This window comes from Haliotis rubra, unplaced genomic scaffold (assembly GCF_003918875.1).
Source record: "Haliotis rubra isolate DU_JTF1 unplaced genomic scaffold, ASM391887v1 Scf399, whole genome shotgun sequence".
In the NCBI taxonomy this organism is placed as follows: Eukaryota; Metazoa; Mollusca; class Gastropoda; order Lepetellida; family Haliotidae; genus Haliotis; species Haliotis rubra.
Window position 1 is genome coordinate 167,333 of NW_025767078.1, and position 243,793 is coordinate 411,125.

At 42.1% G+C, this 243,793-nt stretch overlaps 2 protein-coding genes across 2 annotated transcripts; one reads left to right on the forward strand and one right to left on the reverse strand.

The window, feature by feature from the left end:
* Window positions 1–38,274: 38,274 nt before the first annotated feature.
* LOC124287016 (nucleolar protein dao-5-like) lies at window positions 38,275–62,662 on the reverse strand. The gene is made up of 15 exons (XM_046723472.1): window positions 62,415–62,662; window positions 60,213–60,362; window positions 59,791–59,890; window positions 50,783–50,910; window positions 48,920–50,218; window positions 48,319–48,861; window positions 47,705–47,792; window positions 46,872–46,939; window positions 46,043–46,158; window positions 44,737–44,859; window positions 43,732–44,082; window positions 42,886–43,104; window positions 41,974–42,202; window positions 40,782–40,882; window positions 38,275–40,347 (listed from the first exon to the last, which is right to left on the reverse strand). The coding sequence occupies exons 1-15, from the start codon at window positions 62,491–62,493 to the stop codon at window positions 40,231–40,233; spliced, it is 3,711 nt and encodes a 1,236-aa protein (XP_046579428.1). The 5' UTR covers window positions 62,494–62,662; the 3' UTR covers window positions 38,275–40,230.
* Window positions 62,663–62,689: 27 nt separating this feature from the next.
* On the forward strand, window positions 62,690–239,968 carry LOC124287017 (E3 ubiquitin-protein ligase HERC2-like). The gene is given in 88 exon segments (XM_046723473.1): window positions 62,690–62,759; window positions 65,106–65,217; window positions 97,246–97,363; window positions 133,848–134,048; window positions 134,427–134,646; window positions 137,812–138,075; window positions 138,665–138,950; window positions 139,354–139,515; window positions 140,231–140,434; window positions 141,457–141,608; window positions 142,551–142,810; window positions 143,586–143,757; window positions 144,398–144,671; window positions 145,192–145,392; window positions 146,830–147,058; window positions 147,691–147,830; window positions 148,312–148,487; window positions 150,980–151,203; window positions 151,416–151,571; window positions 152,132–152,317; window positions 153,043–153,225; window positions 153,905–153,996; window positions 162,902–163,166; window positions 163,705–163,945; window positions 165,285–165,444; window positions 166,008–166,203; window positions 167,211–167,491; window positions 168,417–168,593; window positions 175,457–175,783; window positions 176,471–176,618; window positions 177,335–177,510; window positions 178,208–178,397; window positions 178,797–178,976; window positions 179,504–179,694; window positions 180,240–180,390; window positions 181,516–181,718; window positions 182,537–182,764; window positions 183,308–183,491; window positions 186,085–186,356; window positions 186,643–186,879; window positions 186,881–186,926; window positions 187,204–187,373; window positions 187,805–187,987; window positions 188,412–188,544; window positions 190,103–190,213; window positions 190,565–190,673; window positions 191,010–191,146; window positions 192,874–193,064; window positions 193,619–193,816; window positions 194,532–194,813; window positions 195,493–195,574; window positions 196,184–196,327; window positions 196,555–196,645; window positions 197,632–197,809; window positions 204,722–204,975; window positions 205,579–205,723; window positions 206,262–206,487; window positions 207,295–207,466; window positions 208,580–208,760; window positions 209,309–209,609; window positions 212,661–212,692; window positions 212,694–212,734; window positions 212,736–212,812; window positions 213,227–213,265; window positions 213,268–213,285; window positions 214,402–214,453; window positions 214,878–214,926; window positions 214,928–215,168; window positions 217,821–217,963; window positions 218,373–218,408; window positions 218,410–218,499; window positions 219,131–219,402; window positions 219,910–220,108; window positions 221,866–222,080; window positions 222,371–222,548; window positions 223,479–223,602; window positions 223,807–223,936; window positions 224,237–224,376; window positions 225,043–225,138; window positions 225,762–226,054; window positions 227,666–227,749; window positions 228,181–228,322; window positions 228,903–229,097; window positions 230,269–230,403; window positions 231,055–231,217; window positions 231,990–232,095; window positions 234,915–235,127; window positions 235,304–239,968. Coding segments are annotated over 87 exon segments (14,901 nt in total). The 5' UTR covers window positions 62,690–62,759; window positions 65,106–65,136; the 3' UTR covers window positions 235,580–239,968.
* Window positions 239,969–243,793: the final 3,825 nt, after the last annotated feature.

The window sequence follows — 243,793 nt, forward strand, 5'->3', positions numbered from 1 at the left end:
TTTTTTATTTGTTTTGTGTGTGTGTGTGTGTGTGTGTGTGTGTGTGTGTGTGTGTGTGTGTGTGTGTGTGTGTGTGTGTGTGTGTGTGTGTGTGTGTGTGTGTGTGTATTTTGTGATGGTGGAGCTGGGAAATGAGGTATTAGGGTGAATAGGTTCAATTGACTTTTCTTTTCACTATCGTAGTCAAACACTATGCAGTTTTATATGGAATCCTAGAAGGGACATTGTCGCCCTCTACAAAACAGGCAAAAAGTGGAAAAAAAAGATCAAAGCGCGACAACGCGACAATGTCCCTTCTAGGAATCCATAGTTTTGTGTATATTGAATGTGTAATGTTCTCTGGACGTTAATTCACAGCAACAAAGATTTTCCATTTGTCCTGGTGGCTCGGACTGGTAGCTTCACACCTGGCACACCCTATAACAGCACATCGTCCTCCATGATCCTTTATACAAGTGGCAATTAACTACTTGGCCACTAATAGATTAAAGTACCTCTTGACAGGTCACGTGGCCCACGACCAATCACATTCTCCGCTTCAAGACTCGATTGTTCTCATTCGGAAATTAAGATATCCTAAAATCTATATCCTTTGCCGCTGTTCAGGTATCATTTTAACCCCGAGAACACAATCTCGTTGATTTGGTTAACACTCTAATCAATCAGGTAGGTCATTGTCAGGTGAACGGAGCACGGGGGGCACGTGCTGACAATGCAGCACGTGGGCTACTGATGGTACTTTTGATAAGTCGTCCTATTTGGAGATACCGTTAGCCAAACCATTAACGACCCGAGAGGCACTGGTTAATGACAGACAGGGTTGATGTGCACGTGGGACTTTGGACCGCACGCGGCTTATGGTCGGTCATGGCTTGGCTGAATGGTTTGGTTTTAAAGGACGGGTGTTTGATGACGGCCATTTTTCGTCCACTACATTTATTCGGAATATTTAACTTCGGTAGGTCTCTGTCACTTAAGCCATATTTTTTTTGCTAGCTAAAAGACACAGAATTAGGACAGAAAATTAATTAGAAAGCCCGATATTTGAAAGTTCTCGGGAAAACTTATTATGATCAAACGGACAAAACTACTGCTCAAAACAACCCAGAGCTGATTGAGGAAACTAACATGTTAGACAAACATCTATTCTCTGAAATACACTTATGTTACGGAAAAAAACGATTCCTAAATTATTTTCATAAACTATAATTAAAAGGAGCCCAAAGACGTTCTCCGTTTTCAGCCTGAAATTGTGGTAATCTGGGCTTGCATGTCCAGTGAGCAACTAGTCAGATGGATAATGGGCGCTATATAATTGAATTATTATCATTATTATGTTATTGTTTATCACCTAAACGAATAATATTCTTAAGTAGTGATTATCATGGTCTTCCCAACTTCCCAGCATCAACGTTTGTTTACAACCAGTCACACATAGATAGTATGTCTCCTGAATGAGTGAGTGAGTTTAGTTTTACGTCGCTTTTTGGAATATTTCAGCAATATCACAGCGGGGAACGTCAGAAATGGGCTTCACAGACTGAGGAATCGAACCGGGTCTTCGGCATGACGAGCGATAGCCTTAACCACTTGGCTACCCCATCGCCCCTTGTGTCACCTGAACAAAGAGAGAAGATGCATAATTATTATTATTATAGGATATTTATATAGCGCACATATCCACGCACTAGTGCATGCTCAAGGCGCTGATAAATCACTTTAAAATGTATGTCCATGATAATTATGTCCATAGTTTATTCACACCTTTCTTTCTGGTGTCATTGGCTCAAAATAATGTCTTTCTGACAGTAATATATACTCATGCCAATAATGGTTGTCACCCCCTGCCCACCCCACCCCCACACACCTCACACCCCACCCCTCTCCAATTAAAAAAATTGAAGGGGGTGACAACCATTATTGGCATGAGCATATATGTATATGTATAAAATGAGTTTATGGGATGACGGTAAAATACATGACAAAGAACATTAAGCACGTTTGAGACGTGTCATTTAGTGCTTAAATGGTGCTCTTTGGTACCAAAGGGCTATCCCATTATTTCGGTAAATATAGGCCAACGGCCTATAATGTTACATTTGATTATATGTCATGCATCTACACACAGCTTATTTATAGGAGTTACCAAGTTAGAGTTCAAGAGTTAAATTAGAGTTAACAATACAGAGGATATATGAGTTATTATGTATACATGCATTATATAGTGAGATCTTATCCTGCCTTTTGTTTTTGTTTTTAAGAGCATCTGCGACAACCAAAATAAACCCAATTTTTCAATACATAATCTTTGTTATGCTTATGGATTCAGCGATATGAACATATATTAATGTCTAAAATACAAATAGCCTTCGCTGTTTAACCTGTATTTGGTAATTCGTTCAGATATAACCGGCAATCTGTAAATATTCAGACCACACAATCCAGTGATTGTCATCGTGAACTTTGATCGCAATCGGAATACGGCAGCATGCATCCACACGAATTGTGATCTAAAGTTTCGAAATAATTGAAGTGAGAAACCGAAAAACAAAACAGGAAGCCCCCAAACAACTGATTTGTCACATGACGAGATTAATAGGTAAATCCTATAACAAGACCGTTCCCACATTAATCCCACAGACCTGAACTCCACACGACTCGTGCCACTCACAAACATAAACATTGCACATCAATCTCAAGGTAAGAGGAATCAGAAACTCCACACCTCATTCTCTAAAGTCTAAAGTAACACATCTACAAGAATATATTTGTTATGACAGCCCATCCATCACCATCTCCACACCACCCACCCACCTTCGCCCCCTACCCCTACCCCCACCCCTTCGCCCCTACCCCCCACCCCAGCCAGTCACCTGTCATACGACACCCCACATAGGTTATTCGCTCCCCTATTCAAGTGGTCGCGGATTTTACCCAAAATGCCACAAATTCCGATGTAATTGTGTATATATTTTGCAATTAGTAAACCTGGTGTGCCGCCTTTAAGTGCAATGTACGCGGGCCGCCCCTGATTATGATGGAGTTATTTTGACAAAGGTTAACGGCGGTGCGAATGTATAAATGTTTATATATTTGTAACCTTTTTTGGATGGGTTTGAAAGTTTCTTACTAAATGTCAGCCCAACCGTGACATTTGCAAATGCGTGTTAATGTCATAATTGTCAGAAAGTAGGTTATGTTTGTATACCCTCGCACCCACGTGATCTTTGTGTATATGTATTAGATCCTGAGAGGTTTGAATTCAAATGATATACACATGGCGTCAGTGAATGTATAGTTAATATAGGCCTTTGTACGCATACCTCTTGCTGTAATGACATCACGAGAAGATACGTTACATGGCGCTGCTAAAACGATGTAATCCAAAATTTGAAAAAACAAAATAAATAGCTGTGATATCAAACATGAAACATACAACTTTTTGGATGACAACTTCTTATTTATTGCATCAATAAAGTTGTATATTTCATTTTTGAGTCACCAACTTCTTGAATGCCAAACCCGTGAAGGTCCGGGTTAGAATATTGACCGCTACACCGCGGACGCGGTCATTTAAGTTACAAACATGAGTACATTTCGCCTTTCGTATTTATGCTCAAAACTGAAGAGTGACAGCAGAAAAGAACATCTGTGTACCGATGTGGGAATCGAACCCTATGACGATCCCTTTAAATTATAGCGCGTGAGTGAGTTCAGTTTTACGCCGCTTTTGGCAATATTCCAGCAATATCACGGCGGGGGACACCAGAAATGGGCTTCACACATTGTGCCCATGTTGGGAATCGAACCCGGATCTTCAGCGTGGCGAGAGAAAGCTTTAACCACTAGGCTTCCCCACTGTCCCTTTGTGCTGGAGAGCGTCACGGGGAAGTGGTGTCAACGTGTCGGCGCGCGTTCGATTCTGACTCAGAAGTAGATTGTAAGTTTTTATTTAACATTCTTTAAACTGCAGTCATGCAAACAACGTGCGTTTATCTTCGGTTTATAAGCGTGCGGTATTCGTGCACGGAGCGCTTCATTGTTCAATTACAAAAAGCTTTTCTGTTTAGTTCAACGTAATTACGAGAAATGCATTTGTAACCATCGAGCGTGTCTCGTGGAAAAAAATACGACTACACGGCTTCAGATATTCCCAACAATTACAAATTCCACTTGAAGTTTGAACAAAGGTTTCTACAGGGGTGTAGTCGACGCGAAGAGACATGCGTGTGCGCATGACTTGTGATACACGTCATGCGCGTGTTACGTGCCACGTGGTATGGATACGGTCTTGTGCCAACAACAATGTGCACCTATCCGAGATCAGGTGATGATATACCTGTAATAAGCCTGTGCCTTTTGTAGGATGAGATTTATGGGAATCTTGTGATTGCAATATCTGATGTGTTTGGGCTTATATTTCGAAATATTTATGCTAATTTGACTGGAGTGTGGTGAAAGTCCGAGGTCAGAAACGATGCTACGATTACTCTTATCTTCCACTCAAACTGACCTTGTATTGTTGGGATTTTGCAAGAAACAGAGGAAAATACCAATTCACTAATAAATGAGTTTCTCTTTGTCAGAGCCACATTATAAGTTGTTCACTGGTCACGAGGGGGGCATGGGTTGATGTACCCTCAATGTTTGTTTATGTTCCCCTCGCCCATGGGCCCCGAGGGACCAGTGAACAACGTGTTTATCTTACCGAACACTTTAATGTTAATTTTGAATTGTTTGAAGCACGGGTACAAATCTTTTTGTAACCATCGCTAGATTTTGCTGACAAGAAAAACAGATTTAGAGTTACATGTATCTCTCTTCCATCAATTTGCATTCGCAAATCATCGGTAATTTCCGTACATCATACGTGATTCATTGTTATTCGAGATAAACAATTACTACCACGAAGTACCAAATGAGTTGCCACTGACAGCGGGGTACATTGAAATGTTATTCGCTTGTAATCAGGGTACATTGAAAATAATAAAAGAGCGCTCAGCCAATCAGAAAGCGACATTTATGTGCGAGGTAAGATAAATATTTATAACAACCTTTGTCTGAATGAACATTTAATTACAAAGACTGATTACCATGTTGTGCCTGTTCTTTAACCCCTCACTGTGCCATGACATGGCATGACTGTATGACGGCGGTTTGTCAATAATCGCTAGTGCACCAAACAAACAGTGACTGACATCAAGATTTGTTTGTTTGTTTGCATGTTTGTTTGTTTGGTGTTTAATGCCACATTCAGCAATATTCCAGCTACATGACACCGGTCTGTAAATAATCGGGTCTTGACCAGACAATCCAGTGATTGTCATCAGGAGCATCCACTCATTTAATATACGATGACATGTGTCAACCAGGTCAGCGAGCCTGACCACCCGATCCCGTCAGTCGCCTCTTACGACAAGCATGGGTTACTGCAAAACAATTATAGCCTGGATCTTCACGGGTTTGACATCATGAACACCGACCCAAGCAACTAGGGTACGATGACGCATTCAACCCAGTGGCCGGACCTGACAACCGGTTCCATCAATTCATCTTTTAGAAGAGGCGTGATTACCAAGTTTGTATAACTGAACTGACATCGACTGAAAGATTCTTATCCTTTTTGGTAATCGCCATTGTACACTTACCGTCGGGCATCCGGAATACAAAAGAGCAACTTCATTACTAAATATGTGCGACTTAAGCCGTGTCAGGTTACCATGGTTACATGAGCCTTGGGCGGTCTTTGAGTGTCTTTTTAGAAGCTGGGACGTACAATACTGAACAGACTTTATGGATAACATCAGGCCTTGAGCCTTCTTGTGGTACAGAGATACATATATAGACCCGCGAAGGTCCGGGTTAGAATTGGTCTTCAGCAACCCATGATTGTCGTAAGAGGCGACTAACATGATCGGGTGGTCAAGCTCGCCGACTTAGTTGATACATGTCATCGTATCTCAGTTGCGTAGATCGATACTCATGCTTTTGATCATTGGATTGTCTGGTCCAAGCTCGATTATTTACAGACCGCCGCTAAATAGCTGCGGCGTTAAACAACAAGCAAACGAAACCTTAATTAAACTCGGTGTTTAGAGGTACCAACATTTCTCCCTACACACCCCATGCCAACTCCCTGCACACCCCATGCCAACTCCCTACACACCCCATGCCAACTCCCTACGCTCCCCATGCCAACTCCCTGCACACCCCATGCCAACTCCCCGCACACCCTATGTCAACACCCTGCACCACCCATGCCAACTCCCTACACACCCCATGCCAGCTCCCTACACACCCCATCCCAACTCCTACACCCCATGCCAACTCCTACACACCCCATGCCAACTCCCTGCACCACCCATGCCAACTCCCTACGCTCCCCATGCCAACTCCCTACACACCCCATGCCAACTCCCTGCACCACCCATGCCAACTCCCTACACACCCCATCCCAACTCCCTACACACCCCGTGTAAACTTCCTACACACCCCATGCCAACACCCTGCACACCCCATGTCAACTCCCTACACACCCCATGTCAACTCCCTACACACCCCATGCCAACTCCCTACACACCCCATGCCAACTCCCTACACACCCCATGCCAACACCCTACACACCTAGACCGCCTCCGTGGTGTAGTGGTTAGAGCGTCCGCCCGGAGAGCGGAAGGTCGCTGGTTCGATCCCCGACCGCGTCATACCAAAATACGTTACAATACGTTACAATATGTTACTTGTTGGTTCCTGCCTGGCGCTCGGCATTAATGGGTACAACAAGGACTGGTTGGCTCAGAGTCAGTATAATGTGTCTCAGAGGGGTGTTCATGCTTCACTGCGGCATGGTATCTCAGTGGGCTAGCACTATAAAACCAGCTTCAGTCTGGGCTAGTACAAGCAGCCGCACATACACATACACACACATGCACGTCGTCATTTTAGTGAAATATTCTCAAGCACGACGTTAAACCCAATTTCACCTCACCTCACCTCACCTCACCCTACACACCCCATACCAACCTCCCACCTCCCCACAACCAATGTCACAAAGATAACCGTAAACGCTTTAACTCCCTAACCCCTCACCCAGCCCGATCTCCAGCCACCCCACTGCGAACCACGGCGATCACGTCTTCAACTGCATGAGTGCTTCCAGACAAGCAACGACTTCTTGAACGGACGCCTACCATCTGTCGCCAACCGCCACCCGAAATGCTCATTCACCAACGGGTAGTGGCGTACATAATTACACTCCCTTCATGAATAGACTCTGAAGTCCGTTCATTCGTATGCAGTCAATAAAACTATTCCCCATTCAGCAAAGTCTTTATCATATAAAACCAGCTAATCCTATTCATAAAGTCCCATATTGGCTGGCTGCAGAGCTCTCTCAAAAAAACGTCTTTGCCATTTTTCGCTACAATAAAACGTTTACATTTGTCATATCTTTAAAAAGCCATCTTCAATTATTTAATCTTCAGTTTGAAAGCGACGAATGGTTCACCAGTCAGGTCAGACTTCGTCAACGGTCTTTATGGAAGGAAACCGGATGTTGCCTTTTTTCTGTCATCCAGGACGTGTCCTACAGAGTCATCCTAAAGGATTTAAATTTTGCTTCTAGAAACGGAATGTGTTTGCAAAAGAATGTGTTGCAAAAAAACATGTTTTTAGCGGTTAAATGCTTCCTGTATTTATTGGTTCCCCTTCACACACATGCAGGGCGACAGTCTCTCTCTGTGGATCGTCCTCACCTTAATCACTCTCATTGAATGGACGTATAAAACACCGGACAATGGAGGCATGGCCTCTGAAACAGAAACATCCGAAAATTCCGCAAAACTGAAGACGTTATAAAAACGGAAGTTTCCATAACGTATGAAAATACAATTGAAGAGAAAAGTTTTAACTATAATCTTATACATAAACTAACCTTAAGGGTTTTGGTTTAAACATATTTATTCAAGAGAACGGATTGGGGACATTTCAACTTAGTGAATCCCTCTCTTATCTACAGTGCTTACATGCAAAAGTGAAACACACTATATGTACAGGGATAGAAAGATACATGTATATACAAAAGGAGAATAAGACATTTAAAATAAAGTAATACAATGAATACATGATATTTAGATCATAAACATTATATTCAATTACTGAACCTATTGGAGTTTGATACATATTTTTGAACGTCCTTAAAAATCTGAATATTGTCACTGTAGGGAAGATCTGCACTGCCATTTAATGGTACGTCTAGGTTTGTTGGTGCTCTAATGCTACAGGTCGGTGGGGTAGTCTAGTTGTTAAAGCGTTGGCTCGTCACGCCGAAGACCCGGGTTCGAAGCCGCACATGGGTACAATGAGTGAAGCCCATTTCTGGTGTCCCCCGCCGTGATATTGCTGGAATATTGCTAAAAGCGGCGTAAAACCAAACTCAGTCAGTCAGTCTACTGCTACAAATTCTGCTAGTATTTTGAAACATTTCCTATCTGATATTAGAATACAAAGAACATTTTATAAAATAATGATAAGAATTTTCACAGGTAAATTTACAATTACATTCAGGGTTCTCTTTTAGACCAATCCTATATAGATCATCATTTAATCTACTATTTGAATATCTTAGCAGGGTATTGGGGACAAGGAAGTAGCATGATGGAGGAGGACGGGGGGTTGCCGGGGTGGGTGGTGGTGGGGAGGGGTTATTTTATATAATTCAATGGGGATATGACTCGCTAGGTAACCGAGGGTTGATTTTCCTTAGCGCCTATGGAATGTCTTCTCGCCGTTTCCCTTTAAAAACCACAGAGAATCACATACAACCTTCCTTCCATATTTACTTCCTTGGTATGGAATCCGAGAAGGGACATTGTTACGTTGTCGCATTGTCGCGTTGTCGCCCTCTCAAAAACAAGCAAAATGAGGCAAAATTAACCAAAGCGTGACAATGCAACAACGCGACATTTCGGCCATTTGTCGCATTGTCGCGATGTCGCATGTCGCGTTTTGAATAATATTTTTCTATTCCTCCAAAGGGCGACATAGCGACAATTTTCAAGGTCAAAATATGTCGCGTTGTCGCATTGTCGCCCCATCTAAGGTGCGTAAAAAAAAGCCTAAAAATGCGCGACAACGCAATAATGCGACAACGCGACAATGTCCCTTCCAGCATTCCATACCTTGGGGAGTCAGGAACACGTCACGACTACAATACCCAATGGTTTTCCTTGGATCCAAAGTATCTAATTAGATCTTACTGAAAAAAGGGGAAAAAGTTGGGGATCCTGGGTATTTTTGGGACTATTTTCATGAAGTTGTTTGCTTTGTCGTCACAAACAAACCAAATATCATTAAATTATTCACGATCGTCTTTGGGTTCAGAGTTTTAGATGGGAATTGCAGTAGCGGAGCGTATCTTTCAAGGTTGAGCTTTGCTCATGTTATCATCCACTCGTTTTGTGCGTCTGGCTTGGTTTTGTAGATACCGCGGTGAATGCAATAATACTTCTGATCGTAACGGGGCTGTGGGGTAGCCTAGTGGTTAAAGCGTTCGCTCGTCACGCCGAGGACACGGTTCGAATCCCCATATGGTTACAATGCGTGAGACCCATTTCTGGTGTCCCCCGCCGCCACTCTCTCACTTCTGATCGTAGGGCAAAAACAGCATTCACTCACCCATTGTCACTCACTCTGAACTTAATAGTCCGTCTCACAGTCCCTGAACCATATTATTTTTCCTTCCACCCAGCCCTCCCTGCAATACTAAAGCCATAAATGAAGCAAGTCTAGATTTCCCCATGAATCTCCCAAATCACTGGGGCTCCTTTTCAATTTAAATGGGTTAATTTGTTTCTCTCAAAATTATATATATTCAGGGACTAAGCGTTATTCTATGAACTTAACTGCGTTCCATATACCGAATGCACATATAAGCTGTATGTATAATGTCCTGTTTACGTTTTTTTCTAATATTTAACAAGGACCTTATTAGAATATCATGGAAATTTATGTTAACTTTAAACCAGTTACAAAAGACCCAAGTCCAACGTCTCGACCAAATCTGATACGCTTGTGCCTCTGTTTATTTGAGATGACGTCATCGCTGGCTAATTCTTTGTTATGAACGGCATGCAGAATGTAAATACATTATCTGAAATGGTCACCATCTGAGTGGAAAACATCGGAGACCAGCATCACTCCGGCTTCTTATCCACTTCAAGCTGACACGTCGTTATATAACTGTAGTACTGTTGAACGTGGCATCAAGAAACCAAAACATGGCAGCAAGTCTCACTCATACCCCCGACCGGGACTTCAGCTGAACAACACTTAATTATTATTCTTGACAAAAACAAATTGTGTCAAACTTTGCAGTGCACCTTACCCAAATCTGGAAAGAACATCCGTTACATGATTGTAACGTTATTGGTTGAACACTTTGTGATAAATGAAAAAATATCAAAAACAAAAAATAAAAGAGGGTGATCCAAAAGATCCATTCAAATGTGTTCAAGTTTTTGATCGAACATAAATTCGGTTGGTTTTGTCAACGTTCAAAACACGTAAATCGGAGCAAATGTTTTAGAAAATTAGAAAATCAGAACGAGGCTTTGCACTGTACCTCTCCTTTAGACTAAGAAGGTGGTCCCCAAATTTGAAAACAATCCAAACAATAACTTTCAAATTATTGTTCGAACAAACAGATCTTTGGACGAACGGAGGGACTGACGGAATTCCTTGGTATGCCTCAAAAGGTCTGAGGTATAAAAAGAAACTCACTAATTGAGTTTGGAACACATGTTATTATTCGGAGTTTTTATCAACGTTTGGCAAACCGAATAAACAATGATGTTATGTTTCGAGAAACGTGACCAGTCGCTCTCCACAATCAGGGGTGACAGGCACAGGTCCTCGTGTCTTTGCGAGGATTGAAGATTTTTAAAAAAAAGATATAAAAATTTGAGATGACCCCCGACTTGAAATGCTTCACAGTACAATACATAATGACCTTGTCATGCTGTATATGTACTGTGAAGCTTTTTGAGTCGGGGTCATCTCAAAAACAATATTTTTTCATCTTTAATCCTCGCAAAGACACGAGGGCCTGGGGTGATAGGTGGCCATCTAATCGAAGGCGCCGTAATTCGCTGTGCAGAGTAACTTCCCTTTGGCACAACAGAAACATATGATAGTACGTTCGAATCCCGGTCCGCTCCGATTACGTATCTTGGTTTGTCTGTGACACTAAAGTTTTATACGTTGAAGACCTGCGTAACATAGGTTTACAATCATCACACATTCCATAGAGCGAAACCAGTGTAGTTAGAATTGGTCTTCAGTAACCCATGCTTGTTGCAAACGGCGACTAACGGATCGAGTGGTGAGGCTCGCTGACTTGGTTGACACACGTCATCGTATTCCAATTGCGTACATCGATGCACATCACGTCAATCGCTGGATTGTCTGGTCCACACTCGATTATTTACAGAGCGCCGTCATATAGCTGGAAAATTGCTGAACCTCAGCGATACGATGTCGCTTGTTAAAGTATGTAAGTTACGATCACCTTCGACTTAAGGGGAATTCTTGGAGCAGAGTTCGAGCTGTTGACGTGTGTACACGATCACGGTTAGTGCTGTTGGCAAGATATATCTACCGTCCACTGATATAAATCACCACGATCTGCGAACTCGAGGAGCTCCGTTCCAGCGAGGACATGAATGAATTGCATTGTCGCCACGCCTTCGCTCGTAATGACAGCGAGCAATGTTTGTGGTTTATGATAAAAGCGTGCCGCACCAGAAACGAAACCAGCTGTAGAAAAAAATTATGTGAAATGATTGTCGACAGAGCCGGTTTGTATAACATCGCGGTACACGTGTCCCAAGTGTCATGTTCTGTAGACAACGGGAGCCAGTAATTATGACTATCCTCGACAATCTTCAAGAGCATAGAGTGCAGTTTCTCCCATTTCTCGTATTTTTTTTAATTCATGCGCTTGAAATCGTTCTCTCTTTGTGGCTATTTTGACAGATTCTTATATTCAGTTTACATCTCGTTTCGTTTTTGTACCAGCCGAGTCCAACATGTATACGCACTAACCGCCTAAACCCCCGACTTCCTATTTTGTTCACTCGCAAATTTCCCCACTCGGAATTTAATGCTGCTGCTATTGTTGTTGTAGTAGTAGTAGTAGTAATAGTAGTAGTGGTGGTAGTAGTAGTAGTGGTGGGGGTGGTAGTAGTAGTAGTAGTTATAGTAGTAGTAGTGGTGGTAGTAGTAGTAGTGGTGGTGGTAGTAGTAGTAGTAGTAATGGTGGTGTTAGTAGTGGTAGTAGTAGTAGTAGTGGTGGTGGCAGTAGTAGTAGTAGTAGTAGTGGTAGTAGAAGTAATAGTAGTAGTAGTTGTAGTGGGAGTTGTAGTAGTAGTGGGGGCGGTGGGGTAGCCTAGTGGTTAAAGCGTTGGCTCGTCACGCCGAAGACCCGGGTTCGAATCCCCACATGGGCACAATGTGTGAAGCCCATTTCTGGTGTCCCCCGCCGTGATGTTGCTGGAATATTGCTAAAAGCGGCGTAAAACCAAACTCAGTCAGTCAGTCAGTAGTAGTGGTGGTGGTAGTAGTAGTAATAGTAGTAGTAGTGGTAGTGGTGGTGGTAGTAGTAGTAATAGTAGTAGTAGTGGTGGTGGTAGTGGTGGTGGTAGTATCAGTGGTAGTAGTAGGAGTGGTAGTGGTGGTGGTAGTAGTAGTGGTGGTGGTAGTAGTAGTGGTAGTGGTAGTAGTAGTAGAAGTAGTGGTGGTAGTAGTAGAAGTAGTGGTTAGTAGTAGTAGTGGTGGTAGTAGTAGTAGTAGTAGCAGTAGTAGTGGTAGTAGGAGTAGTAGTGGTAGTAGTAGTGGTAGTGGTAGCAGTAGTAGTAGTAGTAGAAATAGTGGTGGTAGTAGTAGTGGTGGTGGTAGTAGTAGTGGTAGTAGTAGTAGAAGTAGTGGTGGTAGTAGTAGTAGTAGTGGTGGTAGTAGTAGTAGTGGTGGTGGTGGTGGTGGTGGTGGTAGTAGTAGTAGTAGTAGTAGCAGTAGTAGTGGAAGTAGTAGTAATAGCGGTGGTAGTAGTAGTAGTAGTAGTAGTGGTGGTGATAGTAGTAGTAGCAGTAGTAGTAGTAGTGGTGTTGGTAGTAGTAGTGGTAGTAGTAGTAGTAGAAATAGTGGTGGTAGTAGTAGTAGTAGTGGTAGTAGTAATGGTGGTGGTGTTAGTAGTAGTAGTAGTTGCAGTAGTAGTGGTAGTAGTAGTGGTAGTAGTAGTAGTAGTAGAAATAGTGGTGGTAGTAGTAGTAGTAGTGGTGGTGGTAGTAGTAGTAATAGTAGTAGTAGTAGTGGTGGTGGTAGTAGTAGTAGTAGTAGCAGTAGTAGTGGTGGTAGTAGTGGTAGTAGTAATAGTGTTGGTGGGGTGGTAGTAGTAGTAATAGTAGTAGTAGTGGTAGTAGTAGTGGTGGTGGTAGTAGTAGTAATAGTAGTGGTAGTGGTTGTAGTAGTGGTAGTAGTAGTAGTGGTAGTAGTAGTAATAGTAGTGGTGGTGGCATTGGTAGTAGGCCTAATGGTAGTGGTAGTAGTAGTGGTGGTAGTAGTAATGGGTGGTGGTTGTAGTAGTAGTAGTGGTAGTAGTGGTAGTAGTAGTGGTAGTAGTAGTAGTGGTAGTAGTAGTAATAGTAGTGGTGGTGGCATTGGTAGTAGGCCTAATGGTAGTGGTAGTAGTAGTGGTGGTAGTAGTAATGGGTGGTGGTTGTAGTAGTAGTGGTGGTGAGGTGAGGTGAGGTGAAATTGGGTTTAACGTCGTACTTGAGAATATTTCGCTCATGTGACGACGTGGATGTGTGTATGTGTATGTGCGGCTGCTTGTACTAGCCCAGACTTAAGCTGGTTTTATAGTGCTAGCCCACTGAGATACCATGCCCCAGTGAAGCATGAATACCCCACTCAGACACATTATACTGACTCCGAGCCGACCAGTCCTTGTTGTACCCATTAATGCCGAGCGCCAGGCAGGGACCAACAAGTACCATATTTTAATGTCTTTTGGTATGACGCAGTCGGGGATCGAACCCGAGTAGTGGTGGTGGTGGTAGTAGTATTCCAGTATTTTGATATTCCAGTCATACGGCAGCTTTCTGTAAATAATCGAGTCTGCAAGTGACAATCCAGTGATCAACAGCATGAGTACCAATTTAATACTCCTGCTTTCGTAGTAGTAGTAGTAGTAGTAGTAGTAGTAGTAGTAGTAGTAGTAGCAGTAGTAGTAGTAGAAGTAGAAAAAGAAGTAGGAGAAGAAGCAGAAGTTCTGGTAGTCTCAAAATTGAATCAGAAAAGGTCGTAGAAGTTGTGGCTGCAGCAGTAGTAGTAGTCGTGTTTTGTGATAGGTGCAGTGCCATCATCATCGATATACTCCAAGCACTTAGTGATTGCATTTAAAAAGGATAGTTATAGCGATGATTGTGATGATGGCGGTGGCCAACTTCAACAAGACTGTGTGCAAATGTTGTTTAACGCCATAGACAACCGGTCAAATCCATAGCCAAGAACAGTCAAACCAATCACTGAACAATGAACTCCGACTAACTCAATCGGGAAGCCGCGACAGTAAAGTAGGGCTGCGCAATATAACCGGTTTACCGGTATTTACCGCTTCAGACATGAAAACGATACGTATTGCGATACGCTGATCGAAAACCGGTATTTTGACATGCATTCGGAAAACTTCGTAACACTGGAAATATTCGGATATTTCCTTGTTTCATTTGTGCCAAATATTATTCACATTTTTATTTTATCATGATAAAAAGTTGTTATTAAAGCTTAATCAAGCATAGTGATTTTGCTGTGTTTTGCTCTATAAATCAAGCATTAACTCGATTATAAGTAGTTTTTTGTTTAAAAATACTTCATGCAATATATTGCAATACATATCGCAATACATGCTTTCGCATAGCAATATATCGCAATATGAAAATTCTCTGCAATACCCACCCCTACAGTAAAGTAACAGTCCTTGACCAACCAATCCACATTTCCTTCTTCGACAACTGCATTACGGCACTGGGGTTATTCGGTCCAATAAACCTCACAAGGAGGTGGTGGTGGTCCAATGCTACGCTATCATTACTCGAGGCATATCCACGCCATATTGTGTGTTGCTTTATACAGCAGTCCCGTTGAGTAAACAAATGCCGGAATCTTCTCACGGGAAACTGCACACATATTCTGAACGTTGCGGTGAAATTGTGAAAATAAAAATGTATCTTTATAAACTAATTCCAAGAGGAGATTGTGTCTACAAATAGGATCCAATTTTATACAGGAACAACATACGTATAGCCAAACATCGGGCATGGTTGAATTCCGCTTTGGCCAGCAAATGAAAGAAAATGGCATCAACACAAGCATTGCGAAAATGATTACACGCTTATACAATATGGAGGCTTCCGAAAATGAACGTATATCAGAAGCACCCGTTCCCCTACACCTCCTATGGCTTTTGTTTTCAATACGAGACGAGGTAGAAATGAATGTTAAATCATCGTCGATTATATCCAGTTCTGGGACAGATAAACATCCTACTTCTAATCACAGTTCCGTTTGCATCATACTCATCTTCATTCCAAACCCGCCCTGTCAGAACTTATCTCATCCACCAGCATCCGAAACCTGGAGTCGTAAGTTTAATTCCTTTCCTTGTAAGATAGTTTGTAAGATGCGCCATATGATTGTTCACTAAATTCCAGTTTATATCATACATTGGAAACCGCGCTATAGCGAGATCCATATTTTATTAGATCTATATTGTTTTCTATATATACCATTCATAAATAGTTAAGAATCCACAACCCCTTGTATTCCTGCAAATATATACTACTCAGGAACTTCATTGATTACCAGATTCTTTTGTATATTGTTATACGTGTATTCAATCTGTCTTAAGACATGCCTAAAGAGTCTTTAATAGTAGTTCCTAATTGCGTAGATCGATGTTCATGTTGTTGATCACTGGAGTGTCTGGTCCAGATTCGATTATATACAGACCGTTGCTATATAGCTGGAATATTGCTGAGTGCAGCGTAAAACTAAGCTCATTCACTAACTCACTTTTGAGTAGTATAGATCTGAAAGTATAGCTGGTGGTTGTTAATCGAGGCCCGTGTGCACAAAGTGATCTTAGCGCAAGACCATCATGATTAATCCAGGATAACAGGGTTTTAGTTTAGTGGCAGCACTGGTGTCACTTTGTGAAACTGTCCCCGTTATAGGACTGTTCGCCTCTTGTGATTATATCATGGGATGCCGCTGCCTGTCATATTTCACACACTGACGCCGATAAAAATGTCAAACACACACACGGCAAAATAAAATGTTCCATATTTTTATATTTACTGCATGTTTCCGATGTTACTGACCAGAAGAGCGAGACTACATGTAGTTGCATCGTTGTCCGGCTTAACATCAAGGTACAATCGGGGTACCCTGACACCCTCTCACTCGAGTAGTCATCCCTCCAAGCCCTGGGTACAATTTTTTTTGTAGTCGATGTTAACCCCTTAAGTTGTAACAACGGAACCGCCTCCGTGGTGTAGTGGTTAGAGCGTGCGCCCGGAGAGCGGAAGGTCGCAGGGTTCGATCCCCGACCGTGTCATACCAAAAGACGTTAAAATATGGTACTTGTTGGTCCCTGCCTGGCGCTCAGCATTAATGGGTACAACAAGGACTGGTCGGCTCGGAGTCAGTATAATGTGTCTGAGTGGGGTATTCATGCTTCACTGCGGCATGGTATCTCAGTGGGCTAGCACTATAAAACCAGCTTAAGTCTGGGCTAGTAGTACAAGTAGCCGCACATACATATACACACGCATGCACGTCGTCATATGAGCGAAATATTCTCAAGCATGACGTTAAACCCAATTTCACCTCACCTCACCTCACCTGTAACAAAGGGGCCGCACACAACTAACGGTGTAACGATTGAAACACTGAGCGAAGTATGCTGGGATCGCTATGTGGAAGACATCTTAGGGCTCAGAGCGTAAAAGGACAAGACGCCGAAATGCCGTAAATTAAACAGTAGTGTAATAGTATTCCGTAGCAGAAGTAGCAGTAGCAGAAGACTGACTGGCTGACTGAGTTTGGTTTTTACGCCGCTTTTTGCAATATTCCAGCAACATCACGTCGGGGAACACCAGAAATGGGCTTCACACATTGTACCCTTGTGGGGATTCGAACCCCGATCTTCGGCGTGATGAGCCAACGCTTAAACCACTAGGCTACCTCGCCGCCCCCAGTAGAAGAAGAAGCAATAGAAGAAGAAAGAAGAAGAAATATACATTGTGATAAAAATTAAAAAGAAGAAGTTTTGGTCTCATGGTCTCAAAATAGAAGTTGTAGGTGCAGCAGCAGTAGTAGTAGTAATAGTAGTAGTAGTTGTTGTTGAAATAATAGTAGTAGTAGTAGTAACAGTAGTAGTAGTAGATTGTTTATTTTTTTGTTTAACGTCGCACTCAGCAATATTCCAGGTATATGTCAGTAGATAAACGAGCCTGGACCAAATAATCCAGTGATCGACAGCATCAGCATCGATCTACACAACTGGAATACGATGACATGCTTCAACCAAGCCAGCGAGTCTGACCACCCGATCCCGTTAGTCGCCTCACGGTTTTCTGGAGCCCAATCTAACCCGGATCTTCACGGGTAAGTAGTACCGGTGGTGAGTGAGTGAGTTTAGTTTTACGCCGCACCCAGCAATATTCCAGCTCTATGGCAAATAAAAAAAACGTATACGTTCAGTTGTTTTATTGGAGACTCGAATCTTCGTTTTGACGAGCGAACTGTTGCACCGCTGGACCCCACGTATAGACTTACGACTGTACTCATTGTCCGGGTAAGCACACAGCCAGAGGGCAGCATGCTATTGAATCTCAGAAGGTGACGTCATGGTGCATTAAGCACCACGGTACGTATCGATCAACCAATTCATGATCACCAGGTATGCGGTGAATGTAAGCATTGTAAGCTCCCCTCAGTCAACTGAAGCGTGAGCTCCGACCCGGTATTCCGTAAAACATCTTTCACCACAAAACGACCCAAAGTTTGTTTATATCAGTTTAGGACCTCACATGTTCTCCTAATCCGGATTTGTCACCCCCTTGTAACGCCCAAACAACAACAGTGAATTATACAAGACAGTCCACTCGTACACACGCACAGGTGCGCTTCATTCAGGTATGTGAGGGTGAGGTTCAAAGTTCACTGGGTACAGTGGGATTCTCGGTAGAAAGGTGAATAGAAAAATCTGGCGTCAGGCACATAACATTAACTGGATCTGACTGTGTGTTCGAATCGCTTCTTCTTCTCTGTCCCTTCCAACCTCTACATATATACATAATACACGCGCGCGCAGAATCACATACATACATACGTGTGTGCGTGCGTGCGAGCGAGCGCGTGTCTGTGTGCCCATACTAGTCTCTCGTACAGACCCTGAAGCAAATATATCCAAGAAAGTCTAGAAAATGTGGCAAGTCTAGATTTCCTCAGCTTCTGAAAATGAAGAAAGTCTCAGGGCTCCTTTTAATTATATATATTTTGTTTTACTATGAACTTTTTTCAGTAAAATATGTTCATTTCAGAGACTAGTTGTTAGTCTATGTCCATACCTACGTTCACACGTACGCACCTTTCCCTCTTGTTCCACAATCACCACTCACGTATGTTCATTTTCATCTATTTTCGTCAACTGTCGTCTTGAAGTAAAAGCATGCTCTTAATCGAACACTGCAAGACTGCACTTTTTTTTGTGGTTTGTGTCGGTTTCTTGCATGGAAGGCCTTCTGTTGAAGACAGTTCGTGCTGAAGAACCCCTACAAAGCTAGTAAAAGCGGCGTCCAACCAAACTCACCAAGTGCCTCACGGTACTGACAATAATATGGGGAAATATTTTGAAACTGTCAAATATTTAATCTTACGTTCTATTTTCTGTTCATTAAACACAAAAAAGATAGTCAAAACATTTCGACACAAAAACAACAATTGCTTTGGTCATAGCACCAACATGTTTCATATCACCATTTCAGACTGTTTTTCTTCACAATGACGGAGCTGACTTCTTGAGAATAAAATGTCAAAGCATAGGATTGCCAAGCCTAACATCCAAGCTACATTATATGTGACCAGTCCCAAGTTGAAGGTTATAGGTTTGCACTGAACACTGCATACTCCTTCCCTTTGGCTCACCTCAGCAGGAATGTGAAGCATTCTCCTCGCAATGAACTTGAAAGGAAGAAACGGAAAACGAGAAAACGTGAAAATGGTCTTTGTAATTGGTTAAAGTTGTACTCAGAAACGAAAAAACAATACCCTTGCATTAGTGTAATGCATTGTCTAATTATCGAAGTCCTACCCAACACAAGAATGTCACTATATGTAATTCACGGAACAGTGGAAGTGGAGATGCTCTGACTTGTTAAGGTAGAATGATTAGGCGGATAACGTCTATAAATACTATGTGAAAGGTGGCATGCTGAATAAGCGAGATAGTTCTATAGACATTCTATAGACAGTTTCTATATAACAGATTACTATATGAGATAGGGAGTGGATAGATAGTGGCCTAGTGGTTAAAGCGTCCGCCCGTCACGTTGAAGAGCCGGGTTCGATTCCCTAAATGATTGTTTAAAGAACGCCGCCATATAGCTGGAATATTGCTAAAAGCGTCGTAAAACCATACTCACTCACTCACTCACTATAATGAGTGAGTGAGTTTAGTTTTACACCGCACTCAGCAATATTCCAGCTATATGACGGCGGTTTGTAAATAATCGAGTCTGGACCAGACAATCCAGTGATCAACAGCATGAGCATCGATCTGCGCAATTGGGAACCGATGACATGTGTCAACCAAGCCAGCGAATCTGACCACCCGATCCCGTTAGTCGCCTCTTACGACAAGCATGGATTACTGAAGATCAATTCTAACCCGGGATCTTCACGGGTCCACTCACTATAACATATTAGTGGGTAATAGTTATTATTTACATCAAAACGTCTCATTCATTGCAGTAAGAAGTTTAGTCTGTCTCACCGTCCCTGCAGTGCATTCTGTTTCTTTCCGCCCAGCCCTTCTGCAATGCTAAAGCTCTAAATGAAGCAAGTCTAGATTTCCTCAGGATATTGTCTGAATCTCCCATCCCATTGGGGCTTCTTTTCAATTTAAAACGATTTTTGTTTTGGGTCAAAATGTATACATGTATATTCAGATGCTAGTCTGGACCAGACAATCCAGTGATAAACAGCATCAGCATCGATCTACACAACTGGGAACCAAGACAGCGAGCCGGACCACACGACCCCCTTAGTCGCCTCTTACGACAAGCATGGGTTGCTGAAGACCAATTCTATAACCCGGATCTTTACGGGTTCTAGATATAGAAGTTTGACTTTGCTATGTTGCTAAATGTACTACCCAACATGCCCAAATGTTAAACGATTGCTCGTTCCTCTGTGTGCGTATGTATGTGCGTGCGTGATTTTGATTGTGACCAAAAGACATTCTTGTTTCATAGGCTACAAAGCCAGATTCTGCATAATTATACTAATGTTTTAAAAAGGAATTTAAAGAAATTCGTCATCTTTTGACATAATACGCACTCGCGAACTACTTAAAACTAAAGACAATACAATAATTAATTATTGCACGATTAACACGCGTTTATGTTTCTTTTCGAAGAATCTCCGACAAGCTATTGTCATACCCAAGATAACATTGGACTTACATAAATCGTAAATCCATCACCAAATGATAAAATCCGTGTTCCAAAACAATAAAATAACGGGTTCGTGTATTCACCTGAACAGGTATAGACCACAGCTGAAACCTACAACAGGAGGCTGTCAAACCGCTGCGGACCGTGAACGTTAAGAGCGCGTTAAAGCGGTGATTACTGAGTGTGTTTATACTTTATCTACAGATAAGTAAACACCTACATACCTCCAGACGCTTGTTTATTCTCCGACCTAATTGCACAAGAGATCATTCCGAATGACCTTGCTCTTGACCTTCCAAGGTACTTAAAATTCCCGTGATCATTTGATATGGTAAGTGCGTGCCCCGATTTAATGTCCTGGCTGAAAGAGCCTTATGTAACTTTATCGTTGTAGGTAAGTTTGGACAAGCGTTGTCTAGATCGGATCTAAGTGTCTGTCGTGTGTTGTAAATTTATAATGGAAAGAGATGTATTTAATGTTCACCATTGTACTTAGAGCGTTTACCTAGCGCTGCACGGTCCACATAACAGAAATCAGCACCACAATGGGATAGGCTATAGGCTATAGGCATTTCATTATTTTAACGTGTGGACGTGTGGATTTTAACGTATACCCCAACGTAAACATTTTATAGTTTACACTGTAAAGATTCTAACGTCCATCCCAATGTAAAGATTTTAATGTTACCGCTATATAAAGGAGCATCCCAAACAACGCTCATGGCTGAAACACGCTCAGTGCCACAATGCTCTATTGTACTATTTTATACGCAGTGTTATGACAGTCGTGCGTTTATAGGTATGGTGGTGAATATATTAGCGTATAAAGTGACAGTTATGTGAAATGTCGGAGGGAAGGGGGATTTCTTGCAGCTTTTTTACGCTGAATCGTCAAATGTCCACTAATTTTCAAGAAAGTTCAATGAAGATAAAACTCAGTTACGTTATCATACAGAGGTTGAATACTACCGAACATGCATCCAGCCGTCCTTCCCCAAGTTCAGAATCTCCCCTGCACCACGTGGCCTAGGCAGGTTGTCTAGGCAATACAATGGCCAGATTATGTCACCCTATGGTAAGCCAGGGTGTAGTGGTATGACACACTACTGAGGAAAAGGCTGTGACTGGCTGCGTATGGGGTGGTTGAACGTATAATGGGTTTCCAGGTTTTTTTTACTTCGTGTCGTGGCAACCCGACGACGTTGGAACAGTGGTTACAATATCCATCACTGGCTTGTCTGATTGCCTTCATAGCTTGGTAATCATCTGACAGTATCCTTCCGCATCCCCCATTTCCTCTATACCCTCTTCCTCACCACTCCTTAATTGTCTAGTCGCAAAGCACACAAACACACGCACGCTGATTTAACTCTTTCTCCCTCTCTCACACACACACGACACACATGAACATGCACTAGCACCTTTCGCCTGATTTAACTTATCTCACACAGACACGACACACATGAACATGCAGTAGCACCTTTCGCCTGATTTAGCTTATCTCACTCACACACTCACATACGACACACATGAACAGGAACTAGCACCTTTCGTCTGATATAACTTATCTCACTCACTCACTCACACACACACGACACACATGAACATGCATTAGCACCTTCCTCCTGATTTAACTTATCTCACTCACACACACGACACACATGAACAGGCACTGGCACCTTTCGCCTGATTTAACTTATCTCACTCACACACACACACACGACACACATGGAAAGGCACTAGCACCTTTCGCCTGATTTAACTTATCACACACACACGACACACATGAACATGCACTAGCACCTTTCGCCTGATTTAACTTATCTCACTCTCACACACACACACACACACACACACACACACACACACACACACACACGACACACACATGAACATGCAGTAGCACCTTTCGCCTGATTTAACTTTCTCACACACACACACACACACACGACACACATACACGACACACATGAGCAGGCACTAGCACCTTTCGCCTCATTTAACACACACTCTCTCTCACACACACGCACGCACACACACACACACACTCCCTCTCTCTCTCTCTCTCTCACACACACACACACACATTCTGATGTGGTTCTTTTCATATGCATCAGTCAAATCAGCACCCCACCCCGTTTCCACAAAGGGGTAAAGGTGATGAAGAGTAGGTCATACTGATGTCCATTGTCACCCGGCATCCCGCGAGTCACACGGCCCCAACACCATGTTCTGTACGTTTGACGCAGACCGACGAAGACAGCTGACACATATTTCAGGGTCACATTCGCTGTCATTCAAGCCGGTCACCTGGAACAACGTCGTATGAAATCCTTTCAATTTATTAATATTCATGATTCATGCCCTTTGATGCAAAAGAAACCATAACCTCTTTATGTAGAACATCATTTCGTTGGAAACCGTTTGAATTCATATTGAACATGGCAATATTAGTGAAATAATAGCCCCAAGGTCAGCACCCGGCCAAACTGTTGCCATTTCTCCTGAAGTCAGCTTTGTATGTGGTAGACATTGACTATGTGACTGAATGGATTAACGGATTTGGGGACGGTATCGCCCTGCACAATGGGCCGGAAATGGGATAAATATGTGTAACTATATATTCATATCCTAGTCATGATTAATAATCCCCAGCCATTCAGACACGCTGTACATCGCACTGTCACTGTGATTATATATACTCACTGATGTATAATGTTACACGGGTGCTGACGGAGTAGTCTATACCATTGTCCGATCCTTGATATCCATTGTATGGTGTTAAATACCCTTGGCCACAATCTCCGCTGGGGCTTTGTTCCGGAGGTGACGTCATCGTCACCGTATATCCGCACAAAATTTCTTTCGCTCAAGTGAGTAATTATATTGGACGGTTACTTATAGCACCGTTATATTCGAATCGGCTAAAACACAGCGGCATTGTCGATTTGTTCACGTGCATTTATTGTAACCGAAACGCAGATATGATAGCGTAAGGACTAGAATGGTTTTTTTAGTCCCGTCATAATTCGGACTGAACTCAGATTTACAGCCTAACAAGGGAGTGATGAAACCACTGGTCCACCCTCGTTTTGAATAGAGCCTGTTGTTATTTGGCATTAACCCTTTCTATGTGGGCTGTTTTGCGTGAAAGAGGTCCTGAAGTGATGTATGTCCTTTCTGTGTGATATTAACGCTGTGGTCGAATGGTCAGTTGTGTCTAGCTAGCCAGATTATGTTGATCAGTGGGTGATCGTTCCACTGAACTCGAAATAGTGGATCGAAACTCAGTGTTTGAGGCTCGATAACAGAAGAGTGAGTTGGTGAGTATGGTTTTACACCGCTTTAGTACTGTTCCAGCAATATCTGGCGGGGGACACCAGAAATGGGCTTCACACATTGTACCCATGTGGGGAATAGAACGATAACAGAAGAATATACCGACTTGAAATGGTAACAACCATATCGGGACGTTTGTGATTCAGTCGCCTCGGGCGTCATAATTCGCCAAGCAGAGTTCTGTATCTTAGGCACACCAGAAACCTATAATCGTGTGTTCGAATCCAAATCCACACGATACCCGTAGGTTTCATCAAAGTGGTTAAACCTCTGAGACCTGCATTGGTTCGGGGTTTTCTCCCAGATAAAGCTGCCAGGCTGTGATATAACTCGAGTAGTCAACTCACTTACCAAAAATCCAACTCCGAGGCGGTGGGGCAGCCTGGTGGTTAAAGCGTTCGCTCGTCACGCCGAAGACCCGGGTTCGACTCCCCACATGGGTACAATGTGTGAAGCCCATTTCTGGTGTCCCCCGCAGTGATATTGCTGGAATATTGCTAAAAGCGGCGTAAAACTAAACACACTCACTCACTCTATACAGACTCCACAAGTCTGGTAGGGATTTGGCGGCCTTCAGTGGTAATCCAGGCATAACGTGAACCATCCCATAGAATGGATTGCACGCCCTACCGGAAGCATTATATTTTCCTATTGGCCAAGGCCATTCTGTAAAGCAAAACCCAAGGGGCAATGGAGTCAAATAGAATCTGATTTTCTTCATGAATCTCCAACCTCACTGGGCTCCTTGTCAATATGAAAGAAGCGATTTGTTTTCATCAACATTACATGTTTTCAAAGTCTAACCCTTTGTCTATCCCTGTCGTGCATGCATGCAACCGTTTGTCTGATTGCTGTTTTACGCCGCAATACCCCAACTAACAGTGAACAATGTTCCAACTTCTAGTATATGACAGCGATATGTCAATCATCACGACTGGCCCAAGTGGTATATATCGTGAGCACCGATATTTGTTTGAACATGTTTTGTTCAGTATTGAAAGAGATTGGCACAAGTTATTCAACTTATTAAAACCCGCTCCCTAAATTACATGGCAAAAATGTAATGGCGATGAACAGGGGCAAGACATATTACACATTAATTGAAACGCTTACTACGTACAATGAATTTATGACTATTAATAAAACCATATGTACAAACCATAACAATCAGTAATAAAAAATAGTTAAAAAATGCATATGCCACTTCCGTGAATGTATGAGACCATAAAAGTAATAATTGATAATTAAAAAACACAAATAATGGTTCAGAACAAATCTTTGTCACTCTTTCAAAACCTATTAATTATGTCTGTGTTGTTATAGAAATGATCTGGGGCAACCTGGGGTAAACTTCTGGAACAATGTATGGCAATGTTCTTAAACAAATATTCTTATTCAATTCGATATGAATCAGTTAACATGAGTATCTAAAGGAAATAATTCACAATATAACAAAACATTCTAGTTCTTGGTTATTGTTAATTCAGTGCAGTTTTCTATTAATATATGTTTAACACAAAGGATGGTGCAGATGATATTTCAACATCGTTCCACAAGCATACGGAGTGGTTAAGATCAGCTGAAGCGGGGCACTGATTTCTTTGTTCGACTAATATGTTGCGACTCTCGTCTGTATAATTATCCCCATAACTGACGATGCTATTGCTCATTTCGATGGCCCCCTAATGAGATAACATACAGATGAAAGAGACCGACACGAGCACCTGCGGCTGCGCGTCGCTGTTAAGCCACGCCCCCTTCGCGTTCCGACATGGGGCGCGTTCCTTGTTACAGAATAGACATGTATTAATGGTGTCACTTCAAGGGGTCTTGTTATAAGCGGCCTTTGAGGTTAATAATCATATGCCTGGCTTTGTTTGCAAGTAATTTAGTTGTAGCATCTGTCTCGTGTGTGCTGAAACGTGAAAAGAATGACTTTTCAAGTCGACAATTTGACATACACTGTTTAACTTCAATGAGGTTTGATCAATGTATTTTCTGGTGTTTTGACATGAAAATATTAATATCTTCATTGTGGCATGTTTGAGAATGTGTCCTTTTTGTGACATAAACATGAACTCAGTTGATTTGCTTCGTGCATATGTTGACTAAAATATGAATGCATCGTGAGTCTGTGGTACCTCGTTGAAGCAAACTGTAGATTATAAACATAATCTTTGCGAATATGCCACCATTGTAGAACAAAGGAGACAAAGAATATATCCACAAATTATAGAGTAGAAACACTACACAGTCGAGCACCGTTCTGTCGAACTCTGATGGTTATCTCGAAGAAAATGTTTGATCCTCATTTCTTATTTAGTTAGGATAATTCGACGCATTTGCCAAGATCCCTTCAATATCGACACAGCAGTGTTTGTAGGTTTTTGTCTCCACATGTGTAACTGGTAGTTCACTTGAGTTAAACAATGTCGGAACATGCATGTTATCTCACAGCCACACTCGAATATCAACTTTGTCAGGTCAACCAACGAAATTGACATATTATTTGTTTAGACAAGACGCATGTCCTATACATGTAAGCCTTGAAAGCCCATGTTGGAGATTGTCAATAGACTATATATGTTTGAAAATAACTCAAAAACCCGTGTTAAAGTGTGAGATTACCACGAGACTATGTTGGAGTTTGAGATTATAACGAGACTGTGTTGGAGTTTGATATTATCACGAGCCAACGTTGGAGTTTCAAGAGATATTTTCTATGTTCTACCCGTGATGCTAATTACACAGAAATTGTCTCCGTTCTACACATGACGCTAATTACACGGAGATACTGCCTGTGTTCTACACATGACGCTAATTACACGGAGATACTGCCTGTGTTCTACACATGACGCTAATTACACGGAGATACTGCCTGTGTCCTACACATGACGCTAATTACACGGAGATACTGCCTGTGTTCCACACATGACGCTAATTACACAGAGATACTGCCTGTGTCCTACACATGACGCTAATTACACGAAGATACTGCCTGTGTTCTACACATGACGCTAATTACACGAAGATACTGCCTGTGTTCTACACATGACGCTAATTACACGGAGATACTGCCTGTGTACTACACATGACGCTAATTACACAGAGATACTGCCTGTGTCCTACACATGACGCTAATTACACGAAGATACTGCCTGTGTTCTACACATGACGCTAATTACACGGAGATACTGCCTGTGTTCTACACATGACGCTAATTACACGGAGATACTGCCTGTGTTCTACACATGACGCTAATTACACGGAGATACTGCCTGTGTCCTACACATGACGCTAATTACACGGAGATACTGCCTGTGTTCTACACATGACGCTAATTACACAGAGATACTGCCTGTGTCCTACACATGACGCTAATTACACGGAGATACTGCCTGTGTACTACACATGACGCTAATTACACAGAGATACTGCCTGTGTCCTACACATGACGCTAATTACACGAAGATACTGCCTGTGTCCTACACATGACGCTAATTACACGAAGATACTGCCTGTGTTCTACACATGACGCTAATTACACGGAGATACTGCCTGTGTTCTACACATGACGCTAATTACACAGAGATACTGCCTGTGTTCTACACATGACGCTAATTACACGAAGATACTGCCTGTGTTCTACACATGACGCTCATTACACGGACTGTCTCTGATCAAAACGTCAGGTAAATATAATGCTTCCATGCTACACATGACGCTAGAGATTGTCTCCGTTCTACACATGACGCTAATTACACGGAGATACTGCCTGCGTTCTACACATGACGCTAATTACACGGAGATACTGTCTGTGTTCTACACATGACGCTAATTACACGGAGATACTGCCTGTGTTCTACACATGACGCTAATTACACGGAGATACTGCCTCTGATCAAAACGTCAGGTAAATTTAATGCTTCCATGCTACACATGACGCTAGAGATTGTCTCCGTTCTACACATGACGCTAATTACACGGAGATACTGCCTGTGTTCTACACATGACGCTAATTACACGGAGATACTGCCTGTGTTCTACACATGACGCTAATTACACGGAGATACTGCCTGTGTTCTACACATGACGCTAATTACACGGAGATACTGCCTGTGTTCTACACATGACGCTAATTACACGGAGATACTGCCTGTGTCCTACACATGACGCTAATTACACGGAGATACTGCCTGTGTTCTACACATGACGCTAATTACACGGAGATACTGCCTGTGTCCTACACATGACGCTAATTACACTGGGATAATTTTTGTGTTCTACACATGACGCTAATTACACGGAGATACTGCCTGTGTTCTACACATGACGCTAATTACACAGAGATAATGCCTCTGATCATAACGTCAGGTAAATATAATGCTTCCATGCTACACATGACGCTAATCACACAGAGATAACGCCTCCTATATATTGTCTTAATTGGTCACATTGGATGCAACATAGGCGTGAATATTTGGAACATCTTTCGTCTGTTGCTGCAGATCATAACAGTATAGTCGGAGACAGTTTATTCTGACTGTGAATTAGCTTCATTTAATTCGATCAAATCAATTCTAGGTTATAAGACAGGCAAGTGTAGATAGTTGCACTTCACCACAACATTCATCCGCAAGTTCAAAAGTGGATAATAATCTCTAGTGAGTGAGTGAATGGGTGAGGTTTTACGTCTCTTTTAGCAATATTCCAGCACTATCGACACGGGACACCAGAAATGGTCATCACACATTGTGCCCATATTGGAATTATAACCCGGGTCTTCGGCGTGACGAACGAACGCTTTAACCAGTATTCTACCCCACCGCCCGAATAAAGATCTTCAGCGTGCACAGGAACAACCGCTAAGGTGCCTTACATTTAGTAGATCTCTATGTAACCAAATATGAAGAAAGTATTCATTGAAGGTGGCTAAAAATGAATGTATACTCAATTGGGATATATTAGATACGGAGGTCATAGAACTCTGCTGTAGTTCCGTGGCTGTTTTCAGCGTAGTAAGGTTTTGATAACCTTTGTGATATTTTTGGCCAGTGAAAATATAGCACCTCTACTGCAGTGTATTTTATTTTTCGTGTAGCGCTATGAGCAGACACCAAGTGCCTGGAGTTTTGGCGCATAACAAATCGACAGTATTATTATTATTATAGATCAAATTTTCAAACTGTATATATTACTTTGCGATCCCGTTTAGACTCCGTGATACTGAGAGTGAATAAGTGGGTTTGGTTTTACGCCGCCTTAAGCAATGTTCAAGCAATATCACGGCCGGGGACACCAGAAATGGGCTTAACGTATTGCACCCATCTGAGGATGAGGAATCGAACCCGGATCCTCGGCGTGACGAGCGAAAGCTTTAACCCCTAGGCTACGACCCGTGAATATCCAGGTTAGAATTGGTCTTCAGTAACCCATGCTTTTCGTAAGAGGCAACTAACGGGATCAGGTTGTCAGGCTTGCTGACTTGGTTGACACATGTCTCCGTATCCCAGTTGCGTAGATCGATGCTCGTGCTGTTGATCACTGGTATCTCTGGTCCAGACTCGATTATTTACAGACCGCCTCCATATAGCTGGGATATTGCTGAGTGCGGCGTAAAACTAAACTAAACTAAACTCACTCATTCACTCCTCCCGCGATACTGGGAACTATATTTACAAAACACAGCAGAAGGCCAAACAAGCGAGTTAACGCCCGTCTCTGTTCCAGCACGACCTTGAAACAAGGCACATTAGCTTAATATTGTAAGATTTATTTGTTGTACAAATATTACAGCCACACGATATCAAATCAATATGAAATTATATATACAGCTGACATCAATATTTATTATATATATATATATATATATATGCGCATCGAGAAATATCGAATATTCGACAAGTCATTGTTTTCATTATACTATAACTATTATTTTCATGATCACGTAGGTTTTCTGTCAACCCAATCGTTTTGCTTTTCGATAGTTTTTGTTTCAGATTGTGTCCAGGTGATCTCTTGACATGGTGATAATGTTGAACGATTCGACAAGGCCACGCGAGTTGTCTGCCCTTGGTAGACAGTAAATCGTTAGCATAGCAATCCTGATGTATATCCGTTTTGTCGTATATCTGTGTCTGTATCTTCTCATGAGCATTAAGGTGTCATTGTGTAGATATTTGAGAAATAATCCGAAAAGTAAATAGAATACGCCCACAAACGGTCAACTGTTTGCAGTGTTTAAAGGTTGCAAGACAATGGGCGGGGTTTCTCTGCACGATATCACCAATTTTGTATTGTTTTCGAAAGCTGTCGTTTTGATTATATTAATTATTTAATAACATTCTCTAAAGTTATATTGTTGAATATTTTGGAGTGTATGTAGATATAGATGAAAAAGCTGATTTGTTTTAAAGTAAATCCCTGTGTGGACATTTTAACCCAGTGAAGAGAGTTCTTGACTGGGTAAAATGATAAAAAGATCCACCCGCTCACCAATCAAAGGACCTGCCAAGAAAGACTCAACTATTTGTACAGAATATAGTTTATTTTGGAAAAGCACATAGACAATGACCATGATAAATAACACCCAAACATGATAATAACACAGAATCAGATTATTTGGCTGACACTAAAATGATCTTCAGAAATCAAATCGATTAAACTGAAAGTTTGAATTTTTTTAACTCACTGTGATGAATAAAACATACCAGACACAGAGAGACACGGGAGATGTATATGCATGGCTAAATGATGATCAACAGTGAGTGAACAATGTTATGGATAGTCTCTAGGGTGCATCATACCGTATTCAACATAATAAGAGCCCCAGTTGAAAGTCAATAGCAATACAGTTAGGGCTGTGCAATATAGCCGGTTTATTGGTATTTACCGGTTCAGACATGAAAACGATACGTATTGCGATACGCTGATCGAAAACCGGTATTTTGACATGCATTCGGAAAACTTCGTAACACTCGGATATTTCCGTTTTTTGAATTTTTGTTTCCCTGTTTCATTAGTGCCAAACATTACTTACATTTTTATTTTGTCATGATTAAAAGTTTTTTGTTAAAGGTAATCAATCATAGTGATTTTGTTGTGTTTTTGCTTTATAATCAAGCATTAACTCGATTATAAATAGTTTTTGTTAAAAAAATAATTCTTGCAATATATTGCAATATATATCGCAATATATGCTTCCGCATCGCAATAATTGCAATATGAAAATTCCCTGCAATACTCACCCCTAAATACAGTACATGACAAGTTGAAGAAGGTGACTGTCAATAACATAACAAAGTACCCATATCAAATTTGGTTGGTTGCAGAAGTGACCCAGTGGTTTCAATTTGTAGTTCAGTTGCCTCCCCTAGCTGCATCAGGATCTGCTGATCATATTCTGAAATTCTAGATTTTCTCTGATTATGACCTTTTATGGGAAGACTAATGATCAAATTCAAATTTTCAATCAGCAGATTATTGCTCAGTGAATGAAGCCTCCTATACCACTAGCTCATTCTGAGAAGTGGGGCATTTATTATGTCAAATACAGTATCTGAATTTAATGTTGTATTTCTATTAAGTGAATATACATTTATATGTCATGTGTACATCTTACAAAAAATTCAACCCAAGGAAAGAATATGACTTAATATGCCAATATCAATAATTTGAAATAATTTCCAAATCTTATGGCATAATAGCTACAATTTTTTCATGTGAAATCACCTGAAGGCAAAGAAAGACAATGGACTTTACACAAAAGGTGTGCTGCGACCATATCAAGCCCAGCAGTAGTGTTCAGTACAATCATATTGCATAGGAAATGTATCATGAAGATTTTAATATATTAGGCACGTTTAAATTTCACAACAATTATAATTTTAGTTAAAGTCAGATCATGTGTGGGTAAAGCAGCCTATATCGTTATATCATATAATCATACAATATGGCCATTTGTACCCAGTCTTGTAAGAATATACCAACTTTTTATATTCAGCTATAATAAAAATACACATATAAAATATATGTTGTACTTCAGAACTGTCCCATCAGTTAGTTTTTCCTATTTTCACTGATTAAAATCACACTGTGTTTTATGTAAAGAAACTTTAATTTCCACACTTTCTACTTATTCATATCTATCACACTTAGATAACAGGGAAATTAAAAACAATGTCATGATATTCAGGGATTCAACATGTATTGTCACAAATTCAATTATTTAAACAGAAGAAACACATTCTTTTATAGAAATAAACTTGCTATTTCACTCTTCACATTTTCAATCACAACATAAATGCTTCATCAAATAATGTATTGTTAAAGTTTACTTCATTTAAGTACAATATTTGGAAAGAGAATTGTAATCAGTGTTTGTTTAGAAAACATAACAAAGTTTATCAACAGTTTTCTGGAAAGACTGACAAGAATGGGCAACAACATATGAGTATGGACCAGCCACCTCTAAATATTTACGAAGGCTTGGTGCTTGTGTACAGATGTGATAGAATACGGCAGACATGATAACCTTTACATGATAACCTTTCCATGATAACCTTTCCATGATAATCTTTACATGATAACCTTTACATGATAACAAAAGCTTTCTTGATCCTTTAAAAATAGAGTGAGTGACTTTAGTTTTATGCAATATTCAAGCAATATCACAGTGGGGAACACCAGAATTGGGCTTCACACATTGTACCCTTGTAGGGAATCGAACCTGGGTATTTGGCATGATAAGCAAACACATTAACCATTAGACTACCACATCCCATCTTTTAAAAATAGAGCCACAAGGGTCTGTAGTTAATATATGTAAAAAGATAATGGCAGGCAGTTTCAGAGATGTCAAAAAAACAGTAACACTAGAAAGGTGATGGTGAAAGGAAAAACCCCAGAATATGATATTCTGCATATCAAATATTATAATGAAACATGCAGAAATAATCAAATTTGATAATTCAATATGGAATTCTGTGAGCACATTTTACGGACATCGTTACTCATTCCTTCATGTTTCATACAGTACTATTATTCTTTCATTGGAGATGAGACCCGTGAAGATCCGGGTTAGAATTGGTCTTCAGTAACCCATGCTTGTCATAAGAGGCGACTAATGGGATCGGGTAGTCAGGCTCGCTGACTTGGTTGACACATGTCATCGTATCCCAGTTGCATAGATTGATGCTCATGCTGTTTATCACTGGATTGTCTGGTCCAGACTTAATCATTTACATACCGTTGCCACATAGCCAGAATATTGCTGAGAGTTGCGTTAAACAACATACCAACCAACCAATCATAGGAGATGGTGAAAACAAAAGTTCAAGACAACTGAACAATGGACAACGGGCCACAATATGACTTCAGTTGACTTTTGTCCAGCTGACCTAAAATCCAGAAACTGTCAAAATTACTGGTCAAAATAATTTCTGATATCGTGACCTCTATAAAAAAAGAAGATTCCATGTAAGGATTTCAGTGTCTATGCTACATGTTCGACTTTTTAAGGTTGAACCTGAGAACAAATAATACTAGAGCTGTATTTGAGTATTGACCATTATATCACAGATAGAAATATGCTGATAAAAAATTATTAATACCAGTTGATCCAATCACCTGTACCCACCTAGGATAAGTGAAAAGTGAGTTCCTTGGACATATATGCTATTCAAAAGAGTCTTGGCATGTGGGGAATAGAACCTTTAAGGTTAAGAACACCTTAACCGCCCAGCCACCCAACAGTTTGTATCCTGAGAATCCTGATCACGTTAATAACAAAACTAAAGTATCAACAATGCTTAAGTTAACCAAACTTTTATCATAGTGCTTAGCGAAAATGAAACTTTACAGCTTTTCAAAAAATATAAAAAATATGTAAAAAAACTACAACCAAAGTAGGCTTTTTGTCTTTTGTATTTCAAGAATAACTTTGTAACAATGGTGGTATCAACCTGTTGAACAAATTCTCTTTCATGAACAAAACCAGCCCATTTAGTGAGTGAGTGAATATGATTTTACGCCACTTTTACCAATATTCCAGCAACATCACGGAGGTGGAAACCAGAAATATTCCTCACACCCATCTCTTTCAGGACACTCAGTTTAACTCTGGTATTTGAGCATGCTGGGTTTAACTCTGCTTGCAAGCTGACACACTTTAAAAGAGTTTATTTATCCAGAAAACCCCTTTAAAAGGTTTCTGTCCACTATGACACCTACAGTGGGTGTGTAAGCAAAGTGCTGTTATATAATCCAATGTAGAGCATCCACTGGTCAAAATACCTACAATGCTCTTAAAATCCATTTGTAATTTCATCTGTGCTCTCTTGTAGTGAGTGAGTGAGAGAGTGTTACGCCGCTCTTAGCAATATTCTAACAATATCACGGCAGGGAACACCAGAAATGGGCTGCACACATTGGACCCATGTGGGGATTCGAACCCAGGTCTTCGGCATGCCACGAGAACGTTTTACCCACTAGAGTACCCCACCACCCCTACTCTGTTATAACACACTGGCCAATATCAGTATTGATTCCATATCATGGTTCTCCGTCACACATCAGTAATACCTCTTTATGTTTTAAAACAGTAAGACTACAGTGGAAGCTGTCAAAACCGGCAGTTGACCAATTCAATCTTATCTGGCATAAAATCTCAGTCCCGCCCGTGGCTAGTGCAATTATCATCATTTAAAAGCTCTGCAATCCGGCAGCTGTCAATTCCGGATCTCGGCATGAAATGAGCCACCTGAATATGGGGTTTATACTGTAACCAGCGCGCTGTCTAATCCATCGTGTGGCGTGGATTCGGCTGAATGTGTCTTGCGTTGAAACTACATGGTTGCCGACAAAGACATTTTAATCCTAGTTCAGTGTGGGTATACTTGTACATGTAACTGGTGTGTTGACATGTTCTATTGTGATAGAACAATGTATATGAGAGTGACAAAACTTGTTCACTTCTTAAAATTTAGTCGGAGGTAACCGTGTAATCTGTACAATCCGGCACGCTGTCTAAACCGGATTATTTCTTTAGTCCCGACGAGTGCCAGTTTAAACAGCTTCCACTGTATATTCAGAAACAACAGAACAGAACAGAACACTACTATATCTCTGATACAACCAGTATGTCACCAAAATCGTTGCCATAGTAACCATAAAGTGCAACATCAGCTGGAAAAAAATTTCATATGGCCTTTCTCATCATATTGCATAAGATCAATATTTGTATTGATTTGTTGTCCATGAAGACAGTATTGACATTAACACTACTTGTCATATGATAGGAAAAAGTTGCTTTGATGATGACAATGTGATAACAAAATATAAACTGAATGGAATAATTTTACTCAAGGCATACATGTGTTATAAAGTTGATGAGTTGAAAATAGGAATCAAAACATATATGACTACAGTGATGTAAGTATTGTATCCTGATACAAGGCCTAGTTTACAATACAATGTGTCATGTGTTGGTGGTGAAAAACATGAATAATAGCACATGTAACCAGTGTGAGAAATAGTTTCCAAATTTTGCTAGCTATGCCTGAAAGCCCACAAAATAATTCACTAGTCCGAAATTTGAATGTAGACACAGGTTTCATCATTAAGCTGCTAATATGATGAACATTTTTATCAGGACATAATCTTGCATGATTTAAATGTGTTATAACTTAACAAGTCGGAGAGGGTGATATATTTGCAAAATAGTGACTGTGGAGATTTACTGGCCCAACTGGACTTTTACTAGCCACAGGCTATCAGGCAAGTGGCTATTTCGCATACTGCATATAAATGATCAACAAGCTTATGCAGTTTCTTTAGCATTTTCCAGCTAGCAATATATAGCATGACATTCACAGTGCCCTCCAGTCTATATTTTCCCCCTACAATGTCTCATCTTTGAACTCTGAAACAGAAAAATAAATAGTGTTGGTGTAAGAACTGTATCACAAGGATAGTATCATGATACGTCTCGTATCTCATCCCCACTGTACAACTCTACACTACACCTTAATTACACTACCTCAATTATGCATATGAAAACTAATTTCCTTCCACTAAAACTAACTAATAGTATAAACTATTTGCCCACATATTCTACAACTAATTCAAACCCTCTACAAATCACAATAGCTCCCTCTCAGACAAAATTATTAAGGAACATTTCAATACATCTGTATTTCATAGGTCATGAGGCCTTTCATATGAGCTTCAACTTCTCCAGATTTGAATTGTTGCTACAAATGAAAATTTAAAAAATCTTCCATCTCACACCTTCATAGAAATACAATAGCAGTCTGAATAAAGTCAGAACAAAAATCATGTTAATATAAAATTCACCTGATATAACAAAGAGTTGTCAACAATTCTTTTTTGGCAAAAATCTTCTAATTTTAGTTTCCTTTTTCATCATATGATAGTGTAAACCAACTTGAACATTTATAAGGCTAAATCACAATTTTATAGTACAACAGATAATTGTTTAAAAAAATATGTACATAAAAAATTTTATAGAAAAGGTGTGAAAGGCACCTGCAGTTAAATACATGTTATTAACCATATATCTCATGTACAACAATCACAATCAGAGAAAACTTCTCCGAAAATATTCTGTGACAAGCACTAAAATATCTCCAAGTAAATATTTCAATCTACAAAGAATTAAACTTTGTTCAGTTGAAAATGCATAACTTAGTGAAGATATACATTTGTGTTCCACAAAGAAAGGACAAGAAGAAATGTAGAAGCGTGACTTATAGACCATGCAATGAAGTGATAAACAAACACTGGTGGAAGGGAAATAACTCTTGATAGCACCATCTTAACAATTGAAAAACAAAACTCAGTTGGCATCTTGGGGCAACTTTACTGCTGCTGTTTGATCAAGAAAGTATTTCCAACATGTACAAAACCTGGGCTTGAATTTAAAAAGGTTTCTTAAAATTGAAATATTTTCCTTTAAGTTCAAATCAATCTACCTTTCACCAGAGACCATATAATAAATCAAAATAAAATATTATTATACGGATTCTGCTTTCACATTGCATGTATGACTGAAGCAATTTACTTGTGAACGATTCATCATTCAGATGGAACATTACTGATGAACAGATAACATTCACCAATTATTTTCAGAAATGTGAACAGTCACGAAAGATTATTCCATCCATTCATTCTCTGGCCCACAAAAGAAAAACGATTCTCATCTTTGTATGTATCATTTTACACCAGGCAGATCAACATTTCTTATTCCCAGTTCTGAATTTAGCCATTCCTACTTTTCTGCAATTTTTAGACTTCAGTTAGAGTTACCTTTCCTTTAAAATGTCACCTCCATGTTAATTACATTTATATTTGCCCATGTATTGTGCACATTTATTTAAAGCCCAAGCTTGGATGTCGTCTACATCTGCAGTTTGGAAACAAAACCATGGACACCAAAAAATAGTAAAGATAGAAGATAAAAGCCTGGTGACCTTGCCATTTTGAAATATTGAATTGATGAGAAACATTTTTTTTTTGTGGCCATACATTCAGTATCCTTCAGACATTGACAAGAGTCACATATTATATATTAACGTAAATGTCAAAGTTAATCTAAACTATATCACTTCACACACAGAAAATTCCAAATTGAACAATTTAACATGCATAATACATTTTTCATTGTTTGATCAAGGTCTCATTGACTAGACAGTACACTGGCACCTCGTCTTTAATAACATGAATTCTTTATGATGTAGTAGATTAAAATGCGTCTTTCACAACTTGGGTCTTGCAATTCTACAGTCCTTTATATTCACAAATATGAATATAGTTTATGCTCTCAAATAACAACCTTTCTTTTTACCTGCTAAGGGACCGTTCACAATTTATGGCTTTTTATTTTATTTTTGTTATTTATTTATATTTTGTTTGGGGGGGAGAGGGAGAGAGAGAGAGAGAAAGGAGAAGGGGTGATGTTAAGGGGTCTGGCGGGCTAGTCGGCCATCAATTTTGTACACACACCTACTGGGGGGTCATCAATTTTGTACATTAAATTATGCTTAGAAATTATGGGTAGGGGAGGGGGGGTAATTGATTTTGTACATGACATGCAGGGGGGTCACTTATTCTGTACATAAATTTTAGGGGGGCATTCACATTGTACAAGATTCTACATAAAAATCATCATCGACCCCACCCCTCCCCTAGCCATAAAGTATGAACGGTCCCAACACAGTAATACATGTCTGAAAAAACAAATTTCAGGCTAACTATTTTTGGGGTATGGTAAGGAGGTAAGTCTTTGTCATGGCAAAAGCCCCTTGAATTGGCAAGACTTTTGTTAACGTTTTTCATGTAACCCCACAAACCATATTTTACAGAAATATGACCATGCCAAAATATAAATGATTACCATCTAAAACTGAACCTATGTTATGTTTTTGAAAATTTCATGAAACCAAGTATGACAGGAGGCAGATCCAAGTAGGAGCACGGCCACGATAATCCAAGGTGCTGTACATTAGGTTGAATAAATAATGATAAGTATCACAATTCAAATGTGGTTCAGGCATGCATGTTATCTGACGTAATAAGGTACTGATAACCTCACATGTCATCATAATTATATAATCTGCACTTCAGTTTCAAACACCATATTTAACAAGAAATAACCCAAAAGTCCACACCAATTAAAATAACATGCAAAATAACTGAATACCTGGTATAAGTATCAGGTGGCATTGATATAAAAGTCATATATTAAATGTCCAGAATCATAAATTAAAAATATGATGATAAAATATCAGAAAATTATAGTTTGAATCAATGCCCAACTAGGTGAGTGATGTTGTACTCAAGATGGCGACTGACATCTTGACCTTGAACTACTATCTCATGACCAAGCACACTAAAAAGACATTATATCTGAGAATAAATGTCTTAATTTTACAAAGTACATCACTGCACAGAGTTGCATCCCTTTGCAGTCCCAGGATCCTCTTTGGTCAAATTCAAGATTCAAGACTTACACATTACAATTGTGTGATTGAGTTGGGTTTTCCGCTGCTTTTAGCAATTCTCCAGCAATATCATGGCATGGGACACCAGAAGTGGGCTTCACACATTGTACCCATGTGGGACTCAAACCCAGGTCTTCAGCATGATGAGTGAACGCCTTAACCACTGGGCTACTCCATCGCCCCACATTACAATTGAACTCGCATTTAATATTACCTGAACGGAAGGCAAATAATTTTCTTTTGACACAAAACATTATATTCCAGAACATCCAGTTTGTCCAGTAGATACTTGTTTTCTGAAACGTTAGGATATTTTCAGGAACAAGAACAAAAAGGTTCTTTAAATTCTAGGGCCAAAGGATTGATTAACGGAAATATTGTTGATGTGCTAAATTATCAACGATTATTGATATGAAAATTGCATCATTGATATCAAACATTAACTATTGAGGTGAAATAAAGTTTTACATACACAATACACAAAACTATGTCTATATCAACTTAGTGTGATAAAAAGGCTGTCCAATTTTGTGCCACAGACCAATTTGGTGAAATAAAACAGCCAAGGTATAATTCTGTCAAACAAAAGATTATACCTGGGGAGATCTGAGATTTGACCTTGTGATCACAGGATCCTGGCATGCATAAGGGACACAACTCTTCATAGCAAACACCTAGCTTTAAACCCTGGTCCATCTGTGCTTCCTTGAAGTGAGATATCCGTAATTCAACCACATCAACAAGCTGGACTAGACACTAGAAACAATTCCCTGTGATTATACCATTAAAACTTGGTCTTCGGTCTCAGACTCAATGGTCAAAAGAAGAATATGCATGGAAGAATCATATTTCTCACTGACTACAAAAACTAAAAACGGTCAAGGACAGCATATTTTGTTACAATGCACAAAGGAAAATGTCAACCACAAATTTTTTTAAATTACTAAAAACTGCAGTTGAACTGGCTGCACTCAGCATCAAAACAAAGAAATGAAAATAGAAAGATATAAAGTGGCCTCTGAGACATACGTTGAGAATGTGTGCAGGTGATACGGAGCGCTGAGTGAAGCCTAACATCAGCTGATGACCTCCACAAATGCTGCTGGAAACATCCCTGACCTCCCATCGAGGTCACCATACCGCCAGTCTGGCGACCCTGCCACATCCTCACCAAGGACAATCACGTCACCTATCTAGAAACAGGAAAATCGGTGTGATTTCTATGATTACATTCCAAAGAATTACTACTGGTACCATGTTTCTTTATGAATTCTTATCATTAGTATTAAACTAAATATTATTATTATTATTATCATTATCATCTTATCATTAGTCAGTAGTCTTGCATAGTATCAAATGGTGGTATTAAAAATTGTAATATAAGGAGAGAGTGACAAGTATGGGCACGTCACATGGTACGTTTGCGCGTGAAAAGGCAAGGGAGGTAACTCGTGGGTGAGTATTTATACGTCCGCTTCGGGAACTTCAAGGGATTCAAGTGTTCCACTACCATTCGAAAGGGAAAGGGAGATAAGCAAAAGATCATGAGTCAGGATAAGGAAAAATTTGAAGTTTCAAAATATCTTCTGCTAAAACTACTAAGGTCTGACTTCACCTTGGGACCTACCTTGAAGGAGAGTTCCTGATCTGATTCTCCCTGGAAGTCATATAAAGCTCTGGCCTGGATCTGAGGCTTTGCTTCATCTGGTATATGACTGGCTGGCTCAACTGTGAACATACAAACATCATACAAACAACATACATCTATTCGGGTGAAACAATTATTACATGATGATATTATATAGCGCACATATCCATGTGACTTGTACATGCTCAAGGCGCTGGTATTTCCCTCGATCACTGGATGTCAATCTCAACAGCACATTGTATTATCAATCTCAACTCCCCAGGGAGCATACAACTCTTGCAGCCACTAGACGCACTGAGTTTCATGGCTTTCTCACCCTTACGAGGGACCCATTCACAGCTAGGTGGACTGGGACACATAGTCACAGTACTTTGTCCAAGTTCACTGCACGTTGCTGTACCCGCAACTAGGTGTTTGCATGTATTCATGTGGCCACCATCTGGTCATATACCAACGGATTTGTGGGTTCTTGTAAGTGCACAGGGTTGTGTACCGTACACTAGGGGTTGTGACAAAAATACCCCAGTGCAGTTTTTCATGCAAAGATAACATACATGTATGTGCTTTTCTGTATCAATACAAGATGAAGTACTTCCTACTCATTCAGTGATACACTCAAACCCCTGTGTATTTTTCTCTCAAATATTGCAAAATGAATTGTAATTAGCGTACAAGTTTATTAGTTAAAAGAACTGGCCTGAACATGCATTCCTTTGCAACCCGCTCTGAAATATCTACAGTCAAGAGGTTTGTATGCGATTTGGCATAAATATACATATCGTGTAATGTATTACATCCTGACCTATGTATCATCATCATCATCATCATCATCATCATCATCATCATCATCACTGTGATCATCATCATCATCATCATCACTGCCATCATCATCATCATCATCATCATCATCACTGATCATCACCATCATCATCATCATCATCATCACTGATCATCATCATCATCGTCATCATCATCATCATCATCATCAAAGGCATACAATTTGACTGATGTAATTAGGACTTATGTGAAGATCATTTTATAATACAAGAGAACTACAGCGTTAGGCTGGTTACAGACAGATATGGTTGTGCATCAAGTCTGTGAAAAACTATAGGGGTAAAATGCTGTAACAGAACAGAGATATACAACACTGTATAATCAAGGAGGATACCTTCAGCCTCAGGTAGATCCTTCTCTATGGTGACAAAGGCTGCTGGGAACATGCCCTCCCTGCCATGACATCGCCCCCTCAACCAGTCACCTCCGATCTTCTCCAGCAGCTGAATTGTCTCCCCTGTCTTGAAACTCAGGTCGCCATCTTGTTCTCCTCCATAATCAAAGCTTGCCTTGCAGTAGGGATGTGATTGGTCAGTAACCGTTGAACTTGGGTCTGCCATTGGCTGAATTAAAAGGAGTAACATTTCTGTATCACACAGTATACCACCTGGATGTGTTGTGTCTATTGTTTCAGCTGGTTGTGATTCTGTGATTCAAATTCTTCATGATGTCCTCTACATGTGCAACATGCCAATGCTGGACAGTTCGATTCATACAAGATGAGAGCAAGCCTTGATTCACAGTTTTGCAGTTTCATATTAAGTGCATTGTGCTCATGCCCCATGTGGTAAAAGTTGGCTTGCATCCCCCTTGTGTGGGTGACAAACACACCTTGAACCATGAAAGTTGAACCTTGGGGAAGGAGCTAACCTATATGTCTAATATAGAGTGAAACCTTGTTATTCCACACCCTTTTCAACAAGAAACCCTCCTGGAACCTTCAACTACTGGAAATGGTTACATGGATCGAAACTATTTACATTGTCCATAGAATAAGTTGAAAGGGGTTTGACTGCATGGGTTATTTGTGATCCGAATATTTTGTCTTTGTAGCAACTGAATTTGATCAAATATTCACATATATGCAAACAAATGTCTGTCAAACTTAACTCAAAACCTGCTAATTGCATATAAAGTTTAACAGTATAGATAAAAACTCCATAGTGCCATTCTTGGACTGTGCGTCACGACTATTGAAGTTCCATTTTGAAGAATGCTTGGTCATGTGTCGACATTCTATACCAACCTGGTTATAATCATCTACATCATGTGTAATATCCATCATTTGACTGGCTGACCAAGGATCATGTGACTGTGCTCCAATCTGATTGGCTGGTTGATACGGGGGAAGGTCAGATGGTATATAGTCTATGAAGGCCGAGGGGAACGTCCCTGACTGTCCATCCATCTGTCCGTACAGCCACTCTGTGTTGACTTGGCTGATTACCTGGATCTTCTGTCCAGCCTTCATAAACAAGGGTGAGTGAGTGAGTGAGTGAGTGAGTGAAGGAGGGAGTGAGTGAGTGAGTGAAGGAGGGAGTAAGTGAAGGGGGAGTGAGGGAGTGAAGCAGGGAAGAAGATAGGAATGGATTAACACTCAAGCAAACCGGGACACAAGCACAGACCTTCAGTGAGGCAAGCAAACAATGTGGCTATCCCTTGCCTAAAGTCCACAGAATTATTTTGAATGCAAACCTTTGTGCCCTTGTGGACAAACCAGATTGGTAAGTCCAAACATGGTGCATGTGCATTATGTAATACTTTCCCAAAAGATAACAGAAAATGAGATGTGCGAGTGAGTGTTTCACCATAGCCATCAATCTAGGTTTCCAGGGAAGTGAGTAAACATGACAAACACTGCCACTTTGCCCTGTATCCAAAACAGATTTATTACATCGCCTTCACAAGCAGATTAGGAAGGAAAATGTTTCTTATTCTTAGATCAGCCGTAATATAGGTACAATTTCAGTCCTTTGTTCACCATTAAGACTTATATCGACTAGACATGGTACAAAAAAAGACTGAAAGAATGTTACGTTTAACTTCAAAACAATCAATCACTCAGTGACCCAGATCAATGTATATTGATTACCTGGAAGCTCAGTTCATCGCCTTGTCCATCGAAGTCAAACATCGCGGTCGCGTGACCATCCTGTGACTTGCTGTCTGTATCATCCAGTGGAAGGTCCTCAACAATCTCCACGAAGGAAATGGGGAATATTCCGACTCGGTCCCCGAGTTCCCCTCGTAGCCACTCACTTCCAACCCTTCCCACCAGGCGGATGACGTCATCCTCCTCAAACACCAGGTCATCCTTCCCTTCGCCGTCAAAGTCAAACCGTGCTACACAACGAGGGCCTGATGTCACACTTGGCGTTGTCTTCTTCACGGGCACCGGACTGTCCCATGAGGGCAAGTCCGGTTTGATAGCAAAGTCAGATAGCTGGAATAATCAGGATACCAATAACAGCATATGTTACATTTTATCATAAAAAATGGCCTCCACAGGCAATATCACTAGGCTATAAGGAATATCCAAATCAAGGGAGATAATGTCACAATGAAATTGCAACACAGTGTGATGCCATTGTGATGTCACTCTTTCCCATTCACGACTTTAAAGTAGGATCTACAAATAAATATGTACGTCCAAGCACATCCAAAGCTCATTCACAGACATACATCACCAACAGCAATGCCACTCCCCAAAGCCTAAGTAAGACTCTTACTTAACTGTTTCCTTTGGAAACATCTACCTTTCATAAAAGGGAGATAATGTCAATAACAGCCATACCATTGTTTTATGTTTCCCAAAGGCTAAGTACCACCCTTACTTTACATATTCCATGTTCCATTTGGAAACATCTACATCTATCGTACATTGAGTCATACTGATCTCACTGCATGTTTCAGGGATGGGTTACTGACTGATTAAATATAAATCTATTTTTAGCTGATAGCCATGTTGGGATTTCCCTGCTATTTGGAAGACATGGCAATAAGTATAATAAACACATGGATTTCTGATCTTGAATCCTGATCTTTCCTGTCACAACTCCACACAGCTGTAGCCCACATCTGTATAGCAGAACCTCACCTCGTCATGTAGGGGATGGACAATGTCCACAAAACCTGCGGGGAACATCCCTTCCTTGGCCCCGACTCTCCCCACCAGCCAGTCAGCATCAACACGCCGCACCAACATCACCACCTCCTCAGCCTGCAACACCAGCCTACACTGTAGGTTCCGTATTCACCTTGTGTAGTGTATGTAGCACAGCAATATTTAATCTAAATAACAGTTGCCTGTAAATAATCAAGTCTGGACCAGACAATCCAGTGTTAGATGAACAATGCTAAATGCAATATAAAGACACAACATCAGCCAAGTCACATCAGCTATTGTATGTCCTCACTCCAAAGATTCAGGGTCTCACATTTTATCATCAACACAGATTCCTGAGCTCGCATTAATTTCCTGACACATTTTAGACTAAACCCTCGCACTCACATTAATTTCATGATTTACAGTAAGAGGAACACAATGTTTTGGAGTTAATTTACATTTTGATGACATCCATTAATCCCTACCAATCCCCTACCCCCCAACCCCCTTTATATGTTCGATTTTTTTAGCTCAAAATAGCGGCAGATATATACATGCTGCATTGGAAAACATATCAGCAGAGCAATTTGCACCAAGTGACTGTACTTTCTAGTGACTGATGCCTTGATTTCAATCTTAGTTTCAGAGAATAAATACACATATCATAAATGCCCTGAAAAGTCAGGTAATAAGTACTATTTTCTGTTGAGAGTAAGTCGATATCAACAGGTTCCCTGTTTTAAAAGGCTCAGCTCATCTCAAGACTTGATCACACTCACTGACATTAACAGATTAAAGTGAGCGTCAACTACCAGCGTATCATTTGTCATACAAATTAATGTTGTTCTGCCTTTGAACAATATAAGTTAATCAGCATAGGTGAAAAGTGGTTAAGATGATTTGCTTTAAAACAACAAAACTGCTGTCATACATGTTTGATGCATAATTTCTATGGACTGACTGAGTTTGGTTTTACGCAGCTTTTAGCAATATTCCATCAACATCACGGCTGGGGACACCAGAAATGGGCATCACACATTGTGCCCATGTGGGGATTCGAACCCGGGTCTTCGGCGTGAAGAGCCAACACTTCAACCATTAGGCTACCCCACCGACCCTAATTTGTATGGAGCATGTCTTACGTCAAGGACAGTGGATTACATTGTTTGTTGTGAGCCTTGTTGTAAACAAGTATGTCATCATTTATGCCCATGCAATGAACAGGATGTAACAACACACTCCAACATGTCCAGATAAAATTGAGAACAAATGTAACTCCATGATTTCCTGTACTTACCTTAAATGAAATTTCGTCAGCATGTGACGCTTCATAATCAAAATTGGCGATGGCGTGCGGAACCGACAGAGTGTAGTGATACAAGATGTGGTCAGGTCCAGGACGAGAAGGGAGGTCTGATGAACAGAATACACATCAAACATTGTGAAATTGTTTCTGTTGTGATGTATGTATCATGTATAAACATGTACATATTAGGGGTGGGTATTGCAGAGAATTTTCAAATTGCAATATATTGCAATGCGAAAGCATATATTGCGATATGTTTTGCAATATATTGCAAGAAGTATTTTTAAACAAAAAACTACTATAATCGAGTTAATGCTTGGTTTTTAAAGCATGAACACAACAAAATCACTATGCTTGATTAAGCTTTAATAAAAACTTTTAAACATGATAAAATAAAAATGTGAATAATATTTGGCACAAATGAAACAAGGAAATATCCGAAGACTTCCGAGTGTTACAAAGTTTTCCGAATGCAAGTCAAAATACCGGTTTTCGATCAGCGTATTGCAATACATATCGTTTTCATGTCTGAACCGGTAAATACTGGTAAACCGGTTATATTGTAGAGCCCTAGTACATATCGTGTATTCATCATGCAAATTCCCGTATATATATACTTATCAGACTTTGTTGTTAATCATTAGAGAACTGCAGTGGTTAGAGACAATGTGCATTTGATAAGATCATATGAAATATTTCCATAAGTTTTAAAGAGTTATATCTTTATCTTTATAATTCATCAAAGCAGGGTCCCTAAATTGAAAATAGGAAAAACCTCCAGAATGTGTTGCAATGGATACGTATCTCAGGAAGCACCCACCTGGTGTCCGAGCTCCAGCCTTGGGGGGTGAGGGCTTAGCTGGCAGCTTCTTTTTTTGTGGTGATCCACTATAAAAATAAAACATTCAACTCTCTTGTTACAAGATACATGCAGCAGTGTCAACAAAAACATTTCCTGGTTTAATAATTTTCCCCTTTCTGAATACTGAAAGGTCAATATCTTCACATTCCATCACTTGGCTGACTGACTGAGTTTGCTTTTACGCCGCTTTTAGCAATATTCCAGCAACATCACGGCCGGGGACACCAGAAATGGGCTTCACACATTGTACCCATGTGGGGATTTGAACCCGGGTCTTCGGTGTGACGAGCCAACACATTAACCACTAGGCTACCCCACCGCCCTTCCATCACTTGGAGTTGCCTCTCCAAGATGACTAAATACAACTAATTGTTCATTCACACTTGGCTAGTATTCCCTTGCAAATTCCTCTCTCAAATTATAAGGTAAAGGTACAGTCACCACAAGAGCTCCTACAGCATTAATCTGTCTGGGCCCCGTTCCTCAAAGCGATCGTAGTGCTACGACAGTCGTAAGCCTATGTTAAAGTATGGGAGTTACAATCACCTTAGCGCTACGATTGCTTTGAGGAACGGGGCCCTGAAGTCATTCCAGGTAAAAGTTACAGGTACACATCCAACCCTGTTGGAGTGAGTGAATGAGTTTAGTTTTACACCTCTTTTAGCAATATTCAAGCAATATCATGGTGGGAACACCTGAAATGGGCTTCACACATTGTACCCATGTGGGGAATCGAACCTGGGTCTTTGGCGAATGCCTTATCCACTAGGCTACCCCGCCACCCTACCTACCCTGTTGGAGGTGGTGGTTTGGCTGGCATGGACATCGGTCGAGGTGGACCACCCTGGGGACGTGATGGCCTCATCTCCACCTTTCCATCTGAAGTAACAAGTTAGCTACATACCAAATAAACAATATAATGATGACGATTTTTAAGGTGTGTTTGTGTGTTTGTGTTGGGGTGGGTTGGTATGTGTGTATGGGCGTGTCACCAAATCAGTGATGCTGCTGGGGGGGAGGGGTGTTACCCATTTTGTTCTGGAGGTAGGGGTGTCGTCAATTTTGCACACATGAACTAGGGAGGTGGTCTATGATTTTGTACATAACATGCATGGGAGGTGGGGGTCATTTACTTTGTAAATAGATCTTAGGGGGGTATTCACATTGTACATGCTTCTCCATAAAAATCATCATCGTGCCCCCAGCCATAAATGAATTTTGTGAAATCACTGTAATAATTTAAATGTTTATTACTAATGATACTAAACATTGAACAGAGCTATTTCCTCTTTCCTTAAATAAGTGAACACAATTATTAAGTCTAAAGGAACAAAATGAAAACAGTTCATGAGAATCAAAACACATATCCATTCTTCAGTAAGTTTAACCAAAGTGTATGCTTTACCCTTTTCCTCAGCTGGTTGTCTCCTTTGAGGAGGTCCTGAAGGTCGGAGGGGTTTGGCCTTGGGTGAGTCCTCTTCCTCTTCTTGAGATGCCTCGTCTGATGTGCTCTTCTTCCCCATTGAAGGCATTGGTCTACCAGAAGGTCGAGGTGGTGGTTTGCCCTTAGGTGACTCCTCCTCAACATTGGCAGAAACTTCTTCAGTCTTCTTTGGTGTTATCATTGACATTGGTCTACCTGATGGTCTTGGGGGGCGCATCTTGGAAGATTCATCTTCATCTTGTGCTGTTTCTGGCTTTGATGTCATCATGGAGATGGGTCTGCCTGATGGACGAGGTGGGGGAGGTCGGGATACACCTTCATTGGAATTATCAGAGGTTCTTCTGGGAGGAGGAGGTCTTGAAACAGCAGGTGTGTCTTCAGGAGTAGCTGCAGCTCTAACCGAAGGAGCATCTCTGGGAGACTTATCATCTGGAGAGGAACTATCACTTGGTACAGATCTTGGCTTGGCTCTCGGCTTCAGAGGAACATGTTTGGAGATGTTTCCTCTTCAGTGCCACTTCTACCAGACTCTGAATCTTCCCTTGGAGAACCAGATGAAGACTTTCGAAGTGGTTTTTTTTTACAGGAACAGGTTGTTTTTCATTATCTACCTGCTGTTCAAATCTTGCAGCAATGGACACAGGCCGCTTCGCAGGAACTGGCCTTGGTGAAGTGGATCCATCCTGTTCCTTGTGAACAATATCACTAGACAACCCTTCAACAGAGCTTGGCCTTTTGGCTGGAACAGGGGGCATGTTTCTCATCGTCACATCAGCATCTTTATCTTTGCTGTCCTCATCTGCAATCTCCTCTGTTTCATGCAAACGTTTGGGTTTTGGAGGTGGTCGGATTATTGTGGGTCTCTTAGTAGTTGGTTTTGGTGGAGGTGCCCGTGCCATATCATCTCTATGATCATCACTTACTATCTTCTTTTCCTCGACGTCAGGTGAAGGTTTAGGTCTCGGCAGGACTGTTGGTCTGGGTTTCGTTGGAGATGGTGGACGACCTTCCACATACAGCTTCGGTGGGACAGGTGGACTTGTCTCATCATGTTCATAGGCTGAAGATTCCTTTGGAGTTTCAACAGTTGATCTTAATTTAACTTTAAATGGTAACCCTTGACCTGTATCACTTTCATTTAAATTAGGATCCCGTTGAGGTCGTCCAATAATATTTGGTCTTGGTTTAGGTTTTTCAATTTTTGCATATTGAGGCTCTGGTTCATTTGTTAAGCTACTGTCTGTTTGTATCACAGATTGTTCAACTTTATCACTCTCTTCAGCAGCATGTTTATTCGGTAAAACTGGCTTCGACGAAATGCTTCTATTTTCTTCTCGAGGACTAGGAAGTGGTTTTGATGGTCTAATAATGGTTGGTTTAGCTGGCTTGGGAGGAAGGGATCTTCCCTCCTCACTACCATCAGACTGACTGAATATTGGTCTGGAAGCAAGGACAACAGGAACTCCTCGAGGAACAACTTCAGGCGGAGACAGATCAGCAGAGGCACCTCGGGCTTGTATGATGGGTTTGTCATCGTGTCTGACAGAACCAGGCCTCATGGGCGGAGGAGGCTTGGAAGAAGGCACTGGGTGAGATGAGGACAGAGATGTGTCTCCCAGGAGATCAGTCCTGGGTGGAGGTGGAGGTGGATGCTCTGACTCCTGTTTCAGAGGACCAGATGATGGGTTGAATAACGGCATCGGAGGAGGCAGGCCACACTGGTCACTATCATCATCTAGCAGATTTGGGTAGATAGAGGGCACACTGGACTTGCTCGGAGGTGGTGGTCGAATCTGATTGGGAGGAGGTCGTGGTCTCATTGGAGCATTGCTTCCTTCCTCAGCTGTGGCAGATGAAGTAACTGAAAAAACAGTAATGCACAATTCATCGGCATTACCAGAACAAGGAGATAATACAGGGTGTCTCATTCAACTTGAAATATTGTTTCAGATGATGTAACCGTATGGTCACTACAGGATGCTAGGTGTACTTTAGACTAACATCAGCAACCCATGCTTGTCGTAAGGGGCTACTAATTTGATCTGGTTTTGCATTGTATTTTTTAATTCATATTGAAAACAGGCACTGTCTAATATCTAGTCTAAAATTATTGAAAACTCAATATATTTTTTAGGAACTGATGAAAGGGTGATAACTCTTAAACTGGACCATTCACAAAGTGACGGCAACCAGAATTACATGTGTCTGGAATGACTTGCATATGTTAATTATATGTTGGAGTACAAGCGATAAACTACACCCAACCTTCTTGTCAATATGTTGGACGGTTGTTTGTTTCAAAATGTCTTAACTATTTTCCCAAAGCATTTGAACAAACGAAAAAGAAATGCTTTATTTCTCCATGTGCATTACTCTGAATCATATTAGATCAAAGAGATGGATACACATTGCTCAGGCTACTCACCAGGTCGAGGAGGGGGTCTGGAGACAGAACTGTCCACAGGTTTCTCTTCTGGCTTTTGATTTTGCTTTTCATCACGGAATCCAACTTGGCTCATTGGCTTTGCACTTACAATGGTTATCTCTGGCCGTCTTGAAACAAACAAACAAAAATATTATAATTTCAACTATTAACTATTGATTTATTTCTGTAAAAGTAAACATGAAGATGGTGAGATTAAAGGAGGTTTGTACATCTTGTTCAAAATTATAGTACATATATGGCGATGTATAACTATACGTGCGTGCGTGCGTGCGTTCGTGTGTGGGGTTGCCTTGGATCAAAGTGCAGAATAGGTTGGTGGTATCATATGCTGGGACCAGGTCAAAAGGTACGCATGACAAAAGGGACGCAAAACAGAAAAGTCAAAAGGGCCGTAAGAAAGTCAAAAGGGCCGCAAACCCCTAGTCAAAAGGGCCGCATCAAAAAGTCAAAAGGGCCGCATCAAAAATTCAAAAGGGCCTCAGACTCCAAGTCAAAGGGGCCCCATATAACATATTTTTAAAGTATTACAATAAAAGGTTAAACATCTATACAATGTATATTTTATGCATACTAGTCCTGTTTATAATAGATATGTTTTTCAATATTAGGCCAGACCAATTTTATTTCTTTTTTTTATGGATTTTTGTCCTCAGAAAACCTAAAGGCAGGAAGGAAAAAAATAAAAAATAAAAATCACTAGTCAAAATAATTTTCCTTTTAAATACTAAAATTATTTTATTTTTGGCCATTTATTCATGAAGTTTTATGTGGGGGAAATTGAAAATTTTAACTATAAATTGTATATTTATATACTTATGCTATCTCACGACTTGCACCTCTCTCTCTTCATTCGACCATGAGTGGAAACGAATTAAAACTTTGCTCCAAGGCCTACCTTGCCCCTCCCGTGCTGTGCGTGCCTTCTGTGTCAGTCGTGCTCACTAGTCCATGACAGCACGAGGCATGCGCAGTCCTCACCCACTTGATCACCTCACATACTCATTCTCGATCTTGGAGCCATAAAAGGACAAAACCGAAACGTTGGTAATCTATGTAGTGGGGAGGTAGGGAGATAGGATAAGTATATAAATATACAATTTATAGTTAAAATTTTCAAATTTTTAAACTTATCCTATCTCACGACTTGCACTTATCCCACGGTAGGAAGGTGGGTCATAGATTACCCGAAATTCAAGCGATAACAGCTAAGTGTTATGCCCAAACAACCGTAGGAAGCAACTACAAGGTAGGCCAATAACTACCAAGTTACTACGTGCCAGGGTTAGTTCGAACCCATTGACTTACTAAGCACAATTGCTCCCAGGGACCGGGATTCCCGAGCAATGTGGTGTTCAGTCACTACCTTCACAAAGTGAAAGGACGTAGCTTAACGAGTGTAATCAGTCGCATCGCCACGATTTCCAAGGTACCCCCGTAATAAAAGTCTAACGACTAGTATCGGGCCACCCCCTGCTTCGAAACAACCCCCACAGACACCGTCCCGAGGAGGGTGAAAGAGAAATTGAATCGGTAAAACTCACAATTTTAACGTTCAGTACCACAACATCATCTTATGACTTCCACTACTTACCACAGTAAGATCACATAGATGTGTATAGGCACTTAGGAGCATGAACGCTACAAAGTTTAACACTTCAGGAAAGGAATCACTTCACTGACTTAATTACTCCGTGGAGCAGAGGACAGGAAGTGAGGTGGCGACTCTCTGTAGTCTCAAACAAATGAGAGGAGAAATCTAAATCCCGGAAGACGTAAATCAGAAAAAGGTTTTCAGATTTATTCAGATTGTACACAAGCAGAAACGATCGCGACTTGGGATCAACTGCACAGTGGGATCCATATAGCATCGGAGCACAAGGAAGTTCATTATCTGCGATGTTGTGCCGCTGATAACTGCTGGGCAAGGACGAAAGTGGTCCAAACTGATGAAGGCCTTGAATATCCGGCCACCGACACATCTCTGAGGTAATGAGACGAAAATACTGTGTCAGATCGCCAAAAACAACCCTCCATTATGGCAGTTAACTAGCAGTTGCTATGCAACGCCATAGTAGAAGCCAATGTCCTGGTTTCATGAGGGTTGATTGTGCGAGGTGGTGGCGAACCGCAAAAGTGTAGGCTCGTGAGTATTGTAGCTCATAGCCAATATGAGAGTGTTGAGTGAGAGACTTCCGCCTTGGAAGCAGTAGACAAGGGTATAAACAGTCTCTTTACATGACGGCGGCGCTCTTGGCGATGCTTTTAAAGTTGTAACGCTTCTGAAGTGTAACACTTCGGGGAATGACTCACTTCACTGACGTAATTAATCCGTGGAGCAGAGGACAGTAAGTGAGGTGGCGACCCTCCAGCGCCTTCCCTCAAAAAGCGAGACCCGCGATGGTCAGTTCGAACCCATTGACTTACTAAACACAAGTGCTCCGGGACCGGGATTCGCGAGCAATGTGGTGTTCAGTCACTACCTTCATGAAAGTGAAAGGACGCAGCTTAGCGGTGTAAACAGTCGTGATTACCACGATTTGCAAGGTCTGACGACCAGTATCGGGCCAGCCCCCTGCTTCGAATAATAACCCCACAGACACCGCCCCTTGAGAGTGAAGGGGTAATTGAATCGAAACTCACAAGTCCAAGAAGAATCGAAGACACAAATCAGAAATAAAATTCAGAATTTTATTCAGATTGTACACAAAGCAGAAACGATCGCAACTGGTGATCTGCGCTGAAGCTGATGGTTGTCCCGAGTGCTGAACAGGCGATAATGACAATGCTGAATTCCAATTCGTTGTGCCGAAGGGCCCTTTCTCCTGATGACCACTGCTAGGCCACTTGATGGAGAAAGTGAGCGCCCAAGCTTGCAAGATGTGCCAACAAATAGGTGTTGAGTCGGTATGAAGGGCACCCTAGAGACTCCAACACAAACATTCCACTTGTTGAGCCACCAACGAAAGACTGAATGTAGTTGTGCGGGAAGACGAATCAACTCCCTGGGGTTGTCCCCGATGTATGGGCACAGAACCATCTGAAGAGGGCAAGCTGCAGCTGGCCCCTGTCAGTCAGCACTTGTGCCGACGCCAACCACCCTAGTAACTTCTGCCACTGGCGAAAAGGTGTGGGTTGGACCAACACTAGTGGTGCGTTGCACTGAATCTTGTCCCACCTCTCCTAGGGCACAAACATCATGACCTGGCGTGTTGAAGATTGTCCCAATAAGAAGAAACAGCGGGTCGTAAGCGGGTCGGTGTTACCCCTAATTGCTCCGAATTTAGCAGCCATCCTAATTGCGTGAGCAACTTGATGGTGAACTGTCTGTGGAAAGGAAGGACGACTGGATCCTGCTGGGCTTGAACACAGTCGTCGATATTGTTGTCAATTGTCACGCTTCGACAATGCAGGTAGCTAGTTATCAGAATGGGTATCTGAGTAAAAACCCACGGGGCTGCGCATATGCCCATACAGCAGGATCCTCCATTGGTATCAATGGACGCCCCATATAAAGTAAATCGAAGATACTTCCAATAGTCTGGATGTATCGGATGTGAAGGTAGCGTCTCACAGGTCGAGGGACTGACTGACTGACTGAGTTTAGTTTTACACCGCCTTTAGCAATAATCCAGCAAAATCACGGCGGGGGGCACCAGAAATGGGCTTAACACATTGTGCCCATGTGGGGATCGAACCGGGTCTTGGGCATGACGAGTCAACGCTTTAACCACTAGGCTACCCCACGGCCATCGCAGGTCGAGGGAAATGAGAGGTCTAACCACTCTTGCCTCTGACAAAAAGATATCTCCTGATATAAGAACGTTCAATAAGTCAGTTCTGACGGAGTGCTCAATGTAGTATGTTCGGCGCATGGAGATTGTCAGTCAATCTACAGGAACGTTCACATTATAAACAAATTGTAGAAATTCGTAGGATCGGTGACCTCAGGAACGTTACTTTTGGCCGAACAAAATAATGGTGCGCCAGGTGGAGTGATATAGGTAGTAGATCGCTGCCTGGTGACAGTCCTTGCATAATGCAGTGACCTCTGAACTCAGTGCTTGACTAGGCAAACCGTTCACAGGTGTTTCTGTCCGTCACCCTCAATAAGCAGTCTCTCTCGACTGGCTGTCAAAATCCCGACACAGTCACTCTTATCGGGAATGGCAGCGTTCTTTGTTACTTGCATTTATAGGCTGGACTTGGTATCCGATTCGTGGGACCAAGAGAATTCTGCAAGGGCACTTCATAGTCACTCTAATCATCAAAATTCCGGTAAACAAACAGTAGTCCGCCATTTGCAAACGTTACACACGAAAGTGACAAAAATACGGACAACATGGTCTTTGGTTAACCGGGCGAGTCGCAACCCATAAATTCCGGGCTGAGCTATGCTGGCTATTTGACAAAACATTGCCAGTACCATGCGCAAGAACTTCATCCATTTGTTATCTGTCCAGGAACTTGCTTATCATGTAAAACAAAGTGAGCTGAAGATGATTTGCCGCCGTCTGCAACAATTGCACCAAGGGATACACAAACACGCTGTTACGAAAGTAGTCTGTAGTAACAAGACTTATCGGAGCCGTCGAGAGTAATTATTCTTGGCTCGCAAGCGTATCTAGTTATGCCATATCGGTGGTTGCAGAACTGATATCTACACCTAAGGGTAGAATCGTTGAACCGAATCATTCATCAAAAGTGAAGAACGGATGGTAGATTAAATCTGAATGAGATGAGCTCCGGTCACGGAGGACTCTTGAGAACTGGGATCGCCAGGCCGTCAAGTGCGGCGTGATATCTCTAGATGACTGCGCTACTAACAACACATGTAAATCAAATCGGCAAGGTGAAGCACACAGCTACTACCTCTGTATATTGATCTTGAACGGCCAGGTGAACTGGTTCGACGATAGGGAGCTTTCGACCTGGTGAAACGATACGAGCCAGCTGGTAAATCAGTTCAGGGTGGTGAGCCGGAAAGTTGACGTGATCTGAATCAGTCCGATTTGATCTGCATCGTGACTGATCTGGATCGGTTCGGTAATCCGAAACGGTTAAATGATCTCAGCTGATGGAGAAGTCTAGAACACTCAGATGAACCAGTGAGGCGAGGTGAAATGTTCCGGCCGAGGTGAATCGTTTCTGTGCTGTGAATTGAATCGATGATGTGAACTGTTTCGGCGATAAGAAACAGTCCTAATATTATGGCAAACTGAGTCAATGTTGTATTCACATACGGTGTGGCGAATGGGTTCGGCGATTTGACGAAGTAGATCGGATGTGTGAGTCAACTGGTAACACAGAGCGTTTTGATGAGGCGGAACCACGAGAAGACATCTAATGATGCGTCCATAAAATTATCACCGTCCGACATGGGAAACTGCGGACGACGAGCAGTTAATACCGGTCGTTAAAAACGGGGGTTTGTCGGGTGATCAACTGTTGAAGTGTAACAAGCTCTGACTGCCAGCCATCGGGAGCAAGTATGTCTACATGCTCTAAAAATGTCCTTAATAAGGGAGCACATTCCCGACGTTTGCTCCAGGAACATGACGATTGGGGATCCGAGGAAGTAAATATTGTTACAGTGTGCGCAAAATTACGCTACTGAGTCTAGACTGACAAGACGATGTATCTTGATTCACCTAAAGTGAATGAGACCGACTTCGAGAATCACTCTGACGAAAACACACCGTACGGCTAGGTGAACCGGATCGAAATGGCCAACCACCTCGACCAGGCGAGACTGAACGACTACGGGAATCAAAATGCTGATGGTGTGTCGAACTGAAACCTATGTTGAGGTGAACTGAGTCGGGAATGTGAACCCGTTCGTCCTGGTGAACCCCATCGCGTACGTGAATCAGTTCGGTCAGGTGAACCCATTTGATTACGTGAATCAGTTCGGTCAGGTGAACCCATTCGAAGATGTACTGGTGAGCAGGCTCGGCCGTGTGAGCCGGTTCGGCCGTGTGAGCCGGTTCGGCATGGTGAGCCGGCTCGGCCATGTGAGCCGGTTCGGCCGTGTGAGCCGGTTCGGCATGGTGAGCCGGCTCGGCCATGTGAGCCGGCTCGGGAAAGTGAACGAGACCTAGAACGACTCCTCCCAGCCGTGGAAATAGGAGAGCAGGTACGTTCCAACCGCGCCGATCCCCGCTTCAACGATGAATGCTTAGAAGTTCTCGAAGTTTGTGATTGTTCCGAAGAAGCAGACCTAGGAGATAATGTAGATCGCAGGTCTGGCGTAGAAGAAAATTAATATCGGTCATTACCACCCTGGTACGCTCATGAGAACTTAAACTGGGTGAGGGAAGCTCCCCTAAAAGCCTTCTAACGTTCTCAGATAAATAGGAATCCGGCGAAGGCGTCCATAAAATCTTCCGTCAGAGAGACGGGCAATTGAGAACGGTGAGCAGTGAGGGTGGGGCGATCTAAGCATTGTTTCTTAGCGGGAGATGGACCAGACCCCGCAGAATTAGTCCTAGCCCTATCTGCCAAACGTCTGGCACAAGCACGTTTGTAAAATTTAAACGCCTCATTAGACAGACCTGAACACTTCGGACAGCGTGTGTCCCAGTCACAAACACCCACATAATCAACACACGATGTGTGTGGGTCCCATGCTGAAATTACTTTATTACAACGGGTGCAAAACTTCGGCTTACTGGCCTGAAATCTTAGCAAATCTTAGACGAAAAAATTTTCACGTCCACTCAGTGGAGCGACAAGAAAGAGAATGAGTATGTGAGGTGATCACGTGGGTGAGGACTGCGCATGCCTCGTGCTGTCATGGACTAGTGAGCACGACTGACACAGAAGGCACGCACAGCATGGGAGGGGCAAGGTAGGCCTTGGAGCAAAGTTTTAATTCGTTTCCACTCATGGTCGAATGAAGAGAGAGAGGTGCAAGTCTTGAGATAAGATAAGTTTAAAAATATACAATTTTAAAAAATTGGGGGTGGGGGGGAATTTACAATTTTGGCCAATAAAAACATGAGGATTTTATTTTTTGAGGAGGGAAAATTATATTGTTTTTTCTTTCTTATTCTTGAAAAAATAGGACCGGCGGACCCGATGAAAATAATGACAAACAATAGATGTATGTAATGGTTATTTATTTCATTTCAGTATAAAAACACTTATCATTTATGATTATGACAAATACTTTGGCAGAGAAATACATTTAACAAAAGTACCACAACACACCAGTAAGAAACTAAAAAATGACACAAAAACACATATACGCAATATATCCCTTTTATGCCATATTTGTGTTTTGACAATCATGTAAGTTGTCACTAATCCCTAAGATGTCTTGTTTTCTCTGCTCTTCAGTGAATACTGTCAGAATATTTTAGAGTATTGTTTTCTTTGTTATTAAACCTTACATTTGACACTGTGCCGACTCTGTGTCAATATGTGACTATAAAATCATGGACAGACTTGTTTTTAATATCACTTCCGTCTACTATGGCAGTAAAGTGTGTGAAGTGTTTGAAAACCAGGAAGAACCATCATGCCATCAAGTGTGATTGTTGCACAAGATGGACCCACAGGACATGTGACACAGGAGTGGCAAGAGACCAGTATTTACAGTTTGTAGGGATCATTTTCCTTTCAACTGTCACATTATAAACAGGACTAGTATGCATAAAATATACATTGTATTGATGTATAACCTTTCACTATAATTCTTTAAAAACAGATGTTATTATTTTTTTATATGGGGCCCTTTTGACTAGGGGTCTGAGGCCTATTTGACTTTTTGATGCGGCCCTTTTGACTAGGGTTTGCGGCCCTTTTGACTGTCTTTTGGCCCTTTTGACTTTTCCGTTTTGCGGCCCTTTTATCATGCGACCCTTTTGATTAGGACCCTCATATGCTTGTCTCCCTTTGTGTGACCAGAACAGATAAGTTCACTTGTGTCTTAAAGTTGTTTCCTATTGAGATCCAAGGCAGAACCGGTCACTGGCGTCCCCCTTCATGACCAGGATAGAATGGGTGAATTTAGAGTCCCACACTTGTTTCCCCTTCACATTTCAGGGCAGCACAGATTGCTGGTTTAACATGCTTGCCTATCCTTGGATGGCCAGGACAGAATACATGGTTGGTTGGTTGGTTTTATAGTTTTAGGGTGACGTGGGTCAATAAGAAGCCTCAGAATACATGGCTAATATCACATAGTTGTCTCCCCTTGGATCACCAGGATGGAACAGATGGAGAATGTCCCACAGTTGTCTCCCCTTTAGATCCCAGAGGCAGATTAGGTTTCTGGTATCCCATGTTTGTCTCCCATTTCATTTTCACTTCTGCCAGAAATACTTTGCTCTCTTTATTGGAATAAAATGTTAATCTGTTTTTGTTTATTTCTGGTTGAGCACTTCTAGCTTTATCTAACATTTGACAATGGATGTGTTGCTATATATTATTTCAGTAGTTTAAGATGCAAGCCTGAAGCAGATAACCCAGAGGCTGATTATGTAAACACAGATCAATGGCATTCACTGCCTGTGGGACAACAACTGAGTGACTGGTTGAGTGAGTGAGTTTGGTTTTTACGCCGCTTTTAGAAATATTCCAACAATATCACGACGGGAGACACCAGAAATGGGCTTTACACATTATACCCGTGTGGGGAATCAAACCCGGGTCTTTGGCATGACGAGTGAACGCTTTAACCACTGGGCTACCCCACCGCCCCGTGACTGCCTGAAGTGAGTGACTGAATGGACTGCGTGAGTGAGTAACTGCCAGGCCAGAGTGAGTGAGTGAACACCTGGAGTCAGTGACTTGCTAGCGAGTTAAAAAATAGATTCATAACCATGTGGCCCCTCAGGTAACTGGATCACTTGTCCCCATGGCAACAAGACAGAATCACCTAACCAGGAATATATCTGATTGGGACAGATTACTTTAAGTACAATTCTTTCAATACAAATAAAACAGCAGTGTGTTGAGGAAAGATTTCAAGTTATTCTACCTACTTTTTAACTGATGCTTTTGAGTTAGTGGGCTTCTCTGCTGATGGCCGTGGAGGGATTTTGGAGGCACTTGGTGGAGGCACAGCTGGTCTTCGGGATTCACCTTGACAAGGAAGACAATGGTAACTTATAAAAACTCAACTTTTAAAACTATCAAGCCAACACATCAAGGACAGATGAATTCATTTGGTTTAGGCTTACTTTTATGACACAGCACAAAACAGTTTGAATTTGGAAACACTTTATTATGAAACTGTTGAGTGAGTGAGTGTGGTTTTATGCCGCTTTTAGCAATATTCCAGCACTGGGCTTCACACATTGTACCCATGTGGGGAATTGAACACCAGGTCTTCAGTGTGACGAGCGAATGCTTTAACAACTAGTCTACCCCACTGCCCAATAAAACTGTTGAGAAATGAACTTACCACTTCCATCATTGGGTTTGGGAGCAGGTCTACTAGGTACTGGCGGCACTGGTCTCGCCGCCCCATCCCCTTCCCCTTTAGGGGAGGGTGGAGGCCTGGCAGGAGCAGGGCGAGATGGGACTGGTCTTTTGGGCTCCTTTCCATTTGAACCTGCATGTGTAAGATTTCAGTATTCATTATGTCTACTTTAGGTAAAGAATTCTTTTCATAATAAAATCATCAAACTAAGATGTGTTAAATAAAGATATCAGCAGATAAGCAAGACATATACTTTAATTATATAGTCAAAATGGTCAGTTATACAATGAAACTAGCACAGAAAGTTAATGTTTATTACCCAATCTTTGAGGAGTTAGAAAACAAAAAGATACAACTAGAAAATGATTAAAATTACTTGTAACAATTAATGTTTTGTGTGATAATTGATTAAATACATAACATGGGTCTTATAACATGTATGAAGAGAACTTAACTTTAACAGGAGTAAATAGACATACAGTGAAACCTGTCTAAACCAGCACCCCACGGGACCGAAATATAATGCCGGTTTAGACAGTGTGCCAGATTAGATAGTGATCATCATCTTCCAACATGGCTGCCATTTACACTCATGAGTCTCAGGCTGTATTGGATAAAGGGACCCTGATTGGACTTCTCATACCCATGCCGGCTTAGAGAGTTTCATTCACTGCGCAACCTCTACTTCCTGATTATCTAGCATGCCAAGATTACTTAGTGTATTGGATTATGGGTCCTTGATTGGACCGCTCATACCCACGACTATTTACAGGTGCCAGATTAGACAATGTTTAAATGATCATAATATCGTTGTAAAATGGCGGGACCAAAATTTTATGCCGGTTTGGACAATGTGCCGGATCAGACAGGTGCCGGTGTTGGCAGGTTTTACTGTATATACATTAATGTAATTTCATCGCCGCGCAATCACTACTTCCCAATTATCTAGCGTGCCAAGAGGATTAATTAGTGTATAGGATTATGGGTCCTTGATTGGACTGCTCATACCCACGCCAGATTAAACAGTGTTAATTACAGTTAAAATTGCTTATTGGGACAGGAAAGTCTTGCCGGAAAACGAAAAAGACAGGTGCCAGATTAGACAATGTTTTAATGATCATAATATCGTTGTAAAGTGGCGGGACCAAAATTTTATGCCAATTTGGACAGGATCAGACAGGTGCCTGTGTTGGCAGGTTTCACTGTATATACATTACTGGAATTTTACTTAACATCTGGCACTTTAAATAGCATTCACTAGCATTAGTATTTCTCCGGCTTGAATGAAACAACTTCAGGCCAAATATATCACAAAATATGGAGAAATAAAAATGTATTGATATTTCTATTACTGATCAAAATTGACAGGCTAGCTAAAATTTGTAAAAACACAATCAGTTAAAATTATAACAAATGTGGTTTAAGAGCTTGTTAGAACTATGCAAATATTCCAGAATTGTTAATTTACATGTCTAAATATGAGGTAAGTCTCTTAATAAAATTTTATCTAACTTCTTTATCATTGTCAAAATGTCAACATGCAGCATATGTATCAATATCGTAAATCAACTGAAGTGAGCCTAAAGTCTGCAGCTGCACAATTCCTTATAATTGCCTATTTATCATCTCTTGACCAAAGAAAACAATTCAAGCATGTGTATTTACCTGGTTATTCAGACAATATCATTAATTACCTAGGCTTTTTAAGGGGAATTTGGTCTTCACAACATAGATATTGCTAAACACTATAAATAGCACAGATGATGAAGCCCCAGGGGTCACCATGGCTACATGTCTGCTGACCATAACGTTTGATGATAAGCATTAAGTCAGCGATAGCTGTGATGCCCTGCAGTGTTTATATCCATACACATAATCACTATGATCATTGCTTACAATGAATCTACATTAGATTATGAACAAAGTAAGTGCTAGTTGCAAGTTCATTAGAATGCAGAAATATATGTGAATTGTTTGGGCAGAGGGTTGTAATAGAAACGTTTCCTTGAATTAGGGCAATGTTATTGTTAAATCACTGCATAAACATAAAAACAACAACAAAGGCACAGTCACAATAAATAAAAGATAAAGATGAATAGAGTTTGTCGGATACAGGAAGAAGCGTTTTGGATGTTTGTTATTTCTATGATATGAAACTTCCGTATAAAAGGGGAACAAGCTTACATGCATTTGTTGATGGCCTGATGATCGTTGGTCTCTTTGGAGGAAGTGGAGCCCCTCCTCCTGCCACGGTTTCTGTCATGGTAAGAGTAAAATTTACAAATGCTGAAAATATTGTCCCTGTTGATTCCTAACGTATAATGGTGTTTTGCGGATGCATTGACGTCGACATCTTAATGAACGTTGATCATCTCTTCATCCAGCTATTGAACATGTAAAGCAACAGTTAGCTTCCTACTTCGCAAGCACTTGTCAAAGTTTGCATTTAGAGTGGCCTCCCTTGGCGGAAGTACCGGAAGTAGCACTAAGCGATATTCCAATCAACAAAAATATGACAAGTATCGAAAGGTTAGCACTTTATTTAGATAGTTTTATCTCACACTTTTGCAGTTCCTGTGAGATACGCATGGTCACTTTTTGCAGGATGCAGTGTTTTGTCTCTCTGTTCCAAAAATGTGTAGGAAATATGGGCCGACGTGTATAATTTATTATGTTAATCTTTTTATTAAATCGTGAAAACAGCACGCTCCACAAACGGATAGATTCTCAAAGTGATATAGTCATAATATAGCAAAGTTTATGACTCTGATGCTTATAACTTCTTTGACGTCTTGATATGGAACCAGTTCCATGATTACCAGGACTGACACAAACACACCACTCGCTGTCTTTGGAAGTTCGTGCCAAGCCGGTCTTTGTCAGGTCCTGTTTCTGTCACAAAAAAAAACAACATCGTTATTTTTTGGCACTTTTTAATTGTACTTGGGAACTGTAGGAGATCTTTTGAAATGTGTATAGAATGTAAATATGCGTCCGAATATTGTACTTGTTGTTGAATCTGCCGTCTTTACTAGATGCACTGTTCTGCAATTCAGTCAACTCAGCTGACAAACGACCCCAAATTGAGATCTTATGGTTATCTACCACCTTTACACATGGGAACCCTCTTTCATTGTATTTGTTAGAAATGTTCTATCTCAGGATAGAAACACTTTCACACTATCAATCACTGTACATGCTGTATTGTCTGGTTCAGACTCTAGTATTTACACACCACTGTGAACACCCCAAATACTAACTTCAAGGGTCCTCTCAGGAAATTTTAAGGTCTTGTAAAGTAATGAAATAGTGTAGCATACTGCACTTTAAGTAGAAAGAAATATGTTTATGACAGGAATATTTATCATCTCAGAATTTGGCACAGTGAATATAATTGTGCATGTCTTAGGACGAAATATATATTTTGCCTTCCTCCGCACTGGACACACATCATTGTGTTCTGCAACAGACAAACAACAAACTGTGCTAGATTGAGTATTCATATGCATGACTGTCTGACCATGGACAACAGAATTCTGCTTGACAACGACATTAGAACCTATGTCAAAACGTCACCTCCACAGAATAAAAGAAGTTGTATATCCATAATAATTGTCATTATTCTTTATACAAATGTTATTTAAGTTCATAATGAAACAAAATTGAGTACAGTCATTGATAGTTGTACATGTCATTGAAAGATATGAATGAAATAAATACAGGTATCCAAGTTGTAAAAGAAACATTGAGCCATTACAGAGAGTGTTGTTATCAATGGTTATACTGTTTTATTATAAAAAGTTTCACATCTGTTAGTAGGCAATTAGGTACAAATTTGCTGGGTACTTGTGAATTATTTTGTGTGTTTCCCCGGAGAGTGAGAGAGAAAGTCAGGGTTTGATCCACGGGACACATTACATCAAAAGACGTTAAAAGATGGTACTTTTTGTTACCCTGCCTGGTGCTTAGGATCAGCTTAAGGGGGCATACAACAATGGCTTTTCAGCTTGAACTTAGTACATTGGGTAGCATGGTATCTTAGCAATGGTTAGTGGCCAAGTACTTCAAACCAGCATTCGTCTAGAACAGTACAAAGCAGATGCAGCCATACATATGCATGCTCATCACAAAATAAGTGCAATAATCTGGAACGTGATGTCCCATATACATTTGTGCTGATATGATAGCATGTTATTTTGGCTTTTATTTATTTTTAATGCTTACATGTTGGAATTCATGCTTGTCAGAAGAGGTGATTTGAAGGTTAAACATGTTAATGGAGGCTGGCCTGATGAACTGGGTGATGCTTGTCATAGTATTCAAACTGCATAGAGCATTGCTGATAATGTCAATCACTAGATCATCTCTCTGTGGCTTGATTATTTACCATGTTTACAGACCGCCATCATACATGTGAAGATCTCTTAGAATTTTGATATTCAGCAACCCGTACATACATCCTTGTCAAAAGATACAACTTTCAGCATAGGGTGGACTGGCCTTACAACTTGGTTGATTCTTGTCAAAGTATTCCAACTTCATAGATCATTGCTCATGATGTCAATCACTGGATTGTTTCTCAGAATTTGGACATTCGGGTAGCCATAGTGGTACATCCTTGTCAAAAGATGCAACTTTCAGTTAGAATCCCCACATGGGTACACTTGGTGAAGCTTGTTTCTGGTGTATTCGTGATGTTGCATGGAATATTGCTAAAATGATGTCAATCACTGGATTGTTTCTCAGTGGCTTGATTAATTACAGACCGCTATCATATATCTAGAATATTGGTGAGTTTTAGATAAACAAAATGTTGTTAATAAAATAGAAATATACCAGGAATTTCCTGACCTGATGTTTGTTTGTTTGTTGCAGTGGGGGAAAGTTCCTATGACTAACATGCGAAATGAGTGGTAGTTGGATAGCAGAGGCAAGGCTCTGGCCACAGGTGCTGCTTGATGCCAAGTGGATTAAAACAGACATACAGGTAGGCTGGTAGTTTTAGTCCTCATGTTAAATTGTACAATGTCTCAAGCTCCCTGTTGATATGATTGGCAATGTATGACTAAAGCATCTGGAAGGATTTTGAAGTTGAAAGGACATGAATACATTGCACTATTTTATGTCATGGCATTTCAGAGCTACTTCTGGCTCCTTCTTCAGGTGAATGCTTTGTGACATTGGTTTTGTTATCCATGGAAGTGGCATGTATTAACATGATTAATGTAAGACTAACATAGCAACCTGTGAAGATTTAGGGAAAGAACTGATCTCAAGTGACCTTTCTTGCACTCCTTTGGGCAAGAAGGATGACTTGTATGAAATGTGAGGTCAATTTACAGGTCAGTAATTGTCAACTGATTATGATGACCTACTTTCCTCATTATTATTTATTGATATGGTTCCCAGTGCCTCTGTAGAAATTAGAATTCATCTATATCTGTGTGAAAATGTTTGCTTTAAATGTGTAATAAATATATGTTCTTTGATCTAAATAGTCTTATTTAGTTTACATTATCATTGCCTTGACAATGCTGAGATTTGTTTGAAACTTTTGTCAAGAGTCATCAGAGTTCGAAATGATCGAACTATTATTTTCTAAAATGTTGCAGATTTTGGGTGTGTAAAAACAGATTACTGCCCTTGTCACACACCATGTATCTTCAAACTTGAAATAAATGGTACCTGAGACCAGACCAATTTTATTTATTGTTTTACGGATCTGCCAGTTGTATTTTTTCAAGAATAAGAAAGAAAAAAATTAATTAATTTCCCCAACTCAAGAAAATAAATTCTATAGGTTGTATTGACCAAAAATGTAAACTTACACGAAAAAATGTTTTAGTTTTTTTTTTGGCCCCATACTCTTCATAAATTGCCAAAAGTAAAATAATTTTAGTATTTGACTGGTGATATTATTTCTTTAGGTTTCTGGTGATAGGCGGTGGGGTAGCCTTTTTTTTCCCTCCTGCCTTTAGGTTTTCTAAGGACAAAAATCTGTAAAACAAGAAATAAAATTGGTCATGCCTGATTGACATTTGTATAGTAATCTACCTTTGAAAGAATGGACTAATATCAGATGGACTGGCTCAGTAACATGGATAATTGCATGTCACCATACCTGATAATATGTTGCTCGTTCTATCAACCACTAGTTTGTCTCACATACTTAATTGATTAGAGACTTCTATGATAACAAACAGATGGAATACTGCTTACTACAAAAGCACTTACCCGCATTCACTCACTCACATTAACCACCATATACAGTGTTTCCGCTGACTTAATTATTTATAGGACACAAAAGCACTTACCCGCATTCACTCACTCACATTAACCACCATATACAGTGTTTCCGCTAACTTCATTGTTTATAGGACACTGTCTGGTGACCTAAAATTTTACCGGTCATGAATGAAATTTGCCGGTCATATCCTATTACCATACTTTAGACTTTAAGTACTTACTTTAAAGTTATTTTTAGCCTGGGTATTTCCAAAGCATAACAGTTTTTGTGACCATGAAAGCACAGCCAAGACTGTAATTTCGCTTACCCATGATGTTTTTATTTTAATACATGATCATTTACCGGACACGGTGTCCTGCTGGCTTTCAATTTACCGGTCCCTAACAAATTTTACCAGCGATTTTCAGGTATATACCGGAGAACGGAAACACTGATATAGCTAGAGTATTGCTGAGTGTGGGGTTAAACAACAAACATTCACATATTAGTAGGAGTTATATGTGTGTTTGAATGCAGCTATGTTTTGCTAGGGGTCAGTTATCTGGTCAATATGAACCAGCTTGCTGTTCTGGTTGCTGATGCTCAGGTGATTTTTAATGGTGAAAATAATAATTAGCCATTTAGATGTTGACAAAATAATAGCAGAAATGATAAACTGCATGCTAGAAACTGTTGCTAATGACATCATCATCAGTCTTATAAGGTGTTCTTTCTTGTAGGAAATTGGTTGTTTTTCTAGATATGAATAGATGAAATGTTGCTGTTGCAGCTCACAGCAACATTTACTCACTCAGGGATTTACCTGGAGTCCTGTATTTGAAGGTCCCTGGGACTCATACTCTTAACTTTCATGGGTCCTGGACAACAAAATGGGGGTCCCAGACACTTAAATATTATTATTAATACTTTTATTGTATTGTGTATCATGATCATCACATTGTTACGGTAATTAAATTGCAAATAATACCATAACCCAGCTAGTAGCAAACTCAGTGATAACTTATTGTTACTTGATTGGAATTTTTACAAAAATATTTGGACTTTTTCTGCGACCCTGTGGATGCGCTAATAAATTTTATTGCATCCATTGTCAATTTTTATGCAGATAGGATGTAAGAATTTGCGTCCTGTAAATTTCCTGCTCACTTGTTCAGGAGATTGTATTTCACTATTCATTGTAGCCTCCATTTTATTGTTCCTATCCTTATGTCACGTATGTATTAACATGTTCACTGTATGTTCTCATGATCAACATAATTTCCCTGTAAACATGACACTCATGAAGATCTGTGTTAGAACTGGTCAGCAGCAAGAGGTGTAAGAGGTGACTAATGGGATTGGATGGTCAGGCTTGCTGACTTGGTTGACCCATGTCGTATCCCAATTACCTAGATCAGTGCTCATGATGTCGGTCACTACATTATCTGGTCCAGACTCATATTACAGACCAGTGCCACATAGTTGTAATATTCGTCTTTGAGACATTAAACAACAATCAAAACCCATTAAACATGGCAAGCAGTTACTGAAATGATGAAATGGCCCACATAGCCAGAATGTCATATGTGGCTGAAAGGCAGAAACTTGTGTGAGCAGTGGTGAGAAGAAAATTTGCCTCACTCTCAAGTTACATCTTCACCTGGTGAAATTGCTTGAGAATTGCTCAATGCAGTGTGAATTATTAATATCTCAAGTGTGAAACAAAAGCAGCAGGAATAATCTGTGGTTAACATGGTTAAGGGGAGAGAACTGTGTCAAACATATCTTTCAGTGCTGTCTATTTATCAAGCATGTTTAAAAAAATGTAATGTCTCCTAGAGCTTGTAGAGAACACCATGTCAAATAGAATGATAAATGTACACTGCCATCTGTGGAATCCTATTATTGGGATAATTTCCCAAGTCATAGTGGTTGATATAAGATACACGAGGCATTTCACATGCTCTGGGCCATCAGTGATTTGAAAGGGCTGTACTTGTACATGCTTTCTGACCCTGGGTCTATGGAGAGATTCTGTTCTGTATAAGTTCCAAAGATGTGTGCAGTTGCTATTCTCAGCTCCAAGCTATCTCATTCAAAAACAAGACATCTGTTCATCTAAATTGGGACAGTGACTTGGTTGACACATGTCGTCAGTTCTCAGTTGCATAGATTGATGCTTATGCTGTCGATCACTGGATTATTTACAGACCACCACCATATAGCTGGAATATTGCTGAGTGTGGCGTAAAACTAAATTTACTCACTGACTAACATAAGATTAATCTCAATACCTCAGAGACTTCATGCATTTGATTACCTGTTCATTTGTAATGTATATGTCATGGGTTTCCTTCAGGCCTCTCAGTAATATACTGCATGTGCGAGCGTATGTACGTGCGTGTGTGTGTGTGTGTGTCTGTGTGTGCATGTGTTTGTACATGTAAGTTTGCCTGTATGAACAATATCCTATTGTTATTTTTATTAACTGTGCAGAATTGTGTCCCATAGCTGTACACAGGACAATAGTTTAGTTTCATGGTTCATATCACACTGTGATAGGAAAAGATATGATGGGGCCATTAAAATGAATATGAATGTTATAGGAAAATGACTGGTCGTAGCATCATAGTTCATTCCGTTTGTGGAAACAACCAGTCAACAACTGGTGGTCTTTTTTGAGGAATGCAGATTAAAACTTTTATTGTTAAAGTCGTGAATGTTTGTCATTTCTGTGGATCACTGTGGTGATGCAGGATTTAATCTGCCAGTCCTTAAAGGCGACCAAATATGTCAGTAGTTAGGTTCTGTGATTTAGTTGAAGGAGCTTGATGGGCAAGCTGTCTAAGCCACCAGGCTAGTGATCCAGCGAGGTTGAGGTGCCGGAATCGAGCCCATTTGTGAGCCCACTAGTGACTGGGTGTAAAAGTCTTGGACTCAACTTTGTGTGCAGACTCTTTCAGTGTTGTCACAACCCCTAGTGTACAGTACACAACCCTGTGCACTTAAAAGAACCCACAAATCCGTTGGTATATGACCAGATGGTGGCCACATGAATACGTGCAAACACCTAGTTGCGGGTACAGCAACGTGCAGTAAACTTGGACAATGTACTGTGACTATGTGTCCCAGTCCACCCAGCTGCGAATGGGTACCTCGTAAGGATGGGAAAGTCACATTAACTTCGCCTCATGGTTGCACTAGTTGTATGATCCCCAGGGAGTAAAGATTGAAAAAATATGATGCGCTGTTCAGATTGACATCCAATGAATGAGGGAAAAACAAAGCACTTTGAGCATGCATGTAGATAGGATGGACTATAGCTCTATACAAATACCCAAATATAATATGTCTACATGCCCACTTGATTATCTGGTCAAAAATTGTATCATATACCGACCACCTTCTTTCAGTCAGGATATTGGTGTGTACTGTAAACAGCACTGAGACTTGCATAAGATCCGTGACACCAAACTTTAGGCCAATTACCAACTATTTTGAACAATGTACGTGAGAGACACCGACAACATATGACTGGTCACCACCACTGTACATCTCTGTTACCTGGCAATTGCTGTAGGGTTTGTTTAGGAGGCTTTACCGTGGTAAAATCTGATGAACAATTATGATTATATTGTTTCCAAATACCCACAGATGCTGAAAACGGCCATGTGTGTTCCTTCTGTTTTCTTTGTTTGATAAAATACAGACACATCACACATGCCTACAAAACATGAAGCTCCATGTGAATCCCAGCTGTCAACAGTTTGTAATGTTTGTGTACACAGATGCCTCAAACAGTTACGGAGAATAAACTACAGCGAAATTAATTATCTAGGCTCCAAACAAAGTGCCCCTCTTAATGCAAATTGGAAAATATTATTGATATTTTGCTCAAAATTGGGATTTATGTTTCAAAGCTTTTATTTTCTGAAGTGCATCATATTAACACTGTAATTCCTGTCATTCATTATCTTCATGTCAATGATCATGTTTTTGAAATACAAGTCATGTTTTCAAAGCGTTGGTATTAGTTATATATATGATAACATGAATTGACATTTTTTTCCCAGTTTTGGGGTAGCCTTGTCGTTAAACTTAAAGCGTTTGTTCATCACGCTGAAGACCCGGGTTCGATTCTTCACATGGGTACAATGTGTGAAGACCATTTCTGGTATCCCCCACCGTGATATTGCTGCAATGTTGCTAAAAGCGGCGTTAAATCATACTCACTCACTCAATTCCAGTTGGAGAATATTCATTGTCATATGATGCAGATTACAGACTGTAGGTCGGCCTCTTAGGATGACTAATAAATCCCTGAGACAATAACATATAATTTATCTGCAGAATATCCAAGTTCACATATTTTTCTTAATTTAGTCAAAAACTAATACCATACATGACTGTAGATAAGCCAGATTTTGAGGTCCAGAAAAAGCATTATGTAGAAAGGGGTCAGCATATCTAAAAATTTTGCTTTTTTGATCAATCTATTTAGTTAGTTAGGATGTGCCTAAGTTTGTGTATTAAGGTACCATTTTGAATCTGTGACAATTATATCTTCCAATTTTTGATAAAACGAAGCCAGGACATTTAAGTTATGATAATCAACACAAGTAACATTTCATGAGCGTCAAGCATCACATTTGACACCTTTAGCAAATAGACAAATTGCAAGGACAGCACTATAAGACAGTTAACCATTAGTTACAACATAAAAGACCCCATGATCAGATAAAGAGGTCAACTTTTGCTACATAATATGTGCTGTCGGGGTACAGCGGTGCCTGCAGCAGACCTGTAGACTGGAATTGTTCAAGGCACAGCCAATATATGTTATCTTGGCGTTACCCCTAAAGATAACAAGACAACAGCCTTTTCTTATTTCAGAAGCAAAAATAGAATGCATGTTGCAGATGTTTTGAAGAGTAAAATATAGCTAGGCCTGAATTCTTCGTCAGTGACTCATTTGAGGGTTTGAAAACCAGGCATCTTCGTCATGTGCATTTTGCGGCTTCGTGAAAACTTGATCCTTACTTTGCACTCCTGATATTCTGATGACTGTTTCCTGCGTATCATGTGTAAGGGTTTAAATACTTTCTGAAATTGATACATGCTTGATTTAACTGGTTTTTGGCAGTTGCATCTGTAAAACAATTTAAAGTGAGCTATGATTTGATGGTAGACATGGTAGAATTCTGGATATAGACAAACATATTTAATCTTTAAAGTTTTGATTCAAGTTAGGCAGTTAGTTATGGCCATTTTACGTCAGTCTTAAATGATAAAAAAATTATTCCTACATTAATACAGCAGATATTAATAGTTTGCTATACAGTATGTTCCATCCGGGTGTACAAGTATGGGCTTGTAGACTCATAATGTTTTAGCACAGGTTGATTGTGAACCATGTGGACAGATGACAGTGTAATATGTGTTAGGTTTCACTTTTTTAGTTTCTATACTTCAAACAAGTTTGTCATAACAAAACATGCATAGCTTAGTCACCTTCCTCTACTCAGTGTTTACTTATTAATCATTTGGCATAAGTTTGTTGGGGTCGATTGGTTTAAGTGCAGTTTCTGTTTAAAAGATGTGCAGGATGTTTGTGTAAAATGTATTTGCTTCTGTCAGACTATCAATCCCTCTATCAACCTGTCCATCAACCTTTTAAATCAACCTACCAGTCAACCCACCTATCAGCATGGCCATCAACCAACATGTCAACCACTCCATCAAACCATCAACCACATACCCCATCAGAACTCCCTTGTAATTGTTACCTATTCAAAAATATTTCTTATGTAAAGTTTATATGATTTGCCTTGTTTGTCATGACAAATTCAAAAAGGCTGTTTGATTAACATAGGAATACAAGTATCTTATCGGCGAAAGATACGAGAAGCACCCATAAAATGTTGGAGAGTTTCTGATAACTCCATATTCAACAGTCCAGGTTCAGATGAGTGTAAAACTGAGGCTGGTATCATCATGATTATTATCACATTTTCAAACATGAGAATGTAGTTACATCACTTTGCTGCTGTTGGTATTTCTCCGTCATTTTACAGACACCCCATGATGGTGTTAAATACAGTCAGAGTACCTTGAAACTTCATACTTCAAATAGTTAATTCTGATTCATCGGTTCGGTCTCAAATAACATTTGGGAGAAATGAGGCTGAATTTCTAACATAAGAGACCAATTCCTGTTCATATATAAGTTTAATTCCATGGTTTTACCTCGACTCACAAAAATGGGGTCCTGGGGACCTCTAATTATTAATATTAAAGGTCCTAGCAGGCAATATGAGGCCCTGTGAAGTTACGGTGTAGAGAACTGTATGTTTCGAGAATTTTTATAAAGCCTGGAATGAATCATTGATCATATGGACTGGTGGATGAAATAATGCTAGTAACTGCTCTAAAAGAAACAGCCAAACACTTAGCACAGTCATGTGTTGTCGGTACAATGAATAATATTGTGCATCCTTCAGGACACAGTGAATCTATTTTCTGCATCCATTCTCTACATTTGTCCATACTGTCGCGTAAAACCCTGAAATTCACTTTATTATTTTGAAATACGAATAAAATGAACCTGCTTTCAAACAGATATAATAAAATAAACTTCAGTTATTATTTTCAATATTTTAAAAATAAATATTGCTTCTCAGGGCCCCAGAATTCCCAGCTTGTCTTAGCACTAGTGGAACCCCATGTTCCCTACAAGTGAGTGGATGATGTACCTATGTGAGGTCTTGGTATTAACATCATGGTTCCTATCGTACTCTGGAACCTGCAGCTTAAGGTTGCTGGAGACGTCAGTCAGTGTACGAGGAGAGACCAGGTTTCAAAAGCGACCTGCTTCACGCAAGGGTCTTGAACTGTTCCAGCCTTGTCTATCCGTTGAGTATAGTCAGGGAAACACAAAAAATCAGACAGTTACCCAATCCCCTTGACCTTTATGTAGTCTTGGACAAGATAACATGGGAATAGTATAGCATACCATTTTCTGGCTTGGTATTCTGGTCATATCTCAGTGTATCTATGATACAGAATTGCTACATGACTGGTTTTATCTCACTGCATTCTCGCAGTTATAGCTATTGGTGGAAACCTAGTCTGTCTCACAGTCCCTGAACCATATTATTTTCCCTACTGCCTAGCCCTCCCTGCAATGCTAAAGCTCTAAATGAAGCAAGTCTAGATTTCCTCAGATTCAGGCAGTCTCTGGTCTCCTGGGGCTCCTTTTCAATTTAAATAGGTTTATTTGTTACAGTCAAAACAATATATATTCAGAGACTAAGCATTAGTCTAGTGGAAACCCAGTAAGCCTAATGTGATTACACAGGGTAATGCTGGCACATAGTGTTTGATATGTGGCGATTGTTTACCTACACATGCCCTTGTGGTAGATGGCAGAGAGGAGGTTTTACTCTCGATGTTGCTACACACAATATCGGGTTAGACTCTACCAATTATGAGATGTGTTTGGCTATGTGAGTGAAAACATCTCCTGCTTCTCCTAAAATAACCTACAGCATCTCCAGCAAGGCTGATCGACTTGTGTGGAAGCTGCTGCTGCTGTAGTACCACTACAGGGTTTATGGGGATGCTGTAAGTTTGTGAGAGCAGTCTGCGAGTCGTTGAGAGGAGTGGTTGAGATGAGGAAGTAGACAGCACGGCCTGCTGGGTAACATCGCCGTGGTTACGGAAGTGGGAGAGGGCTTGTAAGTTGACGGGAGGAGAACCAGGTAAGTCACATGTCTGCTCTGCACAATCAATTCAGATTTCAGCTATGTCATGTGCATCATTTAAATTGATCCATTTATCTATTTGGATGTACAGTCTGGATGGTATTGTCGGTGGATTTGTTTGGTGATTCTGAGGAATAGGATTCATAATTAGTGTCATGGCTGCAGGGTTTGAAGATGTTTCCATGATTTGGGGTAAGATTTCTATTTATAAATATACCAAAGGTGTTATTTCCTAATGCTTGTTATGAGCCTTCATTCATTCAACGATCATGCAGCAGCTTCTTGTCATGTGATTGCCACTTTCGGTCAAAACAATTGCTGTCATGATTGAGCATGACAAAAAATAAATGATCTCTTCATAATTTGAGAAAGTATTCATATTAGATGAGTTTTACGGATAGCGTATGGTGAAGCATTTATGACTTTTCAAAAAAAGTGTTTTCTTTTTTCTAACAAGCATCATGATCATGATAATAACATGATGTAATATGATTATTTTTTAGCAAATTAATTCATACCAGGGTTTAAGAATGGTTTGTTTACTAGGACAAAGGTTAATTTTCATTCAAAAAGTCATAAAGATCTGTTTCAATTTTGGCAATTATAAGAAATAATGTTACAAAAAAATGCTAAAATCACAAAAATATTCAGTCAAATATTAGTCTCTTGCAAAATCACGTGATACTTAAATTATTTGCAACTGGCAACGTGTATGAAGTGTATGGGCATATGTTTTGGGTTCAGAGCCATGCCATTACGTACATGACACAAGTTAACAGAAGTAGCTATAGAAACTATGTATGTACAATAGCAATCCCACTTTGTCTTTAGGATTTACTCACTGTCCAAAAGGCATCACTTACTCCTCACAAATCAGATTTCCTTCTCTTTAATGCCTGAGTCTGCAATAAACATTGAACAAATGGCCATTGGTGCCATGTCATGCATGGAGACATCAGTAAACAGGGTTGTAGCTCGGAGATCGTCCCCTTCAGATAACATGGCTGCTGACTTGTGCATCAGTGGATGTAAGCAGACGACGCAGGGCTAAATTTGCAAACATCCAAAACTGCATTTGTTTCGATACACGTAATAAATAAGTGAAAAATGTAGAAATGAATAATGTTTTAAATTTAAATAAAACGATGTGAACCTTTTCTGTTTTATTGGTTTACATATTCAGCCTGATCGCGTTATGTAAGCACTTATATTATAATCAGTTGTAAACATTGTAAATGTGATTGTTTACCTTCTCACAAATAATACCCAAGGAAGTTGAGGATTGGCTAAACAGACTAAACACGCTAAAGAGGTTACGTGGCATCTTCCTCCTTCCTGATGAGGAAGGAGTTGTACAAACATCGTGCTGAGCTGGTACTGAAGCTGATACTGTTGAAGCTATACAGGTGCTATATTAACCTCAGCTACGATTTCAAAACATTTTGGTCAGTGTCAGTTTGACAGTATTTCATCTGACTAACTAGCAGAAGAAAGTAATTAGATTACTGAAACTGCTTCCGTGAATTTCTACAGGTCTTATTCGCGATAGTACTAGTAGCATGATTAGTGATATGGTATGTTTGGGTGGGTGAGAAAGCCTAATGGTTAAAGCATCCGCTTGTCACATTGAAGACCCGGGTTCAATTTCCAACATGGGTACAAAGTGTGAAGCCCTTATCTGGTGTCCTCTGCCATGATATTGCTGGAAATTTGCAAAAAAGCAGTGTAAAACCATACTCACTCACTCACTTTCATTTATTTCTTACCCAGGGAGTGAAATCATTTTTAAAGAGTGGGATGATGTTAGTTCTTAAATCATTCTTAAAATGTTATATGTTTTTGGTAACATGTTTGGAAGCAGAGGTAAATGAAAACAGAAAATACTGACAAACTGTTGAGGGTGGAATAGCCATGATAACAGCATTGTAAACTTTATTCAAAGCTCTTTCTACAGTGTCTGTGGGACAGTGGCGTAGCCTGGTAGTAAAGCGTTGCTCATCACGCCGAAGTCCCAGGTTCAATTCCCTACATGGGTGCAATGTGTGAAACCCATTTCTCATGTCCCCCTCTTGATATTGCTGGAATATAAAAGCAGCGTAAAACCATACTCACTCACTTACTCACCAGTTTCTTGGTGTAGGCAGTCTGTCTCCCACTTTGGCCCAGGTGGACTGTAATGCTGTTGCTGTAGATGAAGCAAGTCTAGATTTTCTACAGGTGGACTGGGGCTCTTTTTCACTTTTCATGCTGTTTATTGTTTCTATCAAAATATTATGGGTTTTTTCAGAGGCTAAGACAGTTAGTCTAGTCTAGTCAGCATGTTGGTATGTGGCGTTGTGTATTTTTGCAGTAAAGACTTCATATCAAATTATTGCTTTGTCTTTGATGAAGACAATATTGTGTTTAGGTGTAAAGCCTGCAGCTTTCTATCAGACAGATATATCTGGAGCTGTGGGAGGGAACTGAGAACAAAGCCTGATTAAAATAGATGCACAGACCTAGGGGGAATACAGTGATGCTAGATGCTGGGTCTGTCTCATGACATTCAGTGCTAAACCATGTTTAGGGATGACACTGATCAGTAGGAGGCAGTGAAATGTTACAATGACCACTGAAGTGAATGAGTGAGTGAGTTAAGTTTTACACCGCACTCAGCATTATTCCAGCTATATGGCGGCGGTCTGTAAATAATCGAGTCTGGACCAGACAATCCAGTGATCAACAGCATGAGCATCGACCAGTAACTACTGAAGCTTGGATTGTTCATTGTCATTGAAAACTATGTTGTTTGTTGTGGGTATAGTTTAGTTAATATAAATGTTGAGCATCAATAAGGTTGATGTTGATGATAGTGATGATGATGTGATAGTTGTGTGAAGATGGTGGTGATAAGTTACATGGTGAAGGTTGCAGATGTTGCGATGATGGCGGTGATGATGATGATGATGATAATGATAATGATGATGTCATAACCGTGATTGTGATGATGGTGATGGCAACTGCAGTGATGTTATGGTGATGGCAACTGCAGTGGTGATGATGATGATGATGATGATGATGATGATGATGGTGAAGATAGTGATGTAATTATGGTGATGGCAACTGCAGTGATGTTATGGTGATGGCAACTGCAGTGATGATGATGATGATGATAGTGATGTAATTATGGTGATGGCAACTGCAGTGATGTTATGGTGATGGCAACTTTGGTGATGGCAACTGCAGTGATGTTATGGTGATGGCAACTGTGGTGATGCCAACTGCAGTGATGTTATGGTGATGGCAACTGCAGTGATGATGATGATGGTGATGATAGTGATGATGGTGGTGATGATGGTGGTGATGACGACGACATATACATGTACCATAGTCAGTATTTCCTACCGGTACATGTTCTTGTATCCAGTAGGGAAGAGTTGACCCAGTACATGTACATCTGAAGATCACCATCAGTTATGCAGACAATGCCTACATTGGTCTGTACTATCACTGCAGGAGACAGAAGGAATCCCTCTCATTGAGAGATGGCCAGTAGACATGGCAGTGAGATGCTGCTAAATCATGCCTGGCTTATCCAGGTGGTACGCTGATGCTGCTACAGTTGGGGGATGATTAAACAAAGGAGATACTATGAGCACCGAAGACGATACTATGTAGATTAGATACATCTGACTAACCATCAGAATGCAGGATTGAAAAATTTCATGTTAGAATATTGATCAAGATGTATATACGAAAATAGGTCCTCTTTTATGTCTAACTTTTCAATGTTTACTGTTATTGACAGTGTTGAAGTTTGAAATTGAGCCATTCCTGGTAACCACAGTCATGTTTGGTTACGATTGTTTTCTTCATATTCTATCAAATTTGAGCAATCTTGGATTTAGTAATGAGAAAGTAGTAAAAGACGACTGTGTTGTGGAGGGGCTGGTTTACACTAGTCTCTGTATACAGAATCTGAAGATGTACATCTGGCAGATCATAGAATAGCTGGTGCCTACCATCACTGACCATGCTGACCGAGGAACGGCCAGTCTGAATGCCAACATATGTCCGTGAAGGGAAGACGTGGTCACTTGTTGTATACTCCTGTCTTCTTGTCCAGTTACAAGATGGTCAGTGGTTACTGCAGTACTGGATGAGGAAATACCTGTGTTGGTACTGCTGATACAAGGACAGTGATGGAGGCTGCTGCTGCTGCTGCTACTACTACTACTACCACTACCACTACCACTCCCACTCCCACTACCACTACCACTACTACTACCACTACTACTACTACTACTACTACTACTACAACCACTACCACCACTATTACTACTAGTAGTACTATCATTACTACTACTTCTACTACTTTTGATTCCCCACATGGGTTCAATGTGTGAAGCCCATTTCTGGTGTCCACTGCTGTGATATTGCTGGAATATTGCTAAAAGCAACATAAAACTAAACTCACTCACGCACGCACGCACGCACTGACGCACTCACTCACTCACTCACTCACTCACTACTTCACACATGTCATCGTATCCCAATTGAGTAGATCGATACTTATGCTGTTCATCAATGGATTGTGCGATGTACCGGTAAACTTGATTATTTACAAATTGTTGCTATTAGTGTTGGGAATTGGTTGAAATCTCACAATTGATGATTGATTCAATTAGTTAGCATCATTTTTCAGATTTTTCTAATCAGGGGCCCGTTCCTGAAAGCGATCATAGCACTAAGGTGATCGTAACTCCCATACTTTAACATAGACTTACGACAGTCGTAGCGCTACGATCGCTTTGAGGAACGGGGCCCAGGTTGTTATTGCAGATATGTATAACATGATGCAACTTGCTACTTTAAAGTGATGACCAATATATCATGAACATAAACTTCACGGAGTCTTCAAGAAATATTCAGTCATGGCTTTTCAGTTAGTGAAGTGAGTTTTCTAAGAATTAAACACGTTTTCAGGCCCTGACACTTCAACGATATGTTCCATCGTCAAGTATTTCAAACACTAAAACAGTAGTTCCAAAATTGATTATGTTCGATTATGAGAAAACATGATCGATTGCTTGGTCGTTTAGTCACTGCGACCAATCTTCGTTTATTTCAATTAATCGGAACACCACTAGTCGCTGTATAGCTGGAATATTGCTGAGTGTGGCATCAATCAACAAATAAAACAAACCACTACTGGTACCATCACCACCACCACCACTACAACCACCACTACCACCACCACCGGGCGCTCGGCATTAATGGGTACAACAAGGACTGGGCGGCTCGGGAGTCAGTATAATGTGTCTGAGTGGGGTATTCATGCTTCACTGTGGCATGTTATCTGAGTGGGCTAGCACTATAAAACCAGCTTAAGTCTGGGCTAGTACAAGCAGCCGCACTCATACACATACACACACATGCACATCGTCATATGAACGAAATATTCTCAAGCACGACTCAGCGCATGCGCCAGTTATAGGTTGTGCGTTGACAGAGCTCTGGCAAAAATGTAAATATCTGATGAAATGCTGTACTTATGCTGACAAACTTGGTATGTACTGAGAGCTAGAGACTTTCTGCATAAGGTGATTCGATCAAAATTCTTACAAGCTTTGGCATATGTGTGGAAATGGAAGATTTCTATGTTGAATGTGCGAAGTGAGAGGACGCTGGACCGATGACCACTCAACACCCAAGCTGAGCTGTGAATACAAACAAACCTCCTATACAATGGCGACAAGTGACAGCGAGAGTGACGAAATCTACCCCACTCAAAAGGTAGTAAATATTGACAATGCTATATTCAATATGATTCACGAAAAATTTGGACAACTGGATAAGGAGTCATTTGAAAATGGTCTTTTGAATATATATGACAAGGAAGAGGAGAACTTAAATGACGTCCGTTACAGTATGTATGATGTTGCTAAGGAAAGGTGTAAAGACTTCCCACAAGGGAGTCTCTTGAAAAGAGTGCAGAGAATAGGATCGAGGAAGACGATGATGGAGAAGTATGCATCTGATGTGTACTATCTTTACCAATTCCTAACCGGGGGTATCTCAGCGAGTGCATTACAGAAAGAGGTACTAACAAAGGTTAAGACAAAGCACTCTACTACTGACAACATCTATCAAGAAATGATGAACGCAAAGGATAAAGATTCATTGTCTCTCATTTGTGCAAAAATGATAGAACTGCAGGATAGCATGCGCGAGCTTCGAATGCTACTGATAAGAAGATAGATGAACTGCATGACAAATTCAACTCGGATATGTTGAAAATGATTCGTGTACTGGAGGAGAAGAATGAAGCATTGGCTACAGCATCACGTGACCTTGAAAGGATGCGTAGCATTGAAGCTAAACTCAGATGTGATATGCAGATTCTCGTTTTCTCAACTGAGAGAGAGAGGCTCAAACACGCCATCTCAGGGATGATGTCTTAACGAACTTAGACTCTATCCAACGAAGAACAACTGGCATTGAGAGAATGATGACCTGTGGTAACAGACATAAGTTGGAGCCGCAGGCATTAGAGACTCTGTCATTGGAGTCTAAACAGGATGCTCAAGAAAAAGTAGAAACACAGATAAAAAGTATGGATGCTGATACAAACGGGGATGAAGTCATCATCACACACTGTGATACCAGTCTATCAGGAGAGCGACAGATATCACTAGAAAAACAGCACCATTCTGGACGTGCCGCGACAGAGAGCATTGAATCACCAGATGTTACATCATGCAATCAGCCTGACCTCACTCAACCCAAGCCACCTGACAATGAAGACAAATGCGGCGAGCACAAGAGTGAAGAAGCAAATGACTGTGACAAGAGGTCAGTTACATTTAACAATGAATGGTCGAGGGCTTTTCAAGGTGTTACACCCAGGTTTAAAACGAAGAGACTTGTCTTATCATTCGATGCGTGCTGACTGTGAACCAGTTAATGTGATCCAAGACGCAAATCTGCGAATTCACGCTTAAGAAACGTGGAGTGCATGTGACCAGTGTGAGACTACTGAAACTCTGGGAGGGTCCGACTCCAACTTACACTTTAAGAGTGAACGAGACAGCAGGAATGCCAAACTGATAACAGAAAATGAAAACTTCTGGCCAAAATATGTTAAATGTAGAGAATGGATACCCTACTCCAAAGTCAGGACAAAGCAGAACATACTAGATATTCACCATGGCTGCACGCCTCATATACTACATCATCATGCTTTGCATTTCCACATGGAATATAATGGTGCAATGTATAACAGTAATTACCTTGAAAACATTGCTGATACTTGTGACATTCTGGCTATAACAGAACATTGGTTAACGGATAACACTAAGTGTTACTTGAACAAATGAAAGGCGATTACGATTAGCGGCTGTAACCATTAAGTCCTCACAAAATAGCACGAGAGGTGAAGGCGGTGTGGCAATACTTGTGAAGAAAACATTAAGTCACAACTTTTATGTACATGAGACTGTGTTTACAGTCTGTGTGCTGCAACAATACAACGTGAACATTGTGTTGATTTGTCTATTGTTTGTGCACATCTACCCTCTTCTAACCAGAGTTATGAAACGAGGAAGATAGTGTAAAATGCATGTTCGGACACTGTGGATGAGCTCTCTTACACTGGTGTAACGCTATTGTGTGGAGATGTGAATACGGACATTTTCAACAAACCGAATTCAACGACGCTCAGTGCTATTGAAAAGGTATCTATCAGATCGGAATATGATTCCAACATACCAGGATATGAACAATATACCATCAACATGGCTTAAACAAATCTAACACACAGAGTTCAACTGTAGACTACATCTTCATTCCAGAATCGATACAGTCATCACTGCTAGAGACCGTCACCAATGACACTATTCCATATGATGTATCCGATCATGTGCCAGTGATGGTCACATTTATGAATGATTCATTTCTCACTGGAACACAATCATGGAAATGTAGTTCTCTCAAATGGAGTAAGGCCAACACGACAGATGTAAAGATGTACGAGTCTAAAGTGGCTATAGAGTTGGGTAGGATACTCCCCAGCGACCTTTGTGACAGAGGATGTTATTGACAACTATCTGGATACCATCACAACATGTCTACACTCAGCAGCAGCTGCCTATATACCACGGTGTGTACAGACCATACCTTAAACCCTACTGGAAAGGATCAAACCTGGACTATTACCACTTCCAGATGAGACAAGCAAAGCCACTGGGTATCCAAGGGGAAACCAAGACAAGAATACAACCAATCTTACATAGGCTATAAAGACTCAAAGAGAGAGTTCAGACAACAGATGAGAAAAGCGGAACGAAAATGGAAAAGAGAGAAATATGTTGAAATTAACACAGCTAGTGAAGTTGATATTGCCGAAGTTTTACAGAACTGTTAAGAAACAGAGAAGGAAAGCTGCATCAAATGTACAGAGCAGCATTAAGTATAAAGATAAATGTGCCTCTACTCCCATTGAAGTATGTGACCTGTGGTCGGAGTATTACTGTGACCTACTTTTCGCATACCGAAAAGCAACAACTTCGATGCTGACCATTTTGAATCTATAAACAATGCGGTCGAAGAGATAGAACGCTCTGATGTCCCATCGTGATGACCCAATATTGGAAAATGGTGTCTCTGTATCTGACATTCAAACTGTAGTGAAATCACTAAAGTTGAAGAAAGCGCCAGGACCAGACCTTATTACTAATGAACATATCCGATTTGCAGGTCCATGTCTGTAATGCGATCATCTGGCTCGCCTGTTTAACCTCATAATTGAGATGTGTTACATACCCAAGTCAATGCGGATAGGAACTATTCTCCCATTATATAAAGGTAACAACAGGGACAAGGCTGACCCAGCAAGTTATAGGGGATCAACGTTAACCTCAGCCTTCAGTAAACTGTTTGAAAAGATATTGTTAGGCAAAGTTGAAAATCATGTACAAGTAACTAATCCTGAATTTCCAAACAAACTTCAGTGTGGATTTAGAAAGAACACGGGCAACCATAGCTGTTCACATACTGAAAGAGACAATAGCGTATTACATGGAGAGAGAATCAAATATTTATGTTGGATTCTTGGACAATGAAAAGGCATTCGACAGGATTTGGCATAATGGACTTCTATTCAAATTGTTTGATATAGGTATTAACGGACGAGCGTGGCACTTGATTAGACACTTTCGATAAAGAAGCGCCTGCATGTGTTCAGTACAACGGCATCACGAAGTCAGTACTTTCCCAATCAGACAAGGAGTGGGGCAAGGAAGAGTGTTGTCTGCATGGATGTTCCTCCTTTACATCAATGATCTGATCACAGAACTCGACAATCTTAAACGGGAGCGTTGATTGGACAACATCATATACCCTCAGTGGTGCTAGCAGACGACACGACCCTGATCAGTACAACTAATCATGGTCTGCAGGCTTCACTCAACATTGTACATGATTACTCGTGCCTGTGGAGGTTGTGCTACAATCCAGCCAAGAGTTGCGTTCTTGTGTTCAAGGGAGGAGAGAAGGATATCAAGGAACCTTACTTTAAACTGAATAACATTCACGCGTGCCTGTAAAAAAATAGTACAATATACGCAGGATCTCTAGTTCATACCAAAACCAAAGTGAGAGAACGAGTCGAGCTTGTTCTTCTGCTAGACGGATAATAGCATCTCTCAAAGACGTTGGTCTTAGAGCAGGAGGCTTGAACCCAGTAATCTGTGCTAAGATCTGGCAGCGTATTATCTTGGCAAGTGCCCTGTATTCATGTGAACTGTGGGCTAACATCACAAGACCAGAAATAGAAGAATTAGAGAGGTTGCAGAGATACTTTGCACTAATCATTCAAAGGATTCCATGTGCGGTCTCCAACTGCTGCTACCACACAGACTCTCGGACTCTGCAGTATGGAGGCCACGATTGACAAAAGAAATTGAGCTACCTCGGCAGAATATGTCGTACGAGCTCAACCCAAATGATCAAGCTACTGTTTTATTTCAGATGTGGACAGTTCTTAAGTGGTAACTTCAACAAAAACTCTGTTATTCATGACTTGATTACTATATGTGCCAAGTATGAACTGTATCAATATCTGCTTCATTACATAGATAAGGGATTCTTTCCATCAAAATATGAGTGGAAAACTATATGTAGTAAAGCAGTGTTTACCAGAGAGAAGTCAGTATGGAGAAAGCAGTTATCCATGCGGCCCGACTTACAACGGTTTACTGCTATACACACGGGCCTCTCGTCCCATAGACTGTGGAACATGTGCCTACTGTTTGACCTGTACAGCAGGCCTGTGTACGCCCTGGTAAAGCTTGGGATACTACCGGTCAGTGCTGGACTCTGTCTTATATGTCGTGAGGAGACAGATGATATCGTGCAGCACCAGTTGTTGTGCTGCAGTGAACTGTTTAGCCAAAGAAATAACATGTATGAACGTTTGTTCGATATCTTGCCTCTAGAAACATATATCAATCTGGAGAGTAGCTCTGATAACACGAGAGTTATCACTCTACTTGGCGGAATCACACCTATCGTGGATAACATGGACATCCACATGTGGGCCCAGTTCATCGACATTGTAGCTAGGAACATTAGTTCCTGGAACCTACAGAGCAGGATCTACCTATGATTTGTAATCCATTCAGTGACGTCCCAGTGTATTATATATACGTATTATATATACATATGCTTAACTTTCTTTCACATTTTAAAATGATTTGTACATAATCATGTATTTTGTATTCATGTCATAATTCATTGTACTCTCCGACATTATTGGAGGAAATAAAGACAATTCATTCATTCATTCATTCATTCATTCATTCATTCATTCATTCATTCATTCATTCATTCATTCATTCACAAGGTTAGCCATTACACCTAGCTCAGTGAATGGTTCCTGCAGCTACATCAACTACTACAACAACCACATGGTTGCTGTTCCTATACGTAGTACACCAGCAGCAGGTACTTCAGTTGCCTCCATTATGTACACCACTACAGAGACATGCAGTTATCAAGTCAGGACTTGCTGATAAACACTTTGAAATAACAAACCTCCAGCCCAGTGTTTATCTGTGTATTCTACTACTGTTGCTGTCAGATCCAGCAATTCTGAAGAATTTGGTACATTAACAGGGCAATAACTCCGTTCTCAAACTGATATAGATGCCAGGGACTGGTTTATATATTTACCGTTTCCTTTTGAAAATCTTGATGTTAGTACAGAAGTATTTATAAGGATATGTGTGTTCACAGTTTTTTTAAATCATGCTGATCCTAGGGTCCGTGAGGTTTGCGGATCTAGCATTTGAATGTAAGGGCCTTTAAATCTTTTACTTTTAACATCCACTAGGGCTGTGACACTTGACTCTCAAGTTTAGATTTGAAAATGGTAAAACTGGTTTTCGTTGGATGGCACTCATGGCTGTGTTTGTAACTAGTCTGAAAAATCTTTGCAGTTGTAACACCCATGAAGATCTGGGTTAGAATTGATCTTCAGTAACCCATGCTTATCGTAAGAGGTGACTAACGGGATCAGGTGGTCAGGGTTGCTGACATGGTTAACATGCCATCGTATCTCAATTGCATTGATCAATGCTCAAGATGTTGGTCACTGGATTGTTTGGTCAAGACTTGATTATTTACAGACCAATGGAAGTGCAACAGTAAACAACAAACAAACAAACAGACAAACAAATTGCAGTTGTAGACTGCTTCCATGACACCTACAGCCTGTAGTTTCACCGACCGTAGTCTCACCGCCCAGCGTGTGAAGGTGAGTGTGTTGATACCTAGACATGGATGATATGAGGAGTCGGCACCCTGTGTTCATATGGAGGAGCGGCAAGTGTTTATTTGGGCTAGCTACAAGCATAGGTCATTATATACATGCCCTCATACCAGGAGCGTGGCAGGCTGTGGCTAGCATAACACACATAGACATCCAGTTGTTAGGAAAAGAGTGTCGAGGAAGAACTGATGCCTTAAATCCCTGGTAAAGGACTTGCTACAGTCACAGTTAGGAGAGTCAAAGACTCAAGCCAGATTCCTGCTTAGAGTGGGAGAAGCTGAAGAGCAGCTTGTGTGAAGATGTAATTAGTGTGGTTTATGTTCTATGATGAAATGGGATATCTTGTGTACAAACTGCAAATACCAAATGGTGTGTATCCATAAATCGTGTTCCTGTGCATTGTTGTGACTTGTGACATGGTCCTCTTTGACATCGTTGGGATGCCAGTCTTGACGTCATTGGTGATATTCACATGTTCTTTCCAGACACAGGGTCTTGTTTATTTGAAAGCGATTGGGATAATAGGTAGTTTGGGTGTAAATAGAACATCATACTTGTTCACATGTCACTAAGGGCTGTTTGTAATACAGGGCTCCCACAGGTCAGGGAAAAGTCAGGGAAATTTGGCCTGCCATGCCTGTGGGAACCCTGGTAATACCAAATGTGCTAAATTCTGGTATTTCTCTTTAATTCCTTTGGAAAAATCCTACAAGGGTCATAACACTACAATATGGACACTTTTGATATGCCTGTTTGACTCCTAAAAATGCCACATTAGTATATATAGTTTTCTGGTCAGGTAAATCGTGTTAAAGAGTGCTTCCCATGCAGTCTCACATTAACTGTGGCTGGAATCTTTGCTAAAAGCAACACTCTTTAGATTCAACCAGTATTAAACGTTGCTAAATGCTTTACTTCCTCATGAAGCTCCTAAGCCATATATGATCTGAAAAGTATCCATGGTATTGAACTTACAATGCACACAGGTTTCTTAACACAACCATTTTATATAATGATCTGTGATATCACTGAAATATTGATGAAAACATTCTAAAATCATTAAACGATCATATATTCAAATTGCTATTATTGATTTGTATTACAAGGTAAGAATTACTTGAATCCTCATAAAGTTTAAATCAGTAGTTGGAACAGTGAAACAAAAGCACATGCAGACGTGGTGAGCGTTAATTTAGTCCAGCTCTACTTATTTTCGGTGTTTCATTTAATGTGCATACCCCTTGTAATACAAACCAATAATAGCGATTTGAAACTATGATCGTTTGTTAAACAACTTTTATCCTTAGTTAAATAAAATTCTGTGCTTTAAATGTTCAATTGGCAAGGTAAAATTATGAGGATTCGCAATCTTAATTTCACTTTATATAATTTACTCTTTAGTTTAAAGTGAAATTCATCGGTACATTTTCACTGCAAACAGATTATGTAGTGTACTAAAACAGGGGCTTTATTCCATCAATATCAATAGTCTGACAAGCTGTTCATGAATAGTAAATAGTATTAAAATCAACTCTACCACCAATTTGACATGCTGTTCTTGACTGAATGGTAAACAGTGTTAAACCGAACTCTACCATTGATCTGACAAGCCATTGTATGACTTGATAGTAAACAGTGTTAAAGTCAACCCACACTAAGTCTAAGTGTGGAGAGTGGCATTTAGTGGACTGTCTGCTGGAGGAGAGGGAGGGGGGTACGTCTTGGGGGTATTGACAGATATGCCATTCATGTGCGACCTTGGTGTACAGGGATGCAGGGGGAACATTAGTGGGGCCAAAACCAGGCTTGACGCATGTCTAGTTCGTAGGGGTACCTTTCACACAGAGGAGAGGTCCTTCCCTAAATGTTAGACAGTGTGAAGTGTACTGTTGGCAAATAGCAAGGTTGTTTCTTCTCCTGATGCTTGTGTTGGATATTCGTTTTGATTCAGCTAAAGCAGAATCGAAGATGTCTCGTAAGCATTAGTTTGATGGAGTGAGTGAGTGAGCTTAGTTTTACGCCACACTCAGCAATATTCCAGCAATATGGCATCAGTCTGTAAATAATCGAGTCTGGACCAGACAATCCAGTGATCAAAAGCATGAGCATTGATCTATGATGACGTGTCAACCAAGACAGCGAGCCTGACCACCCGATCCCATCGCCTTATGCGTCAAGCATGGATTGCTGAAGATCTGCAATTCTAACCCGGACCTTCACAGGTACATTAGTTTGATGGCAATGATATAACAGTGTACTGGATAATGCTTTAAAATTTTGATCCTAGTTTCAAATTCCAGATATATGCTGATGATTACTGGCTATCTGACCTTGTGTTTTTGACATAAAATGTACATGTCTACAGCCTGTGTGACTTTTTAACTGTTCCCCCATAGACTTAAGTGGAATGTATCTGAAATACTGTCCAAAGGGACGTTAAACCAGACTCTTACACATACAGCACTCATGTATAATGTCATATCTACCACAGTTGATACTGTGAACTATAGTATAGACGTCTATATGAAGGTAATGCTGCCCTAACACCAACCTAGAGTAGATTATGTGACCATTTCTGGTCCTCAGACTCACATCTGACATATCCATAGCTTTAGAGGAACTAGGGTCTGTTGTCTGATGTTTCATGTATTGTTGCCAGAATGATATTTACCGAAGTTAAAAACCTTAGTTGGTGTCCCATCACAGCACCATCAGTTTCCATGGCAACATTTTTCTTACCAAAGACAGAGATTTTTTCTGTTGTTGTGAAACCAGAGTTTTTAGGTCAGGTTTGCAGGAAGTAATCAACAGTTGATAAGACTTTCAGAAAAATGTTATTGTGTGATTTAGGCTGAAGGAAACAGGAAGGCAAAATGACTATTCAAGATACATTTTCCATTTGAGTTCAGGGATTGTTCAACGTTATACAAAATTGTTACCAGGCTCTTTCATCATCATCGTCGTCGTCATCATCATCATCATCATCATCATCATCATCATCATCATCATCATCATCATCATCATCATAATCATCATCAGTTATTAAGCACAATATGCATGCTTCAAAGATAAATACTGTTAAAGTTTGTAAATCCGGATGGTACCATCGTTAGTACAAATTTGAAGATTTGCAAACCAGATTAATCTAATTCAGTCCCTTGTATTTAGACGTTCTTATTCATCCTGTATTACAGGGTGTCGTAGTATTCTAAGTCTAGTAGGTATGGTGTCTGCCTGAAGAGTGGAATGTCAGATGTTTGAACCCTGGCCTCATTGTACCAAAAGACATCGACGGATGGTACTTGTCATCCTGCATGGCATTAAGGGGTTGAAACCATGACTGGTCGGCTTGGGATTGTTACACTGTGTCTGAAAGGGGTATCAATATTGCACTGTGTCTGAAAGGGGTATCCATGTTACACTGTGTCTGAAAGGGGTATCCATATTACACTGTGTCTGAAAGGGGTGTGCATGTTACACTGTGTCTGAAAGATGTATCCATGGTACACTGTATCTGAAAGGGGTATCCATGTTACACTGTGTCTGAAAGGGATATCCAGTTACACTGTGTCTGAAAGGGGTATCCATGTTACACTGTGTCTGAAAGGGGTGTGCATGTTACACTGTTTGAAATGGGTGTGCATGTTACACAGTGATGGAAAGGGGTATCCATGTTACACTGTGTCTGAAAGGGGTATCCATGTTACACTGTGTCTGAAAGGGATATCCATGTTACACTGTGTCTGAAAGGGGTGTGCATGTTACACTGTCTGAAAGGGATGTGCATGTTACACAGTGTTTGAAAGGGGTATCCATGTTACACTGTCTGAAAGGGTGTGAATGTTACCTTGTGTCTGAAAGGGGTGTGCATGGTACCTTGTGTCTGAAAGGGGTGTGCATGTTACACTGTGTCTGAAAGGGGTATCCATGTTACACAGTGTTTGAAAGGGGTATCCATGTTACACAGTGTTTGAAAGGGCTATCCATGTTACACAGTGTTTGAAAGGGGTATCCATGTTACACAGTGTTTGAAAGGGGAATCCATGTTACAGTTTGAAAGGGGTATCCATGTTACACAGTGTTTGAAAGGGATATCCATGTTACACTGTTTGAAAGGGGTATCCATGTTACACAGTGTTTGAAAGGGATACCCATGTTACACTGTCTAAAAGGGTGTGCATGTTACACTGTCTGAAAGGGGTATCCATGTTGCACAGTGTTTGAAAGGGGTATCCATGTTACACAATGTTTGAAAGGGGTATCCATGTTACACTGTGTCTAAAAGGGATGTGCATGTTACACTGTTTGAAAGGGGTATCCATGTTACACAGTGTTTGAAAGGGATATCCATGTTACACTGTTTGAAAGGGGTATCCATGTTACACAGTGTTTGAAAGGGATATCCATGTTACACTGTCTAAAAGGGTGGGCATGTTACACTGTCTGAAAGGGGTATCCATGTTACACAGTGTTTGAAAGGGGTATCCATGTTACACAGTGTTTGAAAGGGATATCCATGTTACACTGTCTAAAAGGGATGTGCATGTTACACTGTCTGAAAGGGGTATCCATATTACACAGTGTTTGAAAGGGGTATCCATGTTACACAGTGTTTGAAAGGGGTATCCATGTTACACAGTGTTTGAAAGGGGTATCCATGTTACACAGTGTTTGAAAGGGGTATCCATGTTACACTCTGTCTGAAAGGGGTGTGCATGTTACACCTTGACATGGCATCCCATTTAGCTAGTGCTGTAAAACTGGCATAATGTTACAAGCAGACACACACACTAGCATGTCCATCACCATTAAAGTACAATAATCTGAACATGACATTAAATCCAAGAGGAGAGATATTCATATATATGTTTAGGTTGTAATGAGGATGTCATTTGTAAGGTGTCAAAGGATGTCCAAAACGTCCATGCTGCCTTGATGTACAGTTACGTCCCTTGCCTGCCATGACCTTCTTGGCTAATATCCCAGAATATGCTTAGCATTGATTCTATTCCAAATCTTCATATTTAATCCCACCATATAGCTGGAATATAGCTGTAATAATGTTGAGTGTGGAGTAAAACTAAGCTCATAATTAATCAGCTCTCTATGATGCAGTGCTTGTCGGTTTTCACCAAAATGGTAGATATCTGTGATATCAAGGATCTGACTCTCTTGCATTGAACTGACATGAATTAAAACTTAAAATTTGTACAACCCAACTATCTCACTTCAGTAATCTCCCAGAGAAAACTCATATAAAATACATACACAAAAAAAAATTATGTCACATATTAGTTTGTGTGTGCAGCGTTGTGGGTGCCTGTGTGTCCCATGCTAGAATTACAGTCTTGCTGGAATATTACAGTTTTCAGCTTAAAAACAGAAGAACTGATATTGGTTTCAACATGAGCTACTGCTGCATATGAACTTTCAGGTTCTTGAATCTTATCAGATAAACCTAATGTATTACGGCTTTAAATGGAAAGTAATTATGTGGGAGTATATTGGGCTGGTTCCCCTACCGAGTCTTGTCTTCTGTAGTCAGGCAGCTACTAATGTGAATGGCATCTGTCGACATGTGTTTGGGTGACTTTTGGCCTCTGGTTAAATCCATCCAATATTCTCCAGCTGTTATAGGCAGGGGAGAGTTACCCTGTCCTATTCCTCTCACATCTGTAGCGAGTGAAGGCTGAGCTTCTGCCGACTTTCATGTGAAGGATGTGCCTGGAAATTGCTGTGTAGAAACAGCAGTGGATGATGCAAGTGTTTTGACAGGATTTCATAAAGTGATTCTTCTGGAGATTTTATCAGTGCAGGTGGCATTGTTTGACATAGCTTCTGTGGTGTAACAGAGCCTTGGTGAGCATTGTACAACTCTTGTAGACAAGCCGTCACTGTGGTCAAGTGGGTAGAGTGTTTACCAGAGGAGCAGGTCAGGAGTTTGATCCCTGGCTCCATCAAGATGGCATCTTTTGTTAAACTGGCACTTGTGGCATTAAGGGATTAATTCAAGACCTGGTTGGATCAGAGCCTGTGTACTGTGTTGCATGGGGTATCCATTTTAAACTGTGAGTGTGACATTCAGTGGCTTGCAGTAGAAAAACAGATTAGGAGTAGTACAAGAAGGCACACATGCATGCATGCACATGCTCGTATGCATGTACGCATGCATGCATGCACACACATACACACTAACCTGGGTCTCGATCCACAAAACATTTGTAGTGTTATGGGCTATCATAACGAAATAGTTAAACATAGGCTACAAACAATATAGTGCTATTAGTGCTTTGTGTATTGGGACCCTGGATTGAGGTCGCTCTGGAAGTGCAATAATCTTGAAGGTGACGTTAAACCACTTTTCACCTCACTTTGCTTCCCTCTTCTCATTGGTTGTTCTTGTAAATAATGGGGCAGTGGGGTAGCCTAGTGGTTAAAGTGTTCGCTCATCATGCCGAAGATCTGGGTTCGATTCCCCACATGGGCACAATGTGTGAAGCCCATTTCTTGTGTCCCCCGCCATGATATTGCTGGAATATTGCTAAAAGCGGCATAAAACTTAACTCACTCACTTGTAAATAACATGAAGACTGTGACATGAAAGGATTTGTGATGCTCATGATGTCAGTCACTGGATCATCTGATCCAGATTCCATCCTTTACGACCACTTCATACAGATGGAATATTGCTGAGTATGCATTAAACAATCAACAAATGACACTACAGAAAATAGTTGCACTGTGAATGTAATGATCATAACTATATGTACATTTCCCCCTTCGACTTAAATCACATTCAGTCTACAGGTTAGAGAGCTAGCTTTAAAATGTCAATATGTTAGGAATAACACAGTAGTATGGGGTAACAGTCTGAAGCATTTTGGCACAGATAGCAGATGGAATATATAGTGACGGATTAACTGACACAGCAGATGAGATATAACCACTGACATGACGTTAATGTCTGCCAGCGCTGTGATGTCTGCAGATGCCTTGCAGAGTCTGGAAAACACTGTGTCTGTAACATGATGCCAAAAAATGGCTCGTTGTTGACAGAATCTCCAGTCACTGACGACAAGGGACTAGGATGAAGTGTTGCATGGCAATATTTGGCTTTCAGGCTTCAGCAGCAGTAGGGATCGGGGACATCCGCCAAGCAGGGGTAGACAGGCATGCAAGCATCCTGAATTGACAACACATGTCTTGTAGATTGTTGGTGCTGCTATGTTAATTGATTCGTTAGTTAATAATAGGTTCCCTTGTTCCTGTTGTTGAGAATGGTTGTTAATCAGTCTGTAAGCAATGAGACATCAGGGAACAAGGCGTGCTGCAGGTTGCTGTGCAGAGTGATGTACCTTTCTGGTTCCAGGATCTCTTGATGGAATAGAATTACAGATTAATATGATTATGATCATTTCTCTGACTGGACTACCTAGTAAATGTCCGTGATCTGTCACCTGTGTCACTTTGGGCTTCCAGTCTGATAACTGAAATAGCTGTCATTGATTACACAATGCCATTTGGAAAGTGGTCATATGCAACATATATTTGGGATTACACTTTCTTAGTAAAGTACAAATCCGTGATTCAAACCCTCACCCTCAGAGTCAGGCACCAAATCACCTATACACAAAGTCAGCTGTCTAACCCTTGTGGAAGTCGGATTAGGCGGCTGACTTTGTGTGCTGGCGATTTAGTGTTTTGGTGCCTGACTCTGAGGGTGTGGGTTTGAATCCTGGATGGGAGTCAACCAAACAAAAGTACTAGAATTTGTACTTTACTAAGAAAGTGTAATCCCAAATATAACATATGTTGAAATAGCTGTCAGCATGTTCGAAATTAGCTGAAATCGGAGTTGCCAATGATCAGTTGTAGTGATTGATTGATTGCCTCTGTGCATTGTAGGTATTGATTTATCACCTATCCATGCTATTTTGATGATGAGAAAAATGTTTTTTGTTCAAGTTTACACATACATTCATCATCAATATGGAAAACATAACCATCAATATGAATCCGCTACAGTTTTCCTATCTAACATCTTCATGGAATAAAATTTATAAATATGAATTCATTGTAAAACAGGTTCTTTGGCATTGAATACTAATCAATGATTGGTCGCCATAATCAGGGATAAAAATGCAACTTTTTCAAAGGGTGCCATTAGGCACTAGACAGATAATTTAAGTGTGCCAATACCTTTGGATGATCCAATTCAACTTAAAACATCACAACAATTATATCATTTCAGTTTATTGTTTAATAAACCAAGAAATATCAGGGCGTTCAGAAAATATTTAATTGTGCCATTTCAATATTTATTGTACAGTGGCATGCAAACTAAGCACTATTTTAATCTCTGATTGTTGATGATGTTGATTGGTGTTAAGAAATTATGCCCATCATTTGATAAAAACAGATCGTGAAGATCCAGATAAGAATTGATCTTCAGTAACCCATGCTTGTCATAAGAGGCGACTAATGGGATCAGGTGGTCAGACTTGCTGACTTGGAAGACACATGCCATCGTATCCCAAGTGCGTGGATCGATGCTTATGCTGTTGATCACTGGATTGTCTGGTCCAGACTCGATTATTTACAGACCACCACCATGTAGCTGGAATATTGCTGAGTGCAGCTTTAAACAACCAATCAACCAAATGATAAAATGATTGACTTGATATTTACCTGTGACGTTGGTTTATACAGCATTCCACTATCTGCAGGTGAGCTACAGAACATTCAGACTCCACTTCTTCCCATGTTTCCCTGGAGAAAAGAGCTCACTTCACAAAAACATGCAGTGTGCAGATAGTGTACAGAGACTTCACGTCATCAACGCTTAATGACTTGATGTTTTTACGTATCTCCATCATCAATGCCATAGATAGAAAATAAAACCAATTTCAACACAACATTCATCGTCCCTGTAGAGACTCCCGCTAATTTCCAACATGCCGACCATTCTGGTCTCTCCACAACCCATTCTCTGCTAATTGCTGGATATAAACAAATGGAAGGGAATTTTGAAACGCCTGCTGTATATTTAGACTGTTAAATGCATACAAGATACAGCGGGGATTGTTGTGTGCGTTCATGAGAAAGGCGGCACTTGTTTGAGTAAATGAAAGCTCACTATATTCCTGCGGTGTTACAATTACATAAACACTGCAGGGAAGACTTGAAGTCAGACCGATAGCCGGGACATTAAACTGACTGTTCTTCTCAACTTTATCTTGATACATAATAAATGGAGGAAATCAAAGTTATTTTTGTGTGAAGGTATATTTTCTGATTCACTGATAATGTTATGAAGAGCTTCATGAAATGTGTATCTATCCGCTGGGCTTAATGCTTTGAGGTAAAATTAGCACTGCCATTCATTGCTCCAGTTTTTAGTTTCTTCTCGCTTTGAGTTGGCATCATTTTAAGCAGAATTTGTTGTCGACATATGGGGATTCCAGATTAAAATAGACCCACCAGAACCTTATGGTTGTCAGATCCAACTAACATAGGACTAGGGTAGCCCAAAACATAAAGGCTTTTGTCTCTGGGGGTAGAGTTAAAAATGATGCAATGTTTTCGAGCGGAAAGGCTAATTTGTATGATTCACCTCCAGCCACCTGTACTGTACAATCTTTGTGTTGTGGAAAAATTGTGTCCCCTCTGGTATACAAATATTTTCAAAGGTAATCAATAAAGTTGCTAAGGTCTTATAATCAACCATGCCCTTTCTATCACAGAGGCGTAGACCCCTCTAACACAGAAATCACAGAATCCACATAAACACGTCTATTTTTGCCGTGGTAATCTGTGAAGCAGGCAGTGGTAATCCCTATGTATTACCGGGGAATAGCAGTGATATTACCCTGATTGCCACAATTATGTACAGTACATGCTGTGTGGGGAATCACTCACGTTATTGCCTGCCTTCCTTCTGTCTGTCAGAGACAGTTGTTTCCACATGTGTCCCTGAGTGACTGCTGCTTGTGCTGGCAGCAGTATTTTTAGCAAAAATTCTTTTATTTGTTCCATTGTTTTAGTTTCTAACCTAACCAACAAAAACTATTAGAACTTAAAGAATGATTAAATCACCCCGAAAGGAGAGAAAATAACATTAGCTATTATGAAGAAATAAAACAGTAAACATCATGAAGTCTTCCAAAATACAGTCTGGTTCCTGGGTATTGATGGGCAGGTGGTGCCACAATTTACTGTGAAGAGTTGCCTCCCTTGACCACATCAGTATCCTATGATTGAGGGTTTGTATCCTGCTTCACCTGGATTATGTTCTAGGTTTTCACCACCTTACACCTGAAACACACTTCGTACCTTCCTGTTCAATGCGTCACTTCCTATTTCAATTCACGCAATCCATTCCTTCAGTTTCTGACCTAACATTAGTTATTGCCTGCCTTCCGTCTGTCAGTCAGAGACAGTTGTTCCCCATGTCTCCCTGAGTGACTGCTGCTGTGGTGGCAGCAGTATTACAGCCTCACATAAACTCAGGAATGTGTGGTTTATTTCTGTGAGAAGGATGAAGAACACAAAAGATGCAGTTTAGGAAACATCTGTTGCAGATATGATAAAGATTAGATAAGATACCGTCAACTGTTCAATCGCTAGGAAAGTCATGCAATGTCAGATTTTCATCAGCGAAATACAAAATAGAAAGATGAAAATACAATGCATAATAAATTATCATGAACATGATGTATATTGAGTTTAAGTAGTTTATGACATTTTATACAATAATTGATTGGCATTGAATTACATTGTTAGATGGTTCATGTAATGTTGATTGAGTGATTTAACAGAAATCTGTGTGAAAGAATTGTGGAAGCTTTGAGTTGGTATTTAAGATTGAACCTGTTTGAATATGTTTGAGTTTGAACCAGTTTGTGTATGTTTGAGTTTGAAAGTATTGATCCTTGACGGTCCAGCGGCCTAGGGTACAGCTGTGTGGAGTTGCTGATCATCCCCCAATTCAGCCCGATCATGAATACATGCCAGTGTTCATAGCTTTCACAAGTTGATCATTGGTTTGTGTGGTCCAGACCCAAACTCACCTGCAGAACTGCTGCAATATAGCTGTAATATTGCTCACCTATAAAACCCTGACAGAACATTCTCTCAACTTTATAGCAATCTTTATTTTGAAGTCATGCGACATGATTCTTGCCATGCTGTCATTTATGGTTCCTGTTTGTCTTCTAGAGTGCCTTCAGTCGTGAAGGTCTGAGTCGCTTGTGGAACGAGCTGGTCAAAGATGGAGAAGTGGCTGTGCGCGGCAGCGACAGCCTCTACAACAGTGCAGGCGCCCTAGCCAAGAAAGGTAGGACAGTATGCTAACTCTTCTGAGACCCATGGACATTTAGCCAACCCGCACCCAAACGTAAGACTGGTTGGTCCCTTTGACTTTGGTATTCTTTCACATGATGTGAAGTTTTCAGCCGTATTCATTGGCCAAGAAGAGGTCATGTGTCATTTGACAGAAACACACTCATCTGTCTCTCTCTCTCTCCCTCTCTCACACATGCACACACACTCACTCACTCACTCACACTCACTCATTCTGCTGAAAGTGATGCTAGCAGCTGCAGTTAACATTTAGAACACTGTGCTATTCTTTCCATTTATTTAATTTCTTACCGAAACGATTTGAATAGCAACTCTAATCTTGCAGCTTCTTCACAAAACTCTGTAGAGGATTTTTATAAACACAAATGGGCGGTGGGGAGGCGTAGTGGTTAAAGCGTTTGCTTTGTCACGCAGAAGATCCGTGTTTGATTCCCCACTTGGGTACAATGTGTGAAGCCCATTTTTGGTGTCCCCGCTGCAATATTGCAGGAATTTTGCTAAAAGTGGCATAAAACCAAACTCACTCACTATAAACACAAAACTTTCCCTCAAACTTGCATCAGTACTTGCATTTTTTGACTGGAAGGAAGTGAAGAGATTGTATTTGTGGAAGTCATTGGAAGTTTACACATGGTGGAGGTTTCTCAACAGCCTGGATAACCTTTGTTTGTCCGCTATAAAAAGTTCAGATGTCACTGTTTATTTTCATGGGTAAGACATTAGCTATTGAGAGTGTTGCAGCTGCTGGGGATGGGAGGATGTTCTTGTGTTGGAAGCTGGAACAACTAGGACCTCATAGGTTAGGCTTTGACTCATCACGGAAGGTCTTGTCTTTGGCAGGAAAGGAGCCGATGTAATGTATTTTAGTAATTTCTTTGAACACATTGGCCGACATCAGAATATTCAATCACGTTGTGTGATTTGTTGTTGTTTAATGCAGCACCCAGCAACATTCCAGCAATCTGGCGATATGTTGTTTGAGTTTGTTGCTATGTATCAAATGGTGTCGAATATTTTGTGCATATTATGTGATTGTTTGATTGGCATTCTAGAAGTTAGTGATTATCTATCTGAGCATACGACTTTATGGTTCACAACTTCTTGTTTATTGCATGGAGCAATGTTTCAATGTAGATTCATACCCTATTATAAAGCTAAAACTAATTTGAATGATTAGCTTTTAGAAAAAGGGGGAAAAAGGGATATTATAAGGATATTAAGCAGTAAACATCATGAAGTATTCCATTGTAATGCATTCTGGTTTCTGAGGGGCATTGATGGGCAGATGGCTTAGGTGCCGCAATGTACAGTACAGAGTTGCCTCCCTTGACCACATCAGTATCCTATGATTATGGGTTGCATCCTGCTTCACCAGGATTATGTAGTTCTAGGTTTGTCACCACCATACCTTCCTGTTCAAAGATGCTTCACTCATTCAATCCTTCTTTCTGAACGTCGCATGATGTTTTAAAATAATTTGAACAAATGTGTTCCTTATAATAAAAACAAGTTTTATGGATAACAGCTTCTTTATTTCGTGAGTGCGACGTTTCGATACAGATTCTTGTACCGTTGTCAAGCATGTTGCTTGACAACGGTACAAGAATCTGTATCGAAACGTCGCACTCACGAAATAAAGAAGTTGTTATCCATAAAACTTATTCTATATTGTACGTCTCAACTTCTAAAATGCCACTCAAACAAATGTGTTCCTTTATTTGCAATGAGAAATAGCAGAAAAAACATACAGAATACTGAGGTTGAATCCTGTTGTGTGCTGTTTTGATCGTCACATACAGATTACCGAGGTTGGGTCTTGTTCCGTGTTACTTTGATCATCACGTACAGATTACCGAGGTTGAGTCTTGTTCCGTGTTACTTTGATCATCACAAACAGATTACCGAGGTTGAGTCTTGTTCCAGATGTTACTTTGATCATCGCATTACAGATTACCGAGGTTGAGTCTTGTTCCGTGTTACTTTGATCATCACAAACAGATTACCGAGGTTGAGTCTTGTTCCGTGTTACTTTGATCATCACAAACAGATTACCGAGGTTGAGTCTTGTTCCGTGCTACTTTGATCATCACAAACAGATTACTGAGGTTGAGTCTTGTTCCGTGTTACTTTGATCATCACAAACAGATTACCGAGGTTGAGTCTTGTTCCGTGTTACTTTGATCATCACAAACAGATTACCGAGGTTGAGTCTTGTTCCGTGTTACTTTGATCATCACAAACAGATTACCGAGGTTCAGTCTTGTTCCGTGTTACTTTGATCATCACAAACAGATTACCGAGGTTGAGTCTTGTTCCGTGTTACTTTGATCATCAAAAACAGATTACCGAGGTTCAGTCTTGTTCCGTGTTACTTTGATCATCACAAACAGATTACCGAGGTTCAGTCTTGTTCCATGTTACTTTGATCACCACGTACAGATTACTGAAGTCAAGTCATGTCCTCTGTATCTTTAACAATGTGTTTTCTGTGATGGTTTAAGCTAAGTGCCGAAGTTGAAGGGACCCTGAAATTATTTCAAGTTATCCAAGAAATATGATGACTAAACAAGGCATACTGAGGGCTTCTTGACAACAAGACAATCGACATATCAAAGTTCAGCACAGCGGTGTTAGTATGTTACTGCCATTGTGGACCGCCTCCGTGGTGTAGTGGTTAGAGCGTCTGCCCGGAGAGCGGAAGGTCGCAGGTTCGATCCCCAACCGCGTCTAACCAACAGACGTTAAAATATGGTACTTGTTGGTCCCTGCCTGGCGCTCAGCATTAATGGGTACAACAAGGACTGGTTGGCTCGGAGTCAGTATAATGTGTGTGAGTGGGGTATTCATGCTTCACTGCGGCATGGTATCTCATTGGACTAGCACTATAAAACCAGCTTTAGTTTGGGCTAGTACAAGCAGCCGCACATGCACATACACACGCATGCACGTCGTCATAGGAGCGAAATATTCTCAAGCACGATGTTTAACGCAATTTCACCTCACCTCACCTTACTGCCATTGTGTTTTGTTCCCTGATGGTTTAGCTGTCGGAATACAACTTAATAAGGGTAACTACCTCAGACTGTAAAGATGGATGCCAAGTAACTTTAGATAGCGAGATAGTACTGTTAGAAACAACAGGTAGTGTTGCTATGGAAGTTTTCCAGTGCAGTGCCATTGGCTGTTCATGATCTTCAAGTATGTCTTTGGAGAATGGCAGTCACTGACTGTGAAATTGATGGTACTTGTGACTTGTTGTTTCTGTAGTATCTCGTCATGGTTTTCACGTCCCATATCCCTCTGGTTGATGAGTTCCAGGTTTCAGGATCTGGAAACCTTGCTGTATTCTAGACTTGATATAGTTCATGGTACTCTTCATGGTACTGGTACTGTCATGGTAAGTGTTAGAGAAAAATTACTGTTTTATGGGCTCAAAATGATATACGTGTTCAAAAATGTTTCTTAATATTTCAATTTTCCTGAAGTATTCTTATGCCTGCATTATTTATATTTATTTTTGAGGAGAAGGCCAAACAGCCACCATCGTGACAAACACTGTTCCTTGGTTGACTGTCACTTCTGATTATTGTTTCAGAAATATGCAAAAGTATGGACATAATCGAATCAGGATTGTGTTTGGTGCCAATTTATACAAGTAGTCTCCTATAAATGTCTGAATTTATCCAGTCTGACCTGATTCCATCAATTTAAAAAAAAAAAAATCACATTTTTTTTAATTCACTTCACTTGGATACACTTTGTATGAAACATTCTGTGGACATAGTTTTGTAATGAAATAATATAATGGGTGACATGTCACTCTGTTTGAAGTTCCACTGGGGGGAAAAGAGCATGTAAAACTGGAGCAATGGCAGATACACTTGGGTATAAGCTATTTCCATCAATTAATGGTACAGTTATCTGCAAGTCTGTGTTGGGTTGTCAATATAACTGTGCAGATGGACAGTAAGGAAACCAAAATTGTGTCTGCAGGAACGGTTTCAACTCTTGGTTTGTAAATATTTTTGTGCTCGTTTTTGACACCTAAAAACTTCCAAATTCTGCAGATTACACAACTACGCACACACCCAATTAAGCATATACAGACAATGTTTTTGGCCCTACCTCAAATGCAAAAAAAATCAGTGATCCATGTTTGCAGCCTAATGGATGTAATATGGCAGAAGAACATCACGATATTATCTACATACAAATGTAGGAAGGTCTATTTCAGTCAAGGATATGTTTCTCTGATAACACTGAAGCACCTTTGGCAACGAAGTCCTCCATACATGTTGAACACATTACAAGATGTGCCTGTCCCTCCCCTTGTCAATTCAGTAGGCTCTTCTGCTCCAGAGATTTTGTTTATGTGTACTGACGGTTCATTACCATGTTATACAGCCACAGTGACTGAAACGATTCCTATCATGTGTTCGATGTGTTTATCTTCTGCAGGACCGCCTCCGTGGTGTAGTGGTTAGAGCGTCCGCCCAGAGAGCGGAAGGTTGCGGGTTCGATCCCCGACCGCGTCATACCAAAAGACGTTAAAATATGGTACTTGTTGGTCACTGCCTGGCGTTCGGCATTAATGGGTACAACAAGGACTGGTCAGCTCGGAGTCAGTATAATGTGTCTGAGTGGGGTATTCATGATTCACTGTGGCATGTTATCTCAGCGGGCTAGAACTATGAAACCAGCTTAAAGGTCACATGCAACCAAAAAATCAAACATAATTAAAACACAATTATCACTTCTTCATGACATATAATATGCATAGCTGATTATGAAAAAACAAATAAACAAAATTATAAGCGTATAATCGCAAATCAAAAGTGCAATATTTTGTACTTGGGTTTACCTCCCTCGAAACGAAGCAGCCGGGATACCGAACCCAGTCAGAGCGGATGGGTGTGCACTCAAGTGTAACGGCTGGTTCATTAGCAGATGCCGACCGCATGCACGGCGCATTGTGTGTGTATATATAGAGATGTTGGGTTTTGTAAATACATGCTCATTTTTTGTGTATAACATTTTGCAATCAACAGACATCATAACATGTCATGTGTTCAAGTATCACACCTGCCTGTCTGTGTAATTACATAATGTGACAGAGACCTAACTCGGGCCATAAATCAATGCGCTTTTGTTTATGGTGTATAGCCTGATTGGTGTTAAGTTCGAATTGCATGTGGTCAGTGATCGCGAGTTGTGTATTGAATATTTTCATTAGCAGACAGGCAGGCAGACACATAGGTGTCAATAAAACAAGACATTGAGTTTTGTCTGTGACAACGACATATCTATATCACAGTAAGAAACTGAGTCAACGCTAAATAATGACATTGCTTTTAAGCATCGAACTGAGAAAGCGTCTCGGTAAGAAGAACGTGTGGTGAAATAGACAAATGAAATTATATAAACAGTTAATTTACTGTCATAACATATAAAAAGTTCGCCTGTGAGATATCAACAAAACATTAGAAAAAATAGCTCACACCAAGGCCTTCACCGGTATTCACCCGACAACCCGGGCCTAAGCTTGAACCTATTTACTTGGCAAGCGTGCTATGGGCTTAGCCCAGCTGTTGAAACCCGCTTCCCCAGAAATCTCTGGGGAAAATTAGATGAAACGCTTGAACTCTGATTTCGTAGCGGTTTTTCATCGCGTTATTTTTCAACTTTATAAGTTGAATTTGCATTTTTGACTTTTTGTTTCGGTATGTCCATACCGAAAGGTATCAGAATCTGCAAAGTTGTGTTTTACGTTGCATGTGACCTTTAAGTCTGGGCTAGTACAAGCAGCTGCACATACACATACACACGCATGTACGTCGTCATATGAGCGAAATATTCTCAAGTACGACGTAAAACCTAATTTCACCTCATCTCACCTATCTTCTGCAGATTGAAATGTACATGGGGATTTTGTTTGACTTGCAACAAGATGTTTCTCTGATTAACTGGGAAATGACTGAAAGGTGTAGGGAATACATTTCTTAATCATGGTCATTGCTTATAATTATTTCTAGGTTGTCAATGGCAGATCACATAGTGGAACAAACTTGTTTTAGGCTCTAGATCTTTGGAAATAGTTCAAGTACCAATACATTTTGTAATAGTTACTACTTGTTGTAGTCTTGGATACCATATTGCCAAATTTGGTTGGGATTCTAGATCTAGTTGTAACACTGGCATCATGAATGAAATGGTAATATAGTGTTCTAAATGTGTCATGTACATAAACGAAATTGAATCTTGTGCCATTGGTGTTTTGGAAATTAATCTTTCAGGTGCTGTTGGAAAACCACAACTTACTAGTGGCGGTCCGATTAATTGAAATAATCAAAGATTGGTCGCAATGATTAAACGACCAAGCAATCGATCATGTTTTCTCATAATCGAACACAAACAATTATGGAACACTTGTTTGCATTAATAATATTTTCACAAGGCTGGTTTTGTCTGTGCCATTAATTTTACATTTCATACTACAAGTTCGTCGTTCCACGTCATGACTGAATTTATCTTAAAGACTTCAAGAAATATACGTTCCTAACATACTAGTCATCCTTTAAAGATGTGAAATTTTCAAATGCATTTTGTGCAATTTGTTAAAAAAAACCCAAAGAACTACATGTTTTTTTCTGTATTTTTTGTGCATTAACAAAATTAACCAGGAAAATTTCATAAATGACGCTAACCAATTATTTACGATGATTGATCGGAGGTAATGAACCAATCATCAATTATGAGATTTTTATCAATTCCCAACACTACAACTTACAAGCACTGGTGATCTAGTAATGTAATCTTTTAGGTGTCATTGATGTTCTTGAAATAAAATCTTTCAGGCACCATTGGTTTTCTTTAATAGAATTTTTCAGGTGCCATTTGTGTCATGAAAGAGTATTTATCAGGTGGCATTGACTTCATAACATTGAAAAAGTCCACTCTAAGTTTTGCAAATTTGTCCTAGGAGTTGGTTATGGCTCTTCTAATAAAGCTGTTTTAGCGGAATGTGGAAGATATCCACTCCAAGTCAATTATAAAACAAGAGTTATATCATACTGGTTACGACTGCTTAGCCAGCCAGCCACAAGACATTCTAAACGTTGCTATAATATGATGAAACATCTAGATGATAATGGAGATACTAACTGGACCTCTTCAGTTAGAACATTGTTATTTCAATACGGTTATGCACATGTATGGATCCACCAAACAGTTGGAGATCCTAGTATGTTCCTAAAGCTATTCAAACATCGCTGTAGAGATATATATTACCAAGAATGGTCATCCGATATTGCAAGCTCCAAATATTTTTATGCATATTCACTATTTAAAAATGACATTGTCCATGAAACATATTTAGAAGTATTATCCTCTATGCAACTCTGCAGATCTCTTACAAAATTTAGATGTGGCATCAGTAAGCTGAATGTACAAACCTATAGAAGATCCAAAGATGATGATATCAGTTCTGCCATGTGCCCTCATTGCGTCAATATTGTCCAGGACGAGTTCAATGTTCTATTACAATGTCCTGTTTTTTCTGATTTACGCATCAGGTATATACCACAATATTATTGTGTAAATCCCAACATACAGAAGTTTGTAAATTTACTTAACACCCAAAATGCAAATGTTATTTTATGCCTAGCCATATTTGTAAACAAAATCCATAACGTTTTATGATACTTATAAATGCCTGTGTACTTCTCATGCCAGCACTCCAAAGAACATGATGTCAAAATGTCACTGTACTATTGGCCTCATGGCCACTCTACGAAATAAATCTGTCTGTCTGTCTGTCTGCATTGACTTCTCAAAATGAAATTTTGCACAAATCATTTTTAATCATTGGTATTCATGAAATTGGATCTTTTAGATTTCATCATGATCATAAAATATAATCTTGCAGAAAATGCTCTTGGCATTTTTTTAAACAGAATCACCTTCTGGTGTAGCCAAGATCTATACATTGTCTCGTGTAACCTAGTTCTGTATGTTATGAGGCCAGTTTAGCCTAGTTCTGTGTTTTATGTTGTGGCTTTCTCCATTATATAAGTTACTGTTATCTCTTTGTCTGACATTTCCTCTTTTTAGACTTTCAAAACAAGCAGGGTTTGACAGGTAACAGTTCAGTCCTTCATTAGAGCGTGAGCCAAGTTATACATAGCTTCTAACCATGGCAGCAACTATCAAAGACCGATTATGAAGGCCTGAGTGGAGGAGTTGTGGCTATCTCTCCAGCACAGTGCAGGCTGCAGCGGTGGGTCAACACATACTGGCCCTGATAACCCACTTGAACTTGAGGAGCTGTTGTGTCAATGAAGATTGGGTTGACTTAAAGATTGTTGACTTTCAGTTTCTTTATCCTGGCAGTGCCATGTTTTGGTAGAGATGCTCAGTGTCTCTTTTACTCATTCTCCTGGAGTGAGTGAGTGAGTGAGTGAGTTAAACAGTATTTCAGCCATATCGTGACTAAAACAAATTCTAGATTCAGAGTTAAAATTTAAAGTCTTGTCAGCAATATTTCAACCATACCGTGACTAAAACAAGTTCTACATTCAGAAACTACATTCAACTTATAAAAACCTTGTCACAAAGGACAGTAAAAACTATTAGAATATCACAGAAACCGAATTTAAAACTAGTATCTAACTCTAAATGGAACAATACAATATAAAAACGGGCTGTAGATCATCAGCAACTGAAGGTAGATCACCATACTAGGGACCATGGGGACTGACAGTACATTTCTACCTGCATGGCCCAAGCTGGATTTGTCTCATCCCTTTGGCTGTAGTCAAACCTGGCCATCACATAAAATCACATATATACTACTTTTTAAAAAAACTGGTAAGCTTACAATACTGTGAAAGTATTGGGACTTGTGTCATTCTCATGGACACTTTGCAGAAAATATTTTGCAATTATATGCATCCAGTAAACCAGTAACTTACAGTATATGTGATCTTTGAAAATCGACTTCAACAATTTTTTGTCTTGATGGAAGTGTTCAATTACTAAAAACCTCAACAATAATATAACAAATATAATCACTCAACTTCACAGCTAATTTGATCTATTTTATCTCCTGTTTTACTGCAGTCATTATTGATGACATTGTTTAGTGTCACAGTGCAACCCCTTTTATCCCCAATCATTCCATTAGGAACCAATCAGTAGACAGTTATGTCTGCACATGGGTGGGGCCTTTTTAAGGTTTTCAGATGCTAAACACACAAAAAATTGCCTGCCAAGCCAATCAGATGCCATGGAATCACTTGTAATTTATTTTGATGAAACTTGTTAAAAATTGTGAAATTTTCTTTTTAGTGATGCAATGATTGTCTTTGATAGAAATCACTTGCTGACACTCCAAGAGTTGAAGATTGTATTTGGTTTCATGTATGATGTATAGAAGAAAGCCTCTTCTATGTACTGGAAGGTAAACTAGTCAAAGGAGGTGTTATTTAGTTTATCTCCTCCCTGATACCACATACACACCTCCCCCCAGTCACAGAGAAGAGAGGGCTCTGTGAGGGATGACTAGCAGTATCTGCCGCCACGTGTATTTGGGGATACAGGTGTGATAACTCCTGACACTAGTGCCAAGTAATACTTTGATTACACACTCTTGAATCACAAGTGTATAGGCCTGGTGAAGTGGAGGAGGTAGCAGACAGGTGCTTGGACTGATGGAACATGCTGTTGTCTGATAACCTGGTTCTTTGGTCTGACTCCATTGTCTATTCTCATCTCCTGGCTGCCTGATCTGCTCTGTGACCTGGCTGCGATTTCTCGAAACAAACTGAGTTTGACAATTTGAAACAGCTGAATATTTAACTCAACTGCATTTTTAAAATACAAAAGCCCCAAAAACCTAAGTAATCTATCCACCAAACAAAAATTGTCTACTAAGTTTGAGTTTGATATTGATTTCAGTTCCTTCTGGGAAATGCATTTTGATGTGTTTTCTCAAATTTGAGTAAAAACTCTATCTTAAGTCAAAACTCAAACTTATGTTTATTTTGAGAAATCGGGGCCTGGTCTCATAACATGGATTAGTGGCCTGGATTATTATGTTACCCCCTTTGACCTAGGCTTGTAACATGGCTTTTTGACCTGGTTTCATAAGATTTCTCCATGATCTGCTGTTTGACCTGGTTTCATAACAAGGCTCCAAGGCCTGGCATTGTGACCTGATTTCATAACATGGTTCCATGGCCTGGCTGTTTGACCTATTTTCATAACATGGTTCCATGGCCTGGCTGTTTGACTTTGTTTCATGACATGACTCTGTTTGACACATGGCTTCCTGGCCTTTCATGGCCTACTGTTTGACCGAAAGTGACTTCATTGCTCCATTGCCTAGTTGACCATGGGCTCCATTGGCACCATTGCCTGGTTTCATAACATGGTTCCATGATCTAGTCTTATCACATTGTAAAGTATTAATCACCCAGCTTTCACAATCTAAATATTACCATTAACAATAAATATGAAGTATAGTGTCACAAAGATGACCTGCACCAGGTTATCGTATGTATATAGCAAGAGGTAATCTAGAACCATTTTTGTACGATGAAATTAAGACAGAAGAGTCTAAAGACATAACATGAGATTGTTATTTTGGGGGCAGGGGGGTAGCAGGTACCGCCACCTCAAAGTTCAATTCAATTCCCCTCAGTACATGGGTACAATGTGTGAAACGCATTCTTGCAGTTCCCTGCCATGATATTGGAGGATTATTGCCAAAAGTGGAGTAAAACCTATATCACTCATTGTTATTTTGGAAGTTGTATGATCAGCCAGATGTTATGTAATAATGGCTAATACTGGCTCTACACGTTATTAGTTGTTCAGCCCCCTTTGTATATAGAACATGTACATTTGCATTTTGGGGATGAAAAGGTATCGTAGTTTTGTTCTGAATGCTGATGCTAAGGTGATAAGCATAACTGCTTCCAAAACACTGCTCGCCTGCTGATTACTGAATCCAGCAGACGCCATCTTGCAGCCATTGAGCATCTGTGACTTCACTGGGAGCACTAATTTCCATTCCTTGATAGCAGTATTTGCATCTCTGATGTTTTCAGACGGCAGACGTCTGGTGAGAATTCTTTACACATACGTCAACCGTGAAGATGATTTGGGGAAAAATCCTCGGCGGGGATTCTTGGTTAGACACAGTCTGAGGTCCCCTACAGCCGATTTTGCTTGTAATACGCTAGCAGATCGATCAAGTGGTCACGTCAAATTTTCATACATTTCAGTGTCGTCATATATTTTAAATTTGTTTTTATTAGTTCAGGTTATGACTCACAATATGCAGATCGATAACCAGAGCTGAGTAATTGATCAAACAATTGATTATAATTGTAAAGCCCACCACAAAGCACATAACATTGTGGAAAGGAAACAGGCACTGATTAATAATAGCATCAAGACAATCGAGGGTACTGTTGAGACATTCGTATGTTGTTTACATTTCAGTTTTATGAGTCAGGAAACTGCAATAGTTGTTTATGGCTTGATTCAACAAACAACAAAAAGAAGCATACTTCCATAAAGTTTAATTTGATGTTTCATTTTATATTAATATTGATTTGTCTCCCAAGCCCATCGATAATTGCTGATGCAGGAGAGATTGATGGATTGACCGATTATTCAATCAATCACTCCAGCACTAGTTATTATTAGCAGAGTTTAGTTACACCACGTTCACTCGAGACATGCACTGTAGCTGTTCACATCAATGAATAGAACAAATATTGCAGGCCTTTGGCATCATGTCATCTTGTCATGTTTACAGATGGGAGACTTTGTCATCAGGTACTTTACTTCACAACTGTAGCGTGGTTAGTTCACTCTGTGCCTCCTGAGTTGGCTTCAGTTATCTACCTGTATATCGATCAGTTTCTGAAAGGGATAATTGCTTGTGTCCAATATATTTAAATATACACTTGAACCTGTTTTGTTTATCACAGAAAGGAAAAATATATCCCTTTCAAGGGAGAAGAGGTTGGATTCTGGTTGGAACTGGTCTCCAGCAGCCAATGCTGGTTATGAGAGGTAATTTTGTGGATTGGATGGTCAGGCTCAGTGACTGGGTTGATTCGATGTCATCATGATGTATAAGAGGCAACTCTGTGGATTGGATGGTCAGGCTCGGTGGTTCCATGTTGATGGTTGGTTCCATGTTGTCATGACGATATTATCATCATGACGTATTATCACGATACAAGGCAACTCTGTGGACTGGATGGTCAGGCCTCAGTGACGTTGGTTGGTTCCATGTTGTCATGACATATAATTGCAGGCAACTCTGTGGATTCGCTGGTCGAGCCTCGGTGACTTAGTTGGTTCCATGTTCATGCGGTGGCGTGGTTGGTTCCATGTTGTCATGACGGTATTATCACGTATACAAGGCAACTCTGATGGACTGGATGGTCTGGACTGGATGGTCAGGCTCAGTGACTTGGTTGGTTCCATGTTGTCATGACGTATTATCCGCTTACGCGAAGGCAACTCTGTGGACTGGATGGTCAGGAGCTCGGTGACTTGGTTGGTTCCATGTTGTCATGACGATATCACGATACTGAGGCAACTCTGTGGACTGGATGGTCAGGCTCGGTGACTTGGTTGGTTCCATGTTGTCATGACGTATTATCACATTATCTGAGCAGGCAACTCTGTGGATGGATGGTCGATTATCATGTTGTCATGCGGTATATCAAGGCAACTCTGTGGACTGGATGGTCAGGCTCGGTGACTTGGTTGGTTCCATGTTGTCATTGTCAGGCAACTCTGTGGACTGGATGGTCACGGTGACTTGGTTGGTTCCATGTTGTCATGGCGGCAGGCAACTCTGTGGACTGGATGGTCAGGCTCGGTGACTTGGTTGGTTCCATGTTGTCATGACGTATTATCACGCGATACAAGGCAACTCTGTGGACTGGATGGTCAGGCTCGGTGACTTGGTTGGTTCCATGTTGTCATGACGATATTATCACAAAATACAAGGCAACTCTGTGGACTGGATGGTCAGGCTCCGGTGACTTGGTTGGTTCCATGTGGTTCCATGTTGTCATGACGATTATCACGCATAATGCAAGGCAACTCTGTGGACTGGATGGTCAGGCTCGGGTGACTTGGTTGGTTCCATGTTGTCATGACGATTATCACGATACAAGGCAACTCTGTGGACTGGATGGTCAGGCTCGGTGACTTGGTTGGTTCCATGTTGTCATGACGTATTATCAGCGATTATACAAGGCAACTCTGTGGACTGGATGGTCAGGCTCGGTGACTTGGTTGGTTCCATGTTGTCATGGCGGTATTATCATGCCGCGATTATGCAAGGCAACTCTGTGGACTGGATGGTCAGGCTCGGTGACTTGGTTGGTTCCATGTTGTCATGGCGTATTATCAACGTGATACATGGAGGCAACTCTGTGGACTGGATGGTCAGGCTCGGTGACTTGGTTGGTTCCATGTTGTCATGACGTATTATCATGTATACAAGGCAACTCTGTTAGGCGTTGTCGGTGACTTGGTTGGTTCTGCATGTTGTCATTGTCACGCGATTATCACGCATATGAGGCAACTCTGTGGACTGGATGGTCAGGCTCGGTGACTTGGTTGGTTCCATGTTGTCATGGACGTATTATCAACATTATACAAGGCAACTCTGTGGACTGGATGGTCAGGCTCGGTGACTTGGTTGGTTCCATGTTGTCATGACGTATTATCACATATACAAGGCAACTCTGTGGACTGGATGGTGGCTCGGTGACTTGGTTGGTTCCATGTTGTCATCGGCAACTCTGTGGACTGGATGGTCAGGCTCCGGTGGTTGGTTCCATGTTGTCATGGCGGTATTATCATTATACGAGGCAACTCTGTGGACTGGATGGTCAGGCAAACTCTGTGACTTGGTTGGTTCCATGTTGTCATGGCGTATTATCGCGTATTATACGATAAAAGGCAACTCTGTGGACTGGATGGTCAGGCTCGGTGACTTGGTTGGTTCCATGTTGTCATGGCGGTATTATCATGCATTATACAGAGGCAACTCTGTGGACTGGATGGTCAGGCTCGGTGACTTGGTTGGTTCCATGTTGTCATGGCGGTATTATCACATATCGACTGGAGGCAACTCTGTGGACTGGATGGTCAGGCTCGGTGACTTGGTTGGTTCCATGTTGTCATGGCGGTATTATCAATTATCTGTGGACTGGAGGCAACTCTGTGGACTGGATGTATTTCAGGCTCTCTGTGGTGACAGGCCGTCGCCAGGTGACTCGGTTGGTTCCATGTTGTCACGATATATTATCAATTATCTGTGTTCCAGACTGGATGGCAACTCTGTGGACTGGATGGTCAGGCTCGGTGACTTGGTTGGTTCCATGTTGTCATGGCGTTATTATCACGTATACAAGGCAACTCTGTGGACTGGATGGTCAGGCTCGGTGACTTGGTTGGTTCCATGTTGTCATGACGGTATTATCAATCATTATACAAGGCAACTCTGTGGACTGGATGGTCAGGCTCGGTGACTTGGTTGGTTCCATGTTGTCATGGCGTATTATCATTATCTGAGGCAACTCTGTGGACTGGATGGTCAGGCTCGGTGACTTGGTTGGTTCCATGTTGTCATGGCGTATTATCATCGATTATACAAGGCAACTCTGTGGACTGGATGGTCAGGCTCGGTGACTTGGTTGGTTCCATGTTGTCATGGACGTATTATCAAATTATACAAGGCAACTCTGTGGACTGGATGGTCAGGCTCGGTGACTTGGTTGGTTCCATGTTGTCATGACGATTATCACGCATTATCACGAGGCAACTCTGTGGACTGGATGGTCAGGCTCGGTGACTTGGTTGGTTCCATGTTGTCATGGCGGTATTATCAAGTATACTGAGGCAACTCTGTGGACTGGATGGTCAGGCTCGGTGACTTGGTTGGTTCCATGTTGTCATGGCGTATTATCATGTTGTCATATGATAATACAAAGGCAACTCTGTGGACTGGATGGTCAGGCTCGGTGACTTGGTTGGTTCCATGTTGTCATGACGGTATTATCAACGTATACAAGGCAACTCTGTGGACTGGATGGTCAGGCTCGGTGACTTGGTTGGTTCCATGTTGTCATGCTGATTATCATATCTGAGGCAACTCTGTGGACTGGATGGTCAGGCTCGGTGACTTGGTTGGTTCCATGTTGTCATGAGGCAACTCGACTATCGGTGACTTGGTTGGTTCCATGTTGTCATGGCGGATATTATCATTATACAAGGCAACTCTGTGGACTGGATGGTCAGGCTCGGTGACTTGGTTGGTTCCATGTTGTCATGGCGACGGATTATCACATGATATACAAGGCAACTCTGTGGACTGGATGGTCAGGCTCGGTGACTTGGTTGGTTCCATGTTGTCATGGCGATATTATCGCATTATACAAGGCAACTCTGTGGACTGGATGGTCAGGCTCGGTGACTTGGTTGGTTCCATGTTGTCATGACGTATTATCGCATTATACAAGGCAACTCTGTGGACTGGATGGTCAGGCTCGGTGACTTGGTTGGTTCCATGTTGTCATGGCGTATTATCAATTATCAATATACTGGAAGGCAACTCTGTGGACTGGATGGTCATCAAAGGCAACTCTGTCTGGATGGTGACTTGGTTGGTTCCATGTTGTCATGGCGGTATTATCGCATTATACAAGGCAACTCTGTGGACTGGATGGTCAGGCTCAGTGACGTGGTTGGTTCCATGTTGTCATGGCGGTATTATCACGTATAATGAGGCAACTCTGTGGACTGGATGGTCAGGCTCGGTGACTTGGTTGGTTCCATGTTGTCATGGCGTATTATCACGTATACAAGGCAACTCTGTGGACTGGATGGTCAGGCTCGGTGACTTGGTTGGTTCCATGTTGTCATGGCGTTATCATGAATTATCTGAGGCAACTCTGTGGACTGGATGGTCAGGCTCGGTGACTTGGTTGGTTCCATGTTGTCATGGCGTATTATCGCATAAGAGGCAACTCTGTGGACTGGATGGTCAGGCTCGGTGACTTGGTTGGTTCCATGTTGTCATGACGTATATCACGATTATACAAGGCAACTCTGTGGACTGGATGGTCAGGCTCGGTGACTTGGTTGGTTCCATGTTGTCATGACGTGATTATCGCATATCTGAGGCAACTCTGTGGACTGGATGGTCAGGCTCGGTGACTTGGTTGGTTCCATGTTGTCATAATGTATAAGAGGCAACCCTGTTGATTGATTTAGTCTCCTGTAGTGCCTGGCCGGGGAAGTAGGTGGCAGTGAGAAGGTTCAGCGTCATCATGATTGGGTGGATTGTTGCTCAGAACAGCCATCACTGAATTATTTGTACCAGACTTAAGTACAATTACCAGCTGCCATGGTCTTGGCTTTTAACAACAAACAAAGCAAGCAGTTGTTTGAGAACTGTGAATGGGGGATACAAATATCATCTAAGAACCGCAGTGCTAAGATTGGTTTGTGAAGCTGCGTCCGATCTGGTTGATGATCATACCAGAACCTGCTGTTAGATAACCTGTTGTGGCAGTTCTGTGAAGAGGTGCTGTTGCAGGTGCTTGCTCACAGCAGGATCAGCCCAAACAACAACCTCATCACAATGCAGACCGATCAGCTTTCCATGTCCACATTACAAATGTTTTGGCAACAGAGGAGGAATCATTATGCTCCTTGCAGATATAGTCGGTGTATGATTCCTGAATGTGGACCAGATTACACACAAATGCGGGTTAACCTGACATGGATATTGGAATAGTGTCATTTTGTCGTGGTTGTCAAGGCACTGACAGGGAACCTGACAGCATGCAGGAATGGAAATTAACCAAGAACATCTACCAGCGCCAATTGTGATTGCATACAGAAATACCCCACAAGATGTTTGAAATTCTAAGCACTGAAGATGGCTCCTTTGACATTAACAAAACCAGGAAAGTAAGCTGGTGGGAATCATGGTCATCACTCACACCTGGGCATGTTTCCTATATGTTTCCTTGGGACATTATGTGGTGTCTACCATTGTGGGCCATCACGCCGAAGACCCGGGTTCGAATCCCCACATGGGTACAAGCCCAATGTGTGAAGCCCATTTCTGGTGTCCCCTGCCGTGATGTTGCTGGAATATTGCTAAAAGCGGCGTAAAACCAAACTCAGTCAGTCAGTCCATTGTGGGCCTATGTGACTAAAGTACGGTACTCACACAGTCTGTGACTGCTGTTCACACACAATCTATGAGAGCTGTTCACACACAATCTGTGACTGACTGCCTCCGTGGTGTAGTGGTTAGAGTGCCCCTCTGAAGAGTGGAAGCTCTCGGGTTCGATCCCTGTTGGAGTCATACCAAAACCTTTAAAATATGGTACTTGTTGTTCCCTGCCTGGTGCTGGGCATTAATGGGAACAAAAAGGACTGGTCGGCTCGGAGTCAGTATAATGTGTCTGAGTGGGGTTTGCATGCTTAACTGTGGCACGATATCTCAATGAGCTAGCACTATAAAACCAGCTGAACTCTGGGCTAGTACAAGCAGCCACACATACACACGCATGCACGTCGTCATATGAGCGAAATATTCTAAAGTACAAAGTTAAACCCCATTTTACCTCACCTCAATCTGTGACTGCTGCTCACACAATCTGACACTTTGGGCCAGAGGTCTGTTATAGGGACTAATTCAGGAAAGCCATCGTCCAAATATTTAAAAAGTCCAAAACTATGTTCTCAGCTCATGTGAGACTTTAATTGTAATATATATATGACGCTAAGCTGTATTTTTAATCACTACTGTACATCCATATCACTACCGCATTGTAAATTGACTTGTCAGCCCATTAATTATTGTATAAGACATCTAGACAGTGAAGGAGTACGAGTTCGGTATTTGGACTGTCTGTTGGGACGACCACGAGCAGGATAATGCTGCTCGTAGGAAACGCCCTGGGGTTGAGCAGGTACTCCGCTCACCTCGCTCATGTCTTGTGTATTTGTTTGTCATGTACTAAAGACGTTTGAACTCAACTATGCCTTCGTATTCATCAACGCACACTTCATCTTAATTATGAGCTAATTCCCCAATCGACATGTATACCACGCATTGACAGGTCCTTCACATATTGGTTTTAGTAATGTGACTGTTGCAAGTCTATGTTAAGATATGGGAATCGCTTTCATCTTAGCACTTATATCACTTTTTGTAAAACATTCCCTAGACCCTGTTCAACTAGACAGTCAGCTATGATGCAGCTTTTGCTCATGATGGCATTTCATAAGACTCTATATTCAGTGTATTCAGTTCCTGATATTCCCCGAATACCTGGCCAGCATCTAATGAGTGATGAAAAGATTGCACCCATGTCTGACACCATCAACATTGATGCTTACTTTACATGCAGCCACATTGTGTAAAAAAACAATTTATATTACATGAGGGAATTAGAGATGATAGTTACCAAGCTACAGTCATGGATAACGGATCACAGATGGAAATAGTGACTGAAATTATCCAAAGTGACTCAGTAAAAGATATGCTTGGCATCATATCCTGTAGTCTGGCCATTAAGGAGCAGAAAATAGATTGAAAAGATGGTGTACATGGGGAGTGTAATGGATTGTGGGAAAAACTTAATTGATGTGTATATTATAGATGTGCATTTGGAGCCTGACAGAGTCACCTGCTGATTTCGTAACACAGCTGTGAAATAAAAGAAATGGGGTTATTTATTATCTGCGGAATGAAAACATCCTTCAGTCAGTCTGTGTCACAATATGTCACTTTGAGAGTTCAAAGTATCTTCATCAATTCTGAGTGTTAACATTAAGTTCATGATGTGAGAAGATGTGTTTTTCCCTCCATGGGATAGACTCTTCGGATCATTGGTTGGACTTCTTCCAATATTGGTTGGACTCCTCCATTAATAGTTGGACTCCTCCAATCGTAGGTTGGACTCCTCCCATCGTAGGTTGGACTCATTCCATCGTAGGGTGGACCCCTCCCATCGTAGGTTGGACTCATTCCCTTATAGGTTGGACTCTTCCCATTTGTAAGTTGGACTTCTCCCATCATAGGTTGGACTCTTTCCCTTATAGGTTGGACTCTTCCCATTTGTAAGTTGGACTTCTCCCATCGTAGGTTGGACTCATTCCCTTATAGGTTGGACTCTTCCCATTTGTAAGTTGGACTTCTCCCATCGTAGGTTGGACTCATTTCCCTTATAGGTTGGACTCTTCCCATTTGTAAGTTGGACTTCTCCCATCGTAGGTTGGACTCTGGACTTCCCTTCTTATAGGTTGGACTCTTCCCATTTGTAAGTTGGACTTCTCCCATCGTAGGTTGGACTCATTCCCTTATAGGTTGGACTCTTCCAATTTGTGCATTGGACTTCTCCCATCGTAGGTTGGACTCTTTCCCTTATAGGTTGGACTCTTCCAATTTGTACGTTGGACTTCTCCCATCGTAGGTTGGACTCATTCCATTATTGGTTGGACTTCTCCCTTCATATGTTTGATTCTTTCCATTAAGGGTTGGACTCCTCCCATCGTAGACTGGACTTTCCGTTATTGGTTGGACTCCTCCCATTGTAGGTTGGACACCTTCCATTATTGGTTGCAGTGCTTTCATTGTTGGTTGGGCTCCTCCCATCATAGGTTGCACTTCTTCCATCATTGGTTGCACACCTCCCGTCAGTGTAGTCCTTTATGTTACCAGGTGGGGTCAGTCTTACCATTCATCACTCAGGTAAACAGCACTGTCCAGCCTGTCGTGATATATTATTAATCCACTGTATAATCATTTCACCACCAGGTGGAGGCTCTTGTCAAGAGAGACAAGAAATATACAACTTGTATACACAAGACACCATGCTATAAACAGTTGTATACCATATGTAAACAGTGTACAGTGTTTGGTTTGGTTGGGAATTAGATCCTGTGAGTGAGACTTTGGAATGTAGTTTGACAGTAATTACTAATTCATTTAAGGCTGGTAGACATGTTTAGTAAATTAGGTTTTTCCTCCCTTTTCACCAAAGTGGTAAATGTTTGAGACCTGTTCCACTGAGCTTTTCTCCCACATTAAGCTGAAACTCTGTAACATAACTGGAGTACTGTCACGAATGGCTGTAAGCCCAACTTACTCTCTCTTTCAGAAATACATGGCTTGGTTTTTCTTAACTAATTAAAAAAGTAGATAACTTATTCTGATGGTGTTCTACTAAAATTGGACTGTAATCTTTTGGGTTTACTCACCCAAGATATTTTTTTAAATATTTTTACCATCAACCATTGCAAACCCGTGAAGGTCCGGGTTAGAATTGATCTTCAGTAACCCATGCTTGTTGTAAGAGGCGACTAACGGGATCGGGTGGTCAGGCTCGCTGACTTGGTTGACACATGTCATCGGTTCCTAATTGCGCAGTTTGATGCTCATGCTGTTGATCACTGGATTGTCTGGTCCAGACTCAATTATTTACAGACCGCCGCCATATAGCTGGAATATTGCTGAGTATGGCGTAAAACTAAACCCACTCACTCAACCATTACCACGGATTCTCATAAGCTAACCATATTAAATTTGCAGAAATATTGGTAGGCAGCAGCTTTGAACTACAGTAAACTCTTTGTAATGGACATGATTATAGCGAACTGAAGGATATAACAAACTGTTCGTTTTTGTGTCGGCCGATTGCTGCTTGTTTTAGTCTTAATGCACATGATGGAGCACATTTACAACAAACTAAACTTTGTAGTCTCTTTGAGTTCTTTATAACCATAGTTTACTGGAGTGTTTTGAAGTGGTAGACGCCTTCCTTCGTAATTTATAGTTAGTGTGGCACTTTATTAGGTTTCTTGATATCAGGCGCGTGCACATGTAACTGTTTTAAACAGCGGTACATGTATTTAGGAGCTCACATATAGTTTGGAGCTCACCATCATTGTCATTAATGCTGCTTGTAGCAATCATGAAAGTTTCTCTGATATTTTAAAAGCAGGCAGAGGATGGTATACTGCTTCATCTGTACCCCTGTACAGAGAGGAAGGAGGACAGTGTGTCATCTCTTCCTTATTGTGTTTATTTCCATGTTGTTAGACAGATGTAGGATTGTCTCCCTTGTTAGACTTTTACCAGGTACGCTTTGGAGGTGAAATGGGGTTTACGTCATTGAGTATTATCATTGAAACTTAAGCTGGTTTTATGTGTAGTGCTATCTCTCTGAGATACCATGCAGCAGTTAAGCATTAATACCCCACTCAAGACACATTATACTGATGCCAAGCCGACCAGTCCTTGTTTTGCAGCAAAAACAGGGAAAAACACATTACTATTTGGTATGGCGTCTCCAGGGATCGAATCTGTGACCTTCCGTTCTCCAGGTGGACACTCTAACCACTACACCACGGAGCGGTATATTCTTTGAATTGTGGATGCAAAATTTTTAGGAAACTGTGGCCATATTACCATGCGACACTTACACCTAATACTTACACCTGGAACAACAAGTGTTATTGATCATGGATATTTTTAGGATAAATTTACATGTAAAAATTTCATTGTTGTTGTTGTTGTATGACTTGTGACTATGTCAATAATGGGATTAGAAAGCTGATCGTGATAAGGTAATGTTTGACTCAATTCTTAACAGAGCAGTTTCAATATTTCCAGCTTTATTTAAACACAGTGGTTCAGGTTAGGTACCCAACGACCAATGTTTATCAGTAGCTACGAGGATGTGTGGTGAGGCTTAGGTTTATTTACAAACAAATAAATGTATGATAAAGTTATTAGGCATGGTGAGCTAATAGGTCTAGGTATGAAACAATCTTTGATGTAGCTCTGTCATTAATGAAGTAATCAGTCTTAGACCAGATAGATTAATTCACTTATATGAAAACTTTGATTCATAGCAACATATTCACTTAATTCTCAAACAACTGATAAACCTGTTCACCCAACTGAGATCTATGTTACGTCATTAATATGCTGTTAGGAAGATAGTCTCATGTGTTAGCCAAGAATCTGTGGCCTCAGTGCTACTTGGCACGAGACTACTCATCATGTGATAACACAGATAATGCTTGACAAGATTACCACTTCAGGTACAACTAGTAATTAAGTAATATATGTTTACAAGTGAGTTGTTGTTGGGGCTTTAGAGATAATTGGGCTTGGCAGACATGTTATCTGGTTGAAGGGATTGCATGCTTGTAGATAATGGCTGCTGGCACAATGTGAAAATAATCTGTATGAACCTGAATATGATTTGATAGTTTATTATGTCAGGAGATATGATAAGAGATGTTACCCAGTACATCAAACAGGGTTCAATGAATTCTGTGTTGGTTTCATTCTGAATGAACTGGGGCAGTGGGGTAGCCAAGTGGTTAAAGCGTTCACTCATCATACCGAAGACCTGGGTTTGATTCCCCACATGGTCACAATGTATGAAGCCCATTTCTGGTGTAGCCCGCTGTGATGTTGGCGGAATATTGTTAAAAAGCGGTGTAAAACTAAACTCACTCACTCTCACTCACTCATTCACTCAGGCAACAAAACTGTTTGGTCAGACTTGATGAATTTGTTGATTGTCATAGTATCCACGTTTAAGTAGATCAGTGCTCATGATGTCAATCACTGGATTGTCTGGTCTGACTTGATTACTTATGAGCTGCTGTCAGATGGATGGGATATTGATGAGTGTGGCATTAACAAACAAACCATTATGCCAAAATTATTGCAAGTTAATTTATTGATTATTAATGATTGAGATAAAGACTTGGATACCAACAGAGAGAAAGGTCATCCTCTGTAAGGCAAGGGGCACCTGAATCATTGCTATTGTGTGCTGACATGGCACAAGACTCTTCTTGTTACCACTTAATGAAGTAACAGAACCCTTGGTTGTATCGTAAGACTACAGTTGATGCCATGAGAGACCTTTGATCTGTGAAAAACTTGTGTGTTCTTTAACTTGTTGTCATTAGTATAATTGCTCATCTTCAGGAATCTTAACCAGTGAATGTTATAATTGTGTTCAGCCAATCATGGAATCATTTCTACAGTGTATATAACTACAGTAAACTTTGATTATCTCAAACTCAAAGGGATCGGTAATTTTATTTGTTCTCACTGTAGTTCGTTAAAAGCTTTTTAACTAAAATAAATCAAGATACAAATCCGGTTTTTGTATCTATCAGTTCAATAAAATTGTATTTGCTATAACGATAGTAGACTGTACTTGTATATGTTAACAGTACCGGCCACAGAACTGATGTTTCCCACCCCCTCCCAACCAAGTACTAGAGTTGGGAATTGGTTTATTTCGGATAATTGATGATTGGTTCATTACAACCGATCAATCATTGAAAATAATTGGTTAGCGTCATTTATCAAATTTTCCTGGTTATGTTTGTTAATGCACAAAAAATAAAGAAAAAACATTTAGTTCTCTCGGGTTTTTTTTTCGCAAATTGCACAAAATGCATTTGCAAATTTCACATCTTTAAAGGATGACTAGTGTGTTAGGAACATACATTTCCTGGAGTTGTTAAGATAAATTTAATCATGACTTGGAACGAGCTTGTAGTGCTTATGCAATGTAGAGACAAAATCAACCTTTTGAAAAATATTGTTATTGCAAACAAGTGTTCCAAAATGTGTTCGATTATGAGAAAACATGATCAATTGCTTGGTTGTTTTGTCATTGCGACCAATCTTCGATTATTTCAATTAATCGGACCACCACTATCAAGTACCATCACTTGGATCCCCTGTGTTGTACAACTATACATAATCTTACAAAAACCACAAGCACGTGTAACACTCACACCACACACATTGTACTGGGAGGGAGTGAACCTTGTGTTCAGCATCACATGCAAGCTCAGCATCAGTAAGGCTACAGCACTGTCTGTGATGGGTAGTGAAGGATTCAGTTGTGACAAAGAAATCCCTCCTTGACAGGTTTGTGTTCAAGTAACTTCAACATTCAGGAGGTGTTATGTAATAATTTACCCTCAGGCCATTCTTGAAGTGTTTCTTTTAATAAGCTGCTACATTTATAGTTGTGGTGCTACTCATGTCTAAAGACCATATCGCTCACTTCAGCTGGAAAGGAGTTCAGAATGTTGGCAAGTGTTCATATTTCCATAGCAAATAACTATTCATAGTATGTTGGGGTTGTGAGCACTGCTCTCAAGGCAGGTAGTACTCCTGCACCACCTGTGAATGAAAGTATCTCGGTCTGGCAGCGGCAACGTTTTGATACATGGCACCGACCTCCCTGCGTCATTCCTGTCGTAAACAACATGTACTGCAACAGTTTAGGACCAAATGCAGAGACATGGGGGTGGTAAACATAGTTGGGTAATTTGAGACTCTATGTATTACGTTTGTAAGATGATCCTCCACGTCTGTTTGTGGATCACACATGATTAGTCCTCAGCTGCAAGTGTTACACTCTTGTGGCTCAACAATGACAACATTGTCAGACCTGCCTAGAACATGCCGAGTTTGCTGATCGTGGTTTGACATATCGCCAAGTCGGAGCCATCCAGTTGTAGGGTTGGTATTCTCACCAGCTGACAACATGAGACACGTCTCATGTCCGCTCAAGTAGCTGCAACTTATCTGAATTTGTCTGGGATTTTGTTTTAATGATTTTATCCATCATTGAAGTTTGTTTGCTTTATGTATCATTTGACTTGCTTTGAATACTTCACTGTTTAAGCAACAAGGATGCTGTTTGCTAGCAGTAGATGCTGATAGTGAAGCTGTATTTACTGTCTATATGTGTTCAACAGCCATGGATATTATGGGTGGTCCGCTGGGTGCTGCAGCCACTGTGTTGATGGTGATGGGTGGTCCACTGGGTGCTGCAGCCACTGTGTTCAGTTCTGATGGGTGGTCTGCTGGGTGCTGCAGCCACTGTGTTGATGGTGATGGGTGGTCCACTGGGTGCTGCAGCCACTGTGCTGATGTCCACTGGGTGCTGCAGCCACTGTGTTGATGGTGATGGGTGGTCCACTGTGCTGCAGCCACTGTGTTGATGGTGATGGGTGGTCCACTGGGTGCTGCAGCCACTGTGCTCAGATTCTGATGGGTGGTCCACTGGGTGCTGCAGCCACTGTGTTGATGGTGATGGGTGGTCCACTGGGTGCTGCAGCCACTGTGTTGATGGTGATGGGTGGTCCACTGGGTGCTGCAGCCACTGTGTTGATGGTGATGGGTGGTCCACTGGGTGCTGCAGCCACTGTGTTGATGGTGATGGGTGGTCCACTGGGTGCTGCAGCCACTGTGTTGATGGTGATGGGTGGTCCACTGGGTGCTGCAGCCACTGTGTTGATGGTGATGGGTGGTCCACTGGGTGCTGCAGCCACTGTGTTGATGGTGATGGGTGGTCCACTGGGTGCTGCAGCCACTGTGTTGATGGTGATGGGTGGTCCACTGGTGCTGCAGCCACTGCTGTTTGATGGTGATGCTGGTGGTCCATGGGTGGTCCACTGGGTGCTGCAGCCACTGTGTTGATGGTGATGGGTGGTCCACTGGGTGCTGCAGCCACTGTGTTGATGGTGATAGGTGGTCCACTGGGTGCTGCAGCCACTGTGTTGATGGTGATGGGTGGTCCACGAAGGGTGGTCCACTGGGTGCTGCAGCCACTGTGTTGATGGTGATGGGTGGTCCACTGGGTGCTGCAGCCACTGTGTTGATGGTGATGGGTGGTCCACTGGGTGCTGCAGCCACTGTGTTGATGGTGATGGGTGGTCCACTGGGCTGCAGCCACTGTGTTGATGGTGATGGGTGGTCCACTGGGTGCTGCAGCCACTGTGTTGATGGTGATGGGTGGTCCACTGGGTGCTGCAGCCACTGTGTTGATGGTGATGGGTGGTCCACTGGGTGCTGCAGCCATTGTGTTGATGGGTGGGTGGTCCACTGGGTGCTGCAGCCACTGTGTTGATGGTGATGGGTGGTCCACTGGGTGCTGCAGCCACTGTGTTGATGGTGATGGGTGGTCCACTGGGTGCTGCAGCCACTGTGTTGATGGTGATGGGTGGTCCACTGGGTGCTGCAGCCACTGTGTTGATGGTGATGAGTGGTCCACTGGGTGCTGCAGCCACTTTGTTGATGGTGATGGGTGGTCCACTGGGTGCTGCAGCCACTGTGCTGAAAGGTGATGGGTTGTCCACTATGTGAGCGTGACTTCTGTTACGAGTTTGAATCCAAGATTCACTCAATCACAATACCTCTGTGAGAATAACTGAAGAGGTATATACATTTACTTGAATTGTTGAAAATTTGTTCAAAGTGTTCAAACAAAAAATCACAAAAGAAAATTCCAATGAATGAAACGACAAATAAATGTATCAACTACTTTCTCCCAATGGAACTCAAGATGTTGGTTAAGCAATATCACCTACACCTTGCTTATCAGCTGTGATAAGTGTAGAAGTTTTGGCATCACATCATACCGTAACCTGTTGTACGTAGTGTTAAACAAGACTCATAAAGTAAACCAAGCACTACAACTATAGTAAGCCTATGTTAAAGTATTGGAGCAGTGATCACTGCTATGTTGAACAGGCTTGTAGAAGTGCCCAATGGCTAGGCTAGGTAGTGTCTTCAACATTTTTAAGAAGCATCTTCCCAAGAGAGATTCATCGCTTGCCTGGGTTTCATTAACATCTCAGCTGCCTACTTCACGATTGGCTGTAAGGTATTCGCTGATAAGACATTAATCAAAAGCAGATGCAGTCATTTTGTACTATAAGCAGTGTTTAATTCTGAAGATTCATGTTGCAACTTTAGTGAGGTGGGAATTAATAAATAAAAGACAGGTTCTGGGCTGTCGGTACCTGTAAGACTTGTTATCTAAAAAGCTATTCAAATATTAATTTGTGGTGGGCTCTGAGGTAATGAATATTAACTTGATTGTAGGTAGTGTTTTTGGTTTAGTGTTGGAGATGCATCGCAATATATATCATAATATGAAAATCATCTGCAATACCCACCCCTAGTCAAGTATGAGGGTTCTGAGCCTCCAAGCAGGAATGGTGTAATATTGAAATCTTTGTTGTAATCATTATGTCAGGGCATGCCTTGAGCTTACTGCCATAATTGTTTTATTGTGACGTGTAAGTATAATATGCTGGGCTTGTGAACTTTGGAAAGTGGACAAACTTGAGGAAGGTGCACTGATCAAGTACTTATAGAAAAGGGTGTATACAGGACACATCATATCTGCCACCTTGTAAATAGTTTGACTTTGAAGTATTGTTGGTATGGTATGTTCTTGCTTGTGATTGGATGATGTTGAAAGTCAAGGTCACAACGTGAGAATTACGTGTCCCACATTCAAGCTTGTGACCTAACATGGTACAAACCTTACATGGTTGTACCATGTACCCTGTTGCGCAATCATATGACTTTGTATGATGTACCTCATACAATGGCGTACCATGTACTACGTACTGTGCATCCTGTCCCTTGATGTACCATGTTTGTACCCTGTACGATGGTGTATTGTGTTCTAAATACTTTGTACCCTGTCCCATACTGTACCTTGAGCCATGTACTTTACACCTCTATAACAGCGTACCATGTACCCATGTACGATGGTGTACTGTACTTTGTACCCTATCCCACCCTGTACGATGGTGTACTGTACTTTGTACCCTATCCCATACTGCACCTTGAGCCATGTACTTTACACCCCATCGTACAGCGTACCATGTTGTACCCTGTACGATGGTGTACTGTACTTTGTACCCTATCTCATACTGCACCTTGAGCCATGTACTTAACACCCTCTATTACAGCGTACCATGTTGTATCCTGTAACGATGGTGTACTGTACTTTGTACCCTATCCCATACTGCACCTTGAGCCATGAACTTTACACCCTCTATTACAGCTGCATCATGTTGTACCCTGTAATGATGGTTGTACCCTATATACTGCACCTTGAGCCATGTACTTTACATACTGCACCTTGAGCCATGTGCACCTTTACACTTTGTACCCTATCCCATACTGCACCTTTGAGCCTCTATTACAGCGCACTCATGTTGTACCTGTATTTTTGTACCCTATCCTATACTGCACCGATGGCGTACCAGTGTTGTACCCTGTACTGTACTTTGTACCCTATCCCATACTGCACCTTGAGCCATGTACTTTACACCCTCTATTACAGCGTACCATGTTGTACCCTGTACTGTACGATGGTGTACTGTACTTTGTACCCTATCCCATACTGCACCTTGAGCCATGTACTTTACACCCTCTATTACAGCGTACCATGTTGTACCCTGTAACGATGGTGTACTGTACTTTGTACCCTATCCCATACTGCACCTTGAGCCATGTACTTTACACCCTCTATTACAGACAGCGTGTACCATGTTGTACCCAATACTGCGAAAGGATGGTGTACTGTACTTTGTACCCTATCCTATACTGCACCTTGAGCCATGAACTTTACACCCTCTATTACAGCTGCATTCATGTTGTACCCTGTACGATGGTGTATGCCTGTACTTTGTACCCTATCCTATACTGCACCTTGAGCCATGTACTTTACACCCTCTATTACAGCTGCACCATGTTGTACCCATGTTAATGCGATGGTGTACATGTACTGTTTGTACCCTATCCCATACTGCACCTTGAGCCATGTACTTTACACCCTCTATTACAGCGCTGTATTGTACCCATGTGTACTGTACTTTGTACCCTACTATACTGCACCTTGAGCCATGTAATTTTACATCCCTCTATTACATACTCATGTTGTACCTGTAATGATGGTGTACTGTACTTTTACCCTATCCTATACTGCACCTTGAGCCATGTACTTTACACCCTCTATTACAGCAGTACCATGTTGTACCCTGTAACGATGGTGTACTGTACTTTGTACCCTATCCCATACTGCACCTTGAGCCATGTAACTTTACACCTCTATTACAGCGTGCACCCCATGTTGTACCCTGTATGATATGTACTGTACTTTGTACCCTATCCTATCCTGCACCTTGAGCCATGTACTTTACACCCTCTATTACAGCCGCACCATGTTGTACCCCTGTAACGATGGTGTACTGTACTTTGTACCCTATCCCATACTGCACCTTGAGCCATGTACTTAACAACACCCTCTATTACAGCAACGAGCACCATGTTATACAAGGTTACTGTACGATGCAATTATGGTGTACTGTACTTTGTACCCTATCCTATACTGCACCTTGAGCCATGTACTTTACACCCTCTATTACAGTGTACCATGTTGTACCCTGTAACGATGGTGTACTGTACTTTGTACCCTATCCTATACTGCACCTTGAGCCATGCTTACCATGTTGACCTCTTACGATGGTGTACTGTAATCCTATATGTCAGCTAAGGCAGTTTTGTGGAAGAGACATTCGAACTCCGACCCGGCGTCCTACCAAAGGCGTTAAAATATGGCACTTGTTGGTCCCTGCCTGGCGCTTGGCATTAATGGGTACAACAAGGACTGGTCGGCTCGGAGTCAGTATAATGTTTCTGAGTGGGGTATTCATGCTTCACTGCGGCATGGTATCTCATTGGGCTAGCACTATAAAACCAGCTTCAGTCTGGGCTAGTACAAGCAGCCGCACATACACATACACACGCATGCATGTCGTCATATGAGCGAAATATTCTCAAGCACGACATTAAACCCAATTCAACCACCACCACCACTGCACCTTGAGTCATTATGTACTTACTACTCGGTACCATACTGTACCTATTGCCTCAACAACTCTAAATCTTCCACATTGGGACCTAGAGTTATCTTTCCTTGATACCGGCTCCCTATTCAGCTGCTGCCTCTGCAGTGACAGGTGTCTATCCATCTTCACTACACAAGGCTGAGCTGGGAAGATGGCGATACCATCACAACCAGCTTCTCCATCCCACGCAAGGGTTGCGCTGACAACGGGATAATCCATTACCCGACATATTCTATTTCAAACATTGTCAAACATGTTGCTTTACTTAGACAACGAGCATATCATTAGCTCTGATGAGGTCAAGGTTACTCCCTACGAGAGCACAATTATGTTTCTATTTGCCAAATTCATGAACATGCAAATACAGTGTCTGTAGTATTCATGCCATCGGTGCACAGGAACGTCTGGCTGGTGCTTCAGATTAAAGGAAATATTTAGAATTGTAGGGGTATATTTGTCTTGGCAGTGTTATGGTTACTCTCTTTGTTTACAAGTTGGCTTGGAGAGAAAAGAAGGGTTTAACCATGTTTTGTTAAAAAGTATCTCCCAGGTACTTCTTGGTTTGTTTTTGTCTTGCTGAGGCTCAGCCAGAACTGTGGTATGTTGCAGCCATTTCTCAATGTGACAAGCTGGAACTGACTGCCAGTGTTCGTACAACTTACAACCTTTTTTTTTGTTTTGGTTTTTGCAGATGATCCAGTCTTGAATCTTTCAAAATTTAAAAAACACATTAGCGATATACTTTGTGCAGTTTGTTCACATTTTTGTCATTATTCATTTTTCAAGCTTTCATTCAATGAAATCATCATAAATTGACACAAATGCATGGCAACTTTTAAAAAATCTTTTTTTGTCCTTCTTTGAAAACAAAGCTGACCTGTTTTAGGCAGCAATCTATTGCTAGAATGCTGACTTCAGACAACTTTCTCTTGCTGAGTCATATAAATAACATTATATCCCTTCCAAGTGGATAGTGGTGATTAACTCTCTGCCTGTTGGTCTGTGTCGTTACAGATGACCTGATTGTAGAACCACATCTATTAAATACAACACCCATCGTCTATAGTTCAGCATCGTAATTATTGGACATAATCCAAGTTATATTAATAGAAATCTTGATGGTTATTGACCGTTGTGGTTGAAGTAAATACTTGGCATATTTCCGGCATCTACATACTGTAGACTGTACAACACTCCATTGAAACAGGTACACAGGTAGGAATGGCTTGTTAGATGGCATCTCAGTTTAAACTGTCAGGGGAGGTAACTCAGAGACATGCCAGATGGCATGAGGCTAATAAAATGTGTGCAGAATTTGAATTATGGTTTACTGTAAATAATGATTAAAGTATACAGTTCAACCAAGCTTTCTGTGCTTGTTGAGTTGTGTTATAACTGAGTAACAGTCTTTTGATTGAATTGTGGAGTCTGTATTCACAAACTAGAATGAAAAAAGATAAGGCAGTTTGTGAACATTTCATGGTCCTCCAAGATCAAGGATCAACACCGCCTCCGTGGTGTAGTGGTAAGAGCGTCCGCCCGGAGAGCGGAAGGTCGCAGGTTCGATCCCCGACCGCGTCATACCAAAAGACGTTAAAATATGGTACTTGTTGGTCCCTGCCTGGCGCTCGGCATTAATGGGTACAACAAGGACTGGTCGGCTCGGAGTTTGTATAATGTGTCTGAGTGGGGTATTCATGCTTCACTGCGGCATGGTATCTCAGTGGGCTAGCACTATAAAACCAGCTTCAGTCTGGGCTAGTACAAGCAGCCGCACATACACACGCATGCACGTCGTCATATGAGCGAAATATTCTCAAGCACGACGTTAAACCCAATCTCACCTCACCTCAAGGATCAAACTCCTTGCAGATCTGGTTTTCAAATGCACTAACAATGGATATTGGCACATGCAACTCTGTCCGTCAGACCATGGGGTAACAAATTCTATAAAATACAGGGAGAGAAATATGTTCTTAGATCCCAATTCACAGTCCATTTGATATCATAAGTCTGTTACCTGCTTCAACATGACAGTTTGTATGTCTTTTCAATTTTCTGAACTTAAGGACTTTTCAAATGGACATTATTTACCAGCAGCCTTCCTTGTATTGGAATCTGATCACAGGATGCTGCTTTAAAAACAAGCAATTTATATGCAATCAGTGCAGCATATCTTGCTGCATGCAAGGGGCATAACTCCAGAGAAAGCAGGTGATATGTCACCTGGGTTGAGTTGTATGTTTATCATTGTAACCAGAAGCAGGTGTGGGCAACCAGAGGTAATGGGGCAGACAAGAGGGTAAAAACATGCAGGTGGAATACATTACCTTAATGAGGTAGTGGTCGGAAGATGCATTTACTTACACTGCTATTGCTATCAGTGTGATGATGCCTCCTTTAATCAGAGTACACACACAACTGAACAAACACGATGGGTAGTTCTCATTCCTTATAATGGTGAAATATTTGCATAATATTTTCATATTATTTTATTAAATACAGTTGTTTTTTTTGGTAGATATAATTTGAAAGATTTATGTGGTCAAGGTGAATTGTTATTGTTGTTTGGGTCAAATGGTGATTCCGGGTTAGAGTAGGTCTCTAGCAACTTACTCTAAGACACCCAGTACGTATTCTAGGTTAAAATAGTTCCTTAACAACCTTTCCTGGTCTACCAATAAGCTTCAAGTGGTGATCCAGGTTAGAACCGGTTTCCGGCAAGCTATGCTGGTCATAAGATTGTGGATTGGTTGGTTAGGCTTGGTGACTTCGTTCATAGCATGTTATTATACCCTGATTGTGTTGGGTGTTGCTCATAATATTGCCATAAGTTTGTCTTGTCCAGAATGTGGATTAGTTGGTCAGGCTTGGTGACTTAGTTCATGGCATGTTATTATACCCTGATTGTGTTGGGTGTTGCTCATAATATTGCCACAAGTTTGTCTTGTGCAGAATGTGGATTAGTTGGTCAGGCTTGGTGACTTAGTTCATGGCATGTTATTATACCCTGATTGTGTTGGGTGTTGCTCATAATATTACCACAAGTTTGTCTTGTCCAGAATGTGGATTGGTTGGTCAGGCTTGGTGACTTAGTTACCATATCATGTTATTATACCCTGATTGTGTTGGGTGTTGCTCATAATATTGCCACAAGTTGGTCTCGTCCAGACTCAATCAATTTTAGGTAGCTCTAGTATAGCTAGCATATTGCTGAGTTGATAGCTGAGCTAAAAACAAACAAAACCAAAGTTTAGTTCAGCTGGGTGTGGAGGGCTGACAGAAGGTCAGGCAACTTGATTGCAATCTGTGACAAAGTCTGACTTACAGGACTTCTATTGTCTCTTGGCATCAGTTTCCATGGAGTTTATGTTACTATTATAGAATTATTTTCTAGCTTAACTGTGTGGGGGAGGGAGGGGATGCTACAGGACAATTCCTTCTAACCTGAAGTTAGCTGTGGACAGGGATGATGTAACTTCCTGGACAAAGTTCAGTAGGTGTATTGGCATAGTATGGTTAAGTTATAAAGGCTGTTCCCATGCCATGAAGCAGTCTTATTGCTAAGACTAGCACACCTATATGTCACTGTATGTGTTTTGTTCCCAGATGGGAATAGTCTCAACACTGGTTTCTTACATGGCCATGGAATGAATTCAAAAACTTTTGCATTGGGAACCATCAATATGGTAAAATATTTGGTTCTCAAACAAACAGCTCATGAAAAAGGAGCTTTTGCAAGTGTTTCTAAGGAACAGAATAAACAGGGGAATGTATCCTGCCGTGTCTGAGGCAAAACAATTAATTTATGAAGACATTGTGTAATGCACCTCAGTGAATCTCTGTATGTATCAACAGCATCACTGTATTATGTAAGGCTAATGGTTCTCACACTTCTCACCACAAAGCATGCTAAGTGAATGGTTGATCCTGAGCCAAGAGGTGTAATTGCTGCTTCAATTACCATACTCTGAGCTGCACTAATCCTTAGCAGCAGCTGAGGAAAACATCACTTCAGGAGACAAAATAGTTCTGAGCTTATTTTGAGATCTGATGATCGCTAAATGGGCCAAGAGACGAAACCTCACCCACACATTTTTGTCAGTACCAAAATACTTCCGTATCATTTGATGTGTCGATAATCATGGTAATTAATCATAATGGGATATTGCTCATCCGTTATTTCCCGTATCATCCATGCAGGGGAGCCTGATGTAGTTGTAACATCTTCATATGTTTACATTGTCGAGAGAAAAAACAGGCCTTGGAACTGGGTTTGAAGTGAATGTGTATTTTACCATATTGACTGTTGTTTTTGAAATTTGAACAGGTGCATATTTTTCAGCGGATTGCATTTCTAAAGATACAGTGTGTGTACCACAGAACACAGGAATGTGGATGAGTGTGGAACGTATATGTGAACGTTCGCGTTTTGGAAACATTGAACGCCTGATTGTACAGATCATTGGTTCTGGTTTGATGCATCGGTTCCATGGATGTTGCTGTTGCTGTTATTTAACGAAGGGATCTTTGCATGTTGTGGCCATCTCGTTAAAGTATATATTGACAGAATCATTCATTTACAGGATATCTTGATTTTTTGCCAAGTGATCGTTTAGTGAGGGCATCTTATCCATTATTTTCACCTTGATACATTCGATCACTGGATGTCATGGATCATCTTAAACAAAGTGATGTTTTAGTGGATCATTCGCTGGATGTCATATTAAGTGTTACTTAGACAGAATCATTCACTCACTGGATGTTTTAAGTGTTATTTTGATGGAATCATTCACTCACTGGATGTTTTAAGTGTTATTTTGATGGAATCATTCACTCACTGGATGTTTTCAGTGTTATTTTGATGGAATCATTCACTTACTGGATGTTTTAAGTGTTGTTTTGATGGAATCATTCACTCACTGGATGTCATGTTAAGTGTTATTTTGATGGAATCATTCACTCACTGGATGTTTTAAGTGTTATTTTGATGGAATCATTCACTCACTGGATGTTTTAAGTGTTATATATTTCAACAGAATCATTCATTCACCGGATGCCTTAAATGCTATTTATACAGAATCATTCATATTCACTGGATGCCTTGTTAAGTGTTATTAAATACAACCATTCTTTTACCTGATGTTTAAATGTTATTTGTTTTAAGTGTTACTTAAACAGAATCATTCACTCACTGGATGTATTAAGTGTTATTTATAGAGGATCATTCACTGGATGTTTTGCAAAGTGTTACTTAAACAATCATTCACTCACTGGATGTATTAAGTGTTATTTATAGAGACTCATTCACTGGATGTTTTGCAAAGTGTTACTTAAACAATCATTCACTCACTGGATGTATTAAGTGTTATTTATAGAGAATCATTCACTGGATGTTTTGCAAAGTGTTACTTAAACAATCATTCACTCACTGGATGTATTATGTGTTGTTTGTAAAGCACCATTCATATTCACTGGATGGTAAGTTTTACTAACATGCAGTTATTTACTGGACATCACAGAAGGTGTTTAGCAAAGTGATCTTTCTATGACCAACTCATTGACTGTAATATAGACAACATCATCTTGATCATGCACTGGGAATCACTTCCAATGGTGTTTCCCAGAGTGATATATGTGAGCTGACCCTTCAATGTGTCCAACACAATGTTACTGTCATGTCATGTTGCTTCATTGGTTGTCATTCATTGGTTGATACTGAAGATACTGGACCACCTGAGACAAGCTAATCATTAAGTGCAGTTTAATCTTATGCACTTCAACATATACTTGTGATATGTGCAGCAAGTGTGAGGTAAGCCAAGTGGATTATTGAGCATGGTTTCTTAACATACTCTTCAGTCAAGACTGTGTGCAACACTAACTTCGACTTGGTTGCTACAAATACCACTAGGATTGTTTCCAGTGGCATTCGGTGTGAGACAAAGACTGATGGCTCTAAACAGTGCAGAGTTAATGTTGTGGAAATAGAATAGATACCTTTAACTTAGTCATAAAGCTGCTGCGATAACATGGACACAGCTGTTATTCATGTTTTATGTTTGCTGCATGTTTAAGGTGAATTATGGTCAGTTTATAGAGGATGCTAGTAGACAGTCAAGTGTGGCTCGTTTTGCTTTATAATGTTAAAGTTCACTGGACATTGTTCCCAATTGTTGAATGAGAAACAACTAATGAGAGATTCCCTGAGTTTATTTGATAATTTAGATGAGAGCAGCCCTGAGCCCACCGTGGCTCTTTAATGGTAGTTCATGTTTTATATTTACACCTTATTTTACCTTATGAAGGTTTAGAACTAGTCTGCAGCATCTCATGTTTGCTATAAGAGGCAACTGAAAGGATCTGGTGGTTGGGGTTCTCTGAAGGGTTTTGATGTATGTCAAAACCTGTTGTGATATTGTTGGAATATTGTTAGAAGCAGCATATGACCCAACTCACTCTCTCACTCACTGATACCAATTACAGACGACAGATGGTCAGTCAGTGGATTGGCTGGTCAACACAGCAATGATATTGCTGGAATATTGCTGAGTGTGGGGTTAAAAGCAAGCACATTTTAGGCAAAATATTACTTGATTGTTGTGCTAAGTGTTTGTTGTTTGTTGCAGGGGACACCGGTAAATACTACTGTGGCATGAAGGTGTTGTCCTGCCCATGCTGCGATGGCCACTGTGGACCTGACAATGGCTGTAACTGCCCGGCCTGTCAGAAACTGGACCAGGAGGAATCAGCGCTGTTGGCGATGGAGGCGACGCAGCCCAAGCCATCGATGCCTGTCATTGAGTCGTGGACTTGGGGGCAACAGCCAGGTAGGTGTATGAGTGTTAGATGAACTTGTGGCTGCAACCAGGTACATGTAGATGTATGGATGGGAGGGGTTTTGTTAGGGCAAAAACCAGGGAGGTGTATAGTAGGAGAGAGGATTAGAGGAAGCAAGAGTCAGGTATGTATAGGGATAGGGGAAAGGATGGGAAGCAAACTTTCACAACCCTGTGAGGCTTCTAATCTGTGAAAGATTTTTAAAGAATTTTTTAATAGTTTTCAGATAAAATAGACACGTTCATATTATTTTGATTCAAACAATGTTAAGGGATGTGGAGAGAATATTGGTAGATAATTTTTCAAGATATATGTCTTATAAGTTTGGTAAATATTTAAACATGATGTTACTCCTCCATGCATTTCAGACATCAACAAGCTCAAAGAATGCCTACATTCCTTATTACATGAGCACCAGCAACTGTGTATTCAGTCGGCAGCGACAACGTTGTCGGCCACGCGACTACACCAGCGACTGGCAGTGTTGGAGCGATACTTCACCGCCGTATGTAGACAGAGTCCTTATGACAAACGGGCTCCAACCAAGAAAAGACAAGCCAACCAGAGCAACCTCAACAAGCAGAAAAGGTGGGCTGATGGAGGAGTGTTGATAAATATTGTGTCAGATGTGATTCATGTATGCAGCATAAAACAACATTCAGTCACTGATTCACACCATACTCAAGTTCAAATTCCACTGAATCCTCATAAAGATGTCCTAGCTAACATGTTAGAAGATGGTACTTGTTGTCACCCTGTCTAGTGCTTGGCATTAATGGGGTGGAACGAGGACTGGATGTCTCTGTGTCTGAATGGGGTATCCTTGTTATACTGTGACACATACCTACTCTATTGAATTGGCATAAGTCTGGACTAGCTCAAACAGCCACACACATGCAGGTGCAAAGTTATGTAATTGAAATGATTTTGAAAGCTCCTTTTCACCCTTCACTGGTTGGTTTGTCCCATAATGCTCCTTGGTTACATCCAGGTTGTATAGTGTGACCTGACCACTGTGAGTCTCTACCTGAAGTCAGCTGACCCATGAACTGAAACATGTGGGGTAGCAGCATCAAACCCAGACTCACTCACCACTCTTCCATGTCAGTTGTAGCAGGAATCATTTACATGGAGCTTCGCCAAGTTTTCCCTTGTGGCATCAACAACTGGTGTTGATGATGTTGACAGTGGTGTGGATGATGATGGCTGTGATGTTGATGTTGCCTGTTGTACAGATGGTGTTGGTGTTGTTCTGGATGATGTAGGTGGTGGTGTTGATGATGTTGACAGTGGTGTGGATGATGCTGGCTGTGATGTAGATGATGTTGCCTGTTGTACAGATGGTGTTGGTGTTGTTCTGGATGATGTAGGTGGTGGTATTGATGATGTAGGTGGTGGTATTGATGATGTTGACAGTGGTATGGATGATGCTGGCTGTGATGTAGATGATGTTGCCTGTTGTACAGATGGTGTTGGTGTTGTTCTGGATGATGTAGGTGGTGGTATTGATGATGTTGACAGTGGTGTGGATGATGATGGCTGTGATGAAGATGATGTTGCCTGTTGTACAGATGGTGTTGGTGTTGTTCTGGATGATGTAGGTGGTGGTATTGTTGATGTTGGCAGTGGTGTGGATGATGATGGCTGTGATGTAGATGATGTTGCCTGTTGTACAGATGGTGTTGGTGTTGTTCTGGATGATATATGCTGGTGGCATTGATGATGTTGGCAGTGGTGTGGATGATGCTGGCTGTGATGTAGATGATGTTGCCTGTTGTACAGATGGTGTTGGTGTTGTTCTGGATGATGTAGGTGTTGGTATTGATGATGTTGGCAGTGGTGTGGATGATGCTGGCTGTGATGTAGATGATGTTGCCTGTTGTACAGATGGTGTTGGTGTTGTTCTGGATGATGCAGGTGGTGGTATTGATGATGTTGACAGTGGTGTGGATGATGATGGCTGTGATGTAGATGATGTTGCCTGTTGTATAGATGGTGTTGGTGTTGTTCTGGATGATGTAGGTGTTGTTCTAGATGGTGTAGGTGGTGGTATTGATGATGATGGTGTTGGTTGATGATAGCAGTGGTGGATGATGCTGGCTGTGATGTAGATGATGTTGCCTGTTGTACAGATGGTGTTGGTGTTGTTCTGGATGATGCAGGTGGTGGTATTGATGATGTTGGCAGTGGTGTGGATGATGATGGCTGTGATGTAGATGATGTTGCCTGTTGTACAGATGGTGTTGGTGTTGTTCTGGATGATGTTGGTGTTGTTGATGTTGGCAGTGGTGTGGATGATGATGGCTGTGATGTAGATGATGATGTTGCCTGTTGTACAGATGGTGTTGGTGTTGTTCTGGATGATGTAGGTGTTGGTGTTGTTGATGTTGGCAGTGGTGTGGATGATGATGGCTGTGCTGTGATGTAGATGATGTTGCCTGTTGTACAGATGGTGTTGGTGTTGTTCTGGATGATGTTGGTGTTGGTGTTGTTCTGGATGATGTTGGTATTGTTCTGATGATGTGGGTGGTGTGTTGATGTGACAGTGGTGATGATGATGGCTGTGATGTAGATGATGTTGCCTGTTGTACAGATGGTGTTGGTGTTGTTCTGGATGATGTAGGTGGTGGTGTTGATGATGTTGGTGTTGTTGATGTTGCAGTGGTGTGGATGATGATGGCTGTGATGTAGATGATGTTGCCTGTTGTACAGATGGTGTTGGTGTTGTTCTGGATGATGTAGGTGGTGGTATTGATGATGTTGGCAGTGGTGTGGATGATGCTGGCTGTGATGTAGATGATGTTGCCTGTTGTACAGATGATGTTGGTGTTGTTCTGGATGATGTAGGTGTTGGTATTGATGATGTTGGCAGTGGTGTGGATGATGCTGGCTGTGATGTAGATGATGTTGCCTGTTGTACAGATGGTGGTGTTGTTCTGGATGATGTAGGTGTTGGTGTTGTTGATGTTGGCAGTGGTGTGGATGATGATGGCTGTGATGTAGATGATGATGTTGCCTGTTGTACAGATGGTGTTGGTGTTGTTCTGGATGATGTAGGTGGTGGTATTGATGATGTTGGCAGTGGTGTGGATGATGATGGCTGTGATGTAGATGATGTTGCCTGTTGTACAGATGGTGTTGGTGTTGTTCTGGATGATGTAGGTGTTGGTGTTGATGATGTTGGCAGTGGTGTGGATGATGATGGCTGTGATGTAGATGATGTTGCCTGTTGTACAGATGGTGTTGGTGTTGTTCTGGATGATGTAGGTGGTGGTATTGATGATGTTGGCAGTGGTGTGGATGATGATGGCTGTGATGTAGATGATGTTGCCTGTTGTACAGATGGTGTTGGTGTTGTTCTGGATGATGTAGGTGGTGGTATTGATGATGTTGGCAGTGGTGTGGATGATGATGGCTGTGATGTAGATGATGTTGCCTGTTGTAGATGGTGTTGGTGTTGTTCTGGATGATGTAGGTGGTGGTATTGATGATGTTGACAGTGGTGTGGATGATGATGGCTGTGATGTAGACGTTGCCTGTTGTACAGATGGTGTTGTTCTGGATGATGCAGGTGGTGGTATTGTTGATGTTGGCAGTGGTGTGGATGATGCTGGCTGTGATGTAGATGATGTTGCCTGTTGTACAGATGGTGTTGGTGTTGTTCTGGATGATGTAGGTGGTGGTATTGTTGATGTTGGCAGTGGTGTGGATGATGCTGGCAGTGTTGTTGATATTGATGCTGTCTACTTCCAGTTCCTCCTCAAAGCCAGCAGAGAAAGCCACAATGGGACTTGCAAGAGTTGGATCCAGGGCAGCTCTGAGCTTTGCCTTTGCATTCCTACGACGAGCCTGGCGTTCAGGTGAAGATGCTGACTTGTGTAGTGAGCTGCTTCAAGAGTCGCTGGATGCCCTGCGATCTCTGCCTGAAGCCACGCTGTTTGACGAGGCCTCTGTCTCCTCCGTCTGGCTGGAGGTGGTGGAGAGGGCCACCAAGTTCCTCCACTCAGTTGTAGCAGGGTGAGTGTATAGTACTTTAACTCAAGACAGCCAGAACCTAAATACTGTTCGAAACAACATAAACACCTGGGAACATCTAGGCTAGAATTGGTCTTCAGCAACTCATGCTTGTCGTCGAGGCGACTAACAGGATCTTATGATCAGCATCACTGACTTGGTTGAAAAATTTCATCGTATCCAATGCGTAGATTGATGCTCATGCTGTTGATCACTGAATCCCAACTAAACAAACAAACACTTTCATGTGTAATGCAATCACAATTTTTTAGAAGTAGGGAAGTACAATAATGAGTACAATATCAGAGTAAGTGCAGCATTTCAATACAGATTCTTGTTCTGATTGTCAAGCAGGAATGTTATCCATAACCTTTGTCATTATGGTGATATAATCAGTTACACAATAGATGTAGTAAGGAAAGAAAAAGAGAGTACCCTTCAGTTTATATGCTAATAGAATGCTATTTAATCATCATGGACTAACTCACGCACTCACTCACTCACGCACTCACTCACTCACTCACTCACTCACTCACTCACTCACTCACTCACACTCACTCACTCACTCACTCTGTCGTTGTTGCTGTTACAGGGACCTGAGTGGCAGCAGCAGTGCCCGAGGCTCCAGTAAGATTCCTGTACAGGACCAGCAGATCGCTCTAGCTCTCCTCCTGGAACTAGCAGTACAGCGAGGATCTCTCAGTCACATCTTATCATCAGTATTACTTCTCCTCAACCTCTGGAACAACAGTCACCATGAATACGACAACCGTATCAGCAGCAGCCTCATCTCTGCACCACTGCTGCCGCTGATCAAACGTTTCGAGAGTGTCCACAATTCTAAGTCAAGGATCTTCGAAATGTCCAGATGGGACGATGTAAGTTGAACCTTCCAACATTTGGACATATGCATTTTAGGGATTCTCGGTGCTAATTGGCCAATATAACATCACACTGCTTAATTGCTGAGAATAACATGATATAACATCATCCATTGTGCCTGACATCACAAGTTGCTGCCAGAACTCATCTGAACAATAGGTTTTCTTCAGTGAAGTCTATGAGTGCAGTTGCATGTTACATTTTTTTCTTAATTTAATCCACTGAAAATATGGACTTTTAGGTTATCTGTCCCTCTTCAATAAATTCTGAAATGGACATTCACAATTCATTCATTTAGGACAGATAATCACAGTTCCTTGATTCTTGTTTATTCTCTAATGAATTAATCTTTGGTACAAATCATTCAGCTCAGGCTGATTATCACCTGCTTGTTTACAGGCGGGTTCATTCCATGTGAGCCCAACGGAATGTTTCTTGCGATATTTGACGTACCCTGAAGACGAGAACACGGCCGTGGACCTGAGACAGAGTGCCGTGGTCATCATGGCCCATCTGGACCGACTGGCCGCACCCTACCTACCACCCAGCTCCAGCCACAAGGTGAGTCAGTGCACACCAGTAGTTACTGTACAGGCAGTGAGTGAGTTGGGTTGAACACTGCTTGTAACTGTATTCGTATTCCAGTTATATCCTGACCTTACTTCTTTGAGAAGCATTTAAAAGTTGGATCAATAAGGAAAGATGACAATATATGGATGGACATTGAACAACTTCTTTATTACAGTGAGAGTTACGTTTTATCACTTGTTTGATAACAGTGTTTGAACCTACACCGAAACGTCGCGGTCTCAGTAAAGAAGTTGTTCATCCATATATTGCCATCCTTCCTTATGTATAAGCTGAATATGACTGGGAAGCCCAAAGTGATAGGTCTGGGCCAATTACAACATCTGATGATGAGCTTTAAAGCTTTCTTCGGATATTAAACGAACATGCTGTGATACTGTTCAAAATGGCACTTAACCAAGCTCACTCGCTCCAGGGCAGTGGGGTAGCCTTGTGGTTAAAGTGATGGCTTGTCACTCTGAAGACCTGGGTTCGATTCCCCACATGGGCACAATGTGTGGAGCCCATTTCTGGTGTCCCTCGCCACGATACTGCTTTAATATTGCTAAAAGCGGCGTAAAAACATACTCACTCACTCACTCCACATAGGTATCATACTTTAGGCCAGTTGCAATTCCTGAAGATTACCGGCTGACTATAAGCTGTTGTGCCTGTAATGTGTATGTAATCTGGAGTTTGTTTCCCCTAGAACCACCGTTCAGCAGTGACACAAGAAGTGATGGGTTGGGGGTGGCTGGGCTGGATGGGCGGAACCAGCAACAACGGACCACACCTCCTGGACTTCTTCAACGACATGGGCGGCATCCAGCAGGTGGCGTGTGCAGAGAGGTGTCTCCTGGCGCTGACGAGAACTGGACGTGTGTACACCATGTTCTACAGCTCTGAGTCACAGGTATGTAGCACACCGGACATTGATGTTGGGGCAGTGGAGATGCCTGTAGATTCTCACATGGGCTCACTGAAATTTCAAGACTATAGTCATTCACTAACTTTATACACCTGTGGCAATGCCAGGTCAGAATTCTTCACAGTTTTTCATGTTTTTCAAAAGAGCTAGGTGTTGGCTTGGCTAATTGTGTGTCATCTTTCCCCAAAGTTGTAGGATGGTGATCTTACTATCAACCACTGGTTTGTGTGGCCCAGATTCAGTTAACTACAGGCTTCAGTGATATAGCTGGAATATTGATGGCTGGCATTAAACAACAAAAGCAAACATTCACTCACTCTCTTCCCACTCCTATGGGGGCACCAGGGTAGCTGAATTGATGAAGTGTTTGCTTGTCACAGAAATGGCAAGGGTTTGATTCCCTACAATGGTACATAATATACAGTGGAAGCTGTCTAAACCAGCACTGGTCGGGACTGAAGAAATAATCCGGATTAGACAGCGCCTTTGATTGTAGAGCTGACACGGTTATCTCCGACTAGAAGTTGACCAGTTTTGTCACTCTCATATCCAATGCTGTATCACAATAAACCATGTCAACCCACTAGTTACATGTACAACTATACCCATGCTGAACTAATATTAAATTGTCTTTATCGGCAACCATGTAATCAATGCAGGATTAATTAATGAGAATACACATTAGGTTGACTCCTTGCCATGTGCCGGATTAGACAGCGCTGATTACTGAATAAACACATATTCGGTTAGCTCATTTCATAGCTGAGATCCGGAATTGACAGCTGCCGGATTGCAAAGCTGTAAAATGATGATAAATCTACTAGCCACGGATGGGACTGAGATCTTATTCCGGTGTTGACAACTTGCCAAATTGGACAGCTGCTGGTTTTGACAGCTTCCACTGTATAACCCAAACCTAGTGTCCCCAGCTGGCATGTTGCTGAATGAAGTTAAACCTTACTCACTCACAGCCACATGTATTTTTATAAACATTGCTCTGTTTGCAGTCCCCTCAACCTGTGGGTGGGTTCGGAGACAAGGAGGTGATCAAGCTGGCCGCCCACCCTGACAGCAAACACTTCCTGGCCCTCACAGCAGAGGGGGACGTCTACTCCTGGGGTAATGGCGATGGTGGGAGGCTTGGCCACGGGGACTGCATGTAAGATTCTTTTCAATCTTTGTTCAGCTAATTTGCAACCTAACCTTCATTTGCTAAAAAAAGGTATTTTATGAATGATGGAGAAAGAAAATACATTTAAATATATGCCATTGTGAATAATCATATATGTACTTGCAGTAATATTCAGATATAAAATATTGTAAGTGGTTGAAAATATGATAATGAGAATATTTATAATATACTCCTGTGTGAAAAATCTAACATACACACATGTAAAACTGTGCTTAAATGCAAATATTATAAGACTCATGTGAATGTAATGATACGATGATGCTAACTACATCTATATCAAACAAGCTTATAACAAACTGATGGAAATAACAAAGTGTTTCCTTTTTGGACCACTTGCTGTATATTTCAGTTGTAATGTGTATAAGAAACTGGACATATCAAACTCACCATACTGGTCCCTTACGAGTTCATTGTAACTGTAGACCGCCTCCAGTGGCTAGAGTGTCCGCCCAGAGAGCGGAAGGTCGCGGGTTCGAACCCCGCCGCGTCATTCCAAAAGACGTCAGAATATGGTACTTGTTGGTCCCTGTCTGGCGTTCGGCATTAATGGGTACAACAAGGACTGGTTGGCTCAGAGTCAGTATAATGTGTCTGAGTGGGATATTCATGCTTTACTGCAGCATGGTATCTCAGTGATCAAGCACTGTAAAACTTGCTTAAGTCTGTGCTAGTACAAGCAGCCACACATGCACATGCATGCATGTCATCATATATAGTGAAATATTCTTAAGTGTATTCTTATTTGTTATTATTAATGTTGAAATATAATTATGCTGCTGGATTAGATATGAACTGATCTGATAAGAGACAACTCTCTACAAGGAAGAGACCTTGTTGGTCACCTTCAGTTCTGTCTCTGAGGCAGCAGAAACCTGCTTCAGTGAGATAATGATGTGCTCTGTGATGCAGCTCCCGTGACGAGCCCACCCTCATCACAGGCATCTCTGGGAAACACATTGTGAACATCTGCAGTGGCAGCACCTACAGCACCGCCGTCACCGCCAACGGTGAGCTCTACACATGGGGTCGGGGCAACTACGGCCGTCTAGGGCACGGCAGCAGCGAGGACAGCACCTACCCCAGCCTCGTCACGGCACTGAAGGGTCATCGAGTCATCGACATCGCATGTGGCAGCGGGGACGCACAAACTGTTGCTGTCACAGATACTGGTGAGTAGAGGTCAAATATATGTTGTTATGAAGAGTAAGTGGGTGATTGAGTATGGAGTTAGCAATATTCCAGCAATATCATGGCAGGGGACACCCAAAATGCTATTCCCACATTGTACCCATGTGGGGAATCAAGCCCAGGTCCAAGCGGACTCTTTAAACCATTAGGCTACCCACCACCCTGTTGTTGCAATGGGATGTTTTCTATTGATAACCATATGCAAAAATATGGATATACTTTTCGTATATCGACGTCCGAAAGTGTTTGCTCATCACGCCGAAGACCCGGGTTCGATTCTCCACATAGGTACAATCTGTGAAGCCCATTTCTGGTGTCCCCCGCCATGATATTGCTGGAATATTGCTAAAAGTGGCGTAAAACGCAACTCACTCACCTTATTTTTCAAATAGGATTAGTTTGAGACCATTGTTATTCTAAATTCTTCCATACAAGAAAAGCATGTTCGCACTACTCCTTTATGTCCATTCTCATTGGAGACCTGAGTGGACCTAACAGAAACCTTAACCACTCTTGCCGATCAACTTGTCTTTAAATTCTGGCAACTCTATATATGTTTGATGTTTCATGGAATCAACTAGGTCCACTTGTTATTCATAGCAATTGTCATAACTTATCTGTAACCTAGTTGAGATCAGTCTTTATGATCAATCACTGGAGTGCCTGTCATGATTTTTACATGTCCTGCTATGATTTCACTATTATTTGAAGTGTTACACTATAAACAGGTGTATGTACTTATGAAACTACCCACAGGTGCTGTGTACTCGTGGGGGGACGGGGACTACGGGAAGCTAGGGCGAGGGGGCAGTGACGGGTGTAAGACCCCCAAGCTGGTGGAGAAGCTGATGGGCCAGGACATCATCAGAGTGTACTGTGGGGCTCAGTTCAGTCTCGCCCTCACCAAGGCAGGGGCCCTCTTCTCATGGTGAGGATATGTGTATTCAGCTTCGGTACTTCCTCCTGCATGGTTTCTGACACACATAAATAGACACGAACAGATACACTGACACTTACAGACACACACACACATGCGTACACATGCACGCACGCACGCACGCACGCACACACACATACAGTCTAGCTCTCACCAAAAGGCTCTGTGCTCATCATGCTTGAAAACGGTATAAGCATCTATACCAAAACATCGCAATTGTACAATAAAGAAGTTGATCATCCATAAACACTTGTCATTCCTCTGTGCTCATAGTGAGAATGTTTGTTTGGCACCATGCTCCTTTTGTGGTCCACAGTTTGCAAATTGGGTCTCTTCTGGCCCTCACCTCACATTGAGCTTACTCGCTGTGATATAACTGTAGTTGTATTTGAATTCTTTTGTTTATTTGTACTTTGACTTCTGCTGAATATTTGTTACAAGGATTAGAGTCTGATGCATATTTAACAACCCTCAGCAAAACATATGTGTCCATACATTCATAAACTGTCAGTTATGATCAAATTCTTGTCTTCCTATGTAACAACTGCAGACATTCAAATATAGCGCATGTTTTTCGGTGTCTGAATATCAGTGATTTTTTAGTGGATTACATGTTTTCAAATCATCACAGGGGCAAGGGAGATAACTACCGTTTGGGACATGGCTCAGAGGACCACGTGCGACACCCGAAGCAGATTGATGGGTTGATGGGGAAGAAGGTTGTAGATGTTGCGGTGGGGTCCATGCACTGTGTGGTCATCACCGAGGACGGGGAAGTGTTCTGCTGGGGGAAGAACGAGCAGGGGCAACTTGGGGATAACTCAGTCGGGAACATCATCGAACCCACGCTGATGTCTGGCTGTGAGAGCAGAAACATTGTTGGTGCATCGTGTGGACCCTCTCAGGTCAGTGACTTTGTCTTATTGTTTTGTGTACTTGTTTTTTTGTAAGTTCTTTTTGTAATTATTAACATATATTCATGTTAACATAGCAAATTGATGTACCCTGTGAAGATCCAGGTTAGAATGAGCTTTCAGCAGCCGAGAATGTAGATCAATGCTCATGCTGTCAATCACTAGATTGTGTGGTCCAGATTTATGACCACTGTCGCATAGCCATAGGAACCAACTGCTTCTCAAACATCAAACATGCAAAAGAATACTTATGTAAACGGAAGAAGTTAAGTCTAAGCTATGTGGGTTATAATCTGGTTTATATCACCAAGGTGTGTTTGTGCCAAGAAAGACTGCATATGGTCTTCATACACAAGATCATATTAAATCAGGAAAGAAATTGGGTTGGTCAACTGACATCCAAAGACTATTGAATATTGAATTACACTACTTATGCCACAACACATCATATACATGATACAATACTTATTTTTAAAGACAGACAGATAGATAGTTAACATTCTGTCCACAGACCTTCATCTGGTCCTCCAGTGGGCACTGGTCAGTTGGGTCTCGCATCCCCTTCACTGTCGACATCTGCAAGTCCACGTTTGAGCAGCTGAACGAGATGCTGACAGAGGTGTGCGAGGGGATGGATGGGCGGAGTGACTGGCCGCCACCCCAGGAGAAGGAATGTATGGCTGTAGCAGGGCTCAACCTGCTCAATCTGCAGGTATGGATGTGTCTCTTCTTGCTTTATTGGTACGTCTAGTTCTTTTTGTGAGTGAGAGAAGTATAAATGTTGTGTAGTTAGGATCTTGGCCAAGGATATATTACTTGGAACCTACTTTGCCCAGGAGTTCATACGTAAAAGATCAAAACCGACTTCGAGGTTTTGTTTGAAAAAGTAAGCCCACGACAGAGGGAAATTGCGGAGGGCCTCGGAGTCGGTTTTGATCCAACTTATGAATCGACCGAAGATATATTTTAGATATAATTTTGATATTTAGTATTTACTGTTGAAATCAACTGGGATACGACTGGCAGCCGACACCTGTTGGAAGCTTTCAATAATATGATATTTTACTATCGAATTCAGTGATAGCAAGACAAAGTTAGATCAATGTTCAAAGCAAGTAATAAATCAATGTCAAGGGCTATTCCTAAAAAAATCCCCAGGATGCGGGCAATTCTGAAGAAAATCCACGGGATATCTTGGAGAATGCCCGCGAAACTACCTGCAGAGGTTTACTCGGTGAAAGGAGAAACTGGCGAGACAAATGAGTGACGTCACTGGAGGTTTATAAAGGGGAGACAAATAGACCAATAGAATTCTGGAAACCTATTCTTTCCTGAAATTCCCACAGAGGAGATAAATACAGAGACCTGGGAAGCTATTCTGATGAGGAGTTCCCTTGGGCAGACAAAAATTTATCACTGGCAATACATTCCCCATGGAATACATAATACAAGAGACTTATTCTCCAAGGAAATTCCCAAATACAGTGTTCAAGGGGCGTATTATACTTAGAAATTCTCATAGACAAATATAGCATTCCAGCACTACAAGGGGTAGAGATACCGGGTACCTAGCTAATATATAGTCTGCCCTGCCACTGGAAGAGAAGTATTTGTAGAACGGAGCCATTCTGCCCTCTAATCCTGTATAGAGCGTCCGCCCGGAGAGCGGAAGGTCGCGGGTTCGATCCTCGACCGCGCCATACCAAAAGACGTTAAAATATGGTACTTGTTGGTCCCTGCCTGGCGTTCGGCATTAATGGGTACAACAAGGACTGGTCGGCTCGGAGTCAGTATACCGGTAATGTGTCTGAGTGGAATATTCATGCTTCACTGCGGCATGGTATCTCAGTGGGCTTAGCACTATAAAACCAGCTTCAATCTGAGCTAGTACAAGCAGCCGCACATACACATATACACGCATGCACATCGTCATATGAGCGAAATATTCTCAAGCATGACGTTAAACCCAATTTCACCTCACCTCTAATCCTGTATGTGGACAGCAGCATGCAAATAGAATTGAAATATTGCCTTCTTCTCCTAAACACATTGCCTGTTTGTGTATTCAACCATTACTGACATTGAGAGAACAAGGAAGAAAACAACAACATTCATCCCCACTGAAGGACACCATGCCATCTTGTTCCAGCTCCATGCAACAGTGTCTCAGGCGGAGGATGTGGAGTGTCTCGGTCTGGGGCAAGGCAGCCCCCTGGTGGTCAGCTTGAAACAAAGAGTTGTGGCCCTTGCAAGTAACTCTGGTGTTCTGAATACAGTCCAGATGGCAGCACAGGCCACGCTGCAGAGCGGCTGGTCCATTCTGCTCCCTACAGCGGAGGAGAGGGCTCGTGCTCTGTCCTCGCTACTGGCTACTGGAAGTAAGTATAAGCACCAGCTGGATGCATAGAGTAGTGCAGTGTGCCTAATTAATGAGGATTCCTAGGTTCCTTGAGGGCTTCCATGGTGATAAGGGACACCAAGACTTGAGGGTTTGAATTAAGGTTGTGATAAGGACCCAAACATTCATGCTAACTTTTATGTGCTTGTAAGAATGGGACCTTGTCCTTATGTTATTGGCTGAAAGAAGATTTAGGTTGGATTTGAAAACAGAAATCTTCAAAGGGTTTTAACCAAATAGGATTCTTAATAAATTATTGAAGTTTATTGTCTTATTTAGTTCAGTGTGAAAAAGTTCTTAAATGACAATTCCCCACATGGGTACAATGTGTGAAGCCCATTTCTGGTTTCCCAAGCCGTGATATTGCTGGAATATTGCTAAAAATGGCGTAAAACCATACTCACTCACTTAAATGACAATTATTTTATAAGTTACATCAGCATTAATATCTGCAGACACTTAGAAGTATTGGAATAATAGAGCACGCCAAAGTCATCATAGTAATATAGATATTGTGTTGAGATTCAGTATAAAGCATTTGTCTGCTGTAATAGAGGAATCTCCTGGTATTGTCTCACATGTATGTGATGGTACATTCCTGGTTGTGTTCAGGTCGCGACCTGACAGTGATGAGTCCAGGTCAGCGGTTCATGACGGACCTGCTGGTCAGCAGTCTGATGGCCGAAGGAGGGCTGGAGTCAGCTTTGCAGGCAGCCATCAAGAAGGAAATCCAGGAAATAGAAGACAAGAAAGTAGGGTCACTCTCAGTGATGATGAGTGCCTGGCATAGGTGTTGTGTTTAGGAAATTTGGCAGTCCCAGCAAACACAACTTTGCCCATTGGTTATAAGTTATATGATCACAAAGTAGCATCACTATGGTTTGCAATTCTGATGAAGTTTTGAGTAGATATAAATTATTGTCAAACCCGTGAAGATCTGGGTTAGTATTGATCTTCATCAACCCATGCTTGTTGTAAAATGTGACTAACGGGATCGGGTTGTCTGGCTCACTGACTTGGTTGACACATGTCATCATATCCCAGTAGTCCAGATCGATGCTCATGCTGTTGATCACTGGATTGTCTGGTCCTGACTCGATTATTTACAGGCTGCCACCATACAGCTGGAATATTGCTGAGTGCGGCATTAACAACAAACAAACCGGTTGTCACTATACAGTTATTGCCGATTTATGTTGGTTTGTGATTGGTACAAGCTTTTTCCTCCTCCAGGAGAAGGAGAGTGAGACAGGGGAAGACAACTCTGAGGACGGCAAGTTGAGTGAGGCCACCAATGCGGAGAAGTCTGAGCAGTCAGTGATTGAGAAGGCGGGCCCGACAGCCAAGGGGGGAGACCTGGACACTAAGGCAACCATCCCCCTCCTGCAGCTGATACAGCAGCTGCTCAGGAAGGCTTGGCGGCTCACTACACTCACACAACAGCAGGACCAGTAGCTATACACAACAGCAGGACCAGTAGCTATACACAACAGCAGGACTAGTAGCTATACACAACAGCTGGACCAGTAGCTATACACAACAGCTGGACCAGTAGCTATACACAACAGCAGGACCAGTAGCTATACACAACAGCAGGACCAGTAGCTATACACAACAGCAGGACTAGTAGCTATACACAATAGCAGGACCAGTAGCTATACACAACAGCAGGACCAGTAGCTATACAACAGCAGGACCAGTAGCTATACACAACAGCAGGACCAGTAGCTATACAACAGCAGGACCAGTAGCTATACACAACAGCAGGACCAGTAGCTATACACAACAGCTGGACCAGTAGCTATACACAACAGCAGGACCAGTAGCTATACACAACAGCAGGACCAGTAGCTATACACAACAGCTGGACCAGTAGCTATACACAACAGCTGGACCAGTAGCTATACACAGTAACAGCAGGACCAGTAGCTATACACAACAGCAGGACCAGTAGCTATACACAACAGCTGGACCAGTAGCTATACACAACAGCAGGACCAGTAGCTATACACAACAGCAGGACCAGTAGCTATACACAACACACAACAGCAGGACCAGTAGCTATACACAACAGCAGGACCACTAGAGTAGCTATACACAACAGCAGGACCAGTAGCTATACACAACAGCAGGACCAGTAGCTATACACAACAGCAGGACCAGTAGCTATACACAACAGCAGGACCAGTAGCTATACACAACAGCAGGACCAGTAGCTATACACAACAGCAGGACAAGTAGCTATACACAACAGCAGGACCAGTAGCTATACACAACAGCAGGACCAGTAGCTATACACAACAGCTGGACCAGTAGCTATACACAACAGCTGGACCAGTAGCTATACACAACAGCAGGACCAGTAGCTATACACAACAGCAGGACCAGTAGCTATACCACAACAGCTGGACCAGTAGCTATACACAACAGCAGGACCAGTAGCTATACACAACAGCAGGACCAGTAGCTATACACAACAGCAGGACCAGTAGCTATACACAACAGCTGGACCAGTAGCCATACAATAACAGCAGGACCAGTAGCCATATACACAACAGCAGGACCAGTAGCTATACACAACACACAACAGCAGGACCAGTAGCTATACACAACAGCAGGACCACTAGCTATACACAACAGCAGGACCAGTAGCTATACAACAGCAGGACCAGTAGCTATACACAACAGCAGGACCAGTAGCTATACAACAGCAGGACCAGTAGCTATACACAACAGCAGGACCAGTAGCTATACACAACAGCTGGACCAATAGCTATACACAACAGCAGGACCAGTAGCTATACACAACAGCAGGACCAGTAGCTATACACAACAGCTGGACCAGTAGCTATACACAACAGCTGGACCAGTAGCTATACACAGCAACAGCAGGACCAGTAGCTATACACAACAGCAGGACCAGTAGCTATACACAACAGCTGGACCAGTAGCTATACACAACAGCAGGACCAGTAGCCATAATACACAACAGCAGGACCAGTAGCTATACACAACAGCAGGACCAGTAGCCATACACAACAGCAGGACCAGTAACTATACATAACAACAGGATGGTAGCCATACACAGTAAAAGACCAGTAGCCATACACAACAGCAGGACCAGTAGCCATACACAACACAGCAGGACCAGTAGCCTATACACAACAGCAGGACTAGTAGCCATATACACAACAGCAGGACCAGTAGCTATATACACAACAGCAGGACAAGTAGCTATGCACAACAGCAGGACCAGTAGCTATATACACAACAGCAGGACCAGTGGCTATACACAACAGCTGGACCAGTAGCTATACACACAACAGCATGGACCAGTAGCTATACACAACAGCTGGACCAGTAGCTATACACAACAGCAGGACCAGTAGCTATACACAACAGCTGGACCAGTAGCTATACACAACAGCAGGACCAGTAGCTATACACAACAGCAGGACCAGTAGCTAGCTACACAACAGCAGGACCAGTAGCTATACACAACAGCAGGACCAGTAGCTATACACACCAGCTATACACAACAGCAGGACCATGTAGCTATACACAACACACAACAGCAGGACCAGTAGCTATACACAACAGCAGGACCAGTAGCTATACACAACAGCAGGACCAGTAGCTATACACAACAGCAGGACCAGTAGCTATACACAACAGCAGGACCAGTAGCTATACACAACAGCAGGACCAGTAGCTATACACACACTAGGAGCTGCACTCAACAATAGTTCTAGTTGCTACACATACCTGTGCTCCTGTGTTACATGTTTGTAAGACCTGCATCTCTTCAGGCTTATCACGGATGAGGCTCACATGGCATGACATAACCAAATACAGCTTTATAAGACCAAACTCACCCAATCAATCACTCAATGTGTTTCAGAAACTCTTCAACTCACACACTTTCCAAGCTGCAAGACGTGTCGCGGGACAGCACACTGAAGTCTCCCGATGCAGAGCCAGTGGAGACATCTCCATCACTGGACTTGCTGCTGCAGTTTCAGAGACTTCTGGTCTCCAAGATATTTGTGAAAGAAACAAACGAAATCTCCCATTTCATGGATGTGAAGGATGACGAAGATCCCTCCAAACCCTCATCAGAAATAGGTAGGACAGCTACAAGTACTGTCATTATTGGATGCCATCAGCTTTGTGTATTTGCAACTGCGGGTTGATATGACAATGCTGTGCTTTGGGCTGCTTTTCAAACAATGGTTTATTGGCATGAACTAGCCAGTGAGCATGAACAAAAAGTGTGTGAAAATATCAGAAAGACTTTTGCCTTGCCCGTATGGATAATGTTGTGCCCTACATTTCAGGCCTGGAGATGCGAGGAGCTGCATCGCTGCTGAAGAAGTACTGTATGTTGCTGTGCACCCATGTTGGGGACATCCTCCCTGCTGCTGCCAGCATCGCCAGCAGCAGCAGCCGCCACTTCTCACTCGTCTCCAAGATCATCGTCAAGGATGTCACAGGTTTGTACCACATGTCAGTCAATACTCCCAGTAATCTGTTGTTGAGATCCCAGAGTAAATAAGCATTCAATCACGAAACATTTTGGAAGGGGGGAAAAGATCTGGTTCTTGTTTGTGAATTTTGTTACTGTATGATAAAAATTGGAAATTATTTATTATTTGTATTTGGCTTATAATGCTGTGAACGGTCATAGTGGAAATGTCATTTTGGCAACTTCTCATCAATGTACTTAAAGATCTCGGGAAGAGTTCTACCTTTGTGACTGATGGGGATTTCTGCATCTACATGTATATTCCACTCACCACAGTGTGTCAGTACCCTGATGTATTTTTGTGACTGATGGTGGTTTCTGCATCTGCATGTATATTCCACTCACCACAGTGTGTCAGTACCCTGATGTATTTTTGTGACTGATGGTGGTTTCTGCATCTACATGTATATTCCACTCACCACAGTGTGTCAGTACCCTGATGTATTTTTGTGACTGATGGTGATTTCTGCATCTACATGTATATTCCACTCACCACAGTGTGTCAGTACCCTGATGTTTCTGTTGTAGGAGTGCTGCTGCCAGAGATGGTGACCTGTATGATCCTACTGAACCTGCGGAGTCCGGAAATTGTCACCCTGTCTAAAGCAGTCCCTGTGTTGGAGGAGATCTTGGATATACTGGACAAGTTCAACCGTCTGGCGCCCGGCCTGGACCGTGATGACAAGGAGGATCTTGCCTGGCCTGGAGTGTGGAGTGAGTTGAACATCTTGGAGTTACCTCGATACACATTTAGCTAGTGACTGATTTGATAATTCAAATGCAATGCCATCAAGAAAATGATGATGAATTTATTCACTTTGAATGTGTATATTATGGGAGGATGAAATATTTATCATTGATGCAATAAACTAATCTAAAAATCCTGATATCTTCAAGTTGTTCTGAAATATTTGCAAATGAGATCTCCAAGAAATGACTGCTTTATATCTCAGTACCTCTATTCAGTGTTTGCTTCCTCATCTAAGTCTGTCATTTTTTTGTAAATAGTTCATTATTAGGCCCCAGTTTCATTCAAAGCAGCATTAAACCCAACTCACTGACTCACACATTATGACAGTTTTACTTAACAGTGTGAATCAAGAATCCCCACACAATTCCATCTAATTAATGTTCCTATTATTATGTCTGTTTTTCATTGATTACAGCGTGGTGTTGATTAAACACTTGTGGTTGATTACTAGACAGGTAGCATTTATGCATGTAATTCTACCCGTCATTATATTAGGAGTTAAATGCTGGGAGTAAAGACTAAAGAGTGTCTGATATATATGTACTGCCAGGCGTTTACATGTAATTGAGGAAATGTGGTAGTTGTCCAGTGGTATGTGTGTCTCACCCCAAGATGTTCCATCTTTACATCCATTACTGGATTACTGTTATTATGCTTTGTATGATGATCATCTATCACACTCACGCAGGTCACACACTGGAGAGATACACTCAGACCTCGTTTGACGACGTTCAGATGATCAGGAAGGCAGATGTCGAGAATCACAACAAAGATGGAGGCCTGTGGGTGGTGATCCATGGCAAAGTATACGACGTGAACGACTTCAAGTCACTGGCACCTTGTGGAAGGGATCTGCTCATGAAGTATGCTGGTAAGTGTTCTGTGATGTCCTTTAATGATGCTCCTGTCTAGTTGTCTTTTGAACTTCGTTAGTCAGTGTTGTGTCAGGTGGCCTAGTTGTTAGAGTGTTTGCCCATATCCCATAGTTCCTGGATTGATTTCCGAACTTGATAAGGCTTGAATATTGGTAAAAGGGTCTTTAACTTTCAACTCTGTCCCTGAACACTGAACAGGGGCAGTGGGGTAGCCAAGTGGTTAAAGCGTCCGCTTGTTACCGCGAAGACCCGGGTTCAGTTCCCCACATGAGTACAATGAGTTAAGCCCATTTCTGGTGTCCCCTGCCGTGGTGATATTACTGGAATATTGCTGAAAGCGGTGTGAGACCATACTCACTCACTCACTCACTCACTCGCCCATTTCTGGTGTGCCCTGAAGTGATATTGCTGGAATATTGCTGAAAGCGGTGTAAGACCATACTCACTCACTCACACAGTCACTCACTCACTCACTCACTCACTCACTCACTCACTCACTCACTCACTCACTCACTCACTCACTCACTCACTCACCATATGGAAACAGGTCTGTCAAACAACATATGTTTTATTAATCCAATGCAGTGTTGGTCTTTGTATAAAGGTGACAGATAGCTATGATAGTGTTGATGCTGCGATGAAAGTGATTTTATGACAAAGACAATATCCTTCCAGGTCGAGATGCCTCATCTGCGTTTGAGGCTGCCCACCATTCTGAGGAGGCAAGGGAGATGATGATGGCCTTCTATGTAGGGCAGTATGTGGATGTGAGTGTTTTAATACCTGCTTCGAAGAGGTTCTGTCTAAGTGACTGTATTAGTTGCTAGAGTCAATTATTCCCTTCAAGGGCAGTATGTGGATGTGAGTGTTTTAATACCTGCTTCAAAGAGGTCCTGTCTAAGTTCTGTAATAGCTACTAGATTCAATTATTCCCTTCAAGGGCAGTATGTGGATGTGAGTGTTTTAATACCTGCTTCAAAGAGGTTCTGTCTAAGTTCTGTAATAGCTACTAGAGTCAATTATTCCCTTCAAGGGCAGTATGTGGATGTGAGTGTTTCAATACCTGCTTCAAAGAGGTCCTGTCTAAGTTCTGTAATAGCTACTAGATTCAATTATTCCCTTCAAGGGCAGTATGTGGATGTGAGTGTTTTAATACCTGCTTCAAAGAGGTCCTGTCTAAGTTCTGTAATAGCTACTAGAGTCAATTATTCCCTTCAAGGGCAGTATGTGGATGTGAGTGTTTTAATACCTGCTTCGAAGAGGTCCTGTCTAAGTGACTGTATTAGTTGCTAGAGTCAATTATTCCCTTCAAGGGCAGTATGTGGATGTGAGTGTTTTAATACCTGCTTCAAAGAGGTCCTGTCTAAGTTCTGTAATAGCTACTAGATTCAATTATTCCCTTCAAGGGCAGTATGTGGATGTGAGTGTTTTAATACCTGCTTCGAAGAGGTTCTGTCTAAGTTCTGTAATAGCTACTAGATTCAATTATTCCTTCAAGGGCAGTATGTGGATGTGAGTGTTTTTAATACCTGATTAAGAGGTTCTGTCTAAGTTCTGTAATAGCTACTAGATTCAATTATTCCCTTCAAAGGGCAGTATGTGGATGTGAGTGTTTTTTAATACCTGCTTCAAGAGGTTCTGTCTAAGTTCTGTAATAGCTACTAGATTCAATTATTCCTTCAAGGGCAGTATGTGGATGTGAGTGTTTTAATACCTGATTCAAAGAGTTCTGTCTAAGTTCTGTAATAGCTACTAGATTCAATTATTCCCTTCAAGGGCAGTATGTGGATGTGAGTGTTTTTAATACCTGCTTCAAAGAGGTTCTGTCTAAGTTCTGTAATAGCTACTAGATTCAATTATTCCCTTCAAGGGCAGTATGTGGATGTGAGTGTTTTAATACCTGCTTCAAAGAGGTTCTGTCTAAGTTCTGTAATAGCTACTAGATTCAATTATTCCCTTCAAGGGCAGTATGTGGATGTGTTTTAAGTGCTTTTAATACCTGCTTCAAAGAGGTTCTGTCTAAGTTCTGTAATAGCTACTAGATTCAATTATTCCCTTCAAAGGGCAGTATGTGGATGTGAGTGTTTTAATACCTGCTTCAAAGAGGTTCTGTCTAAGTTCTGTAATAGCTACTAGATTCAATTATTCCCTTCAAGGGCAGTATGTGGATGTGAGTGTTTTAATACCTGCTTCAAAGAGGTTCTGTCTAAGTTCTGTAATAGCTACTAGATTCAATTATTCCCCTTCAAGGGCAGTATGTGGATGTGAGTGTTTTAATACCTGCTTCAAAGAGGTTCTGTCTAAGTTCTGTAATAGCTACTAGATTCAATTATTCCCTTCAAAGGGCAGTATGTGGATGTGAGTGTTTTAATACCTGCTTCAAAGAGGTTCTGTCTAAGTTCTGTAATAGCTACTAGATTCAATTATTCCTTCAAGGGCAGTATGTGGATGTGAGTGTTTTAATACCTGCTTCAAAGAGGTTCTGTCTAAGTTCTGTAATAGCTACTAGATTCAATTATTCCTTCAAGGGCAGTATGTGGATGTGAGTGTTTTAATACCTGCTTCAAAGAGGTTCTGTCTAAGTTCTGTAATAGCTACTAGATTCAATTATTCCCTTCAAGGGCAGTATGTGGATGTGAGTGTTTTAATACCTGCTTCAAAGAGGTTCTGTCTAAGTTCTGTAATAGCTACTAGATTCAATTATTCCTTCTTCAAGGGCAGTATGTGGATGTGAGTGTTTTAATACCTGCTTCAAAGAGGTTCTGTCTAAGTTCTGTAATAGCTACTAGATTCAATTATTCCCTTCAAGGGCAGTATGTGGATGTGAGTGTTTTAATACCTGCTTCAAAGAGGTTCTGTCTAAGTTCTGTAATAGCTACTAGATTCAATTATTCCCTTCTCCAAGGGCAGTATGTGGATGTGAGTGTTTTAATACCTGCTTCAAAGAGGTTCTGTCTAAGTTCTGTAATAGCTACTAGATTCAATTATTCCTTCAAGGGCAGTATGTGGATGTGAGTGTTTTAATACCTGCTTCAAAGAGGTTCTGTCTAAGTTCTGTAATAGCTACTAGATTCAATTATTCCTTCAAGGGCAGTATGTGGATGTGAGTGTTTTAATACCTGCTTCAAAGAGGTTCTGTCTAAGTTCTGTAATAGCTACTAGATTCAATTATTCCCTTCAAGGGCAGTATGTGGATGTGAGTGTTTTAATACCTGCTTCAAAGAGGTTCTGTCTAAGTTCTGTAATAGCTACTAGATTCAATTATTCCCTTCAAGGGCAGTATGTGGATGTGAGTGTTTTAATACCTGCTTCAAAGAGGTTCTGTCTAAGTTCTGTAATAGCTACTAGATTCAATTATTCCCTTCAAGGGCAGTATGTGGATGTGAGTGTTTTAATACCTGCTTCAAAGAGGTTCTGTCTAAGTTCTGTAATAGCCACTAGATTCAATTATTCCCTTACAAGGGCAGTATGTGGATGTGAGTGTTTTAATACCTGCTTCAATTAGGTTCCTTCTAGGCAGTTGTGGATGTGAGTGTTTTAGATACCTGCTAATAGCTACTAGATTCTATTCCCTCAAGTGGGCAGTATGTGGATGTGAGTGTTTTAATAGCTTACTGTCTAAGTGACTGTATTATTAGAGTCAATTATTCCCTTCAAGGGCAGTATGTGGATGTGAGTGTTTTAATACCTGCTTCAAAGAGTTCTGTCTAAGTTCTGTAATAGCTACTAGATTCAATTATTCCTTCAAGGGCAGTATGTGGATGTGAGTGTTTTAATACCTGCTTCAAAGAGGTTCTGTCTAAGTTCTGTAATAGCTACTAGATTCAATTATTCCCTTCAAGGGCAGTATGTGGATGTGAGTGTTTTAATACCTGCTTCAAAGAGGTTCTGTCTAAGTGACTGTATTAGTTGCTAGAGTCAATTATTCCCTTCAAGGGCAGTATGTGGATGTGAGTGTTTTAATACCTGCTTCAAAGAGGTTCTGTCTAAGTTCTGTAATAGCTACTAGATTCAATTATTCCCTTCAAGGGCAGTATGTGGATGTGAGTGTTTTAATACCTGCTTCAAAGAGGTTCTGTCTAAGTTCTGTAATAGCTACTAGATTCAATTATTCCCTTCAAGGGCAGTATGTGGATGTGAGTGTTTTAATACCTGCTTCAAAGAGGTTCTGTCTAAGTGACTGTATTAGTTGCTAGAGTCAATTATTCCCTTCAAGGGCAGTATGTGGATGTGGGAGTGTTTAATACCTGTCGAAGAGAGTCCTGTCTCTAAGTGGACTGTATTAGTTGCTAGAGTCAATTATTCCTCCAAGGGCAGTATGTGGATGTGAGTGTTTTAATACCTGCTTCAAGAGGTCCTGTCTAAGTGACTTATTAGTTGCTAGAGTCAATTATTCCCTTCAAGGGCAGTATGTGGATGTGAGTGTTTTAATACCTGCTTCAAAGAGGTTCTGTCTAAGTGACTGTATTAGTTGCTAGAGTCAATTATTCCCTTCAAGGGCAGTATGTGGATGTGAGTGTTTTAATACCTGCTTCGAAGAGGTCCTGTCTAAGTTCTGTAATAGCTACTAGATTCAATTATTCCCTTCAAGGGCAGTATGTGGATGTGAGTGTTTTAATACCTGATTCAAAGAGGTCCTGTCTAAGTTCTGTAATAGTTGCTAGAGTCAATTATTCCCTTCAAGGGCAGTATGTGGATGTGAGTGTTTTAATACCTGCTTCGAAGAGGTCCTGTCTAAGTTCTGTAATAGCTACTAGATTCAATTATTCCCTTCAAGGGCAGTATGTGGATGTGAGTGTTTTAATACCTGCTTCGAAGAGGTTCTGTCTAAGTGACTGTATTAGTTGCTAGAGTCAATTATTCCCTTCAAGGGCAGTATGTGGATGTGAGTGTTTTAATACCTGCTTCGAAGAGGTCCTGTCTAAGTTCTGTAATAGTTGCTAGAGTCAATTATTCCTTCAAGGGCAGTATGTGTGGATGTGAGTGTTTTAATACCTGCTTCAAGAGGTCCTGTCTAAGTTCTGTAATAGCTACTAGATTCATTATTCCCTTCAAGGGCAGTATGTGGATGTGAGTGTTTTAATACCTGCTTCGAAGAGGTTCTGTCTAAGTGACTGTATTAGTTGCTAGAGTCAATTATTCCCTTCAAGGGCAGTATGTGGATGTGAGTGTTTTAATACCTGCTTCGAAGAGGTCCTGTCTAAGTTCTGTAATAGTTGCTAGAGTCAATTATTCCCTTCAAGGGCAGTATGTGGATGTGAGTGTTTTAATACCTGCTTCAAAGAGGTCCTGTCTAAGTTCTGTAATAGCTACTAGATTCAATTATTCCCTTCAAGGGCAGTATGTGGATGTGAGTGTTTTAATACCTGCTTCGAAGAGGTTCTGTCTAAGTGACTGTATTAGTTGCTAGAGTCAATTATTCCCTTCAAGGGCAGTAGTATGTGGATGTGAGTGTTTTAATACCTGCTTCGAAGAGGTCCTGTCTAAGTTCTGTAATAGTTGCTAGAGTCAATTATTCCCTTCAAGGGCAGTATGTGGATGTGAGTGTTTTAATACCTGCTTCGAAGAGGTTCTGTCTAAGTTCTGTAATAGTTGCTAGAGTCAATTATTCCCTTCAAGGGCAGTATGTGGATGTGAGTGTTTTAATACCTGCTTCGAAGAGGTCCTGTCTAAGTGACTGTATTAGTTGCTAGAGTCAATTATTCCCTTCAAGGGCAGTATGTGGATGTGAGTGTTTTAATACCTGCTTCGAAGAGGTTCTGTCTAAGTGACTGTATTAGTTGCTAGAGTCAATTATTCCCTTCAAGGGCAGTATGTGGATGTGACTGTTTTAATACCTGCTTCGAAGAGGTCCTGTCTAAGTTCTGTAATAGCTACTAGATTCAATTATTCCCTTCAAGGGCAGTATGTGGATGTGAGTGTTTTAATACCTGCTTCAAAGAGGTTCTGTCTAAGTTCTGTAATAGCTACTAGATTCAATTATTCCCTTCAAGGGCAGTATGTGGATGTGAGTGTTTTAATACCTGCTTCAAAGAGGTTCTGTCTAAGTTCTGTAATAGCTACTAGATTCAATTATTCCCTTCAAGGGCAGTATGTGGATGTGAGTGTTTTAATACCTGCTTCAAAGAGGTTCTGTCTAAGTGACTGTATTAGTTGCTAGAGTCAATTATTCCCTTCAAGGGCAGTATGTGGATGTGAGTGTTTTAATACCTGCTTCAAAGAGGTTCTGTCTAAGTTCTGTAATAGCTACTAGATTCAATTATTCCCTTCAAGGGCAGTATGTGGATGTGAGTGTTTTAATACCTGCTTCAAAGAGGTCCTGTCTAAGTGACTGTATTAGTTGCTAGATTCAATTATTCCCTTCAAGGGCAGTATGTGGATGTGAGTGTTTTAATACCTGCTTCGAAGAGGTTCTGTCTAAGTTCTGTAATAGTTGCTAGAGTCAATTATTCCCTTCAAGGGCAGTATGTGGATGTGAGTGTTTTAATACCTGCTTCGAAGAGGTTCTGTCTAAGTTCTGTAATAGTTGCTAGAGTCAATTATTCCCTTCAAGGGCAGTATGTGGATGTGAGTGTTTTAATACCTGCTTCGAAGAGGTCCTGTCTAAGTGACTGTATTAGTTGCTAGAGTCAATTATTCCCTTCAAGGGCAGTATGTGGATGTGAGTGTTTTAATACCTGCTTCGAAGAGGTTCTGTCTAAGTGACTGTATTAGTTGCTAGAGTCAATTATTCCCTTCAAGGGCAGTATGTGGATGTGAGTGTTTTAATACCTGCTTCGAAGAGGTCCTGGCTAAGTTCTGTAATAGCTACTAGATTCAATTATTCCCTTCAAGGGCAGTATGTGGATGTGAGTGTTTTAATACCTGCTTCAAAGAGGTTCTGTCTAAGTTCTGTAATAGCTACTAGATTCAATTATTCCCTTCAAGGGCAGTATGTGGATGTGAGTGTTTTAATACCTGCTTCAAAGAGGTTCTGTCTAAGTTCTGTAATAGCTACTAGATTCAATTATTCCCTTCAAGGGCAGTATGTGGATGTGAGTGTTTTAATACCTGCTTCAAAGAGGTTCTGTCTAAGTGACTGTATTAGTTGCTAGAGTCAATTATTCCCTTCAAGGGCAGTATGTGGATGTGAGTGTTTTAATACCTGCTTCAAAGAGGTTCTGTCTAAGTGACTGTATTAGTTGCTAGAGTCAATTATTCCTTCAAGGGCAGTATGTGGATGTGAGTGTTTTTAATACCTACTTGAAGAGGTTCTGTCTAAGTTCTGTAATAGCTACTAGATTCAATTATTCCTTCAAAGGAGCAGTATGTGGATGTGAGTGTTTTAATACCTGCTTCAAAGAGGTCCTGTCTAAGTTCTGTAATAGCTACTAGATTCAATTATTCCCTTCAAGGGCAGTATGTGGATGTGAGTGTTTTAATACCTGCTTCGAAGAGGTTCTGTCTAAGTGACTGTATTAGTTGCTAGAGTCAATTATTCCCTTCAAGGGCAGTATGTGGATGTGAGTGTTTTAATACCTAAGCTTCAAGAGGTTCTGTCTAAGTGACTGTATTAGTTGCCAGAGTCAATTATTCCCTTCAAAGGGCAGTATGTGGATGTGAGTGTTTTTAATACCTGCTTCGAAGAGGTTCTGTCTAAGTGACTGTATTAGTTGCTAGAGTCAATTATTCCCTTCAAGGGCAGTATGTGGATGTGAGTGTTTTAATACCTGCTTCAAAGAGGTCCTGTCTAAGTGACTGTATTAGTTGCTAGAGTCAATTATTCCCTTCAAGGGCAGTATGTGGATGTGAGTGTTTTAATACCTGCTTCGAAGAGGTTCTGTCTAAGTGACTGTATTAGTTGCTAGAGTCAATTATTCCCTTCAAGGGCAGTATGTGGATGTGAGTGTTTTAATACCTGCTTCGAAGAGGTTCTGTCTAAGTTCTGTAATAGCTACTAGATTCAATTATTCCTTCAAGGGCAGTATGTGGATGTGAGTGTTTTAATACCTGCTTGAAGAGGTTCTGTCTAAGTTCTGTAATAGCTACTAGATTCAATTATTCCCTTCAAGGGCAGTATGTGGATGTGAGTGTTTAATACCTGCTTCAAGAGGTTCTGTCTAAGTTCTGTAATAGCTACTAGATTCAATTATTCCCTTCAAGGGCAGTATGTGGATGTGAGTGTTTTAATACCTGCTTCGAAGAGGTTCTGTCTAAGTGACTGTATTAGTTGCTAGAGTCAATTATTCCCTTCAAGGGCAGTATGTGGATGTGAGTGTTTTAATACCTGCTTCGAAGAGGTCCTGTCTAAGTTCTGTAATAGCTACTAGATTCAATTATTCCCTTCAAGGGCAGTATGTGGATGTGAGTGTTTTAATACCTGCTTCGAAGAGGTTCTGTCTAAGTTCTGTAATAGCTACTAGATTCAATTATTCCCTTCAAGGGCAGTATGTGGATGTGAGTGTTTTAATACCTGCTTCGAAGAGGTTCTGTCTAAGTTCTGTAATAGCTACTAGATTCAATTATTCCCTTCAAGGGCAGTATGTGGATGTGAGTGTTTTATTACCTGCTTCGAAGAGGTCCTGTCTAAGTGACTGTATTAGTTGCTAGAGTCAATTATTCCCTTCAAGGGCAGTATGTGGATGTGAGTGTTTTAATACCTGCTTCGAAGAGGTTCTGTCTAAGTTCTGTAATAGCTACTAGATTCAATTATTCCCTCTCAAGGGCAGTATGTGGATGTGAGTGTTTTAATACCTGCTTCAAGAGGTTCTGTCTAAGTTCTGTAATAGCTACTAGATTCAATTATTCCCTTCAAGGGCAGTATGTGGATGTGAGTGTTTTAATACCTGCTTCGAAGAGGTCCTGTCTAAGTGACTGTATTAGTTGCTAGAGTCAATTATTCCCTTCAAGGGCAGTATGTGGATGTGAGTGTTTTAATACCTGCTTCAAAGAGGTCCTGTCTAAGTTCTGTAATAGCTACTAGATTCAATTATTCCCTTCAAGGGCAGTATGTGGATGTGAGTGTTTTAATACCTGCTTCAAAGAGGTCCTGTCTAAGTTCTGTAATAGCTACTAGATTCAATTATTCCCTTCAAGGGCAGTATGTGGATGTGAGTGTTTTAATACCTGATTCAAAGAGGTTCTGTCTAAGTTCTGTAATAGCTACTAGATTCAATTATTCCCTTCAAGGGCAGTATGTGGATGTGAGTGTTTTAATACCTGATTCAAAGAGGTTCTGTCTAAGTTTAAGTGACTGTATTAGTTGCTAGATTCAATTATTCCCTTCAAGGGCAGTATGTGGATGTGAGTGTTTTAATACCTGCTTCGAAGAGGTTCTGTCTAAGTTCTGTAATAGCTACTAGATTCAATTATTCCCTTCAAGGGCAGTATGTGGATGTGAGTGTTTTAATACCTGCTTCGAAGAGGTTCTGTCTAAGTTCTGTAATAGCTACTAGATTCAATTATTCCCTTCAAGGGCAGTATGTGGATGTGAGTGTTTTAATACCTGCTTCGAAGAGGTTCTGTCTAAGTTCTGTAATAGCTACTAGATTCAATTATTCCCTTCAAGGGCAGTATGTGGTCATTGGTGCTTCAACACCTGCTTGGCCAAGATTCGGTGGCTGTGACTGTGTTAGTTTTTCGTTGATATAAATGAATTAAGACATATTTTAAAGCAGTTATAATCTGTTTCAGCCTGAGAAGGAGGTGATTCAGACCACGGACTCCAACACGATGTCCTCCCCTCTGATGGACACAGAGAGGACGCTGGGTATTCTCCTGGGTCTCCATGCTGCGGAGCTGGCTCGCAGCTCCCAGCTGTCTAGCGACGAGCTAGAGAGTCGACACTGGCTGCAGGCCGAGTTCTTCAGTGGAGGGCTGCAGGTACTTCAGCCTCACAACAGCTATGACGAGGAGAAGGGGGAGAGTCGCACTCCCAGCTCATGCACCACAACACCAGGTAAACAGTGTAATATATTCACTGATCCAGCTTCTCCATGGACCCTTTACAAAAAGTGATCTTAATGACAACCATTACAACTACTATACCGATAATCCTGTGATCAATTGTGTCAATTGCCATGTGGAACAAGGATTTCAAAATGAAAATCTGAGAGATTTCAGAATGACTGATCTGCTGAAAGAGGTCTAAATGAGCCCTGTGTTAAAAATGAATAGCTCTTGACTCAGGGACCTCAAGGCACAAGCTACTGTCAGTTGTCCTTGTTGTAACAGGTCGTTCTCAGTGTAAACTGGTGGTTTCTCTGGTTCAGACCATCAGTGGGGGTGATGGGGTAGCCTAGTGGTTAAAGCATTCGCCAAAGACGTGGGTTCGATCCCCACATGGGTACAATGTGTGAAGCCCATTTCTGGTGTCCCTGCCATCATATTGCTGGAATATTGCTAAAAGTGGTGTAAAACTAAACTCACTCACTCAAGAACATCAGTGATTAGGACAGTGATGACGTCACACATTCACCTATTCCCTGCCTTTACAGGTGCCACACCCACGTCGGAGCAGTGCCACCTCCCCCAGGCCATGGACAAGGAGCGTCTGTACCAGCAGGAGAACCCCAGCAACGACGTGGCCCGGCCCTTCCTGCAGGCCCTGGCTGAGGGCAGGATACATGACCCCACAGTGAAGGCCTTCCTGGGCATTGTGGAGAGCTTCCTCAAGCAGAACCACATGGTGTTCCCTTTCTCCTTTCCGCAGGACCACCCCGTGGAGGAGGTCGGCAGGTGGGTGGGCTGTTGTCTTGAGGAAAATAAGTTCATGTCAGGTTTTACCTCTGAAAGATTGAACTTCATGTGAAAAAAAAATGGTGAAATATGGATTGAAAATTTCTTTGTGTTGTCATATTAATTTGAAAATGTAAACCTTCGTGCCATGTGTGCCATTGTGATCATGTTTCTGTGAGTGTGATCATGTTTGCGTGACAATGTAATCGTGTTTGTGTGACAGTGTGGTCATAATTGTCTGACAATGTGATCATGTTTGTATGACAATGTGATCATGTTTGTGTGACAATGTGATCATGTTTGTGTGACAATGTGATCATGTTTGTGTGACAATGTGATCATGTTTGTGTGACAGTGTGATCATGATTGTGTGACAATGTGGTCATGTTTGTAAGACAATGTAATCATGTTTGTGTGACAATGTGATCATGTTGTATGACAGTGTGATCATGTTTGTGTGACAGTGTGATCATGATTGTCTGACAATGTGATCATGATTGTCTGACAATGTGATCATGTTTGTGTGACAATGTGATCATGATTGTCTGACAATGTGATCATGTTTGTGTGACAATGTGGTCATGTTTGTGTGACAATGTGATCATGTTTGTGTGACAATGTACTCATGTTTGTATGACAATGTAATCATGTTTGTGTGACAGTGATCATGTTTGTGTAACAGTGATCATGTTTGTGTAACAGTGATCATGTTTGTGTGACAATGTGATCATGTTTGTGTTACAGTGATCATGTTTGTGTTACAGTGATCATGATTGTCTGACAATGTGATCATGTTTGTGTGACAGTGATCATGTTTGTGTAACAGTGATCATGTTTGTGTAACAGTGATCATGTTTGTGTGACAATGTGATCATGTTTGTGTTACAGTGATCATGTTTGTGTTACAGTGATCATGATTGTCTGATAATGTGATCATGTTTGTGTTACAGTGATCATGATTGTCTGACAATGTGATCATGTTTGTGTGACAATGTGATCATGTTTGTGTGACAGTGATCAGGTTTGTATGACAGTGATCATGTTTGTTTGACAGTGATCAAGTTTGTGTGACTATGTGATCATGTTTGTGTAAATGTGATCATGTTTGTGTAACAGTGATCATGTTTGTGTAACAGTGATCATGTTTGTGTAACAGTGATCATGTTTGTGTGACAGTGATCAAGTTTGTGTGACAGTGATCATGTTTGTGTAACAGTGATCAAGTTTGTGTTACAGTGATCATGTTTGGGTAACAGTGATCATGTTTGTGTAACAGTGATCAAGTTTGTGTAACAGCGATCGTGTGTATGTGAAAATGTTCATGTTTGTGTGCCAACAGGTTGTTGATGGCAGTGATACTGAAGCACCATGACCTGGGTCACGTCGTCCTGGGTATTATTGAACACGGCCAGGGGGAGCACGGCAGCAAGCACAGTCTGCCCAAATCTCTGGCAGAACTCTGTAAGGTCATCGCACAGACCAAGAAGGCTTTGATTAAGGTAAGATGCTGTCAGGTTAGGGCACATTGTTCCTGCTTTCAATATGCAGGTCACAGTCGATTGAATGGTAAAGGTCAGTGACTTGGTTGAGAGCTTGCTGTTATACCAGATGATGACAATCATGCTCATATCAACAACTGGATTGGGTTCAAGACTTTATTTACAAGCCGCAATCATATTGCTGGAATATTGCTGAGTGAGTGAGTGAGTGAGTATGGTTTTATGCCGCTTTTAGCAATATTCCAGCAATATCACGCTGGGGACACCAGAAATGGGCTTCACACATTGTACCCATGTGGGGAATCGAACCTGGGTCTTCGGCATGACGAGCGGACGCTTTAACCACTAGGCTACCCCACCGTCCCCGAATATTGCTGAGTGTTGTGTTAAATGTCAAATACATTGTTGCTGTGGGAATAGAACATTCTGGTTGTCTCTTTGTACAGCTCTTTTATTTCTTTCTGTCTGAGTTCAACCACTGTCTTGTGAATGCTGTCTCTACATTGGTGGCATCAAGAATGCAGAGGTGTTTCATTATTTCATGAGATGTTTGTATTCTCCAGGCCCATCAAGACCAGGGAAGGTCGTATAAGGAAGTGTGTGCGCCTGTCATCGAGAGGTGCCACTTTCTGTTCAATGAGCTCAGACCTGCTGTTGGTGATGAAGTGAATGCGTTTGCCCGATCCAAGATGCTCAAGTCTATGCCTCGCTGGAGGGAAGTCATAACCAAGTTCCTAGAGGACAAGAAAAAGTCAAAACGTGAGTACAGTCTTACTATATAGATGACATAGAGACTATATACAGATGTTAGGTAAACTAGGGTTTCATGTGAGTACATTCTTACTACATAGATGACATAGAGACTATATACAGATGTTCAGGGGTTCAAAAATCCCATCGCCTGATGCCCGGGACAAGTCAGTTTTCATTTCGGGCAATCAAATAATGGTATCTTACTTGTCCGTGGGCTACTAAATAATTTCCACTTATGGTTTCAAACTGCAAATAAACTTTGATTTAATTTCATATCTGCTCAAAATGTAGCTATTAAATTTCGCAATGATAATAAAGTAGAGTTATCTTTCTTTGCTATTTATCACTTTTCAATAAATAGTCCAGTAAACATTAACATCAAATACCATGTTGATTTCTTCTTTCATAATTACATGATCATAATTATGTCATAAAATCAGGGCAAGTGGAAAATTAGTCAGGACAAGTTACTTTCTTAAAGTCACTTGCCCTGTGGCAAGTGGCTTTTTAAAAAAAAAATGAACCCCTGATGTTAGGTAAACTAGGGTTTCATGTAGTGTTCAAGACTATTTCACTCATATAGAAACATCAGCGCATGAACTGATGATACCAGTCCAGACTTAATGCCTGTTTTATAGTGCTTTCCCATTGAGATACCTTGCTACAAATTGGAATAGATTAGATTGACTCCAAACCTCCTTGTGTTCTTGACTACACCTTTCAACCAATTGTCAACACTTTGTTAGTGTTTTTAATTGAACTATGGCCGTGTATGGTTCAAAACTTGGCTATGTTGGGTAAAATAGAAACATTGGTAACTCACTCACCTTGTGATGTAATCGGCTGTTCATGTGTCATGCAAGCTTCTTTCAGATGTTTCTCCAAGGTACTGGTTTATATACAGCACTTCTGGGTAACAAGAAGCACATTCCAGTCAAAATTGGTTTTCAGTAGTAATCTGCTTGTATTCAAAATGCCGAGGCTGGTTCTGACTCCATGTTTACAACCCACAGGTCTGGCGGAGTCCAGGGAGGATAAGGAGCGAGACCAGGACGAGAGGGACACACTGCAGGCAGCAGGGGGTGCCACTGCAGCTAAGGAGGAGCTCAACACTGAGCTGAAGAAGTCGGCTACAGCTGCAGCAGAATCTCAGGAGGGGAGTGATGTAGAGGAGGAGGGAGCCAGGAAGACACCGGAGAGAGACAGCAGTCTTGACGATGGACTGGAACTGGATCCTGATGCTCTGATTGGTTCTGATTCTGAGATGGAGAAAGCCACCACCACTTTGAAACAGGTAAAATCAGCAGGAATGATAATCACTCTAGAACAAATTGTTAAAGTTGACTGTATTACTTCTGTTAGACACTAAGATGTTTGTTAATTTTTCACAAGCTTTTGTTGTTATTGTTAGAAGCGACAACGGGATTGAGTGGTCAGGCTCGCTTACTTGACTGACACATGTCATCATATCCCAATTGAGTAGATTGATGCTTATGCTGTTGATCACTGGATTGTCTGCTCCAGACTCGATTATTTACAGACCACCACCATATAGCTGGAATATTGCTGAGTGCAGTGTTAAACAACCAACCAACCTGTTGTTATTGGGTTTAACACTGGCACAGTGGCTACTCGCCACCTTACTGAATCCCAATTCTACATCACACAGAGTGTATGTAGTAAATCTTCATTATTATACACCAACATAACACAATATAACATAGGATACTGTAGTCTTTGGCAATCATTGATTTCATTAAATGGTAAAACCCAACCTCTATCAAAGAAGGTCTGAGTTAGAATTATTGTTAGAGTTAGTGTCTTCAGCAATCCATGCTTGTCACAAGAGGCAACTAATGGGATTGGTGGTCAGGCTCACAGACTTCGTTGACACATGTCATTGTATCCCAATTGATGGATCAATGCTCATGATGTTGATCACTTGATTGTCTGGTCTAGACTTGATTATTTACCTCTGCCATTTTGCTGGAATATTGCTGAGTTTGGTGTTACACAATAGACAAACAAAAACAAGTTTATATTGTTCTTGTCATAAAACAGTGAGACTTTCAAAGAATACTTTGGGTTACTGATTTATATGACATCAGAATCCACAAGGAACAGATTCGAGTATTTATCCAAAATCATTCGTACTCACTTACATATTTTATGGCTGCTGCCACTTGTTGCAAGATGCTCACTCTCTTGCCCTATGACAGCCCGACCCCTGGGATCACATCGTCAGTGCGGTGACCAGCACCCAGAGGCTGAAGGCTCTGCGCCAGCGTCTGACCGGGGCCCACCCGGAGATGCCCCTAGTTAACAAGATCATCGAGTTTGTCATGTACGAACACCCAATAGACATTGACAAGCTGCGGAGATCTCTGCACTACCAGGTAACAACTTTGTCAAGAACCAGCATAGTTACAGAATTGATAGAAATGTTATGTTACAGTAATTTATTTCAAGGAGACATTGTATGGTTTATTTCATGTTGCATGGCTTAATTTTTCCTTATCCTGACTCATGCTCTTTTTGCTTGTCTTCTTCTTCTTGCGAACATAGTGGAACACTTGTATCTCCCTAATTGAAGCTCCCTTCAATTTAAAATCACTAATTAGTATTCACCACGAGTTACCTCCTTTCCACAAGCGCGTGAACGAGGGCTTCACCTCTACCCATGTGCCTCTCACTTCTTCCTTCTTCAGTGAGCTGGACGTGAGAGCTTGTGTCTCCCGACACACTATATCCTTTGAATTATATTTAGTTAGTTACCTCGTATAGACATCTATAGAGGTTTAGCTAGTATCCTTCAACGATTATATATTGATATTTAGTCGCTTTTCTACAGTTTAGTCACCGGACGCCGCGGTTTGTTTCAGTGGATTACGTTGATGAAAATTCTGTACTATTGCAGATTACGCTTTTATGCTGCTGCTGATCCGCCTTTAATATGATGTACGCGCCATGTTTATTATATTCACATTGCAGTTGGGCGGTACTAATTTATCCAATTCTACCTTTTATTAATATTTACTTTATGCTTGGCACGCACAGCAGATAGGTCGCAGATGCAGAGTCTAGTATGACTGATACACCGAACCCCTCGCCAGTCTACTGCTGTTGGCCGACTCCTCCCGCGGTGGTGTTCCGCTAGAGTGGTGGAGAGGTGTGGACGAGTCCGCCATCTCCAAGAAGCATCCTGCTTCCCAGACATCCCATCGCCGCAGCAGAAGACTAGAGGGTTTTTCTACTACATCTCAACAACCGGTGACCGCTCCCCATCGGTTTTGGGCCTGTATGATGATCAGCCGGGTCATCATACCGATGTACATCAAAGATTGACCGATGTCGCACAGATCAGCATGCAGCCTGATGTACCAACGCGAGATATGCGATGATCGCCCTGAGGGTCCCATCATTACTAACACTCAACGCAGACGCCGCGACACCCAGGGCAGCGCCGACCTCTGAGGGAAAATCAACTAAGTCTACTAGGACTTTCTCAACCGAGATTGTTCCAGCCGATGACCTGGACCTCTACGATGATCAGCTGATCATCATCCCCGACGCACGCCACAAGAAACGACCGGTGACAGCTACAACGACATCAGCAGAGATCACCATGCAGCCTGATGCCTCTACACTGATGGCGGACGATTTTCCGTGGACCCCTCCATTAACACCGCAGATAAAGCACCGGCGACCACTTCGCCGCAGACCATCCCAGAAGACATGATGCGACAAATTATGAACATCATGGAGGACCAATATCTCGCGTAGCAGGGTCCGAAGCCGCCTGAAGGCTCCAACGTAGACAGCACCCCAGAGGCACCCCCGTCAACGTAGCAGCCAGGACGATGTCACCTTCGCGCGAAGGAAGTCACGGACCACCTTGACGGCGACCTAGATGTACAGCCTCGCGGGCGAAAGAACCTAGATACAGCCTTCGCTGAAGGACTTTCAAGGCAGGATAGATCATCACCTTATGCGCGTTTCATCCCTAGATGTGGACTCGACCATCAGACATCACGGAAGCCTTCGCGAAGGTCATATCGCTGCTCCTCGACCGACGCGAGAGGAAGCCAAGGCATGCCAAGGACACCTGAATCCAGATCATCATCATCTAGAAGGACATCGAGGGACTATACAAGAGCTTCAGCAAACTATCAACGCTCCCTCACAAGTCTCCGAGAAGATCAACCCATAGACAAGTTGATCATCGATATCAAGTATAAGAACTACAATCGATATTGGTTCTGTTGAATCCATGACGAGACGTATGTTCGCTGGCCTAAATAGATCTAGAACGATCAATTAGACACTTATCACCAGACTTCAGAATACCACTTCTGAATATGATAAGATGATCCATGCGCCCTATTTAGGCAAGCGTCACGATCCCACATCCTGTTAAACACAGAGGCTGTTCACTTAAGCAAAGCTCATATATATTTTATATATATATATATATACTAATCGGCTTTGATTCTCGACACCTTCGGCGATGGTCGCTAAGGCTAAGTGGCTCCAAGTCTACTTCACCCAGAAGATCTAGAAGGATACTTCGAGAACTTCGCTAAGTCTCGGGCGCTCACCGAGGAAGTCTCCTCCAAGGTTTCCATATACTAGCCACTGGCCATATATAGCTACTGCCAGTCCGTTCAAGACGCCGCATAAGTTGATTATCAACTGTATGCCAGATGCCGCCTATAAGCCTACGCTAAGATAATTGCTCAGGCTATTTACAACACAGAACGCCGCTGTATTATTAGTCAACGACATTTCATAGATCTTCACAGAAATCAACTATTCCGTATAAATTGCTAATATACAATCCCGGACGACGACGATTATCTACATGCGACCATTACGCATATCTGCAGACAATTCAATATCGAAATTGAACAGCAGCCTTGTTACAGCGTAGTATAACTCTTAATCGCCAAAGTTCTGAGAAGAAATATGTACAACAAGTTCAACGTTAATTCTACAATTATGACGATACATTCATGTATACAGTCTACAAGCTCACAACTTGCAAGTTGTTTATACCCTTATATATAAGGAAGTCGGAATTATATTCAAAACTGAAATTACTTTCACGATAACCAGGAAAATAACCTACCCAGCATAAAATTACAGAGCCGCAGATATTTCACGCCGGAGGTTTCAAGCGGTTACCATTAACCCTCAAACACGTGGTCACCGGATAACTTCGAAGCTACGGTGAAGACCGACGCTTATGCTAATATCAACGGTAATTTCAGAATTTATTCTAGGTGGGTTTTTTCCGCTACACCCGGTGACATCACAGCGGGTATTATACAGAATCAAAATGCCTTGTTCTGATTGGACCGCTGAGGGACAACGACCTACACAGAGGTCGATCTCTATTCACAGTTCAAGACTTACGCCACAAGTGACAACTATATATCAGTGAATCCAGCAAGCCTCATTACAGTCCAGTTAACCTGAACATTCATGATTAGACTGCCTTTCTTCAGTTAGAGACCTCCCCTGTCAAGTTAAGACGAGGATCGGGCAGTCAGGCGATTTTACATAAAGTTCAACGAGGACAGACACACCTGGTTGTGCACCTACATCGCCAAGGACTTCAGAGCGAATTATTACCTAGACGAAAGATACAAGTGGATCTAAATCCACAGCGCTTCAGACTACAGCTGAATTTCATCAGTTTAATTAACACAACTAGATGGTTAGTAAACCTACTAAACTTCTGTTTGGAGAATAAAACGGAAATTTCACGCCCAACCTGGGGATATGAATATAGTGCTCCAACACCTCACAAGTGAGGTTTATGAACACGCCTGGATGACATACTTGGACCCCATGATACGATGATTCTATCAAGATGGCCAGCAAGAGCACTGTAAATTTATCTCCACCAAACCAAACAGGAGGAAAAAATGCAACAGATTATTTCCTCTATCATCAACTTACGAGAGTGAAGTCTCATGTACTATATCTCCATTTGGATCAGAACTGTCATACTCACGATGCATATGCGGATGGACCTATTCCGACCCTCCATGAGCTTAATACTCATGATATTATAGCTAACTTCTACAATTGTTCTACACAAATGTGATTGAAATAATGGAGGTTTTATTCTGAACTGATATGGTGGTTGCAAACCATTATCTGAGAGATATCACCACCGAGGACGCCTCAGGTATACACACAATTGATCCCATGGTCCTCGTGACAACAGCTGACAGTTCTCGGAGAAGATAAGTCAATCTAACAGATTTTTACTTATCTTATAACAATACTAAATAGCTTCATGCTATATATAATTTACTTAAGTTCCTTTTATCATCACAGTACTATGATTATTACATCATACAATATATAAGTTAACAACTCTACAGAGTTTGTTATATATATTTACCTTAAGTTATTCATATCTTAAGAGTAATACTATGGTTACATGATAAATGCATTAGCTAACAAACTCTACAGAGTTTTTGGCTATTTTATACATAGCTTAAGTTAATTAAGCTAACAAACTCTACGGAGTTTTACTATTATATAGGTAACTTAAGCTAATTATACCTTAAGCATAGTACTATACTCATATTATTAAAATATATTGGCTAACAAACTCTAAGGAATTTTGCTATTATATAGGTAGCTTAAGCTTATTCATATCTTAAGCTTAGTACTATGTTTATATCATATAAGTAGATTAGCTAACAAACTCTAAAGAGTTTTTGCTATTTGGCTTAAGTATCATCATATTTCTAAGCAATATGGTTATATTATAACATGTATTAGCTAACAAACTCTACAGAGTTTTAGCTATTATATATGTAACTTAAGCTTATTCATATCTTAAGCTCAGTACTATGTTTATATCATATAGGTATATTAGCTATCAAAACTCTAAAAGAGGGTTTTGCTATTATATATGATTCATCATATTTTAAGCTTTATGGTTACATTATAACATGTATTAGCTAACAAACTCTACGGAGTTCTTGCTATTATATATGTAGCTTAAGTTTTCCTTCATAAGCTCAATACTAGGTTTATATCATAGCTAACAAACTCTAAAGGGTTGTTTTCGCTATTATACAATTAGCTTAAGTTTTCATCATATCTTAAGCAGTATGTTTACATTATAAGTAGATAGCTAACAAAACCCGACGGAGTTTTGTTATTATATATATATAGCTTAAGTTTCATCATAACTTAAGCTCAGTACTATGTTTTTAACATAAAAAGTATATTAGTTAATAAACTCTAAGGAGTTTATTTTGCTATATACATTTAGCTTAAGTCTAATCTTATCTTAAGCTTAGTACTATGGTTACACTATAAACATATTAGCTAATAAACTCTACAGAGTTTTTATTATTATATATGTAGCTTAAGTTAATAATATCTTAAGCACAATACTATACTCATATTGTAAAATATATTAGCTAACAAACTCTAATGAGTTTTGCTATTATATATGTAGCTTAAGTTCATTATATCTTAAGCACACTACTATACTCATATTGTAAAATATATTAGCTAACAAACTCTCACGGAGTTTTGCTATTATATATGTAGCTTAAGTTAATTATATCTTAAGCACACTACTATACTCATATTGTAAAAATATATTAGCTAACAAACCCTACAGAGTTTTGCTATATATATGTAGCTTAAGTTAATTATATCTTAAGCTCAGTACTATACTAATATTATAAATATATATTAGCTAACAAACTCTACAGAGTTTGGCTATTATATATGTAGCTTAAGTTAATTATAGCTTAAGCACAGTACTATACTCATATTATAAAAATATATTAGCTAACAAACTCTACAGAGTTTGGCTATTATATATGTAGCTTAAGTTAATTATAGCTTAAGCACAGTACTATACTCATAGTCATATTATAAAAATATATTAGCTAACAAACTCTACAGAGTTTTTGCTATTATATATGTAGCTAAAGCTTATTCATATCTTAAGCTCAGCATTATATCTATATCATATAAGTATATTAACTAACAAACTCTAAAGAGTTTGCTATTATATAATTAGCTTAAGTTTAATCATATCTTAAGCTTAGTACTATGTTATATCTTAAAGTATTTTAGCTAACAAACTCTAAGGAGTTTATACTAGCATATTAACAAGCTTAAGTCTATTAGTCTTAAGCATTGTATTAATGTTATATATACTTTATCATAATAAGTACATGGTAATAACCTTTTATATGGCAGCTGATAAGTTAGCAGCAGGAATTCATCAGTTCAGTGCCTTTATGAAGTTCCCATAGGGTTATTACAATCATCACAGTTCAAATCACTAATTATTAAAAATCCAAAGTATTAGATATGCCCACCTCCGCTCCAGAGGATGCTACAAGCAAGAGCATGAGTCAGGATAAGGAAAAATATGTAATTTTTGGAGTAAAATTGATATTTTATACTTATCCTGACTCATGAGGTCAGCCCTCCCATCCTCCCCAAATAACACTTTGGATTTCCTGTAAATTCAAAATGTTGGGCTCAGTATATGAGGAGAGAGTGAGGCACATGGGTAGAGGGTGCCCTCGCTGCTCCCAGCTTGTGGAAAGGAGGTAACTCGTGGTGAATACTAATTAGTGATTTTAAATTGAAGGGAGCTTCAATTAGGGAGATACAAGTGTTCCACTATGTTCGTAAGAAGAAGAAGACAAGCAAAAAGAGCATGAGTCAGGATAAGTATAAAATATCAATTTTACTCCAAAAATTACATTTTTCAAGATTTTCTTTAAAAAACATAAACAGTCACAGCAAGCTCTTCAATATTGACTGAAATATTTGTAGTCATACAAATTGATCATCATATTTTTCTCAAGTGTAATCTACATGTGATTATCTCCCCTGATGTTAAGTGTTCATAGAGACCAGTGGAATACTATGTTGTATTACATTTGTATCAAAGCAAAGACTTTATTATGAAAGACATTAATGGCAATCGGTTGGTTTTGATGTTGTTTTATTAGAAATTGATTTACAGTGATCATACTTTATTTGTTTTATTTACTGAACTGGTTATGAGGTTGAGAATTATATGCAACCATTTCTGGTTTTTAATAATTGTAAAATAATGAACGAAATTAATTGGTTTGTTTTGATACTATGCAAAATATTGTACCTTTGATTAATGATATATTTTATATTTACCTCACCAAACATAACACAAGTTAAGTGTTGCTGGAGTATATTCCCATTGGCTGTATACTTGTAGGTTGCGAGGGCAGAGCTGCGGCTGAAGGGCATCCAGAACATGCTCTGTCTGGTTCACAAGGACCACCTGGTGCCCTCCGTCAAGTACGCTGTCCTGTGTGGCTGGCAAGGACTCCTCACCGTGGGGCGCAAGTTCAACACCCCCCTTCCCCACTGCCTGGCTAACGTCAAACTCATCCCACCGTGTGATCGGATCCTGCTGGAAATGACGTTTGCGGAACTCTACCGCTGGGCCATTCGGGAACTTAGATCCTGTGTCATATCTGCTGACATGATCTTCAAGGCAAAGGGAGTCAACCCTTCCCAACCAGCCCAGGACAACACCAAGGTAGGCTGAAAATGTGCAGTCAGCTTTATTAAAACTAGGTTACATGTTGTTGATAATTTTCAGTTTCAGCAATAACATTTCAGCCACAATACCTTCAATGAATCAGAGTACCACAGTTTAATGAAAGGAACATGTTTGTGTTAACTTGAATATCATGTGATCTGTACCCTTATCCCAGGCCCACTGCTCTCTTTTTGTTTTTATATTTCTGATGTAAACTTTCAATGCAAGTAACCAGTTGGCGCTGTTGCATGAATCCACTTCTCGGTTTCAGACGTTTTGACTTGATTTTCCTTTGTGGGGATCCCTGTTACAAATTACTTCTCTGCTTATTTTAAAGGCAAAATAGTGTCAGATATGATTTCTCTTTATCTGGCTGATCATGGGAGAAAATGTTTGTACAGCTGAATGAAATTTATGGCATATTTTATGAGACAATAAAGAACAGGATATGCAATTGAGATCTAAAATAATGATGACTGCTTCGCAAGTCTTTGAATGGCATGTAGAAGTGATTCACATAACTGGTGAACATTTATGGATGTCAACTTCTTTATTATAAGGATCATATCATGGTGCAAATCTACACTCACCGTGACAGTTCTGTCAGTGCAGTATCCTTGTGCCTTATAAGTGGGATGAATGTGAAGTGTGTCAGGTCTTAGACTGCAGTGTATGTGTCTACAGGAGCGGCTGAGTCTGGGAGCCCTGCCAGTGGCGCGGTTCATCCTGGCGACACTGGGCATCTTGATGGCGGAACATCAGTCCAGCAGTCTCAGTCTGCTGCTCAACAGTGGAGTCCTGGCCCTGACACAGAGCATACTCAGGCTTGCAGGTGAGTCACAGAGCATACTCAGGCTTGCAGGTGAGTCACAGAAAGCATACTCAGGCTTGCGGGTGAGTCCATAGGGCATATTCAGCCTTGCAGTTGAGTCACAGAGAGCATACTCAGGCTTGCGGGTGAGTCCATAGGACATACTCAGCCTTGCAGGTGAGTCACAGAGCATTCTCAGACTTGCAGGTGAGTCACAGAGCATACCAGTACTTGCAGGTGAGTCACAGAGCATTCTTGGACTTGCAGGTGAGTCACAGAGCATTCTTGGACTTGCAGGTGAGTCACAGAGCATACCAGTACTTGCAGGTGAGTCACAGAGCATTCTTGGACTTGCAGGTGAGTCACAGAGCATACTCCAGCTTGCAGTTTAATCCCCAGAACATACTCATTCTGGCAGACGAGTCACAGATAATATTGAGATTTGAAGGTGAATTCAACAGAATATATTCATTCTGGCAGGTGAATCCCCAGAACATGATCATTCTTGCGGGTGAGTCACACAGAGCATATTGTGATAAGAAGGTGAAGTCAACAGAGCATACTAATTCTGGCAGGCGACTCACATAGAGCATACTCAGACTGGCTGGTTTTTCAACAATCATTTTGTATTGCTTCTCATACGGATAAATTAAAACGATGAAGTGTCTTCATCATGATTATTGTAAGCTTTGTTGGAGAGGCACTGCCTGCAAGTGATGTGTTCATGTTTTGTGCAGGTCCGGACCCAGATCTGCTGATCCCGGACAACAACATGGTGGTGTGCACCGTGCCAGAGGAGCAGAAGGTCAAGAAGCAGACGCAGCAGATGCCACTGTCTGGAGCGGAGCTGGCCGCCATGATGAAGATCGGGACTCGGGTCATGAGAGGGGTCGACTGGAAATGGGGTGATCAGGTCAGTTATGAACATTCAGGATCTATATTGCCCGCAAACATCAGCAGATGTAGTGAGTAGATTCATTGGCAGCCGTGATGTAGCATTGATGTTGCTCATTACTTAACAGAACATGGAATAACAGTGGAACTTTCATTTACTGCATAGGGACGGATCCAGAGGGGTTGGGTGCGGGTGTGCGCGAGTTATGTGCATCCCCCCTTCTCCAAACTCCTGCATCTGCCCCTCCTGCAGTCATATAGCTGTGTTATTTCTGACTATGACTTGACACTTCTCTACTTGTATGACAACTGCCTGTGGAATAAATAGAGAATCTCACCCAAGTGTCCACTGAGGGTGAGATTCTCTTTATCATCAAAAATCATTCTTCATGAGTTTTCAATGAAAAATGTACATCTCTCAACACTGTACTACCATTAGACTTGCAGTGCAGTGATGTCATAGTATTGTGATGTCATCAAGTTGATGATGTCATAGCATTGTTAGGATATTGTACAAAATCTACTGTCAAAATATATCTCCTTGGACATATCATATCATCTCACACAAGCGACATCTCCTGTGGAACACAGTTTTGGATGATAAAAAGGTTTTATCCTTGTAAACCAGACTGTGAAGCTTTGGACTATGAATGCTACTGCTTCTTACACTGAAATCATGGTCAAACTAATAAATGCTTGTGCATCGCTGTCTGTAGGATGGTCCTCCGCCGGGTCTGGGTCGTGTGATCGGGGAGCTGGGGGAGGATGGCTGGATCAGGGTGCAGTGGGACACGGGGAGCACCAACAGCTACAGGATGGGCAAGGAGGGCAAGTATGACCTCAAGTTGGCCGAGCCTCCAGAACTCCCTGACAATGATGAAGAAGATGAAGAAGAACTGGAGTCAGGTTAGTGACCTTCGGATACCTTCAGCTCTCCATCCTCATCTCTTGCACCTTTCTCACACCTCTGTCTCTCACACATTCATCCTTTACACCCTGATCTCTTCTGGGTTTGTCGGCATCATGCCTGGTGGATTTTGCAAAAGTGGTAAAAGTCTAAGACCACTTTCGAACTTTCCTTCAGAATGAACTGACGTGGACAAAGCTAACTCACTCACTCACTCACTCACTCACTCACTCACTCACTCACTCACTCACTCACTCACTCACTCACTCACTCACTCACTCACTCACTCACTCACCCACTCACTCCTTTTGTGTAGATGTGAGCATTTTTCTCTGTTTAGTTTAAGTTTGATAAACAGAATCACAGACTACAGGACATATGTTTTCCCCTTATTACAGAGAAATGCAAACCTGAGAGCAAACACCCGACGTCCTTGGTGCGTCGGTCAACAATATGGCTGCTGCGCTCCTTGTCTGTGAGTTCTGGGATCCACTCAGACCGTGCTCAGAAGGAGGCTATAGGATCACTGTGTGGGCTGATGAGGAACGTCGTCGACTGTGGCTGTAACTATGGTCTCAGTGAGTACTGTGATTATTGAGTATATCAAGAACAATTAGAATATAAGGCTTTGTGGGTGAAGGAGTGTATTTTAACTGCTGACAATCAGTTTTTAAATTCCCCCGATGCAAGTCCCCAAATTCTTATTGAAGTATGCCTGTCGTAATCTGGTTACAAAAAATTGTTCTGAGTATTTCTGTCTTTAGATTTTTAATTCATGTCATGGATTGTATTTCAAATTTCATAAATCTATTACACTGAAATCCTTTGTATGCTGATCAGCTTTGGAAAACCTAAAACCTATGATTTCTATAGCTTGGCTATTTTAACTCCGATGTTTTCATATAAGCCAAGGACTTTCACATTGTCTTTCACATTAAGAAAAGGAGCCTGTTTGTCTATATACAGCAGAACATGTTCTTCGAGTCACTGTGTATCACGAGGGAGTGTTGGAAGATGATTAATACAAGAGACTGTTCATTGACTGTCAATTGTGGTTATAAGTGTATTTAGGATATTTTCAATGCTCCATCTCTCTGTCATGCAGATGTCAACTCAACAGCAATCCAGATTGCCAGCGAGCAGCACTTCAACTGGTGCAGCCTGGGCTTTGTGCGTAGCATCGCGACGGGGCAGGTAATCAGCCAGGCTCTGAGCACACCCAGGTGGATCTCTCTGTTGATGAAGATTCTGGAGGAGGAGCAGGGAGTGAAGCATGTCAAGAACGTCTACAGACAGGTGAGGGAATGCTTCCTCGTTACAGGTGATGCATAACATCACAGGATGTATTTAAAGGCAATATATAACGCCATAGATTATCAATGTGAGAGAATGCCTCCTAGGTGCAGGTTGGTTTGGTTTAAATGGGTTGTTGTTTAACGCTGCACTCAGCAATATCCCAGCTATATGACAGCGGTCTGGATATAATCGAGTCTGGACCAGACAATCATGTGATCAATCATGTGATGACATCGATCTACACAATTGGGGTACAATGACATGTGTCAACCAAGTCAGCAAGCCTGACCACCCAATCCCATTAGTCACCTCTTATGACAAGCATGGGTTGCTGAAGACCCGGATCTTCACAGGTCCGAGGTACAGGTGATCAATGACGTCATAGAACATCTACAAACAGTTCTGGGATAACCCTGATAAAGACAGAGCTGCATCTAACAGTTGCTTCACCTCAGGCTTTCCTCCATTATCAACATGATGTGACTGTAACACACTTACTGTTTCACCAAGTATGTGAATACTTACTTCGATTTGACTCTTTTCAGATCCTGACTCTGAAGCTCCTCCGAACTGTTTTACCTTCCTGGGACCACAGCATGGACGTCACCCGCATCAATGACATCATCCATCGCCTCTTCAAACTGCTGGGTTCTGTACTGACAGCCTGTGCAACAGACCCGACTCTCATCTCACAGTGTAAGTTGTCTCCCTTGTTGCCATAGTGATGTACTTGATAGCAGTGGCACTACATTCACATACATTAATGTGACTTCTGTGTAAATTTTCTCTGCATCCCTTTTGTCCATATCAGGACATTTCCTGTTCAGTAGTCTTATGAATAATAAGTAGATTGGAGCTGCATAAATTGTTTGATAAATCCCCCATCCCCCATCCCCTTATTCTGTATACCTTGGTTTGGAGCCCAAGCTGTCATGATAGAAGTGAAGTAACCTGAAATTGGGTATAATGTCGTGCTTGAGAATATTTCGCTCATATGACGACATGCATGTGTCGGATGTGCGGCTGCTTGTACTAGCCCAGACAGAAGCTGGTTTTATAGTGCTAGCATACTGAGATACCATGCCGCAGTGAAGCATGAATACCCCACTCAGACACATTAGCCGACCAGTCCTTGTTGTACACATTAATGCCGAGCGCCAGGCAGGGAAGTAGGTACTGAAGGTACTGAGGTCAGTGTGGACCCTATTATACTGCTTGAATCCATTATTGGACCTTACAATGCTGCTGAAGCTTCTCTCACTCACAGATGAGAGCCAGCAACATGACAGCTTCCTGATACTTTCTGTTGATGTGTGTGCAGAGGTCCATTGCTTAGTAGTGCCAGAATATGAAAAGTGTGGACTTGAATCCCAATTTCGTCTTTAGCACAATACCAGTGTATGAAATAAGCCCAAAATCCAGCCAGACATCAAGGCTGGTAACTTCAAAATGCTCCATCCCAAAATGGATTTAACCAGACCAAATATGGTGAATTTACTCAGATGTGTGGAATATCTAAAAAAAAATTACCAGACCATCAGGCTGGCTAGACCATCCGTCAGAAATCTAGACCGTCTCGGGCGGTCGGATGGGCCTTATTTCATACACTGACAATATTCGTGATATTCACCTAGGAAAATATCTGTTCCCCGTGCCACTTTCCTCCCTCTTTAAACTGGTATATTTGAAAATTGTGGATTTGAATCACAGATTTGTCTTCAGCACAATACCCATTCCTGTGAGACTCACCACATAGAAAAAATGTCTGGCCCCAATAACACTGTCCTCTCTATTTAAACTGGTATATTTTCCCTGTCACAGATGAGAGCCCTCGACCGTGTCGGAAGCAGGTCCGAGCGCCGGTGTCCATCACAGCATCCTACACCAGCACCATCACGGAGGAGATCGTGGCTCTGCTGAGGAAGCTGCACTCTCTCGACACATGGAACATCCACATCAACAAGTTCATCGAATGTCAACTTCCCCGTATCATCGACCTCATACTAGACAGACCATCTCCACAGGTACCCAGTATACAACCCCACTTATCTATCTTGCTGTCAGTATTATCATTTATTTGGGTATTTATATAGCGCTATAATCCATCCCATCTACATGCATGCTCAAAGCACTTTGTTTATTCCCTCGAGCACTGGATGTCAATCTCAATGTCACATCATATTTTCAATCTCAACTCCCTGGGGAGCATACAACTCATGCAGCCACTAGGTGCACAAAGTTAATGTGGCTTTCCCATCCTTACGAGGTACCCATTCACAGCTGGGTGGACTGGGACACATAGTCACAGTACTTTGTTCAAGTTTTACTACACGTTGCTGTACCCGCAACTAGGTGTTTGCACGTATTCATGTGGCCACAATCTGGTCATATACCAACGGATCCGTTGGTTCTTTTAAGTGCACAGGGTTGTGACAACACTGAAAGAGTCTGCACACAAAGTTGACTCCAAGGTTATTACACCCGGTCACAGGTGGGCTCAATCCTGGCACCTCCAAGCTCGCTGGATCACTAGCCTGGCGCCTTAGCCAGCTCGCCCACCATGCGAGTACTTGTGTTGATATATTTACTTAAATCTAAGAAACCTTCCAATTCATGGTCAAAACAGGGCAAAGGTATTACTTTGCACTCAAAATACTACATTTTCTTTCTGACGAACAGGTAATTAGTGTTACCGGAATTTGAGTGGATCTTTGACCATATATTTGGCTTATATCTAGGTGGCAATATCAAGCCAAATAGTGAAACTGATTACCCTGGTGACTATGCCAGGATGCAGCTGGAGTTGACGTCTCGGTGTAACCCATCTTCCTGTTCTTTTCAGCCCCCGACTGACGACAGCAGACAGGGCCAGGACCAGGAGACAATCGCCGTTGTGATGGCTGTTCTGGCCATGATAGGAGGGGTGGACAACCGACCTCGGCTTGGGGGACTCGTCCTCCATGAAGCTTACGGAGTCGGCACAATATCCAAGATCACACCCAAGGGGAAAATACATGTCCAGTTTCATGATGGCTCAGCACAAGTTTGCCGTCTCACGGAGCTCACGTCGGTAAGTTCCTGAGCTGCTAAGAGATATATAGATCTAATCAGTGGGAAGTTAATTGATATTCAGTTTTCATTAAGTTGCTATATAGAGAATCTCACTTGAGTCACTTTTGCTATGAAATTTTTCAAACAAGTCAATAAATGTTTCCAAGGAGCACTAATACAGCCTCACTCACTAACCAACATAGTTGTCTAATATTGGTATTCTGTCTTGAAACTTTCAATACCTTTCGCTCTTTCACTCTCACTAACTCCCAGTCACTCCCACACTCTTTCTTTCACACACTTCCTTTCACATTCTCTCTCACTCTCTCTTGCTGTCATTGACATCCTCTCATTCTCACCTTTTATTCAACCTCATATGCTTTCTACCTTGTTTCTCACTCTCACACACTATTCTCACTCTCATTTACACATTTCACTCCCTCTAATTCTCACACTCAGTCACTGTCTCCCTGACCGTTCTTACTTGTATTATCACTTCACACTCTCGCCCACTTACTCACTCACTCTCACCCATGAATGTTCCCACTGTGTGATGTTGCAGCTCCCCCTGGTGGAGTTCAGTATTGAGAAGCTGCCTCTGTCTGGAAGTCTGCTGACCAGCTGGGCTAAACTGGTCAGTCTCGCTGGAGCTGGCTTCCGTACAGAGAGAAAGGAGGAAATCCCCCGTGCTCCACTGGCAACCAGCACTGGCAGCATAGAGTCTGTGTCTGGGACAACGTCTGTCGGTAGGTTCTGTAGAGTCTGTGTCTGGGACAACGTCTGTCGGTAGGTTCTGTAGAGTCTGTGTCTGGGACAGCATCTGTCGGTAGGTTCTGTAGAGTCTGTGTCTGGGACAACATCTGTCGGTAGGTTCTGTAGAGTCTGTGTCTGGGACAACGTCTGTCGGTAGGTTCTGTAGAGTCTGTGTCTGGGACACCGTCTGTGGGTAGGTTGTGTAGAGTCTGTGTCTGGGACAACATCTGTCGGTAGGTTCTGTAGAGTCTGTGTCTGGGACAACGTCTGTGGGTAGGTTGTGTAGAGTCTGTGTCTGGGACAACATCTGTCGGTAGGTTCTGTAGTGTGTGTGTCTGGGACAATGTCTGTCGGTAGGTTCTGTAGAGTCTGTGTCTGGGACAACGTCTGTCAGTTGGTTCTGTAGAGTCTGTGTCTGGGACAACGTCTGTGGGTAGGTTCTGTAGAGTCTGTGTCAGGGACAACGTCTGTCAGTTGGTTCTGTAGAGTCTGTGTCTGGGACAACGTCTGTCAGTTGGTTCTGTAGAGTCTGTGTCTGGGACAACGTCTGTGGGTAGGTTCTGTAGAGTCTGTGTCTGGGACAACGTCTGTGGGTAGGTTCTGTAGAGTCTGTGTCAGGGACAACGCCTGCTGGTAGGTTCTGTAGAGTCTGTGTCTGGGACAACGTCTGTGGGTAGGTTCTGTAGAGTCTGTGTCTGGGACACCGTCTGTGGGTAGGTTCTGTAGAGTCTGTGTCAGGGACAACGTCTGTAGAGTCTGTGTCTGGGACAGCTCTGTGGGTAGGATTCTGTAGAGAGTCTGTGTCAGGGACAACGCCTGTCTGTAGGTTCTGTAGAGTCCTGTGTCTGGGACAACGCCTGTGGGTAGGTTCTGCAGAGTCTGTGGCCAGGGACAACGCCTGTGGGTAGGTTCTGTAGAGTCTGTGTCAGGGACAACGCCTGTCGGTAGGTTCTGTAGAGTCTGTGTCTGGGACAACGCCTGTCGGGTGGGGTTCTGTAGAGTCTGTGTCTGGGACACCGTCGCCTGTGGGTAGGTTCTGTAGAGTCTGTGTCAGGGACAACGCCTGTGGGTAGGTTCTGTAGAGTCTGTGTCTGGGACAGCCTGTCTGTGGGTAGGTTCTGTAGAGTCTGTGTCAGGAACAACGTCTGTCGGTAGGTTCTGTAGAGTCTGTGTCTGGGACAACGTCTGTGGGTAGGTTCTGTAGAGTCTGTGTCAGGGACAACGTCTGTGGGTAGGTTGTGTAGAGTCTGTGTCTGGGACAACATCTGTGGGTAGGTTCTGTAGAGTCTGTGTCAGGGACAATGTCTGTCGGTAGGTTCTGTACAGTCTGTGTCAGGGACAACGTCTGTCGGTAGGTTCTGTAGAGTCTGTGTCTGGGACAACGTCTGTCGGTAGGTTCTGTAGAGTCTGTGTCAGGGACAACGTCTGTGGGTAGGTTGTGTAGAGTCTGTGTCTGGGACAACGTCTGTGGGTAGGTTCTGTAGAGTCTGTGTCTGGGAAAACGTCTGTGGGTAGGTTCTGTAGAGTCTGTGTCTGGGACAACGTCTGTGGGTAGGTTCTGTAGAGTCTGTATCTGGGACAACGTCTGTGGGTAGGTTCTGTAGAGTCTGTGTCAGGGACAATGTCTGTGGGTAGGTTCTGTAGAGTCTGTGTCAGGGACAATGTCTGTGGGTAGGTTCTGTAAAGTCTGTATCTGGGACAACGTCTGTGGGTAGGTTCTGTAGAGTCTGTATCTGGGACAATGTCTGTGGGTAGGTTCTGTAGAGTCTGTGTCAGGGACAATGTCTGTCGGTAGGTTCTGTAGAGTCTGTGGCTGGCACAATGGCCATTGGTAGGTTCTGTAGAGTCTGCGTCTGGGACAACGTCTGTGGGTAGGTTCTGTAGAGTCTGTGGCTGGCACAATGGCCATTGGTAGGTTCTGTAGAGTCTGTGTCTGGGACAATGTCTGTCGGTAGGTTCTGTAGAGTCTGTGTCTGGGACAATGTCTGTGGGTAGGTTCTGTAGAGTCTGTGTCTGGGACAATGTCTGTCGGTAGGTTCTGTAGAGTCTGTGGCTGGCACAATGGCCATTGGTAGGTTCTGTAGAGTCTGCGTCTGGGACAATGTCTGTGGGTAGGTTCTGTAGAGTCTGTGGCTGGGACAACGTCTGTGGGTAGGTTCTGTAGAGTCTGTGGCTGGCACAATGGCCATTGGTAGGTTCTGTAGAGTCTGTGTCTGGGACAATGTCTGTGGGTAGGTTCTGTAGAGTCTGTGTCTGGGACAATGTCTGTCGGTAGGTTCTGTAGAGTCTGTGGCTGGCACAATGGCCATTGGTAGGTTCTGTAGAGTCTGCGTCTGGGACAATGTCTGTGGGTAGGTTCTGTAGAGTCTGTGGCTGGGACAACGTCTGTGGGTAGGTTCTGTAGAGTCTGTGGCTGGCACAATGGCCATTGGTAGGTTCTGTAGAGCCTGTGTCTGGGATAATGTCTGTGGGTAGGTTATGTAGAGTGTGTGTCTGGGACAACGTCCATTGGTAGGTTCTGTAGAGTCTGTGTCAACACATATTGAGAGGACAAAAAAAATTAACTTTTGGCCTTCACCTTGTCAGGAGGATTCACCATCAACCCAAAGGAGTTGCGGAAGCAGCAGATCAGACTCAGTCTGCTCCGTGCAGCGCGGGTCCTGTTCAGTCGTCAAGACAACCTGCGTCAGATCTTGTCTCAACCGGTTGCAAGTGAATTTCTCCATGACGGCTTTGGCGTTATCGAGGAGGATGTGAACACGGAAACGTCGCAGGGGACGTCGCTGATGCAGCAGCTGTTGATGGCGGCCACTCAACCCTCACCACTCAAGGCCATGTTTAGCAGAGAAGAAATTGAGGTCAGTACTCAGTATGGATTTGGGATTACTGACTTGCCCAGCAAGATAACTGATACTGATTTGTCAAGCATAATGGCCTTCTGGACTAGTCTAGCAAGATGGCCATCTTGACTTGTCCAGCAAGTTGGCTGGCTGACTATTCTGTAGAAGATATTTCACTAGGGGATTATGGATAATTTGTCTTGAATTAAAGTTGAAATTCAAGCATTCAATAATTTATTCTCATAATTCCTTGCATGTAAATTTTTCTCTAGTTACATGGCCGCTGACTGTTTTCTTGCTCCAGGCTGCTGCCCTGGCCACATGTCAGTATCTGACTGCTGAGGCAGGTCAGCCGTGTGACTCTGACGAAGACACCAGCTCTGATGACGACCAGATGATGGCTTCTGGGATATCGTCCGTCACGTCATATAACACCCCACCGGTTGCAGCCCCTGTGCCCAGGGTGCCACGCCCACGCAAGATGAAGCCCTCACAGCCTCCACCGTCGTCCTTGGTGCAGCAGATCATAGAGATGGGCTTCCCCCAGGAAGAACGTGGAGTTTGCCATCAAGGTGCTGGGCAATGGAGGTATGAAATCCTGAACAAATGGATTTTTCAGCAAATAAGCAGTTGTTGAATATGTGGCCTTGTATATATGGTTCATTATCAGCACAGGTTCTTGTAATGCTAAAAACTAGCATCAAGACTCATGTAGTCGGTGACTTGGTATTAGGACTATACAGGTGAACCTTGATGCTAGTTTTTAGTATTACAAGCCCCTGTGCTTATCAGGACATATTGAAGGTGTTCATGAATTTTCAGACTAAACTTAATAAAGAGTATAAAATGTTTGTTCGCTGTTCAGCACTCAGTTCGGCTGATTCTCGGAGTGCTGAGGCGCTGGTGAGCTGGCTGATCGAACATCAGGAGGTTCCAGGACAGGAAGAGTCCGACACAGACAGTCTGTCCTCCATCGATGGATACTCCGAGAGTGACTCCATGTCAGAGGACTTTGATGACTTCGACACATATGATGTGAGCTGGACATATTTGCATATTGTGTAGGATTTCAACAGTAGCAAACTTTATGCAGGAGTTAAGGTGGTCATTGTTGTAATGACACATGCCTTTCTCTGGAACATGGTTCCATGATATATCAGAATACTTCTCAATGAAGCTGTGAAACAGAAACAAGCTATCCCTGGAGATCCTGGTAAGAATTGGTCCTCAGCAACCCCTGCTTGTTGTAAGAGACGACTAACGGGATCGGGTGGTCTGGCTCGCTGACTTGGTTGACACATGCCATCATATTTATGTAAATCGACACTCGTGCTGTTGATCACAGGATTATCTAGTCCAGACTCGATTATTTACAAACTATTGCCAAATAGCTTGAATATGTCTGAGTGCAGCTTTAAACAACAAACAAAGAAACAACCATTTATGTAAGCTGATGTATTTTCCAGTTCCTACCTTCCGACCGAGGTGGTGCCTCCGGGCCTCCGACGCCCTTCAAGAAACGCACAGACTTCCTCAGCAACGACGAGTATGCCATGTTTGTCCGCGACCACATCCAGGTGGGCATGATGGTCCGATGTTGTCGCACATAGGAAGAAGTTCATGAAGGCGATATCGGCAAAGTCATCAAAGTGAGTAACTGGTCCCTGTTTACTTTCATCTAGAACAAGATGTAACAAGATACAACAAGATTCGTAGCCTCGACACAAACTGGTGTCATTACTTCATTACAAATTGGCTTCATTCAACCTAATAGTCAGTAACCCAGTGTGAAAAGCCTGTGAAAGTTGTCTCTCTTGTATTGTCTCTCTTATATCATCTTTTCAAATCACAGTCTGACTATTTTTGAAGTAGTCTCTCTAATAGTGTATCTGTTATACTTCCCTAACTATCAGATAATCAGTCTCTTTAATAAAAACTTTCTTGTTATCCATTCAGGATTTTACAAGGTTAAACTTCATCTGTAACCAATACCTTTGGTCTGAGAATCATTGTAAAACTTTAAACACCATGTATTGACACTTTATCCTTTCAAAAAACCTTCTTGTTGTTCAGCTGGACCGCGATGGCCTCCATGACCTGAACATCCAGGCGGACTGGCAGCGGAAGAACGGGACGTACTGGGTGCGCTACATCCACGTGGAGCTACTTGGCTTCACTAACATATCGTCAGGTAACCGCACAGAGTGTAAGTAGAGACAATCTTCTGTTGCTGCACCAGCACTCAACCATGGCTGCCAGGCGAGGTGGCTCCTCCCTCCCACACATGGGGTCATTGCATTACTCATTGCTGCCACGCCTCCTTTCATGCCTCCTTCCATGCCTCCTTTCATGCCTGCTTCCACGCCTCCTTTCATGCCTCCTTCCACGCCTCCTTTCATGCCTCTTTCCATGCCTCCTGCCTCTCCCCACCCACACATCACTCTCAGCCCTGGGACTAAAGTCCATGGTATTTAATCGGAATTTGGATGTATATGGGATACGGTTGGGTCAGGTGATACTGATAAGAAATAGAATCATTTGACTGAGAAAACAGATGTCAGAAATTTTCGGCAAGGGGGTTAAACTTATTAAAGTGGTGTCTTCAAGTGCAGCTTTCTACTTATAAATGAAGTTGAGAATTTTCAGAAAGTTCAGTTGCAGGACTCAGATTGCTCTGTGTAATAATGACGGTATCGCTTGAACTCAGCTTGGATTGTATCTGAACCGACCTTTGCCTGATTTGGATCAGCCCATGACCTTGACCTACCCTATATCATATTGTACTGGCATGAACAGCATCTGCACCAGACCAGGAACTGACCAGGGCAGTTCCTCAAAGTGATCATAACCCTAAGATGATCGTAACACCCATACTTTAACATAGACTTACGACAGTCGTAGCGCTAAGATGATCATAACTCCCATACTTTAACATAGACTTAAGACAGTCATAGCTCTAAGATGATCGTAACTCCCATACTTTAACATAGACTTATGACAGTCATAGCTCTAAGATGATCGTAACTCCCATACTTTAACATAGACTTAAACGACAGTCGTAGCGCTAAGATGATCATAACTCCCATACTTTAACATAGACTTAAGACAGTCATAGCTCTAAGATGATCGTAACTCCCATACTTTAACATAGACTTATGACAGTCATAGCTCTAAGATGATCGTAACACCCATACTTTAACATAGACTTACGACAGTCGTAGCGCTAAGATGATCATAACTCCCATACTTTAACATAGACTTATGACAGTCATAGCTCTAAGATGATCGTAACTCCCATACTTTAACATAGACTTATGACAGTCGTAGCTTTGTGGAATGAGGCCCTGACCTAGACAATACACTGACATGGATCAGAATTGGGATCAGTTCTGTAGCTGATTGCTCCGACTTGAACATGACCTGGAGCTGGACCCTGACTTGACCTGACCGTGACACAACCTGAACCCTGACCTGACCCGACCTTGGCTTTATGTGACCTTGACCTGGACCTCTTCTATAACAGGCTCTGATTTTATTCATTTCCCTTTCATCCTTTCATCCCGCACCTCGTTTCTCTTTGTTATGTTTGCAACATGTTCATTTTCAGCTGTAGCTATTTCCCTTTTTGCAAAAATTTGTGAATCATTTCTGAATTATTTATCGATTTCTTTAAAATAAGTTGTTGAACCTTTTTATATTCTGTTTGTTTTGGAAGCACCTATTTTTGGAGGCAAATAAGTAATAGGTTTGATGTTTGATTTCAGTTGGCAGCCAGAATATCAAGGTTGGTGACAAGGTACGAGTGAAGCCGTCCGTGTCGACACCAACGTACAAGTGGGGATCTGTCACTCACGGCAGTGTGGGGACTGTAACAGGTACACAAGCCACGTGTTACAGTATGTCTGTAGCGATGTAAAGTATTGTATCTCAGTAGATAGGATTCATTACGCTGTAAGTTATATGGATGTAAAAGTAGGAGAAAAATAACAGAATCTGTTCAAGGACCAGTGTACACAGTTTGAAAAAGATCTTTATTGCGTGATCCAAATTGGTCTAGATTGTATGATTTGTGGTCTAATTTTTATAGGTTCTAAGGGAGTAAGGATGTGCTCTGTACTCTCAAGGGGTTTAAATTGCTTATAGGAAGTTAACATCTATAAAATTCCCGCTGTATATATATATATGTATACCTTCAAAATGTCATAGAAATACTTGTTCTTGTCCAGCTATCAACCCTAACGGCCGCGACATCACAGTGGACTTCCCACAGCAGGCCCACTGGACTGGGGTCATCGAGGAGATGGAGCTCGTGCCCAGCACACATCCCAGAATCTCGTCAGTCAAGTTTATCATCATTCTTGTTATCATTGCTAGTTCTGCCAATTTATGTAGACCTGCTTGGAAGCTTCTCTTGGCCCAATGCCTCCATCAAATATCAGGACATATTCACAATTATGAACTATGATTTGCCAAATTCAAGTTAAAATAATTCCAACTATGTTTCAGAATAGATATGTTTTCCTAACCATTATGATGGGGATGGCAATATCCTTGTAAGTTCCAGCAGTGTAGTTAGTTCATCCACCCAGGCCACGATCCTGGATTGAGGTATGATGAGGTAAACTGTGCTCACTGAGACCTGTTTCTGTAGGATTACTATTGTTGTTTCAGATGTAATGGGTGCCAAGTGTCTCCACTGACAGGGCCGAGGTTTAAATGTAAGATCTGTGATGATTTTGACTTCTGTGAAAACTGCTTCAAGAACAACAAGACCCACAAACACCCCTTCAACAGGATCACTGAGCCAGGTGAGGCTTGTGTCTGTGATTGTAAATCAAGATGTTTTTGTCGGTTTTTCATCCGGCTATTGAACCAGAGGTTTTTGATAGTGCAGAGCGGGAAAGTATGCCTGTAAATTGGATGTCAAATTCAATGTTTAGTCTTGACTCATTGTGACCTCATAGTGTGGATTGTGTCATGACCTGATTGTGTGGATTGTGTGTTGTGACCTGATATTGTGGATTGTGTGTCATGACCTGATAGTGTAGATTGTGTGTCATGGCCTGATTGTGTGTCACCATGACCTGAATGTGTGTCATGGCCTGATAGTGTGGATTCTGTGTCATGGCCTGATAGTATGTCATGACCTGATAGTGTGGATTGTGTGTCATGACCTGATAGCGTGGATTGTGTGTCATGACCTGATAGTGTGTCATGACCTGATAGTGTGGATTGTGTGTCATGGCCTGATAGTATGTCATGACCTGATAGTGTGGATTGTGTGTCATGACCTGATAGCGTGGTTTGTGTGTCATGACCTGATAGTGTGTCATGACCTGATAGTGTAGATTGTGTGTCATGACCTGATAGTGTGGATTGTGTGTCATGACCTGTTAGTGTGGATTGTGTGTCATGACCTGATAGTGTGGATTGTGTGTCATGACCTGATAGTGTGGATGGTGTGTCATGACCTGATAGTGTGGATTGTGTGTCATGACCTGATAGTGTGGATGGTGTGTCATGACCTGATTGTGTGTTGTGAACTGATATTGTGGATTGTGTGTCATGACCTGATAGTGTAGATTGTGTGTCATGACCTGATAGTGTGGATTGTGTGTCACCATGACCTGATTTTGTGTCATGATCTGATAGTGTGGATTGTGTGTCATGGCCTGATAGTGTGGATTGTGTGTCATGGCCTGATAGTGTGGATTGTGTGTCATGGCCTGATAGTGTAGATTGTGTGTCATGACCTAATAGTGTGGATTGTGTATCATGACCTGATAGCGTGGATTGTGTGTCATGACCTGATAGTGTGGATTGTGTGTCATGACCTGATTGTGTGGATAGTGTGTCATGACCTGATTGTGTGTTGTGAACTGATATTGTGGATTGTGTGTCATGACCTGATAGTGTAGATTGTGTGTCATGACCTGATAGTGTGGATTGTGTGTCACCATGACCTGATTGTGTGTCATGATCTGATAGTGTGGATTGTGTGTCATGGCCTGATAGTGTGGATTGTGTGTTATGGCCTGATAGTGTGGATTGTGTGTCATGGCCTGATAGTGTGGATTGTGTGTTATGACCTGATAGTGTGGATTGTGTGTCACCATGACCTGATTGTGTGTCATGATCTGATAGTGTGGATTGTGTGTCATGGCCTGATAGTGTGGATTGTGTGTCATGACCTGATAGTGTGTCATGACCTGATAGTGTGGATTGTGTCATGACCTGATAGTGTAGATTGTGTGTCATGGCCTGATAGTGTTGATTGTGTGTTGTGACTTGATAGTGTAGATTGTGTGTCATGACCTGATAGTGTGGATTGTGTGAAGACCTGATTGTGTGGATTGTGTGTCATGACCTGATTGTGTGGATTGTAATTAATGTTTCCGTCCAGACTTCCAGATTACTATCAAGCTGTCATGAGTTAGCTTGAATACAGCTGGCTAGAGTAATGCAACATTCACTGTCTCAGGTTGAGTGTGAGTAGTTGATGTTGTTGTCATGGTGTTGTCGTTGTATCCCCCAGGTGGTGAGCCGGTGTATGTAGGGAAGCCAGGGAAGCACCATCGCCCAACACCCAGAGTGGCCAGTGGCTCTCTAGTGGACAACTGGCACATGTGCTGCAAGTCCATCCATGTGTCCTCCCGTGACAACCAGGGCTCCAAACTCATCGACGGAAACAGCGGATACTGGCAGAGTTCCGGATCTCAAGGAAAGGTAGCTCATCTATAGGGGCAGTAAGATAAAGTGTAAAACATCTTGGCATACTTTTCCCATCAGCATGCATTGTGAAAGACCCGTGAAGAACCGTGTTAGAATTGGTCTTCAGCAACCCATGCTTGTAGTAAGAGGCAACTAACATTATCAGGTGGTCAGGCTCTCTGACTTGGTTGACATGTCATCATATCCAGTGCTCATGCTCACGCTGTTGATCACTGGATTGTCTGGTGAAGACCTGATTATTTACAGACCACCGCCAGCAGGAATGTTGATGAGTGTATTGTTAAACAAAAAAACAACAAACAAAACATAGCATTATGGAATATAATCCAGTGTCATAGTGGTTGGGTGCCTCACCACTATCTTTTAATTTCGTCTTCATATCCAAGAATAGACCTGATTATTTTCGTCTGATAATAGGGTGTGTGAATCATGGCTGATGTCATACAAGTTGAATATTGCTACTTGAAGCATTAAGCAACAAACTAACAGACAAAAATGACAGCTTTAACAATCTCCATGTAATTTCCCTATAATTTCCCTTCCCTCAGCACTGGATCCGCCTGGAGATGCAGCCCGACATCCTCATCAACCGGCTGTACATGCGTGTGGACCCCAGTGACTCCAGCTACATGCCCTCTACGGTGGACATCCTCGGTGGGGAGTCCATCCACAACATGAAGGAGCTGCGCACTGTCCACATCTCACCCACGGACACACTGGTCACTCTGCTGCAGGAGATGACAGAGGTGAGTACAGGCCACATGTCCCCACACACAAACATCATCCCAGCTAACACATCTCCCTGACTGACCCATCTTTCCCTCAAACAGACCTTCAAACTGACACATCTCCCTGACTGACCCATCTTTCCCTCAAACACACCTTCAAACTGACACATCTCCCTGACTGACCCATCTTTCCCTCAAACACACCTTCAAACTGACACATCTCCCTGACTGACCCATCTTTCCCTCAAACACACCTTCAAACTGACACATCTCCCTGACTGACCCATCTTTCCCGCAAACACACTTTCAAACTGACACATCTCCCCCTAGACACATTTGACTCATTGGTCATAGTGCTGCAGGAGATGATGTGAGCTGTTAAGCCGTACTCTATTTTTCATGAACAGGCATAGCACTAGTATTTGTGAACATATTATACATCTTTCTGAATCTGCAGGTCTCAATATTACACTTATCCCTGGTTCTGAGATGGAATGTTCATATTGGTGTATACTTCCGTGTTATGGCCGTGTAGAGTGAACTCTTCTGAAAATGTTGACTTCCTGAAGACTTACTTCAATCTGCATCATCTGCCAGAGTCCAGGGCCATTTTCAGTGTAGTGAATGCCGCTGTTATTAATCTATTCTTAAAAATACCTGCCAAAGATTGTGTCCTAAGATGATTGTTGAAGATATATGTCCATGGTGCTTGAACTTGACCATGTACTTTCAGTACTACCGCCTAATTGAGATAGACATCCGCCAGTGTCGTAGCAGCGGGATTGACTGCAAGGTCCACGGCCTCCAGATCGTGGGACGTCACCGGTCAGAGGAGGAGGACTCTGCTGCCAGCTTCTCGTTCCTGGCCTCAGACAAGGAGGATGATGATGAGCGGCCAGCTACACAGCCTGGCAGGAAGAAGCTGAGGGCATTCGGCAACAAGGACATCCAGACTCACGTGTTTGTCTGGGGGCTGAATGACAAGGACCAACTTGGGGGACCCAAAGGATCAAAGGTACACACCAATTTGAGTGTCCACTGGGCTATTGAAGGATAACAGTTTAGAAACTGAGTCTGATGTTTAGAAATAATTATAGATTTTACATAGTTATCTTTCAATCACTGCATTAAGTGACAAGTTAATATTGAAAAAAGTTCACTTTAATTTCAGTTTGAATTAGGAGATAAACATCATGTTTTGCCAATTTCCGGGTGTTAGTGAGTATTTGAAGCATGGGAATTCATTTGGAACCGACGGCGTCAAATGAAATATTACTGTGCTTCAAATACTCAATAACACACAGAAATTGGCCAACACATGATGTTTATCGACATTGTAAACACAAAAGTAAACCCAAAGGTCCACACACGTTTTTGTGTCTACACTCATTGACATCGAGTACGGGTACAGCAGTGAAATGTCATCAGCCAGCCGTTTCATCTGTCTCCCATGGTAGCATCTGGAACTGCTCAATTTAGACGTCATTCGGACTTTACATCACAATATGATTTGAATGACGTCATCACACTGAAGACGTAACAATTCAATGGTGTGAGCGATGTTTGTATGTAATAATACGCAGTGAATTTCCTGGGAATCGAATACCATATGATCATGATTTTCAACCAATCAGATTAAAGAACACAGTGACTTTTGGTTTACAATGTGAATTAAGATGAGCTGATGATTTCAGATCAAGATGCCTGTCCTGAATGAGAGTCTGTCAGGAGTGAAGTGTGTCCAGATCGCAGGGGGCTCCAAGAGCCTGTTCTGTGGTGAGTTGAAGCTGCTCCCTTGTTAGCACTAGACATGTAAAGTTGATGCACCACATCTCCAGTAGGCCTAATGTAACTCTCTGGTGGGTCTCCTGTAGGTCTCTGGTGGGTCTTCTGTAGATCTCTTTTGGGTCTCCTGTAAATCTATGTGGGTGTCCTGCAGATATCTGGTGGGTCTCCTGTAGATCTCTGGTGGTTCTCCTGTAGATCTCTGGTGGGTCTCCTGTAAATCTATGTGGGTCTCCTGTGGATCTCTGGTGGGTCTCCTGTAGATCTCTTGTGGATCTCTGGTGGGTCTCCTGTACATCTCTGGTGGATCACCTGTAGATCTCTGGTAGGTCTCCTGTAGATCTCTGGTGGGTCTCCTGTAGATCTCTGGTGGGTCTCCTGTAGATCTCTGGTGGATCTCCTGTAGATCTCTGGTGGATGTCCTGTAAATATATGTGGGTCTCCTGTAGATCTATGTGGGTCTCCTGTAGATCTCTGGTGGGTCTCCTGTTGCTCAGAACACCAATTGCTGGATTGTGTTAAACAGACAGGCCATCATTAAGTAGCCATAAACAAACAAACTTCTCTGTTGCTTGGTGCTGATATTCCATGTTTCTACAGTGACTCAGGACGGGAAGGTGTATGCCTGTGGGGAAGCCACCAATGGACGTCTCGGCCTTGGTATGAACGCAGGCAATGTGTCGGTACCCAGAATGCTCACTTCTCTCAGTCAGTATCACATCAAGAAGGTGGCTGTTCACTCAGGTATTGTGGCTGTTTTACACCTATATTTAACATGGGGATCAAAAAAGTATTCACACTTGGTTGTAAAGAAAGAAATAATTGTGATAAAACTGATGGAAATGGAGAGGCAAGTGTAACTGATGCTCAGTGTAAACCCCAAGCTTCATCAGTTTCAGTGAATAGACAGGGCTTGTATTGTCACATATGTCCGTGTGAAAGTGAGAGTATCCTCTTATTGTGTGTTCCAGGTGGGCGTCACGCCATGGCCCTGACAGTGGATGGCAAGGTGTTCTCCTGGGGGGAGGGGGATGATGGCAAACTGGGACATTCCAGCAGGATGTAGGTGGACCACAGCGTTATCTGTACCATCATCAACATAATAAGAGCCCCTCACTCTGTAACTGTAACTGCTTTCTATGACCATGATGTTTACAGTTTACATGCACAGGCCCTACCTCTATGTTGTGTCATATGAATATTGCTGTCTTGAACTATGAACATTTTTTAAATTTAAAAAAGGTATGTACCAGGAGTTCTTTTGTTTATCAGCCTGGAATAAACTATGCAATAGCGTGTATCCTCACCTCACCTCATCTCACCTCACCTCACCTCACCTCACTTATCCCAACTCACCTCACCTTACCACATCTTCCCCACCTCATCTCACCTCACTTACCTACCTCACCTGCTCTACCTCACTTAACCTATCCACGTCATCACACCTACCCCACCTCACCTGCTCCATTTCACCTGCCCCACCTTCCCTTACCTCACCTACCCCACCTCTCCTAACCTCACCTGCTCCACTTCACCTACCCCACCTTCCCTTACCTCACCTACCCCATCTCCCCTTATACCTCACCTGACCCACCTCCCCTTACCTCACCTGACCCACCTCCCCTTACCTCACCTGACCCGGCTGAGCCACCTCCCCCTTCCCTCACCTGACCCACCTCCCCTTACCTCACCTGACCCACCTCCCCTTACCTCACCTGACCCACCTCCCCTTACCTCACCTGACCCACCTCCCCTTCCCTCACCTGACCCACCTCCCTTACCTCACCTGACCCACCTCCTTACCTCACCTGACCCACCTCCCCACCTCACCTGACCCACCTCCCCTTACCTCACCTGACCCACCTCCACTTACCTCACCTGACCTACCTCCCCTTACCTCACTTACCCCACCTCACCTTACCTCACCTGACCCACCTCCCATTACCTCACCTGACCCACCTCCCCTTACCTCACCTGACCCACCTCCCCTTACCTCACTTCGTCATCTGGATGACTTATACATTGTAACATGTTGTGTCTGACACCAGGAACTGTGATACTCCCAAGCTGATCGAGGCTCTCAAGTCCAAGAGAGTCCGGGACATATCCTGTGGTAGTTCCCACAGTGCGGCCATCATATCTAACGGTGACCTGTACACCTGGGGCCTGGGAGACTACGGCCGTCTCGGACACGGTGACAACACCACACAGCTGAAGCCCAAACAGGTGAGTGAAGACTGCAGCAAGGAACAAACCGGCATCAGCTCTGTGCATTTAATGTTTTTTTGTTATGAAATGTAATATACGGAATAAACATCTTCTCCTCTTTCTTTACAGACCACTATCTTAATCATTAAAACAAAATATGTTAGATTATGCAAAATCAATGACAGCTTTCAATGCAATAATGCAATATAGTCTACAAAAGTAGTCTGTTTGTGGATGTGGTCTTACTTTGTAGGTTACAGGGAATGTAGCAGTTATTGAAACAAAGTGCTTAAGTAACCTATCAAATGCATTGACTACCTTGCAGTTATTTATGTTAATGTTATCCACATGTACCATGTACCAGAGGTGGAAATAACCCATTTCCCGACGTCCGAGTCCAGTGTTTTTTTCTGTCGGTCAAGCAAATTTGTATATCATGCTGTACCGGTGTCCAATTGACTTTCCAATGTTAATAATGTTTATTTAAAAAATCAACAAGAAAACGGCCGGTATAGTGGAAAAACTTATCAGGGCAAGTGATTTTACATGTGCCACTGTACCGGAGTACACTAGCTTTCTTTTTCAGAGAGATCGTCCTTGGGGTACATATTATGCATTTTCCGGCTGAAAAATGTCCTGTGACAGTTGTATCAATGTTTTTTGAATAAAAAGATTGAACAATAAATAAACTCTTTTATTTATTATACGGACCCTACCTCACGGAGTTACCTCCCTTAGCGCATGCGCACCAACTGGGTAGGCTCCTAGACCCGTATCATCATTCCTTCTGCTGTCACTGCCGTGAACAGACGTTATATGTAACCATTCATGAGCCGCACAGCGCTGAATACCGCTATGTCTGAGACACCACCTGTATGTATGGTCTTTATTTGCCTAAAACAAGGACAGTAAAGCTTTACAGTTGGTTGTTTCATAATTGTGACTTTGTATTAATACAAAATACAGCCGAACTTTCCCGTGGTTTACGCATGCGTGTTGCTCTGCCATGGCGGGAAGTTTAGCGTGCCATGTGGTCGTAATATTGCGTATTAAAACCAACTATTACTTTCATTGGTAACCTTCACGTATTTTTCAATGTTTTCTACGTGTTTATATGCTGCTGGCCGCCGTTAACTAACATGCTTGCGTGTTTGTTTTCAGGCCTTTTCATCCTGTTCGGTCTGTGGGGGTAGTATCCCCGGGCCGACAGTCATACAAACTGTGTTGCCTGTCTGGAAAAGACGGGACACGGCGCTGATTCCTGCCCTATTTGTCTGGCCTTTTCCCCGGCCCAGAAGAGGCGGCTGCCGACACGTTGTTTTATCATCGGAGATGCGCGAGGCGGAGGGGACCTGACGCAGGTTCCCCCGTCTAAAACAAAACGAACGTCAAAAGGGAAAAAAATCCGAGGCCCTTCCCCTCTCCTGCCACTTCCGAAAGTGGTTTTGACATGTCGGTAATGGAATCTATGTTTCAGCAGCATATGGCCTCCGTCGAAGTCCTTCATTCGGGAGTCGGTTGGAGGTCTCCGGCAGGAGTTCCTCACCCACTCCGGACGGGGGGCGGAGAGTCCGGGGGTGGGATCGCCGGGCTCGGCTCGATCCCTCAGCCTTGAGGCGTCTATAGATCCGTTGCCTCTGGCTTTGGATCCGGACGCCTCAGCTGCTCCGGAGAGGGAGGTGCTCCCAGTCCCCCTCTCGGAGTTAGCGCAGGGACCGTTGAGTATTCCTGGTATTCCGGTCCTTGCGCACACCCGCCCCATGAGAGTGGAGGCACCAGTTCTGCCTGGCCTGCCTCCAGCGTCTCGGGACCGGGGTCCACGCACGCCTGCTGGCGCCGACGTGGAGCAGTCTGTCTGCTCTTCCCTTTCTGTGCTTCCTAGCGTTAGGCAGCCCACCGGGTCGGGGTTAGGGTCCTCCGAGTCAATGGAGCTTGGGGAGGTTGAGGAGCATGACGGAGGCTTCCGTTTTGCTTCGGCCTTGCGGGAGGTCCGGCAGAGAATTGCCGAGGGCCTACCCCAAGCCGCGGTGCCTGCTGGTTGCGTGGACTCGACTGAGTTCCGCTTGCCAGGCGAGGCGTTTGCCCCTAGGCAACCCTCGCAGACGCAGCTCCGCATTCTGCCTTCGTTGGTCTCGGACGTGGTCGATCCCCTCTTGTCTGGTGCCCGAGTACGGTTTGACTTACCGGATCTCGTGCGGCGCTACCAGCTTGGGGAGGATTCCCTGTTCGTTGTGCCAATTGTAGACGAATGTGTGTTCACTTCCGCGCCCTGGGGAGGCTCGGCTTCCTCCCGAGCAGCTCCGGCTGCCGGCAAGGGCGCCTACTCCACCTTTTGCCCTCATAAGCGCCCTCGGCACGCACGCATACCGACCTACGGAGGAGGTTCACCGAATGCGATGCAGCAGGTGCGGTGGTGGTCCATGAGGCCTACCTCTCCTCGGTTCAGAGGTCGGCCCTGAGGCGGAGGGCATGCTCGACGTGTCGCCGCATGTCGCGGCTGCTCGTCAGCTTCGGAAGTTCAGGCTCACCTCGCGGCTTGTCTTGGCGGTCTGCTGCTCGCCGGCGGTGATGTCGCGCAGTCATGGGGATCGCCAGGCTGTGGCTGTCGACGTCCAGGTACTCGGCAGCAACACAGCAGACCTTGCTGGCCCTCCTTTCCGTCTGGGGCGACCCTCTTTCCAGGGCCCAGCAGGTCATATGGAGGCTGCCGCTGCAGCTACCTCCTTCAAGGACTCTAAGGCCTTGTTGGAGCACCCGGTGGTGTCTCGCCCCAGCGCTCCGTGCCACCTTCCTCCGCCGGGTGCAGCCTACACCGAGTCTGCCGGCTGGCCGGCCGCTTGGTAGGGTAGGCGGAGGAACAGGGTCCGCCAAAGGGTAGGGGCAAGGAGCAGTCCTCGACTAGCTCCCAGCACCAGCGGCGGCGGGAGGTCTGCCCCGACCTCCGTTAACCCATCAGGCTGCGCTCGAAGCCGTGTGTCGCGCCCAGTCAGCTCCGCTACCGGGTCTACACGCGCTCCTACCCCATATCCCAGTGGGAGGCGCCTCTCTCTATTCCTGCCGGAATGGGAGAAGGCTACCAACAACAGCAGGTGCTGGCCACGGTCAGCATAGGCCATCTCCACTATGGGCGAGGTCCGCCCGACTTCACCGGCATCGCCGCACTCGGTGCCGTCATGTCAAGCCAGGGCGGACATATTCGCGGACGAAGTTCAGGCTCTGCTGGACAAGTCCGCAGCGAAGCATTCCACCGGAGAGGAACAGGCGGGATTTTATTCCACGTATTTTCGTCCGAAGAAAGACGGCGGGTTCCGTCCGATTCTCAACCTCAAGGGGTTGAATCGCATGCTTTCAAGTACCATCCTTCAAGATGGAGACACTGCGCTTCGGGTGATCTCATCTGTTCAGCCCGGCGATTGGCTCACGTCAATCGACCTAAAGGATCGTATCTACATGTACCCATACATCCATCGTTCAAGCAGTACCTTCGGTTCTCTTTTACGACGGGATGTATTACCAATTCAGGGTGCTCCCCTTCGGCATATCGACTGCCCCAAGGGTGTTCACCAAGCTCATGTTAGTCCCAGCTACCCTAGCTCGCCGCAAGGAAGGCGTTGTTACCCTTACCTAGACGACTGGTTGCTCGGAGCACTAACACAGCCAGCGCAGTCAAGATGCTACTCACACAGTGATAGACATTCTAACTTCGACTCAGGGTGGATCATCAACCTCAAGAAATCCGACCTGGTACCCACCCAGGACTTGGTTTTCTTGGAGCGATTCAAACGAACAAGGATCTCGTTTCGCTGTCGCCCGACCGGGTCACCAGAGTTCGGGAGATGGTATCTTCATTCCTCTCCCAGCCCCAGGCACCAAGCACGGAGGCTCCGTCTACTGGGCCATATGGCGGCGACGATCTCTGTAGTGTGGCATGTTGAGGATCGCGTCCCATACAGCAAGCTTTGGCTCGGCTGTGGACTCACACGGAGGATCTGGAGCGCAGTCTCACAGTCCCGAGTGGTTGACACCTCACCTTCAGTGGTGGACAAATGTCGGGAATCTCACCAGGGGTTCCTTGAAATCCCGGACGCCAGCTCTCACAGTTCAGACCGATGCGTCCCTCACGGGCTGGGGTGTTCTGGGCAGTCTGTCGGCTTCGGACTCTGGTCCGAAGCAAGCCCACCTTCACATCAACGTGTTGGAACTGAGAGCTGTGCGGTTGGTATTCGGCGCTTCAGAGAGCATGTCCGGTGGCCAGGTAGTCCGTCTTCAGTTAGACAACCAGACGGCCATGTCGCACATCCTGAAGCAGGGAGGCACGGTGTCCCCAGCTCCTCCGGGAAGCGTGGGACTTTCTCTCTGGTGCGACCAGTGCGATTGTCAGGTACTCCTGTTTATCTCCGGGGCTGGAGAACGTATGCGAGCAGATGCGCTCTCTCGCCGGATCCTGGCCCCGCGACGAGTGGATGCTCGACAGGCAGATATTCACAGTAATCTCCCGGCAATGTACGGGTCGCTCCAGGTGGATCTGTTTGCGTCCGGCGGGACGCATCAGACACCTCCGATGTTCTTCTCTCGGATACCGACCCAGGGCGTTGGCTGCCGACGCCTTCCTGCTGGATTGGACGGGCAAAGTGCTCTGGGCGTTCCCGCCGTTACCACTCATTCCCGTGTCCTTTCACAGCTGTCCACCCAGCCAGCTCGGCTACTTGTGCTACTGGCACCGCTTTGGCCGTCCACAGAGCTGGTTTCGGTAATTCTCAGGTTTCTGGCTCAGCCTCCTGTTCTATTACCTTTGCGACCGGACATTCTCACTCCAGAACGGAGCGCCCACCCAAATCCACGGATTCAGTGGGTGGCGGCCTCTGTCAGGTCTAACCTCGAGGCACGCGAATTCCTGCAGCAATTGCAGACACAATTCTGGCTTCGGCGGATTCGACAAACGTTCAGTACGAGGATAGGTGGTCCCGCTATGCGCTGGTGTTCAGATAAGGGATTGCAGATCCTTTTCTGCGGATTTAGTCCAGTATTGGAGTTTTGCAAGCTTCGTTTGGAAGAAGGCCTGGCGGCTTCGACCATTCGCTGGCTACTCCACCGCTATTTCCACTTTTCACACCCCTGTCGATGGTGCTCTTCTGGGGCAGCACCTCTCGCATACAAGCGCTTTTCGCTGGGCTGAACGGATTCGACCTGCTCTCAGGCGAACCAGTCCACCTTGGGATTTGTCGATCGTGCTTTCGATTGGCTGTCCGGTCCCTACTTTCTCACACCCTATCGGCTATTTCCATTCAGTTGTTGACCTGGAAAGCTGTTTTTCTGGTGGCGGTAACATCTGGTCGTAGGGTCGGCGATTTACATGCTATGTCGTCCGACCGGCGCTGACTGTGTTTCACGCGGATCGTGTCAGTATTCGCCTCCCAGATACTTACCGACCGAAGGTCGATCACGCTTCCATGTGACAGCTCCTATCGAACTTCCTACTCTTACCCAGCCTTCCACATCGGGGACCACTCCCACGAGCACTCACCCGTTGGATGTCCGTAAGACGCTCAAAGTCTATATCAAACTAACGCAGGGAATCCGCGTGCGGGTACCCAGCTGTTCTGTTGTTACGGTGGCGGGAAGGCTGGTCTGCCAGCGAGCAAGCAGACTTTGTCTCGCTGGCTAGTCTCTCGTATTTGTTGCGCTTATCAGGCTAAGGGCAAGCCTCCCCTGAGGGGTTGAAGGCTCACTTTCGGTCAGGGCAGTAGCGCCTCAAAAGCTTTGCATCGGCACTCCCCATTGAAGAGATCTGCTCGCCGCTATTTGGAGCCGCCACACGCGTTTATACGGCATTATCAGCTCGATCGCATTCCGTAATCGTGCGAGCTTTGGCCGTACTGTTCTCTCCAGTGGACAGTGTCCTGCCACCCTGACCGAAAGTGAGTCTTGGTTTATTGGTTTGTTTTGACGCTACTGTACAATAATTCCATTATTGACATGTCTGCTACTGTGAGCTCACTCAGAGAACCTGTACCCCTTTCGATTCTCTACGAGTTACTATATCGTTAGTGAGTGGTATTTTGCATTCCCCCACGGTGCTCTCATGTAGCCACTTAGTGGGTGGGGATTCATTGACATTTCGCTTTTCACGTGCAATGTCTCATTATGCTAGAGAGGTCGCCTTTGAGCACAATTCCTCCTGTCAGTTCCCCTCCCATAATGCCTCTCGAGGAAGGCTAAACTGGGACAAGTGACAGGTGAGTGTTATGGCGTCTGTTCAGTTTTTCCATGATACGATCGCTATGTTTGTGTGTGCTTGGACAGAATTCCCTCCTCCCTGGCCTCCGGTCTTTGGGTGTCTGTGTTTATGCATAATATGTACCCCAAGGACGATCTCTCTGAAAAGAATTAACCAAACCTGCAGAGGTTTTCAATTCTTTGAAGAGAGTCGCCCTGGGGTAGGGCCTCCCGCCTCCCATAATTCTGTTCACTGATAAGAATTCAGCAGAAGGAATGATGATCTCGGGTCTAGGAGCCTACCTAGTTGGTGCGCATGCGCTAAGGGAGGTAACTCCGTGAGGTAGGGTCCGTATAATAAATAAAAGAGTTTATTTATTGTTCAATCTTTTTATTCAAAAAACATTGATACAACTGTCACAGGACATTTTTCAGCCGGAAAATGCATAATATGTACCCCAAGGACGACTCTCTTCAAAGAATTGAAAACCTCTGCAGGTTTGGTTAAATTTTATAGTTATTTCCACCCCTGTGTACTACTACTTGCTGACTGCTACTGAGAAAGAGTAAGTGTTTTAGATACATAAGCCTTGACAAACTTCTGTTATATTAATGCCTCATAGAATGTACATTTTCAGTAAAATGTATATGCCTGGGTCTATGCTATATCTCCTGTGGACATGAGTTTTGTGTATGTAAATGTTCCCCCTACAGGTCAAGGCCTTGGCTGGTCAGCGTGTGATCCAGATTGCGTGTGGGAGTCGGGACGCCCAGACTCTGGCCCTCACAGACGAGGGTCATGTGTACTCCTGGGGGGACGGGGACTTTGGGAAGCTGGGGAGAGGCGGCAGTGACGGCTGTAACTCCCCCCATGTCATCGAGCGGCTGACGGGACTCGGGGTGTGTCAGATTGAGTGTGGTGCTCAGTTCTCTCTTGCTCTCACCAAGACGGGTCAAGTCTGGACGTGGTGAGTCAGTGGTCAGCTAAAATGTCTATCATGTCAGTTCACACAACTCTAACTACATGTCTGGTGTTATGAGGTGGGAATGTGACTGTTGACTTAGCATCTCCCAAGTAGCTTGGGTTGCACATACTCCTCAGGGAGCTGAGAGTGAAAATGGAGTGCACATCGATTTATTTAATTGAGTGGCAATACTTCTTAGAGTGGCATAAGGAAGTTGGTGTGATGAACAACGGGGAGAGTTCTATGGATATACAATATCAATAATAATGAAGTTGTGCTCGTATTAATAATAAAAAAGTTGTATATCAATAGAACTCTCCCTGTTGTTCACCATTTCATTGACTAGGATAATAATTCTTGACAATGTGGAGTTGGTGCATTATGATGTCATTATTATTAAGATTGTAAATGAACTGTAATTATTTACATAACTAGAATGTAGTGATAATTAAGAAGGTAGGGTGAGGGTTTGGTACTCTTTTTATGTCATATTTTTGTTTCGAAACAACTGGTAGTATTTTGAGTGGGTTAATGATGTTGTTGCTGATGTAGAGAACTAACGCCATCAGCTGTTGTGTCAACTCTGTGTTCTCTTCCAATTCCTAGGGGTAAGGGGGACTACTTTCGCTTGGGCCACGGGACAGACGCACATGTTCGGAAGCCCCAGCTGGTGGAAGGCCTTAAGGGCAAAAAGGTCATCCACGTAGCTGTAGGGGCCCTCCACTGTCTCACTGTCACAGACCAGGGACATGTACGTACAACCCTCATTAGGGTCACATATATCATGTCTAATTGTTTTTATTGACTGAGCAAAAAATGAAACAGTTATTTCATTGACAAATAAGCCAGGATGTGAACCATTGTCTGTGTGTCTTTGTCGATAACATCCACATTGGATAATATAACATTGGACCACTCTCTGCCTCCATACAGGAGGGGACTTGTCTACGATTCCAAACTAAGAACTTACGTGATATGTAGCGCACGTGAGACATCAGATGGATATTTGAAAATGCATACAAACCCGTCACAGGGTTTCAAGCAGAATCATATTTAAGAACAGTTCACTTATTGGTTTAAAAAGACCCAGTAGACTAGACCCAAGGAATACCCAATGAACCTCTCAATACTGAAAGTGAATGATAACATGCTCTTACTCAAACTAAACTAGTATCTGGCTCCAGGAATATGTCTCATATCATGAATAGGGTGATGTTTTTCTGGACTAAAAAAATCCAGACTGTTCTGACAAAGTGAGCTATATGTGACAGTACATATGACCTGTGTAGGTGTATGCGTGGGGCGACAACGATCACGGCCAGCAAGGTAACGGCTCCACAACAGTCAACAGGAAGCCAGCGTTGGTGCAAGGTCTGGAGGGAAGCAAGATCATACGTGTGGCATGTGGGTCATCTCACAGCGTTGCCTGGGCAACAACCGATTTGTCCACACCAACAACACACGAGCCAGTTCTGTTCTCGGCATCTAAGGATGCTCTTGGTGCTACACTGCTAGGTGAGGAATAGTCCAGATATACTACTCAACAGTTGAAAGGGATATTCATGTTGCTCAGAAGTACACCAAATTGATTCCTTGTAACTTGAAGGTTATGTTTGAGGAAGGTTTCTGTGTATTCCCATCCTTATATATAGTTGAATTATGTACTAGTCAAAACATTTAAGGACCTTCTCATTCTTTCATATTACTTTAATTAATTTGTGAAGGAATTTTTGTAGTATATATGAAAGAGTTGCAGAGAAAGGGACAGCCATTAACCTGTGCTGTGCCGTCTCGAACACATGGCTGTCCCTTTCTCTGCACTCCTCCCTCCTCCCTAGTAACAAATAGTGAACTGTGTCAATATTTTAATGATAGATTGTTAAACAACTTTATTATTTTTAGGACAAAAATTCTGCAAAAACTTCACAGAGTTGGTATGATGTTTTGATTATGATCAGCGTTTCACTGAGTATTTTATGTTTACTAGTTTTTGAGTTAGATTGCTATTCATCGGTCTGCTTTTGAGCCAAACGGACTACAGAAGGAATGGAGTCTTATCCTATAATAACATGAACAGTCAGATAATGATCTGATGATATTGATGCCAAGGAACCACCTTTGTCCTACTGCTATGACATTCTTAGAAAATACCGGTATGCATAGACACCATTTTTGGGAAGACCCTCTATACTGAACAGGTGACTGCGTATAAGTGTGACCTCCTGGTAGTTGCCAGGTTGTGATATGTTTTATAGATTTTGTCAGCCCTGCTGTATCAGCCTCCTTACCCTGTGTGATAACCTGCTGTCTTCCTCCGTACAGGGATGTTTGAACCCCAGGGTGATGAATCAACTCTGCCAGTGATGGCTCCACAGCTCCAGAACAAGAACAGTCGTCCGTCGCTGTCCAAGATCCTCCTGTCGTTAGAGTCGGATGTGGAGAAACAGAAGGCGCTGGCGCACGTACTGACGGCACTCCAGATTCTCTATGCCAGGTATGCCTCTTGCCCAAATCATGACCATTGCAAATGGCTGCCGGGGTGGTGGGGTAGCCTAGTGGTTAAAGCGTTGACTCGTCACGCCAAAGACCCGGGTTCGAATCCCTTCATGGGCACAATGTGTGAAGCCCATTTCTGGTGTCCCCCGCCGTGATGTTGCTGGAATATTGCTGAAAGCGGCGTAAAACCAAACTCAGTCAGTCAGGCATTGCAAATGGCTGCCAGGTTGCTTATGAGGAATGCAGCAATATTTGCTCTCTAACTCACTCCACATCACATCAGCCTTGTTAAGCATTGTCTGGTTGCCTGTCCCATCCAGTTTTGAATACTAGGTCCTATCAGCATCACCTACTGATGTACCAACACGTCAGCTTCATACTTGTCAAGCCGGCTGAGAGAGTTCCATCAAGATCCTTATGATCAGCAGGGGCAGTGGGGTAGCCTAGTGTTAAAGCGATCGCTCGTCACACCGAAAACCCAGGTTTTCATTGGTACAATGTGTGAAGCCAATTTCTGGTGTCCCCCTGTCAGATATTGCTGTAATATTGTTTTAACAGCGTAGAACCCAACTCACTCACTCACTTATTCATAAATTCCATCATAAATCTGTCTCCTCCACATTATCTTTATTTGGAACAGTTAACGCCTCCGTATCCAGGAATCATTGTCACAGACAGTTTAGATCGAAAGTATCCCTGTTCCAGGAATACCACTGTACTGATGTCTTTTCTTTTAGCGTATGTTGGACCATGAGTACAACCTTCGTGATTGGATGTGAGGCTCATTATGAAATGATGCTGTGATTCTGACCCTATCAACCTAACGAATTAATAGATCACGTGATAAGGTTCAGGGACTTATTGGATTTTATCCTACCCTGATAACATTGAAAAGTTGCTTATAATGACAATCACTAGATTGTTTGATCCAAACTCGATTATTAACAGGCAGCTGTCCCAGCTTGCATATGATGGAGGTATTGGCATATAATTGGTGTAGTGTGTCATTGTACAAGTGTAGATATGTTTTCACAATCAGATAGTGGTTTCCTTTATCCAAGTAGTGATGACATAAAACCCTCCTCACTTGGCATGTATCTGTATGTTGTAGAGATGCTATAGTTGGGTCCCTGGCCCAGGAGATTCAGGTGCTGGCCGAACCCAAGTCCTGTGTCCCAGTCACCGTCACACCCAGCCCCGACACCAGTACCCTCATGACGGCATCAGAAGGGGTAGTCGACCACACAGACATCGACGTCTCCATCGTTGACACCATGGAACAGAGTGGACATGTAAGTGGTTTTGATGTTTTCATTTTTGGGTGTGATTGAGTACAATTGAAAATTATCAAACCAGTTTTGAAGTGTCTCAATATCATTTGAATATGAATGATAACATGTTATTGTGTATGATCGAAGAATTGTGATTTGAAGCTTCTTCAGAGACTTTTTATCTAAGTTTACCATTGATGCCACTGCATTTTGACACACATCTGAACTGTTTTGTCAGGAACCATAATTAGTTCTGTATGCTTAGTTTAATAGAGACTCTTTTGTCAATTACTCCAGCAATGTCCCACCAGGAGCAGGGGACCTCAGAAATGGTCATCTCACATGTACCTTGTGAGGAGTAGAACAAGGTGTTTGCAATAACATGTGAACGGGTACACCACCATGTCTATTCAATATGCAGTGAATGTATTTGTTTTGAATGAGAATGAATTAGCAAACATTTAACCTCTATGCTGCTCTCCACTATTCTCTACACAGTGACTAGGTCAGCTGTGAGCAAGCATGATGTTTTTACGTATTTCTATCAGCCTCTCTATCTGATGTTGCAGAGTCAGTTCTCCATGGACATGTCGTCATTCCGAAGCATGCACAGCCTCGCGGCGAAGGTGTCTCCTGCCACCAGCATCATTGCAGAGACTTTCACGTCGCCGGACGAGGTGACCCGCACCATGGACAGTGTGAGCACGGCGTATCCCCCTGGACTGGACGAGTTCACCAGCAGAATTTCGGCAGATGACTCCCGGATCCTGGTTGACCTCCTCAAGCTGGCTGTAGCCTGCAGGGTCGGAGAGAAGGGCAAGGAGACACTGTCTGAGGTCCTCACTGCCCTGGGCAAGGCGTACCCTCAGGTAAATGTTTTAAACTTTGAAATGAAACAAAGGGTGTTTTTTTTTCATTGTTTGTGGAATAAATTTTTCAATTGGATTACCTGCTTCCAGCCCTAAAACAGACCACCTCCATGGTGTAGTGGTTAGAGCGTCAGCCCGGAGAGCGGAAGGTCGCGGGTTTGATCCCTGACCGCGTCATACCAAAAGACGTTAAAATATGGTACTTGTTGGTCCCTGCCTGGCGCTCGGCATTAATGGGTACAAGGACTGGTCGGCTCGGAGTCAGTATAATGTGTCTGAGTGGGGTATTCATGCTTCACTGCGGCATGGTATCTCAGTGGGCTAGCAATATAAAACCAGCTTCAGACCTACACATACACACGCATGTACATCGTCATATGAGCGAAATATTCTCCAGCGTGACGTTAAATCCAATTTCACCTCACCTCACCTCACCTAACACAAACACATCCACATTCACCTAACCACTTACCTGGGTCTTTTACTATTGTACGTATCTGCCTCAGACACTCCAACACCTATGCTAACACCAACCTTACCTCAAACCCCAACCCCAGTCCTGACCCGACCTCAATCCCAACATCACCCCCAACATCACCCCCAACATCAACCTCAACCTCATCCCCAACCCCAACCCCAACCTCAACCCCAACTCAGTCCTGACCCCAACATCAACCCTGACTCCAACATCAACCCCAACTCAGTCCTGACCCCAACTCAGTCCTGACCCCACCATCAACCCTGACTCCAACATCAACCCCAACTCAGTCCTGACCCCAACATCAACCCCAAGCCCCAACATCAAGCCCCAACTCAGTCCTGACCCCAACATCAGCCCCAACCCCAACATCAGCCCCAACTCAGTCCTGACAGCCCCAACATCAGCCCTGATCCCAACCCCAACATCAACCCCAACTCAGTCCTGACCCCAACATCAACCCTGACCCCAACTCAGTCCTGACCCCAACATCAACCCCAACCCCAACATCAACATAATGGTAAACGAAGGAAGACGTTTTTATATTGAACGATGCAAGAGAATGTGCCCACTGTGTAATATAGATGTGGAAAATGAAATCCATTTTTTACTTGTATGTCCTTTGTATAAAGATTTGCGTACGAAATATATAGCTGAATATTATCTATGTAAGCCACCTACATTAGCATTTAAACTACTTCTTTCATCAACTGACCAGCATGTAATAATAAAGCTGTCGTACTATATCAATTATGCTCTTATTAAACGTAACAATCTGATAAAAAGTGTTGTAGGTCCATCGTATTTCACTTCTTGTACATAATTTACTGCCTGTATCATGATTTGCTGTTTGGATCACTAAGTTCTACTTATTGCACCATATGTATAATTTGTACAATAAACATCTTTGACTTGACCCCAACCCCAACATCAACCCCAACTCAGTCCTGACCCCAACATCAACCCCCAACCCCAACATCAACCCCAACCCCAACCCCAAACCCCAACATCAACCCCCAACTCAGCCCTGACCCCCAACATCAACCCCAACTCAGTCCTGACCCCAACCTCAACCCTGACCCAAACTCAGTCCTGACCCCAACATCAACCCCAACTCAGTCCTGACCATAACATCAACCCCAACTCAGTCCTGACCCCAACATCAACCCCAACTCAGTCCTGACCCCAACATCAGCCCCAACCCCAACATCAACCCCAACTCAGTCCTGTCCCAACATCAACCCCAACATCAAGCCTCAACCCCAACATCAACCTCCAGCTCTGTCCTGACCCCAACATCAACCCCAACCCCAACATCAACCCCAACTCAGTTCTGACCCCAACTCAGTCCTGACCCCAACATCAACCCTGACCCCAACAGCAACCCCAAGTCAGTCCTGACCCAACATCAACCCCAACCCCAACATCAACCTCAACTCAGTTCTGACCCCAACATCAACCCAGACCCCAACATCAACCCCAACCCCAACATCAACCTCAACTCTGTCCTGACCCCAACATCAGCCCCAACTCAGTCCTGACCCCAACCTCAACCCTGACCCAAAACTCAGTCCTGACCCCAGCATCAACCCCCAACTCAGTCCTGACCATAACATCAACCCCAACTCAGTCCTGACCCCCAGCATCAACCCAGCTCAGTCCTGACCCCAGCATCAGCCCCAACCCCAACATCAGCCCCCAGCCCCTCAGTCCTGAGCCCCCCAACATCCCCAACCCCAACATCAACCTCAACCCCAACATCAACCTCAACTCTGTCCTGACCCCAACATCAACCCCAACCCCAACATCAACCCCAGCTCAGTTCTGACCTCAACTCAGTCCTGACCCCAACATCAACCCTGACCTACATCAGCCCCCCAGCAAGCCCCAAGTCAGTCCTGACCCAACATCAACCCCAACCCCAACATCAACCTCAACTCAGTCCTGGCCCCAACATCAACCCAGACCCCAACATCAGCCCCAACCCCAACATCAGCCTCAACTCTGTCCTGACCCCAACATCAGCCCCAACTCAGTCCTGACCCAACATCAGCCCCAGACCCCAACATCAGCCCAGCAGCCCCAACATCAGCCCCAACTCAGTCCTGAGCCCCAGCATCAGCCCTGACCCCAGCCTCAGCCCCAGCTCAGTCCTAACCCCAACCTCAACCCCAACTCAGTCCTGGACCCCAGCATCAATCCCAGCTCAGTCCTGACCCCAGCATCAGCCCTGACTCCCCAGCCTCAGCCCCAGCTCAGTCCTGACCCCAACATCAACCCCCCAATCCCAACTCCAGCCCTGGACCCAGCCTCAGAACCTTAACCCCAAACCCAGTCCTAACCCAGCCTCAACCTCAATCCCAATCCCGAGCCCAGCCCCAACCCCAATCTCCCAACCCCCAACCCCAACATTTCTGATGAGATGCTAACTAGTACTCTGTCCTTCACTTTCGTGTGGAGAAACAACCTGTGAGAAATATACTGTTCTTTCAGATTAAGGGAAATAATAACAACTCATTATCTTTCATTTTATTATCAATACTGACCTTGTTGTGTGATGTTGATGTTGCAGGTTCGCGGAGATGGTGCTGGAGCTGTGTGTGACAAGAGCTGGAGGATGTTTCTCTGGACCACAGGACTCGGACGTGCTACGGCCCAGCCAGTGATACAGGAGAGTCCCCACCCTACACCGATGACCGTCACAGCTGGGACGCGTCAAGATACCGGTTAGTGTCTGCGTCTCCACTCTCAGGACTGGAGTGTGGTGGATTATGTTAGTAAACGAAATGAAATATGTGAAGCATCTCTGCCCAAAAACAGTTCTGTCTGCGATAAATGTTAGGTGACTGAGGATTGTTTCATGTGAGTGAGTTTAGGTGTTTTGCCGCTTTAGCAATATTCCAGCAATATTCGGCAGGGGATACCAGAAATTGGCTTCATGTGGGGAATCAAACCCGAGTCTTCAGTGTGACAAGCCGGGACGGCTTTAACCACTAGGCTACCCCACTGCCCCTCTTTTAGCAGTATTTCAACATTACACACATAAATGGGCTTCACACTTTTGTCACAAGACTACCCCAGTGAGTGATTATGATTAATGTAGTGTGATTCCCAGTTGATGGTTATTGATATTGTTTCAGGAGCTGAGGCACTGCGTGTAGAGAGTTTGACCGGCTGCTCCACGAGAGACGGCATGATCCTCTCACCATCATGGGACGGGTCAGGAAGGACAGTAAGCCACCAGATCAGGTGAGTTTTACACAGGTCATACTGTCCTGTCAACACTATGTTTGAACAAGCTCCTTGGGAATTCTGAGTAAAAATATAAGCACCCACTAACCAACGTCAACAATGTCCCTGATGCATGCATAGATGCTCAAAATGTCAACGAATCCAATGTGGTAATGTCTTAATCAGGCATTATCAAGATCAGAATTCGAACCTGCTTTCTGTCAGCCAAAAGTCTTGAACTGTGAGAATTATCTTTCAAGTCCCGAAGACCCACATCTATCAATTCTTACATGGGAGGTGAGTAGCCCGCAATGTGTGTTGTCGCATCTTGTGATGTCATCACAGTGTCTTGTATGACAGTTATACGAAATAAATATTCATTCATATTTCTATCACTCTCATAATTAACCCTTTCAATTTGTTCAGCCTTGTGTGAGTTACTGAGTCTGTTTCTTTTCTTCTGTACTGAATGGTCTGATTTCTGGTCGTAGCTTTGAACTACGCGGGTCCAGGGTGACTTGCGCCTCACGGAAGTCTTCATTAGCCACTTTGGTTCCTGGGCCAACGGCTGGGTTGGCTGTTTACTACGTGCATCCTCGGCTTCGGGCTTTCATGGCTGCCTCCCTGGACGTAGCCTCTGAAGTGACCGCGACTCCCATCCTTTGTCCCGCCAATCTCTATTGACCTGGTGACCTGTCTGCTGGACTTCAAACTGGAGCTTCACGATGGACAGGAACATCATCCCAGACTGGCCGGCTGCATCTAGCAGCTGCAGGTATAGAAACTCAGCTCACTAGGTGACAAGACCTTTCTATTGCAGTTGTTGGTTTTGAAATGGTAGTGGATTTGGATAATTTGTACCCAACTGACATTCCAAAACAGGATAGGTTCCTGTGTACCCCGCTTTGGTAGGGAGATGGTCATCAGTTGGGATTACTGATATCAAGGGACAGGAGTGGGCTGGGGGTTCCCCTTGAAGTAAGATATGGTAATTGATTGGGATTATTGAGACCAGGAGGCAGAATTGGGCTGAGGTTCCTGAAATAGGATATGGTAATTGATTGGGATTATTATATGGCATGATCTCTCACCATCATGGACGGGTCAGGAAGGACAGTAGCCACTAGATCAGGTGAGTTTTACACAGGTCTACTGTCTTGTCAACACTGCATGTTTGAACCGCTACTTGGGAATTCTGAGTAAAAATATAAGCACCCACTAACCAACGTCAGCAATGTCCCTGATGCATGCATAGATGCTCAAAATGTCAACTATCAATGTAGTATGTCTTAATCAGGCATTATCAAGATCAGAATTCAACCTGCTTTCTGTCAGCCCAAGTCTTGAACTGTGAGAATTATCTTTCCAAGTCCCGAAGACCCACATCTATCAATTTACATGGGAATTGAGTAGCCACAATGTGTGTTGTCGTACCTTGTGATGTCATCACAGTGTCTTGTATGACAGTCATACGAAATAATATTCATTCATTTTTTATCACTTACAACCCTTTCACTTGTTCAGCCTTGTGTGAGTTAATGAGTCTGTTTTTTTCTTCAGGCGGGAATGGTCTGATTGGTGCATAAGAACTCGTGTCCAGGGTGACGAAGCTCCGATGGAAGTTCATTAGCGATGGTTCCGTCAACGGCTGGGGTTGGCTGTTTACCGTGTATCCCGTCATGCCAGCAGCTGCTCCCCTGGACATGCTCAGTGACCGCACCATCCTGTCCCGACCCTCCATTGACCTGGTCACCTGTCTGCTGGACTTCAAACTGGAGCTCACGATGGACAGGAACATCATCCCCAGACTGGCGGCTGCACTAGCAGCGTGTGCCCAGCTCAGCTCACTAGGTGACAAGACCTTTTATTGCAGTTGTTGGTTTTTTAAAATGAGTGGATTTTGGATAATTTGTACCCAACTGACATTCTGAAATAGAATAGTTCCTGTGTACCCCGTTCTGGTTGGAGATAGTCATCAGTTGTGATTACTGATATCAGGGGGCAGAAATGGGCTGAGGTTCTCTTTGAAGTAGGATATGGTACTTGATTGGGATTATTGAGACTAGGAGGTATATTGGGATGAGGTTTCCCGTGAAGTAGGATATCGTACATGATTGGGATTATTTAGACTAGGAGGCAGAATTGGGCTGAGGTTCCCCTTGAAGTAGGATATCATACTTGATTGGGATTATTGAGACGAGGAGGCAGAATTGGGCTGAGGTTCCCCTTGATGGTACTTGATTGGGATTATTGAGACTAGGAGGCAGAATTGGGCTGAGGTTCCCCTTGATGGTACTTGATTGGGATTATTGAGACAAGGAGGGAGAATTGGGCTGAGGTTCCCCTTGAAGTAGGATATGGTACTTGATTGGGATTATTGAGACCAGGAGGCCGAATGCGGCTGAGGTTCCCCTTGATGGTACTTGATTGGGATTATTGAGACCAGGAGGCAGAATTGGGCTGAGGTTCCCCTTGATGGTACTTGATTGGGATTATTGAGACTAGGAGGCAGAGTGGGTCTGAGGTTCCCCTTGAAGTAGGATATGGTGCTTGATTGGGATTATTGAGACTAGGAGGGAGAATTGGGCTGAGGTTCCCCTTGATGGTACTTGATTGGGATTATTGAGACTAGGAGGCAGAGTGGGTCTGAGGTTCCCCTTGAAGTAGGATATGGTGCTTGATTGGGATTATTGAGACTAGGAGGCAGAATTGGGCTGAGGTTCCCCTTGATGGTACTTGATTGGGATTATTGAGACCAGGAGGCAGAATTGGGCTGAGGTTCCCCTTGAAGTAGGATATGGTACTTGATTGGGATTATTGAGACCAGGAGGCAGAATTGGTCTGAGGTTCCCCTTGATGGTACTTGATTCTTGATTGGGATTATTGAGACCAGGAGGCAGAATTGGGCTGAGGTTCCCCTTGAAGTAGGATATGGTACTTGATTGGGATTATTGAGACCAGGAGGCAGAGTGGGTCTGAGGTTCCCCTTGATGGTACTTGATTGGGATTATTGAGACCAGGAGGCAGAATTGGGCTGAGGTTCCCCTTGAAGTAGGATATGGTACTTGATTGGGATTATTGAGACCAGGAGGCAGAATTGGGCTGAGGTTCCCCTTGATGGTACTTGATTGGGATTATTGAGACCAGGAGGCAGAATTGGGCTGAGGTTCCCTGAAGTAGGATATGGTACTTGATTGGGATTATTGAGACCAGGAGGCAGAATTAGGCTGAGGTTCCCTTGATGGTAACTTTTGATTGGGATTATTGAGACCAGGAGGCAGAATTGGGCTGAGGTTCCCCTTGATGGTACTTGATTGGGATTATTGAGACCAGGAGGCAGAACTGGGCTGAGGTTCCCCTTGAAGTAGGATATGCTACGTGATTGGGATTATTGAGACCAGGAGGCAGAATTGGGCTGAGGTTCCCCTTGAAGTAGGATATGGTGCATGATTGGGATTATTGAGACGAGGAGGCAGAATTGGGCTGAGGTTCCCCTTGAAGTAGGATATGCTACGTGATTGGGATTATTGAGACCAGGAGGCAGAATTGGGCTGAGGTTCCCCTTGAAGTAGGATATGGTACTTGATTGGGATTATTGAGACCAGGAGGCAGAATTGGGCTGAGGTTCCCCTTGAAGTAGGATATGCTACGTGATTGGGATTATTGAGACCAGGAGGCAGAATTGGGCTGAGGTTCCCCTTGAAGTAGGATATGGTACTTGATTGGGATTATTGAGACTAGGAGGCAGAATTGGGCTGAGGTTCCCCTTGATGGTACTTGATTGGGATTATTGAGACCAGGAGGCAGAGTGGGTCTGAGGCATCCCTTGAAGTAGGATATGGTGCTTGATTGGGATTATTGAGACCAGGAGGCAGAGTGGGTCTGAGGTATCCCCTTGAAACATGAGATGGTCCTGGATTAGGATTATTGGTATTTGGATGCGGAATGGGGCTGAAGCTAGATTGGGAATAGATATGAGTATGCAGAAAGAGTCTGGAGTACCCCTTCCAGGTATGAGATGGTCCTTGATAAAGGTTGTTGATATTTGGAGGCAGAAACAGTCCTTAGTACCCTATATGGGAGGAGACTGGGGTTATACATGAGATTAGTGATGTTTGGAGGCAGTTCCTCTGTTCAGTCATGAAATAGATAAACTCAGATTTCTGATGTTCCTACTCATCTTGTGATGGCTGCCTTCTGTGACCCATTCTTGTATGGACTGAGATAAAGTTAGATACCAAAGTATACCACAATGATGATACAGGCTTTTTCACCACAGATATCCAGAGTGCACGTCTGTCCTCACACCTAGATGGTCAGACACATTTTGAGCCCCCCTAATGTTACTGATGTATTGGTGACTAGGCTTTAAACCAAGTTTGTTTCATGAACCATTTGCGAATAATAAGGCTCCTTGACTCCACTCATTCTCCCACTTGTATGATGTGATTTGATTTGAAGCTTTACAACCCTGGTAGCAACCTAAGTTTTGCTCTGACTCAGGTGCCAACCAGAGGATGTGGGCTCTACACAAACTGAGGAAACTGATGGCCGGCAACTTCGGCCCCTCCATCAACGTCAACGCCCTTCTAGCCAGCCCCACCTCGGAGAGTCCAGACCAGGAGATGCCCCGGACATACTCAGTGGTAGGTAGACCTGATGGGATGGGGAAGGTTGTTGGTGGGGAGGTGGTAAGTGTAGAGGTGATGTAGGAAGGGGTCCTTATGTATGCATTCTTTTTGTTCACTGAGATTGAAGTACATTTGACCAGGCCATGACAGAATGGAGATCAGACCCACTGACGGTCAGTATCAGTGTCTCAGGAAGGTTATTTCAATATAGTCTTGTATATAATAGGTTGTATGTTGAAATATCTATAAATGTTTCCTTGGTTTCAAACTTGAATGTAGCTGTGTGTACATTTGCATTTCCATTTGCGTTGAACTTCATAGCACATGTAGTGATAACATGAACCTAAGAAAATGAGGAGGTGGGGTCTTTGTGTCAACCATAAGATATGCTTTTATGTATACATGTTGCATTTCATTTACACAGTGTCTGAGTGGGTCGGCCCTGGCCTCCCTGGTGAAGGGGGCTACCGGAGGCGCTACAGAGACAGTACGAGTACGAGGACCCCATCGTCCGCAGTGGCAAGCATCTCATGCACAGTCCGTTCTTCAAGGTCAGTCAAGATTCACTGATATTCTGCTAAATATGTGTAGCAGGACGTGGAGTCATCCCACAGATGACATCATTACCATGTCAGGTTGCTGACGGGGTTAACCTCTTTGGTCATGTGGACAAGGCGTCCGACTTAGGATTATAAGGTCCGTGGTTCGAATCCCACCACGGGACTCGGAAATTTTATGTCCGCTACATATATTATGCAGAGTATAGATTCAGTTTTGTTTCTTAATTTAGAGATCAAAGGATTTTGATTTATTTGTTCTTAGTCAACCTGAAGTCAAAAGTTTGTATGTAGATGCACTACCTGCACTTTAGGATTGTGTGTGAAGGGTGATGGGTCGTCCTAGGAGCCTTGTAGAGTTGTGTCCCTTAGTTGTGACAGAATCCTATAATCCTTTGTTACCTGCTTGATACTAGGTATGATGGGATAAAACAGTAGTATCATGTGTTGGAGTAGCATATCCATTTTAAACTGTGCAGGGTGTCCGTGTGGGCTACAATAAAACGAGCCATAGCCTGCACTAGTAAAGAGACAGAATCACACTCACTCTCTCACACTCGCACTCATACACACACTGATGCACACATATACAGCATTTCATGTGACCTTCACCTCTGCCTTGCAGGTGCTTGTGGCCCTGGCGTGTGACCTGGGTATGGACACTCTACAATGCTGTGCTGAGGCCCACAAATGGGCATGGTTCCGCCGCTACTGCATGGCCGCCCGCGTGGCTGCTGCAATCGTCAAACGGACGCAGCTCCCGGTGGTGTTTGCGGAGGAAGTGATGAAGAAGATTCAGGACATCGCTGCTGAAGGCGAGAAAATCACACGGGACCACGAGGCTCACGCTGTCTTTAAACAGATGCAGGACGAGCAGCTTCTTATGTGGATGAACAGGTATGCTGTCAGTATTGACTCGGCTTTGACAGTTGGCAGACCAAGTGACAGTTGTATGTTTTATGTATCTCCACCTTTTAATTATTTTAGCAAACTAATTGCTTTGCCTACCATGGCTAGTATGTCCATCAACCTGCTGGAGAACCAGTTTTATCAAAACTCACCCTGACATGATACCTCTCTGGTTAAAGATATGCGTACATATCTGGAGGTTGTGTCAGCTTACACTTTCTAATTGGCCAATCAGTGTCAGAGTTCCTAAATTGTTTGTACAAGTGAGCAAGCATTGGGACAGGCATATATATTTATGTATCTCTCAACTAATGTAACTGGAGAGTCTTTCATGCAAAGAATTAACTGTCATACTCATAACTTGGAAAATGTATTTACATTGGTCTCAAAGGCTACAGCCATAATAAGAACAAGTAAATTATATCGCATTGTCAGTGATGGAGATGAGTATCTACTGCACCTTCACTGATACATACACACTCATGTTGTTTCCAGGAAGCCTGATGACTGGACACTGAGCTGGGGTGGCAGTGGCCAGATCTGGGTGTGGGGTCACAACCACCGAGGTCAGCTGGGTGGGGTCGAGGGGGCCAAGGTCAAGCTCCCGGTCAGCTGCGAGTCGCTGGCTAGTCTCCGCCCCGTGCAGCTGATTGGAGGAGAGCAGACATTGTTTGCCGTCACAGCTGATGGGAAGGTATGTGAAGGTCGTAGTGTTGTCTGTTCCGATTTTCTCAGCCTGGCATGCATGTTAGGTGACATTAGGTATTTGTTTTCTAAGACTGAAGTGGCATCATTTAAATGGAATTGCTGATAATTGTGCTATAGAGGATTAGGCCTTTCTGTCACAGGTTTATGGTACTGGCTGTATCGCCACATACAGATGTATGGTACTTATTTTATGGATTGTGTACAGGTGTATGTCACTGATTTTATGGATTGTGTACAGGTGTATGTCACTGATTTTATGGATTGTGTACAGGTGTATGGCACTGATTTTATGGATTGTGTACAGGTGTATGGTACTGATTTTATTGATTGTGTACAGGTGTATGTCACTGATTTTATGGATTGTGTACAGGTGTATGGCACTGATTTTATGGATTGTGTACAGGTGTATGGCACTGATTTTATGGATTGTGTACAGGTGTATGGTGCTGATTTAATGGATTGTGTACAGGTGTATGGTACTGATTTTATGGATTGTGTACAGGTGTATGGTGCTGATTTTATGGATTGTGTACAGGTGTATGGTACAGATTTTATGGATTGTGTACAGGTGTATGGTGCTGATTTTATGGATTGTGTACAGGTGTATGGTACTGATTTTATGGATTGTGTACAGGTGTATGGTACTGATTTTATGGATTGTGTACAGGTGTATGTCACTGATTTTATGGATTGTGTACAGGTGTATGGTACTGATTTTATGGATTGTGTACAGGTGTATGTCACTGATTTTATGGATTGTGTACAGGTGTATGGTACAGATTTTATGGATTGTATACAGGTGTATGGTGCTGATTTAATGGATTGTGTACAGGTGTATGGTACTGATTTTATGGATTGTGTACAGGTGTATGGTACTGATTTTATGGATTGTGTACAGGTGTATGTCACTGATTTTATGGATTGTGTACAGGTGTATGTCACTGATTTTATGGATTGTGTACAGGTGTATGGTACAGATTTTATGGATTGTGTACAGGTGTATGGTACAGATTTTATGGATTGTATACAGGTGTATGGTACTGATTTTATGGATTGTATACAGGTGTATGGTACTGATTTTATGGATTGTGTACAGGTGTATGTCACTGCTTTTATGGATTGTGTACAGGTGTATGTCACTGAATTTATGGATTGTGTACAGGTGTATGGTACTGATTTTATGGATTGTGTACAGGTGTATGGTACAGATTTTATGGATTGTATACAGGTGTATGGTACTGATTTTATGGATTGTGTACAGGTGTATGGTACTAACTGCATAGCTCTGTGACAAGTGTACGGTACTGACTGTTTTGTTATTTGACACGTGCCTAATACTGAGTATATGGTTCTGTCACAGGTGAATGGTTATTGCCTGTATGGCTCTGAGTGAGATGTATTTCTCTCTGACAGGTGTATGGTACTTTCTGTATGTCTCTGTGACAGGTGTATGGTACTGTCTGTATATCTCTGTGACAGGTGTATGGTACTGACTGTATTTTTCTGTGACAGGTGTATGGTACTGACTGTATTTCTCTGTGACAGGTGTATGGTACTTTCTGTATATCTCTGTGACAGGTGTATGGTACTGTCTGTATTTTTCTGTGACAGGTGTATGGTACTGACTGTATTTCTCTGTGACAGGTGTATGGTACTTTCTGTATATCTCTGTGACAGGTGTATGGTACTGACTGTATTTCTCTGTGACAGGTGTATGGTACTGACTGTATTTCTCTGTGACAGGTGTATGGTACTGGCTATGGTGCTGGCGGCCGTCTAGGTATCGGTGGCACCGAGTCTGTGTCCACTCCTACACTACTGGAGTCAATACAACATGTGTTCATCAAGAAGGTTGCTGTCAACTCTGGAGGCAAACACTGTCTGGCGCTGTCCTCTGAGGGCGAGGTGTACTCGTGGGGGGAGGGAGAAGATGGCAAGCTGGGACACGGAAACAGAAGGTGAGAGGAGATGGGGTGGAGTTGGGTTGTGGGGGGTCTGATGGTCAGGATGTGGAGATTTATTATAAGATTGGGGATCAAGGCTTGGTTGGTTGTTTTGTTTAATGCCACACTGTGCAGTATTCCAGCTATATATGGCAGTGGTCTGTAAATAATAAAGTCTAGACCACACAATCCAGTGATCATCCTCATGAGCATCCATCTACGCAATTGGGATACGATGTCATGCACCCTGATAGTGTTTTTGTTTTCTCGATAATATTGAACAGCGTTTCCGCTCTCTGTAATAGCCCATGTGACCGGCCTCGTGTGATTGAGTCTCTGAGGGGGAAGGAGGTGATCGACATCTCAGCAGGTGGAGCACACAGCGCCTGCATCACGTCTAACGGAGAACTGTACACCTGGGGAAAAGGTCGTTATGGACGTCTTGGACATGGAGACAGTGAAGACCAACCTAGACCGAGGCTGGTAAGTCAGATATTAGTCCAGGCCAACTGTTGATGTTTTTATTAGTTCATTGTAATTGTAATGCGAGAACTTTCTAAGATGCTTTGCAGTCCTCTACAGTACAACTCATCCTTGTGCTTTAACTGTAATTATCCAGCCTCATGTAAGAATGTCGAGTTTTGATTGGATCACATGACTCTGATAAAATACCATGTACACCCATCACGATCCGCGAGCAGGGAGTACAAAAGTCGTATTATCCCGCCACTCCTCGGTGACCACGCGAAGTGAGAAAAGCGTGCATCGCCAAGCCTTTAGTCACGTGCGCTGCATTGAGGTCAATCTATCAGCTGTTGTCAACATGGCAGCAAGGAAACGTTTTGCCACAACAACTGAGAATGAAATTGATGCGTATTGTTTTCTTTTGATTTAGTAAAAACATTTGGCTAGATAAATGCATTATCACATCATGTCTCGGGAAATACGGGGTTTTATCAGTCCCTCGTAAGGTTGTATTTCCCTTGTTTTCGGCGAGGGGAATACCACCTTACTCGGGACTGATAAAACCCCGTATTTCCCGAGACACGATGTGAAAACTTATATAGTTAAGGTCAAATATGTACTTTAGTACACTATGACAAGGGGGAGAGCAAACTAGTTCTTAAGTATGTATCCTGCCAATTCAGTCTCCGAATTCCTTATAGTTTTACCTCTTAGAGACATGGGGCAGTTGGGGTGGCCCTGTGGTTAAGGTTGACATTCGTGTACGTTCTCTGGTTAATCTGCTTCGGTGGGTATTAACATATAACATATGATTTTTGTGTGAAAACCATTACATTTTATTGCTGTTTTAAAACAATGATTATTTTGTACTTCTATAGTCCGCTTTGATACCCCAATGCTAGGTAGTGTTTGTGTTACGACACTTTCTGGATAATCTGTTAACCATAGGTTGAAACTCTGAAGACGACGCGAGTGACTGATGTGGCTTGTGGGAGTGGGGACGCTCAGAGTCTGTGTATCACGGAGGATGACTGTGTCTGGTCGTGGGGAGATGGAGATTACGGAAAACTTGGTAAGACCTTTGCGCATCAGACAAATTTCAAGTTATAGAAGTCTATTCATATTACATGCTGAAGATGTGGGTAAATACTCAATGGCTCAAAACATTTTCAGCAGTGTATAATATTTGAAGTGGTCAATGTGTCTGAGCCTGATTGGGTGCAAGAAACTGTTGATCTGTGTATCTGTAAGTTCAGCGTGGGTGTGGGTGTTTCAGGTCGTGGGGGTAGTGACGGCTGCAAGGTACCGGTGAAGATTGACTCCCTGCAGGGCCTGGGGGTCATCAAGGTGGAGTGTGGGTCCCAATTCTCCGTGGCTCTCACCAAGTCAGGGGCTGTCTATACATGGTGAGTACTGGACATGTACAAGATGGCTATAGTGGAACAACTGCTTGGTGTGATATATAGATAATCAGACATTATCAAAAGTCTGTTCCCATGAGTGTATCGCCAGTATGTGTGATCACAGTACAAGACTTGATGAATGTTTAGGGTATCAAGGAGAATTTACGTACTTAACTTAGTGATGAGATGTTATTATTATTATGATTTTAGATACACAACACTTCTTTCAGCGACAAAGTAAATAATAAGAAGAACAAATACACAGTGTTGAACATTACTCTATTTGACTAAACTGATTTCCAGGGGCAAGGGAGATTACCACCGGCTGGGTCACGGCACAGACGATCACGTCCGACGACCTCGCCGCGTGTCAGCACTCCAGGGCAAGAAGATCATAGACGTGGCATGTGGATCTCTGCATTGTGTCGCCTGCTCTGATGCTGGTAGGTATCTGCAGCACTTATCTGTCATACTGTTCTTAGATACCAAGAGGCGGTTGGGTAGCCTAGTGGTGATAGCGTTCGCTTGTCACACTGAAGATTTGGGTTCGATTCCCCACATGGGTACAGTGTGTGAAGCCCATTCCTGGTGTGCCCAATATTGCTAAAAGCGGCGTGTAACCATACTCAATCACTCACTCACTCTTAGATACTCGAGGCGGTGGGGTAGCCTAGTGGTTAAAGCGTTGGCTCGTCACGGCGAAGACCCGGGTTCGAATCCCCACATGGGTACAATGTGTGAAGCCCATTTCTGGTGTCCCCGCCGTGATGTTGCTGGAATATTGCTAAAAGCAGCGTAAAACCAAATCTCAGTCAGTCAGTCAGTCTTAGATACTATGTTTTTAGCAAATAGCTATACATTTTGATATTGTTTTCCAATGGTTCATCTGCAGTACTCAGATTTGTTGCAATATTTAGACCATTACTGGTACTCCTTTCTTTTGAGGTGCAAATGTTTGTTGAGGTACTCAGTTCTGTGACAGTACTAAGTTCTGTGGTGGTACCTTAATCTGTGGCTGCACTCAGATCTGTTTGCTGCTGCTACTGTTTAATTGTATATCCTGTGATGTTGAAGAAGATTTGTTGTTGATATGTGTCTGACCTGTCCAGGTGAGGTGTACACGTGGGGAGACAATGATGAGGGGCAGCTGGGAGATGGCACCACCAACGCCATACAGAGACCCAGGCTAGTCGCAGCATTACAAGGTGAGCTCACATATCATCATCCCTATGTATACAAGGACATGAAGCAAGAAAAAGGAATGGTCCAATGACTTGCTATCACTTTGTTATGACCACCATGTGTTATGTCAAAGTCAAAGTAAAAACTCCTCCAAAGTAAACAAATCACACAAAATGGCCACCTACCAACTACTGGCCCTGTTATGTGATGGATATGTATCTTAAATGCAAGTATTTATACTTTCTGGGGCGTTGGGGTAGCCTAGTGGTTAAAGTGTTGGCTCGTCACGCCAAAGACCCGGGTTCGAATCCCCACATGGGTACAATGTGTGAAGCCCATTTCTAGTGTCCCCCGCCGTGATGTTGCTGGAATATTGCTAAAAGCCGTGTAAAACTAAATTCAGTCAGTCAGAATATATACTTTCTATCGGTGAATGCTTTCAGATCATCTGTATTCTGAGACAGTAGGGACCTAAGTTCTTCATCTTTTAGGATCTGTTTTCATCTAAGAGTAGGTTGGTTTCAGATTTTCCAGTGTAACCTACATTAATCAGAATCAGAACTGTCAGGTGTAACATGGGGATCATAAGTGCAAAAATGCCGTTAAAGATGTAGAAAATAGTACACATGCTGACTTTGTATTGCAGGCAAGAAGATCAACCGTGTGGCGTGTGGGTCCGCCCACAGCCTGGCCTGGTCCACACACAAGCCGGTCAGTGCAGGGAAGCTGCCCACTGTCATCCCCATGGAGTACAACCACTTGATGGGCCTCGAGGTCACCACGCTCCGTAACAGGCTGGTACTCCTACACCACTTCTCTGACCTCTTCTGTCCATCCATCCCCATGTTTGACATGCAGGATGGAGGAAGGGATGAGGAGATTGGAGATGCTGCTACAGGTCTGGATGCTCTGAGAGGAGTCCTTGTGTCCACAGCCAAGGTCAGTTCACTGCTGGACTTGGTCAGGGCTGGAACTTGGAGGAGACATGAATGTTTGAATGGGAAGATGTTTAGATGGTTGAATGAATGGGTACATGGTTGAATGAATGGTTGAATGGATTGTTGAATGGATACATGATGCGGGTGAATGGACAGATGAGTGACTGAATGAATGGTTGAATGGATAGTTGAGTGACTGAATGAATGGTTGAATGGACAGATGAGTGACTGAATGAATGGTTGAATGGATAGTTGAGTGACTGAATGAATGGAGAGTTGAGCTGAATGAAATGAATGGGTTGAATGGACAGTTGAGATGAGTGGCTGAATGAATGGTTGAATGGATAGATGAGTGGCTGAATGAATGGTTGAATGGATAGATGAGTGACTGAATGAATGGTTGATTGGATAGTTGAGTGACTGAATGAATGGTTGAATGGACAGTTGAGTGACTGAATGAATGGTTGAATGGACAGATGAGTGACTGAATGAATGGTTGAATGGACAGATGAGTGACTGAATGAATGGTTGAATGGACAGATGAGTGACTGAATGAATGGTTGAATGGACAGATGAGTGACTGAATGAATGGTTGAATGGACAGATGAGTGACTGAATGAATGGTTGAATGGATAGTTGAGTGACTGAATGAATGGTTGAATGGATAGTTGAGCTGAATGAATGGTTGAATGGATAGTTGAGTGACTGAATGAATGGTTGAATGGATAGATGAGTGACTGAATGAATGGTTGAATGGACAGATGAGTGGCTGAATGAATGAATGGTTGAATGGATAGTTGAGTGACTGAATGATGAATGGTTGAATGGATAGATGAGTGACTGAATGAATGGTTGAATGGATAGATGGAGTAGCTGAATGAATGGTTGAATGGATAGAATGAGTGACTGAATGAATGGTTGAATGGATAGTTGAGTGGCTGAATGAATGGTTGAATGGACAGATGAGTGAATGAATGGTTGAATGGATAGTTGAGTGACTGAATGAATGGTTGAATGGATAGATGAGTGACTGAATGAATGGTTGAATGGATAGTTGAGTGGCTGAATGAATGGTTGAATGGACAGATGAGTGAATGAATGGTTGAATGGATAGTTGAGTGACTGAATGAATGGTTGAATGGATAGAAATTGATAGATGAGTGGCTGAATGAATGGTTGAATGGATAGTTGAGTGACTGAATGAATGGTTGAATGGATAGATGAGTGCCTGAATGAATGGTTGAATGAATCTATAGTTAAATGGGTGTTGAACTTATGGATAAATTGAAGAATGTTTTGATAAATGATACATGGATACATAGATCAATCTGAAAGAGTATAGATGTAGACAGTTCCTTGGGGACTCTGGATTAGAATACTTCCCAAGTTATCTATGCTTGTCATGAGAGGTGACTTAATAAACCATTGGACAATGCTCATAATATCAATCACCGGTTTGTCTCTCATATAGCAGGAATATTGCTGAAAGTGTCATTAAAGAACAAACAATTTATAAAATTAAAATAATCTTTGACTTAGTGAATCTTGAGGAATTCTGGTATATTCTGTGTGGTGGAGAAAACTACATCTGTATTGTGACGTGTATTTCCAGGAGACGTCTTTCCGCAAAGTAGTCCAAGCCACCATGGTTCGAGACAAACAACACGGCCCTGTGGTGGAGCTCAACAGAATACAGGTGAGCTTCTCACACATCTTCCCTTTTGTGAGCTGTAGTCAGTTCCTCATCATTCCCAAGGAGTGACAGACATGGATGTTGATTTGTCATAAGCTGTTGACTGTTGCTCAAGCTTTCAGTCCCTTGTTGGCCTGGTCCAGTCTTGCTGATTTACAGGCTACGACAATGTATTGTAATTACCCTGACTGCAGTATTTAAAATATCAATTCACACACTCCTTCATTATGCAGATAATTGCCTAATCAGATAGCCTGTATATTGAGACAGATTAATCTGTTCTTGATGGCCAGTAAATCCTGTGGCATAGTTAACCTTATATTGTGCCGGTCTTTCCTTGAGAATGAATTAAGCTTTCTTCATGGCAAAGATATTACTATGAACACCCAAGAGCATTGATGTATTTGAGTTGAAGTTTGTCAATGTCGTCCCAGGTGAAGCGGTCGCGCAGCAAGGGAGGTTATGCCGGTCCTGACGGTATCAAGTCAGTGTTTGGCCAGATGGCTGCCAAGATGGCCGTGTTTGGACCAGACAGTCTCATGCTGCCACACAGAGTGTGGAAGGTCAAGTTTGTTGGTGAGTGGAAGATGCTGTAGGGAGGCAGAATCTCAGTGGGGGGACCATGGTGTATTCCTCCTTTCTTGTCTTATTTAAGGACATACCAGTTCTTGACATGTGTACACCTGCTTGAACAATGGTTGTGCTAGATGTACTGTGAATCATGTTGGTCTTAGAATGAAATATAGACTGTGAGGCACGACTGAAATACATTGCTCCTATTATGAATTTGGAAAACATTAAATTCAAATTGGTCAGGAGTTTCAAATCACAATAACCACCTTAGAGTGAAAGAGATGAAAGCATAGCCCCATCAGTGCAGAAGGTGATATTTAAATGAAATTCTTTTAAGGGATAACTGTTGGCTATACATTTTGTTCTAATTTCAAATTTCAATGTGATTGAATCTATGGTAAACCTTGCTTGACATTCAAAACACAAAATGTCTATCTTGTAATTAATCAAGAAGCCTTATCCTTGAATCTGGCCTTGATTGTGTTTTTATTCTTCAAATTCACTGTGAGATGTATGGAAACTTGAAATTGATGTTAGTGTAATGTATTGATGTCGGATAACAGTGAACTCTGTGCCCATGTAGGTGAGAGTGTGGATGATTGCGGAGGTGGATACAGCGAGTCTATCGCCGAGATGTGTGACGAGCTCCAGAACGGCTCCCTACCTCTTGTGATTGTGACACCGAATGGCCGGGATGAGTCTGGAGCCAACCGTGACTGCTTCCTTCTCAACCCCATGATGAAACAGATGCTACACCAGAATATGTTCCGCTTCCTAGGTGAGTCAGAGCATGAGTAGCTCTGTTAACTTATGTGTCGCTTGATACCCTGCTATATATCAGTAATTATTAAGGGACTTGCCTTGTCATAGTAGGAGGGAGGGATGTGTTGGTGGGTTGGAGAGCGTGTGAAGTAATTGGGGTTTTTTGCCTGCTTTGTAAGATATTGAGAAAATGTTGGTCACTGGACATGCTGTGTGTCTTGTAAAACGAAAACTGTTCAGCTCTTAATATGAAATGTGCAGTCTCCAATGAAAATCCAAGCCAAACACCCACACCTCACCCTCACCCTCACCCTCACCCACACCTCATCCACACCCACACCCTCACCCACACCTCATCCACACCCTCACCCACACCCACACCCACACCCTCACCCTCACCAATACCCTCACCCTCACCCTCACCCTCACCCTCACCCTCACCCTTCACCCCTCACCCAAACCCTCACCCACACCCACACCCTCAGCCTCAGCCCTCCCAGCCTCACCCACACCCCCCTCCCTCACACACACACTCACCCCTCACACCCACACCCACACCCTCAGCCTCAGCCTCAGCCTAACCCTCACCCCTACCCTCACCCTCACCCCTCTCACCCTCACCCTCACCCACACCCACACCCACACCCTCACCCCACCCCACCCTCACTCCTCACCCACACCCTCACCCACCCTCACCTCACCCTCACCACGCCACCCGCCACCCTCACCCACACCCACACCCCACACCCTCACCCACACCCTCTTCCACCCTCACCCAAGAGTCATTCCCTGATCTTTATTCTATTTTGTTCTGTTTAGGAATTCATTTGCAGCAATTCAAGAGTAGAATAGAGTATTGTATGTTCCACTGAACCTTAGACACTAGTCTGAAGTGTAAAATATATCTTAGCCTATTAAGCTAAATTTCCACTGGAATTGGCAAAGGAAAAAAGAACATGAACACACAAATATCTTGGGCATAAACTGGAACTGGAACTTAGCTGATGTATGTCATTGTACCCTGTTAATGTTACTTATAGTCAGCTCTTATGACGAGTGTGAAGAAGCAAGAGGTGCTTGTGTATTATTGTGTCTCTCTGGGCTGGGAAGGGATGGTTTCTGCTCATGTTAGACAGAACCTGATTGACTTTGTTCAAGACTTCACTCCTCTGTTCTCTCTGTTACAGGAATCCTGATTGGTATTGCAATCCGGAGTGGAAGCCCCCTGAGTCTCAACATAGCCGAGCCTGCCTGGAAACAACTGGCCGGTCTGCCTCTGACCATCTCCGACCTGACCGAGGTAGACAAGGACTTTGTTCCAGGTAAGTCACCATGCCAGGTCTCTGTCTCGCTATGACAGACTAAAATGTTGAGTGGGGAGTGCCATTAAATGAGTACTTTAGCAGTGTTTAAAACTCCCAAAATTCCAAGCTAGACAGCCGGACTTGTAACTTTAAAGAATTACCAGCCCGGATACAGACTTGCCTGTCCGGTTTTCAACAATGAAACACAAACAAAATCAGTAGTCAGGTTACTGTTTGTAGGCATCGCAATGAACTACATAGCACTAACAGGCAATGCACCGAGTTTAGGTAAACTGAAAGTACACATGTTGTGATTGGTTATCGTAACATGAACTGTCCAATCGTAAGTAGTTTAACATAATCATCATAATACCGTAAACACCTCAAACTGACGACAAGAGAACCTGTCTGATATTATGAAATATTTACTGTACTGTTAGGGGTAAAAATATCTACCAGACCACCGGACAGGCTACTTTGACCGTCCGAGATGTAAATATACCGTTCCGGACGGTTGGGCAGGCGGGAATATTAAATGCTGACTTTAGGAAGGGTATACTGTATCATGGCATGAATTCTCACTACGAACTGGTGGATCAGTGTATTGTTACCTCCCTCGTGTTTATCTCCCCTTGACACAGTGTGACCTGTGCGTTGTTGTGTCCCTAGGGCTGATGTGCATCAAGGAGATGGACGAGGAGACCCTGAAGATCAACGAGATGCCGTTCAGCATCCCCAGCGCCACTGGCCAGGAGATCCAGCTCAGCTCCAAGTACACCCGCATCATGTCCGACAACCGGGCCGAGTACATCAAGCTGGCCATGAACTACAGGTACACAGCATGCAGACATTGTGTTTATTACCTTTGTGTAATAATTATACATGCAGGGCTTGTATTGCACTAAATGATGTCGACGAGTTTGTTTTGTTTATACTAATCGCAAAGTATGCACAGATTTTTTGTTTTCATCCCCATAGTCACAAAAATTAATAAAGTCAGTCAGTCACTTGATGAACAACATATTTATCAGCACACAAAAAAATGGGACAATGTGCACAAAATCAGCAACATTGTTCAGTGTATGATCCAGTGCAAACATTGCCCTGTCAAATGACACAGAATCTCTTGCAGTTTATTTCTATGCTTCTAAATTTTATTTAGGTATGTGATATTTCTGTCAAAAATTGAAATCCTCCCCTTTTCAACTGTCATTATAATTTTCCAATATAAAATATGCATCTGTGCAGGGATGAGAATTTTCTGCGAATTCGCGGAATTCCGGGAATTTCATAAGGCTAAGGGTCATTCTTGTGAATCGTCTAAATCCGAGGAGAAAGACATCCAGCTCATTTTCCTCTTTTTTCACTCATACCCATTCTCATCCCTGATCTGTGGGAGGTTGACACAATTGTGTACTATGCCTTCATCAGCTAAGAAGCAGTCATTTTGATCATTCTTCAATCACATGCTGGTTAATTAGTGAGAGAAAATTGAATGTTGCACCTGCTGCAAGTGACTCACTTTCTACATGTTCCTATACTTGTATACAGTGTATATGATGTCCATCTCAATAATGTTTTCTCATCCCCTGTGCCGTTTCCAGACTGCACGAGTTCGACCTGCAGGTGAAGTGGGTGAGGGAGGGGATGAGTAAGGTCATTCCGGTGCCGCTCCTGTCGCTCTTCACCGGATTCGAACTCGAGACGATGGTGAGTCAGACTTCAACTAATATCCTATGTCTGTCTCTGGGCGTTATAGGACACTCAGTCAGTTTCTGTATTCCAAAATTGGATTAACATTGTCAGATAGAAAGGGCACATTACCTTTTGTTCAGCTTCCTCTTTGTTTTTATAAGGGAAAGTGGAATTACATAGATTGTTACACTGACATTACACGGATAGACCCATGTGTTGCACATGTTACACAGACATTTCACAAATATTACACAGTTGTTACACAGATAATGAGTGTCATCAACACAGTAACACGTCAGCCACATAACATGGGTAAGGTGAGATGAAATTGGGTTTTACGACGTGCTTGAGAATATTTCGCTCATATGACGACGTGCATGCGTGTGTATGTGTATGTGCGGCTGCTTGTACTAGCCCAGACTTAAGCTGGTTTTATAGTGCTAGCCCACTGAGATACCATGCCGCAGTGAAGCATGAATACCCCACTCAGACACATTATACTGACTCCGAGCCGACCAGTCCTTGTTGTACCCATTAATGCCAAGCGCCAGGCAGGGAGCAACAAGTACCATATTTTAACGTCTTTTGGTATGATGCGGTCGGGGATCGAACCCGCGACCTTCCGCTCTCCGGGCGGACGCTCTAACCACTACACCACGGAGGCAGTTGCATAACATGGACTATGAAGAGAAGCTGTATAACAATTTAAAATATTCCAAAAAATGTGTACCATCAAAATGATCATGTTTCTGGCTTCACTAATTAGAACATGATTAGCATTTCCAGGGACAGCAAAAATGTTTCCTGTAGTCTTCAACTAACGAACTTGATTAAGTTATAGGCACTTCAATTTATGTGTAACATTTGTGTAGCATCCGGGTAACATCTGTGTAACGTTTGTGTAGCATCCGGGTAACAGTTGTGTAACATCTGTGTAGCATCCGGGTAACATTTGTGCAGCATCCGGGTAACATCTGTGTAACATTTGTGTAGCATCCGGGTAACATTTGTGCAGCATCCGGGTAACATCTGTGTAACATTTGTGTAGCATCCGGGTAACATATGTGTAGCATCCGGGTAACATCTGTGTAACGTTTGTGTAGCATCCGGGTAACAGTTGTGTAACATCTGTGTAGCATCCGGGTAACATTTGTGCAGCATCCGGGTAACATCTGTGTAACATTTGTGTAACATTTGTGTAGCATCCGGGTAACATCTGTGTAACATTTGTGTAGCATCCGGGTAACATATGTGTAGCATCCGGGTAACATCTGTGTAACATTTGTGTAGCATCCGGGTAACATCTGTGTAACATTTGTGTAGCATCCGGGTAACATCTGTGTAACATTTGTGTAGCATCCGGGTAACATATGTGTAGCATTTGTGTAGCATCCGGGTAACATCTGTGTAACATTTGTGTAGCATCCGGGTAACATCTGTGTAACATTTGTGTAGCATCCGGGTAACATTTGTGTAGCATCCGGGTAACATCTGTGTAACATTTGTGTAGCATCCGGGTAACATCTGTGTAACATTTGTGTAGCATCCGGGTAACATATGTGTAGCATCCGGTAACATCTGTGTAACACTTGTGTAGCATCCGGGTAACATCTGTGTGGTAACATTTGTGTAGCATCCGGGGTAACATCTGTGTAACATTTGTGTAGCATCCGGTAACATCTGTGTAACATTTGTGTAGCATCCGGGTAACATCTATATGTGTAGCATCCGGGTAACATTTGTGTAACATTTGTGTAGCATCCGGGTAACATCTGTGTAACATTTGTGTAGCATCCGGGTAACATCTGTGTAACATTTGTGTAGCATCCGGGTAACATCTGTGTAACATTTGTGTAGCATCCGGGTAACATATGTGTAGCATCCGGGTAACATCTGTGTAACATTTGTGTAGCATCCGGGTAACATCTGTGTAACATTTGTGTAGCATCCGGGTAACATCTGTGTAACATTTGTGTAGCATCCGGGTAACATCTGTGTAACATTTGTGTAGCATCCGGGTAACATCTGTGTAACATTTGTGTAGCATCCGGGTAACATCTGTGTAACATTTGTGAAGCATCCGGGTAACATCTGTGTAGCATCCGGGTAACATCTGTGTAACATTTGTGTAGCATCCGGGTAACATTTGTGTAGCATCCGGGTAACATCTGTGTAACATTTGTGTAGCATCCGGGTAACATCTGTGTAACATTTGTGTAGCATCCGGGTAACATATGTGTAACATTTGTGTAGCATCCGGGTAACATTTGTGTAGCATCGGGGTAACATTTGTGTAGCATCCGGGTAACATCTGTGTAACATTTGTGTAGCATCCGGGTAACATCTGTGTAACATTTGTGTAGCATCCGGGTAACATCTGTGTAACATTTGTGTAGCATCCGGGTAACATCTGTGTAACATTTGTGTAGCATCCGGGTAACATTTGTGTAGCATCCGGGTAACATCTGTGTAACATTTGTGTAGCATCCGGGTAACATCTGTGTAACATTTGTGTAGCATCCGGGTAACATATGTGTAGCATCCGGGTAACATCTGTGTAACATTTGTGTAGCATCCGGGTACATCTGTGTAACATTTGTGTAGCATCCGGGGACCATCTGTGTAACATTAGTGTAGCATCCGGGTAACATATGTGTAACATTTGTGTAGCATCCGGGTAACATTTGTGTAACATTTGTGTAGCATCCGGGTAACATCTGTGTAACATTTGTGTAGCATCCGGGTAACATCTGTGTAACATTTGTGTAGCATCCGGGTAACATCTGTGTAACATTTGTGTAGCATCCGGGTAACATCTGTGTAACATTTTGCAGGTGTGTGGCAGCCCAGACATTCCCTTAAATCTCCTGAAGTCAGTGGCGACATACAAGGGCATCGATGCCACGGCGCCACTCATCCAGTGGTTCTGGGAGGTCATGGAGGAATTCACCAACGCTGAGCGGTCACTGTTCCTCCGGTTCGTCTGGGGTCGGACACGACTACCTAGAACCATCGCCGACTTCAGAGGAAGAGACTTTGTCTTGCAGGTTAGTTTGCCTTGAATGATATTATCAGTAACTTTGTATTGAATTTCTCTCGCTAATATTTGCATCACTCAAACTAGTAGCTATGATACACTGGATAGTTGAGGGTGTACAGTTTTTACCCGGTGACTGTGTGTAGTATCGATGTGGATGTTCATCTGTCCATGTTGACTCCGCAGGTGTTGGACAAGTACAACCCTCCGGACCACTTCCTCCCCGAGAGCTACACCTGCTTCTTCCTACTGAAGATGCCGCGCTACTCCTGCAAGACTGTACTAAGGGAGAAACTCAAGTATGCTGTCCACTTCTGCAAGTCGATCGACACAGACGATTATGCCCGAGTTGCCCTGACTGGCGACGTCATGGACGATGACACTCCCGAGGCCAGCGACGACACTGATGATGTTGATAGTGGAGAGAGTGAAGGAGAGATTGTTGATTCAGACGCAAGTTAGCTTTTCCTGAATATGATGTAGATGTTCTGAACTTGATGGTTTCTGGAAGAATTGGAAACTGTTTGACTCGGTGTATGACTCAATGTTTGATACAATGTTAGATATGATGTGTCAATCGATTTTGTAATCGATGTTTGACACAATGCTTTACATGAAACACTGTTCAACACGATGTTTGACTCATGTTTGACTCATGTTTGACACGATGGTTGACTCGATGGTTGACACGATGTTTAACATGATTTTTTACTCGTGTTTGACACAATATTTGACATGGTTGACACGTGTTTTTCAGACATTGTTCAACATTATGTTTGACTCCGTGTTTGACACGATGGTTTGATTCAACATTTGATATAATGTTGGACCCATTGTTTAACTCAATATTTACATTGAGAACCAATCAGGACAACATCCGTGACATTTTTGTGAGAATGATGAAATAACCTGTTAGATACTGGATGAATATTTTTGTATGGATAACCATACCAGATTTGCATTGATAATTATTTTGCAAGACTGTGATACGATTATTTCAGTCCATAGTTAGGGCTTTCGATGCAGGGAGGCCCTTATCATGGATTGAACAACAGATATGGAATCCAGGTTATTTGTGACAGGAGACAGCTTGAAACCAGATTTCTAAGAAAACTTATTCACCTTCCAAATGTGTCAAGGCTCTGTAGATGTTTATGCTCCAACTGCTTGTCATGGTTGCAATATTTGTACTTTACTGTTTTAGATTAGTTTTATCAGTCAAATGTGAACACAGTCATGTGATCACACACTTCGAAAGCTGAAACTCAACTCAAGATGGCTGCCATCTTGTAAAGGGAGACAACCAAGACAGTTTGCAGTGAATGACTCCAACACAATGTATCAGTAGGACATGTTGTCATATTTTCAACAATAATTTGGATTAGTAGGAGGTTATCTAGATTGTCATATCAGTCTTTTTCCTATCTTAGTTGTAAGTTTGCTTACTGCAGTCAACATGGCGACAAATCAATACATTGCCATCTTTACCACCTTTAAAATATTTGTAAATCGGGAGGCATTTTGTAATACTGGTGAGTTGTTAGTATTCATAATACTTAAAGAATACTGTCTCAATCTCAAATTACAGTATTATGCACTTATTTATTTGTATATAGGCTGGCTTTGGTAACTTGTATATCAGGGTCATCGAAGCTTTTACAACAGTGTCTCATGAAAAATACTGATATATTGTATAACAGATTTAATCTTTGCTGAGGGGTGATGGGGTAGCCTTGTGGTTAAAGCGTTCACTTCGCACGCCCTGGGTTCGATTCCCCACATGGGTACAATGTGTGATTCCCATTTCTGGTGCCCCCTGCCGTGACATTGCTGAAATATTGCTAAAAACGGTGTAAAACTAAATTCTCTCGCTCACTAAACACATCAGGGTAGGCACAAGGGCTTTTTCCTTCTTCTCTTGAGTTCCCATCACACAGCCTTGCATGGCACAGCTAATCAGAATAACTAAAATATGATCTTAAAAATATATGTTTTGTTTTTAGAAAAAAAATTTACATAACTTTTTCATATGAGAGTTGGATATAAAGTAAATAAAGAATTAATACCAAGCACCATTTTTTATAAATATTTGTAGATAATAAAATACCATGTTCGTGTATACATATCTCCTTAATATATCAGCTCCTACCATATCGTGTCGTGAAACTACTGAAGCTACCTTACCAGGGATAGATGCTGATTTCGGAATTTCTATGGGATAGTTCAATTAGTTTTTGTCAGTTTCATTTTAGTTTTGTTAGTATTTTAATGCTTCTGGTCAGCTATGCTTGTTGTCTGTAGAGCTGTTTTTTGTGGTGGAACTGATCATCAAACTAAATAAGGTCACACTTTGAAGGAAAAATTAATTTTCGATATTTTCCAGATACAAATATTTACTGGTCTAATAAGATATAAAGCATTGGAAAGATTAAAAGTCTGTTTTGGGAATTGTTGGTGCCTATTCTTGGTGGTTATTTGTTGAACAAAACATTAGGTCCTGATTAAATACATATATACATTAATTAATTAAATAAGTATGTGAATTAACAAATTCCTCTGCCTCACAAGACATGATACTTTAGTTAGTAATAATATTGATGACAAATAATTTTTTTCTTTTCAGTGTTTTTTCTTAGCATCAAATATGTGACGATATTTGAACATTTTGTAAGTGCAAAGACATTCGCCATGCCGTCATTACTAACATGCCAAGACAACTATTGTGATATGTATGTGTCAGTGAGCTTGGGTGCTTAATTTATGTTGTGTGATTGGTCGCAATGTGCTTGTGCTCTTGTATGCGGAAGGATACCGTAATGCTCAATTAACAGATGTGGTTCTGCACCACATTGATTCAGTGGGGTAGGCTTGTCGTTCAACCGTTCGCTAGTCATGATGAAGACCCGGGTTCAATTCCCCACATGGGTACAATGTGTGAAGCCCATTTCTGGTGTCCCCTGCAATATTGCTGGAAAATTGCTGAAAGCGGCGTAAAACCATACTCACTCATTGATTCAGATGAATTCCTGAAGTGGCTTACAGCATATGCTACCAATGGTGATTATCTGGTGCCACTCATTTGTATTCTATGGTTAACAAATTTTCCAAAAAAATTAGTTTGGGTCAGTCGAAATAATGCAATTTGGCATGAATGTTATTAAGATGTAGTGTGGTGGGTAAGAAGATGCTAATATTGTGTTCAGCGTGGGATTTTTAGTGTTTTTACTCTTGTATGTATATATCCTGTAAAAATAGTTCAAATTGGAAGTTTATTATTTTTCACCAGAAGGTTTTTACTAATATCTATAAATCATCTTAGAAAATCAGGTTTTATGTGAATTTTACAGTTTGAACATGGTGGTAATGTATTCATTAACAGTGGAAATGAGATTGGGTGTCGATCAAGTTTGCGATAATGTTATGCAGTGGGAAATTTTGGTTTGTGATTGTGATTATAAGATTCCCTTTTTCTCTCCATGGTATTGAGGTTGAATTTTAAGTTGAGTTGTGATGAAAAGCCAGTCTGTTAATTGAGCAATATGGTATTGTATTTAAACAGTTATATTCCCCTAGGTTTGTATACTTTGTATATATTAGTAGATTTATTTGAGAAAAGTTATTCTGTTGACAGTTCTACATAAAAAAGACATATATTTTTTCGCAAAAATAGTTTTGAAAAGTATTTGCTTTTTTATATTTGATAACTGTTAATTATTAATTATTTCACTTAGACTTAACTTGTTGGTAGTCATAAAGTTTGTATCCAAATTATTCCTTTTTGAAGTTAAAAATAATTAACAATCAAGTTTAAAACTAAATTATTTTGAGGTACTTTAACATTTTCTCAGATGGAGAGTTCGAAACTAACACACTGGAACTTTGTTGCTTGAAGTTGTGGTGCCAGCACCAGATACAAACCATAGTACTTGTCAGGATTCTAATTGTTGTCTGTGAGAGCTGCCAAACATGATCGGATTGTCATACAACTACACAACGGGGGCTCGTGATGTTAGTCACTGGATTGTTTGGTTCAGACTTGCTTATTTATAGACTGTCATCATAAAGCTTTAAAATTGCTGAGTGCAGCATTAAACATCAAAATTATTATTTATAGTCTAATGAGTCAAATTACTTCACTGTTTGGTAAACATGTTATTTGTTTTAGGAAAATAGCAGGAGAATACATAGTTCTGAATGTTTAAGCTACAATGTTGACTTGCATTAAATATCTATTGAACATCAGAACAACTTATGTGGTAAACTGATTCTAAATAATTAATTTCACCAGTATTTAAAGAAAATGTTGAATAGTTTGAGCATATTAGGATCTATAGGTGAATTGTACTTCATCATGAAAGCCCCATTTTGTCTGGTTGTATTTGAGTCTGACATTACTTCTTCAAGAGTCCTATTGTTGCTAGCAATTGTACCACTTTTGTACCATTTGTGTACCATTTGGGTCCAAGTTCCATCTTATGTATCAGACCCATGTCAGTGTTTTGTATGGCTGGGATCATAATCATGTCATCAGTAAGCTCATCTTTGGTGCACAAATTTTCAAATCAAAATATTTTCGTCTGTCTGGGACAGTAACAATTTTGTCATTTTTGAAAAAGCTCATCCGGTTTTACCATTTTCTTTGATAGATGAAATCAAGAAACATGTAGTCGCCTTGTTTGATGTGTGAAACTGTTGTGCTCAGCAAATGTAAATATTGAATATTGTACATGTGAAGAAGACGCTTTGTAAATTTTGTACAGCTGTGTGTCTCCATCTCTAAGCCTCAACTGGGAGGGTTCTATTCACAGATGGTTTGTATCAAGCTATACAAAAAATAAACATTTAAAGATTTGCCGTTTGTTTGTATTGAGTGAGCAAGGGAAGCGATTGAAACCCTAATCAATCTGTCTGTCTGCTATTTGGTTTCTGGAGCTTGACTCCAAAACTTGATCAAAATCTGCCCAGATTTCAGTCTAGTCATGATCATGATATAAGGAATATGTTGTTATTACCAAATTCCGTTCAATGAACCATTGATGAAACGTTTTTTTCTTATTAAGGCCAGACCAATTTTATTTCTTGTTTTACAGATCTGCTGGTCGTACTTTATCAAGAATAAGATAAAAAATAAAAATTAATATTCCCCACTCAAAAAATAAAAATCCTAATGTAATATTAACCAAAATGAAAATTTTTGTTTAGATTGGGATTTTTGCCCCATATGCTCTTCATAAATTGCCTTTATACTTTGTAGTATTTAAAAGGAAGGAATATTACTTGACTGATGATTTTAATTTCTTTCTTTTTTCCTCCTGCCTTTAGGGTTTTCTGAGAACAAAATGCAGTAAAACCGTTAAACAAGAAATAAAATTGGTCTGGCCTAAGTAGGCAACTTAATTCTTACTTTTGAATTTTTCATTATTGTTTATTTTTGTTGTAATGTCACTGAAACAAATGGGGGAATGAATACACCTGTTTCCAATGTTCTTCACACTGTGTCCAGAGCATGGTGTTGTATTCAACAGTAAATATCATTGTCAGGAATATACTTTCATGCTTCTTTTCAGACATCTTACAAGTCATCCAGTGGTCTGTCATTGTTTCTTGGGTTCTGTGCACATTTTCTTTTCACCCATATCAAACACGTCTATTGTTCCCATGAGTCTTTATTTACATGGCCTACAAAATGTGCAGGTGTCAGACAAGCGAGGTGAGCTATATTTTTGCATCAACGGATAAAGGACATAAACCTTGTGGTTTACCTGACAAAAGTTGGTTGTGCCAATCTGCAGGCAATATGGATTTCCACACTGTCTGCCGATGCCATGAATGTTGAAGTCCATACAAGGGAACTCACTCAGCAATATTCCAGCTATATGGCGGCGTTACCTTGTTTGTTGTCTGTAAATAATCGAATATAAATAAGTCTGACCAGACAAATCCAGTGAGCATCGATCTGAGTCAGCTGACCAAACGATCCTGTTAGTCGCTCTTAGGTGAGGGAACCGATGACATCTGTCAACCAAGACAATCCAGTGAGCCTGACCACCTGATCCCGCTAGTCGCCTCTTACAACAAGCATGGGTTACTGATGATCAATATTCTAACCTCGACCTTCATGGGGTTTGCCTCTTAGGTCAAGACCAATTCTAGCCCAGATCTTCACATCTTCACAGGCAATGTTGTTACTAAAGACAAGCACGCTATTAGTTGTTTCATTCTTTATTATGACAACTTGTTTCTAGATAAGAGTACATTATTTAAAACTGCTACTAGCATTACAGAAGAGAAGCTGGAACATATATTTATATAGATTTGTATACATACTAATCTGGTGACCGCAGTCACTATCAACAAATGAATGCATGCAATGAGTGCTATTGAAATTGAAGCAAGTAAGCAATACCTCAGTAGGGTCATCTTTCCGAGGTGGTGATGTTGTTACAATGGCGTGTGTACAAACACTGAATCAAGAGGATTTGCAACTAAAGAAAATTGTCATCAGCTGGATGTCAAGGTCACTTGCTGTTGAAGTCTATTGCCATTCATTGTTTGTGGATATTGTTGACTCAGCTATAACATCACATGTAAATCTATGAATGATCACAATTGCTTGATCAAAAACAAGTCACTGGATATGAAGAAATATTTTAGCAGGACAAAGAATACAGCAAAATTTATTCAGGTGCATCATGAGGATCTTATGGTTCGGGTGACTATAAAATGTGAATTTATATGGGAATCATGTTTCACATGTCAACCAAAAAAATGTGAATGTTTCACATGACAACCCAAATTGTGAATCATGCTTCACATGTCAAACAAAAATGTGAATCATATTTTCCTTAAACCCCAACATGGATCCTTTTTTTTTACAACTGAAATGTTAATCAATTTGTGAAACATGCTTCAAACTGAAACAAAATTTGATTCACAGAACCAAAAATCAACCAAAAATTGAGCCAGTGACCATACATACCAATTGTGCTTTATCTTACACTGGAATCATTCAAGTTGATATGTTGTGCAGTAAGTTCATCTGATTAATAACAGAACCAAATAACTGTTGTATCAACATTTGTATAAGATATTCCACACTTGCACGATATAATCAAGAATGTACACTTTGAATAACTTACAAAGAAGCGCTCATCCCAGCCCCATTATCAAATAAATACTATAGTCCTGTCCATTACACAACCTTATTTGAAAACTAGAGCAACAGCCTGCGGACATGTACAGCAAGTTATCAGCTTGTACAATATATATACAATTGCTTATGTTGTAGGGTACAACCCCATTTAGCAGTGGCAGTGAATCCACCACTTGTACACTACTCACAGAGGCCATGTTAGGGTAAAATGAGTTATCTCCCCTTAAGATGTTCACATTTTGAAATATATGATGTATTTTCTACACAAGTCCATATTACACGCCTGTATTTGATAGCTTCAAGGACTTATCTCCCTTTACTTACATCATCAAGGGAGGTAACTCTCAGAGACAATGTTTACCCCAATACTACCATTGAAATAAATCTGCTAATGGGAGATAACTCATTTTTTAATACACACAATATCATGCGTCATAGTTTCAGTTCAGCAGGAAACATTTTGAGCAATATATACTTGGACCTGCACTTTTAACAACATGAACAGGCAACCTCCATTCACAAGCAGCCATTTACCATTCATCCCAATCACAATATACTGAGAAACCCACTTACTGCTGATAGCAAACAAAAATGACTGTCTTTGATGACAAAATAGTTCCTTAGCACAAAAACAATATACACATAACAGCAATGTAACTGCACACATATTTCCACAAAACTGACTTAAGGAATAAATGAAAACAATCGATGACATGATTCTCAAACAATCAAACTAAATATGAATCTAGTTACATTTCAATCACCCACAATCAAGTAATAGTATATTGAGCTCACACAGTTCCTACCTCAGCGGCAATACTGAAATGCGGAAATTAATATGGTAGTATACGGCCAGTCTTGCATGCTACAATTGCATGCGTTTTGTCTTGGCGCTCATTTCATCGCAAGTGATTCTTGGGACTCCGCTCTTCAACAACGAGAAGCTAGGAATGTTAGTCCAAACATGCGCACCAAAATAAACCTATAATAATCAACAATACAACCAGGTATAAACTTAACCACATCAACTGAAACCATCCATTGTAAGTAACAGAAAACTGACAAAATATACTGCAAGCTTTGCTCAACAGTTATGAACAACATTACCACAACACTGGAATGAACTTGAGAATATGTTCTTATACATCTAAGGGCACATATCCCTTAGCGACGCTACTTTCCTACAACTGATTGTAAATATATTGTACTGGTGTACATATATCTTCATTTCAAACTATCCCAAACTAACATGAAATTTTCATTTACAGAATTTGGAGGTGATGTATGCCCTTAAATGTTAAGAATAACAAAGAAAAAATGAGATTCAGAAATACAACAGTCAACTGAATCTCTTAAAAAAGACTTTACAACAAATAGAACTCTGAAAAATGGTTTAGTAGAGGAATGTTAAGCTATTAATTCACAACCAGGATTACCAAAGATTAATCATTCTGAGCTAGGATTTGTGAATTAATTGAGGTTTTGAAGGAATGTACACTAGCTAAAATTCATGTAATTTTCAA

Excerpts from the sequence above, each read along its gene's own strand:
- LOC124287016 (XM_046723472.1), bottom strand. The coding sequence starts at position 62,493 with ATGACAGAAACCGTGGCAGGAGGAGGGGCTCCACTTCCTCCAAAGAGA. Across the intron at positions 44,860-46,042 it reads CTGACGAAATTTCATTTAAG|GCTGAGGAGGTGGTGATGTT; the intron begins GTAAGTACAGGA and ends CTGGTGTTGCAG. Across the intron at positions 44,083-44,736 it reads TCCATCCCCTACATGACGAG|CTATCTGACTTTGCTATCAA; the intron begins GTGAGGTTCTGC and ends TGATTATTCCAG.